This window comes from Periophthalmus magnuspinnatus, chromosome 3 (assembly GCF_009829125.3).
Source record: "Periophthalmus magnuspinnatus isolate fPerMag1 chromosome 3, fPerMag1.2.pri, whole genome shotgun sequence".
In the NCBI taxonomy this organism is placed as follows: Eukaryota; Metazoa; Chordata; class Actinopteri; order Gobiiformes; family Gobiidae; genus Periophthalmus; species Periophthalmus magnuspinnatus.
In genome coordinates, this window is record NC_047128.1 from 13,066,455 (window position 1) to 13,302,183 (window position 235,729).

At 42.0% G+C, this 235,729-nt stretch overlaps 1 protein-coding gene across 2 annotated transcripts; it reads left to right on the forward strand.

The window, feature by feature from the left end:
* Positions 1–66,962: 66,962 nt before the first annotated feature.
* On the forward strand, positions 66,963–198,889 carry large2 (LARGE xylosyl- and glucuronyltransferase 2). 2 transcript variants are annotated; one of them, XM_055232108.1, is made up of 16 exons: positions 66,963–67,194; positions 115,272–115,340; positions 150,227–150,406; positions 156,991–157,271; positions 159,387–159,469; positions 161,387–161,510; positions 169,154–169,325; positions 169,431–169,535; positions 170,721–170,833; positions 173,138–173,263; positions 174,825–174,980; positions 177,337–177,500; positions 178,616–178,894; positions 181,286–181,432; positions 184,286–184,481; positions 191,540–198,889. In XM_055232108.1, the coding sequence occupies exons 3-16, from the start codon at positions 150,301–150,303 to the stop codon at positions 191,735–191,737; spliced, it is 2,250 nt and encodes a 749-aa protein (XP_055088083.1). In that variant the 5' UTR covers positions 66,963–67,194; positions 115,272–115,340; positions 150,227–150,300; the 3' UTR covers positions 191,738–198,889. The 2 variants fall into 2 exon arrangements, with proteins under 2 accessions (XP_055088083.1, XP_033842330.1); XM_033986439.2 differs by lacking the exons at positions 66,963–67,194; positions 115,272–115,340 and adding an exon at positions 142,598–142,688.
* The last annotated feature ends 36,840 nt before the right edge of the window (positions 198,890–235,729 follow it).

Consider the following 235,729-nt stretch of genomic DNA (forward strand, 5'->3'; position numbering starts at 1 on the left):
GAAGGCAGAGTGCTCCCTGCTGGCAGAAAGATATAGTGCACTGGAGCTGGAGCTGAGGAGAACACAGGAAGAGCGCTCCCTGCTGGCGGAAAGAAACACTGTATTACAGCAGGAGGTGGAGCAGGAGAAACATGGCAGAGTTGTACTATACGAAGACAACGCTGCCATTTTGAGGACCTGTGAAGCCGTAAAGGGAGAGCGCTCCCTGCTGGTGGAGAGATGTAGTGCACTGGAGCTGGAGCTGAAGGCAACACAGGAAGAGCGCTCCCTGCTGGCAGAAAGAAACACTGTATTACAGCAGGAGGTGGAGCAGGAGAAACGTGGCAGAGTTGTACTATACGAAGACAACGCTGCCATTTTGAGGACCTGTGAAGCCGTAAAGGGAGAGCGCTCCCTGCTGGTGGAGAGATGTAGTGCACTGGAGCTGGAGCTGAAGGCAACACAGGAAGAGCGCTCCCTGCTGGCAGAAAGAAACACTGTATTACAGCAGGAGGTGGAGCAGGAGAAACGTGGCAGAGTTGTACTATACGAAGACAACGCTGCCATTTTGAGGACCTGTGAAGCCGTAAAGGGAGAGCGATCCCTGCTGGTGGAGAGATGTAGTGTGTCAGACCAGCTACTGACAAGAGCAGAAGAAGAGCGCTCCCTGCTGGTCATAAAGAACAGTGCGCTACAGCAGGAGGTAGAACAGCACAAGAAAATCAAAGCCGAACTCGAGGAGGAGAAGACGGTCATCTTTAAGATCTGTGAGGAGCTGAAGGTAGAGCGCTTCTTGCAGATTGAAAGATGCAGTGCGTTGGAGCAACAGCTGAAGACCACAGAAGAACACCGCTCCCTGCTGGAGGAGATGAATATAGCACTGGAGCAGGAGCTGGAGAAGAAGAAGAGGAAGTGGTACAGGAGGCTCCTGTGCATCTAGACCCTCTCTCAACCCCCCTCACTGTTCTGCACATGAACAATAAAGCATAGCATTTTAATTTAGACACAAATCATTCATTTGTTCGTCTTCTTTTGGGTTAATTATTCTTTGAACCACATTATCCATGGTTTAGTCTATTTTAGACGTGATTAGAGCTGAAAGTTTGGGTGTTCTGGTGGCACTCGGAGCACTGAATATTAACTTGGTGGTATCTGGTGTGAAAAGTGAAACCCATACAAAAAGATGTTACCAAATATATATATATATATATATATATATATATATATATATATATATATATATATATATATATATATATATATATATATATATATATATATGTGTGTGTGTGGGTGTGTGTGTGTGTGTGTGGTCCAGGGCAGTTGAGTCTACAATAGTCGTCCACTGAGTGTGCAGTGAATGAATAATACACTGTAAGGCTCTTGAAAGTCACTACATAAATCCAATGGTTAATTCATTGATTTTTAAAAATGTACTCTTCAGAGTCACAGATCTGGAGCCTGTGGACTTTATTACAGAGCTTTTTTTTTCAACAGCAGCAGCTTCTCTCATGTTCAAACAGTGGGGTCATTTAAGTGTACTGTGTCACTGTCTTGTTGAAATTCTCCTTTCATCAGAGCAGTAGAGGAGAATGAGGAGCGCTTATCGTCGTCCTTTTCTGGGTTTTCCGTTTTTTTTTATTAAACAGCTGTAGAGTCATGTGACCACTCCATTGTTAGGATGTTCAAGTTCTCCAGACACAGCTGAAGATCCTTCTCCCTGTGCCTGGGACTCTTATGATTTCCTCTATGATATAACTCCAAAGGTAAAGACGTTAGGAGCTAGGACCTAGGACCTAGGAGCTAGGAGCTAGGACCTAAGACCTAGGAACTAGGACCTAGGAGCTAGGACCTAGGAGCTAGGAGCTAGGACCTGAACCAATCAGAACAAGCCTTTGTTCAGGCTCTGTTGTGCTCTAGACTAGACTCTAGACCAGGGGTTGGCAACATTTAACATCCAAAGAGCCATTTGAACCCGGTTTCCACGGAAAAAAAACAAACATTGGGAGCCGCAAATATTTTTTGACATCTAAAATGAAGATAACGCTGTATATATTGTTTTTTTGTTTTGTTTTTTTTTTACCTTTACGCTCTGTGTAAACAACTATAGTGTGCTTATGAAAGGGGTTCCCAACCTTTTTTGCACTATGGACCAGAATAATACAGGTTTTATTTTCACAGACCAGCCTTCTACGCGTGGCAGATAAATATGACAAAAATAAGTTAAGTGCATAAAAAAATACAACTCACTATACTGCTGCATCAGTGGGAGCCCTGCACTTGTTTCTTTGCGATGAGATGGTCCCATCCAGGAGTGATGGGAGACAATGACTCCCAATGACAATGACATTGTGTTTCTTATGTCCAGTCTGCTCCGCAATTTCTTTCCAAAAACTCTAAAGGCTTATCTTTTAATCCAGGGTATTTAGTCTCCATGTGCCAAAGTAGTTTTGAACGTTTCATTGCCTCATTTACTTTTCCTGCATGTTACGCAGAGCGGACTCTGCGCGTGAGAGTGCGAGAGGGTCCTGTAGCGACGAACCCATATTTTAAGTAGGACTCCTGGTGTTGTCTGTTAAATTTAGCTTTTTTATTCTTGGAGGTCGTAGGCTCCTCTTCTGGCTCCTCAGTTGGCCTTTTCCCCTCTGCAAACAGCTTCTCCAAAGACTTTTGTTTGGCTCATTTTCACTCGCTTGTGGCTCTACTTTTGGGCAACGTGTCTGATCCATTACATGTGATACATCATCGCGGAGACAAGAGCAGATCTAGCACAGATATACTCGGCATTATATTAAATGGGTTTCTGTGGCGATTTCCTCTCAGGATTTTCATTATATATCTACGGACAAGCTTTTTAATGTGTCATGAGGGACGGGTGAAGTTACATTGGAGAAGATCCACCTGCTCCTGACCCCTGTGTGCACAGCGTCTGAAAATCAGGGCTGTGCCTTTACACAGGACTGTGAGCTGTGTGTGTGAGGCGTGAGCAGTGTTAGTTTTTAATGTTTTTCCGTCAGTGTGACGCTTATTTTAATCAACGAAAAATACAGAAATATGATTTTATTTTAATATTTCAAGATCACAATAATCTTCCAATTTAAACTACAATAAAAAAGAACTAACACAAATAAAATACTCTTCAATTAAATACTTAAAATTTATTTTCCCAAGCCATGCACAGCCGCAGTATAAGGATGAAAGAGCCGCGGGTTGCCGACCCCTGCTCTAGACTCTAGACTCAGGTGAAAGTATCTAGTGACATGTGAGGACAGGGCAGGGGCAGGTCACCAGACAAGTTACAGATCGTAGCTTTAATAGATTCATCATCATCAAAACATGTGGTCACTTACACTGACCTTTAAGGTGAAGGGTCTTCCACTTGCTTGCTGTCTCCATGAAGATGTTGGCAGTATGACATTTAACTTATCTATCTCCAAGGAGATATGAAGCTGATATCATCAAGCTAGGTTACAGATCAGATCTGTGGAGAGGCAATCTCACTCACACTAAGAATACATGTTTGTCAAGGTATTTTTGAGTAATAAAATACATATAGTTGAACGAATGCAAAATAGATATGTTTAATGCCAGACTGTGGAACATCAATTAAGACATAGCAAACCAAGAAGACCCCAGTCAGAAAAGTCACATAGTGTCCCTTTTTGCCCTGTGTCCAGTAAACACAAGGCCACATATCTGATTGGATCTCTGGCATTCTATATAAGTCGCATTATTGACTTTGCAGCTTGTGTGAGGGAGAGTGAGTCACTCTGAGCTGGTGTAAAGAGTCTGCAGAAACATTATAAAAATGTGAACAGATTGTCGTGGGCTGGTTACCATAACGACGGCTCCAGACGAACTTTGACCCCTGTGTAGTCCGCCCGCAGCCACATGCATTCAAACTGCACAATAAGAGAGGAGGAAAGCAAACTTACAAATCTGAAAAAAGAGCCACAAGTGCATACAGAGATGTTCAGTAAAGTGGACTTAAGGGCAGTGGCTTTTGTTGTGGACTGAGTGAGTTAGCTGAAGATTTGGTCATAGTTTTGAGAGCTTTTGCCATGACCCCTTTCCAGTTGACTCATCGATTGGCAGTGCTATGGTCCAAATTATATGCCTCACTTACCTTATGCATTCAGAGCATCCTAATTATTCACAATGATGAGTTTATAAGTGTTTTCCCCAACTGTCAGAGAACAGAGTTTTGCCATCGCATTAATCTAACAATAACTAGCACACTAACTGTGCACTTCCTGATTGTAGCACAACAAAAAGGTTTTATAATTCGATGCAGCCTCAAAAGCTGCTTTTGTACAGACAAATTTTGCTCAAATACATGGAAAGGTCACTTGAAAGGTTCTATATTACGCATCATGTTATAAAAACCTCATCAGAAACATACGTGTTTCATTCACGCGTTTGAGTAATCCATCCATCCATCCATTTTCTTCCACTTATTCAAGGCCGGGTCGCGGGGGCAGCAGTCTAAGCAGGGATTCCCAGGCTTCCCTCACCCTAGACACATCCTCCAGCTCCTCCGGTGGGACCCCAAGGTCGTTCCCAGGCCAGAGAGACATCGTCCCTCCACCGTGTCCTGGGTCTTCCCTGGGGCCTCCTCCCGGTGGGATATGCTCAGAACACCTCCCTAGGAGGTGTCCAGGAGGCATCCTGAGCAGATGCCCGAGCCACCTCAGCTGGCTCCTCTCGACGTGGAGGAGCAGCGGCTCTACTCCAACCTCCTCCCGTGTGATCGAGCTCCTCACTCTATCCCTAAGGCTGTGCCTGGCCACCCTACGGAGGAAACCCATTTCGGCCGGTTGTGTCCGCGGTCAGTTTAAATTAGTCTGTCTACATCTCTAAAGCTCAAAATGCTCTGCTCCACCTTGTGATGTCATGAAGTGGTAGTTTTGAAGTGAACAGGTACCTTTTACCTTTGGTTCCGTAGAGATTGGCAATTCCAGGGCTGAAAGACAAGGCAAGTTTATCTGTATAGCACAATTCGTGCACAAAGTTATTCAAAGTGCTTTACAGAATAAGAAAGACATTTCAGAACGCAATACAACAAATAAAAACATAAATAATCATCATAAAATGAACATTAAAAGAGAAGAGTCAGAATAAAAAAAATCAACCCAAACTCTAGTGAAGGTGCATGGGGAGTGTTTTCAGTTTGAGAGAAGAACTCAGCCTAAATCTGCAGGGTTTGTGTGTTAAACATGTGTGAATGAAACAAAACACAACTCCAGGAAACAAAACTATAACATGGATCAGAAAATACCATAACATGTGCCTTTAATGATTTAATCTATACATTATACATATACCAAATAATTTTGTACCAAACCTGGCATGTTTGGATGTGAATACCCACCATTTGCCATGTGCTCAGTGGTTTCCTTGGGCAGATTGTAGCTCCTGGTCCATCCATCATGTTTACACAGGAGGTGCCAGGAGTCGTAAAGCCCCCTTGTGGACAGATTGGACAAATAAATCAAAATTTGTGATGGAAACTTTTCCCTCCCCCTCGCAGATTCACGACACATGAGTGAATCTTTGTGCTCCGAGCCCACACTTCCTCAGGCATCTCGACTGGAGCAGCACCAGCCTCACCGAGCTGAGCAAAACTCCAGCCAAGTTTATTCGCCAAAAACTCCACACATTTGCATATAATTCAGACATAATGACGTCGCTAAGTGAATCTATGACTCCAAACCAAAATAAACTCAATATTTACTCATTTCCAGTTAATGTCTTTTTGCCGATCGAGCAGAACTGAAGCTTTTAATCACATTTCAGCTGTGGCTCTGCACTCTGCGGAATATTGCTTCTCAAATTGGAGTCAGATGTTACAAAAAATTGGCAAAATGTTGGAAGAATTGTCGATGTTTTGAAAGTTGTTTGTGCTTTTGTGCGGTAGTCATTTTCGAGCACTTACACGACTCTGGATGAATTCAGTCTGGAAGAAAAGACCTGTTTTATGTTTTTGCTGTTCTTATTGGTTGGGTTTGGAATTCATTCAGGTCATATCACACTCTCGATATAAATGGACATGGCTAACTTGCTAGACGCCACGTTCCAAATGGGAAACGATCATGGGCGCGCTTCTGGCTCCATTGCCTCTGACTCCAATTCACTTTACATTGGAAAAGTGTTGCCTCTCTCTCTGTAACTGCAGCAGTGATTTTTTATTTTTTTTCATTTTTTGGTCTTAAAATTGTTGTATATACCCGCTCTACAAGATCCTGGTATTTTTATTTAGCTATTTTGACCATAAATCAAGATATGAACATTAATAACAGATAAATCAAGCACCAGGTTTGATTGACAGCGTTGCTAGGTGAGTATCATAGCAACCAAAGAGCCATCTGAAGCCATCTCAATAACCTCACTCCAGATTGTCTCTTTGGTTGCTATGATACCCATGTTTTTCTCTCATATTCATGTACTAATAATAATCTTACAAGTTTTAATTACGATGATTCTCACGTTAAATCAAAACGGATTGGATTATTCCGCTTTTTGCCTGAGAGAGGGAAGCTATCAATTTTTCAACAGCTCAAGTTAAGGTAAGTGGCTAATGCTAGCAGCTTTACATCATAAGGGTTTATTTAAAGGTCTACCAAATTTTTACCGTCCAAAACACGTGAAAATAGAACAGTTTGCAGTCGTCCAAAGTTATTCCTCAGTTACCTTATGCATTCAGAGCATCCTAATTATTCACCACGATGAGTTTATAAGAGGTTTTCATAACTCTCAGAGGCTAAAGCGGAGTTTTACTGTCACGGTAAGTCGAGTAAGAGTAAGAGTTTCACCGTCAAGGGTCATTTTGCTAGCAGCTCATCTCATCTCGTTCCAAGTATGGTTTTGTAGCATTGTAGTGACGATACCAACGTCTCAAGTTGATACTAAAGAATAGACTCGATACTCAATACATTCTTTCTTATGAATTTGCGAATGAGTGAGTGATTCCTTGATGTAAAGCGCTTTGAGTGACTTGAAGGTGAAAACGCTATATAAAAACGCGTCCATTTTCAACCATATGGCCTTATACCTGTGTAATCCCTCAGTCGTAGGTAGGTTCCATAGTGGTCCATGGGCATGTACTAGTCTATGTGTCTTATACTTGTTCTGATGCAGCTCAAGATCATTCTAAAGCTATTCAGGAAAGGTTAATATCGATTAGTATCTGATTTTCAGTACTTTTGACAACCTCATCGTCTGATACGATTTGTTTCTCCTCTCAGCCATAGAAAAGTATAATTCTGGGTCATTATCTCAAACTCTCAAACAGAAGAGCCGTCTAGTATCATTGAAACAAAACATTACCGCTGAATGCCACTTCCACACAGTGCCGAGCTTGTAGTCAGTTTGCGGTCTCTTAACTGTGCAGAGCGCCCCCTCCTCTTGTCCCAGCACCCCGGGGCATTGTGGGAGCTCGTCTCTCTGCTCCTCTCTACTATTGACTGTGAGTGTCTATGAGAGAGGGGTAATGGGCTGTGATTGGGTGGTCTGGCCTCATTAGGATCAAATGAGACGCGACCGAAGCTAAAATGGATCCGATGATTGCTTTGATAACATCTACAGACTACACAGGAACACGCACATGGACTCTAAGACACAAGAAATAAATAAACTCTATCCATGGGTTTCAGAATGATGAAAAGTGACCATATCCATAGTGATATGAACAATGTAAAGGAACTCTATTTACAGAACCATTACATCTCTCATACCTCCCCCATATCACTGGCATCTCTGTGTCCACTGGGTCTGTGAGCTCCAGAGTTTATACGTTTGTTCAGTTCACTATTGCACCTTGGATTGGATTTGTAAAACACAATCTGTTTCCACCACTCATGTTTAGTGTGTGGCTCTAAGTGAGATGCTGCAGGCTGGAGGAGAGGGGGATGAAGGCAGAGGGAGGGAGAGGAGGAGGAGGAGAGGGAGAAGGAGAGAGGTGAAGAAGGCAGAGAGAGGGAGAGAGAAAGAGAGAGGTGGGGAGGAGGAGGGGACATGTTGGGAGGAGAGAGATGGAGCAAAAGGGGGTGAAGAGGGACAGAGAGATAGGAAGATAAGGGGGGGGGGTGTAGGAGAGAGGGGAAGAGGAAGCAGGTTGGTGGGAAGAGAGAGAGAGGGACAGAGAGAGAGACGGGGTGGAGAGGTAAGGATGAAAAAAAGGAAAAAAAGAGGTGTGTGGTGGGGGGAGGCAGAAGGGAGTGAAGGAGGAGGGAGAGATAAGCGGCTGGTGTGATGGATGGTGCCCAGACAGAGTAATAGAATCCTGGGTACACTGCACCAAGGAGACCCCCAAGAGCCCATCTGAGGACTGAGCCAGGACTTAAACTGGACTGAGCCAGGACTTAAACAGGACTGAGCCAAGACTAAAACTGGACTGAGCAGAGACTTAAACAGGACTGACCCAGGACTAAAACTGGACTGAGACAGGACTTAAACTTGAAAGTTGACATAAAAGTAAACCGACTAACTACAACTACACTGTGTTATCCTAGAAACCATTCATAAAGGGACATGTTGTTTTCAGGCAGTAGAGTAGACGAGGGAGCTGTTGTCCCGAGCCTCAGGGTTTTCAACCTCCAAAATGGGGGCCTTCATCCTATTCATTTGTATCAGAAGGGGGCCCATGTGAGGCTTCTTACCCCAGGCCCTGAAATTTCTGTCGATGGGCCTTTTTTCATGATACCAGATTTCAAACTATAGTTGGATACTAAGGAAAATATCCACACCGATTATGAGACCACAACAAAAAGAACAATCTTTTTTAGTCAGTAGAATGTAATCTTAAACACCTATGTATTTGAACATTACTATGTGATAGCTAGTTGTGATATTGCTCAAGAAAAGTTAAATTCTGTCCTTTTATATGGAGTTTATTTTCAGTAACAAACCTCAAAACCTCAAACCGGTGTTTACCAGTTCAGTTAGTACCTGGGTTTCAGCCAGAGCCATCTATAGCCTTTAGGACACCCTACACAGAATTTGCCGTTGGGGCCCTTGCCACCTCAGTGCCATATATGACAAAATTGTGACAATGCTGTCACCATCTCAACCAATTGTAAAAAGACTGAACATTCTAGAGGTTCACAACAGCAATAACCACAAATATAAAAGTATAAAAACATCCAAGGAAGGGGGGTCTGGAGACTGTGCCTAAAGACTTTTTTTAAGACATTCTACAGAACTATTACATTCAAGACATTTGTTTTCCTGATTTCTGGTGCATTTTTATGTGTTCCAGTTGACTAAAGTGGGCTTACATTTATCAGTTCTCCATGTTTTGGATAGAGTAATTAACGACAAGGTTACACTCATTTGAAAATGATATTACTCAAGAAGTGTAAAGTAGTGATCCAAGAGAAACAGTCTGGACATAACATCAGATTTATAATCATCAGATAATTTCAAGTTGGTATAATTTCAAGGACTAAACATTAAACAATGCATTGCCCTCTACTTTAAATAAACTTAACTTCACTACCTAAAGTCTTTTAGTTTGTAAACCATCCAAATGTACCTCTGCTGCCTCAGCACACACAGAGCGCACCTGGAGGGAAGGGGGTCCTTCACACCAGTGCAAATGTGTAGTTGTTCATGTCAATGCCCGACTTAAAAACAAATGTAGGCAGCACATATTTAGCTACTGGAAATAAAACAGTCTAATTGTTTTAGAGGGATATTAGAGTGCCGATTAGTTTCCAAAAATCTTTCATCATTATTTTCAAGCATGTATGGGCTCTTGGGGGTCCTCTGGTGGCTTAAGCAGCTTATAGGCTGGTTTCAGTGAGACTGTTCGCGGTTGCACAGTGGAGAGTGGAGAGAGGTGAAGCACAATAACATAATGTACTGTTTTATATGGCCTTAATGAGCACAGCCTCAGCATAGAATCAAAGTGTAGAAGTAAATGAGACTGAACTATGCTCGGATGAAGCCCTTCTATACAGACAAATTATGCATCAGACTTATGCAGCGCTTTAGGGGTCATTCTTTACAAGGCAGAACACATTCATTTATGTGATTAGTATCTGATGGTTACCGTCTTAAAAACGTGAAAAACACAACTAGTTCATTTTAAAGTGTTTTCAGTGGTCAGCCCCATGGAGGTTGGAGGTTGGTTGTTTACAGATTTCATTGCTAAACGGGGCTTTTAAAATAGTAGTTTTGTGGCTGTGTTTTTGTCAGACTTCCAGCAGGTCTCTGGACACTGGTCTTGGTGCAGTGTTATCAGCAGCCACAGGAGCAGACTCAGATTAAAGTAATACTGTACAGTACTGTGTATTATGGTCTAACCCCAGATACTCGCACTGTACTGAGGGAATACTGCTCTGAACAAAGGAATCAGAGCCGCAGTGATGAAATGAGAGAGTGGGAATATTTGGATTGTAATATTCTGGAAATGGGCCCCACCCTGGAGCCAGGCCTGGGGTGGGTGCTCGGCAGCGAGCGCCTGGTGGCCGGGCCTTTCCCCACGGGGCCCGGTCGGGCCCAGCCCGAAGAAACGACGTGGGGCCGTCCTCCCGTGGACCCACCACCTGCGGGAGGAGCCATGAGGGGCGGGTGCGGAGAGATCCGGGTAGCAGTCGAAGGCGGGGACCTCGACGACCGGATCTCCGGACATGGAGACTAGCTCTGGGGACATGGAATGTCACCTCGCTGGGGGGGAAGGAGCCTGAGCTTGTGCGGGAGGTTGAGCGTTACCGGCTAGATATAGTCGGCCTCACCTCCACGCACAGCTTGGGCTCTGGAACCCAACTTCTTGAGAGGGGTTGGACTCTCCATTTCTCTGGCGTTGCCCGCGGGGAGCGGCGGCGAGCTGGTGTGGGCTTGCTCATTGCCCCACAGCTCAGCCGCTCCGTGTTGGGGTTCACTCCGGTGAACGAGAGGGTCGCGTCCCTGCGCCTTCGGGTCGGGGACAGGTCTCTCACTGTTGTGTCGGCCTACGGGCCAAACAGCAGTGCAGAGTACCCGGCCTTCTTGGAGTCCCTGGGAGGGGTACTAGACAGTGCACCAACCGGGGACTCCGTTGTTCTCCTGGGGGACTTCAACGCCCATGTGGGTAACGACAGTGACACTTGGAGGGGCGTGATTGGGAGGAACGGCCTCCCCGATCTGAACCCGAGCGGTGTTTTGTTATTGGACTTCTGTGCTAGTCACAGCTTGTCCATAACAAACACCATGTTCGAGCACAAGGGTGTCCATCGGTGCACATGGCACCAGGACACTCTAGGTCGGAGGTCGATGATCGACTTTGTTGTCGTGTCATCTGACCTCCGACCGCGTGTCTTGGACACTCGGGTGAAGAGAGGGGCTGAGCTGTCAACTGATCACCACCTGGTGGTGAGTTGGATCCGCTGGCGGAGGAGGAAGCCGGACAGACCTGGCAGGCCCAAGCGTATTGTGAGGGTCTGCTGGGAACGTCTGGCGGAGCCCTCTGTCAGGGGGGTCTTCAACTCCCACCTCCGGGAGAGCTTCTCCCTGATCCCGGGGGAGGTTGGAGACATGGACTCCGAGTGGGCCATGTTCTCCACCTCTATTGTTGATGCGGCTGCTCGTAGCTGTGGTCGTAAGGTCTGTGGTGCTTGTCGCGGCGGCAATCCCCGAACCCGGTGGTGGACACCGGAAGTAAGGGATGCCGTCAAGCTGAAGAAGGAGTCCTATCGAGCCTTGTTGGCTCGTGGGACTCCTGAGGCAGCTGATGAGTACCGGCGGGCCAAGCGTGCCGCGGCTCGGGCAGTCACAGAGGCAAAAACTCGGGGTTGGGAGGAGTTCGGGGAGGCCATGGAGGAGGACTATCGGACGGCCTCAAAGAGATTCTGGCAAACCGTCCGACGCCTCAGGAGGGGAAAGCAGTGCTTCACCAACACTGTTTACAGTGCGGGTGGAGAGCTGCTGACCTCGACTGGGGATGTTGTCGGGCGGTGGAAGGAATACTTTGAGGATCTCCTCAATCCCACTGTCACGTCTTCCGAGGAGGAAGCAGAAACTGGGGACCCAGGGGCGGACTCGTCCATCACCCTGGCTGAAGTCACTGAGGTGGTTGGCAAGCTCCTCGGTGGCAAGGCTCCGGGGGTGGATGAGATCCGTCCTGAGTACCTCAAGTCTCTGGATGTTGTGGGACTGTCTTGGCTGACACGTCTCTGCAACATCGCGTGGCGGTCGGGGACAGTACCTGTGGAATGGCAGACCGGGGTGGTGGTCCCTCTGTATAAGAAGGGGGACCGGAGGGTGTGTTCCAATTACAGGGGAATCACACTCCTCAGCCTTCCCGGTAAGGTCTATTCCAGGGTGCTGGAGAGGAGAATCCGACCGATAGTCGAACCTCGGATTCAGGAGGAGCAGTGTGGTTTTCGCCCTGGTCGTGGAACACTGGACCAGCTCTATACTCTCCATCGGGTCCTCGAGGGCTCACGGGAGTATGCCCAACCAGTCCACATGTGTTTTGTGGATCTGGAGAAGGCATTCGACCGTGTCCCTCGTGGTGTCCTTTGGGGGGTGCTCTGGGAGTATGGGGTCCGGGGCTCTTTGCTAAGGGCTGTCCGGTCCCTGTATGACCGGAGCAGGAGCTGTGTTCGCATTGCCGGCAGTAAGTCACACCTGTTCCCAGTGCATGTTGGACTCCGCCAGGGCTGCCCTTTGTCACCGGTTCTGTTCATTATATTTATGGACAGAATTTCTAGGCGCAGCCAGGGGCCGGAGGGGGCCTGGTTTGGGAACCACAGGATTTCATCTCTGCTGTTTGCAGATGATGTTGTCCTGATGGCTTCTTCGAGCCAGGACCTGCAGCAGGCACTGGGGCGGTTTGCAGCCGAGTGTGAAGCGGCTGGGATGAGAATCAGCTCCTCCAAATCCGAGGCCATGGTTCTCGACCGGAAAAAGGTGGTTTGCTCTCTCCGGGTGGGTGGTGAGTCTCTGCCCCAAGTGGAGGAGTTCAAGTATCTCGGGGTCTTGTTCACGAGTGAGGGAAGGATGGAGCGTGAGATTGACAGGCGGATCGGTGCAGCGTCTGCAGTGATGCGGTCGCTGTATCGGTCCGTTGTGGTAAAGAAGGAGCTGAGCCGGAAGGCGAAGCTCTCTATTTACCGGTCAATCTACGTTCCTACCCTCACCTATGGTCATGAGCTTTGGGTAATGACCGAAAGGACAAGATCGCGGATACAAGCGGCTGAAATGGGTTTCCTCCGCAGAGTGGCCGGGCGCACCCTTAGGGATAGGGTGAGGAGCTCGGTCACACGGGAGGAGCTCGGAGTAGAGCCGCTGCTCCTACAACCAGCTGAGGTGGCTCGGGCATCTGCTCAGGATGCCTCCTGGACGCCTCCCTAGGGAGGTGTTCTGGGCATGTCCCACCGGGAGGAGGCCCCGGGGAAGACCCAGGACACGCTGGAGGGACTATGTCTCTCGGCTGGCCTGGGAACGCCTTGGGGTCCCACCGGAGGAGCTGGAGGACGTGTCCGGGGTGAGGGAAGTCTGGGAGTCCCTGCTTAGACTGCTGCCCCCGCGACCCGGCCCCGGATAAGCGGAAGAAAATGGATGGATGGATGGATATTCTGGAAATGTATGTCCAAAAACTAATCCAAAAATGAATGTTGTGTCTAAAATGGTTGAGTATATGCTGAAACACAGTTGGGAAAATGTGTTGATTGTAAATATATATTTTTAATGGATGGCGAAGTACGTACAATTGGTAAGGTCTAGCATCAGGTCGATCTAAGACCAAGCTGGATCCAAATCAGGACTAAAACAGAACTAAACTAGGACTAAACCATGTCTAGGGCCAGGTACTGCCCTCAGGTTACTTGTAGTAGTAGTAGTAGTAGTAGTAGTAGTAGTAGTAGTAGTAGTAGTAGTAGTAGTAGCAGAAGTACATAGTGGCAGTAGTAGAACCAGGATTAAACCAACCTTGTTTAGGGTCAGTTAATTCACTACAGTTGGTCGTAGTAGTAGTAGTAGTAGTAGTAGTAGTAGTAGTATCAATACATAACAGCAGTAGCAGCAGTAGTAGAAGTAATAACAGTAGTAGTAGAGTAAAATCCCATTGATTTACTGTATACAAACATGGATATACATTGTCATTGCTTAAGCTGTGATGACACAAATCTTCACCTCTACTTTTAAAGGTGAAATGTATAACTTTTCTGGTGTTTCTCAGGTTTGGCTCTGTGAAAATAGTATTTGTTTGCTGGGAATGTTCCACAATATGACATTAAACATATATCGCCTATCAAGCATTTATTTATTTACTTATTTCTCAAAAATACATTCTTATTGTGAATGGACCACCTCTCCATAGATCTGATCTTTAACCTGACCTGGTGTTGTCACTTGCTTCTCTCCATGGAGATAGATAACTTTTATGCTATACTGTGGAACATTCCAGGCCAAGCAATAACATCTCCACTTTCTTTATGTTTATGTTATAATATGCATAATTTAAGTCGTAATATTCATCTAAAACAACTTAATTAAAGTACCAAAAGGAGTACACGACGCTGCAGAATCCTACACATATCACAGATTAAGAAAATAAAATCGGAGAACGCAGTAAATACGTTAGAGTGGGCGTGTACCAGTGGCGGTGAAAAAAGGGTCAGATCAGAGCAATGGTGTCTTAAATACAGGAGAATAAAAATTACTCCGACAGGCATGAATCACTCTTCAACAGAGGAAATGTGTTTGCTCCTCATGTGTTTATATGGGAGCTCGTGGTGATTGTGAAATGATATGCAAGACCAGGCTAATTTGTGTGGCGTGTTTCCATGGAGACACACTGACCTCATTGCCTGCAGGTGGAAACCAGAACAGGGGGGTTGAGGGAAGATCAGGACTAAACCAGGACTAAACCAGGACTAAACCAAGACTAAACCAGGACTAAAACAAGACTAAACCAGGACTAAAACAAGACTAAACCATTATTAAAACAAGACTAAACCAAGAATAAACCCGGACTGAACTAAGGCTAAACCAAGACTAAACCAAGACTAAACCAGGACTAGCCCAAGATTAAACCAGGACTGAACCAGGACTGAACCAGGATTAAAACAAGACTAAACCAGGACCAAACCAGGGCGAATCCAAGACTACACCAGGTCTAAACCAAGAATAAACCCGGACTAAACTAAGACTAAACCAAGACTAAACCAAGACTAAACTAGGACTAAACCTGGACCAAACCAGGACAAATCTGGGACTAAACCAGATCTAAACCAAGAATAAACCCGGACTACACCAAGACTAAACCAAGACTAAACCAAGACTAAACCAAGACTAGACCAGGAATGAACAAGGACTGAACCAGGACCAAACCAGGACAAATCCGGGACTAAACCAGGTCTAAACCAAGAATAAACCCGGACTAAACTAAGACTAAACCAAGACTAAACCAGGACTAAACCAGGACTGAACCAGGACTGAACAAGGACTGAACCATGACTAAACCAGGACTAAACCAGGAACAAACCAGGGTCAAACCAGGACCTAACTAAGACAAAAACCAGGACTAAACCAGGACTAAACCAGGACTGAACAAGGACTGAACCAGGACTAAACAAAGACTAAACTATGGAGCAATCCAGATTTACCCAGGACTAAACCAGGACTAAACCAGGACTAAACCAGGACTAAACCAGGACTAAACCAGGACTAAACTAGGACTAAACTAGGACTACTAGACCAAGACGACACAAGACTAAACCAGGGTCTAAATTTCAGGAACTTATTAAAAGTCTGTGAGGTGTGACTGATTCATCATTATGAATCAGGCAAAACTCCACTCTGGTCTCTAAAAGTTGTGAAAAGTGCTTATAAACTCATTGTGGTGAATAATTAGGATGCTCTGAATGCATAAATTAAGTGAGGAATAACTTTGGACCACTGCAAACAGTTGAAAATAAATTAGTTCTGTTTTTCATGTTTTAAAGATGGTATGAATCCGTCTTAAAAGTTTGGTCCTACATTTTAGTCAGTCTGTGTTTTCTTGACGGATGAGGCGAGTGCTGTAATTGGTTCATGTTTAGCCTGTGTGACCTCCTTCTCTCTGCTCTGTCCTTGCACACACGGAGACAGGAGAGAGAGGAGGAAGTGAGGCGTTCTCCTGATGTTCTCTGATGTTCTACCATCAAACAGAATCTGCGTGCTCCTGTGCCACGTTCAAGGACGGGACGTGAGCGGAGTTAGCTAACAGGCTACGAATCTGACTTTGCCTCAAGCTATATCTGCTCGTCATGACAATCGGGGCATGCCTGGAGTACTACTAAAACAACAACTGCCACTGTTAATACTCCTGCAGCTACTCGTACTGCTACTACTACTACAATTAATTGGCCTGTTAATAGACTAGATATACATTAACTAGACGGTGGTCACTTTTATATAACACTTTTCTACATTAAAGGACCTACCTTCTCTACTTTCAAGCACTTTACATCACATGTGTCAAACTCAAGGCCCGGGGGACAAATGCGGCGCGCCACGTCATTTTATGTAGCCCGCGAGAAGATAAATTAAAAGGCATGACTGTCATTTTAAAATAAGTCTCTGCTGCTTTAATGTGTGCACTGACAATAAACTAATGAGATTTTCCCAGCAAGTGGAAGATAAATATTTGCAAATAATCATCCCAAAATGTTCATGAAGAGGAAAATGTTGGCATGGAAGGAAGTTTGGAGGAAGAAAGGTTAAGTCGAATACATGTTTGTACTTTGAGGAGAAAAACCTGTATGTTTTTTGTGTTATGAGGCGAGGTCGGTACAATCTACGTCGACATTTTGACACCAAACACGGAGCTAAGTATGCAAAAGTTGGTCTACAAGAAAAACAACAAATTGTCCAATAATTAAAAGGCTGTAAAAGGCCATATTTGAAGCAGAGCTGAAGGTGTGAGCAGGTGTGTCCCGACCAGATACACACTTTTAAAAATGTCAGTTTATCACAGAAACCATTATTTAACAAGTTAAAAAAGTAATTACATTTATTGTACATGACATTTGTTTACATTTAGTGACATTTATCCTGCCGCACAGTCACATCTGGCCCTTGATGGCGGCCATTTTGCTGATGTGGCCCTCGGTGAAAATGAGTTTGACGCCCCTGCTTTACATGAAGGAACCACTCACACATTCACACACACATTCATACACCAGTGTACACAGACACTGAGAACGAGGTGAGTTAAGTGTCTTGCCCAAGGACATAACAGCAGCATTCATCTGTGGGAGTCCGCTACCAACAATGTCTTTATGTTGAGAGCGGGATTTAAACCACCAACCTTTGAATCAGAGGACGAGCGTTCAGTTATGTTTTTTTGTTTTTTTTATTGTTGTTTTGTTTGATTGATAAAATATGGAATTGTTAAAGGTAAATTGTGTTATTTTTCTGATGGAGGGTTAGCCTCCTGCTTGTCTCTATGGAGATTATATACTTTACCTGTAATTAGCAAAAAACTAAATTTAAATTTTCAAACTGAAGACTCGGCTTGGATGAGCAGTGAAACGTCTTCACTCCTACATCAGTTTGTCCATTTGACAGATGTAACTTTAGTCATTTGCTATGGATCAGACCTGGATGACTGAGGGATTACACAGACATTTGCTTTACCTTTAATGTTTCACAGTATGGCATTAAACTTATCTATCCTCATGAAGACAAGGAGTGACAACCAAGCAAATTACAGGTGAGATTTGTGGAGAGGCGAGGCTGCTCACAGCAAGGATGCAACATTCTCAAGGTATTTTTGAGCAATAAAACTCCCATAATGCAATAGACCAGTGTTTCTCAAACTGTGGTTCATGACCTCCTTCAGTTGGTACTGGGACACCTCTTCAGTTTGTGGGTTTTGTTCATTTTTTATCTCCTTTGGATCACTCACCAGTTACTTGGCAATTCCACATTTTTTTTCCTTTCTTTTACAGAGGGATATCAGTCTAATCCCCACTCCCTCCATCATGTCTCAAGCCAGAAGTATAGACTGTATATATAAATGGACATAGCTAACACGCGAGCTGCAGTCTTCCAAATAGGAAGTGAGCATGGGCACGAAGTGGTTCCTTTTTGCCAAATCTTGCATTTTAAATATGTTTTTGGGCTTAGAACAATCACGTTTTGGATATTAGTTTTTCAAAATTGAAAACTGGGACACACCAGGGTTGGGATGGTAAAATTGTGAAAACAGTGGTACCATGGTCCATTCTCGATAATTCTATATTCTATATAATCTGAGAGACTTTTTTTTTTTGCCTTATGCTCATTTTCAAACATAGATTTCTATATTTTAGCAGTAATATAGCCCCCTCTTTGGTGTTCGCAGGTATAAAATTGGTCAAAAATAGGGATACGTGGGACATGTCTTGTATAAAACTGTGACAAATCAATGGTTTTGGATAAATCTGCTGGGACAGGGGACACAGGGCCCAAAACTGGGACTGTCCTGGGTCAATAGAGACATCTGGTCACCCTATTTTAGCTAGCACGTAGCTGGTTTGCATTTGGAATTTGTGGGTGGGACTGTTGAGCTCCATTAAGTCCAGTTCTAAAGTAGATGTACAGGGTGTGCAATGACACTATAGAAATACTCAAAAAGAAAAGTCATAAAAAATAAGAGCGATGCTATTCTGAAGCCTCATTTAATTAAAACTTTTCTGTAGTACAATTTGAGTTATTAGCGTTCTGGCGCTAAAACAGATAGTGAATTAACTGTTTTTTTAAAATAGGCTCAAATGAACTGATCAGGAGTAAATGTGTAAATGTAAAAGTGTGCCGTAAATGCGTGTGTAGGAGTAAACGACTGTGGGTGTGATTATATCTTTGAAGATGAACTTTAAATTCCTCCGCGCGTGTGCCAGGAGATCGGAGATGTTTCGCCCACAGAAAGCTGTTGGCAGCTCAGTCCAGACTCCCTCATCTCGTCGCATGGATCCAAACGTTTGTCTGTTAGTGCTGTTCACTAACCTCAGTCCTGCTGTGCTATTGGTAGCCTATGAGTTTTTGCACTGAAATGAATGAATCACAAAAACACAACCCAACAATCTGTGTATCTGAAGAGCATGTGGGAAGCAGTTACATTTTGACTTCATAGCTACTTCTAAAGAACACATATTTTGGAATTTGAAGTGTCTCTGCCTGATCTCTGGTCTTAAAAAATGTGAAAAACAAAACTAGCTAATTTTAAATGGTTTACAGTGGTCCAAAGTTATCCCTCACTTATCTCATGCTGTTATAAAAGATTTTCACAACTTTCATAGGCCAGAGCGGAGTTTCTCTTCTCAGCAAAACTATCAGATATTAGCATGTTAATGGCACACTTCCTGTTTTTCAGACACATAAAATAGATACTCGAGTCCATTTAATTGCACTCAGCCTGCCATTAAAGTGAGCTGGAGTGGTTTGGAGAGATAATGAGACAGCCACGTAAAATATTCAGTCTGAACATTAGATATTAACACAGATATGATTTATGTAAGAGTCCTGGAGGTAACAGCACATGAGCACAATGCATTATCATGTCTGCAAATACCACATTATAGAAGCCTGTTCACTTATAAATATTTCACTTTTGACATTAGTTCAAACCATAGACTGTATAAAGAAGTGGACTAAGTGAGTCTGACGTCACCAACAGCGTTCGAATCCAGTCAAATGAAGCTCGTAGAGGCTAGCAGTTACGACGCCAATTTCAAGCCAAGTTCCACTTTAGGAATTCCGACCGTGAGTATCATAGCAACCAAAAAGCCAATCCAGAGCGCGGCTGTTGAAGGTAACGTCCCTTCCCGCACCGCTGGTTTAGCATGAAGCGGGCAGGTAGTAACGCTATCAGTGAAACCCATTGCTAACGCTAGCGGGAGGGAAACAAGGCACAAGGAAACAAGGATTTGTCTGTGATTAATGTTCATGTCTTGATTTACAGACACAATAGTGAAATAAAAACACCAGAATAATGTAGAGTAGAATATGAACATTTTAAGACCAAAACAATAAGCCTGACAGCAGCATTTACAGAGAGAGGGGAGACAGTTTTTTTTATGTAAAGCGAATTGGAGCCAGAGTCGATGGAGCTGAAATCCTGCCCATGCTCACTTCCTATTTGGAATGGGGTGGCTAGCAGATTAGCTATTTCCATTTATATATACCTATGGTTCAAAACATTACATTATTAACCTTATCCGGTCCGAAGAATTTGGGAAAACTTTTGCCACTAAAATCTGATATAAACTGTTGATTTGTGTAAAATGTTCAATGTTCATGTGACCAACAAGTCAACACTGCACCGATTCTCCGGAGTCTTTAAAACAGCTCTGTCGTCGCTATAGAACTGATTTACTGTCAAGATCAGCCACATGCGAAATAATACAACCTGAATGAGGACGGCGGTGCTCACGGCAACTTCTAGAATGAGGTGAACAGAGCTGAATCCAAAAGTTGATTCCTAGTAGTCTGATTATTGAATACTTTTGTTTTGTCCTTGAGCAAGACACTTCCCCACATTGCCTTGCATGTGGTGCACGCATGAGTGGCCCACAGCACTACAGCCTCACTTTTGTGTGCAATACAAATGAAAGGCATTATTATAATTATTATTTGTTTTATTAGTCTAAGGTTAGCAGCTTTTTTTAAATAAATAAATAGACCCCCGTGGAGACAAAGGGACAAACTGAAAAGATATCTTGTATTTATAGAATGTATTTATGATTTAGTTTGAAATTAGAAAATATATATTGGAATCATACATAGTTTGAAATGGGTCTGTCTAAAACCTAAACATCCTTTCTCAAACCCAGGTGAACATTGTGAATTCCAGCCATCTTACCTCATCATTTTTGCAGTGCAGTGGAGAGTCTGGCGGAGTTAAGTCTGAGTTATCCTCTCTGGTCCTGTCAGGGCAGTGGGGCGGCAGTAACCCATGGCGACAGGCATGGCATGCTGGGAAAAAGAGTCCCATTGACACTGCATTAAACCTGATAGAGTCCAGTTCTCACACAGTGTGAGTGTAGCAGAGGGGCAGAGGGAAGAAGGGGAACAGTTACTGCAAGATAATATCACTCAGTAGGACTTAACAACAGGAAGGGACACCATTTTTAAAGGGCCCATATTATACTATTTTCTGAGCTATGATTTTCTGATCTTCTGCCCTGGAATTGCCAGTCTCTAGGTAAAAGGTAGCTGTTAACTTGAAAACTGCCACTAAATGACATCACAAGGTGGAACAGAGTATTTTGTGCTTTGGAGAGACAGACAAAGCAAGCATGTGTGAATGAAACAAAACACAACTCCAGGTCTGTTTTTGAGAAGGAAAAACATTATAACAGGGCTTAAAACTCACAAGAGTACATTTTGTGTAATATAAGAGAACTGGGTGCTTAGAAAATTTCAGTTTTCACTTTCCCCCTATCCCCACCCACTGCAGTGTACTTACTGGTGATTGTTTAAAATAGACTTTGTTTCAAACACAAAGGGTTAAAGGGTTAAAGGGTTAAAGGGTTAAGAGGCGAATAAGTTCTGCAGGTTTGAACAGGACTTGAGTCGTTTCTATTATCAAGCCGATTTAGATCAATATTGTGGTTTCTAGTGATCACAATGTGAAAATATGATCAATGTACACTTAAAGAACTTGTACTTGTTTTGTTTTAGTGTTTATCATCTTTTCATGTAATTAAATGAAATGTGTCTTGCTGTCCCCGAGGTCGCTCCTGCTCGCCTTAGGAACAAGTTTGATCGATAGTGATATTAAGCACCTGCTCCCTGCTAAACCAGCGGTGCGGTGCGGGAAGGGATGCTACCTTCAAAAGCCTTGCTCCAGATTGGCTCTTTGGTTGCTATGATACTTGTGGTGGGAATTCCTACTATGGAACTTGGCTCCACATTGGCCCCTATAACTGCTCTAGCTTCAGTCAGCTTCATTTGACTGGAGCCGGACTGTATGGGTGATGTCACAGTCACTTAGTCCACTTCTTTATACAGTCTATGGTTAAGATATTGACTTTAAAGTGAAACTAAACTCTAAATCAGTGGCCTCTACAGTTTCAAGTACTTGGTGACATCACAAATGACTGCCCTGATTACAGCTAGGTGTTTCTACAAACTCCAGACTGCAGGGGCAGAGGTTGAAGTGTGATTACTTGTCAACAATCACACTGTTCTTCATAGAACAGCGTGATTGTTCTATGAAGAACAATCACACGCACTCTCCCTTTTAGTCCTCCAGGTTTATTTGATATGTAGTTGTGGCCAGAGTTTTGGTGTTTAGTTCCACTTTAAAAACACAAAGGAGCTGGATTACTGCCTGATGACATGTTTTGAGTTGTGTGTTTTGAGCTCTGGAGAAAGAGACTCAATACGCAGCATTGTTCAAATGTGTGAATGAAACAAAACGCAACTCCAGGTATGTTTTTTAATTGTTAAATACTGAAAAGCCGTTTTTAGCATAATTTATTCAAATTGGAACAAGCCCTGATTCTTTCAGTTTTAATTTGGCCTTCCTAATGGTTTAAAAGGTCTTAATGAATGCGGCGTGCGCTCCCAGTCTCCTCTCTCATTTGCTGCAGCTTTAGTGGTGTGTAATTTGGCTCTTTCTGTATTGACTTTTAATCTCATATGCAAACGAATTAAGACGGCAGGATTCTATTCAGCTGAAAACTCCCTCGGAGAATTTCCCTCTAAACAACAGAATTAGAATGCTGATAGCAAATGGAGGAGAAGCACGTTTTAAGACACACGGTTTAAAAGTGAAACAAGCTCATGTTCTACGGAAACAGGAAGTTAAAACCATACTTCGGAACATTTCCCATAGAGATAGATATGTTTTATACCGTGCTGTCGAAGATTATGACCAAAGAACATCATTTCCATGGAAACAAGCAGGAAGAGGCCCTCCTCCAGGCCAAATAAGAGTCAGGTTTGTGGAAATGCAAGCTCTCTCACAAGTAAGTAAGTATTTTCTGTGCAATAAAAACAACCAATATAAATAAAATCAAGCTTTTATTTTCTAATCTATTTTTGGACTAAAAAGTTACATGCTGAGGCTTTAAAATATATTCAACTTTTCTGTTCAATCACATATGATTTTATCTTGGAGAATTCTAAACAGTATATATTATTATCAATTAGATACACTGACACTAACTAAGCTAACGGGGGGCACTGCTCTGTCTGAAACTCTGTTACTTAAGTTACACACTGAGCTTTGTTTTAACATAATCTGACTAGATCTGATCAGATGAGCTGATTTGTGCTGCTAAACAAGTCCCTCTAGAATAACATTACAGTCACAAGCTAGCTAGCATTAGCCAACAGTTTCTCAGTTAGTCATTCTCACCTTTTTGTTGAAAATCACGTGAACATGACCGTGCGTGCTCGTATAGTCACTGCAGTGTGAGTTGCTTGTTTTAGGAGGATGTCTGCTCTAATAAACACTTGGTGTATTGCTGTGGTGGTCCTCTCTCTTCTCTGTCTGAAGCTGTTCTGAAGCTGAGCACGTGCCTGAGAACTCATGCATTATTAATTAATACTATGTGCCAAAGGGTTTGTGAGAGGAACCAGTTAGATTTAAATACCTACAGTCACGGTTTAAAAAGCAGATTGGTTAGCAGTGAAAAACAACTTGAATTCTTGAATGAAAAAAATATGTTTTGGGGAAGAAAGATCATTTAAAAACACAATTTCTATAACCAGGTCATAGTGTCTTTTCAAAGCCTGATCTGGTCAAATCTCAGAAGCTAAGTAGGGCTGGGGCTGGTACTTGTACAGGAGATACCGCTGGGAATACTAGGTGTCACAGTGGGGCAGCAGCAGCAAAAACTGGCATTGTATCCTCAAGACAAAGGCACAGACTGACGACCTTGCTCCTGTCAGTCTGCCCCAGGGCGGTTGTCCCTACAACAGTAACTTGGCACCTCTGAATGCTGAATAAATGCATACTGTCTGATTTCAGGCTCCGGGGAAGTCGTGAAAGGCACTGTATATATCCACTGTATTATTGTTTTTATTTAGTCTTAAGATGTTTCTTTTCTCAAAGTGGCTCTTTGTTGTCAGTCTGTGAACAGCTGACAGACACAGGAGAATGTTGGCTTTGTATAATTCAGCTGTTGTGCGTTTGTGTTTTTATTGTTGTGTTTTGAAGTTGACATGTTTTAAAGGTCCTCTGTTTTATTCAGCTCCTCTGTGATAAATGTCTAAAACTCTTAAAAGTTTGATCAAACTCTGTGTCTCTGTGACCTGGGCTAGTGCACAGGAGAGAGAGACAGAGGGAAGGAAAGAGTAGAGGAGAAGAGAGAGGAGAGAGGGAAAGAGTAGAGGGAGTAGAAGAGAGAGGAATGAGAGAGGAGAGAGAGGAGAGAAGGAGAGAGAGGAGGGAGAGAGGAGAGAGAGAGGCAAAGAGTAGAGAAGAAGAGGGAGAGAGAGAGGGAGAGGGGAGAGAGGAAGAGAGAGGAGGCAGAGGAGTGAGAGAAGAGAAGGGAGAGGGAAAGAGCAGAAGGAAAGAGGGGAGAGAGTCTGAGATCGACAGCACAGTTGTTGGAGGGGAGCCTGTAGGATTTTTTAGGAAAATAGGAAGTATAACTATGAAACTTATAATGCATAAGTCTAATGCATAAGACTTATATGATTTCAAAGTCACTTTATTCACTCACTCCACACTCTACACTCAAGCTACTTTTGTAACCAGAGCTGCCCTGGGGCAGATTGATGATAGTGAGGCTGCCAATCTGCTCCATCGGTCCCTCTGACCAACGTCAACACTCACACGCACAACATTCACACTAGGCAATGTGGGTGAAGTGTCGTGTCTAAGGACACAACACAACTGGCGCCTCACTGTGGCACCTGGTATTCCCAGAGGTGTCTTCCATCCAAGTCCTGACCAGGCCCAGCCCTGCTTAGATTCTGAGGTCAGGTGATATCAGGCTTTGATGAGGAGGTTTGGCCTGTACTTGGAATGTTTTCATTCTGCAATAATGTCACTGTTACACTGTAAATAAGTGATAAACAGTAGTTGTACTTTTGAGTCGTTTTTCTGACCTAAAACAGATATATAGCCTTTACAGTAATATTATACTACAGACAGAACATGCTGAGTCCAAACATTGATTTTCACATTCTCACCATAACATCAAATTCAATGCACACAAAGTGTTTTATTAGTGTTAAAGCAGCAGATCACAAGAACACAATGCACACACAGCTCTTTTCTTTGGGCAGTCGCTCTTATAGATTCTTCTCATTGATGTGACAAAACTGAAATTTTCCTTCACCTTTTCAAAACAGAATATGTCAAATGTGAGTCTGTTCTTTGTGAGCTGAAGAGAGCATTTCTATACAGTCCGAGGCCACACTAAGGTATACTTCAGTGAGCGGCTCCTTCCCCTCTGCAAATAACAAATCAAACAGCACCATAGAAACACCATATAGTGTGCATGTGTCACTGCAGCACGTGCAGCTGGATTATTACATAGAAAAATATACTTTAAACCTGATTTTTAAAATGTAAAAATCAGAGTAGCTTCATTTTAAATGGTTTGCAGTCGTCCAAAGTTATTCCTCACTACATCTTTTTACATTCAGAGGCAAGACAAGTTTATTTATATAGCACAATCCATACACAAAATAAAATAAAGTTCTTTACAGAATAAGAAACACATTAAAATCACAATACAACAAATCGAAACATAAATAATCATCATAAAATGAACATTAAAAGAGAAAAGTGCAGGATAAAAACCTTTCAGTCATATACACAGCTAAACAGAACCCTTTGGAGCCTGGAGTTAAACAGTGTCATAGTAGAGGCCTGTCTCACATCTTCAGGAAGACTTTTACAGGTTTTTGCTGCATAAAACTGAAACACTGATTCCCCATGTTTAGTCCTGACTCTGGGCACCAGCAGGAGGCCGGAGTGTGAGATGGTTCATATGGAACTAACATGTCTTTGATGTACTTTGGTGCTAGACTATGGAGAGACTTGTACACAAGCAGAGCTGCTTTAAAGTCTATTCTCTGAGCCACAGGAGCCAGAGACCTGAGCACAGGACTTATGTGCTCGTACTTCCTGGTTCTAGTCAGGACCTGAGCAGCAGTGTTCTGGATGTACTGCAGCTGTCTTAAGGCAGGTTTGGAGAGGCCAGTGAGCAGGCCGTTACAGTAGTCTAACCTACTGGAGACAAATACATGGATAAGTCTCTCTAAGTCTGGTTTAAACAGTATACCTTTGATTTTTGCAATGGTTTTTTTAGATGTCAAAAAGCTGCAGATGTTATTCACAGCATTCTAATTGTTCGATGAGTTTTCCCAACTTCCAGAGATTAGAGTGGAATTTTGATGTCACGCTAAAGACAGCTAGCAATAACTAGCACACTAACCATGCTCTTCCTGATTTCCGGACAATAAAACGCTTTATAATCCGATGTAGACAGTACACAGCTGACTTATTTTGACCTTGGGAGATGCTTATCCATTAGATGCATATAGGCCGAGAACACTCTGGATTTCAAAATTTTTAACATGAAAAATACTCAGTGGCCACATTTATAAAGCGTTTTTCCTCCTTCAAGGCACACAAAGCACTTTCTATCAAGGAACCACTGGACACTGGACGGCAAGGAGGATTAAGTGTCTTGCTCAAGGACACAACGACAGCATTCATCTGTGATTGCTGAAATCGCACCGCCAACTGACTGTTTTCCCAATGATGTTTATGTCAAGAGGGGGATTCGAACTAAGAGGAAAAACACTCTAACAACTGAGTTTCTGTTTACCCCCAAAAGTAGCACAAACTTCAGGATTTATGGCCCGTCACTAGGCAACAGCCGCCTTGTCCAATCTGTCTCTTCTGATTGTAAAGTTGAATCACAGGCAACATCATAAATACAAAACATGTTGGATTCTTACGGTTTGAGGTGTTCAGAGCTGTGACAAATAGCTCTGACTCTAGTTGAACCAAAACAAAACACAGAAAAACATGCGTCCTTACTGTGAGCTGGCTCGCATCTCCACAAACCTAACTCTTAGGTAGGGTTGTCGTCAGACCCTTGTACAGGGTCATACTGCTAACGAGGGTTCAAATACGGCTCGGGAGAGATTGCAAAAAATACTCATAAATGGCATCTAAAACCTCTTCACACATTTTTTTTTTTTTTTTTTTTTTGATGAGGGAACAACTTCGACAATAGTTATAGTTATAATAGAAAGGGATTTTGCATAATACCTCCTCTTTATGCCACTGTATCTTCAGTCATATGGTTGAATTGAGACACGACAACTATTTCCACCCAGCTCCTTTTGCCAGCAGGTGGCGCAGACTTTAATGGATACAATAGAAGAGGAGAGTAACAGGGATTGTTCAAAATGAAAGAAAAATAGAATGTACTGTTCCTTCTTTCAGTGTATTATTAAAAGTGACTACATCCAGGCTCTTACAAAGTTACACCTTGTTAAAATGAATGAATGCACGAATGAAAGATTTTTCTTCGTAAAAAAATATGAAAGAAGAGAACAAAAACAGAACATTTACATAAAAATAAAACGTGTTAACAGAAGTTTCACGGACCAGAACTGATCCCATGTGCATGTGTGAAGAACACTGGGTCTTAAAGGGATGGGAGCTGATTTTTTTTCCCTTCATGTATCTTGTCCATTTGTCCATAGACTATATATATATTTATATATTTATATGTATATATGGAAATAGCTAACCTGCTAGCCGCTACGTTCCAAATAAGGAATGATCACGGGTCAGCGACTTTAAATGACTGTGTTTCGTACGGAGGAGAGAGGAGCCGTAGTTACTCAGGTGAGTGCTGAGTTGTTTATCAATGTGACCCTGCTGAATCGATCCCATGGTTTAAATAAGACTCATTTCACACTTGAGCTCAGTAAGACTTGAACCTGACCTGAACGCACCACGCTCCGTACTTACTGCACCTGAACACACCACTCTGCCTTATACACTACAAACAATGGGTTTGTACAGTACGGAAAAACACTGGTATTGAAAAAACGAGAGAAAAATAAACTTAAAAATAAAGAATTGGTACTGAAGAAAAGATTTGAGGATTGGTATCGGGAAAACAAAATAAAGTTTGAGAATTGGTATAAAAAATAAGGGGGGAAAAAAGTTTGAGAATTGATACAAAAAAAAAATGTTTCAGAATTAGTACCAAAAAAAATGTCTGAGGATTGGTAACAAAAAGAGTTTGATAACTGGTACAAAAAAAACAAAAAACAAAACTGTACACTATGAAAAAAGTTGTTTGGCCATCGTCATCTATCACTTGTTTGTTGAACTTTGACACAGGAACTTTTAATACAAGATGTCATGATTGTCTACGTTTAAAAACTGGCAGCAAAGGATTGCAATGGGAAAAAAGTATTAAGGTATTATCATGATTGTTAAGTTTCACCTTTGTTTTGCGTCTCCCCTTCCATGCTAAGTCACACCCCCTTCAGAGCGCTATCACAACGCAATCAGCATGCATTCCGCCAATGAAACTACTGCACATCGCATCAGTTTTGTGAAGTTGTAGCGTACAGTTTTGGATCAGTGTTGCATAAAATTTTGATAACATGTCTCTTTTAAGCCTAGTTTAAAGTAAATATGTGTCAGCTTTTGTGTATTTGTACTGCATTTCCCTATCACATGAGTAGAGACTGTAGTCACTGTGGTATTTGATGTACTACTCCTTCAGAATTAATGAGAAAGAAAGAGAGAGTGAGTTAGAGAAGAGAGATCCAGGGAGAGTGAAAGAGAGGGAGATAAAGAACAGAGGGGGACAGAGGGAGAGAATTAGAGAAGAGAGAGTGAAAGAGAGGGAAAGGAGAGAGGCAGAAAGTGAAAAAAGGAGGGAAAGAGAAGAGAAAAAGAGAAAGAGAGAGAGAAGAAGAAATAAGAAGAAGACAAAGACTGTGCTCCTGAGCTCAGACCCAGGAGCTCGGAGCTTTGAAGAGCAGTGGAGCAGAGCACTTCAAAGTTTATTCAACCAGGATTAACTCACAGAGAAAAGAGGAGAGAGAGACAGAAGAGGGGAGAGAGAGGAGAGAGAGAGGAGAGAGAGACAGAGGGGAGAGAGATGATAGAGAGAGAGGAGAGACAGGAGAGAGAGAGGAGAGAGAGAGACAGGGGGGAGAGAGAGGAGGGAGAGAGAGGAGAGAGAGAGAGGAGAGAGAGAGACAGAGGGGAGAGAGAGGAGAGGGACAGAAGAGGGACGTGAGAGAGGAGAGAGAGACAGAGGGGAGAGAGAGGGGAGAGAGAGAGGAGAGAGAGAGGTGAAAGAGACAGAGGAGGGAGAGGAGAGAGAGATTGACAGAGGAGGGAGGGGGGAGAAGGGAGAGAGGAGAGAGAGACAGAGGGGAGAGAGAGGAGAGGGAGAGGAGAGAGACAGAGGAAAGAGGGGGGAGAGAGACAGAGGAGAGAGGGGAGACAGAGGAGAGGAAGAGGACAGAGAGATGGAGGAGGGAGGGGAGAGAGCGAGAGAGGGAGAGGAGAGAGAGAGACACAGGAGGGAGAGAGGGAGATGAGAGAGAGACAGAGGAGGGAGAGGAGAGAGGGGAGAGAGAGAGAGGGAGGGGAGAAAGAGAAAGGGATAGGAAAGAGAGGGGAGGGAGAGGGAGAGAGAGGGAGGAAGAGGAGGGAGGGAAGAGATAGGAAGATGATGAGAAAAGAGGAATATAGAAAAGAGGAAGAGAAGAATAATAGAAGAGAACATCTATATTTCTTAACCTGGCACTAGCTGTTTGCCTGTCACAGAAACTTTATGAACAATACAACCAAAACCTACAAAAGAGGAGGGCTGGTTTTTATTCTTTATAAAGAAACAAACAGCCAAGTTACAAGTCAGATCTATGGAGAGGTGACCCAGCTTACAGGAAGAATTCATGTTAGTCAAGGTCATTTTGGGAAATAAAAACACACATGATGCAATAATGCTAGAAAGGTACATTTAATGCCATACTACGGAACATTACAGACCAATGAATGAATCTCTAAAGACAAACAGATTGCAGACGTTTTACCAGAAAAGTTTTATAGTTCACCTTCATATTTTAATAGCAGAGGACAGCATGTTTTAGGGACACTAGTGTGGGAAAAGACGAGGAGAGAGGCTGAGGAGGCTGGTGGTTCTGCTGCTGCGGTGGAGAGACTGTGTTCTTGTATGAATGTCTTGAGGTGATTGGTTAAATGGTGGACTTTTTTGTCTCATATATTGGACTTAATGGTGAAGTGTATTAAGCTGCAGCGTGTGGGCAGTATTCACATGAGAGGTGACCTGCTCTGAACTGTACGGGCTTAGAAACAGCTGAGAGAACAGGAGAGGAGAAGAGGAGAGGGGCGGAGGAGGAGAGGGGTGGAGGAGAGAGGTGACAGAGCAAAAAAGAAAGGTGGAGACAGGAGAGAGAGAGAATAGTGGGACAGAGAGCTAGAGGTGGTGATGGAGACACTATCGTGAGAAAGGTATGGAGGGAGGAAAAGAGAGAGGGTGGAGTGGGGAAGGTTGAGAGAGGGAGGGAGAAGATTAATAGAAAGAGAGAGGGAGGGAGGAGAGAATCAAAGAAGGAAGGCGGAGAGAAAAAAGAAAGGTGAAGGGAGGAGAGAGAACAAGTGTGGACAGGGCTGAAGGAGACTAGTGAGAAAGAGGTAAGGGGAGAGAGAGAGAGAGAGAGAGAGACAGACATGATCTGCCTGTGGATAGCTACAGTTCTCTGCAGCAAATGTTTCACAGTGTGGAATTAAATAGATGCTTTTATTTAAATACAATCTTATTGACTTTTTATTGTTCAAAAATATGCTAAAAAACATGCATTCTTACGGAGTCGGATCGGCTCTCCACAGATCTGAATGATCTAATGGTGTCATCTGCTTGTCCTCATGAAGAGTTTAAAGCCACACTCTGGAACATTCAAGGCAAAGCAAAACATGTTTTCAACGACATGCAGGTGTCATATCCTCCTTCACTTGAGGTTTTGGTGAAAAAGTCCACTTTCCATTTTGAGTGCAGTTTGATCCCTGATTTCCTCGTCGTCTTCTCTCCGTCTCGTGTAAATATAAATGAACCAAATACAAATGTAAAAAGTGAGGTGACTTTTGTCAGTGGAATGACTTGAACAGCTCCTTTGGCTCCTCTGCTGTTTGGCCCTGTCCTCTGAGCACTTACCTCCTGTTTGAGATTCATAGATTTCAAATTGCATCTAAGTGGCGGTGTTTCCATTTCGCTCCTGTCGGCCCCTGTCGGCCCCTGTCTGCTCCTGTCCTCCCGGCCCTCACAAAGTTTCATTTACGAGTCGCATCACTTTAAATGAGTCACCACAACACGAGGAAAGGAGGAGTGTTTTTATTAGAACTGTCCAACAGGGACCTGGGAATACGAGCTGCTCACACAAAAACATGAGTTTACTCTCACAAATGGAATCATTTGTTTGCAGACATGCTATTTCTTATTTTAGACAGATGGAATCGTTGGTTATATTATAAAAGCAGCACTTTGTGATAAAGTTGGGCTGCTGTCCAGTGTTTTTAAATGGCCCATACTAGTCTATTTTTGGTCTATGTTATAATGTCGTTTCCTCATCACAAACAGACCTGGAGTTGTGTTTTGTTTCATTCACATGTGTTCGTCTCTCAAACTGTTCCACCTTGTGATGTCATGTGGTAATACAGGAAGTGCTCCACTGTGTTTTTAAACTCCATGCACCTTCACTAGAATCATTTGGATGATTTTAGTCCTGGAACTGCCCATTTCTACTGAACTATAGGTAAAAGGTCGCTGTGAATTGTGCAAAATTGTCCTTTTTCACCTTTCTTCACCTTTCAAAATTGTCCCTTTTCACCTTCCGTTTTTTTATGTCCTCCATGCATATTTAAGTAATCTAGCTATCTCTCACAGGGCCTATTCAAACCCTCCTTATGGTTTGCACTGAGATTCTTACAGTGCCCCTCCCACATGAATATTCTACATAATTATACAAAACAATATACTACAATTTCATAAACCTCATGTGATGTGCAGTAGTTTTATTAGTGGGATGCACACTGTGTAGTGTTCTGAAGGGGGAGTGACTTAATGTAGGGAGCAAATGGAGGGGAGACTCTGACACTGAAACTGAAACTTATAAAACATGTTAATACGTTATATACCATTTTAAAAACAATAAAAGTTAACATGGTGATCGAAATATGTTATGTGTTACAGAAGTAAAATCCCCCTCTGGTAAAATAAAAGTAAAATAAAAATTGATTGAGGCATGCGTAGGTTTGAATTAGCTTTCCTTCATTGTTGGGTGCAGTCGAATCCAGAGCCCAAGTCGTCCACAGAGACACTGATGTATGAGAAGTCATAATTTGTGAGCAGATCTGTGTGGACATGAGCGTCTCATTCAATTACATTATGAGACGAGTTATGTTCAGAAGAGTCACTGTTTCTTTGAGTCCCTGACCCTGACCAAAAGAATTCACATTTAAAAGGTAAAGGGAGGTATGTATTAAAGATTAAGCCGACAGCCACTGGACAATTTTTGCTTTGCTGTGACATCCTGCTGAGGTGGGTTCTGCATGTATGTCTTTGGAGGAATGTTCAGCAGTTACCATGGTGACAATAAAATGGATTTAGGCAACACATTTTCAGGAGCCTGTGATCAACATGAGCGTTCATGGTCCTGTGTGATTAACTGATAAACAGTTGGCTAATTTTAGCTAACCAGTGCCTGTAATGTTATTTGAAAAGGACTTGTTTAAAAGCCACACTAAGCTCAAAATAAAGTTTAACCTGAGTAACACAGGTCAGACTCACTTGATATCGATTGTTCCACAGAGCTGACCTGTAACTTGGTCAAGTACAGTGGCGGTGCCAGACGGGGGGGGGGTGCTGTTGCTTTGTCTAGAATGTTTCACAATATGGCATTAAACCTACACTACCTCCAATGAGACAATCATGTGACACCAACAGGCCAAGTTGCAGGTCAGATCTGTGGAGAGTCGACCTCAGTCATCGTAAGAATGCATGTTTTTGTTTTTGTTTGTAATAAACAAACTGAATGTATGTAAGACAGAATGTAAGACAGATGTAATGCTAGCAGAAAATACAGAACGCACCCTTAAGTTACAACAATTGAACTAAATGAGTATAAAACATAAAGTTTGTGTGACCTGGATTATTTGCAGAAATTGTAACATTGTGGTTGTCTTGGTGAAGTGTTGCTTGTGAGTTTTCAGTGTCTCTGCGTGGGAAGCTCAGCCCACTCATTCTCTGCTCAGTACAAAATCTTGAGCATGTCAGAAATACCTTTATCTCAGGCTTACTCACAGCGCAGGAGCTGCTGGGGCCCAGTGCAGAAAACCCAACCCCAATTTAAAAACATATTGACTTTCTCTGCTCAAAAACATGGACAGAAATAAGTTTAGCCCAAGTTATAATCCAACCAGGAATTCTTAACCCTCCTGTCACCTATCAGCTAATCACAGCCTGATGCCTTTGCCTCTCAACCAATCAGATCTCAAGAGACATTCATATAAATACACTCTCTCTCCCCTCCAACATCTTGTATTTAAACACAAGGTATTACACTTCAACGGGGTATTATGGTATGGGGTTTTAGCTTGTGTTGTTATGTTTTGTTTGTTTTTAAATGCTGTACTCACTGAAAACAACATATTAAAATGCTTAATTAGTTTCAGTTTTGCTTTTGACCATGACAAAACAATTGGCATGTGTCTTGCTTATCAAATTACTGCATCACATCAGATTTGTGAAACTGTAGTATATTTTTTTGTATCATGTTTTTGTATATTTCTGGAGAACTGTCGTGTGGAGCATGGGTGACATGGGCTTGGGGGCGGAGCATTGGGCAAAATCATACAGCTAACCATAAGGAGGGTTTGAATAGGACCTGGTAGAGATCACAAGATTACTTAAACATGCATGGATGAAATATAAAATCACTTCAGGCATGTTTTTGATGAAGGAACAACATTATAACTTGGTAGTCAATTTTGCAGAATGCACTACAGCCGTCTTCACCACAACAACAGAACCATTCCCCTCTTCAGACTCTCCACTCTCTCGTCTCTTTAGTCTCCTTGCTGTATTATTATACAGATTTAATTGTTAAGGGAGACAATTTATGCAATATTGATTTTACGCTTTTAAAAACAATGTATTCATTTGATGTGGGTTATGTATAATTAAATACCAGAAGCAATATGTCGTATTTGAAATAAATGTACTTTAATAAGTACGTTTTATTCCATCATTGTGTTTTCTTTTAAAGGGCCTGGAGATAAATAATAAAGAGTTACTCAATCATGTGTGAATGAAGCAAAACACAACTCTAGGTATGTTTTTGAGAAGGTAGCAACACTTTAACATGGCTAAAAGCTCACGAGTACATTTTGAGAACAATATATCTTTAAAACACAACATAAGTGACATGAAATGAGACCAAACACTAAGAAAACCAGCTCCAACCATGGGATCAAACTTGAAATCTTCCTGGTGACCACTACACCATAATGCCATTAATAATTACAATTATTTTTATGTCACGTGATGTTGCTGTGACGTGTCTGCTCAACTTTAAACAGATTTTGGTTTTGTCTTCCAACTTGGAGCAGTAGGACAACAGTGCCATCTGGAGTTTAACTTCTTCAGAACTGTATCCCAGGCGTGAGAGAGTTGGTAGGCCCCCTCGTCCCAGTTCACAGTGTCCTTCCTTCCTTGGTACTTGTTGCTCTCTGTTCCTATGACCTCAGTGCTGTCCCAATCCATGAGATGCTTTTCTCTCTTGCAGTGGTCTAATATTGCGGACTTAAGTTGATCCTGGTGGGCTTCTGGCTTAGTGAGTGTAGCTGACACTGCTGAGGTATGAAATAAATAGAGGTCTGTACCATAGACTGTAAATACAAATAAATATAGTTAACCTGCTAGCTGTTCCATTCCAAATAGTAAAATGTTTGTATTAACTTGGTCTATTTTGTCCGTAAATCAAAATAAGAACATTAATAGCAGACAAACCAGGCAGCTTCTTTTACCAAGGTCACTCCCGCTAGCGTTAGCAACAGGTTTGATTGACAGCGCTGCTAAGCACCCACTCTGTGCTAAACCAGCAGAGTGAGAAGGGGCATTACCATCAACAGCCTCACTCCTGATTGGCTCTTTGGTTGCTATGATACTTGTGATGGGAATTCCAAATATCGAACTCGGCTCCAAATTCGCCCTATAACTGCGAGCCTCGATGAGCTTCATTTGACTGGAGCTGAACGATATGGGTGACGTCACACTAACTTAGTCCACTTCTTTATACAGTCTATGGTTTATACATAAGAATCTATGTATAGTATCTAAGTCGAGCCATGTCAGAAGAACCATCATGCCAATAACAGTTTGATTGCACCAAGTGTTTTTCAACTTTTCTGGTGAAGGGAGGGCCTACCAGCTCCTTGTCTCCATGGAGATGTTGTTGTTTTGCCTGAAATGCTCCACAGTAAACCATCAAACTTGTATATCTGAGCAAAGACAAGTTACAAGTCTGTGGTGACGTGAGCCCACTCACAGTACGAATACAGGTTTCTAAAAGTGTTTTTGGCACATATTGAACAAACGCTAAACAGACTAAGTTAAACGCCATATACGGAAGACTCCAAGAATTGCGAAAACATCTCTACGGAGACAAGCAGAAAAGTTACAATGAGCACCTTTAAACTAAAAGTACAATTTTGGCTCCTGTTTTTTGAGGGTTAGCTGAGCGTTAGCTGAGCAGCTCTCAAACTTCCTGACTGATCCTCCTCTGCTCCAAAATATCGACTCTCACTAGTTTAGTTCAGTTTGTCAGAGGAGAAGCTCAAGTGTTGAACCTGATGTTTAATCTGTGGGAGTCCTCAGAGCTTCGTGCAGCGTTCTCTCAGGGACTGGGAGATACGATTCTCAAAGACTGCTCCAATACAAAAATATAGCGCTGGGTTTTTACAGGCAGAACGCTTTTGTGCAAGTCAGATATAGAGTTCTGATTTCAAGATATACACCTTCTCTTAAAAACCTCCTGCTTCTATATTAATTGCTGTGGCAAAGTAGTTAATCCACGTACGTAAGGTTTTTGGTTAGATTCCTGGACTTGTGTAGAGTTTGCATGTGTCTGGGCAGGTTTCCTCTGGTTTCCGACATTAACCTAAACGTCAAAGGCTAAACTTGAGGTTAAAGTGATCGGGTCAGCTGCCACCCACTGCTCATTACGCAATTGGAAAATAAATTTTGTTATCGCTACAATATGCCGCACCCCAGCACTGTATTGAATTGGTTAATTAAGTTAAAGTGGAACTAAACTCTGCATCAATGTTTGTGTTATTAAACTGTCTATATGGTGTTTGAATAGTTTTATCTACTGTTTCTAGTCCTTTTTTTTGTCAATTTTAGCACAAACCAGGTACATTTGCAGCTGTCTGGTCAAAAACATGTAAGCATAGGTGTGTCCTGGTCCCGATTTCAAGTAGTTGGTGACATCGCACAGGACTGCAGTGATTACAGCCAGGTGTTTCTGACTAAGCATCTGGCTGCAGGAGTTTGAAGTATGGATACCTGTCAGGCCAATCCCACTGTTCCTCATATGTCCAGAGGAATGGCGGACTAAAGAAGAGAGTGAGGTGGGAGGAGGGGTCTGGAGGACTAAAGGGGAGACTGTGAGGGGAGGAGGGGCGGGTTCTGGAGGTATAAGGAACAGTGTGATTGGTCTAACAGGTATCCACACTTCAAACTCCCTCTTGATTTAAATTACTAAAAACTGGAGAGAATGCTATTAAAATGCTATTAAACTAAACCATATAGATGGGCCCATAGGATGTTCTGATGTCGTCTGAAGTCCAGTAATACCATCTCAAATTCCATATACTGATGGAAAGAATCAACTATCCACTGTCCAAGAATCAACTGTGTTAAAAATCAGCTGAAGATTTCCCAGTCTCTGAACAGAATAATGACAAATAAAAAGTCAATCCAGATCTTTTGTGTGGCCCTAATCCTGCTTCAGTCTGTGGCCAACCCTTTGCTCTCAGTTTGAGCCGCTCTCTGTCACAGGCCCACAGCTCGATGCACTTAAAGAGAGGGAGGAGAGAGAGAGGGGGAGGAGAGGAGAGAGGGGGAGGGAGGAGAGAGGGAGGAGAGGAGAGAGAGAGGGAGGAGAGAGGGGGAGAGAGAGAAGAGAGAGGAGAGGAGAGAGAGAAAGAGAGGAGAGAGAGAGGGGAAGGAGAGGGGGGGAGTGAAAGAGAGGGGAGGAGAGAGAGACGGGGAGGAAAGAACGATGAGGAGGAGAGGAGAGAGGGGTGTAGGAGAGGAGAGAGAGAGGGGAAGGAGAGGAGGGGGGAGGTGAAAGAGAGGGGAGGAGAGAGACGGGAGAGAGAGGAGAGAAGGGGGGGAGGTGAAAGAGAGGGGAGGAGAGGGGAGAGAGGGTTGAGGAGAGGACAGAGTAGGGAGAGAGGAGAGAGAGGGGAGAGAGGGTTGAGGAGAGGAGAGAGTAGGGAGAAAGGAGCGAGAGGGGGGAAGAGAGAAGGGGAGGAGAGAGAGGGTGAGAGAGGAGGAGGGGGGAAGGAGAGATGGAGAGGGAGTAGAAAAAACAAAGAGAGAGAGGGAAGTAAGAGAGCAGAGAGAGCGGGACAGGGAGAGATGGCAGAGGGAGGAGAAAGCGAGAGGGGAGGTTAGGCAAGGTAAAAGAGGGGAAAATGGAGAAGAGAGGGGGGTTAGAGGGAGGATGGAGAGAGGTATATAGAGACAGAGTGAAATGAGAGGAAGAGAGAGAAGGGACTGAGATAGGGCAAAAGAGAGAGGGGGAGAGAAAGAAAGGCGGTAGGAAGGAGAGAGAAAGGGGGCAGATGGAGAGAAAGGGAGAGGAGGGATGTAAAAGACAGACAAAAGAGCGATAAGCAAGATAGGGAGGAGAGGGAGAAGGAGAGAGAAGTGGTTGAAGACAGAGTGCAGGTAGAGTAGAGAAAGGACAAGAGTAGGGGAAAGAAGGGGAGAGAGATAGGAGGCATACAGAGAAAGGGAGGCCAAAGAGAGAGAGAGAGAGAGAGAGAGAGAGAGAGAGAGAGAGAGAGAGACAGAGCAAAAGAGGGAAGAAGCATAGATTGAGGAAAGAAAGGGGGTATTGGAGTGCTGATGGGACCGTGACAGCCCTGATCCCTCTGTTCTTACGCTGTTGTTGCAGCAGAGAATGAGATATTTCAAGGTGACATTATTACACCGAAACTTTGACACAAAAGAATTCAAGACTGTGCTGGAAAAAAAAAAAACATCCGTCTGCCATTACACAGGAAAGAACTTAATGTATTCCATTTTAATGAGGGTTCTCAAGGGTCACCGGTTCAATCTGAGCTCATAATGATGTGTCCTTTGGCAAGACATTTTTCAACACACCGGCTATGTTTACAACGCCAGTACAAATAAGATAAAGACAGTAATCAGGGTAATGATTTGATTTTTGGTGTGTACTTACATTAGTGTAGCTTCAAACTACATTTCAATACTAAGGAATAGACTCAATACCAATTCCAATACCACAATTATTTAAAAAAAAAAAGAGTCTTTATTTAGGCAATATAATGTGATTTGCAACATTAAATGATAGTACTTTCTTTGTATATTACCATGTGGTCGTATACTTGTTCTTCAGGTTTTTTAGTATCGATACCTGCTCAAAGGAGTGTTTAGTTTCAATACTAGATTTAGTATCAACTTATATCTCATTTTCAAACCCTAATTACATGCACGTAAGTAATCTGATCATCAAAAACACCTGGTTATTTATTTATTTATTTATTTAGAAAAGGGACAGTGAATATTAATGAACATAAGATACATATGTAAATATGCCAGATTTTAGCCACAGGCTAGTTTCCATCTGTTGTCCCTGGACAGGTTGATAGTCACATTTAACATAAAATACCACATACACAAAATACAGTCAAATACAGAAAAACGACAGAAGCCAAGTCAAAAACATAAACTCAGGAGGGTTACTACAACTTTTAAAGTGCTGTGTGTATTGCACAAGTCCTAAAGTGCTAAGTGTATTGCACAAGTTCTAAAGTGCAAAGTGTATTGCACATAACCTAAAGTGCAAAGTGTATTGTACAAGTCCTATAGGTCGAGTATTTTATGTAAAGCTAAAACTGAGTAACTATGAATTGTGTTCACATGTTTGTGTTGATCTAAGCCACTCCTTTAAATACCTTTTAAATGTAGTAAAAGTGGGTGCCTCCCTTACAAAAGTGGGAAGACTGTTCCACTGCACACAACCTTTAAATGACAGAACATTTTGACCAAAAGTAGTTTTTCTCACAGGAACCTCACAGTCACCCCTGCTTGTACACGGTGACACGTATCAGTGAATCAGTGGATTTTTAGAGGAACTGTTGTATTTGGAAGATAAAGTTGCTGTTTTTTGTATTATTTTGTATTATTTGTATTATTTTTTTCCATCTTTAACATTTTCTCTTTGATGCATTAGTGAAAATAGGCATGCACATCTGACCCATCCATCCATCCATCCATTTTCTTCCACTTATCCGGGGCCGGGTCGTGGGGGCAGCAGTCTAAGCAGGGACTCCCAGACTTCCCTCACCCCGGACACGTCCTCCAGCTCCTCCGGTGGGACCCCAAGGCGTTCCCAGGCCAGCCGAGAGACATAGTCCCTCCAGCGTGTCCTGGGTCTTCCCCGGGGCCTCCTCCCGGTGGGACATGCCCAGAACACCTCCCTAGGGAGGCGTCCAGGAGGCATCCTGAGTAGATGCCCGAGCCACCTCAACTGTTTCCTCTCAACGTGTAGGAGCAGCGGCTCTACTCCGAGCTCCTCCCGTGTGACTGAGCTCCTCACCCTATACCTAAGGGTGCGCCCGGCCACTCTGCAGAGGAAACCCATTTCAGCCGCTTGTATCCGCGATCTTGTCCTTTCGGTCATTACCCAGAGCTCATGACCACAGGTGAGGGTAGGAACGTAGATTGACCGGTAAATCGAGAGCTTCGCCTTTGGGCTCAGCTCCTTCTTCACCACAACGGACCGATACAGCGACCGCATCACTACAGACGCTGCACCGATCCGCCTGTCAATCTCCCGCTCCATCCTTCCCTCACTCGTGAACAAGACCCCGAGATACTTGAACTCCTCCACTTGGGGCAGAGACTCACCACCCACCCGGAGAGGGCAAACCACCTTTTTCCGGTCGAGAACCATGGCCTCGGATTTGGAGGAGCTGATTCTCATCCCAGCTGCTTCACACTCGGCTGCAAACCGCCACAGTGCCTGTTGCAGGTCCTGGCTTGAAGAAGCCATCAGGACAACATCATCTGCAAACAGCAGAGATGAAATCCTGTGGTTCCCAAACCAGACCCCCTCTGGCCCCTGGCTGCGCCTAGAAATTCTGTCCATAAATATAATGAACAGAACCGGTGACAAAGGGCAGCCCTGGCGGAGTCCAACATGCACCGGGAACAGGTCTGACTTACTGCCGGCAATGCGAACACAGCTCACAGCCCTTAGCAAAGAGCCCCAGACCCCATACTCCCAGAGCACCCCCCAAAGGACACCACGAGGGACACGGTCGAATGCCTTCTCCAGATCCACAAAACACATGTGGACTGGTTGGGCATACTCCCATGAGCCCTCGAGGACCCGATGGAGAGTATAGAGCTGGTCCAGTGTTCCACAACCAGGACGAAAACCACACTGCTCCTCCTGAATCCGAGGTTCGACTATCGGTCGGATTCTCCTCTCCAGTACCCTGGAATAGACCTTACCGGGAAGGCTGAGGAGTGTGATTCCCCTGTAATTGGAACACACCCTCCGGTCCCCCTTCTTATACAGAGGGACCACCACCCCGGTCTGCCATTCCACAGGTACTGTCCCCGACCGCCACGCGATGTTGCAGAAACGAGTCAGCCAAGACAGCCCCACAATATCCAGAGACTTGAGGTACTCAGGACGGATCTCATCCACCCCCGGAGCCTTGCCACCGAGGAGCTTGCCAACCACCTCAGTGACTTCAGCCAGGGTGATGGACGAGTCCGCCTCTGGGTCCCCAGTTTCTGCTTCCTCCTCGGAAGACGTGACAGTGGGATTGAGGAGATCCTCAAAGTATTCCTTCCACCGCCCGACAACATCCCCAGTCGAGGTCAGCAGCTCTCCACCCGCACTGTAAACAGTGTTGGTGAAACACTGCTCCCCCCGCCTGAGGCGTCGGACGGTTTGCCAGAATCTCTTTGAGGCCGTCTGATAGTCCTCCTCCATGGCCTCCCCGAACTCCTCCCAACCCCGAGTTTTTGCCTCTGTGACTGCCCGAGCCGCGGCACGCTTGGCCCGCCGGCACTCATCAGCTGCCTCAGGAGTCCCACGAGCCAACAAGGCTCGATAGGACGCCTTCTTCAGCTTGACGGCATCCCTTACTTCCGGTGTCCACCACCGGGTTCGGGGATTGCCGCCACGAAAAGCACCACAGACCTTACGACCACAGCTACGAGCAGCCGCATCGACAATAGAGGTGGAGAACATGGCCCACTCGGAGTCCATGTCTCCAACCTCCCCCAGGATCAGGGAGAAGCTCTCCCGGAGGTGGGAGTTGAAGACCCCCCTGACAGAAGGCTCCGCCAGACGTTCCCAGCAGACCCTCACAATGCACTTGGGCCTGCCAGGTCTGTCCGGCTTCCTCCTCCACCAGCGGATCCAACTCACCACCAGGTGGTGATCAGTTGACAGCTCAGCCCGTCTTCACCCGAGTGTCCAAGACACGCGGTCGGAGGTCAGATGACACGACAACAAAGTCGATCATCGACCTCCGACCTACAGTGTCCTGGTGCCACGTGCACCGATGGACACCCTTGTGCTCGAACATGGTGTTTGTTATGGACAATCTGTGACTAGCACAGAAGTCCAATAACCCAAGAAGTTGGGTTCCAGAGCCCAAGCTGTGCGTGGAGGTGAGGCCGACTATATCTAGCCGGTAACGCTCAACCTCCCGCACAAGCTCAGGCTCCTTCCCCCCCAGCGAGGTGACATTCCATGTCCCCAGAGCTAGTCTCCATGTCCGGAGATCCGGTCGTCGAGGTCCCCGCCTTCGACTGCCGTCCGGATCTCTCTGCACCCGCCCCGCATGGCTCCTCCCGCAGGTGGTGGGTCCACGGGAGGACAGTGGATTTTTAGAGGAACTGTTGTATTTGGAAGATAAAGTTGCTGTTTTTTTTGTATTATTTAGTTTTTTCCATCTTTAACATTTTCTCTTTGATGCATTAGTGAAAATAGGCATGCACATCTGACCCATACACTGTATATGTATAAATGGGTGACGTCCATTCACCCATAGCGGTCGATGTTCTTTACACCTTTTGCGCTCTGACCCCAAAAGAAAAAAAACAAAACTCTGCCACTGAGTAAACAAATATCCTCGCTGATACAAACATCACTGTAATTTCTCTAAAATCTGAGGCTCATTCTGAATAGTCCAAATCATAGCTCCTGCTCCTAGCTCCTGACTCGTTGGACTCAATATATTTTGATGAGTAATCTGACACCCTGGTATTCGCCAGCGTTCCCTTCTCTTTCTTCATCTCATCTCTACTTTTATATCACCACAGATGCATAAAATCAGACAGAAGGGCTCATGATGTACAACACTGACAACACGATTAACAGTGTCGGGAAGTAACTGAATACATGCACGAAAATACATCTTCAGAATACACATTTTAAGAAAGAGTAAATATATTCTGGTACACTTACGTTTTCATTTGTTGATGTATTCAGATTACAGTTACTTTCCTAAAATCTAAGGATACATTGCAGTACTTTTTGGGGTTCAAAGTGCATCATATTAGTGACAAAAATATAAAACACAGCTTTTATGAGTCTTTCCTTCTCCAGTTGGTGATAAATAAATGCAGAGCAAGCACTGAAACAAACATAAAGCTGTTTTTAATCTTATGTTGCATCTTTACACTATAATTTAAATGCAACTCTGAGATAGTATTCTAACTATTCAGAATGCAGTACATTACTCTGATTGGACTATGTACCAGAATACTTTAGGTGTTGGTTATTCCTCCCAGCACTGATGACTAACGGTCATGATTCACTAAAAGCCATTTTCACCCCAGACTGAGCCTAAGCTTAAATCTGCACCGCGAGCTCTGTATCTTTGCTCATGACGGAGAAACAGGAAAATGCATTCACGGTTTTTGTAGTTTTATTCAGCCCAACACTTCAAATGAACACGAGATCATTCAGCATCCTAAACACACCTGGTGAATGGGAAGCAACAAGGAGCCGTGTGGATTTAGGTTTTTGTTTCTATAAATGTAAACAAAATGTGCGCAGATCTTCCCTTATGTCATTATGTAGTCTGCAGATGAAGCGCGTGAAGCTGTGAGTGCCCTAGAGCTTTTAGTTTCATTCTTACATAAAGTTGGGTTTATCCAGGTATTTGTTTTGTATAATGTCTGATGGAATGAAACTAGCTTCTTAGCGCTGCTTAGGATGCTTCTGAGGTTCCTATGTTAAAGGAGCTGTGAGAGGAAGCATACAGGCTCCTTTTCTTAACTCCTCCCTAACTCAGCGGACTATTCGGACAGGCGTTATCATGGCGGTTTGGGTTTAAAGGTCTCATATTACATTATTTTCTGAACTATGTTACAATGTTGTTTCATCATCACAAACAGACTTGGGATTGTGTTTTGTTTCATTAACACATGTTTAACACACAAACCCTGCATATTTAGGCTGAGTCCATCTCTCAAACAGAAAACACTCTGTTCCACCTTGTGATGTCATGTGGTAAAACAGGAAGTGCTCCACCACACACCTTCACTAGAAGCATTTGGATGATTTCAGGCCTGGAATTGCCAATCTCTACTGAAAAGGTAAAAGGTAAATGTTAACTTGAAACATCTCCATCTGAAAGTCACTAAACGCTGCTCTGAAGATAGTGTGGTTTAGATCTTAGCCAGAGAAAATAAATGGTTTGAGAGGGGAGTTAAATAAGCTATTTTTGTTAGGAAAGACAATCCTTCCTTGAACAGGAATGGGGGCCTGAGACATAAACTCTCCCCCATCTATAACTCCATCCTCAGACCCCAAACAAAGAGAACAATAGCAGGTTTGTTTAAGGTTGAATAGGGTAGTTTTAGCTGAAACAATAGCTGTTTACAGTTTCAGTGTGGTTAGCCCCTCCCTTTAGATAAATATAAGGCAGTGTCCACCAGTAATCTGACCAGAACTGAAGAAGCGGCTTGGATGAGCAGCGAAACGTCTTCACTCCTACATTTGTCCAGTCTTTTGCTATGTTGCTATGAACATCTGATGACATCACAAGGTGGAACAGAGCATTTTGAGTTTTGGAAATGTAGACAGACTAATAATCAAAGGTTACTCTAGGTTAGTCACTGCTTTTTGATGAGATAACAACAAGCACAAGAGTCAATTTTGTGTAATATAGGAGCTTTAAGGAGACGAGCACTGGGGACAATTTGGGGAATTCGGAATGAGCCTAAATCTCTTGAGTGTCCTTCTCAACAGGAAGTAGCATATTTGCCCTAGTTGTCCTCTGCTGCCTCTGGTGTCTCGAGGAGGTACTTAACAAATGGTCAGGGGATTATAAGAAACATATTAAAAGTCCATTTACTCTGAGTGGCACTCCACTCCGCACTCACACTGAACTAAAACCACATAATCAGAGAGCGGGGACGGGTTATCCAAAGTTTGTGCTGTGAAGGGCACTTGTATCAGGCAGAAACCGATCCACTTTCAACATGTCCCTATCCTCAAATCCAGAGAGCAGGGTCAGATAGCACTAAATACACCTTTAAAATGTACTTATGCTTGTTTCACGATACATTTTAACCGTATGTGTGGAATGGATTAAGATACAAGATCTTAAAGAGGAGGTATTTTACTTCTATAGGGCACTAACTGCTAACACATAACTTATTTAGATCACCATGTTAGCTTTTATTATTTTGAAAATCTTAACGTGTTTTAATAGTTTATAAGGGAGTCTCCCCTCTCTTTGCTCTCTGTGCTAAATCACTCCCCTTTCAGAGAGCTGTAGGGTGTCTCTACTGTAGAATTGTAGGTTAGATTGAAATACATGTTGGTTTAGCAATATAATGATTTTCATAGTAAATGTGGGGCACCAGAATTTCTACAAATTCAAAATAAAACCAATCAAATCAATTGAAATTAAAAAACTATCACTTCTCACAATCTGAATGAAATTGTAATCGGTCAGTGGTTCGGTAATTATTAAAAAAATCACTGAAACCAGAATAGTTTATGGTTTATTTATCAAATAGGCAGGTTAAGCGTTTAAACAACATTAGAAGCTCAAATTATGACATTCAATCAAACAGCGGTCTATAAGTGAGGTAGTTAAAACAGGGATACAACTTTAATTAGCCTAATGATAGAACTCGCTAAAGTTGTTCACTAGATCTACTTTCGACTGGGGCGCAGGAAGCAATTTGTTAAAAAGACATCAACTTCTGCAAATTAAAGTCACTGTTTGGTTCAGAATCTTACTGGGAGGTCGCCTCAAGCAACAGTGATCAGTTCCTCTGGTCAAGCCAATACGAAGAGCCAAGGTTAATCCAAAGAAAACAGAACCCCTCATCCCAGAACGGGTCATGAAGGCATCATGGCACTGGTCATGGCCCAGGTATTGTCTCAGGCCAGGCTGCAGTTGTCTGGCGTGGACCACAGCAATAAGGGACAAAGTTTAATGAAGTGGGAAAAGAAAAGGGGAGGAGAAGAACAAATAACTAGCCAACACAGGCCATTTGTACAGTGGTTTTCTTCTGTTTTTCTGTGGGCGTAACTTTATGCAAATTTGAATCCCTGCGCTTTGGAGTTGCTTTTGGCTAATGTTCTATTCTATGGCCTATAGTTAAATCCCAACACATTTATAAAAAACAGTTTACATAATATCTGGAGATTACACAGATGTCAGCTGTGAGATTAACCAAAGTTTACCACTGAATCACCTCTATCATGAAATTACAGCATTAGCAGAGAAATTCAAGACAATTTAGTGGGCGTAGCATTCAGCAAAACAGACATCAGTATTAAGGTGTTACACATATGTATCACTGAAAAAGTCAGAATAACATTGTCCCATCAGACACATCATGTTTCTATGGTGTTGCATTTATCAGTCCAACATCATAAACTTGGATTTTAACCAGTCCACCGTCGTAACAATATGTCCCTTAAAGTTGGTCCGTGGCGGCAGTGTCTGGCCGATAGCAAAAATATGAGAGGAGGGTGATTCATAAAACAGGAGGCTTGTTTATAAACCAGTGTTAATGTCAGCACAGTGATGTGTCTGTCTTTGAACCGTCCGGGTTAGGCAGCGGGCGTTTGAATTTATTGGGTCATCTGTCCTGCTGAGATTAGGCAGGATCAGCAGTTTTTGAGGTGGCATTTCCTTGTCCATCTGTGAGGAGGTGGGGCTTCTTGACCGAACCACGCACTCTCTCTCCCTACAGCGCTATCACAACATAATCAACGTGCATCCTGCTAATGAAACTACAGCGCATCACACCAGTTTTCTATCATGCTTTTGTATATTTAAGGGCAATTGTCGTGTGGGAGGCTTGTGGGTGGAGCATTGGACAGAATCTTACTGCTAACTACAAGGAGAGTTCAAATAGCGCCCAGGAATGATCGCAGAATTACTGAAACGGTATGGATGACATCTCAAACCTCTTCAGGCATGTTTTTGATGAGGAAACAACATTATAACATGTTTGAAAGTCAATTGGTTGAAATCAATGTTGCATTACACCCCCTCTTTAATTCAAATGATGGGTTTTATATTGTAAAGGTCAGACGTAAAATCAACTTTCAGCTTCAGAAAGAGGAGTCATTATTCTACAGCTAAAGGGGGGGGTCTGTCGTACGACGAAAGACGAGCTGTGACTGATATCAACCCTGTCTGATATTCTGGAGTCTCGGTGCAGAGTGAGCCCTCCTCTCACTACATCTGCCATCAATCTTTGTCAAACATGTTACTAACAGGAAACACAAACGCTCCTCAATAACAGCAGAAGAGCTCCGCCGTGAACAGGACCCTTTCTCCCAGAGTCCCTTACATTTACTCACTTTTACAAACACAAAAACACAACTAGCATGTGGCACCAGCCTTAGTTTAGCTGTATGTTGTCATATGATTTAAATTCCACATATCGTGCAGTGTAATATTCAACAGTCTTATAAGATGAACAAATCGTGCAGTGGATAATAGGCTTAAAATGGTTGAATGGTAAAAAGTCACATTTGTATATAGCGCATTTCTACCTTTAAGACACTCAAGAAACTGTGCCTCCATTCACGTACACATTCATACACCAGTGTACACAGACACTGGGGTTGAGGTGGGTTAAGTGTCTTGTCTAAGGACGCAACAACAGCATTCGACAGCAGATCTGATGACTCTACCAATAATGTTTATGTCAAGAATGGGATTCGATACGCCAAACTTCGAATCTCAGCACGAGCACTCTACCAAATGAGATAATGACTTTAGGACTTTAGGCCATCGATTAATATGGTGAGTTTGTGCAGCCAGTTCCAAATAAATACTGATAAGATTCAGCATTTGTGGAGTTATACAGACCCCTGCCCTCCAGAAATGAAACACAATTTATTCCCTGAAGAAAATCTGATATAGCCCCTTTATGTTTCTCTCTGTGCCTGACACATTTAGAGAACTCTGTCTCCCTTGCACCACATCTGAGGCGGGCTTGCTCTGGTCTGAAAGCTTTTGTTTTGGTGCTGCTCTTGTTGTTTTCCCTCAGAGCCCCAGAGCAGAGACTGACACTGCATTTACCAAAGGGACAACATTCTATTAGACTGTCCCACTGGAGCGGCCCTCTGCTCCTGAGTCGGAACAGCACAAATAAACAGGTTTAAACACGAATCAAGCGCATCTCACCCCTGTCTAGAGGCCGTTTAAACATGTCTGTCTGCAGGTAAACGAATCAAGTGCACCCCACCCCTGTCTATGGGTAAATTAGACATCCTTTTACCAGTCTGCCTGCAGGTAAGCAAATCAAACGCAGCTTACCTCCTGTATGGAGTCAGATTAATTAGTCTGTCTGTCTGGAGGTAAATGAATGAAACGCACCTTAAAGTCTGTCAACAAGTTCATAATCAAATCGAGTGCACCGCATCCCTGTCTGCAGCTCAATTAAACATCCTTTTACCAGTCTGCCTGCAGGTTAGCAAATCAAACGCACGTTACTTCCTGTATGCAGTCCATTTAATCAGTCTGTCTGCCTGGAAGTGAATGACTGAAATGTATCTCAGAGTTTCTCAACAAGTTTATAATCAAAACAAGCGCACCTCACCCATGTCTGCAGCCTGTTTCAAGATGTCCATCTGCAGAATTGATTAAATGGACCTCAAAATCTCTCAATAATTGAAAGAAATGATGCTTTTACCTGTCTGCCTGAGGGTGAACAAATGAAACACACCTTAGCCCTGTAAATGGCTCATTTAAACACTCTTTCACCTGTCTGTCTGCAGGCGAATCAATGAAACGCACCTCAGGTGCAGGTGAAAAAATGTAATGTACCTCAAAGTCTCTTAACAAGATTATAATCAAAACAAGTGCACCCGCCTGGTCTGTAACTCAATTAAACATATCGATCTGCAGGTGAACAAAAGAAACACACCCCTTTTTATTCTTGCTTGAGTCATTTCTTGGACCACTACTTGTACTTCTACTAGAGTAATATTATTTTGAATTAACATTACTCTTACTTCAGTAAAAATTCTGGCTACTCTACTGACCTCTGTTTGTGGGCAACTTAAACACCTGTCTGTCTGCAGGTGAATAAATCAAGTGTTCCTCACCAATATTTTCAGTACAGTTAATTAGTATAAAGGGAAATTAATGAAACACATTTAAAAGTCTTCCAACAAGTTTATAATCAAAACAAGTGCACCTCATTCTTGTCTAAGGGTAAATTAAACATCCTTTTATAAGTCTGTCTGCAGGTGCGTAAATCAAGTGCACCTTATCAATGTTTGCAATACAGTTAATTAGTCTGTGTACAGGGAATTAATGAAACTCATCTAAAAGTCTCTCAACAAGTTTATAATCAAAACAAGCACACCTCAGCCCTCTCTAGGGGTAAATTAAACATTCTAACATTCTTTTATATGTCTGTGACTGCAGGTGAATAAATAAAGTGCATCTTAGGAGTGTTTTCAATACAGTTAATCTGTGTACAGGAGAATAAAAGAAATACACTTCAAAATTCCAACAAATCAAAGCAAGCACACGTCACCCTGCCTGTCTGCAGCCCAATTAAACATGTCTGTTTGCAGAAAAAGAAATCAAGCACATGTCACTGTCTGTGGGCAAATTAAACATGCTTTACCTGTCTCTGATGAACAAATTAAACACACCTCTAAGTCTCTCAACAATATAATCATATCAAGTGCACCCAAATCCCTGTCTATGGACAAATTACATATCCTATGTCATTGTCTGTCTGCAGGTAAACAAATGAAACACACTTTGTCCCTGTTTGCAGTCCAATTAATTAGGCTATATAAAGGTGAATGAATGAAACGCACCCCTGTCTGCTGTACAGTTAAACAACAAAGTCTAACACGTTTACAGTGAACATGTGCACTATACAGTTTTCCAGTCTGTAAACATAATGTATATAAACATTCCAGTCTATAAACAAAAGGTTTTCTCCAAACAGCTTCAGAAAACAACAGCCCATAAGATGTGATTGTGTCAGCTGAAAAGCCTTTAAGTCATAAGATTTATATGGCAGGATTATGGAGACGATCCCAAACAAATAATGAGATGGTTCAACATTTGTGGATCTGAGATTTGGAGATTTCTTTATTCCAATAGAGTTATATAGGCCCCGCCCTGCATCATAAAATTCTAAAACAGCACAAATCATCTCACCAGTTGTAGCTCCAGCTAAGTCACTTCTTTTTGGTCATATTGCATTGAAATGAAGCTCAGATTAAAGTCTAACAGAGCCTCAGACAGACTGTGCCTCCAGTTAGCATCACACACCCAGGGAATGTTGATGACATCAGCTGAAGTGTCAATATAAGATACTGTTATTATAACAAAGACTATTACTAAATCTACTACTATGACTATAATTTCATAACCACAGGCAGCACACGCCTGTTTACCCTCAAATGATGTCATACTTTAAACTGTGACTGAAAAAAACTCTTATGGACAAACGAGAGTTAACCTTGATCCTGAGCTGTTTACAGAGGACACACAGTCCAGGTGTCAGGATTATGAGAGCCTTCTGGACCTGCTGATCCGACCGAGAACCAGGACTATGACCTGTGGAGACGAGAGAGAGGGAGAAGAGAGGGAGGACAGAGAGGAGAGAAGGAGGAGAGAGGGGGAAGAAGGAGCGGGAGGGAGGAGAGAGGGAGGGAGAGGAGAGACAGAGGAGAGAAGGAGAGACAGAGGAGAGAGAGGGAGGGAGGACAGAGGGAGAGAAGAGAAAGGAGAGAAGGAGGAGAGAGGGGGAAGAGAGAGCGGGAGGCAGGAGAGAGGGAGAGGAGAGAGAGAAGAGAGGGAGGAGAGAGAAAGGAGAGAGAGGGAGGGAAGAAGGGGGAGAAGAGAGGGAGAGTGGAGAGAGACGAGAGCTGAGGGAGGAGAGAGCAAGAAAAGGAAAGAGGGGAGGAAGTGGAGAGAGAGGAGAAAGGGAGAGAGAGAAGAGGGGGGAAGGAAGGGAAAGAGGAGAGCGTGAGGGAGAAAAGAGGAGGAGGGAGGGGAAGGGAGGGGAGGGGGTGGAGGGGAAGAGGAGGAAAAGTGAGAGGGAGCAAGGAGAGAGGTAGAGAGAGGGGAGAGAGAGTGAAGATAGAGGGAGACAGGACCTGCTGGTCCGGTCGTGATCCAGGTCTACGGCCTGTGGAGAAGAAAAGCGAAGGAGGGAAGGAGAGAGAGAGAGGGAGAGATTGTGGAAGAGAGGAGTATAGAGGTAGAGAGGAGAAAGGCATGGATGGGAGAAAGGGAGGGGAGGTAGGTAGGATATGAGAAAAAGTTAACATAACAGAGGGAGAGAGGAAAGGAGGAAATAGAAGAAGAGGGAAGTGAGGATAGAGGGAGAGGATGACAAAAAGAGAGTGGGGGAGGGAGGGGAAGGTGAAAAAGAGAGAGGCGACAGATGGAAGTCCCACTGTTACCACCTCATCAGCGCTGTGCCAGTTTAATCTGTGACCAATAAAAATGTAACAAATGAACTGGGATGAACAGAGGGAGAGAGCAGAATGGGAGGAGGAGAAGAGGGAGAGAGGGAGGGAGGGGGAGGGAGGGGCAGGAGGAAGAGGAAGATGGAGAGGGAGTTATTACCAAAAACGGGGGAAGCGAGGGAGCAAGGAGGAGGAAAACAGAAGGGGGAGAGCGCGCAGAAGGTGAGAAAGAGGAGATAGCACAAACAGATGAGGGAGGTAAAGCCAGGTGGAGACTCAAAGCTCTTTACATCATGGAACTATTCACCAAATCACTGATCCTATCCGGTGAATCAGGTTAGGGTTTAGTGCCTAACCTGCGGCCATATATGGACTAATAATAAAGGACCTGATTTTTGTCACCATAAGGGCGGCAGGTCCCATGATGAGATCGTGTACAGATTTAAGTTGCCATAATCTGATAAATACCTGTCCACAAACACATTCATTTGTTTTGATACTGACAGACCATGCAAGTCATTTTTGTCCTTCTTTGGATCATTTCTTGTTTAGAACAACAGTGGAAATGATGTAGTCTCCTTTTATACCTGGTTTAGCCCTAGTATAGACCTGGAATAGTCCCGTTATAGACCTGGTTTAGATCTGGTGGTACTCTGAAAGCCAGATCTTTTCTTTGGTGGTGGTTGTGTGAAAAGCTTAAGAGCTACTGCCCTATTAATTACATTGTACTTTGCCATGAAATATCCAAAAGGTAAACTCACAAATGCTGAACCCAGTGGCTACACCCCGAGAACTCGCTGTATTACAACAGAAACCTGGATTTTAACAATATTCTTTTAACAGCCCCCGTCTGTATTAAATTATTGGCCCATCAAATGCTGTGATGTCATCTGAAACCCAGAAATACTAGTAAAAGCATTGAAGGAGCCTGTATTCTTGGCTGGGACCTCATTCTGGGCCCATATAACTTCAGTGCACGTTGTGAATGGACTCTGTGTGGGCTGAAAATACCAAAGCAGAGGGTTACAGATGGACTGTTCAAAACACCTGAGTGGTTTTGAAAATAAGGCTGTATAAACCAAAATGGAAAAGCACTACTCTAAAGCAGTCCTGAGGGGGAGACCTGACAAACACTAAAGCAGCTGGGCATTGATGCTTAAGTTAAAATTGTTCAAACTGTGCTTTATTTTGTGCTTCATGAGTTTCCATGGAGATTTGCAGACATTGATAAAGGTCAGCTATGAAAAAAACAATGAGGCTGTTGAGTCGTGGTGTTAAACTCAATTTCTCAGGATAAAATTCTATAATCAGGTTTTGCCAAAAAAAAAAGCAACACTGTCAATCAAACTTATTGCCCATGCAACAGTCTGGTTTGTTTGTTATTAATGTTAATAACTTGATTTACTGACACAATCGTGAAATAAAAATATGAAGATCATGTAGAGCGGTTTAATGCAAACATTTTTAAAATGACGAGCCTGAGAGCAGCAGTTACAAAGAGAGGGGCCACAGTTTTTGATTATAAAGTGAATTGGAGCCATAGTCAATGGAGCCAGAAGTGTGCCCATGATCACTTCCTATTTGGAATGCGGCAACTAGCAGGTTAGCTATGTCCATTTATATATACAGTCTAGGGCACGGGATTGTGTGCAGAGCTAAACGAACCTACCAATCACAGTGAGGTATATGGCTCTTGGGGGTGGGACATCGGCCGGGCTTGATGCAGAGAAACATTTCTCAATGAGTGAAAATTACAGCAGCGTTGCCATGGAGTGTTTTCTTCTGTGCCTGGCTGGTGCCTCATTTCTATTGGGCAGACGCGGACATTTGTCCCGGCGTGCTGCATTCACAACACAACAAAAGTTTTTTTAAGTTGCTGCCCAGTGGGACATTATACGTATATCTACGTATATAAATGTATATAACCATATATTTATACACACACGTTGATGGCACTTAGAGAGTTAATATGAAGTCTCTCTCTCTCTCAAACAAAATAAATTCAAGTGATGTGTACGCGGCGGGATAAAAGAAATGTAAGAAACTCAGTGCAGCCTAATGTAGCCTGCAGTCACATAGCGACACCTGTCCATCAGCAATAACAGACCCTGGTAACCTGGACCAATTATATGGTCACACCTTTATTTGTGGGTCATGCTGCTACGTCTCTAGCAGCAAGGAGTAGATAAGAGAAGCCATGTTCAGAAGAACAGTTCATGTTCTTTAATGTTCCATTCATGTTCAGGATAATTCATGTTCAGAAGAAGGTTAAAAGGTAAAAAAAACTATTAATACAGACATTTGAATCTGAATACAGGCGATATAGAAGACTGAAGAAACCACATATAGTCGCTGACTAGAGAAATATTCTTCTTGTTCTTCTTCTTCCTCTTATTATTATTATTGTTGTTGTTGTTGTTGTTGTTGTTATTGTTATTACTACTATTATTATTATCATCTTATTTTGTGTTAAAAAATAAAAATAAAGAGATTTGAGAAGACTGATTTTTTTTTTAACAAAGCTTTTCTTGTGAAAAACCTGATATGGCCCAGCTTCACCCAAACTTTGCCTCCAGTGGCCCCCAGGTAAATTGAGTTTGAGACCCCTAGACTCTAGGGTATACCTTGGTCCCAAGAACTGAGAATAGTTCGCTTTTAAATCTGACGACTTTGGCTCTCCATGAATGTTAATTATTTCTGTTTTAGTTGAAGCTAGTCCTTCCTAACAGTTTGTTTGTTTACCTGTTACTATGGTGATGTGCAGTGCTATAGAACAGTGTTCAGCTGTTGCCAGACGTCCTCTGCAATTATACAAAATAATGACTTCTCACTGATCATGGTATAGTTAATGATGTACAGTTTTGATTGACAGATACGAATGGACACTGGTCACTTCACATTACTGCTGTCATTCACTCCCCACAGCTGCCCTGGGACTGACAGAGTGGGACTGATAGATTAATGGCTGCTAATCTGTGCCAATGTGCTCTGCATCCACCAATCACACACCCATAGACTGTATAAAGAAGTGGACCAAGTGAGTGTGAAGTCACCCACTGTGTTCAGCTCCAGCCAAATGAAGTTCATCGAGGCTAATACTGTAGTTATAGTGGCAAATTTGGAGCCAAGATCCATATTTGGAAATATGAGTGACTTCGGGGAATTCGCTGTTATTAATGTTCATATCATAATTCACGGACAAAATAGCAAAACAAAAATACCAGGATCATGTAGAGCGGGTTAATATCAACATTTTAAGGCCAAAATGACGAGCCTGACAGCAGTAGTTACAGAGAGAGGGGACACGTTTTTTCAATAGAAAATGAATTGGAGCCAAAGTCAATGCCATGCTTCATATTTGGAACGCGGTGGCTAGCGGGCTAGCTATGTCCATTTATATTTTACTGTTAATATGTATGAATCTTTTAGGACCTGAGGGCGCTCTGTAAACTCCAGTGTCTTGGTCGTCTCTGAGCGGCAGGAGACGACTAACACATCTGGACTGAATTGGCTTTAAACTAAATTAACTTATTTATTAGAACACTACAGCACTTTAAAATTACTGGAAGCACTTTAGCCACATACACACTTTATAAATAGGCACTTTAGACCGTATGGAGTGTGAATTTTTTGTGATCTGTGTAGTTGTTTGATTGTTGTTTGTGTTGTCCTGTCTCTTGTCCCGTTTTAGATGTTGAGGGACTGCAAATGAAAATTAGCTGTGCAGCTAACTTCGGCACATTTACACGTGTATTTTTTACTGGTGTTTATTAATGTGCATTGTCCCTTTTAAATGAAATAAAATAAATATTTACAGTCTATGCACATGCTGCATAATCATACAAACGTAAGGTGCATGAAGTGTCTTGCCCAAGGACACTTATCGTGATTATATCGTAAATAAAGCAAATGCGTTCTTTTAATTCATTAACCTGTTTTTCTTTTAATTACGTTCAATTAAAAGCAGTAATTAGTAATAAACAACAAGATTGCGCTTCTCTGTTAAAAAGCACGTAACCTCCTCTCCAGTCTCCTTTATTGTTCCTCACTTAAAAACCATTACGTTTGAATGGATGTGCTCCTCTCTCCTTTCGCTGTCACATGTTTCAGGACTAGCATTAGCATAATTAGCTCGTAATGCCTCGCTCTGTCTGCACCTCCTTAAGTGTCTTTTATTTCATTGTCTTCTCCTCCTCACTCAGAGAAAATGCTACGTCCCATTGAGTTTGGCAGTGTGCGGGACCGGCATGTTTAATGCATGTGTGTTTTTATATTTGTGAATTATTCGAGAGCGTAAAAAACGGGGTCGGTAATGAAAATGCATGCACCGAGGTAGGTTTAAAAGAGGCATGCTATGGTTTATTCATGCTTTTGACAGATCTGCTCAACTGACTTTAATATGTAGTTTTAAAACATACCTGGAGAGTAAATACATGGTACAAAGGAGGGACAGTGAAGGTATGGCACAGAGGAGGGACTGTGAGTATCTGGTACAGAGGAGGGACAGCGAGTATATGGAACAGAGGAGGGACAGTGAATATATGGTACAGAGGAGGCACAGTGAGTATATGGTACAGAGGAGGAGGGACAGCGAGTATATGGTACAGGGGCTGCCAGTGAATATAAGGTGCAGTAGGAGGAACTGTACATTTCTGGTAAAGAGGAGGACAGTTCATATAAGGTGCAGAGGAAGAGTCTGTGTGCACTGGCTCCGCTCCTCGTGTGTTTGTGAGTTTGATGAATTATTGAGGTGACGTCTGCTCTCTCACCACGCTCTCGTCTGATGCAGGAGTGTGGCTTTGATCGCCTGAATCCCCCACCCCCCCTGCCCCCCCACAGCCCCCCCCCCCTCCTCTCCTGTACCCCCCTTTCACTTCCACATGCTCCTCCCTCATGCCCCCACCTCCCCCCTCCCACACAGAGACACAATTTCAACACTGCCAAAAGGATCACGCACGAAGAGACGGTTGTACAGTATGAGTAACTTACGAGTTGTACATTTAAAATAACATACGTACTTTTAAGACATCCCTTGAGTTTTGAGTACTCTTTATGTATTGGCCCACTACTACACTTCTACATAAATACCCAATCTTTTCCAATCACGTACTTGAGTAAAATGTGTCTTGCCCCAGTACAGATATATTGTATAAGCAGCTCTTGAGATCAAAATAAGTCTGCTGTGCACTGTCTGCATCTAAAGTGCTTTATTGTCCGAGTATCAGGAATTACACTTTTATCATGCTAGTTGTTAGCTTTATCATGACGGCAAAACTCTGCTATGGTCTCAGAGTTGTGAGAAGCGCTTATAGACTCACTGTGGTGAATAAATAGAATCAGGTAAGTGAGGAATCATTTTGGACCACTGCAAACATGAAAATGAACAGGGATACAGCAATATCAAGCTTTTTGGACAAGATTTGAACTGGCAACCTTGTAACCTATGAGCAAACACTTACAAGCTGTAACACTTTCCCTACTTTAGTCAACATCATAGATTCATCTTCTGATTTGGTGTCATTTGAACAATGTCTGTGTGTGTGGAGTCCTTGTATCTGAAGGTTTGTGGCGTCAGCACCATCTGGCTCAACATGAAATATTAATGCCAAATGTGTTGTATGTAAATGCATGCTGCTGCGAGAGCCAGTCCCTGAGGAGACACGGCTTTGAAGGACTTTGGGAATAACTTTGGATTCTGAGTTTTCACAAAGACGCTCAAAACTCAAGGGAGACGTCACATACTCCGCCAACTCCACCAAAGACATGCGTGCAATCAAATGTACAGACTTCGAGCAGAGGCCTGTCCATATAACTTAGGTTTATACCAACTTATATTGCCTGGGATCCAGAATACACACTTCTCTGATACTTCACAAAGATGAGGGTCTGGTTATCGGTGAATCTCTCCAGGGTCAGATGGGCGTGATTGACAGGTGGATTAGCCAATCAGGCACAGTCATGGTCAGTCTGTATCACAAGGGACTGAATAACTGCAAAACACAGATCCTGATGTGATTAATCGGAGGGGCCATGATCAGTAAGAAACCAGGTTATTTTGCTGTTTACATGTCATTTTAATAATTGTGTGACCCCAAACATTATCTGTATGTAACCGCAGCCACGGAGAGAAAATCAAACCTGATCTAACACTGTATTTGTTTCTGGCTCGAGACACTGCGGAGGGCGTGGGCACCAGATTGATATCACTTCATATAAAAAATACACAGCAATATCAGTTTGGATTTGCCAGGCAACTTGCTCACAGTAATTGCATTATGCTCCATTTTCACATTTTCTAAACTTGTAAACAAACTTTTTTCCATCATGGGGGGATATCGAAAAACAAATGAAGCAGAGGGCTGATAGACGCCCAAAGACCAGTACAGTTTGTTCCGCCCCCAGTAAAAAGTGAGTTTCTGTAAAGGATTTAAAAGGTTCATAACAGTTCCATAATAAATGTATCACAATCCATTTGTTACTATTTCATGCTAAAAACAGACATTTTGTAACTCACAAAGCTCAGGAAGTGGTGGCAATGCATTGTGGGTAGAAGAAGCAGAACTGTGTTTGGTGAATTAAATAAGTTTTATACGCTTTGTTGTAGAGATCGTTTTACACATTTCATTTACCAGGAACTAGACCTAGCCCATAATATTGCTGGCTCAGGAGCAGTCAGGGCAATTGAGGCAAATAGTGCTAGTCCAATCAAATCTAAAATCATCGCCGGTCAGTATAAGTATAATTAAATAGTCACGAATTATATCCAAATATTATATCCTAATTATATCCTAATATTACAATTACATCCAAATTCGGTTTCCCCTTCACTTCTGTATGTTTGAGGCATGGTTGAAGTCATGGTGTCCTTTAGTACACCCTAGTGGTCACTGATTGCACATGTGTATTGAGGACCAAAGCCAACACAAACAGCACTGAATAAACCCCATCATAAACCCACGGAGGAATCGGGCATCTGAGAGATTTTTTGTGAGTGCACATGTGCAGCAGGAGATAACAACAGCACCAACTTTCAACACAAGTGACTTAAATAACTTGCTTTTAACTTTTTTTAGAGAGTCATTTAATCAAACATAAACTAGTTTCAGGGCTGGTTTGTGTGAAATGAAGGATCCGGATGGAGCAGTGGAGTGACAGCGGCTGAGGGAGCTAGGAGACGTTCAGTCCATTTCCTTTACAAACGGCCCAGGCCGCTTTTGGCCATAACACAGATCTAGCAAGACACGCCCAAAGGCTGCACTGCCACGAGGTGCAGGACAGCTATAAAAAGACCAGTGCTACAGGAGCATCAGCACAGATCAACAGCAGCACAACAATGGGCTCGTGGGTGTTAGGACTGTATATGCATCCATCATCATTAAGATGGCAAAAAACAGATATCAACATAAAATAATAGTTTCTCACTAGACGCTGACCTGATCTGATCCTGATCACAGTGGCACAGACTTGAAATACTAAATGTCTTTTTGTGATTTGCTGAGATGAGCCTTATGAGAGTATAATTCAGTTACGATTTAGATTTTATTGATTATGTTCGTATTAGTTATGTTGAGGTAATGTCAGTTGTTCATGTAGCCAGAGCACCTGGACCGAGAGCACCTGGACTCAGAGCACCTGGAGCCGTACCCGGAGCATGGGAACACAACTCGGCTGAAGGAAGCCACAGCACTGGCATGCTGCTGGTCCTTCAGTGACTGTGCGGGGGCATGACTAGCACCGCCGCCCGCAAGCCAGGTCCCAAAGCATTCCAGACCCCTTTGGGTGGTAATACTTCAGCTTTGGACTCCTAAAAGGGGGTGGTACAGTTCACTTTATGCAGTGGAAACACTCAGAATCCACACCGTACAGGCCCTATGGAAACAAGGCTATACAGTCCAATATATACAAATATGAAACTATGTAGGTCTAGGCTTCTCTAATTTGACTCCAAATGACTTAGTTTGCAGTTGTATAAAAAGTGACATTATTACATTTTTTAGCGACTAAATACTGATGTCCGCCCCAAGTCTGCTTGCCTGCCCATAAAAGTCACTAGACACTATTGTAATATTGTGACAACACTGCCACTGTCTCAAATGGTAAAGTTTATTTTTGTTCACATTTATCTGTGTGCAAATATAGACATAAACACAGAAACCTACTATTGATGCTATGTAGGATTTACCAGCAAAGTCAGACAGAAAAGGTTTAAAGAGTAGGTTACTTACTTCTAAAGGGTATTAACTGCAAACACATAACATATTTTGATCACTATGTTACCTTTTATTGTTCTGAAGGGTGTGTTGTTGTGTACAGTTTTGTATAGTGTTTTTGTATATTTATGGAGAATTGTTGTGTGTACAACTAACCACAAGGTGGGTTCGAATACTGCTTGGGAGAAGTCACTAAAATATTCAAACATGCATAGATGACATCTAAAACCTCTTCAGGCATGTTTTTGATGAGGGAACGTAATAACATGGTTGAAAGCAAAAAAAGAAACAATTTCGCACAATATCCCCTCTTGAAGGTTAAATTTGCATACCTTGAACATGAAGTCTTACTGTGGGCTTGCCCCTCCATAGATCTAACCTAGTAATATGCCTAGTTTTGCCACCTGCTTGTCTCCATTAAAGCATTTGAGGGGAACCATGCAAGAGAAATTCAGAGATCATTTCTATCACTCTAAACCTGAAAACGTGTTCCCTGAGAGTATAGACCAAGACAAATATTTGAAAAGCAAATAAATAGCAAAACATTTATTGCAGTTTATTTTTCATAGCACTGAAGTAAACCTACTCAAAAGAATCTTATGTTCCTCTGCTAAGGCTCCGTTCACCGTTTGGGACAGTTGTAATAAGTCTAAACTTTCACACTGCGTTACCTCTTCACATACGAGGACTCATTGATGGCATTCTATGAAAACATTTAGTGCTTTTCTTATTAGCTTGAGGTCCTCAGGTTTGAACATGACCAGGCTTTCTGGTCCTGAAACCACTTTGCCAAATGTTGTGGAAATAGTTGGAGTACCTCTTTGTGTTCTTGTGGACTCCTCACTTCCTGACTGCTTCTGTAACATTGTAGTTTTGTCTGATGACACTATTTGGGTGCATCGCATTTCCCCTTTTTGACACTGGAGGTCTTTGGGTTGTAAAAAGTCAGGACTTTCTCCTCCTGAGTCCTCCTTAGCGTGTGATGTGGATGTTTAATTAATAATTGGTGGAGACTGACCCATAGTTGAGGCCAATTCCCCATTCACACGTTATATAATTGGCGTGCTATTGGGTGGACTTGGACTTTCTCCTCCTGAGCCCTCCTCTTTAGAGGCCACATTGGCAGAGTAATCAGTGGAGAACCACTGCTGAGGTCATCAGCTTTTAAAATGACTGGTCTTCCTGTAGATGAGGTGGACATTGAGGGAGTACTTATTTGTGATTTGGACTCCTCACTCTCTGATTCTAAGCTCTCATCTCTGCATTTGGAGGAGTGTAGTGGGTAATCAGTCACTGGTGTACTGTTGTGGAGGTCCTCAGCTCCTAAAATAAGAGGACTTTTTTCTCTGACCCATCTGTAAATGTGGAAATGTATGTTTTGGACTCATTTTTGGACATTTTCTTTTCCTGAATTGTACTGTTAATGAATAAAATGTCTGATCCAAAGCCCTCATTTCTATAGTTGGAGTAGTGTACAGGGTAAACGGGCACTGGAGAACCACTGTGGAGGTCGTGGGTATTTTCACCTTCTGAGCGATAGTCTCTATTTGAGTTATTACTTAATTGTGAGTTGAGCTCCTCAATTTTGGCTATCAGAAACTGTTTCTGTTTTTGTTTGGTTTGAGTGCTCGTCTCAAAACTCAGGTTTGTCCCAATGTTGAGTAAATTAATGGAGTTGAAAATGTAGCCTAATGCAGTGTTTGAATGGCTCATTGTGATGACGAAATGCTGCAGAGCCTCATCTGGACTGATCCTTTTGTTTGGGTTCAAATCCAACATTTTCTGGACCAAATCTAGAAAAGCCTTCCTCTCCTCATACTCAAGTCCTGATTGAATTTCATAGTAATTAAGAACAGCGTCTTTGAGGTCAGATGCAGCCTGCACAATGTTCTTTCCCATTTTAGGGAATATTATATTCTTGTGAAGTTTTAAGTCTCCAATCCCCAGATTCATCCAGGACAAAGAAATCCATCCCATGTTTAGCCTGTTTTATCAGCTCAGCATCAGTGACCCCAGTAGATGAGTGGCCCCACAGATACCATTCCAGGAGGGAGCACCCAAGACTCCATATATCCACTGCTTTGGTCAGTGGCAGGGTCAAGGTGACGTCTGGGGCAAGGTACACTGATGGCTCTATTCTACTCCCTATTTTGACATTCTGCTTGAGGACTGCTACTCCAAAGTCAATCAGTTTGAAGGGCTTCTTTTCGTGATCTAAAAACATAATGTTACCAGGCAAAATGTTGGTGTGCATGACACCAAGTCTGTGCAGACCGTCTAAAGCCACGAAGAGCTGCTGGGCCATTGGGCGGATCTCACTCAGAGAAAATGGAGCTTTTTTACGCTTCTCGAGCAAATTCAACATCCTCTGGTCAAGCATCTCAAACTCCATGTAGTGTTCTCCTGCGGCAATGTTATTTTTGTCCAGATCCAGGCTGTTAATACTTCTGAGCATCGAAAGCTCTTTGTTTAACACATAATCAATGTTTTTGGTAATTTTCACATTTTTCACAGCCACTATTTGCTCCATTTCCTTACTGAGGCATTCTGTCACTTGACCAAAAATTCCCTCTCCCATAATCTTTAGTTTTTTGTCCATTTACATGAAGTCTGATGTTTCATTTATGTTTACGTTGTGGATGAAGTAGTGCACATGGTAATCAGTCACTGGAGAACCACTGCAGAGGTCACTTGCTCTTAAAATGCCTGGTCCATCTGTAGATAAGATGGAAATTGAGGGAGTACTTGTTTGTGATTTGGACTCCTCACTGATTCTAAGCCCTTGTCTTTGCAGTTGGAGTAGTGTACTGGGTAATCGGTCACTGGTGTACTGCTGTGAAGGTCCTCAGCTCCTAAAATAAGTGGACTCTTTTCTTCTGACCCATCTATAAATATGGTGGATGTGGTGGATATGTGTGTTTTGGACTCCTCGTTTTCTTCTTCTGAATCATACTCTTCAGTAAAAATCTCTGGTCCAAAGCCCTCATTTCTACAGTTGGAGTAGTGTACAGGGTAATCAGTCACTGGAAAACCACTGCGAAGGTCCTCAGCTCTTAAAATGGCTGTTTTTTTCTGTAGATCAGGTGGAAATTGAAGGAGTACTTATTTGTGATTTGGAGTCCTCATCTTCTGATCCTAATCCCTCATTTCTACAGTTGGGAGTAGTGTGCAGGGTAATCAGTCACTGGTGAACCACTGCAGAGGTCATCAGCTCTTAAAATGGCTGGTCCTTCTGTAGATGAGGTAGAAATTGAGAGCGTACTTATGTGTGAATCGGACTCCTTATTTTCTGACCCTAAGCAGTTTGAGTAGTGTCACTGGTGTACTGCTGTGAAGGTCCTCAACTCCTCAAATGTGTGCTTTTATAATAGGTCAGAATGAGCCTGAGACCTTTATACATGCTTAGATCCCCCCCCACATTATTTACCAAATAAATACAAAAAATTAGCATTCACAGAACATTCCATATGATATCAATGTATAATCAAATGTTAATATTATGTTCAATGAATCCAACAGCCTTAAACATATGCACTTTATGAATGCTCTGTATGAATGCACTGCCTGTAAAACATCTCCAAGGTATAAGACAGTGAAAAAGCATGAGCTCAGCCTATAAATGATGTCAGATGTAATGTTTAATTTAAGTATGTGTAAGTCTGTGTGCATCTGTGATATGTCTGAATAAGGCGTAGGATTTGGAGCTATGCAAATGAGCATTAATATTAGATAAGAGGATCTGGCACAGCAGGAGGACTGTAAACATCCACTGATTCAATCATATGGGTTTATTTCAGTTGCGTGTGGTCAGGGCAATCAAGGCTAGCAGTGCTTGTCCAATAAAATCTAATATCGTCTCAAAAGTATAATTAAATTTTAAGTAATGACGTATAGCCAAATCTCTATTCCCCCTCACTTCTGTCTGTTTGAAGTATGGTTGAAGTCACGGTGTTCTTTCGTACACTCTATTGGTGAATGAGCTCACTGCAGCGGTCGCGGTTCCAAACATCTCATTAACCTGTGTTGTGGTTCTGTGTTATGGAGGCCATGCCACACCACACTCTTAGCACGCGCGTTTACAACTGTAGAAGCCAGCTGGTTGTTTTAGAGGATTTCACATGTGTACTGAGGACCACAGCTGGCTCAGACAGCGCTGAATAAACCCATTGATAAACCCATGGAGGAACTGGGCATCTGGGAAATTTCTAGTGAGTCCACATGTGACTGGAAAGCTTGTAGTGGTTCATCTGGTCTTCCGTTAATTTACTTGTATGAATTCTTATTCCAGACCAAGGTTTAGTTTGTTTTCATACCAGACAGTTTGGACTACTCACCAGCGCTCTTCCTTAGAGTGGTCACGTGATGTTGTCAGCTCATTTAAACAGGTTTTGGTGCTGTCTTTTTACTGATGGAGCCAGGACAACAGCAGTATCTGCAGTCCTACTTCTTCTGTATCCTAGGTTTGTGAGAGTAAAAAGGCCTCCTTGTCCCAATTTAAAGTCTCGTGAGCATGTTTCAGTATTTTGATTGCTTAGTCCAGTGACAATCCTTGTTTCCACTTCTCATTTACAATCTCACAGTTGTATTCAGAGTGATTCATGTGTGTTTATTGTCCTGCATTCAAGACTTCATTGTTCTCAAACTCTCTAGTTTCCCTACACCCCATACATGCCCACTGCTCTGATTTTTCCTGAGTGGTGATACGTGTAGGATTCGGCAGCTTTGCATAGCATTGCTACTTGCTAGCATGATCTGCAGCTTTCCATAGGAGGTGCTGACAGGAAGCGCTTTGCAGTGATGACGCTTACGGCGGCGGGTATCAGTGCAGCAGTTTGCAATCGGCCGTCAGTGAACTTATTTCACTATCAAGGACCACACCACAACAATGGTATATACAATAAACATATTTATTGATGATATGAATAGATGTGGAGGCTGAGGAAAGACTCAGGATGGGGGTTCTGTCTCAGGTAGTAAGCCCAGTCGATTCAGGACCTTCTCCCCTCTCTCTGTAGATCAGTGGTGTCAAACACATTTTCACTGAGGGCCACATCAGCAAAATGGCGTCCCTCAAAAGACCAAATGTAAAATAAATCTAACTACTTTTTTAACTTGTTTACTCATTGTTTCTGTATTTATTACTTATTCAAGTTACAAATATTGCATATGTATTTGCCTAGATGTAAAAATAAGCCTATGTAACTGTGTATCTCCTGCTAAAATTACATTTTAAGACCATCATACCTTTTAATTTAGCCTGTCGAGGGCCACATAAAATGATGTGCAGGGCCGCATTTGGCCCGCGGGCCTTGAGTTTGACATATGTGCTGTAGATGGTGAAGCCTTCGGACTGAAAGATCAAATAGAGACATGGGGTGGGAGGGGAGCGGTTGAGGAAGCGGAGACAGATCGTGTTGTCAGGATAGGATTGTATAAATAGGGCTTCTGGGTAATTAGAGGTGTGGTTGAGGTGAGCTGTGGTTCACTGGAGAGGAGTGGGAGGAGGTTGAGACGTGGTCTTGCTCCGGATTCTCAGTTAAATCATATTAACTCCATTTCTTTTATTTGTATATACATTTCTAGCCTATTTTCATTTTGCTTGTGTTTATTGCACTGAAAATCTTGTGTCCTTACTGTGAGCAGACTTATATCTCCACAAACCTGATTTGATATGCTTGTCTCTATGGAAATGTTGTTCTTTGGCTATAATCTTCCAAAGAATGCCATAAAACATATGTATCTCCATGGACAATGTTCCAAAGTATGGTTTTAACTTTCTGTTTCCAAGGAATTATGCAGGTGACGTGCCATGTCCAGAAAGTTATATTGTGTCGCTTTAAATCGAGTTTGCTACTTAAAATACCCAAATTATAACTTAATGATCCACAGGTGTCATAGCTTACAACTATATAGCAGACACAAGCACAATGTCTTCTTTAGGCCATGTTCTTCTTTCCTCCTCTCCTCCTCTGCTGTTTTTGTCACCTCTTGAAAGAATTAAACTCTCAAAGGAAAACCATAAGGAGCCCTGGTTACAAAGCAGGTCTTGTATTCGACACCATGACTGAGACCGAGGAGACAGAGCAGAGCAGGGTCTGACACTCGCTGAGCTACTATTATGAAACCAGGACATTAGGAAATAAATGTGTTACCATAGTGACCAAATATTTTTCTATCTGACATTTGTTTTTTAAAAAGAGATTATTCAAATTTTGGTTTCCGTGGAGGTCCAAATGAAGATGCGTCAATGCTGATGAATTCTGGGTGCAAGTGAGGTTGTGGGTTAAACTTCTGATCTCTCTGAGTAGACTGTGTGTGTTCTCTCTGCATTACTGCGGGTGGCAGAGTGGTTAGCCTGTCTCCCCCTCTCAGTAAGGAGGTTGTATTCATATACTCACTGAGGAGAAATAAGATCTATCCAAGCTGAAATAGCCTAAATATAATTTTGACAGTGTTTCAAATTTGAATGTTTTAATTTCATAATTCTCTTAGTAAAAAATATTGTGCATTTTTCAGTTTGTACAATGTAATGATGTCATACTGTCAGCCGGGGGAAAAAAGAGACATGTTTTCTCTATTGATTACATGGTATTTCATCAGAAAGAAGTCACATTCACAAATGTTGAATCTAATCATTTCTGTTAGTGACTAGAGCCTATAATCCACCATATGACAACAATATCTGCATTTTAACAATATTCATTTTGTATTTTCATTCATAAATATTACTGGCCTGTAGCATGGTGTCATCAGACAGCAATGAAACGTAAAAGTATAAAAAAAAGCCTATCTATGAATAGCCTAACATGTAAATAAGCCTATGCTAATTTAGACTACGAATGGAAACCAGCTCTGAGATTCTGGGGTCTATTTACAACACTTGCTCTCCATTAAGACAGACTGTCCCAGTCAAATAAATGAATACACTGAACTAAACTCAGCTTTTAAAGAGGACATATTACACTTCTATGGGGTATTAACTGCTAACACATAACATATTTAGATCACGATGGTACATTTAATTGATTTGAAAATGCTGTATTCGCCAAAATAAGTTCACTTTCGCTCTTTGTCTCCCAGCGCTAAGTCACTCCCCCTTCAGAGCGATATCACAACACAATCAGCGTGCATCCCGCTAATGAAACAACAGCACATAGCGTCAGGTTCGTCAAGTTGGGTACATAGATCGCTAGATTACTCAAACATGGATGATATATAAAACTTCACTTCAGCTGTGCCTTTGGTGAGGGAACAACGTTTTAACATGGTACAGTGCTTCAAAAAGTTGATTTTGCACAATACCCCGTCTTTAAATAAAATCCCAGCAAAAGCAGGCTACTCACAACACATTTAGACAGGCCCAGGCTACTTCTTCTTTTCCAAACTCCCTCAAAAGAAAGACCCACGTTTTAAAAACCTTTGCGCTACTGTAACCAATTCCCCCCCGATGTCAGAACAGACCAGTTACAATGTGTCTGAGGGAGAGAGAGAGGAGCGCTGCTTTTCTATTGGCTGCACCTCTCAGCTGGGCGGTGCTTGTCCGGTGCAGCATTCACTCCGCGGTCCAGCCTCGGAGACACACAGAGGCACACCGACCTCCAGTCCACCGCCGCTGTCTCCGCGCGTTTTTACCCGGATTTGACCTCCCTCCGCCGGCTTCACATCTGCCGGAGCCCCGCTTGGATTTGTCCTAAACTCCGGCCCGTATCTCTGGACTATCCAACGTTTTGCTCGCGTGCGTTTTGGCGCTCGGCTGGTCCTCGGATGTCGCTGTCTTCGTGAATCTCCGGCACCGTTCGGGATCCAGGTGAGGATTGATGGATGTTCAGACCGTGAAGCGTGGCGGATGTGCGAGCGCGTGCGGTGACAACGTGCCAAAATGTCTCGTCCAATGGCGCTCAAACTATCCGTATGTTTCAGATTGTATTTTAGATTCACTTGGAGCTGTTTTATTTAGGCTGTGTTTCGTGTTACTTCGTTTGTTGTTAGGGCTATTACTGGTAAGATTTAATATCGTCTTGGTTTAGTCATAGGTCAGCCCTTTGGAAGTCCTGATTTAGACCTGGTTCAGAGCTGGTTTAGTCCTGCTTTAGTCCTTGTTTAGACCTGCTTTAGTCCTTGTTTAGACCTGGTTTAGTCCTTGTTAAGACCTGGTTTAGTCCTTGTTAAGACCTGGTTTAGTCCTTGTTTAGTCCTTGTTTAGTCCTTGTTTAGTCCTTGTTTAGACCTGCTTTAGACCTGCTTTAGACCTGCTTTAGTCCTTGTTTAGACCTGGTTTAGTCCTTCTTTAGTCCTTGTTTAGTCCTTCTTTAGTCCTTGTTTAGACCTGGTTTAGTCCTGCTTTAGTCCTTATTTAGACCTGGTTTAGTCCTTGTTTAGAACTGGTTTAGTCCTGTTTTAGTCCTTCTTTAGTCCTTGTTTAGACCTGGTTTAGTCCTGGTTTAGTCCTGTTTTAGTCCTTGTTTAGACCTGGTTTAGTCCTTCTTTAGTCCTGGTTTAGATCTGCTTTAGTCCTTGTTTAGACCTGATTTAGTCCATCTTTAGTCCTTATTTAGTTCTGGTTTAGTCCTGCTTTAGTCCTTGTTTAGACCTGGTTTAGTCCTGGTTTAATCCCGCTTTAGTCCTTGTTTAGACCTAGTTTACTTGTGTTTTAGTCACTGTTTAGACCTGGTTTAGTCCTTGTTTAGTCCTTGTTTTAGATCTGGTTTAGACCTGCTTTAGTCGTTGTTTAGACCTGCTTTAGTCCTTGTTTAGTCCTGGTTTAGTCCTAGTTAATACTAATGTTGTAATCTTGATTTATAGACTTGTTTAAGACCTGGTGCAGTCCTGGTTTAGTCATGCTTTTAACACTGCTTTTAGACTTTCTTAGTGTAGTGCTGGTGTAATCCTTATTCAATCCTATTTACTAGAATGCATATAGTCTGTGTTTGTCCTGGTTTAGATGTGGTAAAACTAAGACTTTTTGATAGCGCATTTGTGTAACATCATATTAGGGTTGTCGTAAGTATTGAAAATCAGATACTAATCGATACTAAAACTAGTATCGAGACTTGATACTCATTTGAGCAGGTATCGATACTAAAAAAGTCACATCCACGCACAAGTATAAGACACATAGACTAGTACACAGCCATGGACCACTGAGGGATTACACAGATATAAGGCCGCGTGGGAATATCAAAGAACGTACTACCATTTAATGTTGAAAATCACATTCTCTTGTCTAATTAAAGAATGTTTTTTTAGTATCATCGCAGTATCAAAATTTTAGTATAGCGACAAAAACATATGGAGGTAATGATTTTCAGGGGAAGAGATGATAACCCAAATAAAAGCCCTACATTGCAGCTTTGGGAGGTCAAATGGTTTTAGTCGTTTCCATATCTCATTCTGTGTACATAAGGTAAATTATTAATAACTGCAGCCTCCTTCTTGTGGTTTTCTGTTAAGTCGACTCCAGAACGCCGTATCTCTGCCAAAAATATATCTAGATAAAAATGGATATACAGGGTGACTATGTTATAAAGGGATTTAAAGCAAGGTTGAAGGTGCACTGCGTAACTTTCCTGGAGTGGAGTTAACGCATACCACTTGTCACCACATCGTTTACTGCTTGCCTAGAACGCACCACAGTGGCATTAAACATATCCATCTCTGTGGATTCAAGCAGGTGCCGCAACCATTTGGAATTACAAGTGTGTGCATGGTTGACTCAGCTGCGCACGCCATTAAAATGCTTATTTTTCAATGTATTTTTGATCAATAAAAATATCCGTAATTATAAATGGATTTGTTTAACGCAACACCGTGGAACATTCACAGCTGTAACTCTTCAATAGAAAAAAGTAAAGTGGCCTACCCTACATGAGGAGAGTTACGGACTGCATCTTTAAAGGTCCTGTATTGCGCGAAATTGACTCTTGTGAACTTTTAGCCGTGTTATAATGTGTTACCTCATCAAAAACAGACCTGGAGTTGTGTTTTATTTCATTCACACATGTTTGAGTAATCCTGCGTTATTAGTCTGTCTACATCTGCAAACCTCAAAATGCTCTGTTCCACCTCGTGATGTCATGAAGCGGTAGTTTTCAAATGACAGTGGTCCCTCGTTTATTGTGGTTCTAAAAATAAGACGCAATAGGCGAAATCTGCAAAGTAGTAAGCTTTATTTTTTACAATTATTATATATGTTTTTTTTGCTGTAAAACACCTCACCACACACTTTATTCACTTTTCTCACACAGGCATTAATGTTTTCTCACATTTCTCTCTTGTTTAAACACTCAAAGTTCAAACCTTCGTAGGCGCAGAACGTTTCATCGACATTGCGGGTTTTGTCGGGGAGAAAACTTGCAAACATACAGCACTTCAAAGTCACACTGCGGCGATCGAACATTTATATAAAATTGTCTGAACGCATTGTGTACTGTAAGACACAGAGGAGACTGATCAACAATTGTCTACAGTCTCTTAGCCAATCAGGACGCAGAACACACACGCAAAATTGCTCTAAAAAAATCTGTGAAACAACAAAGCCTTGGTGAACCGCGATATAGTGAGGGACAACTGTAATAACTTCTTTTTAACTTTAGTTCAGTAGAGATTAGCAATTCAAAGACTGAAGTTATCCAAATGATTCCAGTGAAGATGTATGGAGTTTAAAAACACAATGGAGCACTTCCTGTATTACCACATGACATCACAAGGTGGAACTGGGTGTTTTCTGTTTGAGAGAAGAGCTCAGCCTAAATATGGGGTTTGCGTGTTAAACATGTGCGAATGAAACAAAACACAACTCCAGGTCTGTGTTTTGATGAAGAAACAACATTAGAATTTTGGAACTAGCATCAATGTAGTTTCAATAGGCTGGAGTTGTGTTTCATTTCATTCATGTTTGAGTACTTCTCTTCATGGTTGAGGGTCTGCCAACTACTTGCCTGAATGTTCCACAATATGGCATTAATGTTATGTATTACTAAACATTTTATCAGTGGGTACAAAGTGATATTTCTTCAGTTTTATGTTTAGTGTTTGACTTGAGCCCCAGCCGACAGTTTTCCAGGCACATTTGAGCACATTTCGTGTCAGTGTCGCACTTCCTCGTAGACATGATTGTTGAGTCCAAATTGAACTCGGCGGGACCCTTCTAATCCCACGGCAGATTACTGAAACACTGTGATGAAGACGAGGCTTGTTCTGTGGTGTGAGGGCGAAGAGAAAGAGGATAGAGCTGTAACAATGACAGGCCCGTTTGGACTGTCCAAACACAAAAGCATCTCAGGGATTATTAGATTATTAGATTACAGATTAGATTTGAAAGTATAAAGTAGAGCTGAGAGATTAATCGCAATTCAATCGAAATCTTTGAATGGACGTGAGTACTGGTTATGTCACGGCTCTTTTGAACGGATCCTTAATGTGAATTGGAATCAGATAATTTTTATTTTTTTTTAAAGAGCCAAATCTTTTTCTGTCTAATTTGTATGCATTTTTAGACAGATTAACGCTGAACCAACACACGAATTGGCACAGAAGCAGAGCAGGCAACACAAGTGAGAGATTTATGCACAAAAATCATATTTGACATTTGTAATAACAGTTATGTTTTTTTAATTGTTATTATTGTAGTGCAACATTTTATTTAGAGTACGCATCATTTCAAAGGGTAAACACACTCGCTTCTCTCTGTGATTTAGTAGATAAATTGAGCTCTCACAATGGCTTCTGTCATATAAGTAAATACAGAAAGAGCCAGTCTTTTGAACGACTCTTAGACAGGAACGATCCAAAAGATTCGGATCACATAAAAGAGCCGAAAGTCCCATCACCAGCAATTACTAAATCACAAAGGCTTCCGTTTTTTGAAGTACCACTGTTTCCTCCACAAACAACAACATCTCCTGTCTTATTCTGTGTAAAAGCCGCTAACCCTGTAATTTAGATCTATAAGAACATATTCTGAATTGTCCCTGTGTGTCAGATGCCCTCCCTGTGTCTCCATGGGGTCTTAATCTGCGTAACAGCTGCTAACCCTGTAGTTTAGATCTGTACAAACATGTTCTGAAATGTGATTCTTGTATTAGTTTGTCAGTTCACATTTCAGTCTTTTTGTCAATTCATCTAGACATGTTTAAAAAGTGAAATATGAAGAGAATCCTATTATTAAAATGTGGGTTTTTAAAATCCAAAAAATTGCAGTTAAATATTTCGTCGTTTTCTGCAGAGTGTGTTATAAAAATGTGTTTCGCTAACTTCGACTAATGGAAAATGATCAGCTGACTATTGAGTAATCCTGCAGTCATACTGTTCCAGTCCCATCCCGTGGTGTTATTGTTGTGTTGGCTCCTGCCTTTAATATTTAATATGAGCCGCCATTAAAATGTCCTCCTGCGTTATGGGCCATCTGCGCTGTGCAAGTTCTCTCATGGCCTTTTCTGTCTAAATTATATGGCTGTAGTCTTGTAGTCGATTAATCGGTCCAAACATTGTTCTATTGGGATGTAGGGTTGTCAGAAGTATCGAAAATCAGATACTAATGGATACTAAAACTAGTATCGAAACTAGGTTCTCATTTGAGCAGGTACTGATACTGTAAAAGTCCCATTCACAGGACATAAATGAACCTTTCCTGAATAGCTTTAGAAAATTGTCAGTGTGTCTTATACTTGTTCTGATACAGCTCTAGTATACGCCGATGGACCACTATGGAACCTACCTGAACGACGGAGGGATTACACAGATGTAAGGCCACATGGGAATATAATAGAAAGTACTATCATTTAATGTTGAAAATCACAATCTATAGTCTAAATAAAGAGTGCTTTTGAAATTGAAATTGAGTTTGCAAAATTAATCGCAATTGAATTTAGCAACACATCAACATGTTCTGAAATGTTCCTGTGTGTCGGATGCCCTCCCTGTGTCTCCATGGGGTCTCATTCTGTGTAGAGGTCTGAACTACAGGGTTAGCAGCTTTTCCAAACCTGTTCTGAAATGCATGGGACTCTTGTATTAGTTCATATTTCAGTCTCAGTTATGCTTCTGTGATCTTTGAATATAATCCAACTATTAAAATGTAAATCTCTAATCTAATTTTATCATAATCACATTTGTCCGTAAATTGCGTTAGATATTCTGCCTAATTTGTTCAGCCCTAATTGTGATAATGAGGATTTCAACATAAGGAGAAGGCTTGGAGTGCGTTTGTGTGTTATATGGGAGTAAACTGTGAGTTTAAGATTTAAAGATTTAAAAGTCCTTAATGACAGTTATTTCTTCATGTAGTCTGCATTAAAACAAAGCAAGGGATCGTAGTCTGTGTAGTTCCCTCTGTTTTTTTTAGCCATGGCTGCAACATGACATGAATTTAAGCCATGGATCTACTTAAATAACTGGACAGGGTATTGTAGTTTGGAGTTGGATTAGTGGCCACTCATTAGTACTACAATGAAAAAATCCCTCGTAGAATGAAACTTTTCAATATCATAAACTTCTCAGTCAAAATCCACCTGTTTTCTTAAAGAACGCCTTTTTTTAAAATGCTATTTGTCTGCTCTAGCTAAGCTCAAGCGCTGATTGGTTAGAGCGGTCAATGAACAACCGTATGACCAATGTGAACAAGCCCAACTGTCGTGAATGAGCCACAGGTTTATAATATGGTTCGGAAGTGCCCTGGAAGCATGAACATTATAATTTATCATTTGTAAATTATTTATTATTCCCTTGCCTCCTTCGCGGCCACTCCGCTCGCTCTCATCAAAGTTTCCGGGGGTAACTCAACTGCACATGGTCCATGGGCCAGACAGGACTGGATGTACCTAGCTGCTAAAGGCTAAACTAGCAGCATGCATCATTGAGCACGTTTAGGTCCCAGGGCTTGATTTAAGCAAAGACACTTGTAATTTGATGTACTGTAATGACACATGATGTTATTGTTTGACTTGTGACCATACAATATCACAATATTTAGGTTATTGTTACATCACTATTAGAAATCATGGATATACGTGATTAATTAATGTATACGAGACGTGTCTTGAGGAGCTGCTAAAGTGCTAATTTTCTATGAATCACACACGTTAATTTCAGTGTTACAAATAGATTAACCTTGCTCTAGTATGTGACATTTTTATCAGCTCAAACACTGTGAAAGTGTTAGGTGAATATGACAGAAACATTGTACAAGTGTAGATACTTTTTGGAGTAGATAGAACCAGGGCTGTGGAATTAATCACATTTTAATTGAGATCAATATCCAGCCGTGTCTACTCGTCAATAATGTAAGCTCCGCTCTGTGTAATGGAGGAGGGAGAACATTTTGGAGGAAGAAATCGCACTATTTTTGTCTGTGCGTGTTAAATGGCAATTATTAAAACTCTTCTGGTTTATGTTCAGGAAATGAATTCTTATTTCTTTTAATAGGACAGAATCGAATTGAAATGAAAGTCAACATTGATCAGTATGAGGTTTTTATACCGCGCTTTTCCACCTTCAAGTTACTCAAAGCGCTTTACGTCAAGGATCCACTCACCCATTCACACACATATTCATACACCAGTGTACGCAGACACTGGGGGAGAAATGAGGTAAGTGTCTTGCCCAAGGACACAACGACAGCATTCATCTGTGGGAGCTAGAATCGCACCGCCAACCTTTGGGCCAGTGGATCTGACCGCTCAACCAATGATGTTTATATCGTGAGCGGGAGCCGAGAGTCGATGGAGCTGGAAGTGCGCCCATGCTCACTTCCTGTTTGAACTGCGGCGGCTAGCAGGTTAGCTACGTCCATTTATATGTACAGTCTATGATCAGTGTGAGGTTTTTGTCATATTGCCCAAAATTGAATTAAAATGACTTAATGTTGCTTCTTAAACCCTCACATTTATTATGTTTAGCTCTTTATTGTTATATTATGACTTGAATAAATATCTGAACTGGTATCAATGAACTAATTAATCTTCAACACGTTTTACAGTAAAAACACGTAAAGCATAAAATGGAGGATTTATAATGAGGCTGCACACAATCAAATCTGAATTGCAATTTGACTTGGCAGAGTTAACGCTGCAGTAATTTAGCTACATTGTCCTCTACAAACAACCCAATATCATGTCTTTTATAGAGTAGCAGGTATTTGATATGTTTGCTTGTTTTCGTGGCTGATGTCGATACCCATTGTTTAAAATCCAGAGCAACAGATAGTCGATACGATCTGCCAATATGTTTGGGCCGATATGTAAGACCGATTTTGATTATTTTCCCCAAATGATCTCGCTTAAATGTACTACAAACTCACCACAGCCCTTTTTAGTACAATCCTATAAGAAAGGTGTAGGCATGATTTGTGCTGTTATGTGTTCACACTAAAGCGTTCAAATTGAGCTTTGTGTATCTTCTTTCATACATTAGACGTACTTGTAGAGCTCTTGGACTTGTGTAGTGCTTTTTAGACACTCAAAGACACTTTACAAACAAGAAAATGGTAGAAGTAGACCTGTCACAATAACCACTATATCGACTTATCATTCTGTATATGAAACATGGAACTATTTTTCTTTTTTGGGGTCAGTATTCATCATGTTACTTTTTCTTTGCAGTACTAGGAATATTTCAGTTACAGTTTTAGTGTTTAGTTGGACTCATTACACATACAAATTAACAACTAAAGTGTTTATTCTGCTGTTTATTTATTGCAGCTCATAATTTTTAACAATATTGTAGATTTAGAATAGTTTTTGTGGTTTAAAGCTGCTCTTGGGTCATTTTGTCAGTGGCATAAATTGGTTTCAATATTATCATTTATCGTATATATTTACTTCAGCGATATATCACAATATGTTATCGTGACAGGCTTTAGTAGGAGACCACGGTGGAAATCATGGGGGGATGTCAGATCGAACAGGCAGCAAATCGACCAAACCAAATATCGGCCTGTGCTGGAGACCGATATCTCTGTATCTCTAACTTGTAGTTCCTCCACAAACATGTTCTGAATTTTACACTAGTTTAGCAGATCATCATCTCAAATGTTAGAGCTTCAGGAAGTGTTTCCGCCCTACTTTATAACAATTCAAATCCACATCTCCGTTCCCTAACTGTCAGCTATCTCTGCATTTAAATATCACCTTATTTCCCTGTGCTCCTTTTGTGCTTCTTTTAAAAACCCTTCCATTTACAGTAGAATTGTAACCTCCAGCACGTAGACTGCACTGAGCGTCTTTCTCCAGCACGTAGACTGCACCGAGCCTATCTTTTCCCATTTGAACTTTGTATTCTCTGTGCGTACCTCCAGCTCCGCTCATCCAAAAATACTTGGCTCCTGACATGATCCTGGTCCCCTGTGTAAACACGCGCAGCTCGCAACGTTTAGTCATGTGGCTAATCCCAAAAGCTAATTTAACTCCTCTAAATATAAGCACCCACTCTTCCTCTCAGCTGCCCCCCCTCTGCATCTTTTATACTACAAATCTCCTCTCTGGTCGTCCTCTAGGCTTCCCTTCTCCTCTGCACCATATATCCACTATGTCCCTCCTCTATACCATATATCCACTATGTCCCTCCTCTGTACCATATATCCACTATGTCCCTCCTCTGTACCATATATCCACTATGTCCCTCCTCTGTACCATATACCCACTATGTCCCTCCTCTGTACCATATACCCACTATGTCCCTCCTCTGTACCATATACCCACTATGTCCCTCCTCTGTACCCTGCTCCCGTCTGCTCCTCTTTCTGTATTGAGCTGTTGTGACAGTGGTTTTAGCCCACACCGCGTGAGGTTGTGGATTTCACTCTTAATTGAACCACATTCTTGTTCGCTGAGGTGGACCACAGACTCCCCCACACACACATCAACAACACTGCACTAATTTGGTTCTGTTTTAAAGGAACAGTATGCAACCTGTGCTCTTTCTGTTTTAAAAAAGTACTACAGTCACAAGTGAACTTGTGTGTCCAGAGCCTTAACCTGCAGATAGGGACACATACAAGTGTGTCTCATTCTCAGTGTATGGACAGGCCTCATGTCAAAGCTCAGAACCTCCAGAATTCACTCACTGAGCTGCAGAGGCTGCACTAGCACTGATTCGTGATTGGCTGGTGGTGCTGAGGTTTAGATGGTGATCATTCAGATCAGAGATAGTCCTATTAGGTTTAAACCAATGCGATTTCAACATTGAATTGGCAATGACCTTTTGTGACCCCAGCCCTTTGGGACAACAGATGGAAATTATCTTTTGGCCATGATCAGGTGTGTTTACATTCGTGTTGTATCATGTCTGTTCATTATCACACATTGTCCCATCAAATGTATAAATAAGTTAATGCAAATGAGAAACTCATGGGAGGCTCATTCTGCCTTCTGATTGGATAATCGTCTTGAGAACCAAAACACCAAATTATATTATGATAAAAGGGACAATGATTTTGCAATTAAGAATAAATCAGTATTACAGTTGTTATTAATAAATATTTATATTTATAGTTATATTTGATTTGAACTAGCTGAACTAGATGCCGACACCGATTGATGGCTGATAGGATCTGTCGATATTTCTGGGCTGATATATAGGTTTGATTTAGGTTATTCTTATCTTTTTGTATATTAGCGTTCAAATAAAGTTTTGTGTGTATTCTTTCGACAGCAGATCAGCCAAAACAAATTATCAGCCGGTGCTGAAGTTTTAAGGCCGATAGCCACTTTGCGAAAAAGTGCAAATATCAGCTCAATATATCGTTCTATCTCTAATTTGAACATGTTTACTTTATATCTGGGGACACAGATACGTTTATGAAATTTAGAATACAAATATTTCCTTTCCTTTAAATTACAACATTGGCTTTTCACATTCCACTGAGGCCTTCCTCTAATTACAGCGGTGGAGTTGTGGGTAAACATTCGCCCACAAACTAACTGTTTTAACTGTTTTGCACTCTCTCTTCCAGAGCAGAGTTTTGCCATGACAGTATAGCTAACAGCAACTAACATGCTAACCATGCATTTCCTGATTCCTTGACTATAAAACACTTTACAATTAGACAGACACTACACAGCTGACTTATTCTGACCTCAAGAGCTGCTTATGCAGTATATCTGCAGTAGGGCGAGACGGTGGTGCCTGCAGGGGTATGTCTGTACACACTGTGTGTACCTTGAACGTCCCCACTGAATCTAAATGAATCTCCCAAGTCACACATGGAGCAGTGCTACAGTGAATGTTAACCAGACTGTTCACCTCTTCAGTGAGGGCGGGACTGGAGAACTATTAAAACCTGCCTGTTTCTGACACTGGGGACGCAGGGGACTTAGACGGGTGCTGGGTCTCCTTTTCTCCCTCCTGTCCCAGCACTCACAAGACAGAGCCACCGTGAGCTGATTTTAAATGTGTGAGTACAGTGAGACTTATGAAGCATACTCTCTTCTCACTGTCACCCAAACACCAGTCCTATGGGTGCCACCATAATAACTCTGTAAAACAAGTGCATACATTCAATAACCAGTCTATGTCTCTCCCTCTGTCCTCTCTCTCTTCTCCCTCTCTCTCCTTTCTTGTCTCTCTCTCTCCTCTCTTCTTTCTCTCTCAGTGACCTCATCTTTCTCTCTCTCCTCTCTTTTTTCTCTCTCTCCTCTCTTCTTTCTCTCTCTGTCACTCTCTCTCACTGCTCTCTTCTCTCCTCTCTCTCTGTGAAACACGGACCTGTCACTCATCTCAGTCAGTGTGTTCAGGACTGCCAGGACGTGAACCGCGCCCCTCAAATATTTTGATTCCCTGTGCGCACAGTTGTAATCCTAAACATAATGTGAAAAGTTGACGTAAACTTATTGAGTAAACCATGAGACGGAACAACAGCTCTTTAGAAACTGAATGAAACGCTGCAGACATCAGATGGAGACGAGGAGAGTGAGAGAGAAAAGAGGTGTGGAGGGTCTGTCACTCGCTTGGCTCTGCAGATCTTCCCACAGAGCCTGGGGCTATAGACATATTTTGCTCAAACATATGGGAAAATCTGGTACAGGCCCTTTAATTTAAATAGATATAATTGACTGTGACAATTAATGAATGCTAATGTAATGCTAAGAGCCGCTCTTTTCCAAACGCTTGTATGGAGTGGTGTTTTAACACGGGTCAGTGTGTTTGCTGATCACCTGAGGACAACAAGCTAATTATGTTTTCAAATGAGTCTGAACATTCATTAATCATCACATTGTGTTTTATTGCCTCTTATGAAACAAAACTACCAACAGATATTATATCTATTAGCACTTATTTGAATGTTAAAGGTTCACTATAGTTAAAACCAGAAGTTTACATACACTATATTAAAGACACATAGGTTTTGTTTTTTTCTTACTGTCTGACATGAAATCAGACAAAATTTTTGCTCTTTTAGGTCAATTAGAATTAACTCAATGCCAGAATAACACGAGAAGGATTTTTACTTTCTTCAAAGTCAAAAATCTATTTACATTTGGTACCATGGCTTTTAAACTGTATGGCTTGGGTCAAATGTTTTGGATGTCCTTCCACAAGCTTCTCACAATAGTAAAATATTCAGAGATTTTGGCCCATTCCTGACAGAACTGGTAAAACTGAGCCAAGTTTGTAGGCTGCCTTACTCACACATATCTTTTCAGGTTTGCTGATACATTTTCAAAAGGATTGAGATCAGGATGTTGTGATGGCCACTCCAAAACATTGACTTTGTTGTCCTTGAGCCACTATGTAGCCACCTTTGTCTTGAGATGTTGCTTCAGTATTTCCACATGATGTTCTTTCCTCATGATGCATCTATTTTATGAAGTGCCACCAGTCCCTCCTGCAGGCAAAACAACCCCACAACATGATGCTGCCACCCCCGTATTTCACAGTTGGCATGGTGTTCTCAGGCTTACAAGCTTCCCTATTTTTCCTCCAAACATAACAATGCTCATTGTGGCAAAACAGTAAAATATTAGTTTGGTCAGACCACAGGACATGTCTCCAGAAATTCAGGTGATTGTCCCTGTGTGCATTTGCAAACTAATCTGTCTTTTGTATGTTTCTTTTGAAGTAATGGCTTCTTCCTGGCAGAGCAGCTTGTCGGTACAGGACTTTTCACTGTGGATAATGACACACTCTTACCAGCTTCAGCTAGAATCTTCACAAGAGCTTTTGCTTTTGTTCTTGGGTTGATATGCACATTTCAGACCAGTGCATTTAGCAAATGGAAATAATTTTGGTCTGATTTAGTTAGTCTGATTTTCATGTCAGACAGTGAGGGTAAAAAAAGCATATGTGTCTTTTTATATAGTGTATGTAAACTTCTGGTTGCAACTGTATGTGAGCAGTTTGGTTGTCTTCGTTATCTCTATGGAGACAAGTTACAGGTGAGATTTGTGGAATTCACATTTTTTCAAGGTATTTTAAGCAGTAAAAACTTGTGAAATTTAATGAATATAACATACAGAAGATTAATGTCGGTACATCGGAGTCAAAGCTATAGCATCTCCATGGAGACAAACAGGTAGAGGACCCTCCCACCAGAAAAGTTAGTGCAGCTGAGTTTATAAGCGCAACTTTCAGAGACCGGAGTGGAATTACCTCAGGAGCTGCTTATACAATATAAATGTACTGGAGCAAGACAAAAGTTGCTCAAATACATGGAAAAAAATGGGTACAGGACCTTTTAACCTCAATAAAATGTAAGCTAGAGATGGAGAGGCTGAGGAGGCTGGTGGTTCTGCTGCTGTAGAGAAGATTAAAATGATAGAATGAGGGAGGGGACAGAGATTGTATTGTTGAAATTTTTTTTTTTTTTCAGAAATGACTTTACACATTTGACTTAATGTCTTTTTGATACGCTGTTATTACTCAATTCACACGACAGGCCCTTCTATGACTTTGAGTCCTGTATTTCTCATCTCTCACCCACCAACTCTCACACTCTTCTCTTTTTCTTCCCCATTTCCAATTCTCACTCCTCCCTCGCTATCTCGCTCCCTTCTTTCTCTCTTTTCCCTGTCTCTCTCACTCCGCTCTTCTCTCTTTCTCCCTCCCTCTCCCTCTCTTCCTCTCCCCTTCTCTCTGTCCCTCCCTCTCTTCCCCTCCCCTCCCCTCCCTCTCTTCCGCTGTCTATTATTGGCATCTGCATTAGTGGTTCCGTCAAAGGGACAATTATCCTTTTCACCGTGCTTCCCGCTCTAACCTTGGCCTCCAAATCAAATCTGAGGAGTTTTAAAAAGCACTCGGCTAATGTGGCGCTCCTGATGAAAGCTGATATTAGCGCGCAGTCTATTTACAGTGGTGGAGTGACAGGCCAGAGGGACAGTGGGCTAGAGCCAGAAAAATCCACCAAATGTGGTGTTTAGTTGTATGTATTTATCTGTTTGTATTTTGTTATTGGACAGTGTAGCAGGACTGGACCAGGACTGGACCAGGACTGGACCAGGTTGAAACCAGGGCTGAACCAAGCTGATTGAACTGGGACTGAACTGGACCAGAACTAAACCTGGACTGAGCGAAGTATATGAAGGAGGACTGGACCAGGACTACACGAGGACTGGACCAGGACTAGACCAGGGCCGGACCAGGGCCGGACCAGGACCGGACCAGGACGGCACGAGGACCGGACCAGGGCCGGACCAGGACCGGACCATGACGGCACGAGGACCGGACCAGGGCCGGACCAGGGCCGGACCAGGGCCGGACCAGGACCGGACCCGACCGGACAGGACCGGACCAGGACGGCCACGAGGACGGCACGAGGACTGGACCAGACTGGACCAGGACTGGACCAGGACTGGACCAGGTTGAAACCAGGGCTGAACCAAGCTGATTGAACTGGGACTGACTGGACCAGAACTAAACCAGGACTGAGCGAATATTGAAGGAGGACTCGACCAGGACTACACGAGGACTGGACCAGGACTACATGAGGGCCGGACCAGGGCCGGACCAGGGCCGGACCAGGGCCGGACCAGGACGGCACGAGGACCGGACCAGGGCCGGACCAGGACCGGACCAGGATGGCACGAGGACCGGACCAGGACGGCACGAGGACTGGACCAGGACGGCAACGAGGACGGCACGAGGACTGGACCAGGACTGGACCAGGACTGGACCAGGACTGGACCAGGACTGGGCCAGGACTGGACCAGGACTGGACCAGGACTGGACCAGGTTGAAACCAGGGCTGAACCAAGCTGATTGAACTGGGACTGAACTGGACCAGAACTAAACCAGGACTGAGCGAATATTGAAGGAGGACTCGACCAGGACTACACGAGGACTGGACCAGGACTACATGAGGGCCGGACCAGGGCCGGACCAGGGCCGGACCAGGGCCGGACCAGGGCCGGACCAGGACGGCACGAGGACCGGACCAGGGCCGGACCAGGACCGGACCAGGATGGCACGAGGACAGCACGAGGACGGCACGAGGACGGGACCAGGACGGGACCAGGACTGGACCAGGACTGGACCAGGACTGGACCAGGACTGGACCAGGACTGGACCAGGACTGGACCAGGACTAAACCAGGACTGACGGGTTGTAGATGTATCCAGGAATCATTTGCTGTTCACCTTATTTGACCCTGCCCCATTTTGCTTGTGACTGCTACAACCCACACGTCTGTTGTGTTGACATTTCAAATTAAGTGGGAATCCCGTTCATTTGAGCAGAGAAATAAAGAAAAGTCCCACAGATAAATATTATATAAATAAATATTCCTATGTTCCATCTCCACAGTGCAGTCCTTCAGTACTACTCTGAAAACGCCTTTGTACTCTGTGTTTATTTGCTGTGGAGATGTGCAGCCAGATGCTGTTGTGGAAAAATCTAAAGAATAGAACTGCACATACTTTTTAATGGTCTACGCCTCCCCCCTCTCCTCTTCCTCCTCCTCTCTTCCTCTCTTCCTCTCCTTCAGTCACAGCAGATTTCTATGAGGCATAAAGCTGACATGTGTAGACCTCTCCTCCTCCTCTTCCTCTCTCCCTACTCTTCCTCCTCCTCCTCCACCTCCTCGTCAGATTTCTATGAGATGTGAAGTAGACATGTGTGGATCTCTCCTCTAACTCCTCTTCCTCTCTCCTCCTCTTCCCTCACTCTCTTCCTCCTCCTCTTCCTCAGGTTTCTATGAGGCATGGAGCTGATATGTGTAGACCTCTCCTCTTCCTCTCTTCCTCCTCCTCCTCATCAGGTTTCTATGAGGGGTGGAGCAGGCATGTGTAGACCTGTCTTCCTTCTCCTTTCCTCTTCTCTTCCTCCTCTTTCCCTCTCTTCCGCCTCCTCTCTCCTCCTCTCTTCCTTCTCCTCCTCGTCAGGTTTTTATGACGCGTGGAGGAGACATATGTAGACCCCTCCTTCTCCTCCTCCTCATCCTCCTCCTCTTTCCCCTCTGCTATCCTCTTCGTCTCCCTCCTCCTCTCCTCCTCTTTATCCTCCTCTCCTCTTCAGGTTTCTATGAGGCGTGGAGGAGACATCTGGAGTCTACACCAGCTGCTGCCTCAGTCATGTGACCAAATCTATTACAAACTCAACCCAGAGTCTGTTTAAGACGAGCTGCAGTGTGTAACTCTGCACATTTCCCAAAAACACTATAGGACTTCATTTGACTTTCACTTAAAGGTCCTGTACCCGATTCTTTCCCATGTGTTTGAGCAAAATGTGTCCTGCCCCAGAATAGATATATTGTATAAGTAGCTCTTGAGGTCAAAGTAAGTCTGCTGCGTGCTGTCTCCATATAAAGCTTTTTACTGTCCGACAACCAGGAAGTGCACTGTTGCCATACTAGTGTGACGGCCAAATCCCTCTCTGGTCTTCGAAAATTACGAAAAGCGCTTATAAACTCATCATGGTGAGTAATTAAGATGCTCAAAATGCGTAAGGTAAGGTCCCATGCCTTTAAAATGTGAAGTGACTATGATTTTATTGTTAAAAATCCAGCATAACATTGTGGCAGTTCAACACTTGTTTTGCCTGGAAGGTTTCACAGTACGGCATTACACTTATCTTGTGTTTATTTAATTGCAGGTGTTTTTATTACATTCTACAGTGAGTGGGCTTGGCTCTCCACAGATCTGACCTGTAACTTGACTTGATGGCATCACCAGCTTGTCTCCATGAGCAACGATACATTTAGCGCCATACTGTGGAACATTCCAGGCAGCTCAAGTCTCTCCTCCTCTTCTGCTCTGACAGTGTCCAGGCCTCCTCCCTCTTCCCCTCCTCCTCTTTTCTCCTCCTCTTCCTCTCCTCTCCTCTTCTCTGCCTCTCCTTCAGTCACAGCAGGTTTCTGTGAAGTGCAGCGGACCTCCCTCCTCCTCATGTTTCTACGAGGGGTGGAGCTGGCAACTCGATAACATAATATCTCCATAGAGACGAGAAGTTAGCAGACCCTCGTCCAGTGACCTTTTAACATTCAGTATCACACATTTTATTAGGATACATATTCAAATAGGTTACTTGTGTCTTTAAAAATGCATCTGCACTTTGGATTCATCCGTCCATCTCTGCTTTAATTGATTTAAACTCGGAACCCTCGCATGTCCCTCTCTCTTCTCTCTTTCCTTCTCTCCCTCTCTCTTCCATCGTCTCTCCCTCTCTCCTCCACCCTCTCTCTTCCTCCACCCTCTGTCCCTCTCTCCTTCACCTCCTTTCCCTCTCTCCTCTGCCCCCTCACCCTCTCTCCTTTACCTTCTCTCTGTCTCTCCTTCACACCCTCTCTCCACCCTCTCTCCCTCTGTCCTATGCCCTCTCTCCTCCACCCTCTCTCTCTCCTCCACCCTCTTTTCCACCCTCTGTCCTTCTCTCCTCTGCCCTCTCTCCCCCGCCCTCTCTTCCTCTCTCCACACCCTATCACCCTCTCTTCTTTACTTTCTCTCCATCTCTCCTTCACACCCTCTCACTCACTCTCTCCTCCATCCTCTATCCCTCTCTCCACCCTCTGTCCCTGTCTCCTCCACCCTCTTTCCCTGTCTCCTCCACCCTCTTTCCCTGTCTCCTCCACCCTCTTTCCCTCTCTCCTCTGCCCCTCTCACCCTCTCCTTTACCCTCTCTCCATCTCTCCCTCGCACCCTCTCTCTACCCTCTCTCCCTCCGTCCTCCACCCCCTCTCTCCCTCTCTCCTTTAGCCCTCTCTTCTCCCACCTCTCTCCTCCACCCTCTATCCCTCTCTCCACCCTTTGTCCCTCTCTCCACCACCCTCTTTCCCTCTCTCCTCTGCCCCACTCACCCTCTCTCCTTTACCCTCTCTCTGTCTCTCCTTCGCCCCCTCTGTCCCTCTCTCCTTCAACCCTCTCTTCTCCCACCTCTCTCCTCTGCCCTCTCTCCCTGTCTCCTCCACCCTCTCTCCTTCTCTCTTCTGCCCTCTCTTCCCCACCCTCTCTCCCCCACCCTTTCTCCCTCTCCACCATCTCTCCCTCTCTCCTCTGCCCTCTCTCCCTCTCTCCTACGCCCCCTCTCTCCCTCTCTCCTACGCCCCCTCTCTCCCTCTCTCCTCCACCCCCTCTCTCCCTCTCTCTCCTCCACCCTCTCTCCCTCTCTCCTCCGCCCTCAGAGTTCGCTGTGTGATGTAGGTCTGCATGGGGGTGATGTTTGGAGGTGGGTCTCTTGATCTGCTCCGTGATCTGAAACATTCATGGCTCTTTCTATGTGTGAACGAGCTGCTGAGAGGAGGGACTCCACAGGAGAGAGAGAGAGAGAGAGGGAGAGGGAAGGAGAGAGGAGAGAAAGAAAGAGGAACTCAGCAGTTAACCTCAACTAGTGTGAGAGACAGACTCGGCAGCATCCTGTTATCTTAAACCTGTCATGAGTTAGACTAGTGGCCAGTCTGTGGTATTGCAGTGAAAAAATCCCTTTGGTGGCAATTTTTTACCTATTTTCAGATCGTACATTTTTTTCTCAGCTCCTTTGGTTGTCTTAAAAATGGCTTAAAAATGGCTTGCTGTGTGCCGTTCTAGCTACTCTCACTCTGATTGGTCAGAGCAGTCATATGGCATGTAAGACCCGTGCCTGTGTGTGCTGGCGTGGTAGAAGAACACAACTTCAGTGTCTAGCCACTAAAGGTAAACCTAGGGCTGAGCAACATGGGAAAAATGTAGGTGTCAGGATCACTACAGTTTTTATTTTGTGTTGATTCAGGACCATTAATTCCAGAGAAATCTACATTTAAAGTTTGGAATGCATTTGTATTAATAAGCCTGAAAGCATGTGTGTGTTGCTGCAGAAACACATGCGCTTAATGAGGTCTTAAGTTTCACTCGTTAATGGTGAGAAAATAGTTGCTTACTATACTACTTTTTCTTTACCTTGAATTATAATGATGAGAGACACTAGAGGAGAGAGAGATGAGAAAAGACGAGGAGCTGCAGCTGGGTTAGAAAGAGGGAGTTGTGGAGGCAGCGGCACTGCACACAGAGGCAGAGGGAAGGAGAGACTGGACTTTTAATCAAATTGTGCAGATTTAAGTCAAAACTTGTGAAAAGCGAGGACATGTGACATAAAGAGGCTGTGGCCCTGACTCAGAGACAAGAAACTAGAGAGCGGTGCGTCCTCTTCAGCACCACGCGCTCTCACTGACACAGGATTGGCTCTAGACCTGTCCAATAAAATGCACGTGCCTTATTATCGAGATCGACCAAAGTTTAGACGCCGTTCTATCGATTTTTGGCACAACTCTACCGTTCACTCAAACTGGCGGCCATATTTAGTCCCTAGAGCTTACTCAGCACTTCACCTCTGGATGAAGTGTGAGAACAAGTAAATGAAGAGAGAGGGATGGAGAGAGAGGTGAAGAGGTGGAGTGGGAAGATAGAGAGAAGCTAAACATTCACCTTAACTGGTTGTTGAAGCAATATCCTCAAGCAGGATTTGAACCAGCGTTTTGCACTATAGGACTGAACCCAGGACTGAACCCAGGACTGAGCCCAGGACTGAGCCCAGGACTGAGGCCAGGACTAGGCCACTGCTTTACCTGTTCCAATCTGTAAACACCTTTGTATTTGTGTAATGAAAGAGTTAATTTAGCTAAAGCCTGTGTAAATGAAAGCGTGTTGACAACTCCATCCTGAACCCATAAGGATAATTACTCCCAGTGATGAGCTTTACAAAAACATTTTAATATGAAGTACAACATCTGAACATCATCTCAACAGGCTGATCTATACAGCTGTGTGGTCAGGGCTTACCGGATTATCTTCTATCATTTTGTATACAAGTCCATGTTTGTTTCAAGGCTAAGCTAACTGTGCGCCAGTGTTTATAGAAATCATAACTATGCACGAGAGCATGGAGTCATAAATAGGCCTAGCGAGATTTGAAATCAAATAGAAATAGCAATTTGAGTGGATGCAATCAGCAAATCACAAACCCTGTGGTTTAGAAACATGTTCTGAAATGTGATTCTTGTATTAGTTCGTCTGTTCAAATTTCAGTCTTTTTGTCACTTCTTCTGGACGTGTTTAAAATGTGAACTCTGAACAGAATCCGATTATTGTCCTATCCTATTATTGTTTGTGTAATCCCTCAGTCGTCCAGGTCTGATCCATAGAAAAAGCCGAAGTTAAATCAATCAACTGGACAAGAAGTTGTAGGAGTGAAGACGTTTCGCTGCTCATTCTTCAGTTCTGGTCAGATTTAACTTTGGCTTTTACTACCCTATTATTGCAAATCTAATCACAATGCTTGTCTGAAAAGTTCGATATTTTTCCTAAACCGTTCAGCCCAAGTCATAAATGTTGTGACACTTGCCCTAAGAATCTGTTTTTCCAAGTCATTTTTGAGCAATAAAAACACCACAAATTAAATCAATCCTACATCGATAAGGTTTACACTCTCCATGGAGACGAGCAGAAAAGTTAAGCTGTGCCTTTTGGTGTTAACAGTCTTAAAAATGTGAAAAACAAAATGAGTTAATTCTAAACAGTTTGCAGTGGCCCAAAGTTATTCCCCACTTACCTTATGCATTCAGACCATCCTAATTACTCACCATGATGAGTTTATAAGCACTTTTCACAAGCCTCAGACATCAGAGCTGAATTTTGCTGTAAAGACAACGCTAACCACACACTTTCTGATTCTGGAAGAATAAAATGCTTTATAACTAAATGCAGACAGCACACAGTGGGCTTATTTTAACCTCAATTTTTCAATGTAAAGTGAATTGGAGCCATTGGAGTCGATGGAGCCAGAAGTGCACCCATAGTCACTTCCTGTTTGGAACATGTCCATTTATATATTCAGTGTATTAGCAAGACCCATGTAGTTTTTTTTGCTTAACTACATGGGAAAAATCAGGTACAGGCCTTTTCAAGTTCAGTGAGTTTTAAAAATGAGGAATAAAAACCCCAGATGTTCAGACCAATTTACACAATGACTCCTTTGACAGAGTTTTATTGTAACAGCTTTATAATTTTTACAGAAACGGTTGGAATTAGATTGTGCTAGCAGCAGGAGTGTTTGGCCATATGGGAATGCTAAGGCTGCCAATCCATGGGTGTTTAAGAATGATTAAAATTGGGACCGTTGTCATAGCAGCTTTGTTGAACAGGTTAAAACAAATAATTCTTAATCTTTCAAATTGGAAATAATCCTCAAAATGTTGCTAATAACAGGAAGCCCATGAATACTGGTGATTCTCAATCTGCGGACAGGTCTCATTTATGATCGTTGATAATGTTTAAGAATCTCCGTGAAGACAAAGGGTACACTTATATGTGGTATTATCTGCTACTACATGACATATTTAGATCATCTTGTTACATTTTGTTGTTTTGAAAATGCTTTAGTTGCTACCCATGCTAGGTCACTCCCCCTTTAGAGCGATATCACACACACACAATCAGCGTGTATCCCATTAAAGAAACTACTGCACATGACATCAGGTTTGTGAAGTTGTAATGCGTTACTACAAACCAGAAGGAGAGTTTGAGTAATCCAGTGATTCCCAGACACTATTCAAACATGTATGGATGACATCTTGGACCACTTCACACGTCTTTTTGGCTGATATCTGATGTGTCTTTTAAAAAAAACGTGATAAACAGAACTAGTTCATTTTAGACAGGTTACAGTGGTCCAAAATTCTTCCTCACTTACCTTATGCATTCAGAGCATCCTTATCATTGAGTTTGTAGGTGCATTTGCTGTCAGGGTAAAGCTACAAACATCTAGCATGCTAAAAGCACACTTACTGATTCTAAAATGCCTGACAATAAAATGCTTGAATATTAAATGCACACAGTACGTGGAGAGTCGCTTATACAATATATCTGTACAGGGGTGAGACACATTGTGCGCAGCTACATGGAAAACCATTTGGTCACTTTTATTTTAATATAATATCAAAAATCATATATTTTGCTTTTAATAAGACTATATAAATTACACCAAATAGGAGTTGGAATTGGTATTGAGTATTGAGTCTATTCCTTAGTATCATGACAACACTAATACCACAATGACAATAAAAACACTCTTAGACAATAGAATATGATTTTCAGTAAAAGCCAAAGTAAAATTTGTCAACTGGACAAGAAGTTGTAGAAGTGAAGATGTTTCGCTGTTTATCCCAGTCGCTTCTTCAGTTCTGGTCAGATTACTGGTGGTCACTGCCTTATATCTATCTGCAGGGAGGAGCTAACTACACTGAAACTGGAAACTGCTTTTGTTTAGAGTATCTGTATGTAGGCAAGGACTATTGAACTACACTAGGCGTGCACTGTGCCTGACATATTCATACAACTCGTAGTGGCTGTCTTCACACCTATTGGCATCCTGGCTATTGTTCTCTTTGTCCAGTTGACATATTTAGTTTTGGCTTTTACTATGGACCAGATGTGGATGACTGAGGGATTACACAGACATGATTTTCAACATTAAATAGTAGTACTTTCTTTCCTATTCCTATGTGGCCTTATATCTGTGTAATCCCTCAGTGGTGCAGGTGGGTTCCATAGTGGTTCTTGGGTGTATACTAGTCTGTGTGTCTTATACTTGTTCTGATACCCAAATGAGTATCTAGTTTCAATACTAGATTTAATATCGATTCGTGTCTGATTTTTGATACTTTTGAAAACCCGAAATTAGATGCAGACAGTACACAGTGACACCACATATTTTGCTCAAATACATGGAAAAATCAGGTACAGAACCTTTAAGGCAGTACTACAGACATAAAGTATAATTTGTCTTACCAATGCTTTGTTTTTATAGTATGGGGCAAATATTCTCCACTGTTGATGGGAAAGTCTCTGTCTAAGATCCTGTCTTTTGAATGGTTAAAGGTCCTCAACATGTCCTCAACACGAGGACTTTTGAGGGTTTCAGCTTCCTGAAACCCTTGAATCTACTGATGTGTCACTACTTATACTTTGTAGCTCAGATCAATGAATCGTGAATGTGATGTTTATAATCATGGATAAAGGTGTAACATGGTTACCGTGGTGATTGCCGGTGGTGGGTAGGGATATGGTGGAGCGTTACCGTGGCGACAGATGGCTCAGACGACAATTAGCAGTAAAATAATTATAGTGAGACAAAAATTAGCACGAAATGAGGAATAAAACCTCCAGATGTTCAAACCAATTTTGACAATGACTCCTTTTGGACGCATTTCTACTGAGGCGACTTTTATCATTTTTACAAGAATTACTGGACTTACATCATGACAGCAAGACGAATGTGCCGCCATATGGAAACACTAAGGCTGCCAAGGGTTTCTCAATATGTGGAGATGGGCCCATTTATAATACTCCTGGTTTAACTCGCCTAAGCATTCGGCTAGAGACTGGAAGGTGTCTGGTTTGAATCCCGTTTGAGGGCTCATTTACATCTGTAGTCCCCTTATGCTACAGTAAGACTAAGACCGAAGACGAGACCGAAGACGAGACCGAAGACGAGACCGAAGACGAGACCGAAGACGAGACCGAGGACGAGACCGAGGACGAGACCGAGGACGAGACCGAGGACGAGACCGAGGACGAGACCGAGGACGAGACCGAGGACGAGACCAGGGACGAGACCAGGGACGAGACCAGGGACGAGACCAGGGACGAGACCAGGGACGAGACCAGGGACCAAAACGGGGACTAAAATAACTGAAGCCAGGACCAAGCCAGGACCAAGCCAGGACCAAGCCAGGACCAAGCCAGGACCAAGCCAGGACCAAGCCAGGACCAAGCCAGGACCAAGCCAGGACCAAGCCAGGACCAAGCCAGGACCAAGCCAGGACCAAGCCAGGACCAAGCCAGGACCAAGCCAGGACCAAGCCAGGACCAAGCCAGGACTTTTGCTGATACACACTGACCACTACAAGTATAAAATGGGCATATTCAGTTTATTTCGTGGTGGTGAAGTGGAGAAGATGGAGAAGCTGCGGAGGCTTGTGGTCCTGCTGCTGCCGTGGAGATAGATGGGGCAGGGAAGGGGAGACAGAGTGTATTCATATGAAGGTTTTGAGAGCTGATTGGTTGAGAGGCAGAGACGGGAAGGTGTGGGAGAAAATGTTTAGTCGATTAATCGGTTGTGTGTTGGTCAATTAATTGTTTTATTTAGATGACAAGGATTTATATAGGACAACAGCAGAAAGGAAGAGTTAGTGAGTGAGTTAGTATGGTATTACTATGTAAAAAGGCAGATTAACGATTCACAAGTTGTTTCTGCATAATTAGTAGTTTTTGCATGAACTCCCCCTGCAGGTGTAGTCTTGTGAGCGCAGTTTGGGTTTTAGTCAACAAAGAATTTCACAACCCTACTTATATGATTATTCTTGCCCTTCCCGCTGTCCCACACAAAGGGTTATAGATTAGTGCTGAGATGCGGAGGTCAGGGACATTGTGATCGTGTTAAATTCAAATGTAAGTTTGAGCCAGTCCTCATAGATCGGATTGTATCGATTTCCCTTAATGCCTCATGTCCTCCCTATGCGCCAATACTACACGTACCTAATGTGTTTGGTACGTTTACAAGGCCGGTAGAAATCGGATCACGAGGTTAATCAGACAACCCAATCATTAGGTCTGATTGTTGGCGTTTGTGAAGCAGAGGATTTTTAGAGTAACTATAGCATTTGGAGACGAAGTACAGTGAATTTTAAAATAACTCTTTCAATCTTCAACTCTTTTTGCCACATTAGTTTCTACTTTTTTGCATAATTGACTTGATTAGGCCTGTCACGATAACTCAAAAATGGCAAAAAATCTCCCCACTTTTGCAAAAGAATTGTACACGATTAAAACTGAACCCCAAAATGTACCGTTCCATCTTTTATATACCGAACGATGATTATAGTGACGGGCCTGAATTCCAAAACTTAACGATGATCAAAACTTTCTTTATATAATTTTTGGACTGTCTGGGCCCAGTAATACCTGCAAAACTAAAGAATTGATCTGATATATAGGATGCAAAGTGATTTAACTGTCTTCAGGCCTATGATGTCCGGGCTGGACAGGTGCACACGTAACTGGGGGGTCACGCAAAATATGCCACCACATTGGATCTTTGTGGGGAGAAAGTACTTAAAAGGCTTTACTAATACTGCTCTGTCAATGTGAAACCAGGTCTATGTCTAGATTGTTTGGAGAGGCTGATTTCGCCGCTGGCTGCAAGTTTAACAGGCCTGCTTTATGTGGTAAATACAGCACATTTTAGTTTTTTACATGATAAATGGTACATGGCCACATTTTTATACAGTGCTTTTCCACCTTCAAGGCCCTCAAAGCACTATGCATCAAGAAACCACTCACCCATTCACACACACATTCATACACCAGTGTACACAGACACAGGGGCGAGTTGGTTCATGGGTCGTGGCTAAGGACACAACAACAGCATTCAACTGTGGAAGCCGGAATCACACCGCTACGTTTATGCCGAGAGCGAGATTTGAACCGCCAACCTTTGTATCAGTGGGTCTGATGCTCAGATTGAGTGTTGTGTTTTATAGAGTAACAAAATTATAGAGACTTTGTATTCACATTAAGGACATGGGGTACTGATGAAACAAAAATTAAGAATGTTTTTCAATTCTGACTACTTTACTTTTCTAGTGTGACTCTTGGCCAGATAAAACTCCTCTTAAAATGTCATACTTTGGTTAATATGTCCTGTATATGTTTACGATAAAGCTCCACAGGCCTGTCCGGTCCAAGGGCACACTGACATTGAGATAGTACCAGCCGGAGGGACGAGCCAAAGCCAGGCTAATCTCCTTTCATTTAGTCCGCCGCAGCTGTACTAAACCGCACACAGGGGTCACACAGGCCATCTGCGCAGCATTACTCTTCTGTGCACACAAAGATGTATCGCTGTCGGGTCAAAGGTCGCAGTGGGAAGCTACAGTTGTTTTATAATAAAGAGAATCAACTGCTCCATCTGACCCTCTGCTCCCTCTCACACTAACCTCATGTCCTCTCAAAATACATGTTCATGTTCACTGTCTCTCCTCTGCTTCATATATTCACTGTTCTTCCTCTGTGTCATATATTCCCTGTCTCTGTTCACTCTCTCTACATTTTAATAGAGTCAGCATCCAGTCTAATGGCCAGTGATCAGCTTGGGTCCATTTTCCCAGCCGTACGGAGACCTTCGGATATTTAGTCAGTTCCTAATAGCTGGAGGATTTTGCCTGTTGTGCATGTTTTGGAATCACGAAGGAAAGAGCAAGAGCCGGGAACTGATCCGGAGACCGTCTCGCTGTGAGGAGTGCTGCGCTGCCTGTGTCATGTTGTTACTTTGAGACACTTTTGCTGAAGTGACACAAAACTCTGAGAAGTTTCACCCTCTGCATCTGCATCCATCACTTAAACACAGAAAAGACAAGCCATTACACTCTTTATGGACTATTTAAGGACTCTTTCTTTTTCTCTCTCTCCTTGCACTTTCTCTCTTTTTCCCCCTCTTTCTTCCTCCTCTTTTCTTCTATACTTTTCTCTCATTTGTCTCTCGCCACCTCCCTCTCTGTTCTCTTGTTTTCCTGTTTCTTTCTTCTCTTCCCTCTCTCTTTGCTTTGAACCCCATCACCTCCTCTCTCTCTTTTTTCTTCACCTTTCTTTTTCATTTGCCTCTCCACCTCTGTTTTCTGTCTCCTTGCTCTTTATTCCTTGCCTCCCTCTCTCTTTCTACCACCCATATCTCTCTTATCTTTATCTCTGTTCTTTGTATTACTCTTTCTTCTACCTGTCTTCTTTCTCTCCTTCTCCATGTTTCTCCTCTCTCTGCCTCTCTCTCCCTCTCTCCTCCCTTCACTTTCTCTCACTTGCCTCTCTCCTTTCTCTCCCTCAGTCTCTCCTCTTTCAGTCTCCCATTCTCCTTTACTCTCTTCCTCTCTCCTCCATATTTCCTCCTTCTCTCCTTCCACTCTCATCTCTCCTTCATGTCTCTCTCCACCTCTTCCCCCTATTGCTTATTCTGTCCCCTCTCTGTCTCCTTCTCCATGTCTTTCTCTCTCCCCCCCTTTCCATCTCCTCTCCTTCTCACACTCTCCCACTTTTCTCTCCTTCTACCTGCTCCCGCTTTCTTTCTCCCCCTCTCTTTCTTATCTCTCTCCTCTCCCTGTCTCCTTCCACAAATCTGTCTTTCTCTGTTCTCCCCTTCCCTCTCTTCTCTTTCCTCCTCTCTCCCTCTAATCTGCAAGGGAGTCACCCCTTTCTCTTATTCGACGTCTTACCCTCTCCCTCTCCCCTCTGCTTGTGAACATCCAGCTCTCTCCTCCCCCTCTTTCTCCTTTCTTCACCCTCTCTGCTTTCTACCTCTCTCTCTCCTCTCCTTCTCTCGCACCTCTCCCCCTCCTCTCCTTCTCTCGCACCTCTCCCCCTCTCCCTTTCTCCTGCCTCCTCCTTGTCTCCTCTCCCCTTCTCTCCTCTGTGTGATCCATCCCTTTCTCTCTTTCTCTCTCCCTGTCTCCTGTGTGATCATCCCTCTCTCTCTTTCCTCTCTCCCTCCCCCTCTCTCCTCTCCCCCTTTCTCCTCTGTGTGATCCATCCCTCTTTCCTTTCCTCCCTCCCTCCCTCCCTCCCTCCATCTTCCTCTCCCTCTTCTTCCCCTCTCCTTCTCCTCTCCCTCCCTTTGATCCATCTCTCTCCTCTCTCCCTCTCTCATCTATATGTGATCCATCCCTCTCTCTCTCTTTTGCTCCCCCCCTCTCTTCTCCCTTCCCTCTTTCCCCCTCTCTCCCTCCACCTCCCCTCTGTTCGTCTCTCCTCTATTTTTGACCCATCCCTCTTTCCCTCCCCCACTTTACTCCCTCCCTCACCCTCCCGTCTCTCCCTCTCTCTTCTATGTATGATCCATCCCTCCCCCCCCCTCCCTCCCTCTCTCCTCTGCGTGTGATCATGCCTTTCTCCCTCCTGTCCCTCCCCCTCTCCTCTCCCACTCACCCTCTGTCCTCTATGTGTGATCCATCCCTCTCTCTCTCCTCTCACCCTCCCTCCCCTCTCTCCCCCTCTCCTCTATGTATGATCCATCCCTCTCTCCCTCTCTCCTCTATGTGTGATCCATCTCTCTCTCCCTCTCTCCTCTATGTGTGATCCATCCCTCTCTCCCTCTCTCCCTCTCTCCTCTGCCTGTGCTTCATCCCTCTCTCTTCTTAATATCATTAACAGTGCAGTGTTTAATAGTGTCAGCTCTGATCCACGCTGCACAGATCAATACTTCACACTGTCGACTTACGCTGGTGTTATTATAGTCCTCGTGCTACAGAGCTCTGAGCAGAGCAGTACTCGGTTACATTTACTTGAGTAACTTTAAGAAATTGTACTTTTCAGAGTACTTTTCTAACAGCATACATTTACTCCTGCTTGAGTAATATTTCAGATATATAATACTCCAAATATGATTTAGTTTGGCTCATTTGTGTTGGAAAATACCACATCCTGAGTATTATTTAAAGTTTTGTCCTTAAAATTATAAATCAGAACTACTCTTTAAGTTACTTACTTGAGTACTAGTTTTCCCACTACTTTGTACTCCGACCTGAGTGACACTCTTCTGAACTAACATTGCTCTTGCTTGAGTAAACTTTTTGTCTGCTCGTCTCACCTCTGGCGTTGAGTGAGCCTGACACGCTGCCTCGTGTGGATAAATGTTTTATCACACTTTACATTGGCGCATCGCTGAAGGAAAAGGTCAAAGTTATTTAAACTCGTCAAAGTGTCTTGAATTGATGTAAACTATCTGGAGCCTCTGTGCAGCCTGGAGACATTTAACGGAAATGTATTGTGCAAAATGGACTTTTTAGAGCTTTTAACCATGTGATAATTGTTGTTTACCCTGTTGAAGTTGCATTCAGAAGGATTCATGCATGTTTACCTTTATACTCTTGTATTTAAGATGTTCTTGCTTTGATCTACCCCTGTTTCTACCTCCACTTACTTCACTCGATGATGAGCACGTTGCGAAGCCTTCATCAGAAAAGCAACATTGGTTCTAGTCTCCAAAACATGACAACATTCTTGGGCTCCATTTTAAATAACATGCATTTTAAACCCTCATTTTGAGTGGTGGCTCAGTGGCCATATTGTTGTTTCATATTCATACTTACAAATCTAATTCTAATCAAACTGAAATTTTACTGAGAAGTATAAATCTCAGTACTTGTCAAAGCCTGATCTTGTATGATCTCTGAAGCTGAGCAGGACTGGGCCTGGTTAGGACTTGGATGGGAGACCTCTAGGAATACCAGGGGTCACAGTGGGGCTTAGGCAAGACACTCACCCTAACCCACATTGCCTGGTATGAATGTGGTGTGTGTGTTGGTGTTGGATAGTACATATTGGCAGCCTCGCTTCTGTCAGTCTACCCCAGGGCAGCTGTAGCTACAATAACAGCGTACCACCGCCGAGTATGGAGTGACTGAAGTGCTTTGCGTATCTTGAAAGGAGCTGTATGAATCCAGTTCTTAAATATTAATACAAAATAAAAAGGTAATAAAAAAAATAATGATTCCACCCCACCGAGTAAAAGGCTGTTGTGTAAAACCCTGTCGTTTTTCTCTTGTTCTTTGGTACAGTTAACCCCGGCCCTCCTTTTGAGTATTTCCTTTGTTCTCTGCAGCTTCTGTTTGAAATGTCACCGAGTTCCTTTGATTTTTCCAACAGAGCGGAAACAGACGACGTTTTTAAGAGTGCTTTTGTGTTTTCATAATGGCAAACTCCTTACTGAAGGGAGGAGTCAGGATAACCACTCCACCACAGTAACGCAGAGAGGGCACGTACATCCACTCGGGGAGATCAGGAGTCTTACCCACAACCTCTTTACTTCTAAATGTGTAGTACAAATCAGAACATCGATTTGGGCGGAGAAATCCATTCCTTCTCACATTCTTTTTTGCCTGAGTCATGTTCCAATCTTGTTTAGCCAACAGAGCCGTGTTTAGTGTAGACTACGTGTGCTTTGTCCCCTGTTTGCACTCAAAGGGACTTGTGCTGACTTGGCCTTAAAGCTACTATTGCATTTGTTCCTTTTATTTAATAAGAAGATCACACACACAGATCAGAACTGAGGTTGAGGTTCACTTAACTGTCGACACAGGGAAAATTCTCCTCTGCATTTGGCCCATGCTTCAATGCCGCTGGGTCAAATGCATCTCCAGATCTTGAGCTAGTCTTAGTCAGGACAACCTCAGCTGGAGGATTTGACTTATGTTGCATGTTTTGGGTCGACGGGGTAAACCAGAGACACAGGGAGACCTTGCAAACTCCACGTTGACACAGGGAGAACATGCAAACTGTGCTGCTGGCCCCACCTCTTTATAGAGTTATTTCTCGGTAATAAGGAGTGGATTTTCATTTATGCGTTTCTGTTCAGGAAAATGAAAATGTATATGGTATATCAGCTGTCTGAAATATCTGTATCGGTCTGATATCGAAAGTGTAGCAGATATTTGGCACAGATATTTTCCCTGCCCTCCTTCAGTCTGTGTCCATGTGTCGTTCCCAGTTTATCCTCAGTGCATCAGATTAGTGTTTTTGAAGTGACTCAGGGGTAAAATATGAGTTTATATCCATTTTGTTGTTATTTTTACAAAAGTGATGAGTTAATTTGTTAACTTCACTGTAACTTAATATACATTTGGTCCGTATATAGATTTAAAAAGCTTAACATCAGCAAATATTTGTTATCTGCCACAACATTTTGAAGTGCGATACATTGCTGAAGTAAATGTAGATGATAAACGATAATACTGAAATCAAATCTTAAAGCAAAATTACTTTCCAAAAAAATATTCTAAATGTATAAAATTGTAAAACAAAAATATTAACCGCTATGAATAAATACTAGACTGAAACACTTAAGTAGTCAGTTTGTGTCACGATTCAACTCTCTACAGCCCAAATCTCATCACAGTACAGAAAAAGAACCAAATATTTCCCACTATAGTGCAAAGAAAAAGTACCACCATAAATATTGACCCCAAAAAGTATTGCTCTGTCATGTGTTGAACGATAAGTCGATGTAGTCATTATTGTGACAGGCCTAAGCAAGACAAATATCAGTTACTGCCTAAAAAAAAATATATACCTTAAAATATATATGAAATCAGATTTTTCAAAGAATTGCATGTGTATAGGCCTGTGTGTGGGGATAGGGGGTAGGTGAAAACACATTTTCTGAGCACTCAAGCCCATCACTCAAACATCTATCAATAAATATACAACTGGACTGAACGATTAGAAATATGACCTGACAAACTAATACAAGAATCACATTTCAGAACATGTTTGTGCAGCTCTTTTATGCAGATTAAGAATTACTTTATGATACTTATGATACTTTAAAAACTGCAGTCTTTGTGATTTTCCCAATTCCCACCATTCAACTTTCAATTCGATCACGATTAATCTTGCAGCTCCATTAGGAAACACAATTACAACATGGCTAAAAGCTCTTAAAAGTAGTTTTTGAAGTATACGTTGTTTTGTTTGTCTCTGCAGCAGATCCTCACACATCGCCCTCCTGTGGTGAGAGGCAGATGAGACGCTTTAGTTTTTATAGTTACTATTGCCTTTAATTGGTGACTGCTGTGAGCTGTGTAATGAGCTCCCTTTTCATTTATTTCATATTTATAGCGCAATGCTCTTTGTGGGATTGATTTTGATGCTAAAGAAAACTTTCAGTAGTCCTACGTGTATCACCGATTACGGAAATAAAACAGCAGTAAGTACGTCACAGTGGGCGTGTACCGGTGGAGGTGAAAACGGGGGTCGATCGGAGCAATGGCGTCTTGAATGGAGGAGATTACCACTCTAAATACAACTTCAACAGGGTCAATTCATAAATTCCTCTGCAAATGACAAAAACTCGAACTGTTAGGATATATCGCTATGGAGAAGTATCGCGATAAAACGATAATATTGAAACGACTTAATGTCACTGACACAATGGCATTGAAGCAGGAGAATCCCGGTATTTTCATTAATTTTTTCTCCTGTATCTTTTAAAAGCTGCAAGAAATGATTATCAGAATGAAACAATAATTAGCCATATAAGTGACTTATTCAACCCTCTACAAATCTACCTCAAATCTTTTCGCATTACAACAAAAATAACGAAAATCTCCCCATTACTGCAAAGAAAATGTGCAACCTAAACATATGTTGTGCCAGCTTTTGTGCCAGTCGATATAGTAATTATCTTGACAGACCTACTGCTACCCCTGTCGTTTACTTCTACAAACAGGTTCTGAAATGTCCCTGTGTGTCAGATGCCCTCCCTGTGTCTCCATGGGGTCTTACTCTGCATAAAAACTGCTGACCCTGTAGTTTAGATCTGTACAAACATGTTCTGAAATGTGATTCTTGTATTAGTTTGGCAGTTCACATTTAAATCTTTTTTTGTCAATTCTTCTGGACGTGTTTAAAATGTGAACTTTGAACACAATCCTATTTTTTAAAACTCACATTGTGCAGCCTTGGAGAACAGTTATAACACGGTTAAAAGCTCTAACAAGTTGATTTTGCATGCATCCAGATCAAACTGAGATGATGCAGGGAGCGGGCGAGGACTGTGCTCTGTTCGGGAAGGGCATCCGGACGCCGCACGGACATCCAGGTGTGAAGTATTTCATTTAGTTTTAAAATAGCCTATATATGCCGATGGCTGTCTGGAACGGCAATCCAAAATTCAAGCACGGTTACTGCTGCTTACTTACTGGCACGCTCTCCAAACATTTGGCACTAAACTTGCCCTTGAAATGTTCTGCATTTATCATCCCAATACATTTACAAAATAAAAGAATGATTTTTATGCTTTGAGTATGCTACACGTCAGGCCCGGGTCTACAGGGGGGCAAAGGGTGAATTTTCTAAAAGTTTAAATCCCCATTTGAGACAGGATGGATAATGACACTGTAACCCGGGTGAAAAATCCAGATTCCCTGCTCTGTTAGTTGTCTCTCTCTCTCGTGTTAGCTGTGTTTCTCGTAAATTCAGTGCTCCCGCTCACATGACTCGTTACATCCAAACAGGGGCAGTATTAGCCGGCAGCAGCACACACTCAGCAGGTGTGCGGGCCGAGATTTGATTGTGAGATATAAAGTGGAATTGGCCAGGTTCTCATTCCTTGATGGCGAGCTATGGAACAACCCTCGAGCCTAATCTGAAGACTTCTCTCTACATTGAACTGCACCTGCTTTGGTCGGGGCTCACTGTGGCCGATCTTTTGCCTCGCACCTCACCTTTTAGTTCGAACTATTGGTGTATTTGGATCTCGGCACATGAACTGAACTGGCAGGGTGTGGGGGATATGAACTGAACCAGCTGGATTGTGCAGTATCATTGTGAACCACTTGATTAACTTTAGTATTCTATGCGTTTTATGAATGGCCAATTCACTAGTGTCGGTCTTATTGTCCACTTAACATTCAATATGTGGAACCACGTTAATGCAATGTACAGTCTCTGATCTGCACTTTGGTCACGGTATATTGCTAACTGTTCTTACTATTACTACTACTATTACTACTACAGTTTATAGCTATTATACCTGTTACACACTTAATGGAATAGTGTCAGCTTTGCAGCCTGTTAAAACTCAAATGCACCTCAGTCAGTTTGGTCTGGACCCACCGCTGCTACACGTTATGTTTTTCAGTAGACTAGTTTGATATTTATTTTTACGATTCTGGCAGTTCACTGAATCACACCACGCCTTCAGTTTGCTCCACTCCACCTGATATTTTGGCACAGCACATCTCTTGTTTAGAGCTCCATGTCCCATACACTCATCCCCACGCTATCAAGCCCACGTTCTCAGACCAACGCTCTCAGTAGTAGCACTGACACGATCTGCCAGCAGATTATCTCACTACTGTAACTACACTACTGCTGTGCTAAGACCAGGGGCCCTTTAATTGCATGTCCTACTTCTCTCTGTCTTCATAATCTGTCCTCTTCCTTTGTGTTCAGCTTTAAACTCCATTATTTCTCACAGGAGGAGGGCGGGTCTCGGGCAGCAGGGGGCAGTAGGAGTCGTGGGGGGCAGGTTAGGTCCATGTTAATGAATGGGATAGAGGGGGAGGGGTCAGAGGGTTATGGGGTGTGGTCTCTGGTCCCAGACACAAACTTTAGAGCGTCTCTGTGGATGTGCTGCTGATAAAGAACTGTCTGCTGTAGAGTTGCCAAGTCTGATTCTTTATTGCTACTTTGGGATTCTTTTTTTGGAAAGTTGATTACAAATTCTGACAGTTTTATGTTGTTTAAAATAAGAAGTTTGTTTTTTTATATAGTCTTTGTTGGGCTTATTTTTCTAGGACTGGGTCTCGTTCTGAATATTTGGCAACCCTGGTCTGCTTCTGTCTGGATCACAACAAGGTTAGTTTATATCTGATATTTTGAGATTTTTGTGTTTTTGTATTTGTTGGAAACTGTAAAACTAAGAACTAGAACTAAAATGAGTCATAGATGTCTAACACATGTTGATACTGTCAGAGAATATCACATTAAACAATTAAATAAGTAGAACAAGGGAAAAAGCTCAGTACTTCTTTGACCTTTCGGTTGTACTGTAGTAGTGGTAGTGTCATACATGTTTGAGTAATCCTGTATCTGAGGCTTGAGTGCTCAGTATTCCTACTTTCACCTACCACCTATCTTCCCCCACTTATCTGTGCTTGCGGATGTTAAAAAATTTAAATGAGTGTAAATGAAAATCTGCTCGTCACTATGAACGTCTCATCACTTCTACAGTTTTGAACAGAAAATCAATCGAGCTCTTTCTATTATAAAGCAGTTTTACATCAATATGATGAGAAAAAAATCTAAAATCATAACTGAAACACAATATGTTGTCTTTAAATGCAGTGCCATGAAAAGAAAAGGAAGGATAAACTGAGGAACACAAATTGCTATTGCTCTAATTCCTAGTGTGCAGTTGGCCTGCTATTGGTTAGGTATCCATTAACCTGTGTATTTGCTGCTTCACTGAACACGTTTAATATTACATGTGTATTTACCCAAGACACACAAGGCAAGGCAAGTTTATTTATATAGCACAGTTCATACGCAAGAGTAATTCAAAATGCTTTAGAGAATAAGAAAGGCATTAAAATCACAATACAACTAATCAAAACATAAATAATCACAAATAAGCATCATAAAATGGTCATTAAAAGAGAAGAGTGCAGAATAAACACCTTTCAGTCATGTGCACAACTAAACAGAACCATTTTGAGCCTTAAACATTGTCAAAGTAGAGGCCTGTCTGACATCTTCAGGAAGACTGTTCCAGGTTTTAGCTGCATAAAACTCAAACACATTGTCCATGTTTAGTTTTGACTCTGGGCACCAGCAGTGCGAGAGTGCGAGATTATTCATATGGCACTAACATATCAGAGATGTTCTTTGGTGCTGGGCCATGGAGAGACTTGTACACAAGCAGAGCTGCTTTAAAGTCTATTCTCTGAGCAGAGACCAGAGCACAGGACTTATGTGCTCGTACTTCCTGATTCTAGTCAGGGCTCGAGCAGCAGTGTTCATGTACTGCAGCTGTCTTAACGCTCATTTCGAGAGGGCAGTGAGCAGGGCGTTACAGTCGTCTAACCCACTGGAGTCTCTCCAAGTCTGGTTTAGACAGTATACCTTTGATTGTTGCAATGTATTTCAAATGGTAAAAAGCTGCAGATGTTATTGATTTGATGTGGCTGTTAAAGTTCAAGTATGGGTTCATTATTGCCCCTAGATTCCAGCCTGATTTGAAGGTTTTATAGAGAGACACTGGCAGTGACTGCTGACACTGTATTTATGTTTCTGTGGGCCAAAGACTATGACTTCAGTCTTGTCAGAATCAGAATCAGAATCAGAAGACTTTTATTGCCATAGTCTGTGAACACAGTTCACAAACTAGGAACTTGCTTCGGTGAAAAAGTGCAACATAAACACACTGAATAAATACAAATACAAATAAGGGCAGTTAAGAGCTCTTCACGGGTGTAAGAGCACGCAGACACAGAAGAAACACACAAAAACAAAAAACACACAGCGCACCAAATCACCAGGGCGACCGTACGTGGCGCCATCTTGGATTTTGTTTTTTTTTGTTTTGTTTTTTTTGTCTGAGTTTAGTTGAAGAAAGTTGTTTTGCATCCACACACTGATCTGTTGGATGAATCCACTGGTCCATATTCACCTGCTGCCAGTGAGACATAGATCTGAGTGTCATCTGCATAGTTGTGGTAGGGCACATTACTGCTGCGTATTAACTGGCCTAACGGCAGCATGTAGAGATTGAACAGGGGACACATTTTCCAATTTCACCAATGTACTTTGCTATATATGCACTATGGTACAAAACAATCACAATCCAATTTTATTGGAAAGTGTCAAAAACCTCATATAAAAATCTAAATCTCTCTCGTGGACATGGCAGCTTTATAGTTTCTAAGCTTCTATTTACCTCATTTTTGTTTTTTGTGTACTCAAGGTCCTGTAACCAATTTTTTTTTTACTCATGTGGGTATTTGAGCAAAATGTGTCTTGCCCCACTACTGTAAACTATTGTCACTACAAACCTTTTTATTGTCCTATAATCCTAGCCGCTTAGCATGCTAGTTCTTAGCCTTGTGGTGAGAGTTGACCCTGGATCCAGATCCAGGGTCAGGAGGGGGGTGCTACAGCCAGAGTCTAAATCTGGAGATTTCCCTTCAAACCGTGCCCCGTCTTATGCTGTATAGATACAGTGTACAGTTACATAAATATTTATTTTTCTTTTATATAGAAGCATTTTATGGAGCTAAATTATTCCCTGATTGTGGGAAAGATGGACTGGCGGGGGCAGTGTTGTGTTTTATTTTTCCTCAAGTGATGCAGAAAAGAGGGAGCCACTGTCTGTGTGAATGGTCATGTATGTTTTGGAGTGCTTATAAACTCATTGTGGTGAATAATTAGGATGTTCAGAATGCATAAGGTAAGTGAGGAATAACTTTGAAATCACTGCAACCTGTTTAAAATGAACTCGTTTTATTTTTCTTGTTTTTACAACAGTAAAAATCAGGTACTGCACCTTTAATTGAGGTGACGCAAATTATGGAATGACGTATTTTCGAGAAAGTTCCTATTCAGACTCAGATGCTCTGAGCTGTTCTGGGAGTTTAGTTTGTTTTTGCGTTGCAGTTCTTAAAGTGGTGATGTTATAATCTGCATAAATAGTGCTTTGTGCGTTTGTGTTCAGGGATATCATTTGTACAGATGACAGGTTTCTCCATTACACCACTTTAATATCCATTCATCTTTTTTTGCAAATCAGCACTTTACTTTGCAACAAACCCGTGTCCTCAGCACATAGTCTAATACTGCAGCCATGTCTCCTATAGTGTATAGTGTTATTTTAAATGAAACACTAATTGTATGTGACAGCACGTCTCAAGCTGTGGGGCAGGTCCCACTGGGGAAAGGAAGGTGTTTGAAAAGCTGAATATAAGCTTCATCATTTTTTAAACTACTTTTTCAAAGCGCTGTACCTGATTTTTACAGTCTTAAAAACATGAAAAACAGAACTAGTTCATTTTAAACACTCACTTACATTATGAATTCTCAGCATTCTAGTTATTCACCGCGATGAGTTTATAAGCAAGTTTCACAACACTCAGAGATGGTGCAGAGTTTTGCCATCACGGTAATGCTAACAACAACTAGCATGCTAAGTGTGCTCTTCCTGTAGATGTACATAATACACAGTGGACTTTTTCTGACCTCAAGAGCTTATACATTATATCTGTACTGGGCTGAGACACATCTTGCTCAAATGCAGGGGATATTGCATATTTATAAACTAGAGTCTAAATCTTTAATATGGTCGAGAGCGATTGCCTGAGTGGCCTTGAGAATGAAGCGTCTTGCCCAAGGACACAACAACAGTGTACTTCGTCATATGAAGCTGTATGGATGCGGTGCCTCCTTGAAAAGTCATGTATTTATAAAGTGTGTTTTCTTTTCTTTCTTTTTTCTCTTTTTGGTGTCAGCATCTTCCCGTAAAACCAAACCTCAGCACAAACTGTAACACTGCGATTTATGTTCTGTCCTCTGATTTATTTATCTATTCTCCCTATGCTTTGTGTGGTACAGATTGAGATGGTTTGGTACAAAGGAGGGACAGTGAATATATGGCAGTAGCATGTGGTGACTTTTATGGGTAGCCAGGCAGACTTGGGTTGGACATCAATATTTAGCCGCTAACAATTTAATAACACCACTTTTTTATACAAACTACATTGCAAACTCTAATATTTATTTAACATATTAAATACGTATATACTGAGCCATATGGATTCAAATTAGAGAAGCCAGACAGACCATCCAACTACTGGGGTCCCTGATGCTGAGCTGATAAAACGGGCTAAACATGGGACGGATTGAATCTGGGGATTGGAGGTTTAAAACTCCACAAGAATATAAGAAGACCAAAAGAGAGACTCCTAAAATCGAAAAGAACATTGTGCAGGCTGCATCTGACCTCAAAGACGCTGTTCTTAATTATTATGAAATTCAATCAGGATTTGAGTATGAGGACAGGAAGACTTTTCTAGATTTGGTCCAGAAAATGTTGGATTTAAACCCAAACAAAAGGATCAGTCCAGATGAGGCTCTGCAGCATTTCGTCATCACAATGAGCCATTCAAACACTGCATTAGGGTTACATTTTCAACTCCATTAATTTACTCAACATTGCGACAAATCTGAGTTAGAGCTGGACATGAGCACTCAAACTAAACAAAAACAAATACTGTTACCTGTACCCTCCCCCTCTATATTATTGGACAGTCCAGCTGAGTTGAGCAAATCAGAAGAAGTTAGCAGCAGCTAGATCATCATTTCACTACTGATTCAGAAAGTGACTTTTTAGATTCACGACTCACTGAAGCCCATTGTCCAGGACGGACATGACACTGCACCATTTTGGGGTCTGCGGAAACAGAAATTGAAGAGCTCGACTCACAATAAAGTAATGACTCTACTAGACACTGTCGCTGAAAAGGTGAAATTACAAAGTCTTTGGTTATATCTACAACACCAGCACACAGGCAGATAGAAAGTGAGAAGCAAGAATCACAATGAAGTAAAGGCAGCATTTACACCTCAACTAGAGATGACTGGTCAGAAGGAGAAATCCAACAAAGTTTAAAAGATGACTACCTCCACAGTGGTACAGCAGTGACCCAGTATCCTTTGAGGGGGGATTAGGATCAGACATTTTAACTGAGGAGGATGGTTCAGGAGAAGAAACATCCACCATCTTTACAGAGGGGTCAGAAGAAAAAAGTCCACTTATTTTAAGAGCTGATGACCTCCACAGTGGTTCTATATAGAGCATTTTCAAAACAATAAAAGGTAACATGGTGATCTAAATATGTTATGTGTTTGCAGTTAACACCGTTTAGAAGAAAGTAACTCCCCTCTTTAAACCTTTTCTGTCTGACTTTGCTGGTAAATCCTACATAATAGCAGGTTTCTGTTGTTCAATCGATAGCAGGTTTCTGTTGTTTCTGTTTCTAGATAAATTACTCTGTTTGAATTTGAAAAAGTTTACATTTGAGGAAGCGGTTTGATGTCGTGTTTTCACAATATGGTACAGAGGAGGGACAGTGAATATCGAGAGGATGCAGAGGAGAGGGTGAGATGGAGGAGAGGATGTAGAGGAGGAGTGGAGGATGTAGAGGAGGAGCACCGGAGGATGTAGAGGAGGAGCGGAGGATGTAGAGGAGGAGTGGAGGATGTAGAGGAGGAGCACCGGAGGATGTAGAGGAGGAGCGGAGGATGTAGAGGAGGAGCGGAGGATGTAGAGGAGGAGCGGAGGATGTAGAGGAGGAGCACCGGAGGATGTGGAGGAGGAGCAGAGGATGCAGACGTGCAGCAGAGGATGTAGAGGAGAAGCAGAGGATGCAGAGGAGGAGCAGAGGATAGGGAGAAGCAGAAGATTATTTTTGTTCTTCTTGAGTTACACGTTCTCTCTCTCTCTGTCTGTGTGAGAAGTGCCAGAGGAGGATAAGCCTAAATGAGCTCACTGATCCGTACACTACAGTATTTTACTCGACTCCTGTTTCCCTAAAGCTATACTCTGTAACATTTATACTGTAGCTTTCTCTACTTCTATGTTAACAATTGTATTACATTTTTAACAGGCCCATATTACACTATTTTCTGATCTATGTTATAATGTTGTTTCCTCATCACAAACAGACCTGGAGTTGTGTTTTGTTTCATTCACACATGTTTAACACACAAACCCTGCATATTTAGGCTGAGTTCTTCTCTCAAAAAGAAAACACTTCATCCCACCTTGTGATGTCATATGGTAATACAGGAAGTGCTCCACTGTGTTTTGAAGATCCATACACCTTCACTAGAATCACTTGGATAATTTTAGACCTGGGATTACCAGTCTCTTCTAAACAAAAGGTGAAAGGTAGTTATTTGTCCATCTCTCCTCCCCCTCCCTCGCTTTCATGTTTTCCCTCGTTCTCTTCTCACCCCTCTCTTCTCCTCTCCATCTCCCTTCCTCCCGCCCCCCCTTCTCTTATTTTGTTATTTTGCTTTGTCCCTCTCTCCTCCTCCTTCACTTTCTTTTTTTTACCATCTCTCCCTGTCACTCCGCCCCTTTCCTCTTTCATTCTCTCTATCCTTACATTGCCTTTCCTCTCCCTCCTCCCTCCCTCGCTCGCTCCCTCTCCTCCTTGTCTTCTCACACCGCTCCCCCTCCTCTGTCTTTCTCCTCTCTCTCTTTTCACACCTCTGTTCTCATGTTGCTTTCATGACTTAAACACATTTTATCCCTGCATTTTAAATATACTGTTCATGCTTGTGTAAATGTACAATAATAATGCTGCACTTAACTCATGTCACTGCCTCACAAACAACAGGAGAATAGGGTCAAAAGGTCAAACTGCTACTACAACTACTACTACTACTACTACTACGAATACTGTTGCAGCTGTTACTACTACTAATACTACTACGGCTTCTACAACATCCACTAAAATGGACCAACATTTGGGATTTGACTTGAGCCCTGTGACTTGCGACTCAACTCAACTCAACTTCTCCTCAACTAGATGCTTAACTTTAAAGAAACAAACTGAAACATGTCCCTCCTCGCTCATGTGTTTCGTATCAGGGATGTAACAGTAAGTGAAATACTGCGATATCGTCTCGACAGATGTCTCATAATAATATTGGAGCTGTTGCAATAAATTGGATTACAAGCTCCCTTGCTCAAATGCTTTGTTTCGCTGCAGCAACAGCTAAAAAACAAAGAGAACTACACAGACCATGATGTTTCGTTCCATTTCAGTGCAGACTACATGAAGTCGGCACTAAAATCTTAACTCTTTGGATTATGACAGTAATGATTCACACAAGAGTAGTACATCTACAGTTCTGTTAACTTCTCAACATATTGCAAAAAAATATCGCACTGAGATTTGGATACTGTTACATTTCTATTTGTAACCATGTCTATTTGTAACCATTTAGATAATACAGTTTACTTTAAAAAGCGTATAATAAGAGGACTGAGGACTGAGGACTTGGACTCGACTTGCCTGTCTTTGACTTGGGACTTGACTCAGACTTGAGGCCAGAGACTTACGTGAGATTTGCAAAACACTACCGCCACTCCTAGCATGACTATGGCTTCTTTTACTACCCCTACTGCTAATTCTGCTATGAACACTGCTAGTACTAATACTATTAATGCTTTTTTAATTCTCGTGCTACTACTGCTACTTCCCTTACTCCATAGCAGAGAAGTTCGTAACAACAAACCAAGATATAAAATGACTGTTACTACTATTGCTGCTTTTACTACCACTACTACTATTGCTCCTACTGCTACTACCACAACTGCCACTACTGCCACAGGGATGGAATCCAGAATGCAGTGACTTTCCTCCCTTGCCCCACACAGAGCTGCAGAGGTGCGTGCCTAAAGGCCTGATAAGACTTTATAGTTTGGAGTAAAGTGAAAATGTGCACACGGCGAGAGGCTAATCTGCTTCATAAATAATGCACAGAGCGTGTGAGCTAGCGGTGCAGAGAGGGAGCCTGTGCTAGCAGCGTGGAGAGTCTGGGCTGGTGCAGCGTGGAGACCGCCAAATGGGTTAGTGTGAATTTCACTGTAAGTCGTTAAATATGATAGATTTACATTTATAATATCATGGATATTTTTGTCTTTCTAGCAAGATGATTTGGAATAGGCTTACAATCTGAAATAAAGGTGCACTACTACTGCACATCGAATCGGGTTTGTGAAGTTGTAGTGTATTGCTTTGTATCATGCTTTTTGCATATGTGTGGAGAATTGCCGTGTGGAAGCGTGATGACGTAGGCTCGTGGGTGGAATATTGGACAGACTCTTACACCTAACTGTAAGGAGGGTTCGAATGGTTCTGGGAGGAGATCGCTAAATTACTCAAACATGCATGGATGGCATATAAAACCTCTTCAGGCATGTTTTTGATAAGGAAACAATGTTATAACATGGAAAAGATAGAAAGGACCAAAAAGCCGATTTTGCATATTATCCCTGATTTGTTGTGTTTTTATTGCCAAAAACATGCATTCCACTGTGTCCAGGCTCGCCTCTCTACAGATCTGACCTGTAACTAGGCCTGATGGCCTCACCTGCTTGTTTCCATGGAGATGCATCATTTTGTGTAGCTATTGTGGCATATTTTTCACCAGAAAAAGTTACACAATGTGGATTAGCATGTAAGCTAGTGGCTAACAAAAGCTTTGACAGGACATTCAGTTAGCTGCCATAGAAACTGCTTTTCTAAAGTTGTGTGGAGCAGACATGAGAATCATCCTTACTGACTGAAAGAAGTGGAAATACAAAACGATGTCCTTCATAAATGTCTGTTTTTATTTTAACGAGGCCCCATTTCTACAGAATTAAAGCTATTTATAATTTCATTAATGTTTGTGCACACGCTGCTGCTCGATTCAGTATAATTAAGCCAATGTTTTGGTCCCAATCTAATACTATATTTAACATAATCAACATAAATTCAATCCCGTAATGAGGATACCCTATATGAAGAGCGGATACTTCCAAGGCTAATTACTACTATTCTACTACTACTACTACATTTATCTACAGAGTGCTATCGCAACACAATCGACTTGCATCCCGCTCATGACACTACTGCACATCGCATCAGGTTTGTGAAGTTGTAGTGTACAGTTTTGTATAATATTTTTGGGTGAGTACTGGACAGAATCATACAGGTTCGAGTAGGGCCCTGAAGCCATTAGATGGATGACATATAAAGACTCTTCAGGCCTGTGTAATCCCTCAGTTGCCCAGGTATCCATAGTAACTCAATCTAAAAAAAACCAAAAACTAAACTATTGCACATAATGTTTTCAGATGTTGACATGTTAGATATGTTTTAGTTTTGCTTGTATTTTCAGCACATATTTGGACCTCATTGTTCCTCTAGTCCTGACTCTCTCCTGCAGAGCGCTCAGTACCAGGCTGCTATCGTGCTTTCTTCAGTTGTTTACACGGGTCACTCTGTTTAAAGTCTGGCCTTGTCTTCAGATCTGAGCTTGTGTCTTTGTATCTAACATTTATGTGTTGTTGAACTTCTACGGTCTGAGCTGTTGGCACTGAAGTGATACCCCATAGTTCACCCTCCCCTCTCCTTTAAAGTGATCTGCAAATAACTTTGCCTGTGTGTCAGATGCTCACTTCCGATTTGGAACGTGGTGGCCAGTGGGTTAGCTACGTACATTTTAGTGCTGCAGGTATTGATTATTTTAGCAATGGAGTAATCTATTGATTATTTACTTTGATTAAGTGATTAATATATAATAATATATAATTATAATATTTATATAATATATAAATTTTTTACCTTTCATAAAATATACCATTAAGCATATTAGGGTGCGCTCACAATAGCCCAATTGGACTGTGCCCAAGCACGTTTCTTTTGGGACTTTGGCTTGGTTGGAGGAGTTGGTCAAAGTATGGGATGGTTGCTCATGTACGTGCACATGCACTATTTGTGTTTACAAGCCCTGTTTTGTGCCTGAGAGGATAAAGGACAAAAGGAAAAAGTGAAGGAACTCTGCTCCAAAACTTATGTCAAACCTGTGCTCACGTTCAGTACAGACTGTGACAGACAGAAGTCCTAAAGCCTCGTGTCCTGTTGTCTTCGCTGCTCCACACTGTTGGTTAATCCATAAACTCATAGAGGGGCGTATCACAGCAGGACACAGATCTGCCTCACTGTTTAACCCTATAGCGTCGGATCCTATCGTCGGCGATAGCGCGCGGATGCGGACTTTCCAGCAGTGTAACTCCGCAACCAGTCGTGCTCTCATGTAAATTCAAACAGCGTCTCAAAGCGGAGGTACGGGGCTATTTAAATATTTTTCTGTCAGTTACGGTAATCTGCCTCTGTTGCTCCGCGAAGGTGACGAATGAGAGCGCGGGGGCTGCGGGGATTTTCCCAGTCATTTATTCGATGCGTAAAAGAAAAAATACGGATGAAAGTGTAAAATAGAAGTAGATGTGTAAAAAAATGCAGTAAATTCTGATACTTCCTTTTAATATGATTTTTATGGCTAACAAAAATAAAAAAAAGTCTAGGTGACCTATACTGGCCTTAAAGGGCAGTATTTCTGCCTCTGGTCTTAATTTCACCACAGTGTTGTATAGCACTGCTGTACAACATGTAGACAAGTAGCTCTGTGTGATGACGTCACCGAGGTGTGGCTCATTCGGCTGTGCAGGTGCGAGCACAAGCCATACTCTACGTAATCCTGCTTGACCACGGCATAGTTCAAAAGTCCGAGTGTGGAGCTAAACTCACTTCTGGGTCTAAAACACACATGTCCCTCACAGGCTGCATAGCCACAGTAATTTTGGAAGGGGGTCCTGAGATATTTTTATTTATTTATTTTCCAAGGAATGTATATAAAATTTAGCATTTATCCTGTTGGCCTTTGCCACCAACATAAATAGCCTCTTGACCCCCGCGATCATGTGTAAAAAGTAAATCAGACCACAAGAAATCATTTCATGCCACAATTTGAGGACAACTCTCTACCTGTGCCATAGACACACACACACACGACTCAGGCAGGCATCACATGAGTCAGAGTAACAGAAATAATGAAACTCTCCCTCTACACATGAAAACAATGTCCCCACTCTTTTGGTCAACAGGGTGTTTGCCAAACGTAAATATCACTGTTTAACATCATAGCGTTATGGCAGCAACACGTAGCCTATTGGTCTTTATCGATCTGAGTGCACTGCCCTCATGTGTGTGTCACTGCTGACCACACCTGTAACCTCCCTGAACCTAATACATCCATGCCCTGGATGTCCACCAGCAGAATTGGTGCGATGTCTTTATGCACGTCTGTGTCCAGCACATAAACGCGAGCGGCGCACTGTAACTTCATCAGCGATGTTGTCTGGCTCAGATGAAGACACCCACCGCTGTGAGACAGGGGGTACGTGGTGTTCTCACCATCCGAACATTTAGTCCTGATGTATTAGTTTTAACCAAACGCAAGATGTACAAATCAAATCCAGTAAACTTTTAGGGTTTTAGTCTTTTGCGAAACGATCGCCATAAAATGTAAACAGCATCTGTCACTGCTCAGCGCTCACAGGTTAGCGCGCTACATATGAGTGAGCGACATCGACTTCAGGTTTACTTTGCCCAAAGTTTAAGCTTCAGGCAAACAGTTTATTGCAGAAACAATTCAATAAGGTCGTTTTCACACTGCCACTAGTTAGATCGACGTAAAAGAGCATTCGCTCTGAGAGCGGTGCTTGGGCTGGTGTGAACATGATAGTTGCATTCTGGGCCAGCTGATGGACTGGTGGCTCATGGTGTTTGGGGTGAATGATGTGCAGTTTGTGTGAACAAGACCGATCCAAAAGAGAAGTAAACAGAACTAAATCTAGTGTGCACTGGGGCCGCTCCACAGAGCCACTAGCATATGTGAAGACCACCTTAAATGAGTATTTGTTTGTTTTGATCTTATCTCTGTTAGGAATAGATCCAGTTTTGCTCAGGGCAGATGCAGCAACCAAGGGTCCTTCTTGGGGTTGGGGGTTCCCTGGGAATCTAGCACCCCCTGCTAGAACCCCCAGGACCCCTACTTCCCGCGGTTATGGCAGGCTGTGTTTCCGTGTAGTTTCACATGGTTTTAACTAATTATTATAATTAAAAGAATCATTGAGGCAATGAAAAAAAAATCAAAGCTTTTTAGTGATCAAATTACTTGATTTACTCAATTAATCGTTTCAGCCCAAATCCATTTATTAAAAATGTGGTTTGGACATATTCTCATTCATTTTAAATTGGTGAGAACATAAATGATGGTTCTTCTTGTGTTTCCTTGTTGATTCATCTCCTCTGGACTCAAAGTTGTTGACTGAGTGGTCAGACGGAGTAAACAAACTGTAACAAAGTGTAAACATGTTTCTGGACCCATCCTTTCTGATGTGACTGTGGTTTATACTCTGGCTCTTAACACACAAACACTGGGACCCTCGTTCTCTGATCTTTCTCTTTCTTTCATATCTCTTTCATCTTGCAATTTTTCAGACATGCTTTGCAATTATGATTAGATTTGCTTGATTCCATTTTGATATATCTTGCAGCACTAGTAGATTAAAGCATAATATGTCTTCTTTAAAGGTCCTATATTGCACAAAATTTCATCTTGGGAGTTCTAAGCTTTAACTGCTGCTGTTTTCTATTTGTAGCGAACCTGTAAGCCATGTAAACCGTGCTATGATGCTGTTACCTCCTCAATAACATGGAGTTGTGTTTAGTTTCATTCACACATGTTTAAGTAATCCTTTATTATTAGTCTGTCTACATCTCCAGAGCTCAAAATGCTCTGCTCCACCTTGTGATGTCATGTAGTGGTCATTTTCAAGTTAACAGCTCATTTTACCTTTACTTGGTAAGAGATGGGCAATTCCAGGTGTGAAATCATCCAAATGATTCTAGTGAAGGTGAATCGAGTTTAATACCACAATGGAGAACTTGCTGTGTTACCACATGACATCACAAGGTGGAACAGAGGGTTTTCTGTTTGAGAGAAGTACTCAGTCTAAATATGCAGGGTTTGTGTGTTAAACGTGTGAAAGAAACAAAACACAACTCCAGGTCTGTTTGTGATGAGGAAACATTAGAACAGAGCAATATGGAACCTACCTGGACCACTCAGGGATTACACAGGTATAAGGCCACATGGGAAGAGAAAAAGTATTGCAATTTAATGTTGAAAATTGCATGTTTCTTACTAACAGAATCAGTATTGAATATTGAGTCTAATCCTTAGTATTGAAATGGAGTTTGATATTTGACTATCGTGTCAGCACTAGTTAATTCTTGCAGACACATTATTTCCTGCTGTTGTTGTTTTCAGGTCAGTGACTTGAGGCTCTTTTTTGTGTTGGTACTTTTGTGAAAATGTGATGATTATTTTCAGAAATGGAACAGTGTTGACAAAAGTGTGTCTGTGCAGAAAAAAGAGATATGGGTCACCTCTCCTTTCTTTTTCTCTCTTCTCTTTTCTTGCTCTAAGTCCTCTCACTCTCCTCTTTCTCTCCCCTCTTCTCTCGCTCTCTGTCTTCTCACTTTCCTCCTTCTCTCTCCTCTTCTCTCGCTTTCCATCTTCTCACTCTCCACCTCTCCCTCCTCCTCCCCTCTCTGTCTGTCCCTCCTCTTCCTTCTATCTCTCTTCATTCCTCCTTCTCTCTCTCTTTCCCTCCTCCTTTTCTCTGTCTCTCCCTCCTCCTCCTCCTCCCCGTCTCTCTCTTCACTTCTCCTTCACTCTCTCTTTGCCCCATCCTCCTCTCTATGTCTCTCCCTCCTCCACCTCTCTCCACTTCTCCTTCTCTCTCTACTCCTTCCCTCCTCCTTCTCTCTCTTTCTCTCTCTCCCTCCTTCTCCCCCCTCTCTCTCCCTCTGTCTTTCTCTCGGTCTGTTTCTCTTCCTCTCCTCCTCTCTTCTTTCTTTGCCCCCCTCTCCTCTCTCTATTCCTTTCTCTGTCCTCTCTACAGAACTTCTTCTGTAGTTTACTCACACAAATGTAAGGAACACATGTATTACACATTTTCCATCAGTTAAAATGACACATATTACGTGTAAAAAAAAAAACTGCCAAAATTGACCATTTTTGGGACATTTGAATCTCAAAAATGGAGCCTGCTTTAAAACTCATGCTTCATTTTGTCGTTATATCAGATCCTAAAAATATACGGATATATTTGAAAAAACTTCAAATTTTGCCTAATTCCTCTTCCTGCTTTTCGATAGATTCCTGAATGATTCTTTTTTCAGTGCCTATATTACTTAAAAATGCAAATTAATGGCCAGTGCAGAAAGAAAAAACATATTCTTATCATCTTGTTCTGGTTTCACAGGTGCAGCTGTTTCTTCTTCAAGACTAACTCTGTGGACCTAACCCTGACTGGACTCTCTACTGCCATCTGGTGAGCACACAAAATATATTTAATATCTTGTACAACGCAAATAATTCCATGTGTGTACAATTCAGGGGATACGTGTTAAGTGTGTACAAATATCGCTCTGTTGGATTGAATCGAGGCTTGTTGTTTTGTTGGAAAATACCAGGAATTGAAGTTAAAGTTGAGGGTTCAAAGCTGAAGATGTATTGTTGTGGCAGGTTGTCCTGTCTCCTCCCCTTAGAAAAGAGATTTACATGAGGAATAGACTTGATACTCAAAACCGATTCCGTTACCACAATGATAATAAAAAACACTCTTTATTTAGACTATAGAATGTAATTTTCAACATTAAACTGTAGTACTTTATTTTATATTCCCATGTGACTTTATATCTGTGTAATCCCTCAGTGGTCCAGGTAGGTTGTGACTTTTTTTTAGAATTGATACTTGTAGTCTAGTTTCAATAATCGTTTTAGCATCGATTGGTATCTGATTTTCAATACTTTTGACAAGCTTTTGTGCAGAGGACTGAAGCTGCTCTGACTCTAATGGAAAATGTTGCGACATTATGTTGTATGTGACCTGAGGCGCCACTGTTTACGTCTAATAATGTGAGCCTAGTTTGACCTGAGTGGGCCACCGTAGATGGCCGCGAGCAGGATTACATAAGGCCTTTTCTAAGAATACACAGTGAATCAGAGCAGAGCAGTTTGAAAACGTGCTTTTTTCCCATGGACCTGCAGAGGGAAGTTTAGATCAGCGCTGGTAAAAACAGACAGGTTGGTCAGTGGAGTGCAGTGCTGTTACTGGGGATCAAAACATCATCTTTGAGTTAAAATGCAGATTAAGGAACCACCGATCCCATACTGGTATTGGATATTGTCTCCGATACAGAAAAAATAGCTGGATCAGATATAGGCTTCCAAATATCGGTTCAGTTGATATCCAGGCTGGTCATAAATTGATATAAGACTATTTACTAGACTTAATCAGCCTGTGTTTGAATTTTTTTTAACTTATTTTATTTATATAAAGTTCTTTATTTATTTGAGAGATAAGTAAAACGGAGTTGTGTTTTGTCTCATTCACACATGTTTGATTAACCCTTATAGGCCTTATCACACTGTGACTTGGCCCGGTTGCAGGAGGCAGGTCAAAGCATGGCACGTTTGCTCATGTACACGCACACGATTTGTTTACAAGCCCTGAGTTGTGTGTGGAGAGGGTAAAAGAAGAAAAAGTGCATGAACTCTGCTCAAAACTCACGTTGAACCTGTGCTCACACTGTTGTTTAATCCATAAACTCACAGAAGAGCGTATCTAAGCAGAGTTCATATCCATCTTAGTATTTAAGAGATATTTCATGCCGCTGGACTTTTTTTCTTTGCTGTGTGACATGTAAATGCTGCATGATGACGTCACCGGGCCTCAGTTCAGCTGTGTGTGTGTATGTCAGTGTAGCCATAGAACGCTCTGTATTTCCCATGCAAGAAAGTGGGGGAAATAAAATCGCATTTTCTTCCAAAGAAAATGTTTTGAACTTAAAATTTGATTAATCGATTTAATCGATTTTATTGCCCAGCCCTACTTGTATCACATTGGTGCATCTCTGGTCAAATATCGACCCTACTATCATTATTTGATTTCAGGGTTGATGGAAGGGTTTCCCAGATATCAATATCAGTAATATATTGAAACAGATCTTTTTCCTGCTCTGCTCCAGTCTCTGTGTGCTCATGTGTCTGTCCTCAGTGCAGCTGATTTGTTTTTTAATGGACCTGTCCAGACAGAACCACACGCTTTGACAAAACAAAAGACAAGTGGGTCTGGAAACATATCCTGTCTCCCCGATTTCAGATGAGTGACAGGCAGATTAACCAACCGGAGGTTGTCAGAACAATCTCAATTAGATATTTTTCCCGAGTCGTTCAGCCCTAAAATCACCCACTTTTCCAGCAGTAGTTCACACTTGACCTCCTGCTCCCTCACTTGCCCACAGTCGTTAAATATTCATTGCATAAATCTGCCCTTTGAGTCATAATTGAATTGGAGTTGTGTGTAGTGTTAGCGGTGTAATGCTAGCAGTAGCATTAGCAGTGTGTGGCTAGCAGCTGTTGTCTGTGGCATTTCAGTTTGTCTCTCCCATGTGACTAATGCAAATCCTCGTTTATAACGGCAAATGCAGGAGCAGATTGGACTGTTTAAACAGAACGGCTCCACTTAAGCTCTGCTACATCAGGGTTTGGTCTGAAAAACTAAACTACAGCTGTAAGCTTTGAAAAACGGTCCTTTTTAGTTTAACAATTCATATTTTTCTGTACAAGTTTTTGTTTAGGGAAAACAAGACTCTGTGATGTTCTATGGGCTGAAATGAGGACAGGACCTCATGAAAGTTAAAGATGAGCAAGTACTAAAGCTGGACTTAAGTAAACCAAAACAAGGCCAGTTTCAAACCAGTTCTAAACCAGGACAAAAGTGGAAGAAGTTGGACTATGGCCATATAAATCAAATTAATCAGAAATAAACAAGTCAGACTGAATCTTATATCTTGAATTAAACAAGGTCTAATATTGGACTAAGCCAGATACTAAACTAATCAAGGATCAAGTCAGGATTTAACCCGGTCTAAACCAAGCCTAATGGGAACACTAGTGCGCTGGAGGTACATAAAACATTTATATTTTTGAAGTGTCCTAAGCAACTTCTGAACCAGCTGAGGAAGCAAAGCGATCATATAATTCTACTCTAAAATACAAAGAATCAAACACAGGAGAAATGAAAATATCGCATATACCATTTTTATTTTAAATGGCTTATATTGTAGATGAGATAGTGACATGTTTTTAAACAAAAAAGGGCCCCATGACTCAAAAAAGATGAAAAATGCTGCGTTAAACCAATGCCGTTCCATGTTAGGGATGTGTACCACACTTTGAGACCCTCATTTGCGGAGGTGGGTAGAGAAGCCACAAATTGTATTCAAGTTCAAAATAATATTACTAAGTAGAAGTACAAAGAAGTGACCCAAGAAAAAAGTATTTGGGAAAAGTACTAATCAAGAGTAACTTATAGAGAAACTGTTCGGGCGTAACATCTGATTTATAATTTGAAGTTAATTTCATTTGAAGAGCAAACTGTTAATAAATAATGTAAAAAATCTGGTATTTTCAAAGGACAGACACAAAAATGAGACTAACTAAATCACATCTGAAGGAGCTGCAAAAAACACAAATGTTCAAATCATTTCATATCGTCAACATAAAACTCAAGTCACTTTAGACTTACTCACAGAGGGAAGAGGAACCAAAACGTTTAGTCAAGTAAGAGTACTGCTGGTGTAAAAATACAATTTTAAAAGTTACTCAAGAAAACGTAATGCAGTACTATTCATGCGTGCTCCTTTGTGCTGACGTGTGCACTTTTGCCTCCTTTACCCCTTCGTTCTCCCTGTTCTCCGTGGCTGTGTTCCATAATGATAAGGCAGTTTGCTCCACGTTTCACACAAATGTCAGTGTTTATCTCAGACGCTCTGGCTGCTCTAAAGGCCACAGAAAGGACACGACACTAATGCCACACACACACACATATACACAGACCCGCTCAGCCAGAGGATTACAATACACCAGGCACCACTTCAGAAAGGTTTACAAGATATCTTTCTCATCAGTGACATACCTGGAGTTTAGTTTTGTTCACATGTTTCAGTAATCCTGTGTTTTAGTCTCTCTCTGTGTGCAGTGTTGACATAAATAATAACCTCAGTAGTTTTTTGGGCAGTCCGTACACATACTGTTCACACACTGTAGCGATTATTTTCTATCTTTGCCTGCCTCCCTTCACATTTGGGAGGAGAATCTGCTGCTGTGCTCATGGAATTATAACTCAATATTCAAAAAGTCATAGTGACCCCAAAACAAATGATAATACACCACAAGTGAAACTCTACGGCCCAACCCCAGCCATGACTTTAACAAGCACATTTTTGCACATTTCCCATGGATCGCCTAAATCCCCCAAACATAAACGTGTGTGAGGAGACAAAACACAAATCCCTATTAGGGCTGGGCTCAGATACTTTGTTCCTGTTTGGTACAAGCTGTAAAAGCACTGTAAAAAAATAACTGAAAATGAGGTTTGGTCCAACTTTCGGCTTCTTTGGCTTTAAATGTCTGGGTAAACAGCACTCACGCTTTAACATACGCCTGTGTGTGTGCAACCATAGACCGTATAAAGAAGTGGACTAAGTGAGTGTGATGTAATGCATAGCGTTCAGCAACAGTCAAATGAAGCTCATTGAGAATAGCAGTTATAGGAGCAAATTGGAGTCGAATTCCACATTTGCAATTCCAAGTGCGAGTATCATAGCAACCAAAGAGCCATTCCAGAGTGAGGCTGTTGAACAAAACGCCCTTCCTGCCTGCACCGCTGGCCGAGCAGGGAGCAGGTGCTTAGCAACACTGTCAATCAAACCTGTTGCTAATGCTAGCAGGGGTGACCTGGATGACAGAAAGTGTCTGATTTGTCTGTTATTTATGTTCTGTGAACAATATACAGATATGATACATTGCTTACAAAAGGTTCTGTTTCCCATATAACAGTTTCTCGTCATCACAGAAAACTCAGAAATAGCCGTTACATTTTGGTCAAGGTCATATTTCTCATTTCTTCACAACAGCCTCCTTCATACAGGAGTGCATGACACACCCACTCCAGGAGGATTTTTAAACACTTGTGCACTCTGTTTGTTAGTCTCTACATTAGACTCTGTATTTCTTTTTTTTTTTTGATTCAGCTTTGAATTTTGCTGTACGCTGCCTTTTACCCAACTGTACAATAAAGATCTACAGAACGATTCCCAAGCCTCTGCATCTGTTCTTCATACAACAGAACAGAAACTCCATCCATCCATCCATTTTCTTCCGCTTATTTGAGGCCGGGTCACGGGGGCAGCAGTCTAAGCAGGGACTCCCAGACTTCCCTCACACATGAACACATGGTAAAAAAAACTCTCACAAGATTTATTTATTTTTTTCTCATGTGTGCGCAAAGTTGAGGCAATTTGGTCTCGCAAGACCTTGTGGCATGAGCATAGATCTAAAGTTATAATGAACAGATGTACATTTGATTTAAAAATACATGAATAAAATATATTCGCCATTATAATATTTGTAAAAAATAAAAAATAAAATAACATATAGGTACCGAAAAAAGAACCAGCTATCGATATTGAAAGGCAGGTATTATTACAGTACTGTTATCGAAAATAAATATATAATGGTACCCAGCCCTAGATATGTTTTTAAGCATTAAAATCTGGTTCAATTTAACAGAACTGAATAGAACATTTTAACGCATACAAATGACAGGTCAAAGTTTTGAGTTGGACAATATAATGAAGATGTCTCTTTTATTGGTGCCCCATTGTTCATAATTTACAAGCGTTAAGCCAGATATAAAGTAGTTAGAAAGCTATTAGTGCAAATGAATTAATATGTACTGATTAAAATGCACTGCAGAGTCCATTAGGTGGGCTGCGAGGCTGTTACTATGGCGATATTTAAAAGGGTGCATTTGTGTCGATTGAGCCGCTAAAACAATCCTACTTTTCTACAACACGGTAATTTATTGACGCAGCTCGTATTGATTAGCATAACACATTCTGCTTGCTACATACACTCCATTTGTGAATGATTGATTTCCCATAATTCCATACTTTTCTCGCTTGCATGAGTCACCTCGGCGTGTGTGACCCTTGACCCTTGAATAATCTGCACGTGATATTGGGTGTTATTAGTGACATTTGTTTTATTTTTAAAGAAGGGGGTATTTTACTTTCATGGGGTATTAAGTGCTAACATGTAACGTAACACATAGCGCAATTTCTCTTAACCATATAGCGTGGGGATGCTATCATTTTATTCATTACTGTAACTCCGCAACCGATTGTGCTATCATGTAAATTCAAACGGCGTCTCAAACCAAAGGCATGGGGCTCTTTAAATGTGTGACTGTCGCAGGTGCCGCTGGGATTCTCCCTTTCAGTTATTTGATGCATCAAAAAAATAAGGATGGATATGTAAAATGGTTTGGTGTGTTAAAAAAGGTAAAAGTACACGCTGATACTTCCTTTTACATGATTTTTACGGCTAAAAAAGGAATAAAAGTCTAGGTGAGCTATAATGGTGTGTAGTGTGCTGAGTCCTTAAAGGGTGATAGACTGTACATATAAACGCAAATATGTACTAGCTGCTCCATGTTCCAAATCAGAAGTGAGCATGAGCGCTGAAGTGGTAGCTTTGTGCTCTGGTTGCAATTCATGTTATTTATTATTATTTTTTATTAAACTGTAGCCCCTCTCTCTGTAACTGCTACTGTCAGGCTCGTCATTTTGGTCTTAAAATGTTCGTATAGAGGAGCTCTACGTGATCCTGGTATTTTTATTTTGCTATTTTGTCTGTAAATCAAGATATGAACAGATAAATCAAACGATTTCTTTTCCCGAGGTCGCTCCCGTTAGCGTTAGAAACAGGTTTGATTGACTCGTGGTCGAATTTCCAAATATGGAACTCTGCTCTAAATTTGCCACTATAACTGCGAGCCTCGATGAGCTTCATTTGACTGGAGCCCGACGATATGGGTGATGTCACACTCCTTTAGTCCACTTCTTTATACAGACGAAAGTTAAACTTAAATTTCGTCTTTTGCTATGGATCAGACCTGGACGACTGAGGATTACACAGGCTTCTTTATACAGTCTATGTTATGGACACTCTAGTGATCAGAGGAGTCTTCACACTCATAATGCCCTGCTAATAGAGCGCTGCTAACATACTAAATAATAAGTTTGTAATAGTTTGTTTCTCTTTCAAACTGAAGCCTCTGAACTTGAGAGAATGAGATAAAAACATGACACTGCTTTGAACCGAGCTCTCAACAACGACAATAATAAACGAACCACCATCTCCCCGAAGACTTGCTCACAAACAAAACAGGGAAGGATTAATTAGCGTTAGCTGCATGCTCGGGGTTAGCACACTCAGTCAATAAACCCCAGTCTCTCTCTGCCTCCAAACCTGTGAAAACTATGAGGAAAATTAGTCGGCAGCGTCAGGACAGCTAACGTATCGATCACAAATGTGTAATTATGCTCAAGGCTGTGGTGTGGGACGTGGGGACAAATAATACATGAAATATGGAAATGATGTGGGTATAATGTCCTCCTCAGAGAGACAGAGAGAGGACTGTTTTTCCATGTATTTGAGCAAAGTTTGTTTCGCCCCAGTATACATACACTGTATAATCAGCTCATGAGGTCAAAATAAGTTTGCTGTGTGCAGTCTGCATTTAATTATGAAGTATTTCATTGTCCGATAATCAGGATGTGCATGGTGCAGCATGGGGTCAGCCCACTCTTCCCCATTACCTATGTTCCCAGAGGGAGCATCGGTACCTCCAACTGAAGGTACCGATGTTCCCCCTGGCAGTACCGATGTTCCCCCTGGCAATACCGCGGGCAGTGGGGTGTTCAGTAGGCCTATAGTTCACCACATTGCTGCACACTGTGGGATAAGTTATTGGCAGGACACCCCGCATACAACCAAGGCTGCTTCACTCGCCGTGACACATAGCTCCAAAAGAACTCGAGTGAGGAAGCTGCTACCAAACCCCCACTCTCTGCCTTAACTCTGCATTTTCTGCCCGTGAGGCCCTGGAAGAGCTGAGCTTCATCAGTGCACTTCCCACAATAGCAACACAGCTAGCAGATCTACTAACTGCCTAAGCTGACACACGTATGAAACAATAACCGCATGCATTTTGTAGTCATTGTAGCATTTAGGCTGTAGGCAGTTCATTAGGTTATAAACAAATGAGCCTATCCACAGTGCTCGGAGATGGCTTTTATGCACTGGCACACAGGTCTCCAGAGGGCGCTCTTCACAGAACAGCCCCGTTAAAAAACCTCACTGATGAGCCCTTCTCCAATCGCTTTAATTTCATGATTCCCTCACTATGTATTGGCCCACAGATGCGTAACGTCTCAGTTTAATTGTTAATTATGGCATTATGGAGTCACTGATATATGGATAGCCTACAGTCAATTCTCTGGAATTGAATTTCCTGATGAAAGGGGACATTGATGTACATATTACACAGGGTCTGGAGAAAGCAGATCGTCTCTGTTGTGAAAAAAGGTAGAGGTGTGGTCACCAGTGCTCTAGCTGCCCCCCCTGTCAGACACTGCCTTGGACTGAGGCTACACATCCAGGAAAGTGTATATCTCTATCAGATGACTGTCTGTCTTACCTGATTCCGCTCTCGACCCTGCGCTGGTCCTACAGTGTTGGAAGTGATCTCCACACATGTTCTCATGAGGCTGTTCCACAATGAGTACCCTGTCACCTGTGTGTGAGTGCGTCCACCTTTACCTGTGTGCGAGGGCGTCCGTCTGTACCAGACCTGTATGCGAGTGTGTAAAGCACCCACAACTGTATATGCATTCTTTGTCATGCAGTGTCATTTTCAGGCACTTGTATGTCAACACCAAGCAACACACCAGGCTCCAGGTGAATTTTTAATGCCTCTAAGTCCTGTTAAACAATGAATGCACAGTTACATTAAGTTTACTGTGCGCCAGTTGAAGATGCGGTACCAGGGAACATGGGTATGCACCTGTAGATTGAGCCTCACATGAGTCTCTCATTTGAGTTAAGAGACATGACCTGTCCATGAATGAGAATGAAAAAACTTGTACGTGTTCTCGATCTGCAAGTTAAGCCTCTGGCAACCCAGGTTCAGCTGTGATTGTAGTACCTTTTAAAACTGCTGAAGTGCAGGCTACAGACTGTTCCTTAATGTTCAGTAAAATCAAAAGTGTGTGGGCATAACGGACATAATGTTTTTTCGCCCACACTAGACCTTGATATTGACTTCCAGGTGTGAAAAGTTCAGACTAAAGTTTGGAGTTGTGTCAGCTTTTCTATGGGGACAGTTTAGATTAGCTCAGTGAGGTCGACCGCAGCATGACTCGGGCTGGGGTCATAGGTCAAAGGTCAGGTGGCGCCGCAGGGTCTTACCCTCTGCTCCTGACAGCTCCAGTGTGTTTCCAACTGTCACAACAAGTGCAGTTCTTTCACACACACACACACACACCCCCACACCCACACACACACACAACCACCCCCCCCCCCCCCCCCCACACACACACACACACACACACACACACACACACACACACACTGCAGGGGACATAACATGGACTTTATGGTTTGAGTTAATGTCCATTTTATGTTTTGCACTGTATCTTTTATGGTCTCAAAAACATGGAAAACAGAACTATTTCATTTTAAACGGTTTGCAGTGGTCCAAACTTATTCCTCACTTACTTTATGCATTCAGAGCATCCTAATTATTCACCATGATGAGTTTATAAGAAATTTTCACAACTCTCTGATATTGGAATGTGGAGTTTTGCTCTGACTGCAAAGCTGACAATCATGCTCGTGTGCAAACAAAACAGCAGACAGAAGCAGTTTTTAATGGGAAATCAATAAACCTTTTTCTTGTTGTAGATATTTTTTCTAGAACAAAAATGCAAAAGAACGATCTATGTTTACAGTTTCATAAATACAGCAAATAATGAAAATATATGCCCTGCTTTGCAAAATGTACTTTTCAGAGCTTTTAACCATGTTCTAGTTGTTTCCCTCACCTTTTACTCACCTAAACTTGTATTTGGAGTAGCTCGTGTATGTTTGTTTCGTTGGATTCGGCAGCGTTGTGTAGTCATTTTGGTACACGGCGCTTTGTTTTGATGATGTTTATGTAAGCTCCCATTGGGCACCGCACTTTGTAACATGGTTTTAAGTTGTTTTAGATGAATATTGTGATTTAAAATGCCAAAATGATAATATAATGACCCACGGGTTTCATAGATTATAACTATACAGCAAACACAAGCGCAGCATCTCTTTTTAACAAAGGTGCAGTTAATTGCCAAGACAGTCATATCATGATTTCCTAAGAGGCTAAATCACAATTTTGATTTTAACACAATGTATGTCAATGTATATTAGCTTCACAGTGCCTTTAATGGGGTCTCTAATGACGATGGAGGAGAGAGCGTATTTATCTGAATTACCCGAGACGTGATTTCTTGAGAGGCGAAGATGCCGAGCTGTGGTTGGGTGAAAAGGAGGAAACGCCATTTTCCTGTTTGAACTGACGCTACAAAGTCTATGGAGTATTTTGGAGATAATTTACTATTGCAAACACGATGTACTTGCCATTGGGGAAAGCTGATAAAGTGCTCATAAGGACATAATTAAAAACTGATCTGGCTCCTCTGTGTCAGGACTCAAACTCCCAGGATGCTTTGTGCCTTCGCAGTGACTGATGCAGGGCCCCGGGTTGCATGTACAAAGGACATTACAGCTGAATGAATGCTCCAGAGTCTGTTCTGTCTAATGGAGTCACTCTTATTAAATTAACCAATCGCCGTGACGACTTTATTGGATTTAAAGTAATATTTTTTGATGGCTGGTGATTTATATCTGAAGTTACTGCTATGCTACTGCAACTTTATTGTATTCATATTCGGAGATCAGGAATTTGAGTGACGGGGGCAAAAGCTACAAAAAGCTGCACTATGTAACTTTCTGGAGGCGGAAAGTCAATGAATCAATGACAATAGAAAGCTAAAACCAGACTCCGGAACATTCTCCATGGAGATAGATACGTTTAATGCCATATATACACATTTCCATAGAGATGAGCAGGATGAGGCACTGCTCCAGGCCAAATAAGAGTCAGGTTTGTGGAGATGCAAGCCCGCTCAGAATATGGACACTTTTTGTTTACTTTTATGTAAATCGCTTTGGGCAGCTGAAGTTGTTTTAAATGTGAAATAAACTTGAATTGGATTGAACTGCTTTTAGGTACAATAGTCAAGACAAAAACTATTATTTATTAGGATTAGGATCAGGTCCGTGTGGCTTTTTCATGTCTTGCAGTACTCGTTCATTCTTACTCTGGTGTTCTTCTGTTTCCCTGCATATTACGCTAATACATATGAGACAAAAGAACTCTGACGCACCCACTTGACTTTGTAATGTTTTCATGGAGATGCGGCTATGGTGCTGTTTTAATGTTTTTTGTTTTTTTTTCCGTGCACATCTCTAGGCCTTTGTCGATAGCACATTCTGAAGTAGGATAAATTGCTTCAGAAAATGACGGTACCGTAACTAGTTTAAGACACTGACGCAATAAACCTACAGCGGATTATCAAGAAAATCTATTCTCAATGTGCAATATGGTTAAAACATGAGCTGCAAATGAAATGAATAAGTAGCAGAATGAATGCAGTGGTATTTATTCAACCCAAGCTCAAATGTTATCGTACTACAGAAAAATTACTAGAAAAAGTCCTCAGGATAAATATTGCTCTATCTATTACATATACAATGATATGTATTGTGGCAAGATGCAGTGATGGAACCACTGATCTTCTGATTGATGGGTGGATGCTCTACCCACTAAGCCACTGCAGCCCTGTTATTATAATACAAGAACAATGTTGTAGTTTTACTGACTAAACACTGCTGCTCCCTATTGTCCTCATATAAGAGCCATTACACAAACAAGCAGAGGTGGTAGAGAAAACTAAATATGTGCTCAGGTAAGAGTATTTCAAAGTAATATTACTCAAGTAGAAGTAAAATGTAGTGGTCCAAGGTATCACTCAAGTAAGAGTAAAAAAGAACTTCAAGAGTAACAGTTGAGACGTAACATCTGACTTATAATTTGAAGGATAAAATATGAAATGATGCACGAATCTGGTATTTTCAATGGACAGACACAAAAATGAGACAAACTAAATCATATCTGAAGGTGCTGCAAGAAACACAAATGTTCAAATCATTTTATATTGTCGACATAAAGTTCACGTCACAGTGGAAAGAGTACTGTTACTTCAATAAAAATATTACTCAAGTAGGAGTAATAGTATGCTGCTAGAAAAGTTATTCGAGTACCCACCTCTGCATACGAGGACACAAGACTCAAAACTCTGCATATTTCTTTGTTATTTTTAAACAGAAAACGTTAGTAGCATCATTGACCTTTACGTGTCTGTGTAGCTTTGGATCAGAAAGCACCAAAAGCCCATCGTCTGGTGTCTGCTGTTCGGCGTCTCTCGTCCAGCACAGCATAAAGATTTTAAACAAACCACAACCATGACCTCTGCTCTGTCTCTGGACTTACAAACTCCATTTTAATGATAGAACTGCAATGTCAATCCAGTCGAAATCGCAATTTAGATGGTCACAATTAGCACGTTAGCACGAGGCTGCACATTTTGGTGTTCTGAAATGTGATTCTTGTATTAGTTTGTCAGTTCACGTTTCAGTCTTTTTGTCAGTTCTAATGGACGTGTTTAAAATGTGAACTTTGAACAGAATCCGAGTATTAAAACATAAATCTGAAATCTAATCCCAAAGCTTGTCAAAAAAAATTACCAGATCCCAGATCGCCCTAAATAATGATCACGACCTTTTCAGATTTCATAAACTCCTCTTCGCTCCCTGTCACGCCAACGCAACACGGCTTCATTAAGCACGAGCACATCCAGGACAAGCAGAACCAGTTTGTGTTTAAAAACTATTTTGGTAGAACTGTAATTAGAAGTTGTTTTTTTCTTAAATGTCATCTTGTTGTTAAAGGTGCCCTATGTAACATTTCGGTTGGGGATCTGTCTTGTTTCTATGGAAATATCATAACTCTGGTTAAAATGTTCCACAGTATGACATTAAACAGATCTACCTTACATTTATTCAATTGCAGGTGGTTTTATTGCTCAAGTTTACCTAGAAAAACAGGCATTTTGACTGTGAGTGTGGTCGCCACTCCACAGACATGACCTGTAAGTAGGCCTGGTTTTGTTGATAGAACAGTTTAAGTTTAGTTTGTACCATACTCTGAAATATTCCAAAAGAAATAACGTCTCCATAGAGAAAAGCAGGTAGTGGACCCTCCATCACAAAATTGAGAGCTGCTAAAACATTTTTTTTAGTCTAGCCATAAAAATAATAGCACATATAGTCATTTCCTTTTCTTGTTTATCCTCTGAAGTTGTGTTTAGAGTGAGTCATGTGCTTAGAGTGATTCAAGACGCTATTGTCAATCTACCTCCATTTTACTTTCTATTTTTTTAATCAGTACATGTAGGAGTCTGCAGCATCGTGTAGCCATTTTGGCACAAATGAAAAACATCCTCGCTAGTAGGGGTGTGCAAACATATCGAAATATTTATATACCGTATTGTTTAATGATACTGTACCGATATCGTTGGCTGCTATAGCACTATATTTTTTTGTATATTTTACCAAATTATTCTGTCACAGCACTACAATTGTGCGGCTTATTTAGAGGAAAGAAACTTGTTGATGCAATACATTTGACATTTGATACACCTATTTTAATAGTCAATCAAAAATAGTGAATTTCATATTAAGAATTAAGAAAAACTTTTAGTAATACAGTTGTGATCTAACAGATATGTTGTGATCCTTGAGAGCTGTTAAATTGCACATTTCCCTGTTGTAAATGTGTCGTACAAGCTGTGGATGAATAATACTGACCAATGCAACAGTCTGAGGTTTTCTTCTAGTTAGTCACCTGCAGTAAACAAAATGCACTTTGGTATGTCCGTTCATCTTCAGTAAACAGAAGATAAATGCACCATTAATATTTATGTTTTGTGAAAATGGGCTTGATCATTAAGGGTCACGGAAGACTTTATTTTTGACTGAATCATATTGAAATGATTTGAAATATAGTGTATAGAGAAAGTACTGTATCGAGATATGTATTGCATCATGTTCTATGTATTGAGGTATGTATCGTATCGGCAAAATCTTAATGATACTCAGCCTTACTCGCTAGTGTGATCTGCAGCTGTCCATCGGCGAGGGGGAGAACACACGACGCTTTGTTGTGATGTTTACAGTGGCATACAGTACATGAGCAGACCTCAAAGAGCACCGTTATTTTCCAACCTGGAATTCAGCTGACTTGTTTCTTTTATTCAGTCGTTTTAGATGAATATTGCGATTTTAAAATGTCCAAATTATAACCTAAGGATCCACGTGTGTCATAGATTATAACGTTAAAGCACACACAAGCACAATATGTCTGATTTGAGTTCACGTTTGTATGTTTGTTTTAGATTTGACTTTTTTCAATGTTTTTTTCGAATTGACTTAAATTATGAAAATCTTGCAACTGAATGATCCGCCAGCGAAAGAAAATGACACTTAATTGGCCAATTTTCAAGTCTAAAAATCCTGAATATTCAAACAAATAAAAACGTGTTAGCTGCCTGTAATAGCTAGAAATTAAAATTCTGATTTCTTTTAAAGCAGTTGTTTGTTCTTGTCTGATTTGCTGTGGTCAAAAGTTATTCCTCACTTACCTTATGCATTCTGAACATCCTAATTATTCATCGTGATAAGTTTATAAGATGTTTTCACAACTTTCAGAGGCCAGAGCTGACACTGCACTTCCTGATTACGCTTTGTAATTACATGCACGACACAGCGGACTTATTTTGACCTAAAGAGCTGCTTATGTGATGTGTTCGTGCTGCAGCAAGACGTATTTTGCTCAAATAGATGAGAGGAAATCACATACGGGGCCTTTCATGCGAGTTTACTGTAGATGTTCCGTGTACATGGAGTTATTCTGCTGCATATCTTCTGAATACACAGCTGCAGTGGAAGTGGGTGGCTGTCTGTGACCTTTGACCTGGAGACAGAGCACCCATTGCTGCACCCACAGGAGCAGATGGGCGTGGGCTGAGGAGCGGAGAGAAAACTGTTTATGAGCACAATAATAACAACACGATCAGTGGGATTCGAATACGCTGGATTTCTGGTGCTGCCTTTGTGCCCTCGAGCAAGACACTTCAGCCATCTTAAACACCGTGAATGTGCAAGCCGTGTTTTTTTTTTGTTTTTTTTCCTCATGGTGTGACTTTCGTTGTCTTATGTCCGCAGAACGGTATTACTCAACAGTTCTTAAATAAATCAAAAGCCCGTCAAATGAATTAAAACTCACACATTTAAAGCTGCACTTGAAACTTTTGATAGGGCTCCCTTGATACTGGTAATGTTTCCCTGTAGGGCATTAAAGTTAATCTTCCCTTTATTTAATTCAAGGTGTTTTTATATTCATACAAAAAAAATCTTCTCACTTTGTAATGCCATAGTGTAAAATATTCCAAATAAATAGTATAGGCTACAAATATAAACACATTTTCTTTTGCCGTGTGAGGAGATATGTTGATCTTTCCGCAAGTTAAATAGTAGTTCTGGGTCATAGCTGGAAGACGGAGGGATTACACACACATTCATTCAGCAAAGTTAAGTTTTTAAGATGATCTATTTAGAATATTAACATTAAATGGACGTAGGACATGTTCAACATTTTAAAAAAGAGGCTCCAGATATCACACAGTTTGATCTCAGCGGTGGCTCTTCTTTGGTCGTACGATGGTTCTGAGTTTGATCTTTGTCCTGGTCTCGCTCTGAAACCGAAGACCCACCATTTTTTAGCCAAGACTCAATATGTTCCCCACGATCAGAAATCTTTGATCACAGACAGACGGGTCGTGCAGACATGACACCCCCCGGCTTTATACTGGCTCATATTGTCTCTAATAGCACATCTGTGTGGCCACCTCTCTTTCTGTTCTTCCACCACCGCTCCACCGGGACCTGCTTTTTCTGTGATGGTCAGAGATGTGTTTGTCAGTCTCTCTCTCTCTTCTTCTCTCTTTCTCTCCTTGCTTCTTCCTCTTCCTCCCTCTTTCTTCCCTTTTCTCTTTTTCCTTCTCTTTCAGTTCCTCTCTTCCTCCCCTCTCCCTCTGCTCCACCTCTCCCCCATCCCTCTCTACCTCGCTCTCTCATTCTTTCTCTCTCTCTCCCTCCCGTCCTCCACCTCTTTCTCTCTCTTGCTCTGTCTTTTTCTCCTGCTCTCTTCCTCTCTGTCTCCCTCTTTTCTTCCCTCTCTCTCTTTCCCCCTTGCTCTCTATCTCTTTCTCTCTCCACTCTCTCTCCCCCCCCGCGCTCCCTCTTCTCTGTGTCTCTCTCTGTCTCTTTCTCTCCTGCTGTTTTTTCTCTCTCCCTCTATCTCTCCCCATTTCCCTTTTCTTCTCTGTCTCTTTCTCTTCTGCTCTCCATTTGGCTCTCTCTCCCTCTGTCTCTCCCCCTCTCCCTCTTCGTCTCTGGCTCTTTCTCTCATGCTCTCTGTTTGTCTCTCTCCCCCTCTGTCTCTTCCCCTTTCTTTTTTCTTCTCTTTCTCTCCTGCTCTCTGTTTTCCTCTGTCTCTCTTCCTCTGTCTCTCCCCCTCTGCCTCGCCCTCTTCTTCTCTGTCTGTCTCTTTCTCTCTGTTTGTCTCTCTCCCTCCCTCTGTCCCTCTCCCTCTCTTTCTCTCTCTCTGTGTAAATTCCATCCCTCGTGCAGGTCCAGTCCAGTGCTCTGCTCTGCACAGAGCTGCTGGACTCCAGAGACGTGTGGAATGAGGCAACTTCAATCTGACACAACGTTTACTGTGGGAACAATGGAAAAGCAATCACACTGGACATATGAGAGGAGGAGGAGGAGGAGGAGGAGGGACATATGAGAGAAGGAAGAGGAGGAGGGACATATGAGAGAAGGAAGAGGAGGAGGGACATATGAGAGAAGGAAGAGGAGGAGGGACATATGGGAGAAGGAAGAGGAGGAGGGACATATGAGAGGAGGAGGAGGGACATATGAGAGGAGGAGGAGGGACATATGAGAGGAGGAGGAGGACAGAGAGGAGGAGGAGAGACATATGAGAGGAGGAAGAGGAGGAGGAGGGACATATGAGAGGAGGAAAAGGAGGGGGAGGAGGGACATATGAGAGGAGGAAAAGGAGGGGGAGGAGGGACATATGAGAGGAGGAGGAGGGACATATGAGAGGAGGAGGAGGGACATATGAGAGGAGGAGGAGGGACATATGAGAGGAGGAGGAGGGACATATGAGAGGAGGAGGAGGAGGGACATATGAGAGGAGGAGGAGGGACATATGAGAGGAGGAGGAGGACAGAGAGGAGGAGGACAGAGAGGAGGGACATATGAGAGGAGGAAAAGGAGGAGGAGGAGGGACATATGAGAGGAGGAAGAGGAGGAGGGACATATGAGAGGAGGAAAAGGAGGAGGAGGAGGGACATATGAGAGGAGGAGAACAGAGAGGAGGAGGAGGGACATATGAGGAGGAAAAGGAGGAGGGACATATGAGAGGAGGAAGAGGACAGAGAGGAGGAGGAGGGACATATGAGAGGAGGACGAGGAGGAGGACAGAGAGGAGGAGGAGGGACATTTGAGAGGAGGACGAGGAGGAGGGACATTTGAGAGGAGGATGAGGAAGAGGACAGAGAGGAGGGGGAAGAGAGAGGGACATGAGAGGAGGAGGAGGGGAGACATATGAGAGGAGGAAGAGGAGGGGGACAGAGAGGAGGAGGAGGAAGAAGAGAGAGGGACACATGAGAGGAGGAGGACAGAGGGGGAGGGGGGACATATGAGAGGAGGAGGAGAGAGGGACATATGAGAGGAGGAGGAGAGAGGAGGAGGGGATATAGAGGGACATATGAGAGAAGGAGGAGGAGAGGGAGAAGAGGAAGAAGGAGAGGAGGAGAGAGGGGCATGTGAGAGGATAAGGAGAGAGGGAGGGACATAAGCTAGGAGGATGAGGAGGGAGAAGGAAGGGAGAGGAGGGAGGAGCATATGGGAGGAGGAGGAGGAGGAGGAGGGATAGACATATGAGAGGAGCAGTAGTAGGAGGGGAGGAGAGAAAGACATGGAGGAGGAGGACAAAGAGAGTGAGAGAGAAAAAAGAGAGGGAGGAAGTAACACCTGTTACTGTTTTCAGTAACAGGTGCTAACATTGCTAAAAAAACAAAACCCTGAAGTTTTATTGTGAGTTGGATTGCTTCTGGATCTGACCTGTAACTTGGCCTGGTGTCATCACATACTTGTCTCCATGGGGAATGGTGAGCTTAATATTCTGGAGCACTCCAGGTAAAGTAATAACATCTCCATGGAGACAAGAGTGACATATTGTTTCACCAGAGAAATGACAGAGCACTTTTAAAATGCTGTTTATTCACTAATGAATTTAATTAGCTGTTTTCAACTGTGTTCATTAAGACAAAGATTGGATTTGATTATGCTTACTCATAGAAGTCATTTGAACATACTAACTGCAGTAGTGGAGTTTTGCTAACAACGCAACAAGAAGCATGCTAACCATGCTCTTCCTGATTCTCTGACAGTAAAATGCTTTATAATTAGATACAGACAGTGCACAGCAGACTTATTTTGACCCCAAGAGCTGCTTATACAATATGTCTGTACTGAGGCAAGACTCATTTAGCTTAAACACATGGGGAAAATGAGCTTTAGACCCTTTAAGTATAAATGACTTCTAGGATATATTTGAAATCCTCACGTATCGCTCTATAAAACCATTACAGTGTGTTTAGATTGCAGAGTCTATTATCTGTGTGTTACGTTTAAAGTCTTCCCCCTCCTCTGCCTCAGCGCCGAGTCCAGAGACGCTGTATCTTTAGTGAGACTCGCCCTGAATGTAAAACTGCACCCACAGCACCAGCATTCAGCCCACTCTACAGGCAAGAGCTGGAGTCTAACCCACAACCTCCTTACTGAGGAGAGAGGATAACCACTCTGCCACAGTCACACAGGGAGGACATGCACACTCCACTCAGACAGATCAGGAGTGTAAAGCCCCCGCACACTACAGGGATCATTTAGGACCGGATTTGCTTCTCCTCGACTTCAGGGAGGCGTGACCCGACTTTGGATCCTCGTGTGCGATTTTGAAGTCTCATGTGTGTGGTGAAAGTGCAACTCTGAGCTGCTCTGTCATATCATAATCACGAAACATCACCACGACAACAGCCAATAAAACAGAGCGTCAGGGGCAGACTGAATGATGGACACAGAGGCAAAAACTCAGGAAATGGCTCAAAATAATTAGGTGAGTTTATGACTCACCTCTGGTAAAGTTGTAAAGTTAAACTGCAGCATTTTCATCCATATTATCCATTAGAATGTGTCCTCTGGAAGTAATGACCTCCAGTCCTCAAAACAGCGCTATTATCCAGTTTTAAGTGTTGTTTAAAAAGTAAAAAAGTGAGAGTAGATCCTCATTTCTTACTGTTTATATTCACACGAGGATCGGGCTCCTTCAGATTAGCGATGGTGACTCTACTTCCTGTATCGTTCATCTCCAGCCTTCTGTACATTAAAAGCATTTATCTGAACTATTGCATCACATCTCATAAATAGTAATAACATGATTTTGACTGGCATCTAAACTAGAAGTGCAGTGCTGTGATCTTTGAAACACGCAAGAGTCTCAAAAGGAGTCATTTTACTGTAGACAGGAAACGCACAACTTTTAGCTTGCGGTGTGCGGTCTCTTCGTTGCCATATCCCGCTGCAATCCCTCAACCAATTCTCCTCATGTCTATGGTCTGCGCTTTTTGTCGCACGTTTAATAACTGAAAAATCCTGTTGTGTAGCTGTCTTAATCCACAACTTTCATACAGAGAGGAGACAGGATAACCACTCTGCCACAGGAAAATACCTTTGAGCAAGACATTTAGAGGTTTGGTGGTTGGAGAAGTCATAGTTTTAGAATGTCTAGAGAGTCTGTCGGTCTGCTTTTGAAACACACTCTTGCGGTTTATTCGAGTTCAAACAGGCACACACTGCATAATTCCTTAATACTTTTCAAAAATATATTTCTTCTTTGAGCGTACGGGGTTGTCAGTATTAATTAAATGTCTCGAACAAAAAAAAGAAAAAATGCTCGTACAAAATGCAGTTCAAGTAAATTTCAATGTGCTGTCATGTGAGGATTCGTTTTTCATTTAGAAAGTTTGACAAAAGCTGATCACATTTTAAACATATTAAAGGGATAAAATATGTTTGACTTGAATCAGAAATAATTATAGATTTAATTAGTTTTTTCTGCCAGTGCCAAAGTTGTTTAATTAATTTATTTTATTTATTTTCAAATGAATCTTATTGGTGATTTTATTCAAAAAACGTTCATTTCTGTCCTGTGAAAGTGCTTTTTTTCAGTATCGATTCCTGCTCAAATGAGTAGTTTCGATACTCGTTTTCCCCTGTCCCCTTCCCCTCGTGTCCTGCCGTGTTATGCCACACTCCCTCCTCTCTCACGGTGGCTCTCCTGTTTGACTTGGCACTTCTCGGGGTCACTGCTGCGGCTGCGTTTGTGCTTCGTCAACAACCACGATCGAAGACACCATGTCGAAATATCGGACTTATAATTGATCCTGAGGGAATAGCATTTAGGCTAATAATCTAACCATTAGCTCTAAGTGTCCCAGAGGAGCTGAGGTCAGGCAACAAGACAGCTGTGTGTGTGGGACCAGCCTGTTCAAATGAGGAAGCAATAATTATAATATCACGGGGAGGGAAGAAGCTTTGGTTATAGAGGATGAAGAGGAAGCAGAGGAGTGTGGCAGATGGAGCTTAGGATGCAGAAACGAGGGGCATATGGAGCAGAGGATGCAGAAGAGAGGGTCAGATGGAGCAGAGGAGAGGGTCAGATGAAGCAGAGGAGAGGGTCAGATGGAGCAGAGGAGAGGGTCAGATGGAGCAGAGGAGAGGGTCAGATGAAGCAGAGGAGAGGGTCAGATGGAGCAGAGGAGAGGGTCATATGGAGCAGAGGATGGAGAGGAGAGGGTCATATGGAGCAGAGGATGGAGAGGAGAGGGTCAGATGGAGCAGAGGAGAGGGTCGGGTGAGCAGAGGATGCAGAAGAGAGAGTGAGAGGAGCAGAGGATGCAGAAGAGAGAGTGAGAGGAGCAGAGGATGCAAAGGAGAGGGTCAGGTGGAGCACAGGGAACTGAGGAGAGAGTTAGGTGGAGCAAAGGATGTAGAGGAGAGGATCAGTGGAATAGAAGATGCAGAGGAGTGTCAGCTGGAGCAGAGGATTCTCCGTTGAGAACACTGAAGCTACCTCCCAATTTATTTTCCTAACACACTTTGTAAATATATGCAAATACAAAAAAAAAAAAAAAAAAAACTCTTATAATTCAAGTCAAAGCTAAGTGGTTTAGCCCAAGTCCATCGAACCTGTTTACACCAAAGTTTAGCGCTGGCTCCACAGTTTTCTATTAACACAAACAGATAAATGAAAGGAAGGAAGAGAAGGATGAAGAGAAGGAGGCAGAGGAGTGACGCCTGCAGACTCAACATGAGGCGCGAACATTATTTATGCTAATGCTAATGCTAATGCACTGATTGGGGGCTTGTGAGTGCGCTGTTCTAAAGGTAAAAAGTTCATTGTGAAGAAAGAGACTGCTCAGTGAATACAGAGCGGAGGATGAGGCAGGTATATGAGTGACAGTATTGGGGCATTAGGCGAGGTTTTTGATTACTTTTCTGTTTCGTCTGAGGAATTTGAAGTATGGCATGCTTTATTGTCCTCATAGAGAAATGTGCCCTCTGCATTTGACCCATCCTTCAGTGTCTCTGGGTTAAAAATGTCAGAAGCAGCACCGCGCTCAGGGCCCCATCTCCAGATCTTGAGCTAGTCTTGGTCAGGACTACCTTAGCTGGAGGATTGGACCTATTTTGCATGTTTGAGGTTGATTGAGAAACCGGATTGGGGAGTTGAACCCATAACCTTTTGGCTGTGAGGCAAGCCACTTAGCCACCAATATGGCTGCTCATAAGGCAAAAAGAAAGGGGAAAAAAATCATAGGAGACAGAAAAACATTGCAGATTTCCACAGAATCGGTGAACAAAGCATTAAATGTCATGTTGTTGAGTGACCAATGAGCTGCTTCGTTTCACGTGCGTCAGTCAAAAAAAACACATCTGATCGCACAATGTGTCCTCAATTTACTCCACAAAACAACAAAACCTCTGTCTTATTCTGAGTAAAAAAGTAACAAACATGTCCTGAAGTGTCCTTGTGTATCAAATGCCATCCCTGTGTCTCCATGGAGGCTTATTCTGTGTAAAAGCTGCTAACCGTGTAGTTTAGCCTTCTACAAACATGTTCTGAAATGCGATTCTTGTATTAGTTTGTCAATTCAGATTTCAGTCTTTTGTCGGTTCTTCTGGACGTGTTTAAAATGTGAACTTTGAACAGAATTATTAAAGCATAAATCTGAAATCTAATCACACTGCCTGTCAGAAAAATACCATTTACATATTCTTCCTAAATCGTTCAGCGCGACTTAATGCAATGTATCCGTCATGTGCCTAAACCATATGAAACTAGAGGCCTGTGTGTGTCTGGGCCCCTCTGCTCTGTATGGAAACGACCAGGGCCCCGGGCTGCACCGAGATTTCACATCACATCATTATTATTCAGTTTGTGCACCTATGGAAATGGAAAACTGCATTATAACCAAGTCCACCATTTTATCCCATGTCGTAACGAATGCACTCCCCTCTGGCTCCAGCGCACACTTGAATAACCCGTAGATTACAATAAGTTACATTTGACTATATATTTCACCCCAACCCAATATTTCCAAATCTATAGCAAACACCACAAATTGAAGTAAACTTGAAGTAAAAATCATAAATGAACTTTTTCTTAATTTCCTTATATGAAAGGTTTTTGCCGCCCACCTCCATGTTGGTTCTAGTTGCTATCGTAAACAAATGCAAAATCCAAAGGAAACGTGCTTTAACTTCCTAATCAGTTTTAAATCAGTTTTAAGGTTACTTTAAGCTTTCAGTTCTGAAAATATCTTTCTTCCTGTTAAAGTCTCTGAAAAGTCATAGTAAAAACATTTGATAGAACCAATAGGCTGCCACGATATCTGTGCTGTCCTGTGTGATGATACTTGGCAAAAAATAATTGAGTCTCTCAGTTATAGAGGCTAATTTGGAGTCAAGTTTGTATTTTGAAATACCGGTGCGCAATCAAAGAGCCAATTGAGAGTACGATTGTTAAAGGTACTTGCCCCTTCCTGGTTCCACCACTGGTTTGGCACGAGGCGAGCACTTAGCAATGCTATCAATCAAACCTGTTGCTAACACTAGCCCTCTTTCCCTGAGGTCACTCGGGGAAAGAGAGCTTGTTCTTGTTGTTGTTGTTATTTTCAGAGTCTTGGTGAGAGAGTGGTCAGCCTGACCCACAGACTGTATATATAAATGGACATAGCAAACCTGCTAGTCACTATGTACCAAATAGAAAGTGATCATGGGTGCGCTTCCGGCTCCATCGATTCACATCGAAAAACTGTCTCTCTGTAACTGCTGCTGTCAGGCTCATCATTTTGGTCTTAAAATGTTTTTATTAACCCTCTGTACATGATCCTGGTTTTCATATCGCTCTTGTGTTTGTGAATCAAGATATGGACATTAAGAACAGGCCAATGAGGCACAATTTTGAGGCACCTGAGGATTGACAGTTTTGCTAAGCACCCACCTCCTGCTAAACCAGTGGTGCAGGCGGGAAGGACTATTACCTTCGACAGCATTGCTACTGATTGGCTCTTTGGTTGCTATGATACTGGTGGTTGAAATTCCAATTATGGAACTCAACTCCAACTTAGCCCTTATAACCGCTAACGTCGATGAGCTTCATTTGACTGGAGCTGAACACTATGGGTGACGTCACACTCACTCAGTCTTGTTTATACAGTCAATGGCCTAACCAGAAGTTTGGTGGTTTTGATCTTTTCTGACTGTCTCTTTCTGTTGTGTCCCTGGACAAGACACTTTTTGCAGAGATAAATAATATTCTATGTTAATAATGAATTAAATGCAAGATAGATACATTAAATGCCATACTGTGGAACGTTCTAGGCAAAGCAATAACATCTCCACTGAGACAAGCATGTAGCGGACCCTCGAATAGAAATGTCCCATAGTGCAGCTTTAACAGCAGGTTCAGTTCCAGAATGAAGTATCCCATTGTCCCCATGCAGCACACATTAGAGACGGAGATTTGTTTGGGTAATTTGAATGAAATGAGGTTCTTTTTCTGCAGAAACAGTCTCCATTATACAAACACAAGAATGCAGCTTAAATCATGTTTGAAAAGTCCATAATGAGAGTCATATTTTATCTGTACAAACTCAATGATGTCTCTCCTGTCTCACTGCGCTGACGGATGAAGCCTGGGTTAGCTCAGGTTAGTCCTCTCAGACGCAGGTACATACTTTATGAAGAGACAGAGAGAGAGGGAGGGAGAGGAAGGAGAGAGAGGGGGGAGAGGAAAGAGAGATAGAGGGGAGTTGAAGGAGAGTAAGGGGGAGAGAGGAGGGTTAGCTCAGGTTAGTCCTCTCAGACGCAGGTACATTCTTTATGAAGAGACAGAGAGAGGGAAGGGAAGGAGGGTGAGATTGGAAGAGAGGGAGAGGAAGAGTGAAAGGGTAGAGAGAGGAGAGAGAGAGAGAGAGAAACGGCAGAGAGGGAAAGAGAATGACAGAGAGAGAGGGAGGGAGAAGGGAAAAGGGAGGAGGGTGGAGAGAGACGGAAGAGAGAGCAACAGAGTGAACTGTGGCATTCCTCTACACAAACAAACCTTTGTCTCCTCTCTCACTCTGCTCTCCCCCTCTCGTCTATCCCTCCTTCTCTCGTTTCGCTTTCTTTCTGTCTCCTTCTTCTCATTCCGCCCCCCTCTCCCTTCCACCTTCCCTTTATCACCCCTTCTCTCTCCTCTTGCGTTCTTTCCCTCATTTTTTTCATTCTCTTTCTCTGTCACCCATGCCCCTCATCTCTCTTTCTTGCTCTCCCTTTCTCCATACCCCATCTCTCTCCCTCTCCTTTGGTCTCTCTCTCTCTCTCTCTGTCCCGCCCTTTCAGTCTCTGTTTATCTTTTTTTTCCTCTCTCTGCCTCCCCTCTCCTCTAGCTCTCACGCCTCTCTTTGATTCTCTCCCCCTCTTTCATTCTCATCCTCTTTCTTCTCTGTCGCTTCTTCCCTTTCTCTCTCTCTCTCTCTTTCTCTCCCAGCTCTCTCAGTAAGCATTACTCTGTGCATGTGTGGTTTTATTCATCTTTTTATTCTTCTTTTATTATAAGATATTTTATTTTCAGTTGACCTTCGATCTTTATTCTTTATCAGACACAAAAATAAATCCATGGAAAGTCCCCACTTAAATCCCCATAAACCTGTGCGTGCGTGTGTGTGCGTGTGCGTGCGTGTGTGTGTGTGTGTGTGTGTGTGTGTGTGTTTGCGTGCGTGTGTGTGAATTGGAGTTAATGAAATGTGACGCCCCCACTGCTTTGTCACCGCACTGACTCAGACGGGTCTAGGAATAGTGTTGTCACGATACTAAAATTTCACACTCAATTTTGATACTAAGGAAAAAACTTGATACTGATACCAATACTTTCTTTTTTATTCCCATGTGGTCTTATATCTGTGTAATCCCTCAGTGGTCCAGGTCAGTTCCATAGTGGTCCATGGGTGTGTACTAGTCTATGTGTCTTATACTTGTTCTGATACAGCTCAAGATCAGTCTAAAGATATTCAGGAAACATTCATTTCTGTCCTGTGAATGTGACCTTTTATTATTGAGACCTGCTCAAATAAGTATCTAGTTTCGATACTAGTTTTAGTATCGATTAGCATCAGATTTTTGATACTTTTGACAACACTGCCCGGGAACAGAGGGGGAAGAGGAAGGAAGCAAGGAGAGAGGTGACAAGGAGACAAGGCGATGAGGAGCCCGGAGAGGAGATGAGGAGATGAAGAGACATGGAGACAAGGGGAGAGGAATGGAGACAAGGAGACAAGGAGGGAGGAGAGGAGACGATGGGAGAGGAGACGATGGGAGAGGAGACGATGGGAGAGGAGACGATGGGAGAGGAGACGATGGGAGAGGAGACGATGGGAGAGGAGACGAGAGAAGAGGAGACGACCGGAGAGGAGAAGAGTAGACGAGGGGAGAGTAGACGAGGGGAGAGTAGACGAGGGGAGTGTAAACGAGGGGGGAGTAGACGAGGGGAGAGTAGACGAGGGGAGAGTAGAGGAGGGGAGAGTAGAGGAGGGGAGAGTAGAGGAGGGGAGAGTAGAGGAGGGGAGAGTAGAGGAGGGGAGAGTAGAGGAGGGGAGAGTAGAGGAGGGGAGAGTAGAGGAGGGGAGAGTAGACGAGGGGAGAGTAGACGAGGGGAGAGTAGACGAGGGGAGAGTAGACGAGGGGAGAGTAGACGAGGGGAGAGTAGACGAGGGGAGAGTAGACGAGGGGAGAGTAGACGAGGGGAGAGACCAGGAGAGAGGAGACAAAGTGGGATTTATGCCCAAACACAATCAGGTCTAAAACAGCACTGAACCAGATCCCAAACTGATCTAAACCGGGTCTAAACCGGGTCTAAACCGGGTCTAAACCGGGTCTAAACCGGGTCTAAACCGGGTCTAAACCAGGACTAAACCAGGACTAAACTAGGACTAAACCTTCCCAGATCTAGATTACACAGGTTTCTTCCAGTTCAATAAATTAAAAGTATTTAAGATGGAAGCAGTGGGACGACCTAAGGCTGAGGGGGAGGAGCTTAAGTAGAGGAGGAGGGGCTTAGGCAGAAGTGAAGGTGTGGGGTCAGAGGGAGAGGAGGAGAAAGGTGGAGGTGGGGGCAGGAATCTGGGACAAAAGTCTCCAGAAAGGAAAGAGGGAGGTTTTATTGTTACTATGTGACTGACACTACAATACACATGAAACAGAAGCTTAGAGGGAAAAGAGGAGGGAGAGAAGAGGGGGAGAGAGGGAGAGAAGGAGGAGGAAAAAGAGGGAGAGGGATAGGAAAGAATGACAAGAGATAAGGAGAGAGAGGAGGGGGGGAAAGAGAAGAGGAGAGAAGAGAGAAATGGGATAAAGAGAAGGAGAGCGGGTGAGGAGGAGGAGGATAAAGAGAAGAGGGGGATGAGAAGGGAAGAGGGGGAAGGGGGCAAGGACTTTAGGCAATGACAAGGCAAGTCTCTGGATCAGTTTTGAGACAAGTTAAAACAAAGAGGAGGAGGAGAGGTGGAGGAGGGGAGAGAGACGGCCAGAGAGAGCTAAAGAGAAGAAAAGAAAAGGGAGTGAGAGGAGAGATAGAAAAGGGGGAGGAGCCAGGACTTTGGACTAAAGCAGGTCTCAGGATCAGAGCTGAACTTGGACTTGCCCACACTTGCTGGGACCAGGTTGCTCTCGGGGGAAGTGGAGGCAGGAGCACCACGCTGGTCTAATGTGCTGGTAGATTTCACAGTCCAATCAGGACGGAGACATGACGGGTCCACCTCAGACGAGCTCACGAGGATTTACATGGGACAAAAACAGCAACAGCGGCAGCAAGGTATGTAGTGAGCAGAGCAGGGAAGAGTACTCTGAAAATGGATTGAGTTATAGAATACTGAATACCCCAAATTAAAATGTATTTAGTAACGTGTTCTGGTACATGGGCCAATCAGAGTACTGCATTTGGGATACTCTGAATACTTGTACACAGAGTTGCATTATATTATAGTGTGAAAAGCATGACGTGTAACTACAAACAGCTTTGATTCTGCTGCGCTGTTTATGTATTCATTATGTCTAATTAGAGATGAAAAATGGTACACAGAGGCACACGCACACATGCACATACACATAGGCGCACACACACACACACACCTACACACACATATACACATTGCTAGAGCTGTGAAGTACCACTGTGTATTCCTTTCATTTTAGAAAAGTTATTGTTTTCCAAATACCACCAAATGAAAGAGCAACTGTACCAGTATAATACTACTAGGTACTCAAAATGTGTATTCTGAAGACAAATATTTGGTGCATGTGTTCAGTTACTTCCCAACACTGGTACTGTGTTGGTTGAATCGTGACTTTAATCTGCATTTTTTCATAAAAATACATTATTTCCTAGTACTTTTATCTACATAAATAGTTGTTTTTGCATGAACTCCCCCTGCAGGTGTAGTCTTGTGAGTGCAGTTCGGGTCAGATACGGTAGAGGTACAGAATAGTTTTGAGAGCTTTTGCCCCACCCCCTTTTGAGTCGACCAATCGATTGACAGGACATGTCTTTAGTGAACTGGAGCCCTATTGTCACTTTTTAGAGTTTCCAGAAGTTTTGCTGTGGCTAAAAGTATGTTTGCGTGTTTATGTTTGATCGCAGTCGGGAGCACTTCATGGATATTAAAGATGCACTATGTAACTTTTCTATTGGAGGGTTTACCACCTTCTTATCTCCATGTTGATATTATTGGTTTTCCCAGAATATTCCAGAGCTCACGCACACACTGTGAGATGGTACTCACAACCAAAATTTGTCTGAGTGAACATCAGGCTCCAGGATCACTGTGGTAACGGCTTCGTAAATGCACCGTTTAGCTAAGGCTAGTGGCGCATGCTAGCAGAGTTTTCGTGTTTGTAAAAGTTAGTAAGTGAAAAGGGAGGAGATGGACCAAGATGGCTGCAACATGAATGGCAATCAAATCAAAATTGCAATTTGAATGGATGTAATTGGCAAAACTGAAAGACTGCCATTTTTTTTGAAGTAGCATCATTTCCTCCACAAATGACTAAATCTCAAGTCTCATTTCACATCAAAACTGCAGTGCAAACGGTCAGGGGCTCAGGAATGGACAAGCAGAGACATGAGATAAGACTAGAGTTGGAAGAAGTACTTACTTCTGTTACTTAAGGAAAAGTGCAGATACTGGAGCAAAAAACAAACAAACAAAAAAAACAAAAACTTAAGTATCACATGAAAAAATCTACTTAAGTGTAATTATTAATATGCCTGTTTAAAAATAGAGTTAAAAGTAAAAATCTTTCAGGCAGATTTTAAGATGTAATAGATCTTCAGATGCAGTGATGTTGATACAGATTTGTGCTTAATTTTTCATCAACAGAAACGATTTAATTCATAGCAAAAGATAAACTAAAAGAAAGACAGGGCATCTTTTTTTTTTTTTTAGTTTCACTGCTCATCCAACCCGCTTCTTCAGTTCTGGTCAGATTACTGCTGGACACTGATTTATATCTATCTGAAGGGAGGAGCTAACGACACTGAAACTGACACACCTGTTTGTTTACAGTTTCTGTTTGTTGGCTAGGTCTGATAAGCTACAATGAGTCGAGAACTGCGCCTGTGTCAAATTTTTCATAACGGCTCAGGCCCCTAAATGGGTGCTCTTACACAAGTAAAACCCTGCTCTCAAATGTAGTGAAGTAAAAGTAAAAAGTATCCACTTATAAACTGACTTAAGTAAAGTACAGATACCTAAACATCGCACGTTCCACCACTGCTAAAATGACGCCACAATTTGAACCCTGTTGAAATCTATTTTTATTGAGTCTGGATTATTGCCAACTGTGTCAAACATGCTCGCATGACCTTAGACTGAATATGAGCTGTAAAAGTGTCATTTAAAGCAGTTAAATCATTAACAGACCCAATGTTTATTCAAGAATATGAAACTGAATCCATAATAAAAAAGGTCCATTACGTAACTTTTCTAGTCTATTTTATTCCTTTGCCTGTAATGTTACACAGTATGGCTTCAAACGTATTTATATGGTCAATGATCCCATTTTTATATAGTGCTTTTCTACCTTGAAGGCATTCAAAGCGCTTTACATCACGGAACCACTCACCCATTTAGCCTGTGTATGTACACACTGGGGGCAAGGAGGGTTAATTGTCTTGCCCAAGGACACAGTCAAAGCATTCATTTGTGGGAGCTTGAACTGCACCGCCAACCTGAGGGTCAGTGGATCTCAGCGCTCTACCAATAATGTTTTGTTTTGTTTTGGGTTTTTTTTTATGTTGAAAGCGGGATTTGAACGGCCAACCTTCAGATCACTATATGGTATTTTTTTTCTTCATTACTTGTATTATTGCTTCACCTCCAGTCTCTTTCTCTAAAACCTTCAAACCAGGCTAGAAATCTAGGAGTAATAATGGACTCAGACTTGAACTTTAACAGCCACATCAAATCAATAACATCTACAGCTTTTTACCACCTAAAAAAACATTGCAAAAATTATGTCAGGTATACTGTCAAAACCAGACTTAGAGAGACTTGTCCATGCATTTGTCTCCAGTAGGTTACACTACTGTAACGGCCTGCTCACTGGTCACTCCAAACGTGCGTTAATGCAACTGCAGTACATTCAGAACACTGCTGCTCGGGTCCTGACTAGAACCAGGAAGTACGAACACATAAGTCCTGTGCTCAGGTCTCTGCACTGGCTTCCTGTAGCTCAAAGAATAGACTTTAAAGCAGCTCTGCTTGTGTATAAGTCTCTCCATGGCCTAGGTCCAAAGTACATCTCCGACATGTTAGTGCCATATGAACCGTCTCGCACTTTGAGGACCTCAGGGACCGGCCTCCTGCTGGTGCCCAGAGTCAGGACTAAACATGGGGAATCAGTGTTTCAGTTTTATTCAGCAAAAACCTGGAACAGTCTTCCTGAAGATGTGAGACAGGCCTCTACTTTGACAATATTTAAATCCAGGCTCAAAAGAGTTCTGTTTAGCTGTGCATATTATTAAAAGGTTTTTATTCTGCACTCTTCTGTTTTAAAGTTAATTTTATGATGATTATTTGTGATTATTTATGTTTTTATTTGTGTGATTTTAATGTCTTTCTTATTCTGTAAAGCTCTTTGAATTACTTTGTGTACGAATTGTGCTATACAAATAAACTTGCCTTGCCTTGCTTCTACAAAGATCTGACTTGTAAATTGGTTTGGTTCCATCGTCTCCCTGGAGATAGTTAAGTCTCGATATAGGTATAGCTGTAATATGACCATGGAGACAAACAAGTGGCTGCCAGAAAAGTTTTGCAATGCTGCTTAAAATAACACATAGCTACGGAAATTTACTGTTTAAAATTTTAAGCCATGTTGTGTTGAAGCTAAACCAAAAACAGACTGATGTGTTTTGTTTTCGCATTCTGAGGCTTCACTGTTTCACTGAAAGAGGAGAGGAAAGGGCCGTGCGTGTGTGCGCATTTGTGCGTAATTTTCTCCTGACTTTGAGTGAGCATGACATGGGAGAGAGACTTGAGTTGTATTTTAAAAGGAACCAAATATAAGATTTTGATTTTAAATTTCATAAACACGATCTGTGTCCCCAGATATGAAGTAAACCTGTTCAAATTAAATATAGCTTTTACTGTTAACAATTGTAATGCTGATTTAATCGTAATTACAAAAAACATGGTTCTCAAGATGATTATCCAATCAAAAAGCAGAACAAGCCTCAGTTTTGATATCCAGTTGTTTTGAATCTAATAGGACTCTCTAACTTGAATGGTCTCTACCTAAACCCCAGCACGTGCAGTCAATCATGAATCAGTTTTAGTGCAGCCTTTACAGCTCAGTGAGTGAATTCTGGAGGTTCTTTCACATGAGGCCTGTCCATACTGACAATGAGACAAGCTTGTATATGTCTCTCTCTAAAGGTTAAGCCTCTGGACGCACAGGTTCAGTTGTGATTGTAGTACATTTTTAAAACAATACGAGTGCAGGTCACATACTGTTCCTTTAAATGAACCTTAGGATTGCAAGATGAATCGCAATTGAATCAAAATCTCAATTGAAATAGACACAATGAGCAAATCACAAAGGCTGTGATTTTTGAAGTATCATCGTTTCTTCTGCAAACAAAAAATGTAAAAAAAGAAAAAAGGGTCTGCTAAGATCTGTTCAAACATGTTCTGATATGTGATCCTCATCTTCAGGTCAGGTTAAAATGTTAAATGCTCTTTGATGGTTTTAAAATGTGAACTTTGAACAGAGTCAGGTTAACTACAAATCTCAAATTGAATGGTAATCACATTACCAGAAAAATCACACATATTTTTCCCAAACTGCACAGACCCATCCTCCTCTGCTGTGACATCTCCAGTGTGTTTCTGTAGTGTTTTACTGCTCCTGGAAAATCTTTATAGGCTCAGAACAAAACAGCTCACACAATACAGAGAATGTGCACAGAGGCAGGCACAGCTCACAGTACAGAGAATGTGCACAGAGGCAGGTACAGCTCACACAGCACAGAGAATGTGCACAGAGGCAGGTACAGCTCACAGTACAGAGAATGTGCACAGAGGCAGGTACAGCTCACAAAGTGCAGAGAATGTGCTGGTCAGAAAGGGAAGGGAGAAAATGGTAACATAATAGGGGGAAAGAGAGTAGAAGACCGAGAGAGAAAATCAATTGTGTTTAAATTTCCCCCCCAAAAAACAATTTCCTTTCTCCTGTTTCTCTTCTCTATCCACCTCCCTCTCCCTTATCCTTCTTTTCAGCTTCTCCCTCTCTTCACCCCCGCTCCCTCCCCCCTTCTCTCCCTGCTTCCCTCCCTCCTCTTCTTTCGTTTCTTGTGTCTCTTCTCTGATTTAATTACCTCATAAATCACTCTCTGTACTTAGACACAGCTCCTGTCCCCTGTTTGTGTCAGCCACACTTCAGTCTGCCCTCGTCAAAAAAACAAAACAAAACTCCCCATCAAGGTTCAAACATCAGACAATCATTATTTGAAATCTCATTTACATTCTTACTTACTTCTTACTAGTCGATACTGAAACTAGTATCCAAACTAGATACTCATCTGAGCAGGTATTGATACTAAAAAGTCGCATTCACTGGACAGAAATGTTTCCTGAATATCTTTAGAATGATCTTGAGCTGTATCAGAGCAAGTATAAGACACAGAGACTAGTATAAACCCATGGACCACAATGGAACCGACCTGGACCACTGAGGGATTCCACAGATATAAAGTCACATGGGAATATAAAAGAAAGTACTATTGGTTAATGTTGAAAATTACATTCTATTGTCTGAAGTAAGAGTGTTTTTATTATCATTGTGAGTATTAGTGTTGATTTGGACACACCTCCTCATTCATTCAGTCTTTTTTTTTTTACTACTTTCTACATTTTATATACAGAACACATCACATAAATGAAGCAAGATGAATGGAATTAGGTTGCGAAGATAAAATTACTATATTCAGATCCTCAGAGTATCCACCCTTTGCTTTGTGGACAATTTCAAACCCTTGTCCTTCTCTCATTCATAGTTTTGACATCTTCAGTGTAAATAATCATGGAAATGCACAGCTCTTATGGGTTTTTACTAAAGAAATATACTGTGGATATGTTTGAGATTTCAATTCATGTAATGTGGAGAAAATTATCAATAGACCGCACCCCTTTCTCTCTCTTTCTCTATCTCTGTCTACCTTTCTCTGTCTCCCTCTCGCTCTAACTTTCCCTTTCTCTCCCTCTCTCGCTCTCTATCTGTCCCCCTCTTCCCCTCTAATTCTCTTCCTTTCTTCTCTTTTTTCCTCCCTCTTTCTCTCATTCTTTCTCTCTCCCCATTCTCTTCTCCTCCCTCTCTCTCTCCCTCTGTCCCCCTCTTCCCCTCTAATTCTCTTTCATTCTTCGCTTTTTTCCCTCCCTCTTTCTCTCTCCCCTTTCTCTCCTCCTTCTCCCTCTCTCTCCCTCTTTCTGTCCCCCTCTTTCTCTCTCATTATCTTTTCTCTCTCTCCCTGTCTCTGTCCAGAACCTTTTCTCTCCCCCTCTTTCTTTCTCCCATTTCTTTCTCCCTCTCTTCTCTCTCCTCCTTTCTCTTTCTTCTCACTCTCTCCCCTCCTTCTCTCTCTCTCCTCCTCTTTCTCTTCTACTCCCTCTTTGCTCTCTCCTCCTTTCCCCTCTCTCTTCACTCTCTTCTCCCTCTCTCTTCTCTGTCTCATCTCCTCCTCTCTCTCTCTCTTTCCTCCTTTCCTGTCTCTCTTCTCCCTCTCCGTCTCTCTTCTCCCACTCTCTCTTCTCTCTCCTCCTTCTCTCTTTTCTCTCTCTCAGACACAGGATAAACAGTCTTGTCATCTTTAAACAGTTCAGAAGAGCTGCAGAGGTTTTCACACAGTAAGAACTCAATTTAAACTCCCATAATTCCACTTCCTGTGTGAGCTCAGCGTCAGAGTGACCGATCACGGGACAGTTTCAGGGTTGAGTCTCGGGCTAATGGAGCTCTGAGGCTCATCACTCACACAGGACCTGATTGGGCTCAAAATATCCCCGTAAAACTACCCCAGCGGCCTGATTTACAATGCCTTTAGTGGCATTGTTTGGTTTTTAGTTTGAAACTTTGGAGAGTTCACATCAGTGCAAAACTCTGAGGTGATAAGTTACTACAGAAGGCACAGTCACCCTGGGGCTGACTAACACAATTAACGCCACAGTTTGTACATTTTTAGCCAAAACAGACATGCTTGTTTTGTTTTTCTTTGTTTTTGTTCAGTGTCTTCATTGACATGTATCCTTACTCCACAAACATGATTCTTATTTGGCCTCCTGCTTGTTTCCAAGGAAATATTGTTCTTTTGCCTATAATATTCCAGTATGGCATAAAACTTATCATGGAGAATGTTCTGAATTATGGTTTTAACTTTCTGTTTCCATAGAATCACGTGAGTTATCCCATGTTATGTTATGGAAGTAAGAAAGTTCATATGGTGTCTTATTATGTGTAAAAGTTAACCCTGTGTTTTAGACCTCTTCAAACATGTTCTGAAGTGTCCCTGTGTGTCAGGTGCCCTGTCTGTGTGTCAGATACCCTCTCTGTGTGTCAGATGCCCTCTCTGTGTGCCAGATGCCCTCTCTGTGTGCCAGATGCCCTCTCTGTGTGCCAGATGCCCTCTCTGTGTGCCAGATGCCCTCTCTGTGTGCCAGATGCCCTCTCTGTGTGCCAGATGCCCTCTGTGTGTCAGATGCCCTCTCTGTGTGTCAGATGCCCTCTCTGTATCTCCACGGAGCTGAATTTTATAATGGTTTCTAGTGACCCTGTGAGTAAACATTTGTGTGTCTTCCACAGATGAGAGGATGCTGCAGAGGACTGCCGAGGCTCTGAGCCCGACCTGAGCCTCTGTCCCAAAGACTCCATTTCCCATGATGCACCTGGTGTGGTGTCGCGGCCGCCTCAAACTGCTGCTGGCCTCAGTCACCGCTCTGGGCCTGCTTACCTGGCTCTACCTGCTCGCTGGCAACCTCGATGGTATGGACTATTATAATACTGCTACCACTACTACTATTACTATTACATCTAATGCCTGTATTTACTTACCATAACTTTTATACAGCTGTTGCTAAGAGAAATACTAATATGCCTACTAGGGCTGTCAAAAGCATCAAAAATTAGATTGTAATTGAAACTAAAACTATCATCGAAACTAGATACTCATTTGAGCAGGTATAGATCCTGAGGCACGGTCTTTGGCCTCGGGCTTTAAATGGATCAGCCGACGCAAGAACGGCATTGCAAGTAGAATTAAACAGATGTAGCAGTTCATCAACACGTAGACCGCTCGAAATGTCCAAAGTGGTGTCAAAAGAAATGAAAGCATCAGTGAATGTCTGTGCGGTTGACTAATTGTGCATAAGGGCGCACGGTCTAACTGGTGAGCTAGGCAACTTTAGTGTAAACATGACAGGCAGATGATCTGATAGCTGCATACTGCAAAGATCCTCAATGTACACAATGAGACCGTAAGATAGAATGAGGTCAAGTGTGTGTCCTTTTTCATGGGTTGGGCCATATACCCAATGTGTAAGGTTAAAGTAATCAACAACTGTCAAAGTCTTTAACCAAAGGTTTCGCGTCGCCAACAATTAAGAAACTATCACAGTTAAGAACCATTTCCACCACAAAATTTGAGAAGTTTGTCATGAAAACTTTGTTAAATTTTGGTGGACAATAGATAAACACTGAATACCAATTTCGTGCTGTAACTCATAATTGTAGTTCAAAACTGGAGAAAGTGTTTGATCAACACTGACAGCATTTAAAACTGGATTTAAACATGGAGGCAAGCCCTCCACCCTTGCCAGAGGTATAAGGAGAGCTGAGAAAAAAGTATAAGACACATTGACTAGTATACACCCATGGACCACTATGGAACCTACCTGAACCACTGAGGGATCACACAGATAGCCACATGGGAATAGAAAAGAAAGTACTGCCATTTAATGTGAAAAAAAATAAAAAAAATATATATATATGTTTGGTTTTTTTACATTTTTATTAATTTTTTAATTTATAAATTTGAGTTTATTAGTATCACTTCATAAAGACAGCCCCAGAAAACTACTGTAATTATCATAAAATAATAATAATAATGCCTCACAATTACAGGGCCTGTCCAAGCTACTTAAAAATGCTACACTGTGTCATTATTCATTCACTCCACACTCGGTCGTGGTTAACTACTATTATAACCGCAGCTATCCTGGGACAGGCCGATAGAAGTGAGGCTGCCAATCTGCACCAACACACAGCAAATTCACATTCACAACATTGATCATCTGACATACAGGGATACTGGTACTGGTATTGAATATTGGCAAATATTGGCAAATGTGCTGAATAACGTATCGATTCCATGATATTGGAATCAGCCGATATCCTGGTTGGGCCTTTAATTGGATGCAATACAAAGCTGTTCAGCTATTACTTGAAGGATAATTAAGTTACTTAACACAATTGGGCCATATTTGTTATAAGTGAACTATGGTTTTAGAGAAAAAAAAAAAATCACTCTCTCCATCTGTTCATATCTGATATCGGCAGATACTTAAAGCCATAGTCTTGATATCAGTATCAGAAAAAGAAAAAGTTGGAACATCCATACATCCATAGCTACATGTGAATGGATGTATTATAACTGTTACTTCGACTACCACAAGTTCTGTCCGTCTGTGTCTGCTATGCTACTTCACACACGTTAGGCAATTTGGATTTGTTATGGGAAATATGTAGACAAAGGAGGAGACTGAAGAGGCTGGGGGTTCTGCTGCTACAGTGAAGATAAGGCAGAAGAGAGCGTAAATCTATAAGAGGTGATTGTGAATGGCGTGGCATTTAATTCTAATTTCCTTTCTAAGTTTTTATCTTGACAATATTTCCTGATTCCATTCACTGCTTTATCTTTCACCACTGGCACTTAAACACCTCATAAATCTTATAGACAGTGTTGTAATGCCTCACAGATGAGGAGCTGCGTGCTGCCAGACTCCTGCCTACTTTACTATTGGGATATTTTTTTTTTACTTATGGTCTGAATCACTAAAAACATTTTCAGATGATGTTTGAAAGAGGAAGAGTCATATCAGAAACAAGTGTAGAATTACAGAACGTGCTGAACGATTTGGGAAAAGTATCAAATTAGTATTCTGGATTGGATTTTAAACATGTCCAGAAGAAGTGACAAAAAGACTGAAATCTGAACTGACAAACTAATACAAGAATCACATTTCAGAACATGTTTGTACAGATATAAACTACCAGGTTAGCAGCTTTTACACACAGTAAGCCTAATTTTTTTTTTTTTTTGCAGAGGACATGATCGTGCCTAAACAACTGCAGATTTTGTGATTTGTAACTTTTAAAATAGTCATTTGAGTGTAATTGGGAAGGTTAATTGTGTTAACCAAAACATTTAGTCACAGCCGTTGTCATTGTAATGTTTTTTAAATGAACCTGACACTCTCATCAACTAAAACTGAAAAGATTTATTAGACTTAACCTTGACTAAAAAGTTAAAAAGGAATATTATAGCCAAAAGCTTGAAATTAAATAGTAAAAAATGAACAATTAGGGCTGCACAAGTATTCAGGGACACATAAGTCAGACGGGGGGATTTGAACTCAAGAACTTTTCTGCACTTTTCAAATCAACCATTTACCACATTTCAAGACAAGTCTGTCTTAAAGAGGGAGTAGTTTACTTATACTTCTGACTGCTAACACGTAACATATTTAGATCACCATGCTGCCTTTTGTTGTTTTGAAAATGAAAAAATTGGCCAAAAACAATGTTTTATAAGTTTCACTTTCATTGTTGACGTTTTAAGTCTCTTCTCTCCCTTTGCTCTCCTCGCCAAGTCACTCCCCCTTCAGAGCGCTATTACAATGCAATCACCATGCTTTCTTGCTAATGAAACTACTGCACATCGCATCAAGTTTGTGAAGTCGTAGTATATTGTTTTGTATCACGTTTTTGTATATTTATGGAGAAATGTTGTGTAGAAGCATGGGTGATGTACAGTAGGCTGGTGGGCTCAGTTTTGGATAGAATCTTACAGCTAACAGTAAGGAGGGTTCAAATAGCGCCTAGGAGAGATCGCTAGATTACTCAAACATGTGTGGATGACATCTCAAACTTCTTCAGGCATGTTTTGATGAGGGAACGATGTTATAACATGGTAGAAAGCTCCATAAAGTTTTGTTGTTTTTTTTGTTTTTTTGTTTTTTGGCATAATATCCATAATAGTGTGTAGTTTGTATTTTGTCAGTCATATTTTTTTCTGATTCTTGTATATGGTCCCTTGTAGATTTTGATAGCAGTTTTTTAAATTTTCTTTTCTTTTTTTTTTTTCTTTTTTTGACAATAGTAATAGTAATTTTCAACACAAGCATATAGTTACCATGTGGCCTTAGATTGCTTCTCATAGAGCTCTAGACTATTATAAATCTATCCAGCAAAAGTCTAATTTTGCCCTACCTATATATGTTTTATTATCTATACTCGCTCAAATGAGTATCTAGTTTCGATACTAGTTTTCAAGCATTGATATCCATCTGATTTTTGATACTTCTATCAACCCTACAGCCCGATCAAGCCTTGCTCACATCAGTCCAGTGGCACGGCGTGTACGGGAGCATGTTCATGTTTCATTCACTCGTATTGATTTTGTGATTTGAGAATAGCAGGAGTCTTATTGTGTCTGAAGCAGCAGGAGACGTAGCATTGATGTCATTTTGGACCAGATATGATGGAGTTTTTCAAAAGGAAAATCCAAGTCAATCAATATTTTGCTTCATGAAAAATATATAGATATAGATACATGTAACACATAAGCTTCCCTTGTATTACTTATATACAGTGTATTGATCCATTGAGGCAACAGTGGCTCAGTGGTTAAAGCATTCACCCACCAGCCAAGGTTATATTGTTGTTATATTGTTGTTGTGTTGTGTCCTTTGGCAAAACAGTTCACCCACCTTGCCAATGTATGAATGTAAAATGTAAGTGAGTAATGATGGAAGCAGATTTGAACCTCCAACCTTCTGATTATTGAATTGCTTCAGGTTTGTTTGTTTGTATCTTCTAAAATAAAGTCAGATCTGTCAGTAAAACATGATTTGGAGCAAAGTTTAGGAAGACAAAATTGAATATCGGAAATTGAGATCGATACATATATTTTTACTTTTTATTTTTATGTTGTCCAACCTAAATCCATGTGATAATCTTCCCCAGACTTTCTTGTGGCTTTCCTATTATTACATTCCCCAAAAAGTACTATTCAAAGTAAAAAAAAAAAAAAAAACTTACTTCCCTCCCTTCCACTGTGTTTTGTTGTATTTTTGGGGCAGATGTCTGAGCTGTTTTCCTCTGAACTCTACAGAAAAGTGTGGTTGTGATGAGAGGATCAGATTCCTGTCTTCTGGCTCATTCTCCCTGGTCTCACAATAGCAGCGGCCCAAATGCATTATGGGAGCTCTGCACTCGGTATGTGATGAGTTCATTTTCAGTAGAGCTGTGAGGGGAGAGTGCACCGCATGAATGAAGCTCCAGCAATCAACATCTGTGAACACTGTATTTTCTATGATCCAAACTACACAAATATAAAAGTCATGTTTCTGACGGTCAGGTAATCAAACTGTTTCAAATTGTCAGTGATCGGCTTACGTCTTTTTAAAGCTGCAGTTTGGAGCGCAGATCAGACTTTAGAGGGAGACATTTTAAATTTGTTTGTATTGAATCACACTGATTTACAAGTCTGTATTGTGTAAAGAAGTGGACTAAGTGAGTGTGATGTCAGCCATAGCGTTCATCTCCAGGTAAATGAAGCTCATCGAGGCTCGCAGTTATAGGGACAAATTTGCAGCAAACTTTCGACCGTGAGTGTTATAGCAACCTAAGAGTGAATCCGGAGCCAGGCTGTTGAAGGTAACACCTCTTCCCGCCCGCACTAATCGTTTAGCAGGGAACAGGCGCTTAACAACACTGTCAATCAATCCTGTTGTTAACGTTAGCGGGAGTGACCTTGGGAAAAGAAGGCGCCTCATTTGTCTGTTATTAATGTTCTTATCTTCATTTCCGAACGCAATGGCGAAATAAAAACACTAGGATCGTGTAGAGCGAGTTTATACGAACATTTTATGACCAAAATGACGAGACTCACTGCAGCAGTTGCAGAGAGAGGGGCGACAATTTCTCAGTGTAAAGCGATTTGGAGCCAGAGTCGATTGGAGCCGGAAGCGCGCCCATGCTCACCTCCTATTTGGACTGTGACGGCTACCAGGTTAGCTATGTCCATTTATATATACAGTCCATGCGCCTGTCACGATAATAACATTTGAAGTGTGACATTATGCATAATATATACAATAATATTTAAACTGATACATGCCACTGACACAAAAAACATTCTAAATCAAAATATTGTTAAAAAACCATGAGCTGCAATAAATAAACAGTAGAATGAAACACTGATCGTTTGCAAGTTATTTATTCAAACTTTACGGCTTAAATCTTATCATATAGCCACAAAATAACCTAAATTTCTCAGTAGTGCAAAGAATCAGTACACACGATAAATACTGACCCCCAAAAACTGTAGTTCCATGTACTGAAAGATAAGTCAATATAGTGATTATACTGACAGGCCTAGTATTACTTAACTTCAGTAGATTAATATGGGATGTAACTTTTATTGCATTTAAGAGATAAATAAAGACGTGTTCTTTGTCTGACACTTCACACTTCACTGTGATTGGTTAAAACCACCTGTCACTCACACAGAACCTTACAGTTTAACCAACAGGAGGAGTGTGTGTTTTTTTTTACAGACAACTGCATTAAACAGAGAAATAGAGAGTCACAATACGATTATATAGCTGAAATAGAGGATGGTAACTGGGATGAGATTACACAACCCTGGTGTAAAGACACTTGTGTCAAATGGTAAATGGTCAGAATTTTAAATGACGTTTTTCTACCTTCAAGGCACTCAAAGCGCTTTCCACCAAGGAACCATTCACCCATTCACACACAAATTTATACACCAGTGTACACAGACACTGGGCCGAGGTGGCTTTAGTGTCTTGCCCAAGGACACGACGACAGCATTCATCTGTGATTTCAAATGGTCATATAGGCTCTAGAAATGTGTGCTAGTATGTATGCTATTATTATCATGATACTAACATTTCAAGCTCAATTTCAGTACTAAGGAATAGACTCAATACTCTGCAGATTCTGATACCATGATGATGATAAAAACACTTCTTTCTTTAGACAATAGAATGTGATTTTCAACTTTAATGGCAATACTTTCTTTTATATTCCCATGTGGCCTTATATCTGTCTAATCCCTCAGTCATTCTTGTTTTGATACAGCTCAAGATCATTCTAAAGCTATTCAGGAAAGACTAATTTTGTGTCCTGTAGATGGAACTTTTTCCTCAAATGAGTATCTAGTTTCGATACTAATTTTAGCATGGATTAGTATCTGATTTTCAATACTTCTGACAACCCTAATCCTTTGTATCTCACCTGTACTTCCTCTGTATCTCCAGGTGGGCGTGCCCTGCTCCTCCCGCCCTGCCTGAGCCTAAGCCCCGCCCCTCAGCTCCTGGATCGCTCCGTCCTGGAGTCCCGGGTCCGAGAGGTGGAGGAGGAAAACCGTCAGATCCGCCTGCAGCTCAGCCAATCACAGGCCTCTGCTCAGCTGCCCCCAGATGGTGCTCAGCAGTGGGGTGCGTCAGCAGACACGGGGCCAGAGGATGGAGAGAATACTGCAGAGGAGAGGGGCAACAACACAGACTGCCCCAGAGCGCCCCCTGTCAGCAAGTGCGAGGTAACATTTCAGTTTGTGTGCCTTTATTTATACAGGGGAAGCCCAATAAGAGTACCCGTCTCTTTTCATGAGCGCACAACAATATAAATAAAACAAACAAAACAAATAACTGCCCAGATCCATTTAAAAACATTAAAAACTGGACCAGGTGTGAGTAATAATGTTTATTACCACATTATTAAAGGGCCCTTATAGGTGGTTTTCTGATATCTGTTGTTTCCTCATCAAAAACATACCTGTTTTGTTTCATTCAAACATATTTAAGCTCTTCTCTCAAACAGAAAACACTCTGTTCCACCTTCTGATGTCATGTGCTAATACAGGAAGTGCTCCACTGTGTTTTTAAACTCCATACACCTCCACTAAAATCATTTGGATAATTTCAGCCCTGGAATTGCCAGTCTCTTTTAAACAAAAGTAAAAAGAAGCTGTTATCTTCCAATGCATGACATCACAAGGTGGAACAGAGCATTTTGAGCTATGGAGATGTAGACAGACTAATAATAAAGGGTTACTCAAACATGTAAATGAAACAAAACACACCTACATGTGAGCTTTAAGTCATGTTCTAACGCTGTTTCCTCATCAAAAACATACAAGTCAGTTTTGTGTAATATAGGACTTTTAAAGTGCATTTGTGGCTCCAATCCAAGTTTGCATGGCCTTGAAATGTACTCCATACACAAAATAACTGAAAGCTTTTTTCCCCTTTTCAGTTCTAGTGCCGCCAGTTTGTAGAAGTAGACAATCATGAGAGCTTGTATTAAAAGAGCGCGTTCAGTTTGTTCTCAACAGAGGACGGTAGAGAACATAGCCGTGGGAAAAGTAAGGGTGCAGTTTTTTTGTAATAATACTCAAGTAGTAGGTAAACATAGAGTCCCAAGTAATGAACGGAGTAAGAGTAAAAAAAAGTATTTGGAGACAGTACTACTTGAGAGTGCCTGTATGTGGCAATTTACTGTATATTTTGAGGTTAGTGTAACTGGAAGGTTACTGTTAGACTGAACAATATATTACTCATGTACAAAGTTATGATCCAAGAAATGAAAGTAAAAGTTAAAAAGTATTTGAGTAAACTACTACTCAAGTAAGATATTGGAAGAGTAACTGTGCACATTAACATGAGCAGGGTACATCAGATAGTCCAATCATTAGATCTGATTGTTGGTGTGTTTTTGCAGCACAAGAGAAAGAGAATCATCAAAAACACCTGATGACACGTGTCAATGAGGCAGAGGATTTTTAGAGTAACCGTTTTATTTGAAGATACAGTACAATGAATAAAAAACTCTTCCAATATTGGGTTTTTGTCTTTGCCACGTTAGTTTGCCCTTTCTGCATAATTTTACTTGTCAAAACGTGCTCAGAAATCAAGAAAAGAAATCAGATTACTCACACCAGTAAGTGGTTTCTAATACACACCAGAATCTGATTATAATCAAATTTCTGGACATTTAAGATTGTGAGTGATCAGAGGGTCCTCAGTCACATAGAAATGGGATGGTTTAGCTGTTTACGTGTTGCTTTAATAATCTTATTTCTACAAAAATCTCCTAATAGTCAGATTTAGAGTATGTACTTGACCGCAGCCAATGATTACACGGCATAATGCATAATCTGATCTAATCCAGTGTCTGAACATCTGATGTGTGTCTAGGGGAGGACTGATATGGATTTTTTGAGCCAATACTGATATCCCGTATTTGGCCTGCTCCTGAGGCCATAACTGATATTTGCCGATAACGCCCACGAATGTATTTTCAGTTAAAGTAATGATCAGAAATGAATTTTTAACTTTTGTAAAAGTAAAAACAAAATGTATTTATTTGGTATATAAAAGGATTACTTTACATGCAACACTCTTTTATTTTCATTCTGACTCATTAATCTGTTCAAAAAGGACACATAGAATGGGCCAGCGCAAAAAATATCAGCATCGAATAGCAGCAGATCTGTATCATATCAGCCAATACTGATACTGTAACTGATATATCGCCCATCCCTAATGTCAATGCAAGGGCAAAACTTGAAACTGTACTCCTCACATGTTTAGTGTCTTCATTTTCATGTAAATATAACAGTATATTGTGTGTATATGTGTGTGTGTGTGTGCAGCTGATCCATGTGGCGTGTGTGTGCGCCGGTCACAACGCCAGCAGAGACGTGGTCACCCTCGTCAAATCTGTCCTCTTTCACAGGTCAGTACACTCACTCTCTTTATATAACATCATTACACATTACAAATATGTTTATTGTGAGTCAGATCTCATCACAACAGTGACATGTCCAAGAGGTTAAAGGCCCTCTGCCCGATTGTTTCCATGGATTTGAGCAAAATGTGTCTTGCTCCAGTACAGATACATTGTATAAGCAGCTCTTGAGGGCAAAATAAGTCCACTGTGTACTGTCTGTATGTAATTATGAAACATTTTATTGTCCGAAAATCTGAAATTTGTGAAAAGCACTTATAAACTCATCGTGGTGAATAATTAGGATGCTCTGAATGCATAAGGTAAATGAGGAATAACTTTGGACCGCTGCAAACTGTTTAAAATGAACTAGTTCTGTTTTTCACTTTTTTAAGACAAAAATCAGGCACAGCGCCTTTTTATGAACATTATTCAAATGTTGCAGAGACGGGCCAAACTCCTTGCATGTATGTATGGCCCTCCTCCTGTTATTCTGCTGCTGTGGAGGTGTGGTGTGTATGTATAATGCATACAGCCACAGTCCTATCTGCTCATTGTTAGAGCAAAGATTCATGACTCCTCTCCCCTCGGCCTGAATAATAATCACATGTCAACATGGTGAACACAATACCATGGAATACAAGACGTTTTATGTTTACAACTGATTTGGTTTCTGTTGTGCACGTTCTCAAATATGATGATAAATGTATGTGCTGTTGAAACTGAAGAAATAAAATTAATATGATTAAATTATCAACTATTTAAATAATAAATAGTTGATTAATGATCATGATTAAGGTATCTAGCTGGTCTAAACCATAATCTGGATAAAGAAGTGGACAAAGTGAGTGTGACATCACCCACAGCATTCAGCTCCACTCAAAATGAAACTCGTTGAGGCTAGCAGTTATAGGGACAAATTTGAAATTCAATGTAAAGTGAATTGGAGCCAGAGTCGATGGAGCAGGAAGCGTGCCCCTGCTCACTTCCTATTTAGAAAGCAGCGGCTAGCAGGTTAGATATGCCCATTTATATATAGAGTCTATGGTTTAAACCTAAACGGACTCTCTCTGATCTGAACGGTCACTACCTAAACCCCAGCACCTAGAGGTGGTTGGACACAAGCAGCAGATGTGACATGTGAGATAATTCTATAACTGTTACCTAGCAACCGAAATACTAACAAGGGCCAAAACATGTCTAATTCACACAATAGTTTTGATTACACTAATACAAATAAATGACAGCATCTTTATTTAGTTAAATGAAGGTTTAAACCATCCGAAAAAAAGCCTGTCTCTGCATTTTGAATGAATTTATCCATGTTAACGACATAGTTAGAGGGATTCTGTTTTACAACTCAACATTACTTCCTGTATTTTTGTACAAAACTAAGTATAAGAAAAAACCTCAGTTGTGATTGGAGTACCTTTTTAAAACCGTAACAGCACAGTTGGCTTGTCACAATAAGCACTATATCGATTTATCATTCAGTACATGAAAGATGGAACTATATTTGTTTGGGGTCAATATTCATCATGTGTACTTTTTCTTTGCACCACTGGAAAATTTGTTTATTTTTGGCTATATAACAAGATTTGAGCTAAAAGATTGATTTAATAACATTTAAGACTCATTACAGATGCAAACTAATGACTAAATGTTTCATTCTGCTCTTCATTTATTGCAGTGTGTGTTTTTTACACTATTGTAGATCTAGAATAGTTCTGTGGTTTAAATTGTGTTCTGTTTATTGTGTCAGTGGCAAAAATCAGTTTCAATATTATCGTTTATTGTCTATATTTACTTCAGCAATATGTTGAACTTCAAAATGTGTTATCATGACAGGCCTAGAGCACAGGCTGCATATAATTCTCTGACACAGACCTTAAATATCTCACACATGTTCTCTGCCATGTTCTTCAGGAGGAACCCTCTGCACTTTCACTTCATCACAGACTCGGTGGCTCATCAGATCCTCAGTGCTCTGTTCCAGTCCTGGATGGTTCCCTCGGTGCAGGTCAGCTTCTACGACGCAGAGACGCTCAAGGTGAGACTGCAGCTACAGCATCAAGCTAGCGTGTGGCACAGGGGTAGGGCAGGCCTCACAGCTATATGGTTTATGGCTCTGTTCCCAAACTGTAGAGCAGGAGTGTTCAAACTTTTCTCATTAAGGGCCACGAATAAAAACACAGACAAAGCTGAGGGCCGATTGAGGGCCATAGACTGGACGAACTTATACTGAACCACTAGACCTTTATTCATCCTTACATCCTCAATGGGACACATTAAATATTTGAGATTGGCTTGTTAAAGTAGACTTTCAGAAATGTACAGTAAAAAGTACTGTTTAAGGTAATATGGGTCAAGTCTCTTAGAAGCTTGAGGGCCAAGAAAAATTGGTCTGAGGGCCGAATTTTGCTCCCGGGCCACAGTTTGGGCATGCCTGCTGTAGAGTGTTTGTGGAGTTTTCATGTTTTCTCTGTGTCTCATGGTCAGTCTAACACATATAGATCAGTTTACTGTTTACTTTCCTTCTTAACAAAGCGGACCAAACCAATGAAAGATAAACAAGTAAGAGGGACATTGCCAGGTTGTTTCTTGCTCCGTGCAGTTGAATGCCTCTCCAAATATCATGGGAGTGCTCTGTTTATATGCAGCAGTGCAGTTGGAGTTGTCCATATGTAAAACATGTTCATGTTCATGAAAGATTAGAAATGAGAATCTTATATTTACATATACATATTTACAGCTAGGGTAACCTTGTAGCTTAGACCTCTACAAATATAAAATAAATATGTGAAATATATGGGATGTATTGTATGTCTTCTCTGGTTATAGTTCTTGAATAGTTTTTTTCAAAATCGCTCTGGCCTGACCTCTAAGTACAGCTTATGTAAAAATATATTTTTTTTTTGTAGATAAAGTATTTACTACACTGCAAGATTTTCATGAAAACATTTGATTGTTAAATGTTTTATGTAAGTGTTCCGTATGTCCTTAGTGAAGTTGTACTTGGAGCATCCATAGATCATGCCTCTGGGTACAGATTTATGAATGGAATTATTACAGAAAATAAAATTAAGAATTACTGGCCTTCAAATAGTATATACTGCACAGATGTAATTGATAATAATGCACGAAACATGTCTTAAAGGAGCTGGACCTGATTTTTACTGTCTTAAATAACGTGTAAAACACATTTGGTTCATTTTAAACTTTTTGCAGTGGTCTAAAAGTTATTCTTCACTTACTTTATGCATTCAGAGCATCCTAATTATTCACCATGATGAGTTTATAAGAGCTTTTCACAACTTTCAGAGACCAGAAGAAAGTGTGGCGTCACTGAGTGTGTTTACATGTGTATGAGTATCACAGTTATTATCAGGTTTTTTTAGTATCCTGGTTTTGTAAGTATCCATGTAAACACAGTATCCTGGATAAGCCTCCCACTGGGATATTCTGATAGTACCCAGGGTACTGTGGCATGTAGACACTTGCCGCAGCAACTTGCCCAAAACCACTCATACCTACCAGATTTTATTTTTTTTTAAATAACATTTTATACTTACTAACAAAATACAACTAACTCAATAAAATAGAACTAACAAAATACAACTAACTCAATACAACCACCTTTTAACACCTTCATTTTAAAATATTTCTTGTTCTTTTGTTATTAGACACGGGCAAGGTTAGCAAGGTTGCCAAAATGTTTAGCTTCTGATTGCGCATGTAAATGAGTTTCCTTGTTTCTCTGAGTGCATGTAAAGGCCATGTCCAGATTACTGTCATAACCGCAATAAGCGCATAACCGCAGACTTGTGCAGATATAAACGTACTCACTGTGATGCAAATAACTCACATGCTTCCAGATTATTGGACATTAAAACGCTTTATAATTAGATGCAGACAACACACAGCAGACTTATTTCGACCTGCTTGTACCGTATATCTGCACTGGGACATTTTGCTGACACATTTAGCTCAAATACAGAGGAAAAAATGTGGTACAGGACCTTTTAAATGTATTTTATTCTTGAACAGAGGGACCTGAGGCTAGTCCAGATATAGCCCTGTGCTTCAGACATAACTCATTGTAATGGTTGAGTTGTGTTTATTATTGAGCCCACATGCATTAAATGAAGCGACCACATCATTACACTGGTTCATTTGGTTGGAGCAGTGCAGATAAACGCTGCACGTAAACACAGGGGAGTGTACAGGTTTATGAGGCATAGCTCAAACTGGATACTTCATTTTACACTGCACAAACTAATGTCTGCATCGCCTGCTAATTCCACACTGATAACTCTGTCTGATCCCCACTCCCTCTGTCATGCCTCGAGCCAGAACCAAACATAATCGTCCAGTCAAATTTGTTTATTTCAGTGACACATGTGAAGGAGCTCATTGGGCATCTAACATTTTGAACAAAATCTAATTTGTCTTATTGGTTCTGAAGAAATCCAACATGTTTTTTGGTCCCCCCTAATATATATATAGATTTTTTTTTTCCTCATAAGCAGCCATATTTGTTTTGATATTGTCGTAATGGCAGGTGCGGACCAAGGAGTGCAGACTCGGGGCAAGTTCACAGTGTTTATTCACAATTTGTGCAGAAATATGAGTCAATAGTTCATTAATCACACACAGAGAGCAGGGAGCGGGAGGCAGACCAGACGGGCGTAGTGCAGAGCGGGGACGGGAAAGCAAGGACATGATCGGGTCGAGACCAGGGCAAGCCGAGCAGGAGTAGTCCAGAGAGCGGGGGCCAGGGCAGGAGACGGGAAGCAAGCTGGAGTCCAAGACAAGACAGGAGGCGAAGGCAAAGGGTGGACTGTACCGGAGCAGGGGTGCGGAGTCAGGAGCAGGAAGAGCGGGAGAGCAGGAATCTGGAGAGTAGCAAAAATTCCAATTAGCATTGAAAAGGTCAAAATGACAGAATGCAAAAAATGAAGCAAGAATAGTCACGTTGACACGCGGACGGTCTGGCACCGAGTGTCTGAAGCTCATCCATCTTAAGCTCCGCAACAGGTGGAGGCGATTGCGCTGATGTGCTCCAGGTGCGCGCGGGAGGAGCCAGCAACTCCGCCCTGCTCCGGACTCAGGCAGGTGCGGGAGGGGGAGAGCACACAGGGAGACAACAAGAGAGGCAGATAATGCGTGCCTCATGACAGATATGAACGGTCCATACATGTCCCTGACTGACTGCCAATCACACCCATCTGAACTCGGAGATTCACTGGTAATCAGACTCACAAGTATTGGAGAAGTGTGTATTCTGGATCCCACGCAAATGTAAAAAAATGAGTGTTTTGTAGTTTTATTTAAAAGACTTCCAATTAAAACAGTTGCCTCTGTAGAAAAATAAATGTCCTTGTGAGTCAGATGCCCTTCCTGCGTCTCTATGGGATTTAGACTTCGCCAAACAGTTTTGTTTTTTTTTACATTTTGGTTGTTTTTATTCCGTTGAAAACCATGTGTCCTGACTGTGAGTGAGCTTGCATCTCCACAAACCTGACTTACTTTTTTTTCAGGCCTCCTCCTGCTTGTTTCTATGGAAGTGTTGTTCCTTTGGCTATAATCTACCACAGTATAAAAGTTATTTATCTCCATGGAGAATGTTCCAAAGTCTGGTTTTAACTTTCTGTTTCCACTGAATCATGCAGGTGACCTCCAGAAAGTCACACAGTGTCACTTAAATTCTCCTGGAGTTGTTCACATTGTGAATTCTGAACTGAATCCTACTTTTTAAATAAATATTGCAAATCTCATCGTGAACACAATAGTTGTCAGAAAAATGTTAATACGAGTCGTGCAGCCCTAGTTTCGACATCTGCATACATGTTATGAAATGCATGGGATTTTTCTATTCGTTTTGTAGTTCAAATAATGCGCCTGCATGTGTTTAAAATGTGAACTGAAATAGATTTTGAAAAATACATATTGCAAACCGATCACAATATTTGAAATGGGAAATTGGATTTTTTTCCTTCCAAAATGAGTCATAACAACTTTTTCCATCTCCCAGTTTCTACAATACACTCATTATTCAGTTCAGCAACTCACTGGACTTTTTCACCCAAAACAATCTTCCTCCTCTTCTTCTTCTTCCTCTCCACCTCTTCCTCCTTTTCTTCCTCCTCCCGTCCCCTCCTCTTCTCTTCTCTCCTCTCCTTTCTCGTCCTCCTCCTCTTCTCTTGCTCTCTTCTCTCCTCTTCCTCACCTCTTCCTCTCCTCATTCTCTCCTCACCCCCCCCCCCCCCCCTTCTTCCTCTCCTCCTCCTTCTCCTCTTCCTCCTCATCTGCTGTGCACAGAGGACTAAATAAGCAGAGGTTATACACTGTATATGTAAATGTTCTGGTCTGGTTTCACTCTGTGGGGCTGAATCTGTCGTGCATGTGGTTTAAAATGACATGAATTTTCTAGTTTTGGTCGCCACAGCTGCCCTGGGACTGACAGAGGTGAAAGTGGCTACCAGTCTGTGCCAGTGTCCTCTCTAACCACTCTGTCACTTAGTAGTTTTAATAGTAGTTGTTGCTCTTGTAGTGATTGCAGTAGTAGTCAGGGATACACAAATACGATACTGGTATTGACCTCATGCTGTTTGTGTTTAAAGGAAATACATTATCTGTTCAATCTTTGCCCAGGTATCGCCAATTGCTTAAAACTATAGTAACGACATCGGTATCGGAACTGAAAAATCTGGATCGGAGCATCTCTAGTAGTAGTTGTAGTAGTAATTTCAAACAAATTATTTGAATAAGACAAATAGTAATAGAAGTAGTGGTTGTTGTTTTTGTAGTAGTTCTAGTGGCTGTAGATGCAGTCGTAGTAGCTGTTGTTGTGCAGTAGTAGTTGTTGCAGTAGTTATAGCTGTAATAGCAGTAGTGGTAGGAGGAGGAGTTGTGGTAGTTGTAGTACTAGCAGTTGTTGCTGTCTTATTAGTATGAGTAGTAGCAGTTTTTGTAGTTGGTGTAGTAGTAGTAGTTGTGTTTTTGTTCATTTTCAATTCAATTCATTTTATTTTTGTAACGCCCAAAATCACAACAGTTGTCTCGAATGGCGTGTTGTAACAGTAGCACTGTTTTTGTTATTTGGGTTTTTTTTGTTAATAATTTCACACAAATCTGCATAAGCCAAAAATGTGACTAGGATTTTATGTTTCACATTGTGCAGCCCTAATGTACATGTCTTTACTTCAGTGAAAACAAACCCAGGTATTAGCACGTTTCACACTGTTAGCATGTACTGTGTTATTGTCTGACACACTGTGTAGTCTGTGGAGGTCTGTTTAATCTGAATGTCCTGTTCCCAAGAGCCCAGAATTAAACAGAAATCAACATCTGTGACATCCACCCACTTGTCACCATGGAGATGTTGTTGCTCTGGAATGTTCCCTAGAATGGCATTTAACACAGATATCATGCATTTATTCATTTTCAGGTATTTTTATCGACCTGAATTACCTTGAAAAACATGCGTTCATACTGTGAGTGGGGTCAGTTCTCCACTAATCTGGTGACCACATAGGATTGCCACCATGGAGATAGAGAAGTTTAATTCCAGACCATGGATGCAGGATTATTTGTCATTTCCTATGCAGTATAGAACTTATTTTCTGCTAGCTCCCTCTCTTCTTTCTCCCTCTCTCTGCTTCACTGCTCTCTCTCTACCTCCCTTTTCTCCCCCACTGTCACTCTCTGCAACACTCTTTCTCTAACCCTCCCTCTCTCCCATCTCTCTACTTCCTCCCTCTCCTTTTCTACTCTTTCTTTCTTGTGTCACTTCAAAGCCGAAATCCTCCTTTACTGAATCCTCCCTGGTCCGTTTGTGCATAAATGCGATTCAAGTGACCGCTGGCCCTTTAAGAACAGGTTTTGCACACCGCACAAACCTTTTAGAACAGTTTTGCACACTGCACGCATCTTCAAAGCGCGGTGAGGACGACCCGGTGTCTATGATCAAAGATGGCGGCATTAACTGCACCAGAAAAAGGCTTTGTGGAAATCCTGCTTTAAGATAATGAACCAAAACAGACCTTGATGGGACCATTTCCAAACGTCAAATTGGAGCTTCAAACATCTCCTTAAGTGTTTTCTGGGATGACAGCTGCGCCACTTTATTGTAGCTGCTGTTTATATGAAAGGAGGAAAATGAGAGGAGCTGTTTCTCAAATGGAAGTCTTGTAATCATGTTTTTTGGTTTAATGCTGCTTTGAGACTGAAGCTGAACAAACTTACAAGTAAATGCTGATATAATGGTATCATAGACTGTATAAAGAACTAAGGGACTAAAGGAGTGTGACGTCACCCGTAGCGTTCAGCTCCAGCTAAATGAAGCTAATTGAGGTTGGCAGTCATAGCGGCTAATTTAGAGTGGTGCTCCATACTTGTAATTTCGAGCGTCGTGAGTATCATAGCAACCAAAGGGCCAATCAGGAGCGAGGGTGTTGCAGGTAACGCCCCTTCCTGCCCACACCACTGGTTTGGTCGGGAGCAGACATTGTCAATCAAAACCTGTTGCTTTGGTAATAGCAGCAGCAAACTCGGAGAAAGAGGGCACCTCAATGGTCTGTTCTTGTCTTGATTTAGGGACAAAATAGTGAAAATAAAAACACCAGGATCATGTAGAGCAGGTTAATGCAAACATTTTAAGACCAAAATGACAAGGCTCACAGCAGCAGTTATGGTGTGTTCACACAAGCAAAGTCTATGGGGGATACTTGTCTTGCCTCCCTGCATTTTTGCGGCATGTTTTCAAGTGTCAGAGCAGTGTGAATCTGATGTTGACACGACACATCTTGAGCGTTCAGGCGTCGGAGACTTTGTTCGCTCGTCCAAAAGTTGAAAAAGCTGAACTTTTTGGCATTTGACAATCAGCGCCACACAATCGGAGACTATGCTCCTGTGACGTAGCGATGTCATTATCTGGAAAAAGTAGAAAGACATCAGCCACAAACTAGCAGCAACTTAATTATGCCAGCTGCACCGGCTAGCATAAAGGCTAGTCATGGACCCAGATACACCGCTGCTGAACCAATCGCCTTCGTTGATGGGTTTTACGTAATATATACACTAGAGACACTCTCTCAACCTGGTCTGCATCATTCACAAAGACACAAAACATCCAAAGGCGCTCACAGAGACTGCAACAGACCCCCTGGACTCATGTCATGTATTTTTCTCTGACGTGCATCCACGGCATCTGTCCTCCAATGCAAAGCCCTCCAACACATGCCCATGTTTCTGGCTCTACTTTACATTAACTGAGGTGCAGAATGTATTATTGTAAAAGGGTGAGTTACTTTCCCCCATAGGTTATATAGAGATTAGTAGTTCATGATCATACCACCTTGACACGGCTATACCACCTTAAGAAGCCCAATCTTATCTGATCTCTGAAGCTAAGCTAAGTTGTGTGGAGAGAGCTAGGAACAATATCTACTTCCTCCTTTCTCCGTTTGAAGATCGGCTACCACAAATTGAAAGGTTAAGTGCTGTATTTTAGGCAGCTGGTGGGCCCAAACAAAAACAAATGCTGGAGATTTAAAAGTAAGACAGATGGCCAATACGCTAAAAAGTACAAATATCTGTCTCAAATCTTTATTAGATAAAAAAAAATTAAAAAAAATGGTATTGATCCAATTTAAAAACTCTTCCCTTGTGTCTTGTGTCTCTATGTTCCAGTCGGAGGTGTCATGGATCCCAAATAAGCACTACTCTGGGATCTATGGCCTTATGAAACTGACCCTCACCAAGGCCCTGCCCCCAGACCTGAGTCAAGTCATCGTTCTGGACACGGACATCACCTTTGCTACCGACATCGCCGAGCTCTGGGGCATCTTCAGGAAGTTCACAGGTAACGGGGAGATTGTGGGTTAGACTCTTGAGCTCTCTGAGTGGACTGTGCATGTTCTACCTGTGTTACTGTGAGAGTGCTTATCCTGTCTCTCTTTGTGTTCAGATAAGCAGGTGATTGGTCTGGTGGAGAATCAAAGCGACTGGTACCTGGGGAATCTGTGGAAGAATCACAAACCGTGGCCAGCGTTGGGACGAGGGTTCAACACAGGTACAGCCTTCTATTATTGTGCTTAAGCCATAGACTGTATATAAATGGACATAGCTAACCCGCTAGCTGAAGCGTTCCAAATTGTAAGTGAGCATGGGTACATTTTGGCTCCATCGAATCGTCACCCATTTCTTTGTAACTGCTGCTGTTACATTTTGGTCTTAAAATGTTCATATTAAAACACTCTGCATGATCCTGGTGTTTTTATTTGGCCTAAATCAGATATGAATATCAGATCAATCAGGTGCCACTTTTACCCCAGGTGGCTCCCACTAGAATTCGAAGCAGGTTTGATTGACATCGTTGTTAAGCACCTGCCCCCTGCTAAACCAGGGATCTGGGCAGGAAGGAGCATTACCTTCAACACCATCACTCCTGATTGACTCTATGATTGTTACGACGCAAACGCTCAGATTTCCAAATATGGATCTTGCCCCAAATTTGCCAGTATAACTGCTAGCTTCAACTGGCTTCATTTAGTTGGAGGCAAATGCCACAGGTGACACTCCCTCAGTCCACTTCTTTACACAGTCTATGGTTTCACCCTGCTATGATGATTAAGATAAATAATAATCTAAATAATGTTTGTTTACATACTGCTGAAGTTTGTCATACTTAGATTCTGGCCAATATTAAAACAGTAAACCTTCAAAAAATGAAATACAGTCCAAATGTGATCCTGTGTTTATAAATCATCCCCTGGCTGTCATCTGGGCAGTTCTGAGATGTTAAGGTTTAATGTTCTGACCTCTCATAAAGTACAATTGGAGCAAATGGATTCTTGTTCATATAAACCTGAAAAATGTACCAACCCTTACGAAATCTTCAAATCAAATTGTACAGAAGGTATTCTGGAACAAGAATATAAGAATAACTATCCATCCATCCATTTTCTTCCGCTTATCCGGGGCCGGGTCGCGGGGGCAGCAGTCTAAAGAATAACTACATTTTGACAATAATGTCAGATAGAACATTCTAAGGGGTCTGATCCTGTCTCTATACGTGCACAGGTGTAATACTGTCTGTAAATAATACAGCCTACCAGTATATTTGTGTCCAAGTGTGATCCTGTTTCTATATAAATGTTTAAACTTAACTTGTGGAGGTGTGATCCAGTTTATTTAAATGCAAACATATTGTCTCTCTCTATATGCAAACATGCTGTACCTGTATATATGTGTTCAGGTGTGATCCTGTTGTACCTGGAGCGTCTGCGGAGGATGCGTTGGGAGCAGATGTGGAGGCTCACGGCGGAGAGGGAGCTCATGAGCATGCTGAGTACCTCTCTGGCCGATCAGGTCAGGAACTAACATTATATATTATTCAGATGTGGTGTTGTAAAAGTCTATATTATAATAAACTCTCAATGTTCAACTTTAAACCATGCTTTTTCCCATCATAAACATAACAGTGGTTGTGTTTTGTTTCATTGACACATTAAGTATTGATGCTTTAGGGTTTGATTAGGCCATCACACCAGGAAGTGCTTCTCTGCATTATTAAAGTTCATACATTTTAGCGTTATTTAGATTTAAAGGCCATTGACTTATGAGTTATGGGGGAATACTTGACAATACGGTGATAAAAATGTAATCGTGATCCCAGCCCTGTGACAATCAATCAAACACACTTTCTCCCACCCACTCTGAGTGAGTGACAGGTGGATTTAACCAACTGCAGTGAGGTGTGAGCTTTCAAAAGAAGCAGGTTACTTTAGTTACCTCTTCAGGGTAATATAAAAATAATAAGTTTATGTAAATTGTGATAAAATCGAAATTGTGATCTGTCTCTCAAGAAACCATTTTTTTGGCCTCTCCCCCACCCCTACTCAGACCCACTGTTGTGTAGTTCCTCTGGTACAGCTGGTTTGGAACAGGTTAAAATGTTGATTAATAAGCTTTTCTGTACTAATGTAGTTTTTGTACGTGTAACTTTGCTAAGACTCTACACTGTGTTTGTGAAGTGCACCAGTTAATTCAATTTTCTCTGGACATGTTGCTCGTCCTATTTTCTGTCACAATGGAGGATTTGATTAACTTTGGCCTTCCCTTCATCTGAGGCCACCGCAAATACAGATGTGTCCTCAAACTGGAAAATTAGTTTCACGCTTCTTTTAAAAGTTTCAAATAATAAAGTAATTTCAACCAGAGCTGCCATGTACAGTGTCTATAAAATACTGGATATACAAAACCGGTATATGTTGTATATGTGTTAGTATCAAAATAGAGTTTGAAATGTTAGTATCGTGACTAAGGAATAGACTTGATGCTCAATACTGATTCTGATACCACGATGATAATAATCTAATCTAATTTTTATTTAGACAATACATTGTGATTTTCAGCATTAAATGGTAGTACTTTCTTTTATATTCTCATGTGGCCTTATATCTGTGGAATCCCTCAGTGGTCCAGGTAGGTTCCACAGTGGTCCATGGGCCTATACTAGTCTCTGTGTCTTATACTTGTTCTGATACAGCTCAAGATCATTCTAAAGTTATTCACGAAAGGTTCATTTCTATCCTGTGAACGTGACTTTTTTAGTATCAATACCTGCTCAATTGAGTATCTAGTTTTGATACTAGTTTTAGTATGTGATTTTTTTCTGTTTAACCCTAATATGTATATTAGGGTTGAGATATTTTAGATATTTTCAAGCAGGTTTTAGCACATTTTTGATGGATTGCAAATATATGTGAAAAACAATGTACATTTTTTGTAAATATTGTCCACCACTAATTTGAACTCAAAGAAACGTTTATTCCTCACGTACCTTATGCATTCTGAGCATCTTAATTATTCACCTCAATGAGTTTAGAAGCAATTCTCATAACTCTAGAGCCCAGTTTGGAGTTTTGCCATGACTGTAAACTAACTGCAACTAGCATGCTAACATCCACTTTCTGATTATAAAACAATAAAAAGGTTCATAGTTAGATGCAGACAGTACACAGTAGACTTATTTTGACCTCAAGAGCTACTTAAACTATATCTGTACTGGGGAAAGAACTTAGACTGCATAAAGAAGTGGACTAAGTGAGTGTGATGTCACCCATAGCATTCGGCTCCTGTCAAATTAAGCTCATCGGGGCTTGCAGTTATAGGGGGGAACTTGGAGCCAAGTTGCATATTATAAATTCTGTCCTCGAATATCATAGCAACCAAAGAGCCAATCAGGAACAAGGCTGTTGAAGGTAACGCCCCTTCCTGCCTGCACCGCTGGTTCAGCATGGACCTGTTGCTAATGCTAGAGAGAGCGACCTCGGAGAAAGACGGTGCCTGATTTGTCTGTTATTAATGTTCATAGAGAGAGGGGCCACAGTTTTCCAAGTGAATTGGAGCCAGAGTCGATGGAGCCGACTCCTATTTGAAACGCGGCAGCTAGCAAGTTAGCTATGTCCATTTATATTTACAGTCTAGACAGACACATGTGAAAATAAATCAGGTAACAGAAACTGCTCATAGGTCCAAGTCGCACCCTGTGATATTAGCATGTTCTTTAGTGTTATGTGTATTTATGTAGTACATATGTTTATATAACCTTGTGTAAGTTTATGTATATTATGTGTATGTTTGTATAATGTTGTGTATCATTGTGCCCAGGACATCTTTAACGCCTTCATCAAGCAGAACCCGGTGCTGGTGCATCAGCTGCCCTGTTTCTGGAACGTCCAGTTGTCTGACCACACCCGCTCAGAGCAGTGCTACACCGAAGTCTCTGATCTCAAGGTACTACTACTACTACTATTGCCGCTACTGCTAATACTAATACTTCTGCTACTACTATTGTCTGACCAAGCACTCTCATGCATATTCACCAGGTTCAAATTCCCTTGATTAAAAAGCATCTCCAGTTGGAAACAGTTGGCAGTTACTGTTTATAGCCTCATTTAGAATAGCTCCATTAGATCTAGGTTACCCCGGCGGCATTTAAAGAAGGGTCAAATGCAGAGGACAAATTTACCTATGAGGACAATAAAGTGTACCCTAAGCCATAACTATCCACTACTAGTACTATTTGTACTACTACTACAACTGTTACTGCTCCTACTACTACTACTGTACTACTACTGTACTACTACTGTACTACTACTGTACTACTACTACTACTACTACTACTACTACTACTACTACTACTACTACTACTACTACTACTACTACTACTACTACTACTACTACTACTACTACTACTACTACTACTACTACTACTACTACTACTACTGTAATACCACTCTACCACTCTACTACTACTACTGCTGCTGACATACTGCACTGCCCGTCCATGCTGCCCTCCCTGGCCCGTGGAGAGTGTAGTAGAATTATGTGTTCAGAGCAGAGGAAACGTTTTGACAGAGATGAAAAATGCTCGGTGCAGGTCCAGGAGTCACGGAGGAGACGCGGACTCTCTGCTTGGCTTTTCATTTGACATACACTCTATGATTTAATATGGAGGGCTCCCATAGGGCTGAGAGAGGAACTGTACTCTGATAGAAATATGAGTGGTCACAGTGTTATTATATATGTACTTGATGTATTATTATGTACTTGATGAACAAATAAATGTTCCTGCATCTCCATGGGGTCTTATTATGTCTAACGTCAACCATAGCGTTCGGCTTCAGCCAAATGAAGCCAATCAAGGCTAGCAGTTATGGCAGCTAATCTGCAAACAAGCCAATCCGGAGCAAGGTTGTTGAAAGTACTCGACCTTTCTCGCCCACACCGCTGGTTTGGCAGCAGGCATTTAGCAACAAAGCTGTCAATCAAATCAAGCTGACCTCAGGGAATGAGGGCACCTGATTGGTCTGTTATTAATGTTCATATCTTGATTTTCCCACAAAATAGCAAAATAAAGACACTAGGATCGTGTAGAGCGGGTAAAAAAAAATTTAAGATGAGAATGACGAGTCTGAACAGCAACAGTTACAAAGAGAAGGGAGATGGTTTTTCAATAGAAAGTGAATTGGAACCAAACGTTGAAGGAACAACTTCACACCCATGCTTACTTCCTATTTAGAGCACAGCAGTCAGTAGATTAGCTTCGTTCATGTGTGTATACCGTCTATGCTACAGACCAAAGACTGAACGTCTCTCCCCTTTGATTTGAATTGAAAAGCACAAACTGCAGTAAATTAGGAGAAGTAGTTACCTTGTTATGTAAACTTGTTAAGGTAAGGCTACATATCCTAACGTCTTTATAAAGAACCACATTTTGTAAATACAATATAAAAAGACAAAAAGGACATTTCTGGATTATTTAAACTGAATTCTTTTGGTTGTGTTGTTTCAGGTGATCCACTGGAACTCTCCAAAGAAGCTGCGAGTGAAGAACAAGCACGTGGAGTTCTTCAGGAACCTATATCTGACCTTCTTAGAGTATGACGGGAACCTTCTAAGGAGAGAGCTGTTCGGGTGTCCCAGCCCCAGCAGCCCTCAAAGTGTACAGGTGAGGACTAACACACACTAACGAATGGGCCGAGCTCAGTACTAGTTTACTTTATAAGTTGATCATTGACGTTTTGAGAGACGGAGCTCAGCAAGAGGAGACAGGGTGAACAGTCCCTCAGTTTTCTCATCTTTTTGTCCCTCGTTACATATTAAGAGCAGTCCCTCTGTCACAGACCGGACCTCTTGGAGTCATAGCCCTGTTGTATTCACCACAGAAGTGCACAGAGCATGTTTTCAGCTGAAAGCAGGAGAGGAGGAGTTGGTTTAGCAGTGTCATGCACACGGTGCATTCACTCCATGGAAGTCTAATAAGATCTGGAAAATGAACCAAATATGCCATGATATTGGTAGCTCATTGGCATGTGGCCAAAAATGTTTATTCTTCCTCTTTACTTTCTGAATACTTGCCCAGCTCCACCCACCATGTGAAGACAGAAACGTGCGCCACATGATCAGACCTGACCAATCAGAGCGATGGCAGCTACAGCGGGCTTAGGGCGGGGTTAGGCTAAATCTTACAAAGCTAACTTTTAGGTGCTTTGAGCATTTAAAAGTTCTGAAAAGTTCATGTTGTAAAAATAGAGAAAATGCGACCTTAGTGAAAGCTGTTGGTGCCATATCAGCCGAATACAGCCAGTTTGATTCCTCCAAAAATGCACTGTGCTTTATGGAAGAATTCTTTCTTGGCCAGAGCTCCCAACAGCTGCAGTACCTGCAGCCGCCACTAGTGGAGCTCACATCAGGACAGAGATGGAGTGTCTCATCTATTTCTTATTATAGATCCATGATTCACTTTCATACAAGATAATGGAGTCTGGTGTCTACTGACCAATCACTACTAATGATCCCGGGCTGATAATATTTTGGACAACGTGGACAGGATTTGGGGCAAGGGCTTGAATTTCATGTCTTGAATGTCACTCTAGGATTGCCTGGGGACGTGGAAGTTTGCTCCTCTTTGCTTTGACGACTGCCTTCAAAACTATGGCTAAGCACTCTCACAAGAGCCAAACTTTTGCATTTGCTTTTAAGACTTCAGGTTTGATAAAGTCCTTGTTCATTTCTGCTTCTCTTAAGTTCTCCGTTCTTGGCTCCTCTCTGTTTTGTGCCATTAAACCACTGCTTCTGAGCCAAACCCACCTGACCTCATTGTCCCGGGGGAAGACGACCTGTTGGTTTGGGCTCTGCTCCAGATCTCTGAGTTTAAACTATTAATTTTACGCAATGCATTTTAGCACAAACTAGTGCTGCAAGATTCGCAATCAGATCAAAATCGCAATTTGAGTGAATGTGATTGGTAAATCACAAAGGCTGCAATTTTTAAGGTATTATGCAAGATCAACATTTTTTACCTTCCTACCATGTTATTATTATTATGTTATTATTTAATCAAAAACATGCCTGAAGAGGTTTTAGACGTCATCCATGCATCTTTAAGTAATCTGTCGATCTCTTTTCAAACCCCCTTTACAGTTAGCAATGTATGTGTTGTGATAGCACTCTGAAGGGGGAGTGGGAGCGCAGAGAGTAAAGGGAGAGGGAAATGAGAGCCTCAAAAATGAAAGTAAAACTTTGACAAACAACAGAATCTCCTGTCTTATAAAAGTTGCTAACCCTGTAGTTTAGATGTGTACAAACATATTCTGTTGCATTATTAAAACATAAATCACAAATCTAATAGCCATGTCAGAATAATCACAAATAGATATTGTTCTCAAATTGTTTAGGCCTAGTTCAAACTTGAGAAACAAAGCTGGCACAGGGCCCGGCAGGTGTTTGATGGCTCCTGATGAGGACCAATTACAGCCTCTTAGCGCTAATGCTAATGATGCTAATGATGCTAATGTTGCTACTGACTGTCTGAGATCAGAAGGGGTCTAATGAGCTACTCTGTTACATTTATTTTTTAAATAAATTGTGTTTTATCACAGCAAAATTCTTATGTTGTGAAAAATCTATTAGGAATTACTGGGATTTCTCTTCTACTTTCTTAATGAGTTCACATTTTATTTATTTCTGACTACCTAAATCATTACATAAGCCTCCAAACACCTGGGTCTAATCTGTGTTAAACAATAATTTTACAGGTGCACTATTTAACTTTTTTGGTCAAAAATATTGCTTTACCTGGAATATCTTGTCTATCTTGCATTTTATTGCTTAAAAATACCTGACCTCTCCCCAAATTTAACATGTAACTCAGCCTGGTTGCACCATCTGCTTGTGTCCATGGATATAAAATAGATAACTTTAAAGCCATGCTGTGGAACATTTCAGATAAAGCAATAGCATCTCCATGGAGACAACCCTGTAGTGCAGCACACCTAACCTGTTGTTCTCCTGTTTCTCCTCAGTTGCAGTCGGCGCTGGAGCAGTTGGATGAGGACGATCAGTGTTATGACTTTAGACGAGAGCGTCTCACGGTCCACAGAGTTCACCTGTACTTCCTCCACTACGAGTACCCCAGAACAGACAACGGGAGCGACATCACCCTGGTCGCACAGCTATCCATGGACAGGTACTGAAGCGGGACTGAATTAGGACTAAACCAGGACTGAAGCAGGATTGAACTAGGACTAAATACCGATTCTAAATGAGATTTGCATCACTGGAATAGCAGAAGTATCCTTCCTGCTCTCTCTCTATCTGTACCTCTGTTTCTCTCCTCTTTCTTTCACCACCTCTCTCTCCCTTCCTCTTTCTCCCTCCCTCTGTCTCCCTCTTTCCTTCCCTCATCCCCTCTCTCAAACTTTCTCTCCCTCTTTCGCACTCCCCTTTTTTCATTCATTGTCTCTATTCCTCTATACCTTCTACCTCCCTTTTCTCTCTGTCTCTTTTTCTCCTCATTGTTTTCCTATTTCTCTCTCTCTCTCGCTCTCTTTCTCCCTCTTCCCTCTCTCATATATTGGCTTATTAGTGCTGTAGTTCCTTGGCCGTACCTTGAGGAGCCTTGAAAAACCCTAAAAAACAGTTTGGCCCTGGGACAGACCTGACCCTGACTCAGAGATGACCCTGAAGGACAAAGCAGCGGCCGAAACCTAAGAAACTAGAACGTGTTTGTTGAAAATACTCATGGACTGGGAAACGGCTTGAACATGTCTTTGCTTTAGTTTTGTAGAGGAGATGGATAGACAAAACAAACAATAGTGTGATATTCCCAAAGCAAAGACTGAAAACATAAATGGGACAAAATGAAATGCACTTGTTATTCTCTCTCATATCAACATGAATTTTCTGTCACTTTAAAATAACACAGTCTCAGAGGGATGAGCAGCCAAACTCAATAATCAAAAACAATTCAAGTGCAAGAAAACAATTATGGTGTTCAGAGTGACTGATAGAAGCTGAATTTTGCTTGGTAACACTTTATAATAACTACACCATTAACAGCCTTGATAAAGTATAAAGGAAAGCTTAAATCATAATGAACAAACAGTTTATTAAGAATGATTCAGGTTTAGAGTTGGGGTATTAACTTGGGCTGAATAATTGTACATAAACAATTTTTCAGCCCTTCCTGTTCCAGCCTGCAGATGCTATATTTTCTCCTAAGATTTCTGTCGTTAGTATACTTGAGAATGCCCTTGTGTCTCTCTCATACATGTATCTGACCCAATGTCTCTTATATTTCAGGCTGCAGATGCTGGAGGCCATCTGTAAGCACTGGGAGGGGCCGATCAGCCTGGCTCTGTACATGTCAGATGCAGAGGCCCAACAGTTCCTGAGATACGCCCAGGCCTCTGAAGTCCTGAAGAACCGAAAGAACGTAGGCTACCACATTGTGTACCGTGAGGGACAGTTCTACCCCGTCAACCTGCTGCGCAACGTGGCTCTGCGCAACGCCCCCACCCCCTATGTGTTCCTCACAGACGTCGACTTCCTGCCCATGTACGGCCTCTACGACTACCTCAGGTAAAGACCATAAACAGACTGTACCACTACCTCAGGTAATGACCATGTATACCACTACCACTACTAAACTACTACTGAACTAACTAAAGGACAATATACTGTTTTTACCTGACTACCTCTGGTGAAACTAATCAAAAGGACAAATATAGTGACCATAGACGGTCTCTACCACTTCTTCAGGTAAAACTGAAACTAACTAAAGGACAATATGATGTTTTTATTTAAATGCACAGGTTACCTCAGGTAAAGCTGAAACAAACCAATTATACTTGTCCTTTGTGTTCGACATGTTTGCCTGGCTGCACTATGACGCCCACTGCTCCTCACAGGTTTAACACAGAGACACTGACGGATGGGTCAACTGCAGGTTTAACTCAGATATAGTGAAGGATGGGTCAAGTGCAGAGGACAGCTTAACCGTAATATGTTTGAAACGTCTTTCTTTGCCATGCCATGGAAAGCCTATACAGCTCCATGGTCTTCATGTTGGATAAATAACGTATTTAAAACATGATATGAGTTATTTGTGTGAATAACTAAACAGAATAAGTTGAATATCACCTGTGGCCTTGAGTCTAAGTTTTCTTAGAGGAAAATAGCTGAAAATACTGTCCCTCACATCACATCTGCAGTGGCATGTTTTTGCTTCTTGTATCGGCCAAGGACAGACTCCACATAAACAGTTTCCTTGACGTTAACGTTTGAATAAGACAGTGTGTATGGAATGACTATATGTCCTTTAAAGAATACAACTCAATGGAACTTCTCTCATAGCTGTAAGGAATATTTGCTTTTTGCTCAAAATATTTACTTACCAAGGTTTGTTTGCAGTTAGTCAGTGTACTTTGGGTCAAAACGGCAGTATGAAAGAGAAGAGAGTGCATTAATGAGTGTGAAAATTAAGACTGTGCAGCTATTGACTTTTAACTGAAATGAGATGCAGTCATTTCAAACAGTAAATGATCAGTTTGGGTGTTTTTAATGGAGAGGTTGACCGACAACACTCTGTCAGTGAAAGCATGTGGTTTGGTGCAGAGTTCAGGCTTTGAGAAATTTATTAAAATTTGTTGTTAAGTGGTACTTCTTAAAAGATTATGATTTGGATTTGATATTGAAAGTAATTTTGGTTTATTTTTAATAAAAAAAAAAAAAATTAGAGCTCGAGATGGAACATCAAAAAAAAAGTTTGTTACCATGGAAATTCGCCATATTTGTGGGAGTAGTGCAAAATGTCCATAGAGAAACATTAGCCAAAACAGTTTTAAAAAGTAAACAGAAGTGCGGTGGAAGAACCAGGTAAACTGCTGGGTTGGTTAATACACGTGTCGCTCTATAGTCAGAATACTTTTCAATGAGCCCTAAACTTATTATTTAGCATCTGAAAATCTTCACTGGTTTAACATTTTATGATGTATGACGTCACAATCCCGAGCTCTATTGACCTTATTTGGCCCCGCCCACTTTACCGTAAATGTGATAAAAAATTTGGGACAAGTTGACAATTTGGGAAAAGTTTTGCTGCTAAAATTTCATATAAAGTAGTGTTGATTTGTCAACACTGCACTGATTCTCTGGAGGCTTTAAAACAGTTTTGAAGTCCACATAGAACTGATTTGCTGTAAAGATCGGCATCGCCGTGGAAAATAATAAGAATAAACCCTAATGATGATGGCGCTCCCACAGCAACTTTGCAGAATAAGGTAAATACATAGTACGGAGGAATAATCATGATTCCTTTTCTTGTGTCCCAACTGTGCCGGCAACGAGGCAGGTCTCATAGTAAATAATGGGGGCTGTGCGTCTGAACGCCCACGCTAAAGCACTATTTGGTGGTTATGCCATCTTTAGTGGTGTCTGAGTCTGTGTAAAAGTAGTGCACTAAAAATGTTCCACAATGCACCTTGAAAAATAGTGTCTAGCGACGGTTGGTTAGTATAGACCACAATGCATTGCAAGAGTTGTAAAAACACCAGCGGACTGAGACAGGTCTTAAACTGGATACAACACGACTGAATGAAAGCAGATAGAAGCATGATTTTAACTAAGCACTGTGACCCGTGATTATGAATAAAACCCTCTCAAATAAAGCGTTATGGTGTAAAGTTGCTAGCGTTAACTACTTACTTCTTACTATCTCAAGCTGTTAAAAGAGCAATCATTTCCACATCTCAGACAAAAAGCAAATAATCCAGTCCATTGACAAAAACTTGTAGAATTATTATTAGTCTATAAATACTCATGCCATTCGAACTTTATCGACTGAGTGCCCTATAAGAGTGAGGGGCTGTGAAGTGAACGTGGGGTTAGGGGCTGTGGTGGATATTCAGACACAGGCTTAATGATGTAAGGAAGAGAGAGTGCATTTATATGATGTCTCTGTCTCTGTTGCAGGCGCAGTGTGGTGCAGTTGGACATGTCTCACAGTAAAAAAGCCCTGGTGGTCCCTGCCTTTGAAACGCTGCGGTACAGACTGTCCTTCCCCAAATCCAAAGCAGAGCTGCTCTCGATGCTGGACATGGGAACACTCTACACATTCAGGTACCACACACAGATCAGATCTCTACTACTGATGATATAGGGTCATTTATATAGATTGTGTTCTGTGTGGAGTTTCCATGTTCTTACTGTGTCTGTGTGGGTTTCCTCTGGACTCTCCAGTTTCCCCCATCAATCTAAAATATTTACAATAGGTCTAGTCCTCCAGCTAAGGAAGTTCTTACTAAGACTAGCTCAAGATCTGGAGATGGGTCCCACTGCTCCTGATGAGGTGTCCCTGCGGCGTTGAAGGATGAATCAAATACCATCAAAGAATTTCCTCACAAAAATCAATAAAAGTGTACAGTGGTCCCTCGTTTATGGTGGGGGTTACATTCTAAAAATAACCTGCAATAAGCGAAATGTTTTACAATTATTATATACGTTTTAATGCTGTAAAACCCCTCACCACACACTTTATACACTTTTCTCACACAGGCATTAACATTTTTTCACATTTCTCTCTTGTTTAAACACTCTCAAAGTTCAAACCTTCATAGATTTAAAAAATAAGTACAGTATTATAGAATTAAACCGAAGATCAAGACCTGTTTTCAGGCCCAAACATTTGTTTGAGAAATAAAAATATAAGCGTTTTCCTATACTGTAAATAAAAATTACAGCTTTTAGAAATACTGTAACGATCAACCTACGAGATTGGACACATAAGAAATGATTAATAGTGACTCACGTGTATTTCGCAGTTCCTCTGACCGCGCCTCTTCATCCTGGCGAGTTGTGGGTTTTGTCAGGAAGAAAATTAGCAAACAGACAGCATTTCAGAGTCACACTGCTGCGATCGAACATGTATGTAAACTTGGCTGAACGCATTCTGTACTGTACAGGAGACACGGCACAGAGGAGACTGATGTTCGGACATTGGTCTACAGTCCCTCAGTCAATCAGGACGCAGAACTCAGTGCACGTTCATACGCTGTAAAAAAGCATGTAAAATTGCACAAAAAAATCTGCTAAACAGCGAGGCCGCGAAAGGAACCGCGTTATAGCAAGGGACCACTGTACTTTACTTTATCTGGAGCCTTTCTTTGTAGAATTTGCATGTTCTTCTTTTGTCTGACTTACTTTTCATGGCAGAGGGTGACAGTGGCTCAGTTGTTAGGGCAGTGGTCCCCCAACCAGAGGATTGATTTCTGCTCGGACCAAGTTCTGTCGTTGTGTACTTGGGCTAGACACTTCACCCACTTTGCCTAGTATGATTGTGGATTGCGCTTGAGCGATCGGTGGTGGTCGTGTGTGTAGTGCTTTGAGAGTCTTCAACAACCCCTATGAAGTGCATTACAAGCAGTGTTTTCATGATATTAAAATTTAAAACTCGATATTCAATACCAATTCCGATACCACGATGATAATAAAAAACACTTTTTCTTTACACAATAGAATATGATTGTCAACATTAAATGGTAGTACTTTCTTTTCTATTCCCATGGGGCCTTATATCTGTGTAATCCCTCAGTGGGCCAGGTAGGTTCCATAGTGGTCCATGGGTGTGTACTAGTCTATGTGTCTTATACTTGTTCTGATACAGCTCAAGATCATTCTAAAGCTTTTCAGGAAATATTTCAGCCTCTTCAATGCAGGGTTAACACCTTGGTCTGGCCTTTGGTTTACAATCTTACCCAAGCTATACATCACCACTAAACCACTCACATACTACCCATAATGCACGAAATAAAAGCGATAAATAATCTGGGCATAAATCAGAACCCAGCTCCATAGCGCCAGAAGAATGCAGTTTAATTTATACCATCTGTGCAGTGCAGAATGTTGGAGTGTACGTCTGCTAAAGTGGTTAAAATTCAAATGGTGCTTCTGGTTCCATTTTCAGATTAAACTTGTAAGAGCATTGGTGTTCTGTCATCTTGAAAACATTACCAGTAATAGCAGCTCACTTGGCAAAAAACACAAATAATTTTCAAAATGGTGGAGCTCAGGTTGTGGACGAGGACAAATGAGCGCATTACCTCTATGAAAACAACACTACAAACGAGAGGAGTGACTTTGGGACAAAATGGACCATTATATAATGTTTATTGTAATTTAGAAAGTGGATAATCTTTGTTTATGCCAGCGCTCCATGTCCCATTTCATTGTATACATAAATCTTGTCTTTGGGCTTCCTCTAGACCTCCTCAGACCTTCCTCTGTACCATACATTCACTTTCCCTCCCTTTACTTCCTTGTTTGCGCAGGATAAAAATGCTTTATAATCAGTGGCAGACAGCACCCAGTGGTTTCATTTTAATGCTGAGAGCTGCTTTTACAATACAGGGTGCCCATAAAGTCTTTTTACAATAAAAAAAAAAAATGTATTACAAAGGCAATTGATAAGATATCTTAATCAGACTTGTTCTCTTGTACTCAGTGGTTTCCAAAGTTTTTACCTCATTTAATACACCTCTATATGGGCATCATTAGTCGTACAAAGCACATCAAGACGAGACTGGATTTCTTTCCACTTTCGCTGTAGCAGAGCCTCATCAATGGTTGCAATCACATCTGTATCTTTTGCTTTAATTCAGTAATGTCCCGTATCTTTGTTCCATACACGATATCTTTAACAGCCCCATAGAAAGAAGAGGCGTGATATGTGGTGATCATGGTGGCCACGGAATTGGTCCATCCCTTCAATCCAACAGTCTGGAAATGTTTGAGGAACTCACGAACATGTAGACCCCAATGTGATTACAAACTTTTACCACTGTGTACTAATGAACAAATCAAATTAATTGCATTTGTAATTACATTTTTAAATTGTATACAGAGAAACTCATTTTACTTTATTACATGAAAAAGTCAGCTGCAGCCCCTCTAATCTTTAATCCTCTCTCTCTGCAGGTATCATGTGTGGCCCAAGGGTCACGCTCCTACGAACTACGCAAAATGGCGGACAGCGACCACGCCGTACCGGGTGGAGTGGGAAGCCGACTTCGAGCCGTACGTGGTCGTGAGGAGAGACTGCCCTGAGTACGACCAGCGCTTTGTAGGGTTCGGCTGGAACAAAGTCTCACACATCATGGAGCTAGACGCACAGGTACCAAAAGAGTTAGTTATCTGGACTGAACCTGGACTGAACCTGGACTGAACCTGGACTGAACCTGGACTGAACCTGGACTGAACCTGGACTGAACCTGGGCTAAACCAGGGACTGAACCAGAGACTGAACCAGAGACTGAACCAGAGACTGAACCAGAGACTGAACCAGAGACTGAACCAGAGACTGAACCAGAGACTGAACCAGAGACTGAACCAGAGACTGAACCAGGGACTGAACCAGGGACTGAACCAGGGACTGAACCAGGGACTGAACCAGGGACTGAACCAGAGACTGAACCAGGGACTGAACCAGGGACTGAACCAGGGACTGAACCAGGGACTGAACCAGGGACTGAACCAGGGACTGAACCTGGGACCTGGGACTAAACCTGGGACTAAACCTGGGACTAAACCTGGGACTAAACCTGGACTAAACCTGGACTAAACCTGGACTAAACCTGGACTAAACCTGGACTAAACCTGGACTAAACCTGGACTAAACCTGGACTGGTTGCGAGTCCAGACTGACCAGCGCTTTGTCCACTTCGGCTGGAAGAAAGTGTCACACATAATGGAGCTAGATGCACAGGTGCCAAATCAGTTACAGTAATCTGGGCTAAACCTGGGCTAAACCTGGGCTAAACCTGGGCTAAACCTGGGCTAAACCTGGGCTAAACCTGGGCTAAACCTGGGCTAAACCTGGGCTAAACCTGGACTACACTTGGACTAAATATGGACTTGCCGTAAGTAGAGACTGACCTCTGCTTCTCAGGCTTCGGCTGGGACAAAGTGCCACATATCATGGGTTTAGACACACAGGTACCAGAGGAGACACAGACGGACAGTTTTCAGTTTCTAGAAATTGTGATTTACCATGAAATATCCAAAAGGTAAAAAAGAAAGAAAAAAATCTCCATCAAGACAAGCAGGTTATGGCCCATCAATCAGAAACGTTACACAATGCAGCTTTAAAATGACTTGTGTTTACCTTATAGACTTCTCTGAGATGTGATACCATACATTTTAGAAAGAATGATCTAAAATGGTTGAATTTGATTTGAGATTTTTGAGGGTTTTGTTTTTTGTTTTTTCGATTTCGAGATCAGTTTAGACATGTCTGATATCAATCTTGATCTGACCATAATCGTGTTTGTGTGAAAAATTTGCCGACACACTGAAGGAATAAGATTGTTACATTTCCATCTTTGTCTTGCGTCTAGAACAGCATTTTATAGTTTACAGCCTTGACACAATCCGACAGTTGAAACTCAGTCTTTGCATTCTTACTCTGAAATATGCCTTTAATAATTCAGAATTCATTCAGTGGAAGATTGAAGTGTAGGATCGGTGCAGGTCGTTTGATTGATTGTAAATACATTTCCCGTCACATTCGAGTCGGAACATCATAACTCAATGCGTTAGACACAAACAGCTGCTAAATGAGCCTCTGGTGCCTAAAGCTCTGGATGTTTTCGAATTTGCATGTATTAAAACACTTCTTCTGTAATTTTGATTTAAAATGTTAATTGCACAAAAGTTCAAGTGTTCAGAACGAGTCTCTGTTGATTAGGAAGTCTTAATCATGAAGTAAGTGCAATTTACTGCTACCAACATGACTAATGAATCTCACTTATCAAAACCGGGACTAAACCTGGGCTAAACCTGGACCAAACTCGGGCTAAACTCGGGCTAAACTCGGGCTAAACCTGGGCTAAACCTGGGCTAAACCTGGGCTAAACCTGGGCTAAACCTGGGCTAAACCTGGGCTAAACCTGGGATAAACCTGGGATAAACCTGGCATAAACCTGGACCAAACTGTGACTAAACCTGGGGTAAACCTGGGCTAAAGCTAACCTAAATCTGGGCTACACCTGGGTTAACCTGGACTAAACCGGGGCTAACCAGGCACTAGACCGGCACTAGACCGGCACTAGACCGGCACTAGACCGGCACTAGACCGGCACTAGACCGGCACTAGACCGGCACTAGACCGGCACTAGACCGGCACTAGACCGGGACTAGACCGGGACTAGACCGGGACTAGACCGGGACTAGACCGGGACTAGACCGGGACTAGACCGGGACTAGACCTGGACTAGACCTGGACTAGACCTGGACTAGACCTGGACTAGACCTGGACTAAAGAAGGACTAGGATAGGACTGTGGGGATTGAAATCTACAGAGCAGTATTAGATCAACAGAATGGTTTAAGTTTCAGATGTCTGTTCATTTATTAAGGATATAAGCAGTATTCATTATGGTTAAAGTTAAGATCAGTCTCCAGATAAACAATGCAATGTAGTTCAATGTATTTTTGTAAAGCCCAAAATCAACAAGCTCCTCACAGGCTTCACAACATTGTTGAATTAACCAGCAGAAAGTCATTAGTCAATAATAAACACATTAAAGCGGATCTATTCTGCAAAATGGACTTTTCAGAGTTTTTAACCTTGTTATAGTTGATTCATTTACCCTCTGAAGTTGTTTTTGGAGTGATTCATGTTTGAATATTCTTTATTCTGTATTCAAGATGTCTTTCCTCCGATCTACCCTCATTTTCACAAGCTCACTGTGACGTACCTACTTTATTCTCCAATTTCATTTTCTTAATCAGTGATACATGTAGAATTCAGCAGCATCACAAAAAAAAAACCTTACCTGCAGTTATCCACAGCAGGGACCGACAGCATGCGGAGCTTTGTTGTGATGATGTTTACGGCAAGGACAACTCCCACTGGGCACCATAGTTTTCTAAAGAAATCAGCGGACTTATTTGTTTTATTAAGCCATTTTAGATTAATATTGCGATTTAAAATGTGTAAATTGTAACATAATGATCTATGAGTGTCATAGATTATAACTACAGTTGTCCCTCACTATATCGCGGTTCACCTTTCGTGGCCTTGTTGTTTTGTGGATTTTTTTTGTGCAATTTTGCATGCTTTTTTTTTTACAGCGTATGAATGCGCATTGTGTTCTACATTTTTATATTTGCAAATTTTCTCCCCGACAAAACCCACAATGTCGAGGAAACATTCTGCACCAACAAAGGCACCTATGAAGGTTTAAACTTTGAGAAAGAGAAATGTGAGAAAATGTTAATGCCTGTCTGAAAAAAGCGTATAAAGTGTGTGGTGAGGGGTTTTACAGCCTTAAAACATATATAATAATATAAAATAAAGCCCACTACTTTGTGGATTTTGCCTATTGCGGGTTATTTTTAGAACGTAACCCCCGCGATAAACCAGGGACCACTGTATATAACAGACACAAGCACAGTAGGTCTTTAACCAACACACAAGAAACAAGCAGTGGATAACTAGCATTCCCACACGTAATATGAACCTAGCCACAGTTTTAGCCGTCTGGAGCAGTGTATATCTGCCCTAAAGCTCTGCTTTCACACAAGCAGAGTTGTTCCCTTCAAACACAAGCTCAGCCGTCTGTGTCCTGTTAGTGAAACAGCAGCACAGACCTGGTGCTCTGTGGTCTGGGTGTTAGGCTCAGATAACCATGACTGCACATTTACATAATGTTGTGGTAGAATTACACCAAAAAGTTCAATTCCCTCATGTGTTTTTTTTTTTTTCCTCAGTGAAAACTTCATGTGTCTTGTCAAGTGAAGAAATTGAAGTTTTAATTAAACCAAGAAGACGATATTTACTTTATGCAAGAGGAATTTTCCATCAGTCAAAATTTAAGATTCAAATATTCAAAGAATATTTAACAGGTTTGAGTTGGGTGGGTTATAGAGAGAATTAGGAGTTGTTTTTGAGGTTTTCTGGGCTGAATGCATTATTGGACGGGACAGCTGTGTGGAATGGGGGGCAAGAAGGGAGAGACATTCATCAAACAGTCGAGATTGAGAGTCGAACACACAACACCAAGGTGGTAACCAGGGACGACATCAGACCTCTTAAAAGTCTTCTCAAGCCCCACTAAAATACTTTCCTTTAACTGATTTGATTATATGTTCAGTTTCTAAACATAATCCTGTTTGTTCGTAAATCCAATCTTGTGTTTCAGATTGCTTATTTAGGCACTTAAACGCTTTTTTAACAGCAGCATTTGAGCAGGGGTCCCTTTCCTCAGCTCCTCGCCGCACAGTGCAGACCTGTCAATCATTCATATTATGCCTATATTTTACAGCCTATTAAATAACATAAAAGTAAAGTGTTTTAGTCTTTTGATGCCATCCCAATTCAAGAAAACCTGGAGCCGTCCCTGGTGATAACAAACACACATAATGAGATAGTTGCCAGATTTGCTTTCCACTTTCTTTTTTAATGCCAGAAAGAACATCAAATAATGCACAAGACACAAGACACCTCCTCTCAATATCCTCATATCAGAACTAAATATACCACTTTTTTACCTGAGGCACACAAGAGGTTGGTGCTTCCATCGTTGATTCTACAGAAATCTCTACTGAACTAAAGGTAAAAGGTGTTGCTGTTAACTTGAAAAGTATCACTCCATGACATCACAAGGTGAAACAGAGCATTTTGATCTTTGGAGATGTAGACAGACTAATAATAAAAGATTACTCAAACATGTGTAAATTAAACAAAACTCAACTCCATGTATATTTTTGAGGAGGTAAGAGTATTATAACATGGCTAAAAGCTTAAATTTTGCGAAATACAGGACCTTGAAATGACTCCTGACTGTGACAGCGTGATCATGAGTTTAAAAAGTGAAACGTGAGAATCGCTCTAGGACCTTGGATGACACCTCCGCCTCACGTCAGTATGACAGGAACCAGCCCATAAAAGGAAATATAGCTCCACCAACAGCTCACATTATCACAGAGGCAAGACTGAAAGTGTGAATTCAGGAGAGAAATGGACTGAGTTAGGATTAGGATTAGGATTTTTTCAAATCAAAAACACTGCACATGATGGTCAAGTTCTTTAAGTTATAATTTGGTGTTCTGGTTCTCAAGATATTTGAGTCTCTCATTTGGATTGCTAGTTTTAATGAAACCTTAAATGACTCTCTCTGGTCTTAATTTGATACTGAGAATGAGAAGAACGTGCATGTGTCTCTATCTGCAGGTTAAAGCTCCGGCAACACAGATTCAGTTGTGACTATAGTACATGTTTTAAAACTGTTAAAGAGCAGGTATATAGTTTCTTTAAAGGTCCTATATTACGCAAAATTGACTCTTGTGAGATTTTAGCCATGTTGAAATACTGTTACCTCCTCAAAAATGTACCCGGAGTTGTGTTTTGTTGTGTTGCTATTCCTTCCTGTCTGTCTACATCTCCAAAGCTTAAAATGCTCTGTTCCACCTTATGATGTCTTGAAGCAGTAGTTTTCAAGTTAACAGTTACTTTTTACCTTTTGTTCAATAGAGGTTGGCAATTCCAGGGCTGAAATGATCTAAATTATTCTAGTTAAGGTGTATGGAGTTTAAAAACACAGTGGAGCATTTACTGTGTTACTGCATGACATCACAAAGTGGAATAGAGCGTTTTGCTTTCCATTTTCACAAGGTTTGTGTGTTTTACATGTGTGAATGAAACAAAACACAACTCCAGGTCTATTTGTGATGAGGAAACAACATTATAACATAAATCAGAAAATAGTGTAATATGCGCTCTTTAACTAATGCAATATATTATGCTTTTAAACTAGGGATTGGCCATGTATTGGTAATATCAGTAACAGTGACATTGGGGGACTTTGTTTTTGTTAGATTATCACATTTTTTCTTCCCTTTGACTGACACTTGAAATGGTCTGACCAAATGAATGTCTGATTGGACAATAAAGCACAGTGTGTTCAGTTCATGTCTCCAGGTCCTGTGCAGATGGGAAATAAACTCTTGCCTTAAACTTCCCGTCTCCTGCCTCTGGAGATCGTCAACACAAAACGTATTCTTTGTGATAAAGAGACATATTAAAGAGGGGGCATTCTGAAAAAACAACAACAACTTTTTGGAGCTTTCTACCATTTTATAATGTTGTTCCCTCATCAAAAACATCCCTGAAGTGGTTTTAGTTGTCATCCAGGCATGTTTGAATAATTTAGCAATCTCTCCCGGGCTCTATTCAAACCCTCCTAACAGTTAGCTCTAATATCCTGTGCTATGCTCCACCCACAAGCTTACATCACCCATGCTCCCACACAGAAATCCTCCATAAATATACAAATGCATGATACAAAACTGTACACAACAACGTGACAAACCTGATGCGATGTGCAGTAGTTTCATTGGCGGAACGTTCGCTGATTGAAATGTGATTAAACTCTGAAGGGGGGGGTAACTTTTGAGTATTTTTTTTACGTTTTTGGAGAATATAGCATTTTCAAAACAATTAAAGGCAACATGGTGATCTAAATATATAATGTATTAGCAGTTAATACAGCACAGAAGTAAGATGCCTCCTTTTTAAAGTGGGATTACAAACCGAAACTTCGCCAACAACCACATTTCAATTAGAGCTGCTAAACTGGGCCTTGTAGGACTAAAGAAAAGACTGAGAGGGGAGGAGGGGCGGGGTCTCAAGGTATAATGAACAGTGTGATTGGTATCCACACTGCAAACTCCGCCCCTGCAGCCACATGTTTGTAATCAGAAGCACCTGTCTGTAATCAGGGCAGTCCTGTGTGATGTCACATACTACTTGAAATTTCGGAGGCCACTGAAGGCAGCACAAATTTAGATTTAGGCATTTTTGACCAGAAAGATATGCTTTTAAAGGGCCCATATTACTTTCTGATATATTTTAATGTTGCTTCCTCATCGCAAACATACCTGGAGTTGTGTTTTGTTTTGTGTTTCATACAGAAAACACTGTTCCACATTGTGATGTGGGGTAGAGAAATTAATCATGTTAAATCTAAATTTTTTACTATTATTTTAGCTGTAAAAGTACCAATAAGAGTATCATTAAAAGGCCAGATTGAGTAGTAGTATTGATAAATCCTATCCCATCCCTAGTAACAGCATTATAACATGGCTTAATACTCACAAGGATCCATTTTGTGCAATATAGTACATTTAAAATAGTTTTTAACAGTTTTCCCTGTTATGTTTGTTTCTTCAGGAGTACGAGCTGACGGTGCTGCCTAATGCTTTCATGATCCACATGCCCCACGCGCCGAGCTTTGACATCTCCAAGTTCAGGTCCAGTCCCGGGTACAGACACTGCCTCTCCACCCTGAAGGACGAGTTCCACCAGGACCTGTCCCGAAAGTACGGCTCTGCGGCGCTCAAGTACCTCACAGCCCACAGGAGCATTTGAGAGGACCCGACCTCAAACACTGCAAAATATATGTCTACATGAGATAAAAGGAGTCAGCCAAAGTAATTATTCTTACTTTGGCTGAGGAGTTTTGAGTTATTTTCAATACTGGGTCTATAGAGTTAAGTGTGATGTCACTTCCAGGTCAATTTTCTCTTTTTTAGTGACAACACACCTCACATTAAAGAGAAATTGCAGTCGTTTAAAGCCAACAAGGCTGTCAGCATGGATCTATGGTTATAACTGTGGCAGAAAGTGCACAAAGGAGCGTTAGCAGTGACCAGCAGTTGGTGAGATAAGAGAAGTATATATAGATTATTACTACATTATTTACGTATTTGATGCAGTTTGTGGTTAAAATATGACTTTGAAAGGTAATTGTCTCTTGTTTGATGAATAAGTAACAAAAACAGATCTAAAATCAACTTTAAAGTTTCTGGTTAGACCTGGAAGTGACATCAATTTTCAAGTTGTTTCAGATGAGTTTCAATATGTTTTTATTATTTTTTTCAATCAAAAACATTTTCAGATTATAGTAAGAAAATTACATTTGAAATCAGACACAAAAAAATCCATAATATACTAGAAAAGAAAGAAGCATTGAAACTAACCAAAACTTCTCTAATTGATACGTCATTTTAACTCGTGTAGATATTACAATTTTGCAGCTAAGTCGCTAAATTAGCCGCTTTTAGCACGATGGAAAGTACTGGGACTGCCACAAGCCGAGTGCAACTTTTCCAATGGGACACAAGACAAATGCAGACTCCAGAGGGCGCTGTCGTGTGGCACAGGACACTAGGTTGTGCTCTTGTTCGGCACAGGACACTAGGGGGCGCTCACATTTGGGACTCTAGCTTTATGGAGGATTCTTCTCGACAATCAGGGCTGCTCCACGGCCTCTCCTGTAGTTATGGAACTTCACATAACAGAGGGATAAAGCCTTATCACCGGGGAAGATATTTAACATGTTTTTATTTCTATGTAAACCAATGAAGAATGGACAGTCAGGTTGTGAGGGTCCGGTTGTGTCGGTTTGGTTGTGTCGTAGAGTGAAATTGTTTGTTGAATTCGGAGTAGCGTTGGTTAAAGTGTGTTAAAATCATAGACTGTATATAGAAGTGGACTGAGGGAGTAGCAGTGGCTAGCAGTTATAGCGACTAATCTGCAAACGGGCCCGATATTTGGAAATCCGGGTACGCAATCCAAGAGCCAATCAGTGGTGAGGTTGTTGAAGGTACACACCCCACACCCGCTGGTTTGGCTCGCTTAACAACAAGCCGTGATAGCCGTCATTCTACTACTATTTCTAAGGTTAGCAGGAGCAACCTCGGGGAAAGAAGGCGCCTTTTTAGTCTGTTATTAATGTCCATTTTTTGATTTACGGATAAAATGGTGAAATGAAAACAGCAGGATCACGTAGAGCGGGTTAATGCAATCATTTTAAGACCAAAATGATAAGCCTGACAGCAGTAGTTACAGAGAGATGGTAACTGATTTTTCAATAGAAAGTAAATTGCAAAGAGAGTTAAAAAAAAAAAAAACACTTTGCCCTCATGCTCACTTCTCATTTGGAACGCAGCAGCTAGCGGGATAGCTTTGTCCATTTATGTACACAGTCTATGGTTAAAGTATGTGCTTAGAATACATCTGCTGTTTACATTTGCACTACAGAGACGTCGTCCTAGCAACAAGACCTTGTCCAGTTTGGTCCGACACGGTTTGAAAAACAATAGTGCTGGTTTGGATCTTTCTGAATCTGCATCATAAAAGCTCATATCCATAGGTTTCAGAATGACGTTGCCATAGCAATTAATTCAAAACAAAATATTGTATCTTGTTAATAGTCCTCAAAATGGCACCACAGGAGACTAAAGAATGCTTCTGTTGTATTTTATTCTGTTATATTTTTGTTAAGAGAAATTAGAAAATATTTTTATTCCAATTGGAAATAAATTGAAACAAGTGCAAACATGTAGAAACCTGACAACTCCATCTAGACTAATCAGATGTAATTACTAATTAATTTTCTGTGTTAAGCAGAGTTTGTAAATGGTTAGAATTCAATTATATACAGATGCAATCGCACAAACACATAATGGTCCCAAATGAAGGGAAGGACGGAAAGTGCTTGTGTTTTTTTGGAGTCGCTGCGTGTTTCAGACATTACATTATTAGCAGCAATTTTCTGTCTAGCCTCTGTCTTTATAGAAAATGCCAAAATATAATTACAAGTTTTACACATTGGGACCTACTAAACGCACTCTCCAAACAAAACCTCTGCCTCAGTCCCTGCAGCTTTTTTTTACATACAAAAGCACATTTCTCTGCTTCTCAAATGCCAATGTTAATGGCTGCATAATTAGTTTTAAATGTAATATTCATTTATGCTCATGTGGACTTGGGGCATATACTTCCAAGATTATTTTTAAAAATGTTATGTTTTTAGAAACAACATTTTCATGATTTTTAGTTGCTTTAAAGGTGCACCATGTAACTTTTCTGTTTGTCTCCATGGAGATGTTATTGCTTTGCCAGCAATGTTCCACAATATCACATTAGACATTTACATATTATTACATTACATATTGCAATTAATGAGTTAGAAGTACTTTTATTACTCAAAAATACCTTGAAAAACATACATTGTTACTATGAGCTGGTTACTTCTCCACAGATCTGAACTGTAACTTGGCTTGATGGTGTTACCTGCTTGTCTTCATGGATATAGATACGTTTAATGCCATACTGTGGAACTTTGCAGTCAAAGCAGTAACATTTCCTTGAAGGCAATCAGAAAATTTACATAATGTATTTTTAAGAACACATTTAAAATGAATCTTTTTCTTTGGTCTTTTGTAGTTCAGTTATATTAAAAGTTAATTGAATTATTTTAATTTTTATTTTATTGTATTTATTTTTATTTTTTTAACAAGTGTCATTTTTCTTAAAAGACCAAACCAGGCTTTATGGTAAATTGTTTAAATGTTTTTCAAACTGTACTGTGCCAAACTGGACTGTACCACGGGGGGGATGGGGGGGGGGGTCCATCTGCTCATGTCTCCCTCATCTGTGTGTGTGTGTTTGTGTTTGTGCGTGCTGGGGTGTGTGTGTGTGTGTGTGTGTGTGTGTGTGTACTGGCTCACCTGACCAAACCCCTCTATGGGCCGGGACTTGTATGTTTTATTTTTTTATGTACTTTTTATGTATTTTTTGTCTAATCACTGGACACACCTCTGTACACTGGACACCGCTCACAAGGGGTAAACGGACCTGGTTTCAGAATATTCATGTTGACTTGAGTTGTTCAGATAATAGTTTAGTAGCTTGAGAGTACAGTTACTTTAAAAGTACTCAAGGAAATCGTGTTAGGGTAAAAATGACAAATGTTGCTAATTGTGCAGATGAACTTAAACTAATGTGAAATCTCTGATATTTCCAAAGAATTGGAGTTAAAGCAAATTTTAATGTAAGGAACACAAAGTGTTTTTCATTTGTCAAAATTAAGAAATTGTAGCATATAGGCTCACCAATATATTGTGATCAAGTACAAGTAAAAGTATTTAGAGATACAACTACTGATACAACTACTACAAATCTGAATGTGAATGTATACATGTTTTTACCTTATTTTGAGGAGAACAATATCAATTGTTTTTTTTTTCTAACTCCACTACGCATAGGCCTGTTTTTTTTTTGTTTTTTTTTTTTGTTTTTTTTTTATGCATCTATGTAGCTCTAAAGCCGTTCTTAAAAATCTCACAAATTGCAATTTTAATTGGCATACAATAATTGTTTCAGCTGACTGACAAATATGCAAAACTCTTTGGCTAGTAGTTGTAGTTGACTGACATATTATTTTAATCAAAGTCATATGTACAGTTTTTATTGTTGCAAACATTTATACCAATTATACTGATCACAACAAACTAATCAACATTACATTAATTGATTAATGGTCCTATATTATGCAAAACTGACTCTTGTGAGCTTTATGCTGTTAGAATGTTGTTACCTCATAAAAAATATAGCTGGATTTGTGTTTTGTTTCATTCACACACGTTTGTGTAATCCTTTATTATTAGTTTGTCAAAATGCCCTGTTCCACCTTGTGATGTCATGAAGCGGTAGTTTTCAAGTTAACGGCTACCTTTAGTTGACCTTTAGTTCAGTAAAGATTGGCAATTCCAGGGCTGAAATCATCCAAATGATTCTAGTGAAGGTGTATGGAGTTTAAAAGCACACTGGAGCTCTTCCTGTATCACCACATGACATCACAAGGTGGAAGTGTTTTCAATTTGAGAGAAGAACACAGCCTAAATATACAGGGTTTGTGTGTTAAGCATTTGAATGAAACAAAACACCACTCCAGGTTTGTTTGTGATGAGGAACAACAGTATAACATAGATCAGAAAATAATATAATATGGGCCCTTTAAAGAGAAATAAAGGATATAACTGTTTATGTATGGATAGCAAAGCATATATATTGAGAGATATATTTCACTGGTGCAAATACTACTGCTGCAGACCAAATACACACTTTATATTTGATTGTGTACTGACAGGCGTTTGGTGTTTTGCATGTTAATTGTTTATTTTGGGCCCTCATTTAATCCTTTTCGTTTTTAAAAATTCATTTGAGGAAGCTTCAAAGCGTTTGGGTAACGACACATTGAGATGCAAACTCACATGTTTAGTCCAGACCACACTGAAGCGTCTGAGCCACTGCACCAAATCTGCTCCAGTATTTATCCAATGAAAAGATGAAAAATATTCCAAAATGTTCAGAGGCATAGAGTGTCAGAGGGATGTCATGATGTCATTGTTTCACAATTATTCACGAGTAGTGAGTCCATGACCAAACAATGAAAGGCCTATTGACTTTCATCACTTTGTCTAACAGATCACTATTCCTCTATGTGAGCCACTTCATCAAACTTTGTGATTGATAAAATAAGGGTAAAGAGGCAGTACCTGATTTTTGTCCATGTATTTGAGCAAAATGTATCCTGCCCCAGCACCACAGACAGTGTAAAGAAGTGGACTGAGTGAGTGTGACGTCACCCTTAGCGTTTGGCTCCAGTCAAATGAAGCAGTTATAGGGGCCAATTTAGAGCCGAGTTCCATACTTGGAATTCCGTCCGAGTGTGGAGTCGGCGCTTAGCAACGCTGTCAATCAAACCTGTTGCTAACGCTAGTGGGTGCAATTTTAGGGAAAGAAGGAGCCTAATTTGTCTGTTATTAATGTTCATATCTTAATTTACTGACACAACAGCAAAATAAAAACACCAGGATCATATAGGGCAGGTCAATACGAAGTTTTTGAGACCAAAATGACAAGACTCACTGCAGCAGTTAGACAGAGCGGTGACAGTTTTTTATGTAAAGTAAATTGGAGCCAGAGTCAATGGAGCCAGAAGCGCCCCCTTGACCATTTCCTATTTGAAACGCGGCAGCTAGCATTTTAGCTACGTCCATTTATATATACAGTCTATGCCCAGTACAGATATATTGTATAAACAGTTCTTCAGGTCAAAATAAGTCAGCTGTGTGCTGTCTGCATCAAATTGTTTTGATTGTCCAAAAATCAGGAAGGTTGATGTTAGCATGCTAATTGTTGTGGGCATTATTGTGACAGCAAAACTCCGTTCTGGTCTCTGAAAGTTATGAAAAGTGCTTATAGACATTTCACAGTGAATAATTAGGAATGCATTTGGAAAGCGAGGAAAAGCTAGTTTGGTTTTTCCCATTTTTCAAAACTCAAAAATGCCCAAAATCAGGTACAGCATCTTTAACGTGACATAAACAGACAGAAAAAAACACTTTATATTTTGGGAGTCTACACTGAAAACTGTATAGCATATATAGTTTTATGATTATATTCTGACCTGAGCACTCACCATTATTTAAAATATCTTGACCTCCCTGATTGCGTCATGATCTTGGTCAAAAATATGTCTCCATTGAGGTCCACTATATTGTCTTTGCTGTACCAATTTTGAGTGCTAAAATGTTCAAAGCATATTTTTTTCTTGAATTCATTTTGTATTGTATTCATTTTGTGACTGTATTGTCCTCCATGTTTCGTCACTCACGCAGAACCCCCATGAGCTGCTGCTGGTTCAGAGTCTGGACTGAGGTCTGGGACTAAGGCCAGACCGGGCGAGATCCTGGTCTGGACTCTGGCTCAGATGTGACACAGGGCGAGATCAGAGTCCAGATCCTGTTCTTAGTCTTAGAACTCTCACCCGGCTATACCCAGATCTAAACCAGAGTCTGATTGTGGTTAAAATTCTGGGTCTAGATCCTGGTTCGAATTTTGGCCCAGAATCCAGACTCTAGGTCTAGATCTTGGTTCAGACCTCGCTCTTAGTTGTGGCTCAGATCCTTGACTCAGATTGCAGTCTAGACTCTGGACCAGCCCTAGTACTGGTCTAGATTTTTATTCTATGTGATCTGGCTCTAGATTTTCACATCCCGGTCTAGACCTCATTCTGGCTGATACATTTTTTTTAAGGTGTTGGTCCAACCCTGACTGATCCTAGTCCGGTCTGGACCCTCTACTTGCTTCATATCCCAGTTGAGATTTCCGTATTTGGTCTAGACTTGATGCTAGTCCAGATCCTGGTCTAGATCCAGGTCCCTGGTCTTAGTCTAGACTATAGAATCTGGTCCCAGTCTAGAACCTGATGCCAGTCCAGATCTCAGTCTAGGTCCAAGGCTGACTCTGGTCAAGGCTCTAGTTTCATGCAGTCCCAGGTCCTGGTCTAAACCCAGGTCCTGGTCTTAACGCAAATCCTGTTTTAGACTCTGGACAAGCCCTAGTATTGGTCTAGATCTGTGTTTTATGTAATATTGATTGAGATACTGCCTGGTCCACATCACAGTCTAGATCCTGGTCCCAGTCCAGATCCTGTTCCTGGTCCAGACCCTGGTCCTGTTTCAGATCTTGCTCTAGACCCTGTTCCCGGTCTAGACCCCAGTGGGTGCAGCCCGTGGCCTCGTGTTGGCTGTGGTGATGCAGTGCCTTTGTGAGCCGTGACAGTGGATATATTGATTGTATTGTTGTGGGCGGGGCCTGGGGCATATTTATTATTGTTGACTCAAATCAATCATATTTTTCTATGTAAGTGCTTTAAATAAACCCGGCTTTTGTAAAAACCTGAGTCTGATCTTTGGATTTATCCCACAGCAACACACAACCCGCAGTGGAAATCTGACATTATAATCTTATACTTCATGTAGCGACATTTAACGAACATGCATTATGCTAAATAGACTTTTTTTTTAGTCCTGCGCTGACCTTTTTTAGTGGTTTTCCTTTGGTCCTCCTCTAGTTCTCTTCTAGTCCTTTTCTGGTCCCCTTCTAGTCCTCCTCTGGTACTCCTCTGGTCTCCCGCTAGTCTTCCTCTAGTCCTTTTCTGGCCCCCCTCTAGTCTTCCTTTAGCCTTCCTCTGGTCATCCTCTCGTCCTCTGATCCTCCTCTTGTCTCCCTCTAGTCCTGTTCTTGTCCTCCTCTAGTCCTCCTCTTGTCTCCCTCTGGTCCCCCCTCACCTCCTCTAGCCTTCCTCTGATCCTCATCTCGTCCTTTTCTTGTCCCCCTCTAGTCCTTCTCTGGTCCTCCTCTAGCCTTCCTCTGGTTGTGCTCTAGTCCTCTGGTCCTCCTCTGATCTCCCTTTAGTCCTCCTCTAGTTATTTTCTGGTCCCCCTCTAGTCCTCCTCTGGTCCTCCCCTGGTCTCCCTCTAGCCTCCTCTGGTCCTCCTCTAGTTATTTTCTGGTCCTCCTCTGGTCCTCCCCTGGTCCTCCTCTGGTCCTCCTCTGGTCCTCCCCTGGTCCTCCTCTGGTCCTCTAGTTCTCGTCTAGTTCTCCTCTGGTCCTCCCCTGGCCCTCCTCTGGTCCTCCTCTAGTTCTCGTCTAGTTCTCCTCTGGTCCTCCCCTGGTCCTCCCCTGGTCCTCCCCTGGTCCTCCCCTGGTCCTCCCCTGGTCCTCCTGTGGTCCTCCTCTAGTCCTCCCCTGGTCCTCCCCTGGTCCTCCTCTGGTCCTCCCCTGGTCCTCATCTGGTCCTCCCCTGGTCCTCCCCTGGTCCTCCCCTGGTCCTCCCCTGGTCCTCCCCTGGTCCTCCTCTGGTCCTCCCCTGGTCCTCCTCTGGTCCTCCTCTGGTCCTCCCCCGGTCCTCCCCTGGTCCTCCCCTGGTCCTCCTTTGGTCCTCCCCTAGTCCTCCTCTGGTCCTCCCCTGGTCCTCCCCCAGTCCTCCCCTGGTCCCTTATCCTCTCATACTTGCCCTGGTCTTTGCCTGGCCTCCTCATGTGTAAAATGAGTGCGTCTGTTTTGTTCACTTTAATTACCTCATTGTGCAGAAGGACGAGGGAGTCCCAGAGCTCACTCCCTTTAAATGCAAATCACTTCCAACTTCATAACGCAGGAATACTCAGGAATATCCGGAAATACACAAACTACGGACAAAACAATTTACCGAGTGAACGAGCAGGACAAACGGATTATTACTAAAACAATAAAATGGTGTCTAAATATGTCCAGAACAAACAGAAGCTTAAAGTCACCAAGAACTTTTACTTTTCTTTGGTGCAGTGCAATATGTTGTGAATCATACACTTGGCTAAAGGTCATTACACAAAATGGACTCTGAGCTTTAAACCATGTTAGAATGTTGTTACCTCCTTAAAAATATACCTGGAGTTATGTTTTGTTTCACACATGTTTGAGTAATCCTTTATTATTAGTCTGTCTACATCCCCAAAGCTCAAAATTCTCTATTCCACCTTGTGATGTCATGAAGTGGTAGTTTTCATGTTAACAGCTACCTTTTACTTTTAGCTCAGTAGAGATTGGAAATTCTAGGGCTGAAATCATCCAAATGTTTCTAGTGAAGGTGTGTAGAGTTTAAAAACACAGTGGAGCACTTCCTGTATTACCACATGACATCACGAGGTGGAACAGAGTTTTTAGTCTAAGAGAAGAACTCAACCTAAATATGCAGGGTTTGTGTGTTAAACGTGTGTGAATGAAACAAAACACAACTCCAGGTCTGTTTGTGATGATCAAACAATATTATAACATAGGTCAGAAAATGGTGTAATATGGGCCCTTTAAGGTGCACTTTATGGTCCCCACAGAAAAATGTGTCTCCTGCATTTGACCCATCCTTCAGTGTCTCTGGGTTAAACCTGTCAGGAGCAGTGGACCCATGATCTTGAGCTGGTCTTGTTCAGGATTATCTTAAGTGGAGGGCTTGACCTATTGTGCATCTTTTGGGATGATGTGGGAAGACACAGGGAGAACATGCAAACTCCACACAGACACAGGGAGAACATGCAAACTCCACACAGACACAGGGAGAACATGTAAATCCACGCAAAAAGACCCAGGCAGCGCTGATGTTGAACCTGGAACCCTCCTGCTGTGAGGCTCCAAACCTCATGTTTTCACTGACAGACGACCCAAGATGATCACTGACCATTAGACAAGACTGAATCTCAATCAAAATTCAATTAATTGCACAGCCCTACAGGTTTGATTTAACGAGAGAGGGAGAACGAAAGAGAGAGGGAGAACGAAAGAGAGAGAGAGACAGAGAGAACGAGAGAGAGAGAGATATGACTATTTTACAAGTTTTCATTTGGAAAGAACACAATCATCTAATCTCCACTGATGTTTTATTATTCCATTTAATCAACAACCATAGATTTATATGGGACATTGTGACTTCAGAGGCTGTTTTCTCAAAATGCATTATCCATTGATACTTTGCAGCTGGTGTCATCAGCATTCTCTGGGGGTGTGATGCTAACTGAAGCCACTGCAGTGTCTGAAGCTCTATTACTCAAGTTAGACTTTAATTTGCGCTTCATTTTAACACAGTCTGACCAGAAAGAACTGACTGAGCTGGAACTACATTAGGTGAGATGATTTGTGCTGCTAAACAAGTCCCTCTCAAATAGCATTACAGTCACAAGCTAGCTAGCATTAGCCAACGGTTTCAGTGGAAAATCAAACTCCTAAATGAACCATGAACGCTCATATTGATCACAGTTAGTTTTCTTCAGCTTTCAGACTATCTTAAAAAAAAAAAAATGTAGTAGTTATTCTAATGTGTGCATTGTGTCACTATGGTAACTGCTGAACATTCCACCATAGGTATACAGGCAGAACACCCCCAACGTGATGTCACTATAAAGTATAAACAGGGACGTAAGGGTCAGCCCTTAAAGTAGCACCCACAAACGCCACATTTCAGTCTTGTACTTAACCAGATTTTCAGTGATCTCAAGTATTTGTTCATATTTAATTCCAAGCCTGATTAATTCAAGTTTTAACCAAAAAAACAAGCAAAATTTGAACGTTTGAGTCAGTTTTCAATTAGATTTAATTTAATCAGACACTAAATATGAAAGCCAAAATCCCCTCTGTATTTATTTATTTATTTATTTTTTTTTAATCTAATATGCCAATGAAATGAAGCAAGACTTTCAAATTTGTCTCTAAATGTTTGTAGTTCATCCCAAAAATTTGGAATTTTGACAATTTGTTTACACCAAAAATACCTCATTCTTTACATGAAAACGTAACATGATGAACAAACTTGTTCTATTTAAACTACAGAAGAATCAGTTAATTCAAATAAAGACTACCCAATAATTTGTGTTGTTTTAATATTTATTATGCCTCAAAATTAGCATTAGCATTAGCACTGAGACACAAACATGTCTCTTTCTAAACACAGAAGTGTTTCTGCTAAAGTGTTCATTTTATTTGTGTAGTGTTTAACATATTGTCAGTGACATCCACACACAGCTCCCTGTCCACTCCCTCATCTTTAAATATTTATTCATTTTAGTGTGACTCTGCAAAAACCTGATAGAGATTAAACTGGACAGGAAGTAGTGACGCTAACAGGGAGGCTGCCAGGCACTATTATGTGTGTCTAAATGTGTGATTTTTTCATATTCACCTGCAGTGTCTCACCTTATTAAGGAAACAACATTATTTCAACCTGGAAAGACTCAGACGGACAAAAAAAACAAAGTATTAGTAGGGTTTATTGAGTTCTTTTTGGAGCTCAGACCCCAGAAGAAGACATTTTGTTGAAGTGCGTGGCCAGTTAGATGACGTTCAGGAGATGTCTTTCCCCCGAGGCCTGGACCCTGGAGGTGGTCGAGGTGAGGCTGAGGGATGAGGAGCCGAGGGGGTGCTGGGGAGGAGGTGGAGCGCTGCATGAACTGAAGAGGCAATGCATCTGTGACGGGGGTTTAAATAGGACAGACTGGGCACTGGTTGGATGAAGAGGAGGTGCAGTGGGGAGGAGTGAGGTGATGAAGGCTGAGGAGAAGGTAAACTCCGGAGAAGGGGTGAGTACATGGGAGCAGAGTTAGGTTTATATAACGCAGTTTACTTCTGGCAGTCCATCCCAAATCCCACATTTTTAGATGAAAGTTCACAGTGTAAGATTTTTGTTTACAAGTTTTATTTGTGACTTTCTGGTGAAATCTGAAACCTTGTGTTTGGACATTTTTCATGTTGTTTTTACAGTTTGGTTTTGATTCAGGGAGAGTTTTGTCAAAATAAACATGACAGCTCCCAAAGCTGTTGGTTTGTTTTGCTCCTGTTGGTAAAAACACGTATTTCTTTTGCAAATTTCACACTTTGAAAACCACAGAAGTAAGAGGGACCTGTCAGCACCCTGTCTACCCCAAGCCCACATCAAGCGGAACAAAATCAAACTGAAAAGAACATCCATTACCTGAGTCAAAATACTGAATAATTGAAACACTAAAGTGAAGTCAAGCCAAATGCAGTGTTTTTGTGTATTAGAACAGTTGGTCTTAGTCTCTTGGTCTCCTGTGGCCAAGTTCTCAAACTGAATGTTTAACTCATTTCATAAAAAAACATTTACCAGTTAAGATGCACTTCTTGGTTGGACCTGGGCAGCAGATATGACAGAGGCTGTGTCTGAATGTCCAAACTATATCCTACAGGGGGCATTATATTTAGGGGTCACGGCAATTTTTGTGGTGTCTGACTGTCCAGTTGGTGGAAAAGTAGTGCACTCAAAATTTCCCCCAATGCACCTTGAAAAGTAGTGGGCAGTGATGGTCACTAGACCTCCTATAGACCACAATGCATTGCAAGAGTCAGAAAAATAGCAGCGTGACGTCAGGTCTTTACTGGACACAACACAACTGAATGAAGCAGATCGGAGCACTGGTTTATCCCACCGTTGATCATGATTATGAATAAAACACTCTTAAATAAACCTTAACTGCTTACCTTACCTTGAGCTGTTAAAAGAGAGATCATTTCTACATCTCAGTTTAAAAAAATAATAATAATCTGGTCTGTTTACATGAGATCCATCTTCACAAAAACTTGTGATGATTATTATTAGTCCAATTATTTATTACAAAAGAAACCAAGTTTAATCAGAGTTTTGCCTTTAGACTTGAGTTGTGTGTTTGAATCTCTCTGTGAATGAGGGGTTAGGGACTAGGGGGGGCATGTGGACACAACTATACACTGGTACTTTGGAGCTGAGGGGGTGAAGCTAACTTGAGGCACTGCTCTGTCTGAAGCTCTGTTACTCAAGACTTTATTCTGCCTTTATTTAATATGACCAGAAAGAGTTGACTTGAACTACTACAGATGAACTGGTTTGTTAAACAAGTCTCTCATACATAAAATTACAAGCTGGCTAGCATTAACCAACAGTTTTTTCAGTTAGTCACTTCACCTTTTTGTTGAAAATCAAACTCCGAAGTAGGACCATGAGCGCTCGTATTGATCACAGGCTCCTGAAAATGGGTTGTTTAAATCAATTTTGTATTTTTTCTTGAGTTTTCAGACAATCTTTTTTTTTTTTTGACAGTGTTTACTAATGTGTGCATTGTGTCACCATAGTAAATGCTGAACATTCTACCACAGGCATTCATGTAGAACACCCCAGTATGATGTCACTCTATCAATAGAGGTAATTCCATAACTGTTACCTAGCAACTGGTTTGATTAGATAAATAAAAATAAATGACAACACCTTTACTTTGTTAAATCAACGTAGAATCCATATGAAAAATGTCTACCTTGTGCATCTCACCAAAGAAAGTGATAATTATAAAAACATGAGCCTGTCATCTGCACTTTAGACTGCCTCATGTTGGAAATTTGAGACGTTTAGTTACCCCGTTGACACATGTATTTTCCAACTAAATGGACTTAAATTAGTATGTAACAAGTTCTATAATAGGTCCTACTATTAAATAAAAATATAATAGAGCCTAAACAAGATTGATTTTCCAATTTCAATATATTTTTGTAGTGAAGGAAGCTGTTGGCACCATGTAAGTTAATAAATCAAACAATCAGTGGCAGAGCTAGTACAAGCTTCAAAAAGAGGGATTCAGGCTTGAGTCCTGGGCACTCTGGTTTTCCTCATCAACCAAAAACATGCTCCATATGTCAAATCCTCCAGCTAAGGTAGTCTGGACTAAGATCAGCTCAAGATCTGGATATGGGAGATGGCTCAGTCCTTGTTATCTTGGCCTACTTCATCAGGGTGTAATAAGGGAGTAAGTACGTAAGTACATTCATTTATATTTATTTGCTTTTCAAAGATAAAAATCACAAAGAACATTACATGAATAAATTTAAATCAAAATAATATAAAGAAGAAGAAGAGGTGTCTTCAGCTGCTTCTTAAAAGAGTGCACTGAATGGGCCTCACAGAGGGCCAGGTTCCACAGTCTGGGTCTACAGTCTTTGGGAACAGCAGAAGGCTCTGGCTGGAGGACCGGAGAGAGTGGCCAGAGGAGTAAGCAAGTCAGCAATGTACTGGAGGCCTGTCCATGCAGCGCACGTAAAGTGAGGGCACACAGTTTAAAAGCAATTGTATATTTTACTGGTGATGACAAAATCGGGGTCTTGTTGGCTGTTCTGGGCTGTTCTGGGCTGTTGTGGACTGTTCTGGGGGTTCCTGTTCAAATCCGTGCACAAGAGTTTTGCACAAGCAGAAATCTTTGAAGATCTGCTTTATTAATACTCCCTACAACGGAAGCATAGCCAAGCTGGACTGTACTAGACTGGAGTGGACAACACTATCACAGTGTGTTGAAGGTTCATCTCTCTGGATGCTGGGTTTTGTGCTGATGTAAATAAACTTCTCCTGTGTTAGTACTCCAGAGTTCAACTCTCCAAACACAGAATGTACTCATTTACAACATGAGCTTTAATGCATGTGATTATTAATTGCTTCATATTAAATTAATCACAGCTTACAGGAGATGTTGTGAGAACTTTAGAAAAGCTTGAGGGCCACTGGTCTAAACATTTGGCTTTCTGAATACCATCAGACACAAAAATCAAGTACTAAAGGACTATTCCAGGTCTAATCTACAGCTAAACCAGGTCTATAAGTGGACTACATCATTTCCGGTGTAGATCTAAACATAAATGGCAAAGGCAATTTTATTTGTATAGCACAATTCACACAAAAAGTAATTCAAATTGCTTTAGAGAATAAGAAAGGCATTCAAATCACAATACAGCAAATTAAAACATAAATAATCATCACAAAATGAGAAAAGAGAAAAGTGCAGAGTAAAAACCTTTCATTCATACGCACAGCTAAACAGAACTGTTCTGTGCCTGGATTTAAAAATTGTCAAAGTAGAGGCTTGTCTCACATCTTCAGGAAGACTTTTACAGGTTTTAGCTGCATAAAGCTGAAGAGATGATTCTCCATGTTTAGTCCTAACTCCACACCATCAGGAGGCTGGTCCCCGGGGTCCTCAGAGTGTGAGATAGTTCATATGGCACTAGCAGTTCAGAGATGTATTTTGGACCTAGGCCATGGAGAGACTTGTACACAAGCAGTTGCTTTAAAGTCTATTCTCTGAGCTACAGGAAGCCAGTGCAGAGACCTGAGTACAGGACTAATGTGCTCCTGTCTTATGTACTTCCTGGTTCTAGTCAGGACCCGAGCAGTTGTCTTAATGTTCGTTTGGAGAGGCCAGTGAGCAGGCCATTACAGTAGTCTAACCTACCAAAGACAAATGCATGGATAAGTCTCTCTAAGTCTGGTTTAGACAGTATGCCTTTGATTTTTGTAATGTTTTTAGGTGGTAAAAAGCTGCAGATGTTATTGATTTGATGTGGTTGTTAAAGTTCAAGTCTGAGTCCATTATTACTCCTAGATTTCAAGCCTGATTTGGAGGTTTTTAAGAGAGAGACTGGAGGAGACTGCTGACACTTTCTCTTTGTTTCTGTGGGCCAAAGACTAGGACTTCAGTCTTGCCTGAGTTTAGCTGAAGAAAAGTTGTTTTGCATCCACACACTGATCTGTTGGATGAATCCACTGGTCCATATTCACCTGCTGCCAGTGAGACATAGATCTGAGTGTCATCTGCAGAGATGTGTTAGGACACAGTATTGCTGCGTATTAACTGGCCTAACGGCAGCATGTATAGATTGAACAACAGAGGTCCCAGGATTGACCTCTGAGGCACCCCACAGGTCAAGGACATTTATCTGAGACACATTTTCCAATTTCAACAAAGTACCTGCCTGACTTCTATATATGACTTGAACCCAATCCTTTTGTCTCTGTAAGAAGATCCCATGATCGACAATGTCAAAAGCAGCACATAGATCTAAGAAGATCAAGACCTAGACTATGTCTGCATCCGTGTTCAGACAGATGTAATTTGTCACCTTGATAAGAACAGTGCCAGTGCTGTGGTGGGATCTAAAACCTGACTGAAAAACATCAAAGAAGTTGCTAATTTGAAAAAGTCAATAAGCTGTCGGTAAACAACTTTTTCAAAGACTTTTCAAAGACTTTTCCCTTTACGAGGACTTTTCCTTTTTCAAGGCAGATTTGAGATGGGTTGGTAATTGTTTTGCATGTTAACTTAGTGCATCATTTTCATGAAAAGTGCTCCTGTGTTATAATTTATGTCTCCTTCGAACAACTGCAGGACCAGCCACTGGTTTGGGAATAACAGACAGGTCAAAGAAGACACAGAAATGATCAGACAGAGCAACATCCAACATATTGACATTTGAATTGAAACTTTTGCAATGAGCATGTACAGAGTGTGTCCTCTGTTGTGGGTGGGTCACTGACATGAAATGATCCAAAGGAGGACAAAAAAATTATAATGAAATTAACTGTAAATTAGGCAAACCCACAATCTAAAGTACCACCTGAAGGAGCTCGTAAACCACTGTTTGAGAAACACTACCTTAGACCATTGAAACAACAGAATATGGTGGTATGGTGCCTATTCTTCATCACCAATACCCATGAATATCTCTGAACATGTCGGGTTTCAGCACAGGTCACAACGCTTTACCTCCCAAACCAGAGCATAGCATTTATGTCTCATTCAGACTAGGGTTGTCAAAAGTATCAGAAAATAGATACTAATCTTCAATAGTATCGAAACCAGATACTCATTCAAGCAGGTGTTGATACTAAAACAGTCACATTCACAGGACAAAAGTGAACTTTTCCTAAATAGTTTTAGAATGACCTTGAGCTGTATCAAAACAAGTATAAGACACATAGACTAGTACGCACCCATGGACCACTATGGAACCTACCTGGACCACTGAGGGATTACACAGATATAAGGACTCATGGGAATATAAAACAAACATACTACCAGTTGCTACAAAGCTGAAAAGATCTGTTTTCTATTATTATTGTGGTATCAGAATCAGTATTGAGTGTTGAATCTATTCCTTAGTATTGAATTTGAGTTTCGAAATTCTAGTATTATGTCAACACTAATTCAGACTGTGTCACACTCCTCTATACGCACTGAAGTGTATTACCCTGAGGAGGGTCTGTGATGGCACTCAACACTTCCAGCTCTCTGCAGTGAAGACAAAAGCCCTGTTTGTTTGGGCACGAGAAAGAGGAGGAGGAGACAGAGAGGAAGCGTCTCGGGAGAGGGAAGTATCCCGTGTGCTGACAACACTCTCGACTCTCGATTAAGAGAGAGAGAGAGCCGCCGTGCTGAAAAAAAACACTACATGGGTCATTACTCTGAGCAGACAGCAGGAGAGAGGAGGGAGGAGAGAGGGAGGGATACACACTTCTCCAATACTTTATGAAGATTCTGATCACCGGTGACTCTCTCCGACGCCAGATGAGTATGATTGACAGGATTAGTCAGTCAGAGACACGCATGGCCCGTCTTTACCAAAACAAACATGGCTGCTTACAATGAAAAAAGAAAGGAAAAAAATATTGCAGGGGGCTGAAAAACATTGTATTTCTGCAGAATCAATGAACTAAGCACTAAATTCTATTCATCTGACATGAGACAAAGCTGATTTTGTTCAAAATGACAGCTGAGCTCCTGTGTTTCACGTGTGAAAAGACAAATCTAATTGCACAATCATGTTTGGTTCTGGCTTGAGGTGCAACGGAGGGAGTGGTGACCAGACTGATATCCTTTTGTATAAAAATGCGGAGAGATATCAGTTTGGATTTGCCAGGCCAGCGGAGAGGTACATGAAGAGAGGGGGAGGTATGGGAAAGAGAGGGATGAGGATAGTGGAGCGGGAGGGGAGAGGTAGAAAAAGAGAAGGAAGAAGACGAGGAAGAAGAAGAGAGTAGTGTAGAGGAGAGGGGACGGTAGGGGAGATGGGATGAACATAGTGAGGGAGGGGAGAGTGGAGGAAGAGGAGAGAGGGAAGAAGAGGAGGAGGGTAGTGTAGAGGAGAGGTAGGGGAGTTGGGGTGAAGACAGAGGGCGAGAGGGAAGGAAGAGGAGAGGGGGAAGAAGAGGAGGAGGGTAGTGTAGAGGAGGAGGTAAGGGAGATGGGGTGAAGACAGAGGGTGAGAGGAGAGGAGTGGGGGAAGAAAAGAAGAGGAGGAGGGTAGTGTAGAGGAGCGGGGGAGGTAGGGGAGATAGGTTGAGGACAGAGGGTGAGAGCAAGTGGAGAGGGGAAGAAGAGGAGAAGAGGTAGGGGAGAGAGGAGGTGTGTGACAGTAGAGGTGAAGATGGGGGATGAGGAGAGACCAGGGGGTGGGGTGGGCTGAGCGCAGCAGGGGAGGAGGAAGAGGAGAGGTGGATGGGTGAGGACCCGGGGGGGCGAGGAGAGGGTGAGAAGAGGGACAGTAATATATGCCACAGGTTTCCGTCACATATTGACTCCATCAGCAGCTGTCATGGCGGCTCGGGGCGAGGAGTGAGGAGGTGATGATGATGAAGATGACGGGGCTAAATGTGTTTGCAGACAGAGACTCGGTCAAACCCTCCAGCAGACACTTGTTCCTGCGTCATGGTGCAATATCAGAGCAGCAGATGTGACGAAGTGGGCGGGGCTAACAGTTCAAACTAAAACATGTTACTGACTCATGGTTTAAAATCAAGTACAGGCAATTTAACCGCTAACCGTTGCCGCGCTACTTTTTGCGTTATGCCAAATTATCACATCGAAAGTCAAGAATGTCACATAATGGATGTAAACAACACATTTTCAGGAGCCTGTGATCAATACAAAAACAAAAAAGGTGAGAGTGACTGAAAAACTGTTGGCTAATGCTAGCTAGCTTGTGACTGAAATGTTATTTGCGAGGGACTAACAGCACAAATCAGTTCACTTCTTGTAGTTCAAGTCAACTTTTTTCTGGTCGGATTGTGTTAAAACAAAGCTCAGCTCTAACTTGAGTAACAGAGCTTCAGACAGAGCAGTGCCTACAGTTAGCATCACACCCCCAGATAATGTTGATGACAGTAGCAGTAACAATATTCAGTTTTGGTCACTACTCTTTCAGTCTGCGTAGATTCAAGTCACGTAATCCAAGTTTATATCATCGTACTGCATTCAAGTCCCGTTTACAAAAGGTGTCCCGCTGCTCCTCCATCATCTCAGGCCCATGTCCCACAGGAAGATTGGTCCTAAATATGGCCCAGTCCTCCTCGTATCCATCTCACTCAGTCTGCCCTCCCCCTCCCACCTTACCCCTAGTCTGATCTGTGACAGCTCCTCTCAGCAGCCCATCATCCCTCTTTCTCCTCTGTGTTTCATTCGTTCTTCCCCCATTCGTCTGTCTGCTCCGTCTTCAGTCGCCCCTGGTCCCATCGATTTGAGAGCTCCGGATGACATCAGATGAAGACAGATGTCGACCTTTAAAAGTGGCTGAAAGATTACACCAAACAGGAAGAGGACGCTGCTCCGTCAACACAGACACACAACTTTAAATAATGTTACAATGAACTGCATCTCAACTAGGAAGAGAGGAGGTAGCGATGAGTAGACTTTAGCGCTCAGACCTTGGTAGGTAGAGATGTCAGTGATGGGGTAAAGGGAGGCTAGTCTAGTTTAAATCTGAAAAAAATATTGTGTAGAGTGTAAAATGTAACCAAACAAATTCTTAACCAGGTCGAAACTAGCTCTAAGACAAGACTAAACTAGGATGAAACTTGCCTGACCAACCAGTCCCTCCTACATTTGATATTCATTCACCATAAAAGGCTCCAAACCTCTGTCCTAACTTTTGACGGCCCAACCACAGCCACTATTTTGTATCACGAGTCTCTCAAAAGCAGAAGACATTTCCTCTTGCTATTGATTCTGCAGAAATCCGTGTAATAGTACTCTGTTTAATCCACCATGTTTGTTGTGACACTAACGGACCATGCATCTCTCTGATTGGTTAATCCGCCTGTCAATCAGAAAGGATACGACTCCAGAACCACTCGTCTTTGCAACGTTTTGATTAAGAGTGTGGTTCTGGCTTGCGAGGCGAGGATGGAACAAGAGAGTCAAAATCAAAATTGACAACCAGGTTTAAACTAGATTGAACAAAGTCAAAAGAGACCTGGACTAAACCTGCACTAGAACAGAATCAAGCCAAGTGTGAACGCGTCCTCAAACAGAAGCGGAAGACACACACCTGTACCATCTGGAGCACACATTAAAAACACATTTCAAACTCCGGTGCGTTCTCCTCCCCTCTTCCCTCTGGTCCTCTGGAGCGTGGCTGTTTTGTGATGACTCATATGACAAAGTGTTAATGATGTCACAGTGTTTTCACAGGCGGCAGTGCTGTGTGCAAACAGAGGATGTGTCACATGACCTCTGCAGTGCGGTGTGCCAACAGAGGATGTGTCACATGACCTCAGGCCCTCTTCACACGCCCACCACACAATTAACAAAAGAAAAGTTTAAAAGTCCAAAATGATGCTGTTTCATACTGTTTGAGCTAAGGCCTGGGAGACTTGCCTGGGATCCAAAATACACACTTCATCAATACTTCATGAAGTCACAGGTGAATCTTCACGTTTTCAAAAGGGAGTGATTGACAGGTGGATTACCAGGCACGGTCCGTATGTATTGGAAGTAATAAAGGAAAAAATATCACAGTAGGCTGAAAAACATTGTGGATTTCTGCAGAATCGATGGGCAAAGCAAAGATCAATTATATTTTATTTGTAAATCATAGGTGACCAATGAGCTCCTTTGTTTCACATGTGTCACTGAAAAAAAACAAATCTGATTGGACGATCACGTTTGACCGGACTTGAGACGCAACAGAGGGCATGGGAACCAGACTGATATCAATCTGTATAAAAAATACAGAGCGATATCATTTTGGATTTGGATGTAAATAATGTACTGTTGGATGTTTTTAGCCACCAATGACATTTAAGTGGAAGGGGCAACATCACATTAGCACATAGTAGCTAAAGCATCAGGCGTAGAGTTAAGAAAATAGACTCTTGGTGAGAGCATAGGGCGCACATCACATTTAAAATAAGTACAAATTTGTATTTACTATTATATCATATATACAGTTACCAGCCACACAACACTTGCCTGAGCAGCCGGTCCTTCCTACTTTCTATTCAAATGCAGAAGGGTCTGGAAACTGACCACGAGGACCTCAAACCTTTGTTTTAACTTGAGAAGCCACTCATTTGTATCATGTGCCTCTCAAATGTAGAAGATGTTTCCTCTCCAAAACTCTGTATCATTCACAACTAAATATGTAACTGCTTTCACATGAGATAAATTGGAGTGTGACGCTTCCATTGTTGATTCTGTAGAAATCTCTGCTGTTTGTCTGTGTTTATTTTTCCTTGTTTACTTGTTAAGTTTGTTTTGACAGAAATGGAGCATGCGTCTCTCTAATCCGCCTGTCAATCACACCCTCTGGAATCAAGGAGACAAGTATTTGTAAAGTGTGTGGATTGGGCCGACTTCACTGAGGTAATATGGAATTGTTTGATGGGTTATAGGTTCAGAATGATTTGGTCTTTGTTCTTGCTTTGATTTTTGAAAAGCTCACATTTGATCAGTGTGGTTGTCCTTGTGTTTATGCACGGCTCTGATTTGAAAAAAAGAGTCTAAGAGATGAGTCACAATATAAGCCCTTTACACAATGTAAGCCTTTTATCCTTAATGATCCCCAAAGGCAGAGACCAAACCCAGACGTTAAAGCCCTGTCACTTTGCCGGTCCATCTGAGCTGTCCCTCTGTATCTGCTCTGGCCCCTCCCCCTCTCACGGTGCATGGCTTCCTGTTTGTTTGTCTCTCAGGGTTTGGCACATTCATTAACATGTGTTCATCAGTGAGTGTGTGAAGGCTGAGTCACATGACCCTCAGGCACAAACCTCATTGGCGTGTTGAATAATGTGAAGTGACAGGAGCTGCAGAGGCTTTCCACTGCACATTTTTCACAAACGTAATAGTCTATTTCTGCCAAAACAGGCTAAAGTGTGCTGTTCTTTGGCGTCACAGTGCTTGTTTTGGTTTGTCTGGGCACTTCGCCTTTGGCTCTGGTCAAACCACAGTGCGACTCTGTGATTGGTCCAGTCTCCGGCCAAAAAAGCGGGAGCCTGACAAGATGGATTCTTGGGAGTTTGTGAACTAACAAATATTGCGAGGCATTAGCAGGTTAGCAGCTGAGTCCACCAGGCCACATTAATGCCACATTACAGGTCAGATCTGGAATATTCCAGGGAGCTCCATGGAGACAAGCAGGTGGCAGACTCTCCATCACAAAAGTTACACCATTTTAGCACCCCCCACAACCTCTCTCTTTTTCTTCTCTGCACCTCCCTCCTTTCTCTCTTTCCCTCTGACTCTTCCATCCTCTCTTTCCCTTTCTCTCCTCCTCCCTCCTTTCTCTCTTTCCCTCTGACTCTTACATTCTCTCTTTCCCTTTCTCTCCTCCTCCCTCCTTTCTCTCTTTCCCTCTGACTCTTCCATCCTCTCTTTCCCTTTCTCTCCTCCTTCCCTCTTTCTCTCTTTCCCTCTGACTCTTCCATTCTCTCTTTCCCTTTCTATCCTCCTCCCTCCTTTCTCTCTTTCCCTCTGACTCTTCCATTGTCTCTTTCCCTTTCTCTCCTCCCTCCTTTCTCTCTTTCCCTCTGACTCTTCCATTCTCTCTTTTCCTTTCTCTCCTCGTCTCCTCTTTCTCTCTTTCTACAAGTTTGTAGTTGTTTCAGTGTGAACTTAACACGGTGATGTATTGGTCCTTTCCCTCCCTCCTTTTCTCCTCTCACCCACCACTCCATCTCTCTATCCTCTCCTCCTCTCTCTTCCTCTCTGTTCTCACTCTCCCCATTTCTGTGTATCAGTCGCTCCCCTCTCCCTCCCTCCTCTCCTCCTGCTCTTTTTGCAGTGATGTATGGGTGTACCACTCTCCTCTTCCTTCTCTCTCTCCTCCCTCTTTCTCTCCCCCTCTCTTTTCTCAGTGATGTATGGGTGTACCTCTCTCCCTTCTCTCCTCTCGATCCTCGCTCCCTCCTCTCTTCCACCCTCTCTTCCTCTCTTTTCTCAGTGATGTATGGGTGTACCTCTCTCTCTCCCTCCTCTCTGCCTCCCTCCTCTCCCTCCCTCCATCTCTCCCTCTCTCCCTCTCTTTTCTCTGTGATATATGGGTGTACCTCGTCCTTCCCTGTTCCGTGGTCGTTTGGCTCAAAGACGTCTCTGGCCTGAATTTAAATGAGTTAATCAATTTGGAGCTGCTGCTGTTTGTGTGTCAGAGTGTCGCACCACGGACAGATAAGAGAGGGAGAGAGGGATGAAGAGAAAGGACAGAGGGAGGGAGAGAGACTGGTGGGGCAGGAGGAGAGAGAGAGGAGAGAGATCGAGCACCAGCGAGAGATAAGAGAGAGGACAGAGGAGAGAGAGGAGGAGGGATAGCAGGAGAGAAAGAGGAGGGACGGAGGGCAGAGAGGAGAGAGATAAGAGACTGGACAGAGGAGGGTGAAAGAGAAGGAGAGGAAAGAGAATGGGGAAAGAGAGATAAGTGACGCGACAAGAGAGAGAACGAAAAAGAGGGAGAGGAGAGAAGGGCGCAGAAAAGAGAGAAAGGTAAGTAAGTGGACAGACGAGGACGAGAGGGAGGTAGGGGAGAGAGAGAGACTGAAGGAGGAAGAGATAAATGAGAGGACAGGAGGAAGAGATAGAGTGGGACGGTGAGTCTGAGAAGAGGAGAGAGATAAGAGAGTAGACAGAGGAGGGAGAGAGAATGAAAAAGGACCAATGCATCACCACATTCACTGCAGAGAGAGAAAGAGGGATAAGAGAGATGACATAGGAGAGGAGGAGACAGAGAGAGTGAGAAGAGAGGAGGGACAGAAAGAGAGGCATGGTGGAGACAGAAAGGAGATTAAACAAACAAACCAAAGATGGCATGAGGCAGGTTTGGTCTGAAACAGGTGGATTTATTAAAGCTGAGGAAAAGATCGACAGATTTAATTTCATTTGAAGAGAGCGCACTGGTGAATCCCAGAGGAGTGCACAGGTGAAGAGAATCCCAGAGGAGTGCACAGGTGAAGAGAATCCCAGAGGAGTGCACAGGTGAAGAGAATCCCAGAGGAGTGCACAGGTGAAGAGAATCCCAGAGGAGTGCACAGGTGAAGAGAATCCCAGAGGAGTGCACAGGTGAAGAGAATCCCAGAGGAGTGCACAGGTGAATCCCAGAGGAGTGCACTGGTGAATCCCAGAGGAGTGCACAGGTGGACCTGGACCTTTGCCTCAGCTATAATAATAATAATAATAATAATAATAATAATAATAATAATAATAATAATAATGAAATATTAAATGTATTGATACTTTGCAGTCAGTGTCATCAACATTCTCCCGGTGTGTGATGGTAACTAGAGTCACTGCTCTGTCTGAGACTCAATTAAACTTTAATTTAAGCTTTGTTTACCACAATCTGACCAGAAAGAACTGACTTTACTGGAGCCACAACAGCTCAGCTTATTTGTCCTATTAAACAAGTCTCTCTCAAAGAACATTATAGTCCCAAGCTAGCTAGCATTAGCCAGCAGTTTTTCACAGTTAGTTACTCTTACTTTTTTTTGTTGAAAATCAAATGCCTAAACTGGGCCATTAGTACTCAGATTGATCACAAGCTCTTGCAGTTGTGTTGTCTAAATTTTCTTCAGTATTCAGGAAACTTTTTGGCAGTGAACAGTCCACCATAGTGATACATGTAGAACACCCCCAGTGTGATGTCACTGTAAAGTATCAATAAACGCCTTTGCAAAACACCCAAGGACTGTGGAGGACAAGTTAAAACAAAACAGGCGAATAAAACATAGAATACAAAACTGGACGATAATGTGAGGGTGAGGATTGTCGGATCACTTAAGTTTAGAGTCCGGATTTGAAAAGTGTCAATGTTGTGGAGGTCAGGAAGGAGAGCACTCCTGAGTGGAGGAGGAGGAGGAGAGAAGAGGAGGAGGAGAGAGAGTGCAGATGACAGAATGGAGGAGCGAGAGAGCAGGAGGAGAGGGGGCAGAGAGGTTGAGAGAGGAAGAGAGAGTAGAAGAGAGAGAGAGGAGGAGGAGGAAGATGAGAGGGGGCAGAGAGCTGGAGCGAAGAGGAGGAGGAGAGGGGCCAGAGAGCTGGAGAGAGGAAGCGAAGAGAGCAGAAGAGAGAAAGAGAGAAGGAGGAGGAAGATAAGAGAGCTAGAGAGAAGAGGATGAAGGAGGAGAGAGGAGAGAGAGAGAGTAGGAGAAAGCAGGAAAAGAGAGCGAAGAGGAGGAGAGGAGGCAGAGCGCTGGAGAGAAGAGGAAGAGGAGAGAGCAGAAGAGAGAGATCAGGAGGAAGACGAGAGGGGGCAGAGATCTGGAGAGAAGAGGATGAAAGAGAAAGGAGGAGAGAGAGAAGGAGAGAGCAGAAGAGAGAGGAAGAGAAGAGGTGAGAGACAGGAGGCAAGAGGATAGACAGAGGAGAGAGGTGGGGGGGGGAGAGACAGAGACCTGAAGAGAGGAAGAGGGGAGAGGAGAAGATGTGAGAGATAGAGAGGAAGAGAGACCTGGAGAGAGAGAAGAGGAGAGAGAGGAGGAGAAAGGAAGAGGAAAGAGAGAGGAGGAGAAAGAGGAGGGCAGGGGACAGACAGCTGGAGAGAGGAAGAGGAGAGAGAGAGTAGGAGGGGTGAGAGAGTAAGAGGGATAGGGAGCTGAAGGAAGGAGGAGGAAAGATATAAAAGGGAAGGAGAAGGACAGAAAGCTGGAGAGGGGAAAGAGAGCAGAAGAGAAGAGGAGGAGGAGGGAGAGGGAGGGGATATGTGGAGGAGGTCAGAGATGTAGTTTTGTGGATCCAGTTTATGAAATGCTTGGAATGTGATGAGGAGAATTTTGAAATAATTCTCTTTGCAAACCATTGAAATGTTGCCATCCAACTTTTTCATGTGTTTATAAAATGCAAAGTGCTCCACATCTGCTCTGAACTCACCAAACACTTTGAGCGTAACCTCTCCCTGAAGTTTACGAACAGCACAACCTTCAAACTGTCCTCCCTCCTTCCTCCTGCTGTGGGGCAGAGGGAGCAGATGTTGGGCCGGTGTGATCCTGGTTCCTCTCTGGTTCTCTGCTCTGGGACTGTGCAGCTGAGCATAGTCCTGATAATTACAGACATGATTAGAGCGAGAGAGAGGAGAAGAGAGAGCAGGAGAAGAGAGAGGAGGAGAAGAGACAGGAGGAGAAGAGAGAGGAGGAGAAGAGACAGGAGGAGAAGAGAGAGGACGAGAAGAGACAGGAGGAGAAGAGAGAGGACGAGAAGAGAGAGGAGAGTAGAAGAGACAGGAGGAGAAGAGAGAGGAGGAGAAGAGGAGGAGGAGAAGAGAGAGGAGTAGAAGAGAAGAGAGAGGAGAAGAGAGGAGTAGAAGAGAGAGCAGGAGAAGAGAGAGGAGGAGAAGAGACAGGAGGAGAGAGGAGGATAAGAAAGAGGAGAGTAGAAGAGACAGTAGGAGAAGAGAGAGGATGAGAAGAGGAGGAGGAGAAGAGAGAGTAGTAGAAGAGGAGGAGAAGAGAGAGGAGAAGAGAGAGGAGGAGAAGAGAGAGCAGGAGAAGAGAGAGGAGGAGAAGAGAGAGGAGTAGAAGAGGAGGAGACGAGAGAGGAGAAGAGAGAGGAGGAGGAGAGAGAGCAAGAGAAGAGAGACAAGGAGAAGAGAGACAAGGAGAAGAGAGAGCAGGAGAAGAGAGAGGAGGAGAAGAGAGAGCAGGAGAAGAGAGAGGAGGAGAAGAGAGAGCAGGAGAAGATAGAGGAGGAGAAGAGAGAGCAGGAGAAGAGAGAGGAGGAGAAGAGAGAGCAGGAGAAGAGAGAGGAGGAGAAGAGGAGGAGAAGAGAGAGGAGGAGAAGAGAGAGGAGGAGAAGAGAGAGCAGGAGAAGATAGAGGAGGAGAAGAGAGAGCAGGAGAAGAGAGAGGAGGAGAAGAGAGAGCAGGAGAAGAGAGAGGAGGAGAAGAGGAGGAGAAGAGAGAGGAGGAGGAGAGAGAGCAGGAGAAGAGAGAGGAGGAGGAGAGAGGAGAAGAGAGATGAGAGAGAAAGAGGGGGGAAGAGAGAAAGGAAGAGGGGGAGTAGAAGAAAGTAGAGAGGGGAGAGAGAAAGAATGAAGGAAAGAGAGAGGAGGAGAGAGAGGAGAGGGAAGGAGAGAGGTGGAAGGTGGAGAGAAGACGGGGGCAATGAAAGCATGGAGGAGAGAGGAGCAGAGGGGAGAGGAAGAGGGGAGGAGAGAGAAGAGAGAGGAGAGAAAGAGGAGGACAAAAAGGAGGAGCGAAAGAGAGAGGAGGATAAGAGAGAGGAAGAGAGGAGAGAAAGAGAGGAGGAGAGAGAGGTGGAGACAGAGAGGAGGAGAGAAAGAAGGAGAGAGGAGTTCTTCTCTAACAGAAAACACTCTGTTCCACTTTGTATTGTCAGCTCTGGAATTGCCAGTCTCTAATGAACTAAAGGTAAAAGTTAAACTGTTAACTTGAAAACTACCACTTCATGACATCACAAGGTGGAAATGAGCATTTTGAGCTTTGGAGATGTAGACAGACTAATAATAAAGAGTTACTCAAACATGTGAATAAAACAACATAACTCCAGGTCTGTTTTTGACACATATTTGCTCCCTGTAAGATAAAGGCTGGGATGGTCACATTCAGCATGAGACTAAATGAAAATGTAACAGAATAAAGTTTTATATGATTTCAAACCTCCTGGACCTCATCAGAGACACTTCTGTCCTGGAGCAGACGGAGCCCTCTGATTGGCCAATCACTGTCCTCCATCAGGGACGACATCAGGCTAAAAATACCACCACTAATCAGAGAAAAACTCCACATGTCCACTTGAGGAGCGCTAAAAATATCCATGTGCTCTTTCTCTCGCTCCTCTCCATCTCCTTTATCTTTACCCCTTTTCCTCTGTCTCTCCTCTTTTTCTCACCTCTCTATAACCCGCCCTCTCTCCTCTCCTATACCCTTTTTCTTTTTCTTCTTCCCCTCTCTCTCTTACGCCTCTCCCTTCACACTCTCTCTCCTTCTGTCCTTACTTGCTCTCTTTACCCCCGCTCACTTTGTCTCTCCCCCTTCCTCTGTCTCTCTCTTCCCTCTCTCAAACCAGATATTGCGCATTGACTCTCTTCTCCTTCTCCCCCTCTCTCCTCCCCCTTTTCTCCTTTACCTCTATCTCTTTCCATTCTCTCTCTCTCCCCCCTTCCCCCCTCTCTCCCCTTTGTTTTACACCTCTCTCTCCCTTCTTTCTCTTTCTCCTTCTCCCCTCTCACTTTCTCACACCTCTCTCCTTCTCCCTCTCTCACACCAGATATCGCCCATTCACATGAAGACATTAAGCTCCCTCTCTTCTCCTCCTCACTCCTCCACCCCATCTATCTCTTTCTCCTCATCTCTTACCCCCTCTCAGTCCCTCCTTTCTCTCTCCTCCCCTCTTTCTCGTTCCCCATCTCCTTTCTCTGTCCTCCTCCCCCTCCCTCTCCTCCTCTCTGTCTTCCTCTTTTTTCTCTCTCTCCACCCTCTCTCTCTCCTCTTGCTCACATTTATATCTTTCTCTCTTCTATCCTTTTTCTATCTCTCTTCCTTCCCCTCTCTCCCCGCTCTCTCTTCTCTCTCTTCACCTCTTTTTTGCCTCTCTCTTTCTCTCATCTTCCTGTCTTCCTCTTTTTTCGTTCTCTTTCCACCCTCTTTCCCCTCTCTTGCTCGCCTCTATATCTTTCCCTCTTCTATCTTCTTTCTGTCTCTCTTCTCTCCCCTCTCTCCCTTCTCTCTCATCTCTCTCTCTCTTCTCTCTCCTCCCCCTCCCTCTCTCTCAGACCAGATATAACCCAGTGACACAACAACATTACACTTCTGAAAAGGTGTCTCTCTTCTCTCTCACGCCTCTCTCTCTTCCTCTCTTCCTTCCCCTCTTTTTTTGCCTCTCTCTTTCACTCGTCTGCCTCTCCCTCTCTCTCTCTCAGACCAGATATCGCCCAGTGACATGAGGACTTTACGCTCCGGAAAAAAAAGTGTCTCTCTTTTCTCTCTCTTGCCTCTCTCCCTCGCACCCCTCTCTCTCTCCCCCCTCCTCCCCTCTCTCTTTCTCTCCTCCCCTCCCTCTCCCTCTTTCCCTCTCTCTCAGACCAGATATGACTCAGTGACATGAGGACACGAGGTTTAAATGGTCAGACTTTCTCTAGTTTCTCTGTTTTGACCTTCGACACACACAGTCCAATGATAAAGACCTGCTCAGTGCCAGGGCTGTGAGAGACAACCACCTGCTCACAGCAAATCTCGATTTAACTTGACAAAGGAGCTTGTGTTTTAAAACTAAGACCTCAAATCTCAAATGTAATATCATAAAATCCAACCAAACTCTGGGAGAACGTGCAACAGGCCACAGTTTTTCATTGCTATATCCATTTAAATATATGGTCTATGTCTACTACACACTTCTCTAATAATTTATGAAGATGGGATTAATTGACAGGTGGATCAGCCAATCAGGGACATGCATGGTCCGTCCATATCAAAACAAATTAAGCTCAACAATCCCACCCACTTTGAAGTCTGGCAGTGCGTTTTTACAATAGACTTTGTGAACTTTGCTAACTAATATCCATAAGGCAGTAGTTTTAAGTCCAAATGGTAAAAAGGCAAAGTTAAATCTGTCAACTGGATAAAAAGTTGTAGGAGTGAAGACGTGTGGTGCCGCTGCTTCATTTCTGGTCAAATTGGTGGTGGACACTGCTTTATGACTATCTGAAGGGAGGAGCTAACTACCCTGAAACTGTGAGCAGCTATTGTCTCCAGTTTCAGCTTTAATGGCCCTGGCTGGTTCTATTGTTTTCTTTGTTTCCGTTGTTTGCTTTGGGTCTGAGGATGGAATTGTAAATGGAGGACAGATTATGTCTCAGGCCACTCATTCCTGTTCAAGGAAGGATTGTCTTTCCTGACAAAAATAACTAACGCCCCCCTCCAACCATTTCTTTTCTCTGGCTAAGATCTGTACTTGACAATGTTCAAATGGATGGTTAGTGACTTTTCAGATGGAGATGTACAGCAGACTGGGGTCCAGAGGAGCTCTCATGATGGTGTTGGTACATCCTCTTATGGAGTGGCTGTTTAGTTTCTCCAGTGTAACGCTCACTACACTCTTCACTGCAATCCACCAGAAATATGTCCAGAACAGAAGAAGCCGCCTGGATGAGCAGCGAAACGTCTTCACTTCTACAACTTTTTGTCTAGTTGACAGATTTTCATCATGGATCAGACCTGGATGATTGAGGGATTACACAGACATATTTAAATCCAAATATGAATTCATAATATATCTATTTTTTTCATAAAGTCTATAGTAAATATGAATGGGAAATTTACATCCAAAACCAGGGTGTGGGCAGTCACTGAGGAGAAAAGAAAGGAAAAAGTTTCACAAAAGGACTGAACATCATGGATTTCTTCAGAAATCTGTTAATCTGAAGGGAGAGAAATATCACTTTGTTTATAAATAATAATAATTTACTATTACTATACTATATAATAATAATAAATTACTAATGAGCTCCTTCATTTTGCACTCATCACTGAAATAAACAAATCTGATTGGACAGCCATGTTTGCTTCTGGCTCGAGGCACAATGGAGGGGTGACCAGACTGATGTAACCGGTTCATATATATGTATAATTACACAGAATGGTGCTTTTGTTTATTACAGTTTTGTTCATACATGGTGTTTAATTTTATGTGCAGCCTTGGTCCTCCAGCTGCTTCTTCTATGTTTTACTTTCTTCTTCGTGTTTCCTCCGCTTTGCCCTTGGTATAAATTAGGGGTTTGATTCCCACCTCTTCCCTTTGCGAATCGGTTTTGGGAAGAGGTCAGTCATCTATTGTGATCCCAATATTAAAGTGTCCTCTTGTAATTATCTTTGGTTTTGTTTACATCTGTGGTTATATTTTATTTGTATTTAAGTTAATATTGAGCTCATATGTTGTTCCGTTGTTTTCGTTTGTTCATGTGGAGATGTTGATTTTGTCCATTGTCTTCTCTCGTGTAGTGTGGGCTGGACTGACGGGTAGCAGCCTATGTTCATAAAGTTTTGTGCTTTTGTGGAACAGATTAAAGGTGACTGCCTCCAAAAGTCCCCACTGTGTCTTAGCACCTCGCAACACAATGCAGAAGTCCACCGGTCACACAGATATCCCTCTGCATAAAAAAACCCACTTAGAGATATCAGTCTGGACTTGCCAGGCAAAGAGGGCCCAAGTCTTTGGTCCAATTTATAAAGTAAAGTCTGAACTCATCCAAAGAGTGACTCAGATCTGACATGAGTCCACGATTTTGTAAAAAAGAAAGCAGTTGTGAGGAGCCTTGTGTAGGACTAAAGGAGCACTAAGGGTTTACATTAGGGTAGCACATTCACTACATCAAAATCAGGACTAAACCAGGACTAAACTGGGACTAAACCAGGACTAAACAAGAACTAAACCTGGATTAGACCTTGCCTGACCTGAAGTCCATTTTATATTCTGTTTGAATCCAGAACGGTGTGGAATGAGACCATAGAGCGGGACAAACCTCCAGCCTAACCCGGGGCAGTGTCTCAAATGCAGAACACATCTCCTCTCCAAAACTCTGTATCATTCACAACTAAATCTATAACTGCTTTGACCTGAGATAAATAACAGTTTAATGCTTTGATTAGTGATTCTGCAGAAATTTGCTCTTTCTCAGTCCTTTGTTTAATTTTTTCCCCCTTTTTTACTCATAAACTGCCGTGTTTGTTGTTCTGATCGGTCAATCTACTTGTCAATCCAACCTCTGGAATCGAGGAGACAGGATACATTTCAGCAGTGGAAGGTAGGAAAGCGAAAGGAGTAAAGTACTGTACTTAAGTAAAAAAAAAATGTATTTGTACTTTACTTCAGTACATTTTACAGTGGATACTTTTTACGTTTACCTCACTACATTTGAGAGCAGTATCTGTACTTTCTACTCCACTGCATTTTTTAATTGGACTGAAAACTAAAAAGTACTTGTCATATGATTTGAGGGGTTATTTTAACCATGTTCATGGTAACATCCTGACTAATGTTTTCATGTTCAAGCTTCGGCTTTGAGCAAACACAAATAAATACACAAAATTCAAAAGAAAAAAACAAGAAATTGATTCGTTTTGTTACTGCTGACAGAAATATGCCTCATTTTAATCAACATCACTGCATTTAACACAAACAAATTAACAACACTTTATCAAAATCTGTGTGAAATACTATTGCTTTTTATTCTTTAAGTACATTTTCAAACAGATACTTAAATAATTTTACTTTTGTAGATTTTTTCATTTGATACTTTTACTTGAGTAACTTTTAACCTCTGTATCTATAGTTTTACTTGTAACAAAATTGATTATCTCTTCCACTGTGTTCCCGATCCACTTGTCTTTGTAAAGTTTTTTTTTTTTAAAGTGTGCGATTTTGGCTGAACAGGTGAGACTAGACCAAGTCCACATCACGTCTGAAAGTGTGGACAGTCAGGGAATCTAAATCTGTTACCGTCTTTCTAACCGTCTGCTACCATAGCTTTAGCGTCTCTGTTATTTTTGCTGTCAGCTCTCGTTCGCTCTGGAGGTTTATAAAAGTCTCATGTTTGTGTCTCCGACAGACAGACGCTGTTTCTCTGAACAGGAGGCCCTCCAGCTGTCACTGTGGTGCAATAATCAGCTATTTATGTGTACTGTTATGTTTAAACCCAAAACCACATCACATGTGAGGAGGGGGGTGGATATATGGTACATATATGGTACAGAGGAGGGAGGGTGGATATATGGGAACAACTCAAGAAGGCGCATCCCTAATTGGACGTCCTTAGTTAGACGTCCCCAGTTGGACGTCCCTAGTTGGACGGCCATAGTTGGATGGCCATAGTTGGATGGCCATAGTTGGACACCCCTAGTTGGATGCCTCTAGTTGGACGCCTCTAGTTGGACGCCTCTAGTTGGACGCCTGTAGTCAGACGCCTCTAGTTGGACGCCTGTAGTCAGACGCCTCTAGTTGGACGCCTGTAGTCAGACGCCTCTAGTTAGACGTGCATAGTTGAACGCCCCTCAGACACCTCTAGAGGAACGCCCATAGTTGGACACCTGTATAGAGTAGAGAGTGACTTAGTTTATTTATTACATAAAACCCATCAACAGAGGCAATCGGCTCGGCAGTGGTGGGTTTGGGTGTATCACTAGTTTTTAAAATTCTTTCTTTCTGGATAATGACGTAGGAGTGTCCAACGCATGAACGCTGAAGACAGGTCATGTCAGCTGAAGATTGGTGCTGCACTGACACTTGAAAACACACTGCAGATACACAGTATGGTCTTGAAACGTGCCCACTATAGACTTTGCGCATAAACTCAAACTCAAAAAACAAGTATACAGGTTACACGAAACATAGGAAAAGAATGATGATAAACCAAGATATCCTGTCTAGTTAGTATTAAATGCCAGGGAGGAGAGGTTGGTTTTCAGTCTGGTCCATGTGTAAAGCAGTGGACTAAGTGAGTGTGATGTCACCCATAGCATTCAGCTCCTGTCAAATGAAGCTCATCGAGGCTGGCAATTATAGGGGCAAATTTGGAGTTGAGATCCATATTTGGAATTCCAACCATGAGTTTCATAGCAACAAAAGAGCCAATCAGGAGCAAGGCTATTGAAGGTAATGCCCCTTCCTGCCTAGACTTCTGATTTGGCAGGGAGTGCTGTCAATCAAACCTGTTGTTAACGCTAGCAGGAGCAACCTCAGGGAAAGAAGGCAGTGATTTGTGTTATATTAATGTTCATATCTTGATTTACGAACACAAAAGCAAAATAAAAATACCAGGATCATTTAGAGCTAGTTAACATGAACATTTTAAGACCAAAAAAGTGTTATGGAAGGGTGACAATATAAAGTGATTTGGAGCCAGAGTCGATGGAGCCAGAAGCATGCCCGTGATCACTTCCTATTTGGAATGCAACCTCTTGCAAATTAGCTATGTCCATTTATATATACAGTTTATGGTCTAGTCTTAAACTGTGTTAAAAATTGAGAGGATCTGACATGCAGAGGGCGCTGTTCCATAGTCTGAGCGCTGCCACAGAAAATCCTCTGTCACCTCTGGTCTTGAGCAGGAGCTGGTCAGCTGACCTCAGGGCTCTGGGTGGAGTATAGAGCTGCAGTAACTTCCTCTTAATACAGAGGACCCATAGAGTGCAGACAATGTGTTGATGCTATAGGTAGAGGTATTCTGTTTTAGAACTCAGCACTACTTCACCAAACTGCCTTTAGCACATCTACTATCCACCCAAACCAAGCCACAAATAGAAAAAATGGGGAAAAAAAGTTATTAAATCTTAAAATGTGATTTTAAATGGTCCGATCTTTACAGTACAGTGTGCATATGTGTGTGCGTATGTGTGTATGTGTAAAAGTGTGTGTATGCGTATATGTGTGTGTGTGTATATGTGTGCGTGGGGGTGGGTGTGTGTGTGCATGTGTGTGTATGTGCGTGTCTATATGTGTGTGGGTGTGTGCTTGCGTGTGTGGGGGTGTGTGTGAGGGGGTGTGTATGTGGGGGTGTGTGTGCGCGTGTGTGTATGTGTGTGTATGTGCGTGTCTATATGTGTGTATGTGTGTGAGTGTGGGGGGGTGTGTGCGTATGTGTGTGAGGGGGTGTACGTGTGTGTGTGTGTGTATGCGTGTGTGTATATGTGTGTATGTGTTTGTGTGTAGCCGGGCCTCTCTTTTGGCCTCATTCTCAATGGCCTCCACAGGGTCAGTGATGATGCTCCTATAATACACCTGTAATGTGTCTATAATGTGTCTATCAGTGTGACAGTGTTTTCTGCTCCATCATCATTTCCACAGAGCTCCACCCTCCACCCACCCACCCATGGGAGCACTGAGGAGAGGGGGGGCAATAAGGAGGACAGAGGACGGTAAATATGATGGATGGAGAGAGGGAGGAAGAAACAAAGGAGATGAATAAGGAAAGGCAGAGAGACGAGACAGAAGGGAGAGAGGGGGTGAGAGAAAGAGGGAGATGAGAGAAAGGGGAGAAAAAGAATAGAGAGGGAGATGAGACAAGAAGAGAGGAGGAGAAAGAGAGATGGAGGGAGGACGAGGGCCGTCATAGAGAGAGAAAGATATAAAGAGCGGGAGAAAGACATTGAAAGAGAGGAAGGGGTGCAGGAGGGTAAAGAGAGAGAGAGCAATAGGCAGAAAGAGGGGAAAGCAGGTGGGTGAGAAAAAAGGGCAATGATGAGGAGAAGAGTGGGAGAGAAGGGAAGAAAGGGAGGGTGAAAAGAAAACAGGGAGGGAGAGAGGAAGTGGAAAGAGAAAGAGGGAGGGAGAGATAGATACTCTTGGGGTAAGTAGCGCCGGGCTGTTATTACCATTGATCTGAGAGAGAGAGGGCGGACAGGTCAGAGAGAAAGAGGGAGAGTGACAGGAGAGGTGAGAGAGAAAGAGAGAGAGGGTGGACAGGGGGAGAGAGGAGAAAAAGAGGAGGAGAAGTGGGGAAGGAGGAGAGAGAGGAAAGTCGCAAGGAGAAGAGAGAGAGAGAGAGAGACAGAGAGAGAGGGAGAGAGAGAAAGACACATGTGCCCTCCCACGCCCCTGACACTAATGACCGACCAGAGAACACAAAGCCCCAAAGTCCTCCATCAGCAACTCAAGAGAGGAGAGAGAGAGAGAGAGAGAGAGAGAGAGAGAGAGAGGAGAGGAAGAGGGGGCAATAGAGATATTATTTTCTAACCCTCCTTATGGTTAGCAGTTAGCTTCGGTCCAATGCTTAGCCCTCAAGCCTTCATCACCCATGGTCCCACACGACAATTCTCCATAAGAAGATAAGATAAGAACATGACACAAAACTGTACACTACAACTTCACAAACCTGATGTGATGTATAATATTTATTTTATTTATGTCATGAAATATAAAAAGGCATCAGCAGTGTCATACAAGAAATACATACAAGAAATTAATACAAAAGAGCAGCAATCTTATGTAATCTGCCCCTTTTCCAGACAGTACTTCAACGCTGATCATTACTTTAAAACATTTCAATACATTTCAGTAGTTTCATTAGCGGGATGCACAGTGATTGTTTTGTGATAGTGCCCTGAAGGGGGAGTGACTTAGAGCGGAGAGCAAAGGAGAATCAGAGAATGTTGTTTTCGGTGAATATAGCATTTTCCAAATAAAAAGTAACATGGTGATCTAAATATGTTTTGTGTCAGAAGTTAATACTCCATAGAAGTGTAATTAATGTTGCAGTCTCTTTTCACAATGACCAGAGACATACAGAGGACTTAAGATTAAACCATAAAGAGAAGAGTCATTTTAGAGCCCTTTGTGTTAGCTGTTAGCTGTTAGCCATTACCCGTTAGCATCCGCGGAGAGAAGATGACATTGTAATTGTTTCTGATGGAAAGTGCAGAGGCAGCGGATAGTTATCGGACAATCTGAAAGTGCACATCAGAGACACGCAAAGGGAGAGGGAGGAGAGAGGGAGGAGAGGAGGTTGAGGTGATGGAGGAGAAGGAGGAGCAAGGAGAAGATTCAGGGGGAGTAGGAGAGTGGGACGAAAGGGGAAGAGGAGACACAGGAGGAGAAGAGGAGAGAGGTGAGAAGGGGAAGAAGAGGGAGGTGAGGAGAGAGAAGAGTAGAAGAGAGAGGGAGGAAGAGGAGAGGGGAAAGAGAGACAAGAGAAGGAATGGAGAAGGAGAGAGAGAAATGGAGAGGGAATGAGGAGAGGAAGAGGAGACACAGGAGTATGAAGACCCCTGACTTCACATTTTGATGAATTGCAATCTAATCGAAATCTCCTGTCCTATTCTGCATAAAACTGCTAACCCTGTAGTTTCGATCTGCGCAGCCTGACAACCAAACATCAGTCAGTCAGCCCCAGGGCAGCTGTGGCTAAAGAAGCATCTGACTCCACAGAGCAAGTGAATGAATAACACATGGAGCAGTGCAGAGCTGTGAGGGTCTATAAAGGCTCCGTATGTCAGAGCGATGCATCAGGTCTAACACCACTCCACTGTCTCCTGTTTTTTTACAGAGCTGAAGAGACCTACTACATCTTACATAAGTCTCTCTCTATCCTCTCTTCTCTCCCTCTCATTCTCTCTCCTATCTACTATATCTTCATCTCTCATTTCTTGTCTGTCTCCCCGTCCTCTTGTCCCCTTCCCCGCCTCTCCATTTCCTCTGCCTCCTCTCTTTATTTCCCCTCTTCACTTTCCTTGTCCCCTCTACCCCCTCCTCACTCTCTCTACTTCTCTATTCTATTTACCCTCTCTCCCATCTCTCTTTCTCCCACCCTCCCTCCTTGTCTCCTCTCTCCCTCTCTCTCTCACTCCCTGTTCATCTGTGTATTTGTTCCATCGAGAGTAACACCTGGGGGGTTTTAATCAGCCTTTTCCACTTTCACAATGGCTCCGTGCTCCAAGACACTCTTACAATGTGTGGAGGAGAGGAAAGAGAAGAGGAGGAGAGAGGAAGGGAAAGAGGAAAGAAGAAGGGGAAGAGAGGGAAAGAGGAAAGAGAAGAGAGAAGGAGAGATCTTTGAGGAGAAGAAAAGAGGAGGAGGAGAGGGGAAGGGGAGGAAAGAGGGGAGAGAGACCAAGAGAAGAGGGAGAGAAGACGAGACAGGGAAGAAGAGGAGGAGACATGAGATGTGTTTTGAGTTTGAGATTGTATTTAAACAGAGAGAGATGTGGAGAGCTCTCAGCATGTAGAGTGCGAGAGACATGATGAACTGTGGCTGTGTGCATTTAAGCACAGCCTCATCATGCTCATCACACTCATCACACTCATTACACTCATCACAGCCTCATCACACTCATCGCACTCATCACACTCATTACACTCATCACAGCCTCATCACACTCATCAAAGCCTCATCACACTCATCGCACTCATCACATTTATCACACTCATCACACTTGTCACTCTCATTACGCTCATCATACTCATCATGCTCATCACTCATCACTCTCATCACTCTCATCACACTCATTACACTCATTACACTCATTACACTCATTGTTACACTGATCACATTCATTATACTCATCACTCTCATAACACTCATCACAGGCTCATCACACTCATCAAGGTCATCACACTCGTCGCTCTCATCACACTCTGACACAAACAGAACCAGGGGCACGAGTTCTGAGAGATCACATCAGTCTGTGTCGATTCTACATCCAATGTCACGTTCTCTTATTATATACAGTGTTGAGAAGTAACTGTATACACCAAAAATACTTCTTCAGAATACACATTTTGTATACCTGTATTCTGGTACAGTTACTCTTTCATTTGGTGGTATTCAGAATACAGTTCCTAAAATCAAGTACTTCATCGCAACATTTAGGCTTCAAACTGCACAGAACCAGTGAATAGAAAAGTCTTTTGTGGTGAGTGGAGTCCAGATGATAATAATGTAACACACGAGTCCGACTCTCACACAGAGACACTGTTCTACACACCGAGTAACTTTACAATTTGGTGTATTATTCATTCCACTCTGTGGAAGTTGCTCCTGTAGCTACAGCTGCAGGCAGACGTCTGGGGCAGACTGACAGAACCGAGGCTGCCAATCTACACCATCAGCCCCTCCAACCACCACTAACACTCACACACACACACCACATTCACACTAGACAATGTGGGTGAAGTGTCTTGTCTAACGACACAACAACAGTTTTTGCCACTGGCGCCCCACTCAGACACCTGGTATTGGATGGTATCCAATCCAAGTACTTACCAGGCCCAGCACTGCTTAGCTTCAGAGATCAGACAAGCTCAAGCTTTGACAAGAAAATGTGACCAAAATGTGTGATTTGTCCTTCTCCAGTTAATGAGAGGAAATGTATAACAAACAGTTTAAGGGCCCATATTACACCATTTTCTCATCTATGTTATAATGTTGTTTCCTCATCACAAACATATCTAGAGTTGTGTTTTGTTTGATTCACACATGTTTAACACACAAACCCTTCATATTTAGGCTGACTTCTTCTCTCAAACAGAAAACACTGTTCCTCCTTGTGATGTTATGTGCTAATAGACCTTCATACACCTTCACTAGAATCACTAAAAATTTGCAGTCCAATCTGGAATTGGAATTTCCAATCTCTACTGAACTAAAGGTAAAAGAAGCTGCTAACTTACAAACTACTGCCATTTGACATCACAAGTTGGAACAGAGCATTTTGAGCTTTGGAGATGTAGACAGGATAATAATGCAGGGTAACTCAAAATGTGTGAATGATACAAAACACAACTAAATTTAATTTTGATGAGGTAAAGACATTACATTGAGTTTGAGCCATAGCATGGCTCAAACTCAAAAGAATCAGTTTTGCATAATATAGGACCTTTAACAGTTTTTAATCCTATTTTGCGTATTTTCACTATATTTTAAATGCAACTCCATATGAAAGTATTCGAAGTATTCAGAATGCAGTACTCTGATTGGACCATGTAAAAGAATATGTTACAACATACATTTTATTTCAGTAATTAAATACATTTTCAAAGTATTCTCCACATCACTGAGTATAGATTAGCCTTTATTGTGTCCATATGGAGTAATTAATGTTGGACAAGTATGGACAGTAAACACTCCAACAACAGATAGTAGAAAAGTCACACCAAAAGTAAAGATTTGTTTTTCCGAGTACCAGGAAATGTAAACCTCCTGTAAACCTCCTGTAACCTCCTATAACAGAACTATTCCAACCAGGTCTAAAAATGGACTACATCATTTCTACTGTAGTTCTAAACAAGGAATGGTCCAAAGGAAAACAAAAAATGGATAAAATGAACTCTATATGCAAATACATAAACTGAAGAGCTGTCCAAATACCAGCTGAAGGAGCTCGCCAACCACAGTTTGAGAAACACTGGGCTACACAACCAAGCCAAAGACTGCAATCTTCAAACAATTAGATGTTGATCCTTATTACGAAGAATACATATTTCTATTTCCTCTGCTTTGTACATTGAACTTTTGAACCACTATATTCAGTCAGTAATAGAATTGTCAAAAGAAAATCAGATACTAAAACTAGTATCAAAACTAGATACTAGATCAGAGCAGGTACTAAAGATACTAAAAATTACATTGATATGACAGAAATAAATCTTTAGAATGAACTTGAGCTGTATCAGAACACATATAAGACAGATAAACTAGTACACACCCATGAACCACTATGGAACAGACCTGGACCACTGAGGGATTACACAGATATAAGGACACATGGGAATATAAAAGAAAGTATCATTTAATGTGGAATTGTCTATTGTGTAAAGAAAGAGTGTTTTCATGGTACCAGAATCGGTATTGAGTATCAAGTCTATTCCTCAGTATCAAAATCGAGTTTAAAATTTTAGTATTATGACACACTTAGCAATGATACATACACAATAAACGAGAGTGCTTCTCTTCAAACCTTCTTGCCCTCTCAGTAAGTAGATCTTTTGTGGGTTGGTGGTAAGTTGCCTGAGGGTCGATGGGATTCTGTCATAAATTGCCCAAAGTGAAACTGACGGATTTAAATAATCTTTAAATCCCGTTTCACACAACTCTGAGAAAAGCTCAGAAATCCCATTCACTTTTGGACCAGTGAAGGAGGCGTGAAATCTAAACCGAATCCTAGGTGGCCATCTAAACCTTAAAGAGGGAGTATTCTGCTAAATCGTTTTGGAGCTTTCTAACATCATCAAAAACATGCCTGAAGAGGGTGTAAATGTCATCCATGCATGCTTCAGTAATCTTTGAGTCTCTCCCAGGCACTGTTCAAACCCTGCTTATGGTTAGGTGTATGTGACTAGGCCTCTTGTCTAAGGCTCCACCCACAATTTTCTTTCTTTAGCAAATGTTTATGTTTGACCTATATATTATTTCACTATCAGGTTAAGCAATGAGCGTTATAATGGAGAAACTACACAGCCACTCCATAAGGGAATGTACCAGCACCGTCGCAAGAGCAGCTCGGGACCCCAATCGGGAGTCCATCTTCATCTCAAAGCCACTAACCACTCCTTTGAAGATAGTGAGGTACAGATCTTAGCCAAAGAAAAGAAGGCTTTGAGAGAGGGAGTTAAAGAAGCATTTTTTTTATTATTTGTGGGATAGACAATCCATCTTTGAACAGGAATTGGGGGCTTGGACATCATCTATCTGTAATAGCTCCTCCCTTCAGAAAGATATAAAGCAGTGTCCAACAGCAATCTGACCAGAACTGAAGAACCTGCTTCACTTTAAAACTTTTGTCCAGTTGACAAAATTCGATTTTTGTTTTGCCACATCAGACTAAGGTTAGGGTTAGGATTAGGCGTAAGAACAGTTAATTTGGTTAAGTTTACGGCTTTGGGACATTCCTGAAACTGAAACTAAACTATAATGTGACACTAAACTATAACGTGACGCTTTTAGTGAATATAACATTTTGAAAACAATAAAATGTAACATGGTGATCTAAATATGTGATGTGTTAGCTGTTTGTACCCCCTCTTTAAGTTTTTTTTCTGTCTAATGGTGAACAAATGCAAAATCTATTGGAATCAAATGTCGACTTTGTGTCTGTCAGAGACTTGCTTTTTTTCATATTCCGCCTTCAGCAGCTCCAGATATCTCTGTTACAGCGTGTATAGGAGAGACAGAGATGTTCCAAAGATGGAGGAGGGGTTAGAGTTATGTAAAAAGCACATTTAAGTGAAAACAAATCCAATGGACTAAGAAGGCAGTTACCATGTTTAAAAAACTACCCCACAAGGACCAAACCAGGATTTAAACCAGGACTAAGACTGGACTAATACAAGACTTAATCAAGACCAAATGAGGATTGAAACCAGGACTAACTCAGGACTAAGACAAGACTAAACCAGGACTAAACTAGGTTTAAGACAGGACCAAATCAGGACTAAACCAGGACTAAGACAAGACTAAACTAGGGATAAACCAGGATTTAAACCAAAACTAAGACAAGACTAAACCAGGACTAAACCAGGTCTAGGACAAGTCTAAACCAGGACTAAACCAGGTCTAAGACAAGACTAAACCAGGACTAAACCAGGTCTAAGACAAGACTAAACCAGGACTAAACCAGGACTAAGACAAGATTAAACCCGGACTAAACCAGGACTAAACTAGGTCTAAACCAGGGTTGAAACTAGGACTAAGACAAGACTAAACCAGGACTAAACCAGGACTAAGACAAGACTAAACCAGGACTGAACTAGTTCTAAACCAGGGTTGAAACTAGGACTAAGACAAGACTAAACCAGGACTAAATCGGAAGTAAACCAGTATCAAACCAGGGCTAAACCAGGTCTAAGACAAGACTAAACCAGGACTAAACCAGGTCTAAGACAAGACTAAACCAGGACTAAACCAGGTCTAAGACAAGACTAAACCAGGACTAAACCAGGACTAAGACAAGATTAAACCAGGACTAAACTAGGTCTAAACCAGGGTTGAAACTAAGACTAAGACAAGACTAAACCAGGACTAAGACGAGACTAAACCAGGACTAAACTAGTTCTAAACCAGGGTTGAAACTAGGACTAAGACAAGACTAAACCAGGACTAAATCTGAAGTAAACCAGTATCAAACCAGGGCTAAACCAGGATTAAGACAAGACTGAACCAGGACTAAATCAGGACTAAATCAGATCTAAAAAGGACTAAAGCAGCTTTATCTCAGACCTATACAGGACTAAACCAAGTCTAGACCACGTCTAAACCAGGACTAAAACAGATCTAAACCAGGATTTAACCAGGTCTAAACCAGGACTTAACAAGGTCTAAACCAGGTCTAAACCAAGACCAAAACCAAGGTCAAAACCAGCTCTGAACCCGGTTTCACCTCATTCCTCTTGCTCTGATGCTAAACTCTTGTTATTCTCATTAGCTTTACCTGTACTAAACATTAAGTCAAACCCAGTGGGACTTCCATAAAACTGTTGACGCTGGTCCAGGTTTGTTTGCGATGGCAGCAGAAGCATCAGTCATTTCCATCTCCACAGCGCGTTGCCAGGTTCTGTGTATCTCTGGATGTGGGTAACACATTTTGGCAGAGATAAGTGCTCGTTAAACGGATTCGATCGCAGACTTTGAATGCATCACTGTCAGGGAGGAGATTTATGGAGCTCAAATATGGCCGCCGCCAAAATCACTCCACTATGACAGCGATCACACCAGGGGGAGGCAGCGCTCTGGTGGATTCTATCTGTGTGGAGTCTATACAAGAGATTAGTACGGCTTTAGTTCCAGCTTCAGTCCCAGTGTAGTCCTAATTTGGATGTATTTTGTGTGTAAATGCGATTGTAGCCTTATGGTGCTGTGTGTTAAAAGAGAGAGTTAATCTTCTCACACAAAGACTTCAAATAATCTAAAAAATAAGTAAATAAATAATACAACATAGATCAGTGGTTCTTAACCTGGGTTCGATCGAACCTTAGGGGTTCGGTGAGTCAGTCTCAGGGGTTTGGTGGAGGCCAAGACACACACCCGACTCATATGATTAGCGGACTGCGAGCGTCTTCAGACGTTGGCCCAATTCGACAAATGCACCCTTTGATGTGTCTATTGAAGTGCCTGCCCAACTTAAATGAGCCGTTCGAACGGCATAAAAACGTAAAATGACATAAAAACCAAGAAAAGGAACAGACTTTGCTGTGAAAATGACATGAGAGTGGCACTTGCCAAGGTGAAGCCACATGTTTCTGAACTGGTCTCTCAAAGGCAACAGCAGAAGTCACACTGATTTGCAGTAAATTTTCATTAGTGCAGGGGTCAGCAACCCGCAGCACCGGAGCCGCATGCGGCTCTTTCATCCTTATACTGCGGCTCTGCATGGCTTGGGAAAATAAATTTCAAGTATTTAATTGTGTATTTTATTTGTTAGTTCTTTTTTATTGTAGTTTAAATTGGAAGATTATTGTGATCTTGAAATATTAAAATACAATATATTTACAATATATTTTCTTATTTTTCGTTGATCAAAATAAGCGTCAAACTTGCGGAACAATGTTAAAAACAAACACTGCTCACGCCTCACACACACAGCTCACAGTCCTGCGTAAAGACACAGCCCTGATTTTCAGATGCTGTGGGCGCAGGGGTCAGGAGCAGGTGGATCTTCTCTGATGTAACTGTCGCCCGTCCCTCATGACACGCT

Bases quoted from the DNA above. Each gene is read 5' to 3' on its own strand.
- large2 (XM_055232108.1), top strand. From the start codon at position 150,301: ATGATGCACCTGGTGTGGTGTCGCGGCCGCCTCAAACTGCTGCTGGCC. The intron at 169,326-169,430 runs GTAACGGGGAGA...CTTTGTGTTCAG, and splicing joins CATCTTCAGGAAGTTCACAG to ATAAGCAGGTGATTGGTCTG. The intron at 173,264-174,824 runs GTACTACTACTA...GTGTTGTTTCAG, and splicing joins CCGAAGTCTCTGATCTCAAG to GTGATCCACTGGAACTCTCC.